Genomic DNA, 288358 nt, shown 5'->3' with positions numbered 1-288358 from the left:
AAGTAAGGTCAGCTCTGTTTGCTCCAGAACCAGAGACCTAGATCCCACTCTGAGAACATGGGCTTTTGTCTTCAAGACGACCACTGAGCCAAGGAGGTGTTGGGATAACACACAACTTTTTTACCATCTCGAAGTTGCCTTTTTCTTGACTTAATGTTTATTTCGCTGCTCTAAACTTTTGACTGTTTTCTAGAGTTCTGACAAACTTGGTTCTGACAATTTCTGCTTGTTTTTTAATGTTTCAATGGAGGGGTAAGAGCTTCGAACTGCCCATTTTGCAGTTTTGTTGACATCATCCCTGTTTGTAACCAGCATTAATTTCAGCTTTGTTTATAATACGATATGAGGAGCCCTATTTTTATGAGAAGAAATTATCACATTAAATATATTGGGAGAAATAATGTGATGTCTTAAGTCTTCTCAGTTCTCTTGCTTTAATGCTTTGTTGCTTCATTTTTGTTTTTAGCCTTTTGCTGAATGAGCTTAGGCTGTCATTTCTTGTCTTTCTTTCCTTAACTTTAAAAACTATGCATTCTTTTTTTAATATTACCATTTATTACTTTTGAATTTTCAAAAATATTCCTTTATTTATTTTTCCCTGCTTGTGAAGGTACAAATGGATTGATATCTTTTAGATTTACCAAATATAAGACAAGTATATTTTTACTGTTTCTATAAAACCTGGTTTTTGTTAGTATAACATGAAGTACAAAACCCAGGTCAATGTTATTCAGTTATTATTTTAAAGTATGTAGACATTATTTTTCAGTTGTTTTTTTACAGTTACATTAATATGTGTAACCACAGAGTTCTCATCGTGGCTCAGCGGTAAAAAAACCTGATTAGGATTCATGAAGACACAAGTTCAATCCCTGGACTCGCTTAGTGTGTTAAGGATCCAGCACTGCTGCAAGCTGTGATGTAGGTTGCAGATGTGGCTCAGATCTGGGTTGCTGCGGCTGTGGTGTAGGCCAGCAGCTGCAGTTCCAATTCAACCCCTCATCTGGGAACTTCCATATGCTGTGGGTGTGGCCCTAAAAAGATAAAAAAAAAAAAAAAAAGTAACCGTATTTATAGCTATTTAGAGTTGACTCTGGACAACAAAGTTCCTAATTGTCACCACTGGTCTTTATAGGATCTTAGTCATTTTGTGCTGCTATAGCAGAATAGCATTAAGTGTGGCTTAAAGCAGACATTTCCCAATTCTGAAGGCTGGAAGCCTGAGATCAGGGTGCTCACATGGCCAGAGTCTTGACGAGAGCCATCTTCCTGGCTCACAGACAGCTGTCTCCTTGCTGTATCCATACCCAAAAGAGGGCTCTGATCTCTTCATTCCAAAATAATGGCCTGGATACCATCAAGGGGGCTCCACCAGCACCAGCTCATCCAGACCCAATAACCTCCCAATGGCCTCTCACCTCCAAATTCTATCACATTGGATATTAAAGCAATCTATGGATTTGGAAGGGACACAAACCTTCCGTCCAGAGCTTATACCATAACATTTCCATTTTGCAAGTTTTATTTTGATACAGCTTTCAGTTGGCTGAATTATGACTGTAAGTAATTTTGTTTTAATACATGCGGGTAAATATCATACCTTCTTACTGCAGTTTTTAACTTCTCTTCTTTCCATATGTAAATATTAATTGAGCTGACTACAAAATTTGTGGATAACAACGTTGCTCCTGCAGAATTATGGAGGTATTAAAGAATCCATTATTTTCTAGAAGTTAGTCATCTGGCCAGAATTATTTCTATTTCTTTCTTGTAGCCTATTTTTTTCTCTCTGAATAATTTTATAATTTTTCTTACAATATTAATTGACAATTTTAGCTGAATAATATGTAGTCGTAGGTTGTTTTTTCATTAATAGTTCTTGGACCAAAAAACATTTTGACCTAAAGACCCCTTTTTTATCTTAATGTCTGGGAGGTCTTTTTCAATTATGCACAATTATAGCTTCCATCCCCATGGTTCTGAATTCTTTCTCAGGAATAACTAATTTTTTGAAAGACAATTTTTAGAGGAGTTTTAAGTTCACAGAAAAATGGAGAGGAAGGTACAGAAATGTCCTGTATTTTCTGCCCCCACACATGCATGGCTTTCCCCATTATTAACCTCTACCATCAAAATGATATATTTCTTCCAACTGATGAACCTTCATTAACACATCATAATCACCCAGAGTACATAGCTTGGCTTAGGGTTTACTCTTGGTGTTGTACATTCTATGGTATTAGACACACATATAATGATACTTCAATCATTCTATTGTCATGTAGAGTATTTTCACCATCCTAAAAGTCCACTGGGCTCTGCCTATTTATCCATGCCCCCAACCACAATGCCTGAAATCACTGATAATTTACTGTCTCCATAATATTGCCCTTTCCAAAATGTCATGAGCTGGAATCATATAGCGTGTAGCCTTTTCAGATTGGTTTCTTTCACCTACTAATATCCATTTAAGTTTTCTCTATGCCTTTTCATAGCTTGATAGCTCCTTTCTTTTTCGTGCTTAATAATATTCTATTGTCTGGATGTATCAGAGTATATTTATCCATTCACCTATTGAAAAAATATCTTGGTTGCTTCCAAGATTTGGTAGTTATGAACAAGTTGCCATAAACATCCATAGGCAGGGTTTTCTTGACATAATTGTCAACTCCTTCAGTAAAGATCAAGAGTACAATTCCTGGGTCATATGGTAAGAGTACAACCAGGAAACCACCAGACTCTCCCAAAGTGGCTGTACCATTTTGTGAGTTTTGTTTTGTTTTGGAGGTTTTAAAATTTTTTAAAAAAATCTTTTCTTTTTAGGCTGCCCCACACATATGGAGTTCCTGGCCCAGGGGTCACTGTGGTTGCAACCTACACTGGATTCTTAACCTACTGTGCCAGCCAGGGATTGAACCTGTGTCCCAATGCTCCAGAGATACCGCCAATCCCATTGAGCCACAACAGGAACTCCAGTTACACCATTTTGGATTCTCATTAGCAATAAATGAGCTTCTATCACGCCACATCTTCATCACAATTTGCAGTTCTTTGTGTTCTGGATTTTGGCTATTCTAAAAGCTGTGTTGTATAATCTCCTTATTGCTTTAATTTGTATTTCTCTTAGGGCATATGATGTGGGGGCATCTTTTCACATGTTTATTTTCTATCTAAATACCTTCTTTGGTTAGATGTCTGTTAAGGTCTTTGGTCTTTATCTTAGTTGTCTCTTTTCTTGTTGTTGAGTTTTAAGATTTCTCTGTATATTTTGGATAATGGTCCTTTATCAGATATTTCTTTTGTAAATGTTTTCTCCCAGTCTGAGACTTCTCATTCTCTCGGCATTGTCTTTCACAAAACAGAAGTTTTTAGTTTTAATGGAGTGCAGCTTATTAATTCTTTCTTTCATGGATCATTCCTTTGGTATTGTATCTAAAAAGTTATCATAAGGGGAGTTCCCATAGCAGAAAGGAACTGACTAGTATCCATGAGGATGCAGGTTCCATCCCTGGCCTTGCTCGGTGGGCTAAGGATCCAGCTTTGCTATGAGCTGTGGTATACGTCACAGAGGTGGCTCGGGTCCCGAGTTGCTGTGGCTGTGGCATAGGCCGGCAGCTACAGCTCTGATTCGACCCCTAGCCTGGGAACTTCCCAATGCCACAGGTGCAGACTTAAAAAGCCAAAAAAAAAATTAAAAATAAAATAAAAAGTCATCACAATACCAAAGGTTAGCTAAGTTTTCACCTACGTCATTATCTAGGAGTTTTATAGTTTTTGTTTTAGATTTATAATCCATTTCAAGATAATTTTTGTGAAGAGTGTAAGGACTGTGTCTAGATTCATGATTTTTGCATGTGGCTAATTGTTCAACCACTCATTGAAAGACTATCTTTATTCCATTGAATTTCCTTTGCTCCTTTGTTAAAGGTCAGTTGTCTATATTTATGTGGGTCTATTGATGGACTCTCTATTCTAAGATATAATTTGTAAGTTGGATTTCTTTTCTGTGCCTTTCATGACTTAGTTTCCTTTTTTCCTCTGTCCTCTGGAAAATTTTCTTAATTTTTCCTCCATATTTCAATTTAATATTGGTACCATTTTTTTCCTTCTCTATGAGTCCTGATGCAAATTTAGATTCTGTCATTATATTTTTTGCAGTCCTTGTGTATTGCACTCCCTCCACTCTGTTTTAATTTTGAGTAGATTATGAATCTCTTCATGCTCTGCTTCATTTTAGTCTTACTCTGAGTAATGGGTCTTTGCTGTTTGCCTTCCCAGTTTTCCTTTCCACAGTTCCAAGCCAAGGCTCCTGGTTTACCTTGAAGATGCACTCTGGTCTTTGGGACCTGCCAGGTCTCAGAGAAAAGCAGGAGTCTGGCACTGAAGTGAAATCTTCTTCAGCCCCAGCAAATCATTTCTGGAGCAGCACATGACCTGACCAGCCAAAGATGCTGCAAGAACGTGTGCTGGGTGAGAGGAGCCGCTCTGTTTCCATGGATACAGAACCTGAACGGTGTGACCAGAACTCTTGTAGTCATCCTTCCACCCCAAAGAAAAAGATTTTCGGAGGATAGAACCCTCACGGAAAAGACAATGGTTCTTCTCTTAAAGATATGGGCCAGGAGAAATCCTTCTGTGCGAACACTATTTAGGCCCTTCTAGGCAGCAACACCTAAAGCTAGTGTACTCCTGGACATTTTGCAGAACTTTCTTTTTACAAAAATCAATCTGTGCTGGGCTTTCTGTCTATTGCAACAGAATCACAATTAATACAACCCATCCTCTTATTGATTTTTGAATCTGTTTCACAGAAGCCTTACTTTTTCTTTTATCCTATTAATGGATATTTATTTAGTTGATAGTCTTACGGTTTCCACAATAAGGCATTTTAGGAATGTTGCCATTTCACTAAGCCTTTAGGATAATGTTTTCTGTTCTAAGGGGCCAGAAAAGGTGAAGGATTTTTTTTCTTTCATTCTTGAGACATTTGGTTAATCTGGGGACTTCCCTTGATTCCACTGCAGAGGTTCATTAGTATAATTTTCAACTGAATTCCTAGGGTCCAGTGGCATCCCTCCAGTGCTTCTCTGGAAAAGGACCTCCACTCTTTCCATTTGCTCTACCCAGTGTTAGAGGGATGGCCACTTTCTGGCTGGAACTTGTATTAACCTCTGTGTCCTCTGGTTAGAATAGTGTCAATGTAGAGAGAGTCCACACAACCCCAGACCCAATACATCAGTGAGAACTGGCAGGACGATGGGAGAGGCAGATGCCCTGTCATTTAGCTGTTGTACCACAAAGTACCAAGCACATGTGATGATTTCAAGGTTTTTTATTTTGAGTATGACTGATGTTATTACATATCCCACATCCCAAGCTCCAGAGCCTCTTATCTTGAAAGTTTTAAAAAGATTTTTGAGCCAAAGGGATGTCAGAAGTCTTCAAAACCTAATAGCAGGTTTAAAACCATCGGCAGGTCCTGCAGTATCCACAGATATGCTTTAACATTATGAGGCATAGTAATAAATGAAACTATTTCCTGAAAAGCCCTAAATCATCTAAGATTATACTAAAAAGTGAAGCTATGTGAATACTTAGGGTAAATGCTCAATGGCCCCCAGAGAGCTGAAGGTCTCTGGAAACAAATGGTCCTATAGCCTCATATTTCTGCCTGGCATTTTATTACACTTAGAAAGTCCAACTGCTCCTGCCTTACCTTTTGGCATCTAAAACTAAAGGCTCGTTTTATGGATGGTGCTCAAGTTTTAATGGTGATTATGAGTCACGAAAAGCATTCATGTTTAAAATTTAGAAGTTATGCCAGGATCAACATTAAGGTTTTCTATTAGCACAATTGAGGTAGATTTCATGTTCATAACTTAATTGAAACTCATTGGTCTAATTTCCTTTCCTATAAAGCCATGGGAATCTGACGCTGTCTGACATAATAAACAACCCTACATCACAGTGCCTTTCTGTTCAGTAACTCCTGTGCTATTTGGGTGTTTACTGAGGTTGCATAAAGCTTTTCTGCCCTGGGACTGCTTTTCTTCTATTCTGTGAAGTTTGCCTCTGGGAGTCTCCAGCTAGCCCCCTGGGGAGGGGTAAAGACGTGCAAGTGCTTCTCTTAGGGTCGTTATCAAAGAGGCTATGTTGCACGGATGGTGATGTGTGTATCCTGACAGGAGAATGTGAGGAAAATTTAAATCAATCTGAAATTTAGATGGCGTTAGAGCAAAACAAAGAGGGGCCGAAGCACGCCATCTCTAGGACCAAAGTGTCCATTTCAGACTTCCCCCAACCCCACGCTCCTCTGCGGGACCTTCTCACGTGCCAAGCCAGTCCCTGAAGGAGCTTTCTTATATGTGTGTTCAGATAAGCGAGTATTGATATGCAAGAGGCACTAAAGCACAGCCGTGGTTCTTCTTGACTGACTTATTCCACTGCACTGATAACTAGAAATCTAACATGAGGGTGAAATCACATCACACAACGCAGTTAGGAAAATTTCTGACCAAAAGGCAGAAGCGAACATATCTGCTTTCCAAAGGCTGATGATGAGCATTGAAGGCTGATGACTAATTGTAATCCTGTGATAGAAAGGCAATCAAAGGTTTGCATAGAAAAGTGATAGTCTTTTCCTTATTTGTAATAGGAAAAAAAAACCTAAAACCCAAAGGACTAATAATTAGGAATTGACTAAATAGATTGAGGTTGGGTCTCCAAATGATGGTAGCTAATATATCTACACTAAAAGCACATTGTCAGTGAATATTTAATGTCAAGGGAAATACCGAGCCATGTTCAAAGCCCCAAAACAGCGAATATAATATGACCTTGATTTTGCAAAGATTTATAAAGTATACATTCTTATTTACATACCCATAAAGGCAACTAGAAGAGATAATATATATATGCCCACTATATCTCAATATAACATATACACATATAACATATATCAAAATGCAGATGTTAATTTATGCACTTGGAAGAGAGCCTGACATGTAGGAGGCATTCAAGGAACATACGTTGAGTGAAATGAGTGGATTTGATCAATGACATAAGTGGAAGACAATGCTGTGCTCTGGGCACATATGGGGCGAGGCGCTCTAGGGCAGAGCTAGGAGAGGGGGCCCTATCTGGAAGCTGTCCCACTGAGCTGAGTCAGCATCTTCTAGTGTATTTGTCTATCTGCTCCCTTACCCTGTGAGACTCTTGAGGATGAAGAGCTTGTCTAATTAATCTCTTTAACCCCAGCATCTAGCCTGGTGTTTATTACTTAAATGAGAGTCTAATGAATATTGGTTACTCAGATAGCCTGTTTCTAGCTGGATATAAACTCAAAAAAATAAGCTATTTAATCTATTTTATGAAATCAATAATTTGCTTCATCATTTTTTCCTTATCTCATTGAAATACTTTATAAGTAGAAGGTTTCTTCCCACTGAGGGTTTAGAACAGAAAAAATATCCATGTAGACTGCATTATGTTTCAATATAAGAATACAGGGAGTTCCCATTGCGGTGCAGAGGAGAGGAATCCAACTAGTATCCACGAGGTTTTGGGTTCCATCCCTGGCCTTGCTCAGTGGGTTAAGGATCTGGCGTTGCTGCGAGCTGTGGTGTAGGTTGCAGATGTGGCTCAAAGCTGGCATTGCTATGGCTGTGGCATAGGCCAGTGGCTACAGCCCCTATTCAACCCCTAGCCTGGGAATCTCCATATGCCATGGTTGCAGACCTAAAAAGCAAAAAAAAAAAAAAAAAAAAAATACAAGCCAAAAAATTTGAGGGGTTTCTAGAAAACTTTGATTTATACTGCCTCCTTCTCATCACTTCCTTTTCTATATTTGGCCCTTTCTTGTGCCAAGATGAAATTACTGTTTCGAGAGACTATAGTGGGCCCAAACCTTGGCCTGGTATCCAGGCAACAATGATGAAGCGCAATCAGATGTCTGTCCCCATTAGGAAGCTGATGGTCCTCTAATTATACCCTTGTACAGATGTTGGCGAGCTATCAATAAAAGAGTGATTAGGAATAGTGACAGCAGTTAATACATGCTGGTATTAGCAAGTTCAAACCTGGCCACTCCAAATGCGTTCTTCCAAAGTCAAATGTAAGTCAAGTTAATTGGACCATTTTCTATCACAGCCAAATATGCCTGGATATGACTGGTTCTTGATAGTGATCCATATAATTTTTATCCCCAGTCTCTATCACTTTTATTTTATTTGTTTATGCTTATCCAACAATCTGATCTTTATTTTTTATTTTTTTAATTACACAATGAATTTGATTACATTTATAGTTTTACTCTAATCATTTTTAGTGCCCTTCCTATTTTATGTCTGTCTCACTCCCTAGAGGAAAGCAGAAAATTATTCCAGATGGCCTTAAATAAATAGCTCTTCATATTGTTATTTATCTTCTTGTGAATCTTAATGAATAATTGTAGTGATCACCATGCTATTGTGGAAAAGAGCAATTTTGTATTTATCCATCTTATATGCCTGATTGTAAAGAATCACCAGCAAGGTTGGAATTAAAAAAAAAAGTGTGTTTTCAATATCATAAAAGGTATATCGTTTACATTTGATTAAATTGGAATGAAGACTTTTATGTTTATGGAGATTTAAACTTCTAAATTCATGTAATATTACAAGACCTTATTTATACACTGTTTGTATGACTACAATAAAATCAGGGCATGGAAATAACTGAACTGCAACCCTACCTCAAATTTAGAAAAAAACTTTATAGTTTCTTATTCGTGAGATTCTTCACTGTTTCCTATGCATGATATCAGATACAGTAAATATATCAAACATGCAAACACTTAAACAGAGAATCATATGAATATGAACACATAATTGGAGACCTCACTCCACAGCTAACTTTTTGGGCAGCACCCACCGTGTCCCGGGAGCTGTTCCAGGCACAGAGATGCAGCCGAAACAAAATGGACCAGGTCCAAGTTCTCAGGAAGTTTGATTCTAGTGACTAAAATGCTGTTTTATAAAGACTACGCATTCTCAACAATTTCTTTTTTTAAATGCTGCCATGTTATTAACTCTATTAGCAAGGCAAATTCAACCGGAAAGCCTTGCTTTGGAAAACAGAGTATTTCGAGGGAACTTTCTCCTCTGCCTTTAAGATCACATTCCTGATGGTGAATGTGGGGACAGAAAGGCTCTTGACTAGAGGATGCTTCCTGGACCTTTGCTATGAGACGAAGGGGAGACATGGGCCAGCACAGAGTTGAGGAAGGGGTTTTTCACGGTGTGAGAAAGCTATAACATTGAGACCATGAAAGAAGAGCCAGGAGGTGCTGTAAGTAAGAAAGGGGTAAGAATGCTCAGGGTGGAAGGGGTGGGATTGGAACACCAGAGAGAGACACTGTCCTTGAGGACAGACGAGAGAGGTGGCCAGAGGGCTGCAGACCCAGGGAAGTCCAAGCACGGGCATCAGAAAGGGAGAGCACCTCCCATCCACCTCCCCATTCTCTGGACCACGCCTGGTCTTTCAAAGGACACCCAGCTCCCGCAGAAGCACCGTGCAACAAGCCATGAGCCACCCAATTCGGAGAAGAAACCAGCTTCCCTTTTATGTTTATTCCCCACTTTGCCTGTGTCATACAAACCTACTTTATTAAACAGGATCAAAAACGTGATTTCTCTTTAAGCTCAAAACCTGAAAGTTAGAACAGATGAGAATAATTGAAATCGATAGTGTCTTGCTTTAGCAAGCAGGGGTATTATTAGCTGCCTTGCTGGTGACAGTTTTTATTTATGTATTTGCTTTACGTATTTACTCTGTTGGGGCAATAATTAGTTGAATCTTTTTAAAGTTTTTTTTTTTTTTTCCAAAGGAAGTAGATTAGCATCCATGCCACTGTAATAAAAGCTATTTTATTTAACAGGCATTTACAAACATTTAGATAGACAAATTTGGCTTTCTGTAGGTCTACTCAAAATTGGCAGCTAGCATATCCTGAAAGTGCATTTTATAAATCTGAAATATAAGAGTCTTATGGATGTATTTTGAAGGAAGGGTTCTAAAGTTACTGAACTTATTTGTTAAATGTTCAGACGAATCTCATGTTCTCCTGTTAGAGGGTCTAGACTAGACTTTGGTAGGTAAGTCAATCACCAGAATGACAACTGGACCTTCCAAAACTCTTCTTGAAAACAAATCGTATTTGCTCTAACTGCAGGCCCCCCAGCTACCCCTACCCTGCTGAGGGCTGGACAAACCAGCTGGACAAGGCCCAAGACCACCCTTAAACATTCAGGGCCAAAAGTAGCTCTTCTTTCCTTATGACTAGTAGCCAAACAGTTCACTTGCTATGATCAGTCATGTTGTATAGAAGTTTCTCACCGTAATCATTAGAAGACTTAATTGTGAGATGATTAAAATTCAGAATCCACTCAAAGATTCAGATATCACATTATGATTAGAATTTTCCAGGTTCTTGTCCTAGATTTAAACCAAGTCATGGAAAAACAAAATATTTATTGGATATAAGCTGCTTCTCCAGAATTTCCTTTATTATGGTTCAATATTGGGTTTTCTTCCTAATCAAAGAGTAGGTACCAACGTCCAACCAAATGTTTCTGTTTTTTTCCTGGTAAAATTGGTTTAAAGATCCTTTAAAACAGACTTGATCAAAATTTTAAAAATTCTTTGTTTCTGAAACTAATCAGCAAATATGCATGTATGCTTCTTAAAGTCAAAAATAAAAAGCATTTACCTAATGCATTTGGTGGGTTTTGGGTTTTGTTTGTTTTGCCTCATTTGCCTGAAGTCGTAGAACTTATTTTAGAGTTCAAGTATAAACCTGTGCTTTATTGTGTAAATCTTTTAGAAAGTTGTCTTTCAAATCTCAGAATACTTCAACTTAAATATCTTTCTGCTTTTGAAATAAAAAAAGTATGTGAACAGCCCCCTCAGGCAAAGGTGAGATTTTTGTCCCATTATTTGATAGGGCCAGTGTGTAACCCTTTCATCCACGGCGACGACAAGCACTCCTGCTCACAGCGGCACAGCCTCTGCACCCATTCTAGAACTTCTCTCCTCAACCCCAGAGGCCAGTCCATGAAATACTTTAGGCCTGGGCATGAAATAGTGTCCAAACCTCGCCTGTCTCTCAAAACACAGGAAAGACACCAGAAATAGATGAAACGAAGGACCCCTCTGATGGTTTTGCTTCCGAGGTTAGTAAGACCCTGGGTTGCTAAGCTCTGGATGGCTTGGTATGTCTGCGCTCCAGAGCCTATATATTTGACTGTAAAAGAAGCATTTCAAGTTCACATAAATCTGTCAACTTTTTCAGCCACCGCTCCGGTTCACACTTAAGTGTAAGGCCCTGTTGAGGTCACAGCAGCAGTGATGACCAAAGTAGGCAAATAAAAGACAGGGGTACACAAAGGAGCTCAAACACCTGGCTCTGTTCTGATTTGTTCTCACTTCTGTATCTCTACCTGCATCTCCCACGTGATGCTGTGGTCGGGTGAGCAGGACCAGGCTCAAGGCCATTTGTAGGGCTGCTGCAGGGAACAGGTAAACAGAAGAGAAAGCTGGTTTGGAGCTGGAATGGGGAGGTGGTTGGCTTTTCTGCTGCTCAGAGGGCTTCTTGCCTGAAGCCGATTTTCTCAGTTCTCTGGGTGATCCCACCCCTCAGGGGAGGCGTCGGTTCATTGTCAGCAGAGTGAAACAATAATCCTTGTCCCTTCAGATTTGAGACTGCTACTTTCTAGCCCCTTCTATCTCTCTATATAAATAAACCAAGCCTAGTGAGTCATAGGGGAGCCTTTGTTAAACAAGGCAGAACTTAATCTCCTGAGAGCTTCCGGGTAACCTGATTCCATCCTGGTGGTGAAGTAAAGGCACCCCAACCTGGGTAGTGGTGCAAAGCACAGAAAGATTAGGGGAGCTGCTGGGGACCCATGTTCCAGTGCTTTCTTCACACACAAGTATTTCCTATTTCTTAGTGAAATAGATATGAATATTGTCATATTTAAAAATCACAGAGTTCCAAGTGTTGGTTTCTTGCTAACCTTCTTCGTTGAAGAAGTACAATAACAAAGTAAGGATTTTCTATCCAAGTTCCAAAAAAGTGATGATACTAAGAAAAATAAATTTGATGCAATCTGGCTACTTTTATTTTTTATTTATTTACTATTTATTTTCTGTTTAGGGTCACCCTTGCAGCATATGGAAGTGCTCAAGCCAAGAGTCAAATTGGAGCTGCAGCTGCCACCCCACCCCGCAGCTACAGCAACCCTAGCATCTCCACAGCAACGCCACTGTGGCACCTCCAGATCCTCAACTCTCTGAGCAAGGCCAGGGATCCAACCTGCATCCTCATAGACACTCTATCAGGTTCTTGACCCACTGAACCACTACAGGAACTCCCATCTGACTACTTTTAAATACGCAATGAGGAAAAGAAGTAAATAAACAAACCCCGAATGACACGTTTCCTGTGGATCTTCTTCTCTGGATTCAGATAACTAGCCTTAGCTTGACTGAGGAATGAGAGCCTATTTTCCATTAAATTGAGTAGACAGGAGGTGCTTCTGGCCTTGGTCTTTGGGTATCTGATGTCAAAACAGAGATGTAGAGGTGGACAAATTGGGTGCGTGTGCATATGTCTGCCAAATGTGTGTGTGTGTGTGTGTGTGTGTGTGTGTGTGTGTGTGTGTAAAATGTTGGTCTAGCAGATGCCACCGCTGCTCTCTGTGATGGGATCTATCAGCAAAGGAGGGACATGCTGAAAAGCAACAGACGAGAAAGGAAAAGCAATAGGAGAAGTAACTCTGGATACAAGATTTCACTGCATAGAGAAATGCATGCCTCCTCAAAGGACGCTCCCGGGTACGCCTCTGTTAAGGACTGGCTGGTGTCCTGTGTGGAAACCCTAGCCCTCAGGGCTTTATGACTGTGTTTGGAGAGGGAACCTTTAAGGAGATAATTAAGATAAGACACGATCACTAGCGTGAGCCCTAATCCCATCTGACTGTGTTCTTGTGAGAAGAGATTAAGGTACAGTCATGCACAGAGGGGAGACCACGTGAGGACACCAAGAAGGTGGCCATCTAATGGCCAAGGCAGCGGGCACAGGAGAAACCAACCCTGCCCGCACCCACATCTCAGAACTTCAGGAGGTCTTCAGCAAGTCCAGGCTGCGGCCCTTGTTGAAGCAGCCTCAGCAAACTCCCTGAGGGATGGACTTCCTCCCAGAAGACAGTGGCTTCTTCCCCTGAGCACCGTCAAGGCCCTTCCGGTCTTAATCTCCAGGCACAGCCTGGGTGGGAGGCAGGGCAAGGAGCAGGTGAAGATGTCTGTTCTCTCTGCATCTTCAGAACCCATAGTAATTCTGGATTTGTAGAGACTAGGTTTTTGTGAGAGAAATGTCTTCTCTTCATGAGGCTTTTCTAAAATATTCCATTCTCACGAGTTGGTCGCCCTCCTCTCCACTGTTCCCAGTGTTAATGGGAGAGACATGGAGACGCAGCCTCCCAAGAAGCAAGCAGGTGTTCCAGCTGTGCAAGGTGAGTGCTTGCTTCCATGTAGCACACGAGGCAACACAGGTCGTTTCTGTTTGAGTAACACAAAAGGGCCCTCTTGAAAGAATTATGACGCTTTTACTAATAGAAGCAAGTCAAATGAAAATAAAAGCTTTTTGCCCTCCTAACGTTTGTTCTTCTATGGGATTTCATTACAGTACTTCGTTTTTCTGTCTTGGGGATGATGTGAGCTACACACATAGTGAACTAGGTAAACAACAACATCCCTAATAGCAAAATATGTCTACCTAAATTCTGAGACTAGATTTTTTGAGAGATTTGATGGCATTACTGAAGACATTATGTGCATGGCAAATGAAAATCCAATAATCAACGAGACCAATGAAGAATGTAAGTTTTCCTTTTGTTCCTAATGGTGAACAATGGCCAAAGCTCAGATTCCAACATCCATCCTTGCCAATAAATTTCTGGGAAGGCAATATTGATTGGCCAACTCAACTGATACTCAAGAGGCCCACAGGCATAGTTCAGTAGTAAGACTGTCTAAGGGATAGGCATGCAGGGTCCCCCAGTTTCGTGAGACTTACAGTGGGCTGGTGGGGGCAGGGCAGTTTGTGGAGCCACTATGATTGAACAGCAGAGTTTAAGGGAAGTTTCCTCCTTTATCTCTAGTTTCACGGCAAAAGCCCAACCTATATTCATTCGCGGCTATACTTCCTTGTGGTCATGTCCTTAGGGGAGGAAAAATATCTTGATCCTCTAAGTATTCTGGGCTCTCCATCTAGGGTCCTGGAAACTAGACTATCAAAAGGCAGAGCTGGAGTTCCCGTTGTGGCTCAGTGGGTTAAGAACTCAACATAGTGTCCACAAGGATGTGGGTTCCATCCCTGACCTCACATAGTCAGTTAAGGAACAGGCGTTGCTGCAAGCTGTGGCATAGGTCACAGAAACAGCTCAGATCTGGCATTGCTGTGGCTGTGGTAGGGGCCGACAGCTGCAGCTCCAATTACACCCCTAACCTGGGAACTTCCATATGCCATGGGTGTGGCTGTAAAAAGAAAGAAAGGGGAGGGGGGGAAAGGCAAACTAACAAGAGAACAGAGAGAAGTTTGTTTCCATCATGCATATACACATGGCGCATTCAGCCCTGAGTAACTGAAAGGGTGATTAGAACTCGGGCTTACGTAGCACATCAACAAACGACTCCATTTTCAGAGCAGTGACAAGACCAAAAAAAAGGGGGGGGAGATTTTGGGCTTCTAGGGGTGGCAAATAGTGGGTAGGCAAATATGGGGAAATTCATGGTACATGAGGGCTGGTTGAAGCAAAAATTGTTATGTAAATTCCTCTGATGACATCTCTGAGCTGATAAGAGTCTAGAATTTTCTCAGAAGATCAATTTCTGCTCTTCACGGTAGAGAGAGAAAAGGGGACACTTGCAAATTTATGTCCTACTTTTTAGGCCTATGGGGGGGGGACAGAGAATTTCTTGTATCTGCTTCTTCTCAATTGCTTTCAGCTCAAAATAGTCCTTACGTCAAAGTGGCATGTGTTTGGGGAGGCGTATTCTGCCTCAAAGATTAAAAAATTAAAAAATTGTCAAGTGTAACTACAGTAATCAGTAAGGGATAAACATAAAGACGTAAAGTATGACCTCAAATAGATTCTAAATAAACAATGAGAGCAGAGCGATTATGAGGAAAGAAAACTTGAGTTAATTCAATGTTGCCACCCTATATGAACACTTGTAGTTTTTATTTATTTCTAAAATTTAAACCCATGAAAAGCACAACACTTTTACTTGATAAATGCAAACTTTAGTTTAATATCTTTAAATTGGAGATTTTTTCATCATTAAAGAATGAGACTAGAAAATAAAGGGCAGTCTTTTTGATGGCCACCCAGTTGGATGTTTTGTAGACATCCAGTTATTATATTTTTATTTTACTTGGTATTATTACATTTTACTTGGTATTACTGTTTTTATGGTATGATTAGGAAATTCAATCAAAGAAAATGCTTATGGTGACATTTCTCTTTCTGGCCACGATTATTATTTGTGTTTTTTCAATATCATTACTGAAAATAGTTTTCATGTAGAGAAGTGTTAAAAGTGGTCCCCACACTAGGTGTGCCAGTACCTGCCACATCCATCACCTTGTCCTTTACTGCATCAGGGTGGCCGTGGGTGATTGTGGTGTGGCTTGTGCAAAGCTGTCCTTGTCACAGAAAAAAAAAAGCTTTCCTTATGTCCCACTAAATATTTTGGCATGACCAAAACCATTATTTTAGCAGAACAATGTTTTAAATTTGTTTAAATATAGCAAAAGGATGAGGCAGAAGAAAGAGGATCAGGAAGCAGCTGGACCATGAATGTTGCCTGTGCCCCAAAGGCTTTCCTAAAGGGCTCATGTCGAATTTCCTTCTCAAAGGAGAATTTTTCTGGTGAACCATGCATGAAGCTGCCTGAAGCGTGTTCAATTCTGGGCTACTTAGTCTGGAGAGATCAGCAGAAGCTGGCATGGACAGTACCTCTCCGGGCATCCAGATAGGATGAGGGCGATGCCAGGACAGCCACCCAACTGTCTGGGAAACCGCAGGCATCAGGCCAGAACCCTCTGGTGGAGGCCATGTGGCCGTGGTTAAATGCTGAGACCAGGCTGCCAGAGTCAACTTTCCTCATCCTTTCAGTTGGCTTTGGGGAGTGAAAAATCAGTGTTTCCAAGTCCAGAGCTGCCATCGGCCCCTGTCCAACCTTTCTGTTCCACAGAAGCCCTTACTGCCAACGGTCTCAATCTCCCTTCTCTTTCAAAATAAAATGTGCTTTAGGCATTTGACACCTCTCAGAACTCCTCTAAGGTGGGGTAAATGGAAATCCATGCCTTATCTAGGAAAAGACTGGAAGCTTTCTGATATAGAAGACTCTCCAGAACCCCATCCACTTCTTAATTTTATACTGAAGTATAACAAACACCCAAAAAGTGTGCAAATTCCAAACTTAGAGCCTGATGAATTTTCAAAACGTAAACCCACTCTGGAACCCACACCAGCTCAAGAAAGAAAATATTTCTAGCATCCTAGGAGACCCGAGTCCCCTTCTAGTCACTACCCCCCAGCAAGGATAACCACTATCCTCACTGCCACCATCAGAGACAAATATTGCCTGCAATGAAAAACGTATGGTAGTTTGTTGTGTATGCACCAATGCAGCTGGTTCTTGAAGCCTCGCACTGTGCATATGAAGATCGTTTTATTGTATGCATCCATTTATTCTCCTTCCTCAACTCCACTGCAAGAATATAGCACAAGTAATTTATCTGGCTACTATTATGGGCATTTGGGATGTTTCAGTCTGGGGTTATTGCAGATGCTCCTAGGAGTGAAACTGCTAGGTCATAGGATGTGGTATATTCATCTTTTATAAATACTGCCAAACAGTTTTCCAAAGTAGTTGTGTCAATACACACCCATAAGTTTTGTAGTCATGTGGTTGGTGCCAAGTGACACAGAATGACAGTTTGCATCTCCCTGATGACTAAGATCTTTTGCCAATTTTTCTATTGGGTTCTCTGCCTTTTTCTTATCTGTTTTTATAGTGAAAAACCAAGGACATGAGTGGATTCCTTGGTCAGATAGACGCATTGCAAATATCTTTTCACATTTCAGGGCTTGTCTTTGTCCACTCTTGGTTACATGTTTTAATAAACTGAAGTTCTTAATGTCAATGTAAACCAATTTAGTTGTTTTTCTTTATAGTTAGACTTTTCTGTGTCCTGTGTATTAAGTCGTTGCCTTCTCTAAGAATTCAACCTCCAAAACTGGTCACTTTAGCCCAGTATCTCATCTGAAAGCTGTTCCCCCTGTGGTAATCCCATTGAATTTAATTTATCCTCTCCCCTAACAATATATATATAATGTGTGTGTGTGTGTGAATAGATAGATAGATAGATATCACATACACACACACACACACACACACACACACACACATATATAAACATCATGAACAGTGGTATTCATTTCCATGAGTTTGACTAGTCTGCTTTGTGCCAGCAATACTGAAAATTCTCTCTTGAGCCTCTTACACATATGATTTCTCACACTGGTTGTCTTATCACCACTAGACAAAGAGACCTCCTGGACCACTGGTCTAGTGCAGGTGCCTGTTGCTGCTTTTTTCTAGGAAAGAAGCAATCATCCCCACACAGACAGAAACGACCAGCAGGAAAGTCCTTAATCTGCTTTTGTCAAATGTTCTTCTCCAGTGATGAGTTCTGAGGTTTTTATACGCAATCTCCTTTACTAGAAGTCAATTTTAGTTGCATTCATGGCACAGGGAAGAGGGCATGGGATTTGGAGTCAGAAAAATTTCTGCTAAGCTGCAATTCCATCACTTCCTTTTTATTGGTCTTGGGGAACCAAGACCAGTACTTGAACTTTCTGGACCTACTTAAACTTACTTAAACTTTCTAAAACTGAAATTCAGTTTCCATCCTTTTAAAATGATTATTGTAATGATTTGCAATCAATACATAATTATTATTTCACAGAATCTCCAGGAGACTTACATGAGATGATGTGTCTAAAAATACCAGCATTCTTTAAAACATACATACACAATAAAACTGTCCATTTAATAACTGCAATAATTAGCAATTTTATTTCTTTTTTTTTTGTCTTTTTGCTATTTCTTGGGCCGCTTCAGTGGCATATGGAGGTTCCCAGGCTAGGGGTCCAATCGGAGCTGTAGCCACTGGCCTATGCCAGAGCCACAACAAAGCGGGATCTGAGCCGCGTCTGCAACCTACACCACAGCTCACGGCAATGCCAGATCATTAACCCACTGAGCAAGGGCAGGGACCGAACCCACAACCTCATGGTTCCTAGTCGGATTTGTTAACCACTGCGCCACGACGGGAACTCCATAATTAGCAATTTTAAACACATACCTGAAGTAGATAGATAACAGCAACTAACATTTCTTGAACTAACAAAACATTTTACGTGTCTTAATCTACTTAATGCCCTCAACAACCCATAAGGTAGGATCTGTTAAGGAACTCATTTCCAGGAGTTCCCTTCATGGCTCAGGGGTAACAAATCCGACTAGGATGCGGGTTCAATCCCTGGCCTTGCTCAGTGGGTTAAAGGATCCAGTGTTTCTGTGAGCTGTGGTGTAGGTCGCAGATGCAGCTAGATCCAGCATTGCTGGGGCTGTGGCGTAGGTTGGCAGCTATAGCTCCAATTGGACCCCTAGCCTGGGAACTTCCATACGCTGCACCTGTGGCCGAAAGAAAGAAAGAAAGAAAGGAGGGAGGGAGGGAAGGAAGAAAGAAAGAAAGAAAGAAAGAAAGAAAGAAAGAAAGAAAGAAAGAAAGAAAGAAAGAAAGAAAGAAAGAAAGAAAGAAACTCATTTCCAGATGAGGCAACAAAGCTACAGAAAGATTCAGCATCTTGAGAAATCACACAGCTAGAGAGGGCAACGGAAGCAGATGGCTGCAGAGGGTACATACTAAGGATTATGTGGTGCCCATGGCCTTGGGCTTGACTCATAGAGGAGCCTCCCAACCCTACCATTAACACTTAGAAGGGATGCTGGACCCCTTGAGTGGGGGATGGGGTGCTGCTAACCACCCCCAGGGGCATGTTTCAGAAGAAAAAGGGGAATCAACATAGGCTGAATGTTTACATGAAGGTGCTGTTCAGTTCATTACAATCACATGATCTGTAAAAACAGATTTTGGGGGGGAGGGGGGGTGGGCATAAATACCTGTGGCATTGAAAAGTTCCTGGACCAGGGATAGAACCTGAGCCACCGCAATGACAATGCTGGATACGTAACCCACTGAGCCACACGGCAACTCCAAAACAAATATTGTTATCCCCATTCTACAGAAAAGAAAAAAAGACTTACAGAGATTAAATAATTTGGTCAGATTCACAGACTTAGGGGGTAGCATCAAAATTCAAACTCATATAAGCCGCCCTTTCCCTAAACAACACTTCTCAGGACATTGAAGACCTCTCAGCAAGATTACTAGCTTAATCTCACTAGATTAAGAGAAACTGACAAGATGCTACTACCACTGCCATCAAATATCATGCAACATTGTAGTTCTTAATATATCTCTAATGATTAGAGCTTTTTCTTAAATAGTGAGTTGAAAATGGTTGTAAAAGGCCAGAAAATGCATGGGATCATCTTCTTAAAACAATAAAAAAGGAGTTCCCGTCGTGGCGCAGTGGTTAACAAATCCGACTAGGAACCATGAGGTTGTGGGTTCGGTCCCTGCCCCTGCTCAGTGGGTTAACGATCCGGCGTTGCCGTGAGCTGTGGTGTAGGTTGCAGACGCGGCTCGGATCCCGCGTTGCTGTGGCTCTGGCGTAGCCCAGTGGCTGCAGCTCCAATTCGACCCCTAGCCTGGGAATCTCCATATGCCGAGGGAGCGGCCCAAAGAAATAGCAAAAAGATGAAAAAAAAAACAATAAAAATTATTAAATTGTGAGAGGAACATAACTATACTTTCTATACTGTGAATGACCATATTCGGTCATGATTTCAATGAAACCAACAGTTGCATCTGACTGTTCAACCCATTTCTGTCTGGGCTGCCTTCAAGCAATCCTAAATTAGATACAAGACCGGTTAACATTCCTGATGAACAGTCCCTCTGTAATAGCGACCATCTGAACAGATATTTAATAATATGATAAAATTCTGGAAACTTAACCAATGTGTCAACAAATGCATTAAAAATACATTGAAGGGAAGTCACTAAACTATAAACATTTTCTCCAAGATTATAAAAACCTACCAGGAAAATCAGCAACAATGCCAAAGAACTGCACTTTAATTTTATAGAATAAAGAATGAGGAAAAAAAATCATTTTCTAGATCTGTGCACATCCACACGTATGAGAAATCAGAAAAGTACATCTAAAAAAAGCCAAAAATATGTTTGTCTACAGATGAATCTGGTGTTTTTGCCCCTTTAGCAGGGACAGAATACTTACACATGAAGTCTTTTACGATTTATATTAATTTAATATATTCAGGAAGCAGAACTATATAATGTTAAGCTAGCAGTCATTTTATAAACTAGTGAAATAAAACATATTATTAATCAACAATAAAAGATTGTTACTGTAGTATGTAATGAGCCCGATCATGCCACCTGGAGGTTAAAAGTCAAGTTAAAGTTAAACTCAGCCAGTTTACAGGGTTCTAATAGAAGTTATATCTCCACTCCAAGGGGATGGCAAAAGAAAAATCTGCACTTCGTTATCTAGATATTATATTCTTTCTTCTTACAGGAAAAGGAAGGAAAGGGTTGTGGGAAGATGACTAGCCCTGAAATACACAGATTTGGAACAAAGTGAACGAGTGGCTAGGCTTCACCCCGATCAGCCTTTGGTAGGTGTTTGTTCCATCTGGGGATCCAGACAGGTGAGCCTCGAGTCTGATTTTTGTGGCCATTCTCTGCTCTGCAGCCACCATCAGACCTGGAGCTTCCTCATCTTTAGTTCAGGGACATCACAGGAGGAGCCTGCAACATGTAGGTTCCAGGGCTTTCTTGCCCCTGTCTCGGGGCTGTCACGTTGCAGCCCTGTGATTGATCATCTATGCTGCAGGCTGCAGAGGAGAGCTGATGCAGGCCTTCTGGCTCAGGGGTCAGCCGCTAATACTCAGCTACTTTTTAAACAACAAGGAAACAGTGGCTGAAACTCAAATAGCTACTTTTTAAACAAGGCAACGGGTAAATGAAACTTCATTCTAGACCTTACTTCTCTTTGGATGCCATCTGCAGTCAGACTGACAAAAGAAAGATTTAGATTGAGTAAGAGAACTTCTTTTTCTGGAAGCCTTTGGAGGTGGGGAAAGAGCATTTCTGAAAGAAAGGTTCAAAGACTCAAATATAACCCAGTAACCTCCACAGAAACACAAGCTGAGGGGGAGAGAGGCAAACACTGGATGAGGGAAGCATCTTGCTGGGATGAATTTGGGGAAAGGTTGGACATTTAGACAATGGTTTTAGTCTTCTAGACTAGGTGCTGGGAAAATAAAAAGTAAGTAAATAAAAAGTAAGTAAATATGTGCCTCTATGGTTAAAAGATTGGTCCATTTTCCCTTTATTGATTTTTCAAAGTCAGACCATTTCCCCTTAATGGATTTTGGCCTTTTCTGCTGATGTAGTCATGTTTATTGGACCCTTTTAAAATTTTCCGACACTCTATATTTCATAACTGTGACTCACTTATTTTGTAACAGAAAGTCTGTACCTCTTAAGGTATTTCTTTTATCATCTGAAAAAAAAAGAAATTAAAATTAAAAAATAAAGATATTTCCTACAATTGAATTGAAAAGAGCTGCTACAGCACACATGGAATAAGACAGTTTCTCATCACCTTTTCCCCAATTGTCCCTTGGTTTATGTTTCAATTTCAGTCACATCAGCTGACAAGCTGCAATCTCTCGGCTGGGGTGTATGCAAGTTTGAAGATCTCCATTAGTAGAAAGAAAACTATTGTAAGGATATTATGGTCCACAAGGGCAAAGTTAGGCAGGGAGCTAATATCGTGAAGTCATTTGGGGAGGAAAACGGCAGATCCATTTGGAAAAATTCTGTCATTTCTGGAAGCAAAACTATTTTAAGTCATACTTCCTGAACAAGAAAATGAACAGCTCTTAAGGAGTTATGTGATAGCTCGACACATAACTTGTGCAATAATTGATGAGGCTTCTGCTGTAGATGTTTACTGTAAAATTTTCGACTGCTCCACGTAAGTTAAGGAAGTAACAGTTTGTGTAAAAGACAGGCACAGCCTCCTCACCATCCATTTTTCCAGGAGTGCCTCCGAATGCCCGCGGTGGTGAGGGAATATGCCAGCCATTCATCCGTGCCCAGGAAGAGAAGACACATCAATCTGCCTGAATGTTTCATTTCCATACTCGGAAAATGCGGTGCAATGCTACCACCACATTGAGTGACCCAAGCAAAGCATGAAAGGAAATCTGCCATCCTCTTAAAAACCATTAAGCACTGGAGAATGAAGCTGGGTGTGTGTTTCTCATACACTTCCAGGTTCTCAAGACAAGTCAGAGTTGGTCCATGGGTGCCCTCCAGGTTACAAGCATGACCTTCTGCAGAATTATTTCAGAAAATGCTCTTAAGTAGTTTCCTCTATTTTTTTTTTTTTTTGGAAAGATCATCACAGTGTGAAAATATCCTGAGCATGTTATTCTCTAGCACAGGAAATATTTTTGTCTTAAAGACAGGAGGGTAGTAATCTAAGGATGAAAACAGGCTTGATTTGGCTGAATTTTTTTTTTTTCAAAAGAGTCTTTGTGCTGTTTAGAGCAGACAGACCTACCAGCTCTGTGCTCCATTATCCACAATAACAAGACCCCATGTCTACCCTCTCCCATCTGAAATAGTCACCACTTATTTCTTGGGGCCCAGACAGTTTTCTGCCAGGGCCATAAACCAACCAGACAGGGTTTTCTTCTCTACTGTCCTCTTCCTTCTAACGCCACTCACATTTTGGAAAAACTTTGTCACCATTGCCTAATGAAATAATGAAAATACCACCATCCAACCCAAAAAGGCATCTCTGAATATCCCTAAAACCTTCAGCCCTCAACATGCCAAAGGCACAGAACATATGGTAAAATGAGGGGAAGTTCTCTTTTCCATCCAAAGTGTGTCCTTTTGAGTCTCACAAAGTTATCAGCCGGACAGTTCTATGGACTCTTGGGCTTTGCATCTTACCCCAGTAAAATACCATGTTTTTCAAGAACATGAGTTTCAAAGATCCATACTCCTGGTATCACAAACAAAGCCTGCAGAATTCTAAGACGCATTGCCATAGTATCCCTTCCATGTTCCACCACTAAACCTACCCCAACCCCATCAATTACACAAGTTGCCCCGTGGTTCTCTGTAGATTCCAGTAGCTGCTGGGTTGAGGGAGGAGGAGGGATGCAGAGGAGAAGGGTGAAGACGTCTCTCTGGGTAGCATCTTGGTCTCAGCTCAGCCAGGCTCAAAGCTTAAGATTCAGGGCTATTGGTTTTTACCTGCACTTGAAGATGAAAGATTCCATTGTCAGCAGCATTTATCACACCTGGCACTTGGCTCCAGCTGGAATAATATATCTCAGAGTTCAGAACTGGTGACAGGAAGTTGGGAAATGTTGATTCTGCCCCTTTCTCACCTGGTGTCTGTGGCACACAGGAGGGAAAGCACTTTGTCTTGTGGGGACCTCCATCCTCACAGCCTGACAACGGTCTGATTAATACTTTTAGCTCAAATTCCTTTAGGCTCCTTGCATCCTTATCCACAGAGTGGAAACGATGGCACCTCTCTTATCCGCCAAGCGGGCTGTAAAATTAAAGACAAATTATATGTGAACATTTCCACCAACTGTCTCCCTTCTTAGGAGTCAAAACACAGTCCAGTGAAGGCTGATGGGTCCAGGATGGGGCAGCTGGACCGCCTCACCCAGGAAAAGAACCAGCGCCCAGCTTTCTGCACCCCTCCTTGAAAGAACTCAGCTGTCTGCTCCACAATCACAATACGTGAGCACTGTCTCCTTAAAATAATCTGCTTTTGTCCAAGCACGAGCATTCGAGAAGAATTTTTAATGCGTCTATTACTCTCTTCATCCCAAGCACTTTCTACTGTCTTTCACTAGAAAATGGCTTGTGCCTCGGTAACCAAACCAGTCGCAGACAACCACAAGGCCAGGGGCCCTCTGCTCACGTGGGTTCTCAAACAACGACATAGAGCAGAGTCCCTGACCCTCATTGGACACGCAGCAAGAGCAAGGGGCCACTCTCTATTGTGTTCAGCCCCGGGGGGTTCAGGGCTAGTCTGTGGTCTCAGCATAACCTCGGCTACCTGACAGATGCAGGCTCATGACAAAAACCCACTCTGGGTGGGATTTGAAAACAGTTTTTTAACTATTTCCTGAGTTAAGAACGTGCCGTGAAACAGTGACTGAAGAAAAATTTATGCGCTCTGGAGGGCAGGACCCCATACTCCAGCCTCAGCTGGACCTCTCACAGCTCTGTGGCCTTGACATCTCATTACAGGGCAAAGGCTTCACTCTCTCTTTTTTTTTTTTTTTTTTTTAAATAAATGAGGAGAGAGGATTAGCTTGGCTTTAACAGTTTTCAGGTCTAGCATCCTATAGATGAACTTTTGGGTTTTCTCTAGAAACCTGCCCACTATGGCAATATGCTTGCTTTAAAAAGTGAAAAAACAGGAGTTCCCGTCATGACTCAGTGGTTAACGAATCCAATTAGGAACGATGAGGTCGCGGGTTCCATCCCTGGCCTCTCTCAGTGGGTTAAGGATCCAGCATTGGCGTGAGCTGTGGTGTAGGTCGCAGACACGGCTCAGATCTGGCGTTGCTGTGGCTGTGGTGTAGGCTGGCGGCTACAGCTCTTATTAAACCCCTGGCCTGAGAACCTCTGCATGCCTCAGTTGCAGCCCTAGAAAAGGAAAAAAAAAAAAAAAAAAAAAGGCAAAAAAGTGAAAAAACAAAAACAAAAGCAAAAACCAAACAACTGACTGATAATTGTTCGGAATACAACATATTTAACAGCAGAGGATTACATTAAAGTCAAAATCTCAAGTACTGTCCCAGTTACTTAGAAATCCTTTTTTTGTTTGTTTGTTTTGTGTTTTATGGCCACACCCACAGCATATGGAACTTTCTGGGCCAGACATTGAATCCAAGCCTCAGCTGGAACCTATGCCACAGCTCTGGTAACACAGGACACTTTAACCCTCTGCACCAGGCTGGGGATTGAACCTGAGCCTCCATAATGATCTGGCTGTTGCAGTCAGATTCTTAACAGCAGAAACTCCCTAAATCCTTTATTTTTATGGAAGCAGTTCTACCTTATGAAACAAGTTTTGTTTGTGTCTACATTTGCAAATGTGTGTGTGTTTTAACCACACAATGAACAGTCCTACAATTTATGCAACTTGAGCACACAGAAAGTTTAACGCAACAGAATCTAAAATTAAGTTCATTATCAGCGAGAGTCAACTAACAAAGTGATGATGATCACATTCAGATAATAAAGGAGAAAATGCTCCAAAAAGAAGCATCCATGAAAAATAATGAAACTACACGATTATCAAAGCAAGTGGAACCCAGCATGTTGGGGAATTTCCCACATGATAGGGAAGCAACGCTTTTAATCCATAAGGTCCAGTTCTGGCTTTTCATCCTCATGACATGGAGCTTTCAGAAAAATTGGATTACCGCAAGAGATCGAGCACAAACATTTCTGGAAAGGATGTGGGAAAGCCAAGGCTCTTTATTTTAACATGCATTAAATTTTCATCTCTGGTTTGGAGTTGAACTTCTGGCTCTTACTCAGGTTTTCCCTTTAACATTTGCCTTGGCTGCGGCGCTAAGCTTCAACTGCGTCAATTAACATCTCATGCTCTGCCCCATCCATTTCCTGCTTGTCGACTAACATGTTACTTGAATCATTTTCAAATTCTCTCTTCTGAACAGACCTGTACTTATCCTATGATTGGGCCTTGACATAATCAACTCATGTTTGTCATTTATTCTCCCTGCTTAGACTTGCGTTTGGGAAAATGAATACCTTTTTACTTTTAAATAGTGGATTAAAAAATACAAATGTGTGCAGGTTGAATTATCGTCTAATATATACATTTATTTTTTGCATTTTGGCACTACTTTGTATTTTATAAAAAATATGTAAAACAAGGAACATAAATATACATGGACCCATTTTGAAAATCGTTTCTGAGTTCTCCCTTTGGCCTTTCATGGCCTTGTACTTGGCCAGCCCAAAGCATCCCTTTGTGTAGAAGACTGAGGTTTATCACAGAAGTTACAGAGAAAGACCGAGGCAGCATTTAGCATCTGACATTCACAAGACTTTACAACAGGACCGGTGACTTGCAGGCGGGCATTGCGGGAAGAAAAAGGCTTTCCAATCCCTTTTTCTCCTCCTGTCCTATCTATCACAAAGCTGGGACACACATGCTGTGTGTCCTCCTGTAGTTCAGAGTTTTCCCTTCTGTCCAAGTGGGAGAGGCCACTCACTTGATACGCTGCAGTAAACCAAGACGATAGATGAGGAGAAAGGAAAGAAAGGTCTGCTCCTTTCAGGTCTGCAGAGAAGGTGAGAAGAAGCGCAAAGAAAGGCAGACCTGAGCCAGCAGGACGTACCTGCCTGACATCCCTCCAGGCCCAGAGAGAGGGTGAGGTGAGAGTCCAGGAATGAGACACCAGCCATGGCTGAATCCTCTGGCTTCCATTCTCCTTGGCGCGTCTGGGAGGATCCCTTCCTGACAGCCGCTGTCTACAGTCCTTATGGAGCCCATCCAGCAGGAGCAGGACCTGAGGTCTTACTCTTCCAAACTGTCTTTGGTCTCATCAAAGGATAGACAGAAAACTGTGCCCCCTGAGGGTCTGCCTGGGGAGCTTGCCAGAGGGGGTTGCCAGTATAGGACAATGTCCCATGGCGAGAACTGCAAGAATTCAGTTAAAGATGCCTGACATGTGGCCAACTGAGAGTCCCAACAAGGCTAGAGAGGAATCTGTGGGCCAAGAGAGCAGAGCCCGGGAAAGCTGAAGGCGGCTGGGAAATGACGTATTCCCCAGCCACAGTCAGCAGGGACCCAGCACCCAGATTCACACCAAGAAGCCAGAGGGCCCTGGGCCTGAGTGTTCCCAGTGTCTCCTCTGTGCCTTATGGTCAATCAAGCCTTAAATGCCATCTTGAAAAGAAGAAGCAGGATGAACAACTAGAAAATCAAAGACATGGCACATTGATAGAGGGGACTGTTCAAATTAGCATCTCATTGTTCATCCTTATGGACCAAAACATTAATTATGTGTTCCCATTGACAACTGCTAGAAATTCATAAAGGAAACAAGATCTTTTTAAACAAAATAAAGGACATTTTCTTTACAAATCTAAGCTGTCATATGAGTTAAAATTTTCAATGTACTACACAAATTAAAAAAGTGAATCTAAATTAGATTTGAAAGAAAATAATGCTTATTTGCTTATTGATTCTCAAAAGGTTCCATCTTTGGTCCATGGCAAGCTTTTCAAGTTGGGTCCTGAATCTTTTTTTCTTTTCTTTCTTTTTATGGCCACGGCCGTGGGATATGGAGTGGAATCCTGGGCTGGGAGTAGAATCATAGTCGTAGCTACAGCCTATGCCACAGCCATGGCAGCATCAGATCTGGGCTGCATCTGTAACCAGCTTTTGGCAATGCCAGATCTGAGGCTAGGGACTGAACCCACATTCTCACAGAGAGGATGATGGGTCCTTAACCCACTGGGGTTCTGAATCTTTGTGCTCTGACCCTAGTAATCTTGGATGCCTTCCTTGGTTTGGGTATAACATGTTCAAGGGTTATTGTTCATTTTCTGCTCCAGACCTGGGCCCTGCCATTCTCTAAGAAGCCTTAGTTTCTTTAGCATCAATCTGAATCTTAGAGCTCTCCCTGCAGCAGAGTTGGTCAATTTTTTCTTTTTTTTTTTTGAATAAAAAAAAAAGCTGGAAAATATATATTTTAAGATAGAATACATCATAAATTTTAAATTCAAAATTAGCTCTACAAGATTTTTACATAATCTCATTCATCTCACATCTCACTCTGAAAATCCCGGTTCTTAATGTCAAAAAGCAAATTAGCTCATTTGCTCCACCACACATTCAACATAAAGAGTCTCAAAATAACAAATCAACACTGATCACCAAAACTCCAAGGTTTAGGGAGAGAGTAATTTTTACCATCGTTGGCCTTTTTCTCTATTTTTAGAAGTTTTTGTATATTAGGAATATTTGTATTTTTTAATATTTTTCCAAGTGCATTATTTTTAACTTGTGCTTTATCGGTTTTTTTTTTCTTGACAAGGGGGCAGTTGCCACATAATAGTATTATTTAACATAACGAAATTCACTAATCTTTTTCTTTATTGCTTCTGAATTTTGAGTCACACTTGAAGTTTTCCTTACTACCAAATTATAGAGAGAGTCACCTGTATTTTTGCCTATTACTTGCTTGATGTCATACTTTGTATGTAAATCTCTGATATAGTTGCAATTTTCCGAAGTTCAATGTGAGGAATAGTTCTTTTTTACAGTAGGGTTTTTCAGTAATCCCAGAACTACTTATTAAAAGTCCATCTATTACCCGGGTATTTGAGATGCTGCCTTTGTTGTATTGCTAAATGTCATTATGCACTTGAATTTGTTATTAGATTTTCCATTTTGTTCCATTGCTCAAAACCAAACTTTCATTACAGAGGCACCATTTTATCTTTTAAAATTGAGTAGGGAACAGCCCAGATCATTGTTCTTCTTTTTCTTTGGGGTTTTCCAGCCATTCTTGTTTATTTCCTTATAAATAAAGCCCCTCCCCCAAAAAAATCTGACGGCATTTTTATACAAAGTATATTAAATACATAAATCATTTTTATGAAGAGCTGACATCTTCTTGGTGTTGACCCTTCTTATTCATAAACATGGTATGCCCTGCCATTTATTCACTTCAAATTGTGTCTTGCAGGGTGTTACACAGTTTTCCTCATAGACGATTTGGAAATTACTTGTTAACTTACTATTATTTATTAAGTTAATGCTTTTTTCTGTTTTATTATCATAAACACAGTCTTCTTTTCCATTACATTTTCTAACTGGTTTGAATTTGGGTATATGAAGATAAGAAGGTTTCAGCAACCTGCTACATTACAAATTTTTTTACAAAATTATTTTATTAATAAAGTAACTTTCCTTTTCCTCTTTGAGGTTGCTAAATATATAATCATATCATCTGCATGTACAGACAGTTTTACTTTTTCTTTCCAATCCTTATACCTCTAATTGCTCTATTTTTATCTAATTGCACTGAGTAATTCTTCTAACACTGTCTTGAGTATAAGAAGACTTTTTTTCCCTGAATTTAACAAGAAAGCCTCAAGTGTTTCTCCACTAACTAAGATGAAGCCTTATGGAGATCACAAACACACTTACACACACGCACAAGCGTGCACACACACACATACACACAGCAGGGATATTATAAATTTCAAAGATGTGTTTATTGATTCCTACTTCATTTTCTCTTTTCACATGAATGGTTGTTGAATTTTGTCAAATGTGTTTTCTGTGTCTGCAGAAACAAACATATTATTTTCCTCCCCAACTCTATGAATATGATGGATTATACAAATGGATTGCCTAGTATTGATCTATCCTTGTGATAAAACATATTTGGTCATAGTTTCTTCATTTTAATGTACTATTAGATTGTCTTTTCTGATAATTTATTTAATATTTTTTTCAACAATACTGATAGGTGACATTGGTCTGTCATTTCCTTTTTTGTTTCAATCTTCATCAAGTATAGTAAGCAATGTTATACACACTGTGTAGAAGGAACTTAGAAACACCCCATTTTGTATATACTCCGGTTTGAGCAGGCTTGAGATTATTGTATCCTTAACAATTGGGTACGTAATAACCTGTGAAGCCATATGGACCACTTTGGTTGGGGGAACTCTAATTTCTTTGTTATACTGTAATTAGTTTGTTTAGACGCTCTGTCTCTACTGAAGTTAATTTTGTCAAGTTGTGTTTTTCTTTAAAAATAATTATCCATCTCATTTATTCATCGTGTAATTATTTCATTCACCTTGAGATTCATTTCAGACTATTGAGTTCTGCGAACATGACCTCATTGCAAAGCACTTGAGTGCTGAGGCTTGCTCTCTCGCTATAGTTGATGTTTTGTGACCACCAAGTAAAGAAGGCTGAGCTAGCCTGCTGGGGATGAAAAACCACATGGAAAGATCCAGGATGCCACAGCCAGCAGCCTGCCAGCAGTCAGACATGTGTGAGGCCATCTTAGACCGTCCAGACTCCAGCTGATCAAAGAGCTCCAAAAAATGTAACCAAGGTGGCCTACACCAGAAAACTGTCCAGTCAAACCACAAAGCCGGTGGCGGGGTGGGGGAGGGGGGGTGTCAGGGGGTGATTATTTTCAGCTGCTAATTCAGAGGATGTTTGCTCTGCAGCATGACCTTATTGATACAGAAATCAACATCAAATAGAATCACAAAATTCTAGGCAGGGGGCTATTTAAATAGAGAGTCATCGAAGAAGAGAAGATGTTTAAGCCGAGATCTAAAAGCTGAAAAGAGCCAAGGCTTTGAATGAAGTGAAGGTGGGGTTGGAGATGAGGATGGAGAGGACAGAGAATAACAGAAGCTGAGGGTAGAGCCCGGAGACTGTGCAGAAAGGAGTGGGAACCAGTTAACACTATGCAAAAAAGCAGGTTGTTTTTGCAAAAAGTCAGGAGGTAACTAGAAAAAATCCTCCAATTTTTATTAAAACATTTATGACTTTTTAAGTTTGGTTGCTCCCTCCCGCCCCCCCAAAAGAAACTGCACAGATTATACACATGTGTGCCAAAGTAGGTCCTCAGATCCCCAGTTGTGATCTGTAAAAGATTCAGCTGAGTGGGAAAGGAGCAAAGTCTGACAAGTGAGGTTTCAGTCAGGAAAAATTCCTGCTGCTTCAGGACACAGAGAGCCAAGGTTCAGGGCTTAAAAGAAAGTTGATAGATAGGCAGGAACCCACATTCTTACAACGAAAGTCATTATCAGCCAGGGATTGGGGGTCATTAGAAGTTAAAGGCAGACCTTTAATATAGAAACTTAGAAAAAAAATTAGAATGTCTTTGATTTCAAGAATCTCTTTTTTTCTCCATCCACTTTCTCCAGCTTTTTTTAAGCAAGTTTTTCCTCTCTGGCTCCTACCTAAATCCTTCCAGTTCCCCTGTCAACTAAGTTTATTGTATTCTTTCCCGGTTCCAAGATTTATTGCTTCAAGATTCTTCCAATAAACTATTTTCTCAACCTCAGAAGTACATCTCATGGCACATAAGCACATAAAAAGATGTTCAGCATCATTAGGATTCAGGGAAATGCAAATGAAAACCACAATGAGATATTACTACATACTCATCGGTATGGCGGAAATAAGGAATCGTGACAACATCAAATGTTGGCAAAGAGGCAGAAAAACTGAAGGACTCCCATGTTTTTTGGTAAGAATGCAAAATGGTACAACTACTCTGGGAAACAATGTGACAGTTTCTTATAAAACTAAACACGTAACAGTTCTGTGACCTACTAATTTCACTTGTGGGCACTTAGCCCAGAGAAAGGAAAACTTATATTCATGCAAAAATTTGTACGCAAATGTTCACAGCCACTTTATTTGCCATAGTCCAAAGCTGGAAACCACTCAGATGTCCTTCATAAGGTGAAGAGTTAAACTATGGCACAAAATATGGGTAGGAACAAACTACTGACTTTGTGAACTTGTCCTTCTTAAGATCTTTAAGCCATCTAGATTTCTCCCTTGTAAACAGGATAATAGACACATTAAGCACTATTTGTCCTCGTGAGTTAGTGTTCCCATTGCCACCTACTGAAAAATCCACCTCTCCCTCGATGTTTGAGGCACCATCTTTATCACATATCAAATTCCCATAGACACATTTCTAAGTTTGGTCTTGTTCTATTGGTCTACCTGCATGTTCTCGTACCTGCCCTTTAGGTTTTATATTATATCATGATAGTTGATCTTGGGAGTTTCACCTCCTTGCTCTCCTTTTTCAGAGCTCTCTTAGCCATTTATGCATATTTAATACCTTGTATGCATTTTAGAATGTCTGCTAAGTTCTATGACAAATCCTGCCAGAAGTCATACTGAAATTGTGTTGAATTCATTTATTAACTTTGTGAAAACTTATACAAATTCTGTTGTGTTGCTCCACACATAACAAAGCATACATTTTAATTTAACCAAATTTTGCATCTTTAACAATATTTTAAAATTTCCCTGTAGGAAATTCCCTTCGTGGCTCAGCGTGGCTAGATCCCGCATTGCTGTGGCCACAGTGTAGGCTTCTGGCTGTAGCTCGGAGTCAACCCTTAGCCTGGGAACTTCCATATGCCCCTGGTGTAGCCATTAAAAAATATTTTTTTAAAAAAAGCAGCAAATATTGCATTTTGTCGGATATTTCTTCTCCACTATTTGAAATAATCATATGCTGGACTTCCCGTCATGGCACAGTGGTGAACAAATCTGACTAGGAACCATGAGGTTGCAGGTTCGATCCCTGGCCTTGCTCAGTGGGTTAAGGATCCCACATTGCTGTGGCTATGGTATAGACCAGAGGCTACAGCTCCAATTGGACCCCTAGCCTGGGAACCTCCATGGGAGCAGCCCTAGAAAAGGCAAAAAGACAAATAAATAAATAAATAAATAAATAAATAAATAAATAAATAAATAAAATAATCATACACTGAGTTTTTTAAGTCTATTAATGTTGAGACTATACCGGTAATATTTCTGCTCTTGAATCCTCAAACCATTTGGTTACCTACTATTTCACTTATAAGAATGGAAGCCTCCTGCTGTCTCTGAGGACTTGAGTTGTACCTAAGCCTCTACGCTCCGTGGATGAGGAGCCCGGGACAGCCCAGCGGCCCTTGCCCATTAGCCTCTACAGCCAAATCCAGCCTGGTACAGGCTTCTCCAGGATGCTTAGCCTTCCTGTTCCCCATCCCTAGCCCCACCCAAGAACCTCATTCTACCCAGAAATGAGCTTCCTTTCTGGATGAACCTTACTTTGGGCCACTAGCACAAACTTCCTAATGTTTATATGCATTCAATCCTTGTAAATTGTCATGGCTGAACTGGGTTCCCCCAAAACTCCTGTGTTGATGTCCTAACCCCCACTATGTCCGAATACAGCAATATTTGAAAATAGGGTCTTTAAAGAGGCAATTAAGTTAAAGTGGGGTCATGAAGGTGGGCCCTAATTTACTGTGACAGGGCCCTCATGGGAGAGGAGACTAGGGCAGACGCACAGAGGGAAGGCATGTGAGGGTGTCTTGAGAGGGAGCTCTCCTGTAAGCCAAGGAGTGAGCCCTCCCGGGAAGAAACCAACCCTGCTGACACCTTGACCTCAGACATGTAGCCTCCAGAGCCATGAGGAAACAAACTCTCACACCTGCTTTAAGCCACCTGGTCAGGGGTTTTTTGTTACCTTAGCCTAGCAAACTAACGAGAAGGGCGTGATAGGAGAATACACGGGGGCTAAGACTGGGGTGAACCTGGGGGTGGGCAGACCTCCCCCAGAGCAATCTGTGCACTCATTTTCCTTTAGCCACACATGTCCATGAAAAGCCTTTCTTGGGGAAAAGCCAATCGACATAAATATGATTTCCTGTTAGTAAATGACCACTATCGTATTTCAGTTGGGGAACTCATGCAAAAGAAATAGTAGCAGCCATCAGAAATAATAATGGTTTGAAATATTCATAATTATAGAAACTGGTTAGTGGGCATGGACTATTGAGTCAAACACTGCACTACAAGGTGATTCTCTTTAGCCCCACTTACCAGATGGAAGTTGGACGTTGACAGAGCAAGTAACAGATCCAAGGAACAGGGCAAACAGCAAGCGCAGGTTTTAACTGAAGGCTTGACTCCAAACCACCTCTTCCCATTTCAGCATATATCTTTTTAAAACTATTCTATCTCTAGTCACTTTTTATCAGGGAGAATAAATGCAAGTACGATTTCATGTAGCACCACTGATAACGTTGTAAATGATTTTGAAGCTTGCCCGGAGAAGAAAGTAAACCTATAATCAGCACAAGATAAATCATCTTTATCTTTCACAGAAATAACTATAATCAAAGCTGTTCTCATGTCTCATTTCTGCTGATCTCCTTTTTAGTGGCTTGAATTTCAAACCTGGGCTCCGGCACAAAGAGGAGGCAAAATGGAATGTGAATACATATCTGCAGTTGCAAGAGGAATTCTCATTTGTCTAATAGTAACAATTGTCTACTCCAAAAGTAGAATCTACGTGTTTTACTCGTATCAAAAGGTATATGGAAAAAAGAGTTTCAATGCAAACATTTTAAAATGTTTTGTTCTCTAAATGGATGGAAGCATTTGAAATCGCTGTAGAACTTAATATAAGAAATGTAATAAACACATTCAGGTTAAAAAAATTAAGGCATAGTTTAAATAAATTATTCATATTAGCATATTTGGGAGAGATGATGGATTTTTTCCCCTGAATTATTTCTGTATTCTGTATTTAAGAGGCTTTATTCGATTTAAGAGGATAATAGGAACCATCTTACACTAATTTCATCAAGCAGTATCTTGCTTCACCTTTAATATTTTATCCAAATTCACCTAATGTAAAAGAGCTGCGTCTCACTTTGCTGTCACTGGGACTGTGGACTAAAATCCTTATGAAAATACCTACCTATTAACTATGTGCCATATAAGTAAAGCATTTAGCTCTAGGGAAAGTAATATAAAGGCCACCAAAATTTTATGAATGTGCTTCAGGTGGAATTAAACCTTTGGGAGAACCGTGTTGAATCTTTTAACTACGTCAATAAAGATTTTATCTTCAAGCAAGGATGTGTGTGTATTTTACAGATGAGGTCTCGTCTGAAGAGTATATCTTATCTCCCTCTCCCAACCCCACTCCTCCAAGATCACTATTGCCTGAGATTTTAATGCTATATTACTGTGTTGTTTGTGTGCCAGATACATGTTATGACTTCAGAATCTGAAATCAAGAGGCAATTAAGTCATAGCACTTTTTAAGAAACTATACAGAGATTTAAAGTTGAGCAATCCAGAGTTCCCGCCGTGGTACAGCAGAAATGAATCCAACTAGTATCTATGAGGATACCAGTTCGATCCCTGCTATTATCTAATTTCTGTCATCATAGATGACAGTTTTGCTGAATCTTAAAATTCACATAAATGAAATCAGACAGTAAGTACCTTTTCTGTGCCTGGTTTCTTTCACTTAACATTGTCTATGAGGTTAATCCATGTTATGTCTATAGTTGTAGTCTATTTGGCTTCATTGTTGCATAGCATTCTATTTTTAAAATATACCATGATTTGGAGTTCATGTTGTGGCCCAACAGAAACAAATCCAACTAGGAACCATGAGGTCTCGGGTTCCATCCCTGGAATCACTCAGTGGGTTAAGGATCCGGCATTGCCTTGAGCTGTGGTGTAGGTCACAGGTGCAGCTTGGATCTGGCATTGCTGTGGCTGTGGTGCAGGCCAGCAGATGTAGCTCTGATTCGACCCCTTGCTGCAGGTGCAGCCCTAAAAATCAAAATCAATAAATAAAAATTAAATAAATAAATAAATAAATAAAAATAAAAATATACCATGTTTTTGTTTATCCATTCTACTTTTGATGATCATTTGGGTCATTTCCACATTGCATCTGTTACAGATTCTGCTGGATAAGTATTCTTTTGCATGCCCTTTAGTGGACAAATACATTCCTTTCTACTTGATATTTAACTAAGATTAGAATTGCCAGGGCATGGGATAGGTTTATTTAGCTTTGGTGTATTGTGAGAGTTTTTCAAAAGAGCTGTCTCAATTTACACTCCCACCACCAGTGAAATGAAATTTCACTTGTTACATGTCCTGGTTAACACTTGGTATTGTCTTTGTGTGTGTGTGTGTGTGTGTGTGTGTGTGTGTGTGTGTGTGTGTGTATCTTTTGTCTTTTCAGGGCCACACCCATGGCATATGGAGGTTCCCAGGCTAGGAGTCTAATAGGAGCTACAGCTGCTGACCTACAACCACAGCCACAGCAATGCAGAATCCAAGCCGTGTCTGTGACCTACACCACAGCTCATGGCAACGCTGGATCCTTAAACCACTGAGCAAGGCCAGGGATCAAACCTGCAATCTCATGGTTCCTAGTCGGATTGTTTCTGCTGCACCACAATGGGAATTCCAGGATTGTCCATTTTTAAGACTTTAATCCTTCTGGTGAGTATGTTTTTAATTTTCACTTCCCTGATTATAATTGACATTGAGTACCTTTTCATACTTGTAGGGCACATATGATATCCGCTTTTGTTCATTTACCCATTCTTTCATTGTAATGCTTTCTTTATGTTAATTTATCAGCATTCTCTACATATTTGGAATATGAGATACATGTATTGCAAACATCTTCAAGCCTTTAACTTGCCTTTCACTCTCTTCCTATAGCGTCTTTTGTAAATATGTTTTTCATTTTAATAAATCCAATTTTTCAAGTTTTCAGAGTCTATGTTTTATAAACGATATGATTGGACAGATTTTAAAAATTGGGTAGGTTTGGGAGAAATGAAGGGTATACCTTTTGCCTTCTAGATGAGGCATCCAAAATAAAAAATCCACACTTAGTTTAACAAAGGAAGAAATTATGATTTTTAAGGGAAAGATGGTTAATTCTTTTTCAATTCAAACATAGAAGCCCAAGGAAAGATGAAGTGAATACAGAGAAAATCCCACATACAGCTGAGAAAACCTAGGTACAGATGTGGTTTTAGTTCATGGCTGGTAGCTTAGCAGGATTGAAACTTAGGAAAACAAGGACTGTTTAAGTCTTTTTTACCTATTTACGTGAAGATTTTTTTTTAAGTGTTTAAGAAGAGCAAAATAGCAAAAAAGACATTGTTTAGCAGGAAAAATATGTTTTGCGAGTAAAGTGGAAATTTAAAGGGAGAAGTAATGAGAAAGCATTTCAGAGAAATGCATATTAAAACTGTGTTTACACCTAAGTTGATATAACAGAAGAGCAAGCCAGAAACAATCCCATGCATATGTGTTTAATAAATTTATGATGAAAAGAACCAAGAATACATAAAGAAAAGGACGTCTCTTCAATAAATGGTTCCAGCAAAATTAGACAGCTACATGCAAAAGAATCAAATTTGACCACTATCTTACACCACATACAAAAATCAACTGAGGAGTTTCCACTGTGGCACGGTGGGTTAAGAACCCAACTGCGGCAGCTTGGTTTGCTGCAGAAGTTAAGGTTTGATCCCCTGCACAGTGCAGTGGTTTAAAGGATCCAGCCTGGGAACCTCCATATGCCATGAGTACAACCATTAAAAAAAAAAAAAAAAGATTTGATTTAGATAAAATTCAGAACCAATGTGGCCAAATAAATAATCAAGGATACGTAACTATATATTAAAGGATAAAGGAAAACAAGGGAAAGGATAACACACACTATGGTATTTTTCAGATTTTTTTAATAATGTTTTCAAATTAGTTCTTACATATCTTTTGTTAGGTTTGTTCCTATGTACCTTTTTATGGTGGGGGTGAGGGCAGGAGGGAGATTCTCTTATAAACTGTACCTTTTTATATTGTGTTTTTTGGGGAGTTCTCATCGTGGTTCAGCAGAAATGAATCTGACTAGCATCCATGAGGATGCAGGTTCGATCCCTGGTCTTGCTTAGTGGGTTAAGGATCCGGCGTTGCTGTGATCTGTGGTGTAGGTCACAAACGTGGCTCGGATCTGGCATTGCTATGGCTCTGGCATAGGACAGTGGCTATAACTACAATTCGACCCCTAGCCTGGGAGATTTCATATGCCGGGTGTGACCCTAAAAAGACACACACAAAAAAAATGGTGTTTATTGCTGGCTTGCTAAAATGCATCTGACTTTTGTGTATTGTTTTTCCATCTAAGGACATTTCTGAACTTTCTTACACTACTAATTTGTCTGTAGATTGAGTTTTTTAATGAAGATAATTATGTCATTTGCAAACTGGTGATTTTTTTCTTTTCCTTTTGATCTTTTCTTATTACAGTGAATACAGGTTTCAGAGCAGTATTTCATAAATGTAGAGATAGTGCTGTCCCTGGCTTGCTATTGATTTTGAAATCACATTCCTGAGTACGATGTGAGTGCAGGTTTCTGTAGACATTCTTCACCAGGTTTTAAAACTGCTCTTCTTCACCTAATTTGCAAAAAAGTTGGTAAAGCGAGTGACAGCTGAATGTGATCACTGCCTTTTCCTAACCTGCTGAATGATCATATAATTTTTCTCCTTAATCACTTAATACAGTAAGTTACATTTATAAATTAGATTTTTAAATAATCTCTATAGCATCCACAATTATATCCCACTATCATTCCAAATAATGTTGTTTTATATATGAGAGATATAAAGAGAGCTATGTAGATATGTGTCTAGCCCTCTATGCATTTCCCTATATAAAGCACAGCTAAAGTCAATCTCTAAGATAAAAATTGGAGGGATTTGGCTTTATAGATTCATCTCATGTCCTTCACAAAGATACAGAATCTAAGATTTTATAAAGTCGTCATCAACCTCATCATCTCCAAAACCATTGCCATGGCTCAAACAGTAGTAGCTCAATTTGGAAAAATGTGCCAACCACATGACTAGGCCCCTCCTTCCCTTATAAGCCAGGTTTTTCCAGAACAACATTAAATACCCCTCACGGTTTAGAGTTAACATTTTGTATTAGGTGTTTTGAAAAGTCAGGAAAAAGCCATTTGTCGTGTTTTTCTCTTGATTTCGCAGCCTAGATCATGGCAGTGAGATTCGCACGTCCCCGTCGGCGGGCGGACCACCCACTCATCCCAGGTCAGCAGGTGTCTCAGTTCTTTCCCGGGTGCAGCACAAGGAAGAACGACTTGTGTACCTTCACCTGAATTTGTACTACGAGGTCATTAGAAACCGAGAAAAGAAGAGAAGGAGTCGAGGCACACACTGTCGTGAGAGAAAACTCGGTTCCAAAGCAATGGAAGGATTTGCCCAGACACAGCGGGAGAGGATAGGCGCGGTTTCAGAGTTTGAGTCAGAGCTCGGATTCCCAGTCCAGAACTCTGTCAAGCCTAGGCCAGGACGGAGAATTTAGCTTTGCTTTCCTGGGAAGGCTAAGATAGACTGCTCGGTGCAGTGAAACCTCCATTCCTCCAGAAGGTCAGATGTCACCCATGATCACCCATTCAGTTGAAATCCGAATGGAGCATATTGAAAGGGACCATTACTTACCCTGCTTTGCCCGAGCAAATTGTCACCAGTCATGGCTTGACTAAAAGGCTTTTATTAAAGCATAAATTAAAAGTGGACAGTTGGCATTGAAGTTTCCCTGAGAGGTTTCAAGACCTTAATCTTTAGAAAACCTTGGACTTCCCTTGGAGCAAAGCAATAGGTTACTAGGCTCTAGAGAGAATAAATAAAATGGTCTGATGTTCATTTTTCTTTCTCGGTAAAATATTGATGGAGCACCACTGTTAAAATCTATTTGGCAAACTGCATAGTGTGCTCTCAATCATAACCCTTTATGTTTCCCGACACAAAGTATATCATCTTTCAAAATGTTCCAAAATAAGAGATGTGGAAAAAAATTAAAGTCTAGTTTATATGTTTTGTACTAAAACCATCAGTATTTGAAGAAATGTATGTATGTTACAAAATCTAGCAAAAGTCAATGAGCTTTCTGAGTATATTTACATACGTAAGGAATATATATTTTTCTTTCCACTTAATTTCAAAAAGATCCTAAATGTCAACAGTTTTACCAACTATTATTAAGTATTTTAAATATTTTATTTCAAGCACTTGTAACCATGAACTTTGCCAGTTTAAACCCCAAACTGATAGTAGAATAACTCAAATCTAACATGCATTTATTTACCAAACATATAAAAGATATTCTTTTGGGATTGTGGCAGACAAAATGTTTTTATATACAGGGACAGCATTTTTCACAGCAGTAGGATAAAAATATTTTGAGAAAACATTTTGTCGTTTCTTATGTGCACAATGATCTCCTTAGAGTTAACCTTTAGTTTAAAAGTTCATGTTTCTTACAGAAACACAGAAAAGGCAGCCAGACAGAGCTTTCAGTAGGTAATTAAGGGGTCTGTTCTCTTTCAATTTCTTGTACTTTATCAATGACACTAAAACAAAGCACATGAAAACAGTTAGGAAGAATAATATTAACCTAAGTTTAATAATGCTTTGGAATTACTTTTGCAAGCCTTAATTAGATTTTTATTTATTTATTCATTTATTTTGTCTTTTTAGCACCCACGGCATATGGAGATTCCCAGGCTAGGGGTCCAGTCGGCCTATACCACAGCCACAGCAACTCCAGATTGGAGCTGCATCTGCACCATAGCTCACAGCAATGCTGGATCCTTAACCCACTGATTGAGGACAGGGATCGAACCTGCCTCCTTATGGATACTAGTCAGATTTGTTTCCGCTGAGCTACGGTGGGAACTCCTAGATTCATTTTTAAAATAAAAATTTTATTTTAGATAGATTTAGATATACAGAAACATTACCAAGATGTTACAGAGTCTTCATACACACCCAGTTTCCATTCTTATTAACACTTTATGTTAATATTAACATACAATTTTTGCAATTAATAAACCAATATTGATAAAATTCACTTTTTTTTTCAGATTTCCTTAGTTTTTGCCTAATGTTCTTCTTCTAGTCAAGTGTTCCATTCTGAGCACCACATTACATATAGTGGTCCTGCCTCTTGGCCGTGACAATTCCTCAAACTTTTCTTATTTTTGATGACCTTGCCAGTTTTGAGATGTACAGGCCAGGTATTGTGCAGCATCTCCTGGATTCAAATTTGTCTGATATTTTTCTCAGGATTAGACTGGGGTCACACATTTTAGGGAGGAAGACCCCAGAGGGGAAGTTCCATTTCTCTCTCATCCTATCAAGGGTACCCCCATCAGCATGACTTACCGCATGTTGAACGTGAGCACTTGATTGACACAGTGTTTGCCAGCTTTATCACTGTCAAGTTACTCTAATTTTTCCCTTTCCCACTCTTAGGAAGAAGCCAGTCTGCGCAGCCCACATTTCAGGACTAGGAAACTAGGGAGTTAATGCTCCATCTCCTTGAAGGCAAAGCATCTACATAAATTATTTTGAATTCTCCTGCACAGGATATTTATTGCTTCTCCCCCATCCATTTATGTATTATGCTTGTATTTATATCAATGTGGACTCATGGATACTTATTTTTTATTTAGGATTATAATCCAATAGTCTTTTATTTATTTTGTTGTTCAAATTGTTCCAGCTTTAGTCAATCAAAGTTCTTTCAGTTGGCTCATGTTCCTCTGATCTAACCCTAACATTATGTGTTTATGGGATGTGTGCTTTTGTTTTATTTTGTAACCCCATCTTACTTTCTCAAGGATCATCTTATTTATTTCCTGCCTCAGTCCTCTAATCAGCTAATTCTCCATAGAGCCCTAATTTCTTTTATTAGAGAATGGTATTAGAAACTCAGACCTGGGCACTGTTGCTACTAGGGTATCAATTTTTTTAGGTCATCTCAGCTAACAGAGGAAGGAAATATATCAATATGTACACTACATATATATTACAATAATCTGTGTATATACATAAGAATATACTGTGTATCCATAAGTATTTCCAATACATAACAATCTATTTCTAAATGAAGCTCAACATGAGTTCCTGCTGATGTCTTCACCTTTTCCTCTTTTTACCATGGATCATTCTACCCTCCCCGTCTTACATACAAGAGCCTCCCACTCCAACAATGGGAGAAGCAGCCATCCTTCAGTTTTCCGAAGGGCTCCATCCCAGTACACAGGTGCAGCAGTGCCAGAACTGGTCACCACTACCCCATGAGGATCACCTTTATCTGCTAGAGTCTAGGACTAATCTAGTTTCTTTTGCCTGAGCCTCCCAGACTCCACTCATTTCTGAAGCCACTTAGATCAGCACAGGCTTCCCCTCCACCCCCACTTGCCTTTATTTTGAAAGAGCAGGGAAGCAGAAAAGAATTAGCTGGTAAACTTTGACACTTTGTGGTGTTTCCACTTACAAATGGGGACATGGAAGCAGGGATGAAGAGCTCACCATGCAGACCACAGTTCTAATACTTTCTGCTTAAAAAGAGGGGGGGACTTCCCTGGTGGCTCAGCAGGTGAGGGATCTGGCATTGTCACTGTTGTGGTGGGGGTTCCATCCCTGACCCAGGAACTTCCACAAACTGTGGCACAGCCAAAAAGAAAAAAGCCTTTAGACTAGAATTAGACAGGCTTTGGAAGGAGATATTTTTTTACAAAGAGAAATATATAACACAACAGTTCAGGATATTGATTTTATTTAAGCTTAACTACCCAGCTGTGACTTGTGTCAACAAGCCAGCTATGTAAACAAAAGCAGAGCATAGAAAAAGAGATAAGAAAGGATCCTTATAATGAAAGAATCCTTCAAGACTCCTTCGGACTCTCCAGGATAGAAAGCGCAACTGTGCAATTTATCTTTACATTCAATACGGTCTCATATATAAATATATTCTTTTTCACAAGCTCTTGGTTACTAGTAATAGGATGGTGAAACACTAGCTTAAAACCTCTTTAAGAGGAGTTCCATTGTGGCTCAGTGGTTAACGAATCCGACTAGGAACCATGAGGTTGCAGGTTCGATCCCTCGCCTTGCTCAGTGGGTTAAGGATCTGGCGTTGCCGTGAGCTGTGGTGTAGGTTGCAGATGCAGCTCAGACCACGCGTTGCTGTGGCTCTGGTGTAGGCCAACGGCTACAGCTCCGATTCGACCCCTAGCCTGGGAACCTCCATATGCTGTGGGAGCGGCCCAAGAAATGGCAAAAAGACAAAAAAAAAAAAAAAACCTCTTTAAGGTATCAATCTTTAAGGAAATATTTTCTTTGAGGGTTCAACTCTCAAACTAACCTAAGTGTTTGAGCACAGTATTGATTGCAAATGAAAGTTCTTATTACCTAAAAATAAAGACAGATAATCATGGGCTAATTCTTAACATCTCTTTAATTACTGGGCACCTGCCTTCATCTCTGCAGCATGTATTTCAGTTCTTTCTTCAAATTAATTTTCCCTTCTTGTTAGTTGTATGACATCTAATGACCTGACAGCCTATTTTTGAACAAAGATGAATAAATTAGTCACTTATGTAGCTGAATACATTCATGATTATGAAGAAAAGACTATTAAATATATTAATTTGTATAATGTATATATTATCCTAGCTCAAGGTAGAATACTAACCAATAACCACAAAAAAAGTTTAATTTCTAAAAGAGATCAGGGTTCACTTGTGATACAGTGGTTTAAGAATCTGGCATTATCACTGCAGTGGCTCATGTTGCTCTTGTGGTGCAAGTTCAATCCCTGGCCTGGGAACTTCCACATGCTATGGGTGCAGCCAAATAAATAAATAAATAATACTTTTTAAAAAATAAAAGAGGTCATGATTTCCTCACATTATGTGATCAAGGCAAATCTTTGTAACCATCTCTGAATATCACATTTGGAACTGCAGAGAGAAATTAAAGGTATTTCTTTATTTGGAACTAAGTTTGGGGATGTTGGAATTGACTCTGAAAAAAACTCTCTCGTTTTCAAATTTTATCTATTTTCCTTTTTATGTACAGAAGGGGCAAAGAAAATTAACCACTTTTCTACATTTAACATCAAACAATTGGTTGAGCTTTTTCACTGAATTGGTCTATTCCTTTGCTGAAATAGCAAAGGCTGTCTTTGTTACACAGTGGTATCATTGCTGCTTGAAACATGATAAATTTCATCTTGTCTCCAATTGCGTAATCAGACAGTCAGCCTGTAAATATGTCTCAGAGGCTAAACTCTAGCTGATAGTCAGTTGCTACTTAGATTTCTGGGTTGAAAAGTATTCTGAAAACACAAGTGTGACCAGAGAAGGGTGTTGTGAGTGACCAGCAAAACCACTCCCCAGCGAGGGAATAAGTGGCAAAAAGACTCTGTATTTACTTTGTCTAGACCATAATACTGGCCATGGTGGAATTAACCCCCTTTAATAAGCATATATGACTTCTTCATTTTACACAAAATTGATTCCAGCTTTGTGCTCTGTCCATATAAATTTGGCCCACTCCTGAGAACCAAAGACTATGAAATATATTACACACAAACTATAATTTTTTCTAAGTGATTCTTCCTAAAATCCACTTTACTAGATTACAAACTCCATGAGGGTGGAAATAAAGTCCTGTTCATTTCTTAACGTCCTGCAATACCATAGCTCAGAATTTATAGTGATGACTCCTGCATGAACCTGGCCTCCCTCTCCACTTATCAGGAGGACCAAGGTCCTAATCATGACTTCCCGTCCATAAGTAGTCTGTCTCCCAACCCCTTCTCTGACCTTCTCCCACCTCCTTCCACCTCACATCAATCCAACCATTCCCATCTCAGGGTAGAGCTCCTTAGAGGTTAAACCAATCTCACCCAAGAGTCTGAACTTGCTCATTCTTGTGAGGGCCACCCTGTCCCAGGGCTCACATTCTCACTCACTATGTTTAGGTCTTCTCTGAGGTCATCTGCTCAAACAGTGACCCATCCCCCCTCCATCCCCTTTATTTTCCCCAGTATCATCACTGCCTCATATCACATATTTATGTTCATTGTATCTTTCCACCACTGCAAGGTAAACTCTACAGGGTAAGTAATGTATCATTTTTGTTCACTGCTGGAGTCCACTACCTAGAACCCTGGGTGGCATGGGAGATGCTTAATACATGGATTAATTGATGAATAAAACACTATTAGAGAGAGCTTCTCCTAGAGCCCAACCCCAAGTCACAACCTATGCCTAGACCCCAGATGCCTTGATGCTGGGAAAAGACATAAGCCCCACCAGAGAAGCCTGGGTTGAGTGGTTTCCATTCCAACTTCTTTTGCATTGAAACCCTCCTTTCACACCTACACACAGAATATAGAATTCTAAACAGGTTAAAAAGAAGTCCCACGGGCCCAGTCAAGGGCAGAGCAGCCGGCAACGTTCCTCTTCCTCCTCAAAGTGACCATGAAGACATTTCTCCAAGACCTTGGTACTCTCAGCTGTTCCCTGCTGAGTTTGCACCTCATCTTCTGCACACAACCGGCCGCTCACAGAAGCAATCCAGGCAGTTTACACTCTCTTATTCCTAAGCTTCAAATCACAGAGCAGCTGACCTGAAACATATTGTTAGACTTTACTGGGAAATTGCAGACAACACTTTACTGCATCAAGCTTCTGGGGACAGAATGTGAACTATCACCCTTTTCTCCAGCGAGCATGCTAGAGTACGCGTGCCTCTTAAAGGAAAGTATTTTCACTAAGAATTATACATTTCTAAATTTATTTGCACTCTAGACAGGAATTCTTTCTATTTAATAATAAAATCTTAGGGTGCAGCTGATACAGTGCACCTAGAGCAGCAATATTTCAGTTATTTTTACTTCATTTTTATTGAAGTATAGTTGATTTACAAAGTTGTGTTAGTTGCTGCTCTACAGCAAAACGATCCTGTTATACACATATATACAGAGTCCTTTTTTATCTATTCTTTTCCATTATGGTTGATCATAGGAAGTTGAATGTAGTTCTCTGATATACAGCAGGACTTTGTTGTTAGTCCCCTTTATGTATAATAGCTTTCATCTGCTAATTTTTAAATATTTATGAAATATGAAAATATGATCATACGATTTGCTGCTGCTTCTGTCAAAAATAAACCACCTCCATCTTCTGAATTACTTCATCCAGGGAGTCTGCAAGTCAGAATGTTTGAATTGAGAGCTCAAGAAAACCACTGTGACAATAGCTGTCCAGTCTAACTGTACTAAAAGAATGGTGGTTTCAGAAGTTAAAACCTGTGTAAATGAGATTTTAAAACTCGAGTGTGGGGGATGGAAGGAAGGAAGTCCACGCTGGGGAGAAGTAGCATCTTTCCCGACCTTATGATTGTGTTGCTTGATGTCATTTCATACGCCAGCCATCCAGGACTTCGAGGTGATTTTAAGATAACACTTCATCTTCATCTCTCATGTTCAGATGGAAATAATGAAGGGAGAGAACTTTAGTGCTTGGTCCACGGATCTCCATCTTCCCAGAGTTCTTGGTGATTTTACCAACTCTCATCACCCACTCATGATGAAGAGTTTTAGTCATCTGGCTTACAAGCTCGGCCCTTTACTAACACAGGAAGTGGCTTTAAATTCTTCCACATAGACAATCACCTAATAATAAGGGAGCTATTGAGGAGTTCCCGTTGTGGCTCAGCAGAAACTATCCTGACATCTATGAGGATGCGGGTTCCATCCCTGGCCCCACTTAGTGGGTTAAGGATCCAGCATTGCCATGAGCTGTGGTGTAGGTCAAAGTCAAGTCTCGGATCTGGCGTTGCTGTGGTTGTGGTGTAGACCAGCAGCTGCAGCTCCAATTCAAGCCCTACCCTGGGAACTTCTATATGCCATGGGTACAGCTCTAAAAAAAAAATAATAATAGTACTAATAAGGGAACTATTGAAAACCTACTCTAGGCCAGCTCCTCAGATTCTGTCATCTTCACTATACTCCTTGGCTGTGTGGCGTTTCCCTCTAGAGATTCGCTGTGCCTGTGACTTTGCCAGCTGAGGGGAGCTGGCATGTTCTACCAATGCATTAGGACTCTCTCCCGTGTAAGATTTGAGAACAGTTATATAGTTAACAGACTAATGTGTTAAGGCAGTAATTTGGATCTGGAATCTATTTCCCCATGGAAATTGTGCCACAAATGGTATGGAGGTTTTCAGGCAAGACCACAAAGACTGTCTCATTCATAATGTACCGAGATTAAAGCACAGATTAAGCACAATTTCATCACACGGAAGCCCATTTTCAACTTTGTATCTATAGAAAAAGTCACCCTGAAGCCCAAAGGGGACTCTCAAAAATATACTGAGGAGCAGGAACGCCATGTGAGATGCAGGGCACATATTTCAAGCAAAAGTAAAAATCTACTTTCTTTACCACTTCATAAAGAGAGGCAGCCACGTCAATCAGACTCCAAAGCCAAATGGTTTAGTTGGGAAACCAATGGTGGCAGAGAGTCACCTGCCAGACTTTTGTGTTTGAGGGTCTTTGTAGGTCATGTGATTGTGTATTACAGACAAGTTGAGACCTGCTGTTAGTGAGGCAAGCCCTGCAGGTGGTTGTCAGGGCCAAGACAGTGGGTTATGAGGGGCCCTGAGGAAGCCAGCTTCCCAAAAGTACTGTGGCATCAAGCTTGCTGCCGTCTCTGGCATAACCCTCCCACCTTACAGTCAGGCGGAGTTGGCAACCTACACATCAGCAGGTATGCACTGGCAGTTTCCACATTGGAAATAAAATATTTTTCTGCCCTCTTCTCTCTTAAAACACCAGAAAACAATAGGAGGAAGAGAAACAAAACAAATAAAATCACTATTGATGAAATAATAAATCAATGTAGAAACCTCTCTTAGGCTCGAGGGTACCCTATGGCACAGCAAGGGAGACAGGGCTGGTGGGGGAAGCCCACCTCCCACCTCTGCACCCATGCTAGGGACAGCCATCCGCCACCACACTTAGCCCCACAGGCAGAAGGGAATGCTGAAGCCCCTTGCACCTAAGATTCTACGTCCTGCTGGGCTTCACCAACGGCCAGGAAGTTTTCCCACTGGCTAGTCTAGGAAAAATGCACCTCTTCAGAAATAATTGCAAAATAGCAGGTTGGCCTCAGACTTTTCCATAGCAGCTAGAAGTCCTGGAGGACAGCGGCACAACGCTTGACCAGGGAGAGAAGGTGGGACCCAGAAAATGCAGATTTAGTCAAAGAAAGCATCAATGCTACACTGAAAGAATTCTACAAAATAATTGATCATTGTTCTTCAACAGTGTCAAGATTATGAGAAACTGTCACAGATAGGAGATTATGGAGAAACAAGAGTAAAAGCAATGTGAGATCCTGGATAGGATCATTTATTTTTTAAAGTATAGTTGCTATACAAAAGTTATAAGTTACAGGTGTACGATACAGTGGTTCACAATTTTTAAAGGTTATACTCTACAGTTATTGTAGAGTGGTAGCTATATTCCCTGTGTTGCACAATATATCCTTGTAGTTTATTTATTTTATATATAATAGTTTGTACCTCTTAAACTCCTCCCTGTCTTGCCCCCCCCACCACCCCTCTTCCCACTGGTAACCACTAGATTGTTCTCTATATCTGTGAGTCTGCTTCTTTTTTGTTATATTCACTAGTTTGTTGTGGGGTTTTTTTGGATAGGATCTCGGAATAGATTTTTTTAAAGGATATTAGTTTAAAAATTGATGAAATTAGGAGTTCCTGTTGTGGCTCAGTGGAAACAAATATGACTAGCATCCACAAGGATGCAGGTTCGATCCCTGATCTCGCTCAGTGGGTTAAGTATTCGGCATCGCAGTGAGCTGTGGTGTAGGTCGCAGACACCACTCAGATCTGGCACTACTGGTGTAGGCCAGCGGCTACAGTTCTGATTCGACCCCTAGCCTTGGAACCTCCATATGCTGAGGGGGCGGCCCTAAAAGCCAAAAAAAAAAGATGAAATTAAGATAAGATCTATGGTTAATAGTGTTGTACCAAAGCTAATTCTTTGGTTTAGGTAATTTTGCTATGTAAAATATTTATGTAATATGTTTATATTAGAGAAATCTAATGTTACTTTTATAACTTTTCTGTAAAGCTAAAATGAGTTCAAAATTAAGGGTTTAAAAAGCAAAGCAGCAAATAATTATATTTAAACATGCAAGAACATAAAGGATACAATTCTCATGAGTGCTTCTTGAACAAATGTTAGAAGATGAATTTGAACCAATGAGTAGAAGAGGAGAAACCAGGACAAAAGGACAGCGGGCACCTGAGCACCCGACCCCAGAAACACAGGGGGGACTGAACTAGCCTCTGGCCAGAAAGCAACGTCAAAATATTTTTTAACATTATACACTTTGATAATGTATAAAAAGGAATATAACTATCAAAACGTGAGAGTGTGGACAGAAAGGAAAAGCCGTGGAAACACAATGGTATTTGCATGTATTAAAGTGGGGTTTCAAAGATATTTAAAACTGGAGTTCCCATCATGGTGCAGCAGAAAAAAAATCCGACTAGGAACCATGAGGTTGCGGGTTTGATCCCTGGTCTCATCTAGTGAGTTAAGGATCTGGTGTTGCCGTGAGCTGTGGTATAGATCGCAGATGAGTCTTGGATCGGACGTGGCTGTGGCTGTGGTGTAGGCCAGCAGCTGTAGCTCTGATTGGACTCCTAGCCTGGGAAACTCCATATGCCATGGGTGCAGTGCTAAAAAGCAAAAAAAAAAAAAAAAAGGTATTTAAAATTGATATATCAGTTAGTAGAAGTACTTTAGAAACATGAAAGTGGACAGTTGAAAAACTAATGATAATGAAATAACCAAAACTTGGGGGTGTCGAAGAGATAAAATGGTAAAAAATGAAAATACACTAACATTGTCATTGTTTACAGTGAGCAAGAAACTTATTCTGTTCAATAAACAGAGACTCAATTATGTTAAAAATGACATTTATGATGGAACCAGTAAAATATTTGAAATCCGAGTTCTAAATTATCATGAGCACCACCATTAAAATAAGGGGAACTTTAAAAAAAAAAGACAGAAGAATCACCGTTTAATAAGGCAATCATATTGATTGCAGAATTGTTTTATAATAGCAAAAGGCTGGAAACAATCTAAATGTCTATCAGTGGGGGCTGGTCAAATCAATTCTGATAATTAAGAATACAATTTAGTTATTAAAAAGGATAAGGCAGCAGCTCTATATGTTGACATGGAATATCTCCAAGATGTATTAAGAAAAAAGCAAGTTCATTGAAGCTTGTGTATGAGAGAGAAAGAGCGAGAGAGAAAAGGAAGGATGGAGGAAGGAAGGAAGAAGGAGAGGAAAGAAAGGAAGGAAGGAAGATACTCCCTGCATGTGTGTGTGCATATGTGTTTGTGTGCTTGCATCTTGGAAGGATTCACAAGAAACTAAAGACAATGGTTTTCTTCTAGGGGAAAGGACTGAATTATAGGACCTGGATGGAAGGGGGACTTTTACTTCACTCTAGATCATCTTTTGAGCCTTATAAAATTTTGCATTTTGTAAATCTGTGACCTGATAAACACAATAGACAGCTTGGTAAATGAAAAATTTTAAAAAGCTAGTACCAGAAATAATGTTTGGAATAAAGCACAAGGAAATTCAGATTCCTGGTCTTTCAATATTACCTACAAACTTGCCAGCAGTGGAGGCTTCCAAGTATGGCTGGCAAACTCTGGCTCCTGGAGAGATCCATCATTGACTGGGCTGGGGGTTGGGGAGGTGAATTAAGAGATTTTGCTCACATTCCACCTCCTGTGGAGCAGCTAGGATTATTTCAGCAAACAGAAGGGTGCCCTGGTTTTAAAAATCTTTCCTGGGGCTGATATTTCATGACCAAGAATAGGCGTACAGAGTTATAAGCAATCAAAGATGCCATTCAGGGTTCTGAAACTGACCACACTAATGGCCTGAACCTAGCCAGAACTCAGACAGGGACTTGAACCCATGTGCCGGGCCTCGAACCCGGCCAAAACCCAGATTGGGACTCAAACCCAAGGTTTTAAATTAGAATGACTCACCCTGTGTCTGGACTCACTGAGGTTCAGGTTCTTCATGCCTCTGAGCAGAAGGAATTCAGTGAGAGACAAAGTGATAGGCAAGAAATAGATTTATTAAGATAGGACACTTTTGAGAGATGCAAGCGGGCACACACGGTAGCTCTGCCCCAAGGATCCAGTGGGCCACAGTTTTATCAGCCAAGGCGAGCAGGGGTTGAAAAAGCCCGCCTCTTCCTTTCTGGGAGTAGTAGCTCCTCCTTAGTATCTGGTACGGTGTGTATTCAAATCCCCAGAAGGTTAGTCCTCAAACTCTTGCCCTTGGTCTGAATCTGAATGCAGGCTTCATCCCATCCTCCACCCAATGACCTGAGGCAATTCTCAAGGCTCCACTAATGAATTAAACCTGCCTTGTTCTGACGGCTTTTTTGAGCAATTCATTTACTTACAGAGATCTCCCAGTGTCCCCTAAGTTTCCCTCTTCAAATATGGTCCCTTAGTAGGACTTCTACAACTACCTGTGTCTACTCCATCCCTATCAGTTCTGGCTTAGGAAAGAATGTTGAGCACGGCTCCATTCCCAAAATAAGGAGCAGAGAGTGGTGGTTTTCTTGGTGGCATTGAGGAGGGATGGGAGTGGGAGAGGGGTGGTCATTTGTCTCTGCAGTGGGTTAGCTGGAAGGCTCTGTGCGGTAGGTCAGGTCTACCCCTAGCACACAGGCATCCAAATTTAGATGCTCCTTGATCAGCAGATTTTGAGACACTTCTGCATGTTTTGAAATGCAGACCAAAACATTTGCACCTCTCAGATTGGCAAAAAAAAAAAAAAAGAGAAATGTTTGATAATGAAGCACTTGATGTAGTGAAGATGTGGGAAGATGAACAGCTTTCTGCACTCTTAGTAGGACTGGAAATTGGCAATGTCTACTGAAGTTACAAGTGGCCATACTTCTGGAGCAGGCAATTCCATAGCTAGGAATTTAGGCTAAAGACATATTCAGAAAAGTTTTCCAAAGTGCATTAAGAGACATTCTCTGCATCGTGTATTTTCTTGTTCAGCAATTATTTGCTGGACATCTACAATGTTCAGGGTATCTATTGTCCAAATATAATTTTCAAAATGAAAAGTATGAGTCCCAAGCAAATATAGAATGAACATGTCACCAGTTTTATTCAACATTAATTATTGAAGCGAGCAGTAATGTTATAAATGTGCTTCAAAGGAAATTTCAAGGAAAGGGGATTTATATGGTCCTTAAAAAGATAATTCAGAGCGAGATTTTTAGGGTAAATGCAAACTGTTCAAATCCTACAGAGGAATAAACTGGAACCATTGAAATCATCTTTCCAGAGTTCCCGTCATGGCTCAGCGGAAATGAACCTGACTAGTATCCATGAGGATGCAGGTTCGATCACCAGACTCGCTCAGTGGGTTAAGGATCCGGCATTGCCATGAATTGTGCTGTAAGTCACAGTCGTGGCTCAGATCTGGTGTTGCTGTGGCTGTGGCATATGCCGGCTCCGATTAGACCCCTATTCTGGGAACGTCTATATGCCACAGGTGTGGCCCATAAAAAAGAAATCATCTTTCCTTTTTTTTTTGCTATTTTAGTGCCACACCCACAGCACATGGAGGTTCCCAGTCTAGGGGTTGAATCAGATCTGTAGCTGCCAGCCTACGCCACAGCCCCAGCAATGCCAGATCTGCACTGCATCTGCAACCTACATCACAGTTCAAGGCAACGCCAGATCCTTAACCCATTGAGCAAGACCAGGGATCAAACCAGCATCCTCATGGATACTAATCAGGTTCATTAACTGCTGAGTCACGAAGGGAATTCCAGAAATCATCTTTTCTGTTGAACAGAAATTATTTGCCTCTTGACTGGATACAAATCAGTAAATTAACGTGTGCTTTTATAGACTCCAAGTCCTTAATTAGTAGTAAATAGCAGTCAGACAATGACATATCCTTCTAGGAAATTAAGTAATTTCTGCGTGAGCTTGTCAAATGATGTCCCAGGATGATATTGGAAGGATATGCCAGGGTCTTTTGCACTTATGTCCATATTCAGATCATTTTCCTTAGCATGACCTTAGGCTTGAGGTATGACAATGATCAAGCATACCAAGTTGCTTGCCTTCCTGGAGCTGACAATGGAGCCCCCCCCCCCCATTGTGGGGGATGGCTATTTAAGATATGGTATGCACATTCAATTGGATGTGGTCAGTTCTAAGTAGCCTCTTTTTTAGAGGCTAAAGCGTCTGTAGAGACTAAAATTGATCTGTAACTATTGATAGCCAGGGACCAAAGAACAAAGAATTTTTTTTCCCATAAAATGGAAGACTTTGTGTATCTGGCTGGAAACAGCAATCAGAATCTACAGGCATCATGCCTTCACTTCATCTCAGGGAAAAAGGCAACAATCCCATATGAGTGCTTCAGGAAAGCTGGACCAGTGGTTTGGGTGAAATGGAGTCTGTCTAGGTGGGAACAGAAATTGAAGGGGCACAATGAAAACATTTGGAAGGGAAGGGAGAGAGGGGCTACCCAGGGTTTGAAGTTGATGGGAGTGATCAAGAACAATGGCACGTGATGAGATGACCTGAGCCCACATCTCTAAAGAATTAATCAACTTCAACATGCACATGGTCAACAACTGTCCTTACAACACGACAAAGCTGGACCAACTAAAAATCAATGACTTTTCCCTAGATACTCATGTTGCAACAGAAGAAAGGGTGGGGGAAAAAATGTAATTGTAATGTATACACGTAAGGATAACCTGACCCCCTTGCTGTACAGTGGGAAAAATAAAAAAAAAAAAAACATTAAAAAAATAAATAAATAAAAATAAATAAATAAATAAAAATCAATGACTTTTCTTAGACTTGTTGGAGAACTAAAGTCATTAGACCATCTGTTACCTTGGAATCCCAGGGGTCAGGTGCATTTAGACAGATACAGAAATCAACATCTCCTTACCCAGAGCAAAAGCCACTAGATCCATGAACTGATGGGAATAGCTGGATAGTGTTGACCAGTTGCTCAGTCTGAGCATGGACTGTCAAGAGAGTGAGAAGTGCCTCAAGGCAGTGGTTTTAGGAAGACTTCCTCATGCTCGTGGGTTTTTCCTCTTCAGAAGCCCCACCAAGTTCTCACAGTGAGAATAAAAATATATATATATATATATATATATATATATATCCCCTTCTCTCTGGATTGACACTGAGTTTCTAAAAACAGGCACAATTCCTTTTAATTTATTCTAGGTTTAGTGAAAGAGTGACTGATAAAGTGAACGATACCTTAAGTGACCATGCCTTTTCTTTAAGCCCACGAGGCCCAGACTAGGGCTTAAATTCTCAGTTCAGTGCTTCAGGTCACCCTACTTGTGTGACATCTCTGCCTTGGAGTGAGAACAAGTTATTTTATTATTTATCAATCCTTCTACAAATGCTATGCCACCTCATTTTATTGATTTTACTGTTGTTTCTTTCATCTCTATTTTATGCATTTCCTTTATGATCTTCATTATTTTCTTCCTTCTACTGACTTTAGGTTGTGGGGTTTTTTCCTAATTATTTTAGGTGGTAAGCTAGGATGTTTTATTTTACCTGCAGCATACAGAAATTCCCAGGCTAGGGGTCAAATGGGAGCTTCCTCTGCGACCTATGCCACAGTTTGCAGCAATGCCAGATCTTTGACACACTGAGCTAGGCCAGGGATCGAACCTGCATCCTCAGGGACACTATGTGGGTTTCTTAACCTGCTAAGCCACAATGTGAACTCCTTTCTAGTTTTTTAACAAATTCCTGTATCACTATGAACTTTCCTCTAAGAACTGCATTTACTACATCCCATAGCTTTTGTATGATTGTGTTTTCATTGTCATCCGTCTCAAGGTATTTTTTCAATTTCCTCTTTGACTTCAATTGACTCACTGGTTTTTTAGTAGCTTGTTATTTAATCTATGATTGATTTCTAGTTTCATGCCATTGTGGTCAGAAAAGATGCTCGACTATGTCATTTTTAACAATAGGACTATGGGGTAAGAATTTCTAGTTTAGAAAGGGTAGACTCCAGCCATGGTGTGATTTCAGGCGAAGTCCCAGCCTCAGCCTGATTCAGCAGGAAACTCCACAAGGAAGCAGACGTTGGGACTCCTCTCTCACCCACATCCCCCACCCTTTGTCTCCATCATTGGTCAGTGGCAGTGAGCTGCCCCTGGGCAATGGGAGGATGGGAATGTAGATTCCCAGGTACTGTGGGCTCCCTGACGTGGAACAAATTGGGTCCAGTAGCCCAACTTTAGTTCTACAGAGAGAGCCTAAGATGCCAACCATTAGAAACAAAAGCACATAGAAGCTAGGGGGGGTGGGCGCAAGATATGGTCAAAGAGACTCCAAGGGATTGGGGTGTAACATCGAAAGTATCTGCTACAAACAGACTAAACAATTTTCCCAGGCAAATTTGAAATTAAATGCAGGTCTTCAAATTTAGAATATCATTGCATTGAGTCTTCCATTGTCTAAAAACCACACTTTTTCAGAACACTCCTGATATTGCTATTATGGCTTATACCGAAGACCTAATTGCTACTCATTCTGTGCAGACTCTATTACAAAGATACTGAAGTCACCTAATAAATCCCTGAAGATAAAATAACATGCCCTGCCAACCTGACTGCTAAAAAAATAAGTAACGTATTTTGTCGGGTCACTGGTGCGACTATGACTTCCCTCAGCAACACATGGGTTAGGACAGAAGCAGAAGGGACCATGATTGCTAAAAGAATAACTTGAATAGAATATCCAAAGTAAGAGGAATTCACAGGAAATGAACTTTCATTAGCTCAGATGCCTCCATATGGAACTACTTGTTGGGTCAAGAGCTTTCCAGAAAACCATATGAAACCCTGGGAAATGTCTGTTTTGGATACAGGAACTCTCCAGGGATTTTTATGGATTCAGATCTTTGTTATGGAAAAGGGAACTTTGAGTTTAGCCTGGGAAGTTTTGCTTTCTGGGAGGCAAGCCAAACTCCGAAGCTGACGTGATTTGCAATAACCCAGTTAATCAACCATAAAAATCAAGGCTTTATCATTTTTTAGAGATAATCACACAGAGTAATTTTGAATAGCAAGACTTGCTGTGAGAAAACCATGTGCTCTGGCTAGTGTATATGTTTGTTTAAAGACAACTTAATGTAAAAATCTCAGCCAACAGCTTGCCTTGCACATAAATATCCAATAGACTGATGTTTTCAGATATCATTTGCCCATATTTTTAAAAGATAAACTAACTTCAGAGGACATTTATGACTTAAACTTGGCTTTAGTAATTACAGGATTCTTTTTTAAAATAAAAGAAACTGACTTCTTCTGACAAAAGTTAGAAATTCATGCATCACCTATGTGTAGTACGGAGCTGAATTTCTATGTAAATCAACAGCATTTGGAAATTAGAACACAGGCAGGCTCATTTTTAGCAGCATGATTGACCTGAGAAGGTTATTTCTCTTCAATAATCAGAATTTTACCTGCTTCCTTTTTCCTTTCAATACAGATTACTTGGGAGTCTAAGGTGAAATTTTCTAGAGGGTCTAACAAAGCAGTTTTTAGAGTCTGGAAGGAGAAGAGGCTGAAATTGAAGAGAGGAGCAAATCAGAAAGGTCAATCCCAAGAGATATAATGAAGAAGAAGAGTGAGATTTTTATCCTCCAGTCCAGGCCCCTCCATTGCTTTAAATCGGCTCAGGATCCCACAGCTAAATCTCAGCCAGATATGCCCAGCAGAATAACCCACAGAGCTTAAAAAAAAGTTAAGACGAGTTCCCAAAACTTCAGGTTCCCAAAGTGTGTCCTCAGGACCCCTGGAGACCCCTGAGATGTAATCAGAGGGCTACCCGGTCAAAACCACATTCCTAATAATACCACAAGCTATTGGCCTTTTCCCTCCTGTTTTCCCTTAAGCGTGCAGTGGAATTTTCCAGAGGGTACATAATGTGTGATATTGTAACTGACTGAATGCTTGTTAAAAATAGCTCAAATAACAATTAAACAGACAGAAAACATATAATTTCCCAACACCTGTTAAGAAAAATCTCAACCCAAAAGAAGGCAAATACAGGGGATTGATGGTGGGGGGGAATAGCAGAGAAGAAAAGAAACAAAAAAATATGGAATAATAGGAATAAATGTAAATGTATGAGAAATCATAATTCACAAAAGCAAATGGATTAAACTATTGAGTTAAAGTATTAAATTAATCTAGAAAGTATCTTTTAAATAACCGCATGTTGTTTAGAAGTAAGACTAAAACAGAGTGGGCAGGCGTTCCCACTGTGATGCAATGGGATCAGCGGCATCTCGGAAGTGCTGAGATGCAAGTTCGATCCCCAGCCTGGCATAATGCGTTAAGGATCCAACATTGCTGCAGCTATGGCTGAGATCACAGCTGCGACTTGGAGCTGATCCCTGGCCTGGGAACTCCATATGCCAAGGAGTAGCCAAAAAACAAACAAAACAAAGTTGGCAAACTATAGCCTACAGACCATGCCCCACCCCCTTATTTAAATACGGCCTTAGGCTAAGAATGGTTTTTACATTTTTAAAATGACAGAGGAAAAAGGAAGAATATGTGACAGAGACAACACGTGGCTAAAATATTTAGTATATGGCTCTTTACAGGAAAAGTTTTCCCACCCCTGCTTTAAGATATAAAATCATGAGACCCAGAGTGGAGACAGGGTTAGTTGGAACAGGTGGGCCTGGCTTTCCCCACTATTGAGATATTAGCTGCATATGTGCACACCTTGGAACAATCATTAGCCTCCCTTGCAGGTAGGTTTGGCCAAGAGATGGTGAACTGCAGTGTCTTATGCAGCTCTGAGGTCAGGTCTTTACAAAGAATACATCTGCCTCCCACTCTACTTTCCCGCCTTTGGGGTGAAGTGAGCCATCTTTCACTACATGGACATGGTTATCATGGGAGACTAGCAAAGCAATGAGCTAGGAATTGCATCTCCAGATGATTTATGAAAGCAGGGATTCCATAATCGCTATACTGCCCACCTGCAGCTCATTACAGACTAGGAAAAAATAGACATCTTTTGATTTAAGCTATTGTTAGGCAGAGATCTTTGTTACTGTAACTTAGCCTGTATCCCAACAAATATATCAAGCAAATGCCAAGGTACAAGAAAGCCATGTACCTATTATAAGATCAGACAAAATAGACTTTAGAGCAAAAAGTATCAAAAGGGCCATAGGGAAAAAAAAGGCTCATTTTACAGGAAGATATAATAATTCTAAACCTGTATAGACTTCAATTCTGCACTGTGCATCTCCACAGAAGTACAAGAAATGAACAGCTCTATCCTTCTAGTGGAGTATTTAACACCTCTATCTCAGTAATCTATAGATAAAGCAGAGAATAAAAGATTTAGAAAGAAAAGTTTGCTCTTTCTAGTGCGTATAGAGAGTATCACATCCAATAGCTAACTAACTTACATTCTTTTCAGGCGCAAATAAAATGGTTTTGAAAACTGACTACATTCTAAGTCATTAAGCTTAAAATTTTAACCACTTTCAAAGAATGGTACAATACAGAATGTATTCTACCACTACAATGTAAATAAGCTAGAGGTTGATAACAAAATAAGGCAAGGGGAAACATATACTTCAAATTTTAGAAAATTCCAAACAACACAGAGATCAAAGAAGAAAGAAAAATGCAGATTGTAAAGTATGTATAAATGACTAGTAACTAAAATATGATGCCACAAAATGTGTGAAAAGGAGGAAAAGCGTTGCTTAGTGACAAAGGCATAGCCACGTGAAAAGATAAGTTTCACTGAAAGGTAAAAATCATGGCTTTTCATACGGATATAAAACTGAACACAGGTTAAAGAGTTTATTTTAGTCATTGGTCAATAGGTAATGACAGATGTTATAAGTGTTCAAAAACGAATCCAAGGAATAGATATATTTATTGATCAGGAATATTGAAAAGATTGAACATACAGAAGTAACGTTGGTTTTTCCACCAGAAGGAGGGAAGTCAGCCGAACTTCTGCCAGGCAAGATGGGATCTGCGTGTCTATTGACAAGACTTACTTGTGTTCCTATCAGTTACTTGCTTGTTATGAAATAGCTCAAAGACAATGACAGCTATGGAATCAGATAAATCAGAAAAGTGTGTCACAAGTAGGCAATACATCGTCTTCCAGGAAAGCATGCATTTTTTTCCTTATAGTCACCCTCCTTATAATCACAAAATACTATCACAGAAGAATGATTCGTTTTCACAAAGTAAAGCTGGTGTCACTACCATTGGTTTGATTATTTAGAGAGGCACAAACCATCTTTGAATTTATTTTGTTACAATGACTTAAAGCATGTAATTTATAAAATATGGGAGAGAAAAAAATTAGCAAAATAAACCCCCAAACTAAAAGGAGCAATGCATAGAGATAAGTGCAAAACGTCAAGAACTGAAAAGCAAAGGCTTCCTGCATCTGCCCCAGGATGCAGAGAGCTGCAGAGTCTGATTCCCACCCTTACAACAAAATCAGCCAAGGTCACTTCAAACACATGACTGTTTTTGAACCCACTGGAGAACTGCTGTTGCAGGGCAACGACTGGTGCAAAATCTAGGGCGAGACGACAGATGCTGGGAGAGGAGATGGGAACACTCAGCTGGATGTGGCAGGTGTAACATACACAAGGGAAGAGTCAGCCTAGACCAGCAGAAAAATTGGTGAAAGCCAAGCGTGGACTAGCCAGGGAGTGTGAGACCCCTGGGGGCTACAGAAAATGAGTTTGCACCCCCTTGCAGGCTAATTCTCGACACACCCCATTGGCTGCTCAGAGAAAAGATCAGAAAAAAGCCCTAAGAAGCGTCCTCGGCAGAGCAGAAGCCCCAGAGAGGATAGATGTACTGCTGCCTCCAGGGCACCTTTGGAAATCCAAGAAGCTGGGAAAAGGAACAGAGAGAAACCTGATGCCCCGAGAAGGGCTGGATCACCCTGAGCTCACAACAATGCAGCAGAGGGGGAGAGAGGTCCACACTCAAGACCCAGCTAAACAATGCATGCCTAAATCCAAGGATTCTTCAAAACAACAGTGACCGACACCCCCAGCTCAACAAGCTTGAAATAGAAAGTAACAGCAGAACACTGATGGGAAGGAACGGGAGGGGGAAAAGAGCCTCTAAGCCATCTTCCTTGAGGCATAGTGCAAAGGGAAGACCTGAAACTCAGAATTCAGCAGACAGGTCCCCGCCCTAACAAAACATGTATCTTAGCGCATTGGTGTACTGTGTTATACTGGTAGTTATCATAGAAAAACAAAACTCAAACCCAGGAGATCTCATACCAGGTCATGAAACAAATCTTGACGAATTTCAAAAAACAGAAATCACACAAAATATATTCTCAAGTTTGAATGGAATTAAACTGAAAATCAGTAAACAAGATATATGGCAAATCTCAAAGCGGTTGGATGTTAAAAACTGATTTCTAAATAGTCCATCATGGAGTTCCTGTCATGGTGCAGTGGTTAACAAGTCAGACTAGGAACGATGAGGTTGCGGGTTCGAGCCCTGGCCTCACTCAGCGGGTTAAGAATCAGGCGTTGCCGTGAGCTGTGGTGTAGGTCGCAGACGCAGCTCAGATCTGGTGTTGCTGTGGCTCTGGCATAGGCCGGCGGCTACATCTCTGATTAGACCCTTAGCCAGGGAACCTCCATGTGCCATGGGTGCAGCCCTAGAAAAGACAAAAAATAAATAAAATATAATAAATAAATAAATAGTCCATCGGTCCCAAAGGAAGTTTTAGGAAAGTTAAGACATACTTTGAACTGAATTCAGGTGAAGATAAAACATGTCAAAATTGTGGCTCGCCAATAAAGCAGTGCTCAGAAATGTAGAGCATTCAAATGCTTATATTAGGAAAAAAATCACCTCAGTCATCTAAGCTTTTACCTTAAATTAGAAGAGCAAACTAAACCCAAAGCAAGTAGAAGAAAGGAATTAAAGACAAGTATACAAGCTGATGAAATTAAAACCAAAAACCAGCAGAGAAAATCTATGAAACCAAAGTTAAACTTTGGAAACATCAAGAAAATTGATAAATCTCTAGCCATGTTGGCCAAGAAAAAAGAAAGGTAGGTGATATAAATAACCAATAAAATGAAACGTGGATATCAGTACAAACCCGAGATATTAAAAGAAGAATATGAGACTATTACAAAACTCCATGAACTTAAGTTTGACATCTTAGATGAAAAAGATCAATCATTGAGAAACACAAATTACCAGAAGAAATAGATAACTCCAATAGCCCTATAGCTATTAAAGTAATTAAATTCCTGCTTTAAGAACTTCCAATAAGAGGAGATCCTGCTATGGTGCAATGGGTCAACAATCCAACAGCAGCAGCCCAGGTCACTGCAGAGGCATGGGTTTGACCCCCAATGTAGTCAGTATGTCTGGTATTGCTGTAACTGCAGCCTAGAGTGTGACCATTTAAAAAAAAGAAAAGACAAAAATAAATAAATAAAAAAAGAAAAGAAGGGAGTTCCCATTGTGGCTCAGTGGTTAGCAAAACCCGACTAGTATCCATGAGGACGCAGTTCGATCCCTGGCCTTGCTCAGTGGGTTAAGGATGCGGCATTGTCGTGAGCTGTGGTGTAGGTCACCAGACATGGCTCGGATCCCACATTGCTGTGGCTGTGGTGTAGGCCAGCAGCTATAGATCTGATTTGACCCCTAGCCTGGGAACCTCCATATGCTGCAGATTCATCCCTGAAAAGACAAGAGATTTAAAAAAAAAGAAGAAGGAAGGAAAGAAAGAAAGAAAGAAAGAAAGAAAGAAAGAAAGAAAGAAAGAAAGAAAGAAAGAAAGAAAGAAAGAAAGAAAGAAAGAAAGAAAGAAAGAAAAGGTAAGAAACTTCCAAGAAGGAAGCTGCAGTCCCAGATGGTTTCATTGTTGAATTCTATCAAACATTGAAAGAGGGAAAAAAATACCACCTGTACAACCTCAATGAGACAAATGAACTAGAATATACAACACATTTGGGGAACAAAAGGGAAATAGGATGAACGACTCCCACTGTATGTATTCAAGATACAATCATCAAGATGGTGCAGTCATGATGACACAATAGACATGGATATCAATGAAATGGAATAAGAGCCTGAAAAAAACCCTCACGAATACAGTCAAGCCCTACGAGGTCATGTGAGAAGAAAAGATCAAGACCTTCGGGCAACCCAAAAGGGTTTGACAAATCTCCGATTCCCAAAGTTTGGCCCAGAGGTCCCTGGCATCATCCTGTTTTGGTACAAGGCAGTTGCATGAAATCAGAAAGGAAAAAAATATGTTTAAACTGTAATCAGACTTTGCTGAAGCATGGATTCGGGATCCTGGGATGAAGTGGATCTAATCCGGTCCAGACACTCTACAGCAGGTTTACCCCCTTTTACGGTGAGAATGTTTTCATTAGCAAGTCTAGGTACCTTGCTCATGGGCGCACAGCTACTAAGGCAAACACAAGGTTGAAACCAGATTTTTCAAACCCTCAAGTCCAAGATAATTTTACTGGAACCAGATAACAGCTAATACAACACCTCATTTTACAGTTTACCCTCAGGTGGATAAAACGATTTTTGTTTTGCTAACTCCAAAGCTGGCCTCACGCACTTTATTTCTCCATGATGAGCTAGCTTTTGCCCTTTAAAACTAAAGAGTGAGCCCTGCCCTCCCATAAAAAGTTTTCCTCACAAAAGTTTTCATAAAGCTTATCTTAATGGGCTCATCCTAAGGGTAGAAGATCGAGGCTTTACTTATTTCTATGACGCCAGCCCTGCTCATTGCAATTATGCTAGGCAGCAATTCTTTCATTTCAAAGTGGCCAGGTACCTTGAATTCATTTGGCATCGCGAGGCATTCTTGTCGGAGCCTCGATGCTGAATTATGTCCTCAAAGGGTTTTTTTTCCTAAATAATATTGAGTTGGATTTAATCTGAGAACCTCTCCAGCCGGCTTAGTTCCTTAGAGCAAGCGTTGAACTGGCTTTCTCTTCTGACTCCCTCTGTACTTTTCAGCTGAGAATAGCCCATCTAATCAGTTCTACATCACTCCTGGATTTGAATAAAACCTTCAAAGCCTGTGTGACTTAGCATAGATATAATTACCTCAAATGCGGGTGAGAGAAGCCAGAGTAGAAAGATCTGCCAGCACTAAAGGAACAGCCAGGCGTGCTTTGCGGTTAATTGCAAATGAAGTCTGTCTGACAAGAAGGAAAACCCTTCCTGATATACTTATTTCCCCTTTAGGATCTTATCACAAAATTCCCAACATCTCTTTAGAGTGACCACGGATGAATATCGCCATTGTCTTGAAACATAGTATTTGAAAATTGGTGTCTGGAGGTAATACTCCATTGTAAATTTTTGTTTGGGTGTTTACTCATCAGCCCAAACTCATCGCATTCTAAACTAAATTTACCAGCTCCCTTCCTCTCCTTTCACCTCAAGCCATTTCTCTTTTTGGCTGACCTCGCCCTGGCAATGCCTCGCTCTTCCCTTTTTGAACTTGGAATCATCTCGAATTTTACATATTCTTTCAGAGGATGCTGAATACTGAGGGACCCTGCTTTGACCTTCCATAAACCTGAGTTCACATCCGTGTCTACCTCTCTTTGGTTATGTGCTACTGACCAAGTTATTTAACCACTTACTGATCTGTAACACCCGGAGCATAAAAGCTGGCCCTGCAGCGTTATCGAGAGGATTAAATAAGAGAAAGGACACAGAACCTCAAGCACAGGGTCGGATGCACATTAGGAGGCCAAAGTGCTTAGGTTCTTATTGATAAAAATAGACACGAGGAGCTCTTGAAAACGTTGCCTGTTTTCATACTCAAGCCGTGGAGTTAGTTGAGCCAATTGGAAAGTGCACCTGTTAAGTTGCCACTCAACAGAGGAACCTATCAGAGAAAGGACTCAGTGGAAACTCTCAATAACAGGAAAACCACTATTGATGGTCAACCAGGCTGAGAGGAGAAATGACAACATCACCCAGAGCTGAGTACTCAAAAGTCAGGTGTGTGGTGGCAACTGGCCAGTTGTGAGGGGCTGGGTAGGTGGTGAAGGCTCTCAGGGGAAGGCAGTGTCCACTCTCACAGTGTTTTTAACTTCACATTTCACTATTCATGGTTAACAGTATTCATCATTCATATTCATAAACACCCATAAAGGAGTGCACCTATCTGTTTAATAAGGACTCTAATCAGTATTCTACAAAAAAGAAAAAATACCACTCCAACTCGGCAAAGTGTAAACTTCATGTTGTGAACATTCATGGAGTTAAAATGCCTACAGTTCTCCAGAACTTACTTTGAATCGGGATCACTATCTCCATTTTTTTTGGCAGACACTTATGTAAAGAATATTTCTTTTACATAACACCTCCCACATAGCAGGTGCTAATAAGTAGTAATTATTATGGTTATTTAATTCCCTACAACCATTCTCCTGCCAAGTCCTGGATATTCTTCATCCAAAAAGTCTCCCTCCCCTCAATTCTACCCACCACCACCTTAACCCAGCCTGGCATCATCTTAGAGCCAAATAATTTGGGTATGTTCCTACTGACTTCAGCCTCCTTGACCTTTCTGCTAATTTACTCTATGGCTGAGACAAACTTCCTAAAATACCACCTTATAAGAGCCTTCAGTGGCCTCCCACTTTCTTAAGCTACCTAAATCTAAACCCACGGATGTGTCTGATGCTTAAGTCCACCCTCCATAATCTGCCCTTCTTATCCAGCCATTCTTAATTCCTGCAGTTTGCTGATTAAAATTATCTGTTCCCAGAAAGCCAAGCTCTTCACAGGTTTACAAACTCTATGGGGAATTTGAGAGAAGGAAGGAGGTGGAGCTTTCATTGTAGGTAGATGGGGTTTTTCTCTCCATCTATCCCATTCTCACCAAAGAACCATGCTAACTGCCTCCTCTTCCAAATATTTTTTTCCAAACCCCTCACATCCACTTTAATTTCTCCCCAACCAAACCTCACAGCTCTTCAATATTGTGTCACCCAATTCAAAACTATGCATAAATAATAAACTAATGATGTGTTGTCTCACAAAGTTCTTTAACTTCTTGTTAAGCATCCTTTCCTTTCCAATAGATAATTTCCACAAGGGTCAAAAGTATGCCTTGTTCAGCTCCTGCATTTTAAAGTGGTGGGCATGTAACATAATAAGGTATTAAGTTGTGTCCCGTTATCACTATTAGACAAAGTATGAGGCACTTTAGCTGAATTCTTTTTTTTTTTTTTTGGTCTTTTTGCCATTTCTTGGGCCGCTCCCACGGCATATGGAGGTTCCCAGGCTAGGGGTCGAATCGGAGCTGTGGCCACTGGCCTGAGCCACAGAGCCACAGCAATGCAGGATCTGAGCCACATCTGTGACCTACACCACAGCTCACGGCAACGCTGGATCCCTAACCCACTGAGCAAGGCCAGGGATCGAACCCGCAACCTCATGGTTCCTAGTCGGATTCGTTAACCACTGCACCACGACGCGAACTCCTTTAGCTGAATTCTTTAATTCAACAGCAATCCTACCTGACAGATATTTACTATTCCTCATTATAAGTATTCTGAGATTTGAAAACAGTCATTTACCCAAGGTCAAAGAATTAGCACATAGCAAAACCATGAGTAAATTCTAAGGATATCTGATCCCTGAGGTTGACTGTAACAGATATTCAACACAAAGTTGGTTGCCGATAGGCCTTTTATGCCCACTTGCTCTAATACAGCTTCAGTGCCCTTCCCATCAGTGACCAGGGCAGGGAGTCTCAATCTCAAATCTCAATACATGCTTGTTGGTTGATTGTCTATAGGCAAATGTCATGTAATAAGCCTGGTAAGTTTTGAGTACATCTGTGATTAATACAGCACAGGACTACATTTTTCAAGACCACTGAGAATTTTCTCAGCTTTGTTTCAAAAACTTAAGAGTTCTAAGTTTTCGAAGTTGGGGAAATACACCCAGCCTACCCAAATGAGGACCAGTGGAGGCGATTGTTCAGAAAGGGAGGCTGCCATCATCACCTGCCTTTGGCAGAAGGGCAGGAGGGTGGTGGAAAACTTGATGGTGGGAAGAGGAAAGGCTTCTGGAATGTCTGATTGGAAGACACTTTCTGGGGGAGCTGGAGCCCAGCTAACCAGATAGGACATTTTACATGATTGGTTTGCAGGCCGTACGTAACTTTCTGTTGCTGGCGGCCACTGCCCATATCAGCCAAATTCTGCCAAGGTTGTGGGTCAGAGTTCCACTGTCCTACAATGTCTGGCCATTGTCCATTGGTACATTGACTCTCATACTTAACCCTAAGCCACGTTTTATCCTAATTTACATGCTGCAGGTATTTGGAATGTTGCTTCTATTTTTTATTGTAGAAATCCAACTTGATCTATTCCCAAAGACTTAAACTTATTGGGTTAATAAATTGCTTTCTTAGGAAATGCAACTTTCTGTAGAGGCTCCTTGTTTCTAAAAACATAAAATAAGCTTTCCCCCAAAAAAGTGTGAAGAAGCAATTAAATCAAAAGATGACTGCAAATGTCACTTTTCCTAAATAAAACACTCAGTGAAATTCTAGTGCTAATAAAGAATGTAATTTCGGAGTTCCCATTGTGGCTCAGCAGAAACAAATCCGACTAGTATCCCTAAGGATGCAGGTTCGATCCCTGGCCTCAATCAGTGGGTTAAGTATCCAGCGTTGCTGTGAGCTGTGCTGTAGGTCGCAGACGTGGCTCAGATCTGGTGTTGCTGTGACTGTGGTGAAGGCAGACAGCTATAGCTCTGATTTGACCTCTAGCCTAGGAACCTCCACATGCCAAGGGTGTGGCCCTAAAAAAAAAGGATGTAATTTCAGCAACCATAGATTAGAAAAATGGACTTGGCCTGTTTTCAATCCAGGCTGCCTCTACCCTCTGCCATAACAATGCTCAGTACTATCTTAAATCTCTGAAGGTTTTGACATCTGTAAAGGTGTGGATTTTTTCCCCACTTTTACAAGGCCCTGTCCAGCTTGTTTCAAACAATACCTAAGATAGAAAAGGCAAAAACCCTACAAGAAAACACATGTGTTGGGGCAGCAAATGTTTGGGAAATCTGTGGACCTTGCTCACAATTTTTCTATTAGCGTGAAACTGTTCTTAAAAAAATTAAGTCTAAAAATTAAAAAATCTATTATGTTTAATATTTTTCCCTGATAGCAACCCTATAACTAGCTCATTTGAATTTTTGCCAACTAGTTGGGTCAAATCCAGTGATTTAAGGACTTTATTCTCTGAAACTCTTAACTTTTTTGATGCTCACTTGTTCCGAATCTCCAAGCCAATTTCTCCTCCTGACTGCACATTAAAGGCACTATGATTCTCTTTATGCTGTATACACTGAACTGGAAATTATAATAGGTTTTATTCAACTAAAACCCATTTAATCCTGGGTCCAAGAGAATACAATATGTCATTATTTAGAATAGTGGCACTGTTACCTGAAAATAAGGAAAAGTCAGCCGATGCTCATCAAAAAAATATAAACAATTTTCTCCGGAAAGTGGTAAAATAAAAATATTTTTTTAAGAATCAGGATTCTTGGAGTTCCCTAGGGTTAAGAACTCCACTAGTATTCATGAGGACACGGTTCAATCCCTGGCTTCGCTCGGTGGGTTAAGAATCTGGCACTGTCACAAGCTGTGGTGTAGGTAGCAGATGTGGCTTGGGTCTGGTGTTGCTGTGGTTGTGGTGTAGGCTGGTGGCTGCAGCTCTGATTCAACCCCTAGCCTGGGAACCTCCATATGCCTCCAATGCTGCCTCAAAAAAAAAAAAAAAAAAAAAGGATTCTTACAAATAAGACTTAATTAGCACACAATGCTCTGTGCTACTGAGTAAACCAAAGGAAATGGACACTGACCTAGTTTCAAGAAGTTCTGATCTAGTCAAGTCCTAAGTAAATACATCAAAACCACAAGCCCAGAGAAGAGTGAAAAAAGGAAAATGCAAAGTATTGGAATGGGATCAAGTGCCTGTGGCCTGGGCTGGGGAACCTCATGAGTCCGGCTTCCTGGAGAAGGCCAGTCTTTAGCCAACTCTTGAATCTGCAGAAACATTTATGATAATAATATATATGGGAGGGGATTTAAAATATATTCTATACCTCCTGGTGGGCACAGTAACTCATTTGACCACTTCTACTTAACTTGACTTCAACTTTCAAGCAGTACTTCCTGCACGATCAAACTATAAGCTTATTTCAGCCCCTAAATGGGGTATTCAAAGGGGAAATAGTTCAGAATTCAGCACTGAATCAGCCCAGCTGCCAGTTGGAATACTATGCCTTAGGAAATAATTTGGCATATTCTGAAAGTGCCTGCAAAACGATCTTTCCTTCTTTCTTCTGCTGCCATGAAAATGAAAATAAGAAGTTCCCCTATGCATAGTATTAGAAAGGCAAGAGTAAACTAAGCAACATGACGACACACACGCTCAATACACATCTAAATGCTTGCAGCAGTATTTGCATTTCAGCCCAGTTGAGTGGGGAAGGTATATGGTTCAGCTATAATCTGAAATTCCATCTGGTACTTCTAGTTATAACTATCAACTCAGTTATATGCACTGAAGGGGAGACAAAAAAAAGCTTTGTTTCTGGCCCCCAGGCCACTCTTTCTAGGAAAGGAAAAAACACTTTCTCACTCCAATCCCATTGCAACCATCTCTTTAGGCGCCCACTAGACTGTGAACCACCCCAGGGCAGGGCTGGATTCCCCACCTGGAGAAAACGGAGCTGCTCTCTCACGAGACGGGATTCCAGCTCTGCCATTTTGCCCACCTGTGTCACTTCCTTTCCTTGGCAAAGTCAAACCCTTAACATCACCTCTGGAACCAAGAAACCAGCCCTAACTCTCTCCCCTCGGGTGTGATTGTGTTGTTACTGACACGGTGCACCTTATGATCTTCAAATTTCACGGCGTCTGACATGTCCAATTGGCCAGCATTTGGGGACTAAATGCCCTTGACAGCTGCATTTGAGCTGGGTTTTGATGGTGAACTAGACCAGAATGAGCCTGCCTCTGGGGTAGGACGCGGGGTCCCATCTGTTTAAGGCCGATGTTGAACAACTGATTATGAATGACCAGACTCAAGTCATGCCCTGAGAACAAGACTGTTTGGGACAGCAAATACCACTTTTTAAAAAAATATTAGAGATAATATTGAATAATATTGATAATATTGAATGCCTGGTCTTGTACTTAGGGGTCAGCTGACATCTTTCCAATTAAAGTGCTTCATTCTTGGTTGCATTAGTAGCAAGGGGGAACAAAGGGGGATGTTTTAGAGGGAAGAACAAATCATCAGGGTAAAGATATTTTAAGTATAAACAACGATTTCAGGGGCAAGAGTAAATACTTAATCTCTTTAACTTCCATATCAAAATACTGATAATCATGAAATATAAAGCATGGAGAAAAAAGAGGTTTGGAAGGAAGGAAATAGCTTTTGTACTTTTTCAGGTTTACTGGACAGTTTTTTTCTTCCCAACACTATAGCCATCTTATTAAAAGTATAGAATGAAAACCCATGTTATTGACATGCTCTTTATGTCCACCACAACCCAAATTTAGAGGAAAAGATTAATAAAAACTAATTATGACAGAAATAGAATGAGAATTAGAAATCCAGTTTCTTTCAGTGGTAAGTTACATTTTTATCAGCCTCAGAAACTAAAAGGGAAAAATCCAAAATCAACCAAACCAGTAATTGATGGAAATGTCTTTTAAAGATACAGCAATGAATTTAACTTTTTGCACACGATAGTGCTATTTTTTTCCCCAATGCTTTCAAATTCTGTGGCTTTCTACCCAGCCCCATACCGTCAGTCTACTTGGGCATGTTTTAATGAAGGGAAACACTACTCCTTGAACTGCATTATAGGATTTTCTAACCCAGGGCCTGAGTGTGTGCTTAGTGTCTTGCTGTTAACATTTGATTTAGAAACTACTTCGATGCTTTGAATTAGGATCATCAATAACATAATTTGATGCCATTGGTTCCCCTTGTTAATAAAATGTGATTCTTTTTTTGCGTTTTTTGGGTTTTTTTTTTTTTTTGGATTCTCTTAGCATTACAAAGAAACAAGGGCATTCAAATATCTCCAACCCAAGTTGAAGCTTGGGGACATTCATGTTCTAATATATATTCCTAGTACATATTGTGTCTAAAATATTAAATCCACTAGCCTCATAAATTTCACCATTGTAATTTCATTTATGCTTATCATTAATCATATGAATACTGAGGATTAAGGAATTGAACTTTGAGACAAACTGTGTCAACAGACTCTTGGCTAAAACCAGTTAAATATGATTTTAGGTTTCTGAAGAGGCCATGGATTAGGAAAAATAAATTAGTCATGAAGACGTCTAAGATGTTGTGGATGAGGGAAGATGCTCCAACCAAAAACACTCTGATAACTCACAGGCATAGAAAACAAACTTATGGTTACCAGAGGGGAAGGGGGGGGATAAAAGAGGAGTTTGGGATTAGCAGATATACGCTACTGAATATAAAATACATAAACAACAAAGACCTACTGGATAGCACAGGGAACTATATTCAATTCCTTATAAAAACCTATAACAGAAAAGAATCTGAAAAAGTATATATATATACTTATATATATATATATAACTGAATCACTTTGCTGTACACCTGAAACTAACACAACATTGTAATTCGACCATGCCTCAAAAAAGAAAAAGAAAAAACCTCTGATAAATTAGCATTTAAATAATTAAATAATTGTAATGAATAATATATAATATAATTAATAACGATTAAACAATGAGACAGACAGTGACACAGCATGGAGGAGAACAGGAGGATTAGAGCAGTGACCTGCCCCCTCAGAAAGCCATCACCCTGAGCAGGAAGAAGTGGGACAGCAAATAACACATTTAGGGCATCCATGACCCCATCCCCACACAGCGTCTATTGTACGGAAGACACACAGCAAACACTTCTGTTTGCTTCTTAAAATATAAGCCATGTTAAAACTTTACTCAGAATCGAGTTAATTCAGTAATGCAAAACGTAAATTTGACTGTGGAAACAGGTGCAGGCAATCCCCTAGACTAATAAAATTAGTCAGCTGTAAAAACTACTAAAAGTGTTAAATGATCTCTTAAAGGCCTAATAGTATCGTGGTAGAATAATACTGCCGTACGAAGTCCGAGGACTGGTGCCCTGATGGAGGTGACTGAGAAAGCGCGCTTTGTTGTTCGTGGCTTGCTCAGTCCACTGAGAGCAGAATGTGCAGGCTCCCTGCCAGGTTTCAGGAAGCCGGGAGGTCTGTATGTTATGCTAACTGACGGTTCTGCTCAGCCAAGCCTTCCATTTCTTTGAGAATCCCGCGACTGTCTAGCTCCATGTCACTTCCTCCAGGAAAATGCCCCTGAATTTTCCCTCCTCTGAAAGTTCGCTGTTTTCTCTTTCCTCAACCTTGGGACACACGTCCCAGCAGGCTTGTGCAAGCGGAGCAAAGACTGACTCTTCGTATGTGAAAGCCTAAAGCTTTCAGAAATGAACAAGGACAGAAGCTAACTCATAGCAGCACCTGGCATGTGCCAGGCAGTGTTCTAGGCACCCGGTGTTAACTCGCGTTTTTCTCATAACTCATCCCACAGGAGGGGTACTTTGATTCCCTCTCTTTCAAATAAGGGAACCGAAGCACAGAATTGATAGGTGGGTGGCCTCAGATCACGGAGCGGTCTCCTACCAAACGACCTCATCTCTGTCACAAGCTAGACAGTCACATTCCATGAACACACCGAGGGTTTATATTTGACCGATACCCAAAATCAGCCTTGGAGAGTTTCCTAAAGTCACCACACCCTTAACGATTTGTGTGTGTGTGTGTGTGTGTAGAATGCTAAACCTATGTAGCCTCATAAAATGCAAATTTATTTTGAGTGTTAAGACTTAGTACCACACCAGAGTTCCAGCTGCAGCTCAGTGGTAAAGAACCTGACTAGTATCCCATGAGGATTCAGGTTCCATCCCTGGCCTCACTCAGCAGGTTAAGGGTCTGGAGTTGCCATGAGCTGTGGTGTAGGTCGCAGATGCGCCTGGGATCCTGTGTTGCTGTGGCTATGGCTGTGGTGTAGGCCGGCAGCTGTAGCTCTGATTTGACCCCTAACCTGGGAAATTCCATTAGCGGTGGGTGTGACCCTAAAAAAACCAAAAGAAAAAAAAAAGAATACCATGCTAATTCCCTCCTGGCAGTCTACCCAGAAGCTGGTGGGACAGAAGCTGGTGCAGCCTGCCTTTCTCCCAGCAACGCAGAGCTGGGACTAATGCAGAGCACTGGTTTACTCCAATCCTGAGAGAAAGTTGCCACTCCAGCAGCTATGGATATGTGCTCTCAGAAAAAAGTAACTTTCTTAGTTCCTTTCTTTTACCTTGTTTTTTGTTTTTTTCCTTTTCATATATTGGTTCTTATTTACTTGGTAGCAAAATAATTCTATTCTTGGCATTTCGTATTCGTTTTCCATTGCTGTCCAAATAAACCACCCCAAACGAACACAAATATACTGTCTCGCAGTTTGCAGATCGGAAGTCCCCGTGGGCTCAGCTGGCTTCTCACTCCAGGTTTCACAAAGCAGACATCGAGGTGTCAGAGGGCTGTTAATTTTTGGAGGCTCAAGAAGGAAATCTGCTCCCAGGCTTATTCAGGTATTGGGCTGAAGGTAGTTCCTTGCAGCTATAGCACAGAGGTCCATGGGCTTCTAGAAGCCTCCACAGGCCTTAGCTCACAGCCCCTGGCTGTGTCTGAAAGCCAGCAAGGCGTCTCCCTCCCACTTGGATTCTCTCTGACCCTCCACCCATGCCCCGTCTCTCTGACCCTCTGCCTCCCCTCTTGCCATTCAAGGCCTCATGGGATTACACAGGACCCACACCACTAATCCTAGATTATCTCCCTATTTTAAGGCTAGCTGATTAGTAACCTTAACTCCATCTGAAAAGCGCCTTCACAGAAGTATCTAAATTAGCATCTGATTGAACAACTAGAGGACAGGAATCCTGGAGGCATCTCTAGAATTCTGCCAACCACACCTTGTCAACCCTCCAAGGGAAGAAAGGAAATGTTGGCTTGACCGGAAGTTAAGAATGCTCCTGTGTGTCCCTGGTTTCACTCCACATTCTGTATTTTCCAACTTAATAGTGATGGTACCTATTAAAAATAAACACATTGGAACAAGAAATTTAGGTAGTTATAATTATAAAAAGACGCTCAGAATTTCCTGGCAGTTCCACAGGTTAAGGATCCAGCATTGTCAGTGCTGTGGCTCTGGTTACTGCTATGGCATGGGTTTGATCCCTGGCCCAGGAACTTTTTTTCTGCCATGGGTGTGGCCAAAAATAACAGTAATATAATAATCATAAAATGCTTTTACCAGTGAGTTATTGCTTTATATAATATCCCTTTATGATATGTAAATATACTGATTGAATTGAATGATATAAAATATATGAGTATATATTTTAATACTATCAATAAAACTATCTATAAAATAATTTCAGGAGTTCCTGTTGTGGCTCAGTGGGTTAAGAACCTAAAATAGTGTCCTTGAGTATGCAGGCTTCGATCCCTGGCCTCACTTGGTGGGTTAAGGATTCAGTGTTGCTGTGGCTGTGACCTACTTCGGCCTGCATCTGAAGCTCCAATTCATCTTCTACCCGGCCTGGGAATTTCCATGTGCTGCAGGTGCAGCCATAAAAAGAAAAAATAATAATAATAATTTCAAGGAATTCTCTGGTGGTGCAGCGGGTTAAGGCTCCAGTGTTGTTATAGCTGTGGCTCAGGCTGCAGCTCTGGTGAAGCTTCAAGCCCTGGCCCAGCGAACTTCGTCGGCATGCCACCGGTGTAGCCCCACCCCCCCAAAAAAATTCAACATCATGATTAACTTTTGCTTCAGATTTTGCATGCAGCCTAATGACAAGGGAAGTGAAGCAGTGGCAGGCCCCAAGGTGTTCAGAGTGACCCTAGGCAAAAATAAAAAATGAAAAGAAAAAAGAAAAAATGTTGATGGTACCTAGCTAGCCTCTCTGTGTTGAAAGGCATTGTAGGCCTAGAGCATTCGAGAAAGAAGTGTCAATCTTTCTCCAGATCTCCCGCATTGCACCACTGCGTCAGACTCACAGTGCTCACATTTCCTCTCCTCTGACACTTCCTCTGCCACCACCAGAGGCCACTTCCTCTGGGTCTGTCAACAGTGGAAATTGAAAACAGCTGTTCTCCAATCCTTTGGATAATAGGTTCTCTGTGTACATCGGGTTATCAGGTCTTCAAGGTCACCTCCAATACCTGAGGAGGCCATGGAGGAGAAGAGTTTTGAAGCTGAAAGCGGCCTTAGTAATCGTCTCATCCATTTCCTCCCAAGGCAGGAGTCCCATCTGTAACCTCCGTCTCCAGCCCTGCTTTGGCCTCTGCACAGACACTTCCAGAACAGGCAGCCCAGGATCCCTCACGCAGCACAATCCTCTTGAGAGTACTTGAATTGTTAGAAACATCATTCTTATATTTAATGGAATCCGACTGTTGTTTCTACAGGAACTTATACTGTTATCTACAATTAGAGAGAATGCATACCTGCATTTTCTTTTATATAGTGATTGACCTATTTGAAGCAAGCTCTTCTGTCCCTTTAAATGGTGTAGTCTAAACTACTTTCATACAGTGAATACATTCATTGTATTATCTATTCCATTCCTTTCTGAAGGCTCTTCACTTTGAGATTGCCCCTCTTTTAAACAATGGTTCAAACATGAAGTGACTGACACTTACACATAGAATACTTGTATATTCTATATAAAATAAGGCTGGAACTTACAAATAAAATACTCAGTATGATAAGCAAGGCTCAAAAGAGGATAATGTATTTCCATTCTTCTAAATTCAAAGTCTATGTTGTTTAGGGTTGCATATATAGATAATATAAAAAGCCAGTTAATGATGCTTATGAAAGTCACAACAGATCTTATTTCTTGAGAAAGGATAGAGATGTGAATAGGGAAGGCTGGGTTTGCAGGGATGTTTCTGAGTATCAGCAATGTTCTATTTCTTGACTCTAGGGGTGATTTCATAATGTTCACCTTACAGTTTCATTAAGTATACATACATGTTGTATCCACTTTTCTGAAGGTGTATTTCACATTTGTGCCCAGTTGCTCACATTTTCCCCTACAAATATGGGTGCATACTTTTTAAACAGTTCACTTTCTAGAAAATTGTCCCAAGCAAGTAATTAAGAATATATACAAAATTTAGCTCAATGTATGGTTAATCAAAAGATTCTAATAAGCTAAAAAAAATAATAAGCCAAGAGTAAATTAAACACCCATAGTTAGTTATTTATGACATACGTATTTATTGATAGAAAAATATTCCTTTTTTTGCCAAATACAAAAGATTAAGATGAAAATCTGTATGATTACCTGTGGGAAAAATCTGAAAAGGATTTCAATGAAATACTAAAATGATTTCTCAGAAGCTTAATATGCTTTACTTTCATTTTCTTCGTCTTTGTCATCCCTGCTTTTAGATTATTCTATAATGATATATGCATAAATACAAGTATAGTAGGCCTCGTGGGCATAGCTCTCTGTCTTGTGGAGCCTGGCTGCTTACATCCTACATGGAAACTATTCTTCAGCGCCATCAGTTTTGCACAGATTTTGTAGAAGTTACTATAACACCCTGGGAAAAAAGAAATGGGAATAGTCAAGTGAAAGGCAAGGTCAGCTGAATTCAACCCACATCTTTTTTAATTTGGTTTTTAAAAACAGAAGTTAATCAATAACAGAATGAGTCAAGTCGTCTTGTCAAAGCCTCTTTAGAAAAAAAGCAGGTACCAGGCTCCTCCTCTTCTCTCTTTCCCACCTTCCGGATGTGACAATTTCAACTCTCTTTGCTGATTCTTGTAGCACATGCCCCCCTATTCTGAACAAGAGGTGGATATGACTTGTCTTGGTCCCGTAGCTTTAAGCTTTAAGCTACGAGTTACCTAATGGACTTCCCACTAAAGAAGGTGAAGTTCGTCTCTTTGGCTGCGCACATTCTTGTCCTCCCAGCCTCTCAAGACCACAATTTTGGTTATAAACATTTAGTGTTTACATCCTCAAGACAGGAATGCAAAACAGCTGAGTCATGCAGTATTTATCATGTTACCCCAAATTTTTCTGTTGACCTCGGAGTTAATTGTTGTTTGTACTTGTTTATTTGCTTAGTTTTCAATGTCCTTATCTTTCCCAGTTGTCTAAATCTCTTCTCAATTCATTGAATACATTCTCTGTCCATCAGGTTCACAATTTTTTTTTTTAAAGAAATCTTTCCCAGAGCTCCTATCTCCCCTCAGGACCAGCTGCTCACTCAGACCTCCTGCATCAGGCCTGGTGTTCCTTTCACTTGTCTCTGGTTGTAGATCCGTGCCCTGGATCCCATGAAGTCCTCCTTGAAACGTTTCCTCCCATATTTTGGTGGAATCCATTCCTCTGTAGCTTCCTAAACAGGGCTGCATGGAAAGTCATTTCTTCTGAGATTTCAGACGTCTAAAAAAAAAGTCATTATTCTACTTTTTCACTTAATTAATGGTTTTTGTGAGTATAGAATTCTAAGCTGGAATCATTTTCCCTCAGAATTTGGAAAGCATTGCTCTGCTGTCTTCTAGTTTCCAGTGTTGCAATTAATAAGCCTGATACGAGTTAGAGTCTTGAATTTCCACAGGTAGTCTTGAATCCTTCAGCTGGAGCAGTCTTGAAATCCTTCTTTAATAATTTCTTAGAGTTCCCTGATGGCCTACTGGTTAAGGATCCAGTGTTGTCACTGCTGTGGCTTAGGTCACTGGTGTGGCAGGGGCTACTGCTCTGGAGTAGGTTCAATTCCTGGCCCAGGAACTTTTGTATACCTTGAATGTGGCCAAAACAAAATTATAAATAATTTCTTTACCTTCATTTCCAAATTTCTTTCTTTCTGAAACCTTATTCGGATGTTGAAACTTCTGGAAAAGTCTTCTAATTTTCTTATCTTCTCTCTCCATTTTTGTCCTCTGCTCTTGTTTTCTGAGCGCTTTGTTCAATTTCATCTCCCAATCATTCTGTTGAGGTTTCCATTGCTAGTCTGAATTTCCAAGAAAGCTGACTTTGATCTGTGAGTTTCTGGTCCCTATTCTTATCTCATCAATGAAATAGTTTCCCTTATCTCTCTGATAGTAGTTTCATTTTTATTTTATTTTATTTTACTTTATTTTATTTATTTTTTTATTTTTATTTTTTGCTTTTTAGGGCCACACCTCTGCATATGGAGGTTCCCAGGCTAGGGGTCCAATCAGAGCTACAGCTGCCAGCCTATACCACAGCCACAGCAACATAGGCTCTGAGCCTCATGTGTGACCTACACCACAGCTCACGGCAACACTGGATCCTTAACCCACTGAGTGAGGCCAGGGATTGAACCCACAACCTCATGGGTCCTAGTTGGATTCATTTCCATTGCACCACTATGGGAACCCCCATTTTTATTTTTTTTAAGCTATCTTCCAAATTGCTTTCCCAAATTGCTTTTCTTTTCCCCTCTTGTTTTGAGCTCTTAGTTTCCGTGATTCTTGGCTGGGCACCAAAAAGCTGATGGGAAACTCTACAAAAAGAATAGGGCTTGTCAATGACAGGTGTCATTGTCAAGCCACCTGGCTGAGCCCATTCATTGAGGAACCTCCTGTGGTCCTTTGGATTGACAGAGAAGAATTTTCCAATCTCTGCTTGGAGTGAGGGAGTCAGCATCCCAGGTCCAGCTGGGGGAAGAAGATTAGAGGTGATGGAAAGGGAGTCTCCGTGGTCAGTATGCTCACACAGTCACATAATCCCCCGTTTCCAACTGAGAACACGGCTCTCAACTCCACCAGGCATCCTCCAGTTCAGAGACTCACTGGTTAACCCACCCAGAGATGAACAACCAGTCTTCCCCCGCAACAGGAAGGGGATCTGAGAACTACTATTTCCTTAAAAATGTTTTTATGAAGTCTTTGAGATTCTAGCTCCCCCTTCGGCCATCTTCCAGGGTACATGGTACTTCCCCCCAAAGCCCCAGATTTGGGCATCTTGTCCAGCATAAATCAGCTGCTTCTCAGCTTTCCCACAGCCAACTGAGGCTCAACATTCTTAAGTCTGCTACATCAGTAACCATTTGTTCTGCTTTCTAGTTTTCCAGTTTTCTTCTTCTCTCCCACTTTCTTTGTCATATCAGTATGTATACTGATTATATACATATATAAATACATTTTTATATATGCAACTGTATATATGCAAACATTTATATCTAAATACATATGCAAATGTATATATACAGTTGTATATATAAAATATATTTATATATAGGTAATCTAATTTATTAGGGATTTGGCAAGGTGCACAGATAAACATGAATATCTAATTTGCCATCTTAATCGGAAACTCCTCACGTGCTTTGTCATATGAATTCTCTCATGACAAGTGTTTCCATATTTTTTATGTTCCGATCCATTCCTTGAGGAAAAAAAAAAAAGTGGTCATGGATACTTTTAAATTTCAGTCTTGTGTTTTTTTCCCATGGTTCATCCTTTTAAGGTAATTTGGAAACTCAATCACGCGGTAGGAATGATAATCATAATGAAGAGAGCCACTATTTTATGTGTATCTGGCACTAAAACCAGGTCAAAGGAACAGGTACCCCTCACGGCTCTGTGTTATCTGCATGTCTGATAGCCAAGTTCTTTGTCTTCATTTAATCCTTGGGTTGGGAAACTACGGTCAATGGTCCAAACCTGGCCGGCTGCCTGTTTTTCTAAGTAGATTTATGGGAGTTCATTTGTCTGCATATTGGCTTCAGCTACTTTTGCACTGTGATGCCAGAGGTGAGTAGTTACAACAGAGGTCATATGCTCTGTCAAGCCTAAAATACTTACTCTTTGGCCCTTTACAGATAAAGTTTGCCACCCCTCTCACTTTAAGTTATTGATAAAACACATTTAATGTGACAAGACTAGAACTAACCTCATTAGTGATGAATCAACCTCCCTGTCAGCTGACATTAACTCATTAACCAGGACATTTAGACAATCAGCAATAGATCTCTTTAACTGCTAGTGTTGTTGTTTTTGTTGGCCACACCCACGGCATGTGGAAGTTTCCTGACCCGGGACTGAACTTGAGCCACAACAGAGACCCCAGCTGATGGAGTGACAACGCTGGACCCTTAACCCACTGAGCCACAAGGGAAATCCTAATTGCATGGTTTTTGGACTATGCATATCAAGTATATGGGTGAATACTTATAAAAATTAATGCTGACTTTAAACCGAATATATAGTCTTGTAAGATAAAAATCCCCTATCACCTTGATATTTAAGCAGTGATAATATTCAAACACACAAAAAATACTGTAGAAAGATATTCAGGTACAGGATTCTGTAATCCTATGCATGAGATTCTAAGGAACACAGAATTCTAAGAGATTCTCAGAACTCACAAAATACAGAATATTAGACCCTCAGAAGGAAAAGGATTAACACTACAAGTTTATAAAATATTGCTTACTAGTTTTCCCTCTTGGAGATTAACAATATATTAGCACATGAAAGATTGTGCAAATTTCTGCAATAGAAAAATCCAAATGCCTTTGCCTATGTAAACAGTACCCATCGGAAATTAGCGCTTCAATTCTGAGGCTCTGATTCCATCTTATCGGCATAGATATCACTGGAAACACTGTCAAAGACTTTGCTGTCACCATGGATACTAACCAATATGATTAACAATATTTTTTATGGTTTTCAGAAACTCTAACTTTGCGGTTCTCTGGATATTCTAGCGGAGTTTTTCATGGATGCTTGTCTAAAAGAAGCTGATGCTGAGTTCCCTTGCAGCACAGTGGGTTAAGGACCTGGTATCACAGCTGCAGTTTAGGTTCAATTCCTGGCCTGGGAACTTCCACATGCCTGAGTGTGGCCAAAATAAGCAGCTGAAGGTGACGGTTAACCAAGACAGAGGCAGGCAGTGTTTGTCATTCACTGCTTCCCTCTCCCTTATTCTGAGACAGTGGAAAGGAATGCAGGGAACATAAAGGCAATGACTCTTTAGCTGTAAGGCTGCTGGGAACCACTGGAACACTCGGTATGCAGCAACCAATGAGGACAGTCCTTCAGCAGGTTTAGGGTAGAGCTTGAGCATCTGACCTTGGACCACACGGACCACTGCTTCTGTGCTCCACTGAGTACGCCTCGGTCAAGGCCCATTGATGGATAATGGATCTGTCGTTGCTCTTTCCCGTAAAATCCTCTCTACCATGCAAGCATTGTGATCACCCCTTTTCCTACCTGTCAGAAGTGATTGTAGTCATTGATAAAATAGTTTACTTGCACCCTATCTTAGGCCTCAGCTTATATATGTAACAAAAAGATATTTTAAACCTAATGCTTCTGCTCATTACACACGAGGTACATGCTCAGTAAGAGCCATCCTTACGAGTTATTTCTTTCACACAAAGCATAAAATGGAAAGGGCCACAGGGAATCAGGATTTTCTCCACTTACATGAACTTATAATGATTTACTTCCTGATGATGTCATCTCTCATTCAAGAAGCAAGCCATACTGTCATTCTCATTTTGCAGATAAGTAAACCAAAGTTTAAAATGATCAAATAACTTGCCAAAGTTCTCAGAACAGAGACAGGATTCAAACTTAGATCTTCTATCTACCCATTCCATGTGCTTTCTAACAAAGCAAGTGCCTGTCCAAATACTTTTTTTCATTCTCCAATTCTATCAGTCTAGTAGTTCAGTTTAAAAAAGAAAAGCAGGAGTTTCCATCGTGGCTCAGTAGTTAACGAAACCAAATAGTATCCATGAGGACATCAGTCCCATTCCTGGCCTCATTCAGTGGGTTAAGAATCCGGCATTGCCATGAGCTATGGTGTAGGTCAAAGACATGGCTAGGATCCCATGTTGCTGTGGCTGTAATGTAGGCCAGCAGCTACAGCTCTGATTAGACCCCTAGCCTGGGAACCTCCATATGCCACAAGTGTGGTCCTAAAAAGACAAAAAAAAAGAAAGTTACCATACAGCTGTAATAATCAAAACAGTGTGGTATTAGCATAAAGATAGACATAGATGAATGGGAAAAAAATAGAAAACAAAAGTGGATCTACACTTCCATGGGCAGTAGATTTTCAGCATATACCAGTATAATTCAACGGGAAGGGGAGTTCCTGACATGGCACAGCGGAAATGAACCTGACTAGGAACCATGAGGTTGTGGGTTCGATCCCTGGCCTCGCTCAGTGGGTTGAGGATCTGGCATTGCCATGAGCTGTGGTGTAGGTCTCAGACATGACTCGGATCTGGTGTTGCTGTGGCTATGGTGTAGGCCAGCAGCTATAGTTCTGATTAGACCCCTAGCCTGGGAACCTCCATATGCCTCAGGTGTTGCCCTAAAAGGACAAAAAGACCAAAAAAAAAAAAAATCCAATGGGGAAAGGATAGTATTTTCAGTAAATAATGGATATTATTATTCAGTAAATAAGATGAAATAATTGTACATCCATATGAAAAAATAAAAGTAGAATAGAAATGAAGCTTGACCCTTTCCTCACACCAAATTTAAATATTAATTTGAAATGAAGAGTAGACTGAAACTTAGAGAAAAACTAATAGAAAGACATTATGTATTCACAAAGTTGGGGTAAGAAAAGATTCCTAGACAGAACACAAACAGTTAAGTTACAAAATAAAGAGTTGAGGAGTTCCCGTCGTGGCGCAGTGGTTCACGAATCCGACTAGGAACCATGAGGTTGTGGTTCCGTCCCTGCCCTTGCTCAGTGGGTTAACGATCCGGCGTTGCCGTGAGCTGTGGTGTAGGTTGCAGACGCGGCTCGGATCCCGCGTTGCTGTGGCTCTGGCGTAGGCCGGTGGCTACAGCTCCGATTGGACCCCTAGCCTGGGAACCTCCATATGCCGAGGGAGCGGCCCAAGAAATAGCAAAAAGACCAAAAAAAAAAAAAAAGAGTTGATAAATCAAACTTTATCAAAATAAAAACCATCTGATTTGTGAAAGATATCATTAAGAAAATGAAAAGAAGGCCATAGACTAGAAAAACATAGTCATAATACATAAATCTCACCAAAAATCTGTACTCAGAATATACAAGGAAATCATGATTCAATAATAATTAAAAAACACAATAAATAATGAGCAAAGATTCGAATAGTTCCATCTATATGTGTGTGTGTGTGCTAATGAAAAAAATACTTAGAATCATTAGTCCTCAGAATAATCCAACTTAAAGCCATAAAGATATACCACTACACACACTAAAATGGCTAAAATTATAAAGATTGACAAAGATTTGGGGTCATTAGTACTTTTTAACATTTCTGTTGGGACTACAAAATGGAACAAACACTTTGGAAAACAGTTTAGCAGTCCCTTATAAAGCTTCTCATATACTCACCATGACTCAGCAGTTCAAATCCTAGATACCCACTCAAAGAAATGAAAATGTATGTTCTCACAAAGATTTTTACTTGAAGTTTCAGCAGCTTATTCATAATAGCCAAAATTGTTCAATAAGGAGTTCCCATCATGGCACAGTAGAAACGAATCCATCTAGGAACCATGAGGTTGCTGGTTCAATCCCTGGCCCTGCTCAGTGAGTTAAGGATCCAGTGTTGCTGTGAGCTGTGGTGTGGGTAGCAGATGAGGCTCAGATCCTGTGTTGCTATGGCTGTGCGTAGGCTGCAGCTGTAGCTCCCATTGGACCTTTAGCCTTAGAACCTCCATATGCCTCAGCTGTGGCCCTATAAAGCAAAAAAAAAAAAAAACACTCTATAATAGCCAAATAGGTAAACAAATTATGGTGTATTTATGTAACAGAATATGCTACTTGGCAATGAATACAAAAAGCAAGGGATACATATGCCACAACATAGATAGGGCTAAAATAACTATGCTGAGGAGTTCCCTGTTGGCAAGCTGATTAAGGATCTGGCATTGTCACTGCTGTGGCTCAGGTCTCAGCTGTGGCACAAGTTCGATCCCTACCCCTGGAACTTCTACATGCTGCAGGCAGAGCCAAAAAAATAATAAAATAAAATAAAATAATTATGTTGAACAAGAGTAATCAGACACAAAGGATGCATGCTGTGTAATCTCATTTTATGAAATTCTAGAAAAGGCTCAGTGCATTCTTAAGGTTTGCAGTACCAGTGGGGCAAGATGGAACTTTTGGGAGTGACAGCAATGTCCCTAAATCTAATAATGGTGGAAATTATATGGTTGAATATACTTGTCATATCTGCACACTTAAAATGGGTGTATTTTATTGTTTGTCTCAGTAAAGTTGATTTCCTCTTTTTTAATAAATTTTACTGGAGTATAGGTGACTTACAAAAAGTTGATTTTTTTGTTGTTGTTGTTATTGTTTTTTGGCTTTTTAAAGCCATACCCACAGCATATGGAGGTTTCCGGCTAGAGATCAAATTGGAGCTGTCCCTGCCAGCCTGCGCCACAGCCACAGCAATGCGGGATCCGAGCTGCATCTGCAACCTACACCACAGCTCACGGCAACACCGGACCCTTAACCCATTGAGAAAGGCCAGAGATTGAATTTGCATCCTCATGGATGCTAATCAGATTTGTTTCCACTGAGCCACAACAGGAACTCCAAAAAGTTCATTTCTTAAAAGTATATTAAAGGAGTTCCTCCTGTGTCACAACAGGATTGGTGGCATCTTGGGAGCACTGGGACTTAGGTTCGATTCCCTAAGGTAGGTTAGGTAGGTTAAGGATCCAGCATTGCCACAGGTGTGGCTTAGGTCGCAACTACGGCTTAAACCTGATCTCTGGCCCAGGAATTCCATACACGGCAGGGCACCCAAAAAAGCAAAAAGCAAAAACAAAAAAAATCAAGTGCATATACAGAAATAGAAAGAAATCCAAAATACATATATATCTATATGATGGAATTACGGGTGATTTTTACTCCCTTTTTTTTACTCCCTTTATTTTTCTCTTCTGTGCAATCCAGTATTTTTATTATTATATATAATGGTTAGTGATTAAAAAAAGATTAAAATAATAATATCTCTTCTGAATTCCTGCCATAGCTCAGTGGGTTAAAGGATCTGGCGTTGCCACAGCTGCAGCGTAGGTCACAACTGCATCTTGGATTCAGTCCCTGGTCTGGGAACTTCCATATGCTGTGGGTGCAGACATTTACAAAATAATAATATATATTCATTAAAAAAGAACAAAGCTATGTGTGTACTTTTCTCACCCCCGAGAGCAATTTTTTTTTTTTATCTTTCCCTGAGAGCAAAGACAGTCTTATTCATCTCTGAATCCCCTTAATCGGGACTGTGAAACTCTAGTCCAGGTGCCTGAGCCCAGCACCCCGCCCCCTCTGGTGAGCCGAATTGAAATGGAAGCTTCACTTTGGTTGTCACCCATACCTACTGCCTGGCTTGCTGCCTCTTGAGAATCATTTCGAAGTTTCTCCCTCAATGTTCATTTTCTTCCCTATTGTCTTCCACCCAGTTTTATAGCTCTGTAGGTTGTAGGGAAAAAAAAAAAAAAAACAGAGATGGGCAGGAATTCAAGTAGTTAAAAAAAAAAAAGAGAGATTTTACTCAAGAACTATTGCACTGAGGGAGAAGAAATCTCAGTATAGAACCAGAAACAACCTCAAATACACGGAAAGTGGACCTGCAGAGCCAAGAAGTAGGGTGAGAACCGCAGCATGAAACACGGAGAGTGTGGGGATTCTGGCTAAGCTGACAGGACAGTATTCTCAAAGAAGGCAGCCCAGGGGGGTGGCCTGTCACCTGGGGGGCGGCGGAGGATGAGGAATTTGATCAGATACCAAGGGTGGGGGATTCTCACTGACCTGACAGAGCAGGATTCCTCCCAGGACAGCCTAAGGGAAGGCGGCTCAGAGGAGCCTGACTCAGGTGTGGCCTTCTGCCGTGTCGCTTCTCTTCGCATGCCAATTTCAGGTCTCCTCGCTCTGTCCCAGGCTCTCCTATCCCCTGAGACCCAGGCAGGTAACCACACGCCCTCCTCCCCCGGAGCTACGGGTTGCCATGACAACCTCCTCCCAGAGCGGGCTGCTGCTCCTCCTGGACCCTGGGCTGGAGGCGGCTGCTGGCGGGAGGTCTCCCCACCCTCACAAGGTCCTGGAAGAACCTCGGCGGCGGGACCTCCCTGTGCAGGTGTTCTGCCACCCCCCCCTCCCCGGCCCCCATCCCTTCCCTGCTTGAACTCTCTCTTTTTTTTCTCCTTGACTAGCTTCCGCCATTGCTGTGGGTTCAGGAGACATTCCTTCCCCTGTCTAGAAAGTTCGATGATACTGGCTCCTCCTGACTCCCATTCCTCAGGCAGGCAGAGTAGCCTGCCTGCGTATCTCAGCCTTCATGTGTGCCTCCTCCAAGAGAGATAAAGCTAGTATCTAGTCCATCCTGTACCGTGAGCACAGAAGGCTCCCCTGGGCTGGTGACAGGCCTGATAAATGGAATCAGGGACAAAGGGTGGATTCCCAGACAGAGGAAATAACCTTCTAACACACCAGGAAGGCAGCCAGACGTGAGGTGGCAAGCTGGCAAAGGTTTCCCTGTCCCTGTGTCTTACCCTCTCACTTCACGTCGTCGCTTCCTCTAGTGCTGGTTTGCTTTTTTAATTGCAGTCTTTTATCCACCATAGCAACGAATCATCTCAAAGAATTGCTGAAAAGGTTCCTCTTTCTGAGAAAGCAGTCAGGAGACTCCCACCTCTGCTCAGCGGTGCTTCTGCTGCTCCCGGGAAGGAGCTGGGACACCACACGGGGGACAAAGTCCTGGCGGCCCTGAGCCACTGGTACAAACAGGAGTGAGAGCTGTGATGAGCTCTGGGCTGGAGAGACTCTTGTCCAGGTACCTGAGAAGTGACCCAGATGTGCTTAACAGGAGGGAGAAGTTACACTGATTCTGTGTCTCCTCCGATATGATGCTCTACCTTCTTGACTCATGGCTTTTGTAGAAGGAGGACATCTCTGCAGGATCATCTCTGTAGGATGCATATAGTTGCACATAGGTCGGTTGCTAACTAATTTTCAATTGATTTAGTTCTTATAGAAAAGGCTCAGGAGCTCCCGTCGTAGCTCAGTAGTTAACCAACCTGACTGGTATCCATGAGGACTCAGGTTCGATCCCTGGCCTTGCTCAGTGGGTTAAGGAACAGACATTGTCGTGAGCTGTAATGTAAGTTGCAGACGTGGCTCGGATCCCACATTGTTGTGGCTGTGGTGTAGGCCGGCAACTCTGATTCGACCCCTAGCCTGGCTACTTCCATATGCCTCTGGTGTGGCCCTAAAAAGACAAAAGAAAGAGAGAAAGAGAGAGAAAGTAAGAAAGAGAGCGGGAGGGAGGAAGGAAGGAAGAAGGGAAGAGAGAAAGAAAAGCCTCGGACTGATTTTATTCTAATGGGGAAATCTGTGATGTTTGACATGCTGCAGACCTAGCAAGGTCACTGTCATAGTTAACATTTGATAAGAGCATCTGTGAGTGATGATGTCATCTCCCCCTCCTGCACGGGGCAGCCTTCGAGTTGCGAGTTGCATTCAGGGCTGAACGAGGGTTAACAGGAGAGAGATGCAGCACAGCCCAAAGGCTTGAAAACCACAAGCCTCTGTATTTCCTATTTCTCTTAAAGAGGAGGTACTTAACATGCCCTGCCTATTATCAGTATAACAAGCAAGAGTGGGAACATTTCATTAAACAGTCGCTAACTACAACTCTTTGAGACTTGAAGGGAGTTTTTCCCTTTCAGCTCAGTTCTCTTTTGTCTGCATAAGAGGCACACACACGGGCAGGCGGGCACTGTCTTTAAGTGTGATCATTGAGATTATCCCTGTAAATTCTTAATTAAGTGTAAGTTGGAAGGCTCTATTCATTCATTTGAAAACTGCCGTTTTGCCTGCTACCAATGGCTTTAGTAATAAAATTACAGAATCATAAATTAAAAAGAAAAAATTTTAGATTGAATGCATTTTTGCTGATCAAAAAGTTGCCTTAGTATTTCCACAAAGCAGGCTCACAGTAAGGTTAATTCTCAAGACAGATTAGAATGTCGTTACATGAAAGTAAAATCAAAATCAAAATATATGCATTATTTACTAACTTTTCTACTTTGGTGTGAACCTATTTATTTGGGGGGAGTGTGGATAAAATACAGTAAGCTCTTCAGGACTCTTCCCTGAGAAATAAAAATAAGACTGTGCTTCTGAAATACTATCATTCATGTCTTTCTGAAAATGCTGAGGAATATTTGAATTTGTTCATTAAACTAATGAGACAAATAGGCTTGATACGTTGACAACTTAAATGCGTAATTTTCATTTTCATCAAATTTACGTCTTCATCCTGAGTGTATAATAAGCAGCTATTCTGGGCTTGATTGGCGCTTGTTGTTGGGAAGGAAAGGTAAGAACTGGCTAGAGAGAGAGCCTTAGGATTGTGGTGACAATTTGTCTCAGGGCCTAGCTTTTAGAGACATCCAGGGGCCCTGCTCACTGAGAATTTCTTGGCTCGGCTTTCGTACCAGTCAGCCCAGTTGGGCACTTGAACCAGTAGGAGCCCGGCTGAATCCGGGTGGTACTGAATTTCCCCTAGAACCCTCAGTGCTGGTGGAGTAGACACATAGGGTGCTCAGGCTGAGCAGGGTCCACCCCGAGTGCCTGTTACTTCTAGTGGGTCAGAAGGGCCTGCTCTTTTGTTCACGCATGCAATTTTCAGCACAGGGGAGAAGGCGAACCATTGTTTACCCAGGTTCACCAAATTTTTCTCTTGGGACATATGAAAAATTCTCAGGCTGGCCTTTTCCTGGGCTCCTTTCTCCAAATGTCTTCTCAAAGCTTGGGCTGTAAAAGAGGAAACTCAGTTATGGGAGGGAGCTGAAATCTGCCCCCTCTCTCTCTCCCAACTTTCTAAGATTTCCGACTTTCCACCGAGATAGAAGAATGAACGGAAAAACTCTTACTGTCACGCTTTGCCCTTCTTTGTATATAATCCAGACTCACGAATGGAAGAGAGTTGTTTGTGGAAACTTAAAAACAGAGGAAAATAAACTAAAAACCCACTTTCTTAGATCTCCCATTGATGAATCCCAGACCTTTGCAACTCTCTTTACTCTTTTTAAAAGTACTTAATTCTGGGGGGATAAATCATTAAAGAAAGGTTTTATCCCACTTGAATTTAAGATAAAGGCTGGAGGAGAAGGAATAAGGTACATAAATGTGAAAGGTTTTTTGTTGCTTCCCCCCCTTGTACCTGAGGCATATGGAAGTCGAATCAGAGCTGCAGCTGCCAGCCACAGCCACAGCCACAGCCACAGCATCGGAGCTGGTCTGAGAACTTCATCACAGCCCACGGCAACGCCGGACCATTAAACCACTGAGCAAGGCCAGAGACCGAACCTGCATCCTCTTGGATACTAGTCTGGTTCTTAACCCACTGAGCCACACCAGGAACTCCCTATAAATGTGAAAGTGGATTCAAATTATTCTCCAGATTCTCTGATTCTCTCCCTTTCATTTCCTTACTTGAAGTGAAATCTTTATTAGTCAAATCTTAGTTTCTAAGGGGCATGTGCTGTAACAGCCATTCATGGTTTTCTTCTCCATGAATTTCTCTTTCTCTGTTTTTTCCTTCTTTTTGTCCTTTGGGTCCCCCTCTGACCAACTCCACTCTCCCTAGTCTAAATTACTTAGTTCATAAATTAATTGGTTATTATAATTCTCCCTCCGTGTCTAAGGGTCCCTTTCTTATAAGGACCCTAAAGGAGCTCCTGCGCCTCCTCTAGACTCGCCCAGGAGAGAAAGACAATGGGTTCCTTAGCCTCCCTCTCTCATCTACCCCGTGAGCAAGGAGGTCATGGCTCCCATGCACGCTCCAGAAAACAAGGTTGCTTTTAAGCTAATTTTCTTTCTTTCTTTCTTTCTTTCTTTTTTTTTTTTTGGTCTTTTTAGGGCCTCATCTTCTGCATACGGAAGTTCCGAGGCTAGGGGTCTAATCCGAGCTGTTGCGGCCAGCCTGCACCACAGTCACAGCAACGCGGGATCTGAGCTGCGTCTGCAACCTACACCACAGTTCACAGCAATGCCAGATCCTTAGCCCACTGAGCGAGGCCAGGGATGGAACCCACAACCTCATGGTTCCTAGTCAGATTCGTTTCTGCTGTGCCACGACGGGAACGCCATAGCTAATTTTTTTAATCTTCAAAATCGTCTTTTAATTGGAACTGAGTACAACACACATAGAGGCATACACACTCAGAGACACACACACTGTTAAGTATAAGGAACTTTCAGTGAAAAAGGCGGAAGAGACAAACTCAGTCTTATCACCAAATAGAACTGGCAGCTCCTCGGGAAATGTATTGGTCATAGAATCATCCCCTCCACAGTGCTCACACACACATACACACACACACACATACACACACACTCACACATGCTCACACATTCACACACACTCACTCACAGCTTTGGCCCCGTCCCTACCCCCTCTTAACTCAGAATTTAGGATGTGGAAAGTTCTGAGGGACTATCGTCTGTACTGCATCCTCAGGAATGTGTCTAGTAATACCTTCCTCACCCCAAGGAAGCAAGTCAGGAACAGTTGAACTTGGAAATTTTTCAAATCAGAACTCTCTTACTCTTAGCAAAAGTCTCCCAAATTGCACTGAATCAAATTCATGAATTTTCACTTATAGAAGTGACAAACTCCTTTGTCTCAAATCTTGCTATTTTCAAAAATCATTTGGATTTCTTAATTAGATAGAATAGGTAATAAATTAATCTGCTTGCTTACAAAGTTCATGTCACTTTGTTTAATTATGCTGTCATTTCCATTCACTAGAAATATCAGTTGAATATACATTCCTCTTCTGTTTTCATTTCAATCATTTAGTAGAAAAGAAAAACAAATCGAGAGGTCTTGAGTTACACTCAAATAACAGAAGAAAATATTTTCGAGAGATTGCTTAGGAGAAATGTTGATGTACTAGTTCTTAGCTAAGAAGAATCCCCTTATGAAAATATTTTTTGTGGTCTATGAAACCTCATTAAATTTAGGAGAACACTCTTGGGTAAAATGCCAGTATCAGATGGCAATGCCTAATTTCATTTCTATGATTATGATTGTGCTGACTTTCAAATCAATATTTCTACATAAAGAAGAAAGAAGTTGCCCTGAGTAATACTACATTCTCAGAACTTAACCTTGATTTTCATATCGAATGTCATTAACAAATCTACCTAAAGTAGGTAACGACAAAGTTAGTCACAGGACCTCCTCTTACAAGCCAAACATGTCATGGTAAGGTTAAAGTTTTCAATTCCTCTCCAGAGCCTTTTCACAAATCCAGAATTTGATGAGTTTAAAGATGATGGACTCTTTTTAAAGGATGCCAACAATATAGCCTGATTAATATCTACCAAAATATATTTTTCAATCTGAAAGGTCATTTACATAGTCCAGTGAAAATTTGGAATTCAAATAGAAAGATATGTCCTAAATCCAATTTTATTCAAGGATAATTATTATCATACTCTGCAGATGTCAGCTTGAACTTACAAATCTTTCCCAGGAAACTTTGTGTAGCTCAGTGCAATTGTGGAGCTTCTGTGATTCCCTAATCCACAGCTATAATCCAGCTTGGGAAAGGTCGTCACAAATTTCTCCATTTCAGAACTGCTCTAGGAAACGAGGAAATGATGAATGACCTCCAAGCTGGCTGACTGATCTCCACTAGGGGCCTTACCATGTTCAGAACTGAACACAGGGTGTAGAGTGTGCAAAATAGCTTATTCTAACTCCACCACCTCACAGGTCCAGTAATGTTAGGTTCGATTAAAGACCAGCAGTAGATAGAAGCATCAACTGTTACTGTCTCCTCTCATTGACAACCTGAAAAACAAAGAGTAACTTGTTTTTGTGGATCATTATTGTGTGTTGTCCATTCTTTGACAGTGATTCCTTAATATCCTGATTCCTTAATATTCTGATAAAGTTACGCACTTCACAGCAAGATAGTGTAAGCACATGCATATCTATATACACGTGCAAAAATGTCTCCGGGTAAAGAGTTCGAAGAGAAGCACATTAAGAAACCTTGTTCTGTTCTGTTCAGTCACATCAGTAGCAAGGACATGTATTGAAAAGCCTAATTCGTTAAAGTTAAAGACCTTGAGAACTTTGTGTTTAAAAGCATATCAGAGGCTACAAAAAACAAAATAAATCAGCCGTGTGCTGGAACAGATCAGAATGGTGAGCGTGGTGACACAGCCTCACTTCAGTCTGGAAACAATAGATTTCTTTTCCTTCTCTGACCATTCCCATCATTAACCTTCTCACTGCTATTAGAACTAGTTGAAACTGGAAGTTCCCTTTGTGGCTCAGCGGTTAAGGAGCCCGACTGGTATCCATGAGGATGCAGGTTTGATTCCGGGTCAAAAAAAAAAAAAGAACTCGTTAAAACCTCGTCCATTCACCCAACATGATATATGTAATATCTCTTCCTATGCTGGTGACTGTGTTTCCCAGTACAGGTCTTTCTTTCCAGTAGGTGTAATAAATTCAGTTTTCTCTTAATAATGAAAAAAGGGAGGGAGGTCCCTGGTGGCCTAGTAGTTAAAGGACCCAGCATTGTCACTGTATGATTTAGGTCACTGCTGTGGTACAGGTTTGACCCTGCTTGCCCTGGGCACAGCCAAAACAATAATAATAATAGCAATAATAATAATAAAGGGATCTAGCACAGATCCATCAAATACCAAAAGGACAATAAGAGAATAACATGGATGACTCTGTACCTATTAAATTCAAAATTGGGAGTTCCCGTCGCGGAGCAGTGGAAACGAATCCGACTAGGAACCATGAGGTTGCAGGTTCAATCCCTGGCCTCGCTCAGTGGGTTAAGGATCTGGCCTTGCCATGACCTGTGGTGTAGGTCCCATACAAGGCTTGGATCTGGCATTGCTGTGGCTGTGGCGTAGGCTGGCAGCAACAGCTCCAATTAGACCCCTAGCCTTGGAACTTCCATATACCATGGATGCAACCCTAAAAAGACAAAAGACAAAAAAAAATTAAAATTGGATAGAATAAATACATTGTGGAAGATCACTAAAAAAATTAGCTAAAGGAAAAATTCACAACCTAAACAGTCCTGTAATATTTAAGGAAATTGAATCAGTATTTAACAATCTTTCCACCAAAAAAAATCAAAATTGATTGTTTTGTGAACTGTTTCATTTTCATACAAAATCATCTAAACAAGAAAAATAGCACTCTGAAGTTCATTTTATAGACTAAAATGACTTTGATTCTAAAATAATATAAGAAGAGAAAATAAAAATTAAATTATAAGCCAATTTACTCACATACATAGACACAGAAATATCTGTTGGCCAAACGAATCCAAACAACATGCATGGGAGTCCCAACATGAATGGGAGTTCTCAAAGTGCTCTATTTCAGGAGCTGAATGTTGGTTTAATATTAGAAAATCTATTCAAATATTTCAGTATATTAGATTAAGAGAGTAAAAAGAGATATTTTCAGTAGATTTAGAAAATTTTTTTACAAAACTCAAAACCTAAGATAAAAATTTTAACTCTTAACTTAGAAAAAGAATAGAATATGTATGAACAATTTACCGCAAATATGATATGTAACAAGGAAATACTAGCAGTCAGGAGCAAGACCGTCATTTCCAATAAACATCATTCTGGAGTGCTGGAAATCAGGTCTGCAAATGTTGTGCACGGGGCTTCCCAATGTCCCTGCTCCAGGAGGCATATGCCAGCCAACAATTGTCACCTCACGCAGAGTTGGTGCCACACAACCTGTCTTCTGCAGGAGATGTCCTTGATTCCACAGCCTCCCAGAGAGACACTTGAGTTCATAAGCATGTAATGATGAGCATTGTTCCTCAATGAGCTCTGTGTATTTAAGCTGAACCGAGTCCTTACAGAGTGAAGGACACCTAAGACACATCATGAGTGTCTTTGGTGGCAGCCGTGAGGGAGGTAGGAGCTGGTAAAATCCCCACCATCATCAAATGTCCAGGTGGCCCCACTGAGGAGATTCTTTATTTGCTGTGCTTGTCTGAGGACCTCCGCAGCCACTCCCCATCACTCAAACTTCTCCTCTCTGATTTCTGCAGAAAGGCAATCCCCAGGCTCTGTAACAAAAGACCACAGATTTGGATGGATTAAAACAACAAAAACTGATTCCCTCATAGTTCTGGGGTCCAGAGGGCTGAAATCTGAGTCACTGGGCCAAGATCAAGATGTCAACAGGGCCTCGCTCCCCTCAGAGGCTGGAACAAGAATTCCTCCCACCTCTTCCTGCTCTGGTGGCTGCCTACTTTCCCCCGCTAGTGCTGGATCACTCCAACCTCTGCCTCCATTTCAGGGTGCCTCCTCCTCTTCTGGGGGTGTCACCTCCTTCTGCCTCTCCTTGGAAGACACTTCGGACTTAGGGCTCACCTGGACAATTTAGGATAATCTTCCCATGTCAAGAGCTTAATCATACCTGCAAAGACCTTTGTCCTTATTGTGAGATTTCAAGGCCTTTTCAAGGAGATTGAACTCAAAGCCTCTGGCCAAGACAAGAATTACCAGACCCTCAGCATCACCCCACCCATCTGATTGTAATGCCCCCTCCCCCACCTTGAGCAACCTGGTCTACTCCTTTCTACCCTCTACTAGGAAAAGTCTGTGGCCCGCTCCTCACCCCACCCCTGTAGGGACCTTACATGCCCCCAAGCAACCAGCAAGTATATTGTAAGGCTCCTCTTTCCCCAACCAAATCAGCAGATCAGCAGGTGTATTATAAGACCGCTCCTCTCCCTGCGCTATAAAAACAGACAGGACCACATGCTCATAGGCAGCGCTCCCTGATTATCAGGAAGTCATCCTGCTGCATTTGAAGGGTCTCATCTCAACAAACTCTTCTTCCTTTTCACCCCACTATGAATCTGGAAAATTCTTTTTCTGACCCGTGCATGTGGACCATAACACATGAGGTAATATTTATAGCTTCCAGGGATGAGGATCAGATATCTTTAGATGGCCATTACTTACCCGCCTACACACAATGACCCAGCATCATGAAGAGCAGTTGGAGGCTCTGACCAGCAGCCTGGCCAGGGCCCCCTGGGCTTTACCTAGAACAGCTACCGTGACACAGGCAGCAATATTAGCTTCTGCATTTTTAGGCCAAGAAATGATCATGCCCGTGACTACCATCATAGGAATATGTAGCCACAGACTTGCAATTGCTGCTGGCATATATAAAAGATACTGATTTTATTTAGCAGAACATCAGCATGTTCAAAATTAAGAGACCCTTGCCCACTGACTGGCCCAGAATTTGACATATAATAGGAATCCCCTGGGTAGGTGTTCAGCTGAGCCAAGGGATACTGAAAAGGCACTTGTCAAAGGAGACTGGCATTGGAGAAAAATGTCCCTAGTTTACTTTATTATGGTAAAAACTGTAGAAAATGTACCAGAACAGGCACGTTTCAACAAGGCTTTTTTGGTTGCAAAGGACAGAGCTGGTCAAGAAAAGAGGGTGGGGGAGTTCCCATCGTGGCGCAGTGGTTAACGAATCCGACTAGGAACCATGAGGTTGCGGGTTCGGTCCCTGCCCTCGCTCAATGGGTTAACGATCCGGCGTTGCCATGAGCTGTGGTGTAGGTTGCAGACGCGGCTCGGATCCCGAGTTGCTGTGGCTCTGGCTTAGGCTGGTGGCTACAGCTCCGATTGGACCCCTAGCCTGGGAACCTCCATATGCCACGGAAGCGGCCCAAGAAATAGCAAAAAGACAAAAAAAAAAGAAAAGGAAAGAGGGTGGGGGAGTGGTTTTGTAAGAATGTGCAGTTTACCCCAGTTGGTCCCAAAGCAATTCCTCTTTGTCTCTTTCTCAGACCCCCACGTGTTTGTCTCCTTTCCTTTATGCTGGTGGAGAGGTTATTTCCATTCACTCAGCATCACACATGAGCTGTGAACGGAGAATGGCGGGACATAACGAGTAAGAGAGAACAGCCCCTGGTCTCTCCAGGAACGTCCCCAGGAATTGCAAGAGACGTGAAAAAAATTATTGCCCCGCACATCCGTGAGGAAAAAGAAGTTTGCGCGTGGGCCATGGTAGCTTGAGGGATCTGGAAACAGAGTCTTGGGATTCAGGAAACGTTTCACCAAGCTGATGTTTGGTATGTGAAGGATATGGAAGAATTCCCCAGGCAGGGGAGAGAGAGAAGAGAGGAGAGGGGGTGACCCTGGCAGAAAGATAAGTATGTACAAAAATGCCCTCGTGCATAAGTACACTGAAGCCCAGGTGTTCAGAAGCGTGGTAGAATTTTTAGGATACATGACAGGAGAACGGGCAGGAAATGGGACAAGAAGTGTGGATTGAAGCCACATGGTGAAGGTCCTGGCTAATCAGCAAGAGGCTGGACTGACCGACCTGACAGTCACTGGGAGACACAGAGAGAGGTGATCAGATTTGGGCCTTGGAGAGGCCAGGCCAAGAGTCAATGAAAATGGGGGCAGGTACAGGACATGAGTCAAGGAAAACGGGGGAGGGTCCAGGACATGAGTCAATGAAAATGGGGGAGGGTCCTCTGGCGGGAAACCTTCCAGGGCACCTTCACATCCATACCCACGAAAACTCGGTGGGGGGGGAGTTGGTGGCTAAAATGAGTCTGGGAAGTGGGACTCAGGCGGAGAGTTGAGAAATGCTTCAGAGGCAGAATCAACTGGCAAGAGGAGAGATGTGCCATCTGTTTAACCTGGGTTTACTAGCTGGATTGCACTGTGTGGACGGTGCTGGTAACTGAGCCCCTCGCAGGAGAAAGAACAGAGTTGGAACAACTTTGGAGAATGTAGGTCAAAGAAAGGGGCTGAGTGGGGTTGGTGGGGGTGAAAAGTAAAAATGAGGAACTTGGATAGGATGGGGTTGCCTTTAAAATCAGGCAACCCTGCGACTACACAAAAGACCATTCATTCAATGATACAGGTTAAATGGTGAACTGAATGGTGTGTGAATTACATCTCAATAAAGCTGTTGGAACAAAAAAACACCTTCAGGCCTGGGAGGCAGAATCCACACAAAGGAGAGCAAAGGTAACAGCATTTCTAGGAGTAGGAGGCAAAGATCCTCCTGATGTTTCCTTACTTTTCTTGTTTTGTTATTCCTCCTATTCCCTATTTTATTTCCAATCTCGAGTTGCCTATTTTTTAATTTCCACCAGATTGAGTCCAAAACTCATTTTTAATGGACCTCAAATTCTGATGACTCTGAGTCAGTAATAAATCCACGTACTCACATGTCTCAAAGAGGAAACTTGTGACTGAGAGAAATGGTAATTTGTACCTGATTGAGCATAGGCGGAATGTCACAGAATGCAGTGCGCTATAATCAAGGGACAAGTTTCATTCCTCAATTTCTGTAAATGATTTTGAACAACAATATCAGGGAATCTCAAGAACAAAGCTTTTACTCTGATAGAGCAAACCGAAGAGAAATACTAAAATATTTTGTTGATAAATAATGATCTATGTTGGGTAAATAATCCTGTTTTTACAGCAGTAATAAAGTATCAGTTCACTTACTGATACATGTCAGACTAAGGCACGATTTCAAAATCATAAAATATATTTGTACATGTTAGAAGGTGATGGGAGAAAATGTTTGCAAATGGAATACCTGCTAAGGGGTTAACATACAAACTATATGAGGAATTCATACAACTCAACAGCAAACAAAACCAAATAATCTGATTTAAAAATGGACACAAAGGACCTGAGTAGACATTTTTCCAAAGAAGGCAGACAGATGGCCAACAGGTACATGAAAAGATGCTCTACATCACCAATCATCAGGGAAATGCAAATCAAAACCACAGTGAGATCACCTCACACTTGCTAAGACAGCTTTATTTTTTTAAATACAACCTGTAAGAGGACTTGGAGAAAAGGGAAAGTTTGTGCTATGTTGGTAGGAATGTAAATAGCAGCTGCCTTGGAAAATAGCATGGAGGTATCTCAACAAATTAAAAATAAAACTAACTTAGAATCCATTAAAATTTTTTTTTTATTTTATTTATTTATTGGCCGTGCTCCCAGCATATGGAAATTCCCAGACCAGGGATCGAACCCGCACCACAGCAGTGACAACATCGGATCCTTACCCACTGCCCCACCAGGGGACTTCCCAGGGGGGGGAAAAAAAAATTTAATACATTTTAAAAAGTAAAAGAGAAGGAGCCAATTCTGTTAAGATCAGGTCAGAGCATCATCATCTCGCCTCTGCAGGAAGCCCTACCAGCCTTCCCAGCTCATCCAGAATAAAAGCCCAGGGCCTGCACCTGGGCTGCCCTGCCCTTACCTTCCTGCCCCAATGTCCAGTCCTCTGCCCCACGTCATATGCTTCTGTGACTCTGCTCTCCGTGGGCCTTGAAGTCAGTACTCATGCCATTCAGCGGAGACTCTGGCTGTGCCCTCCATCCAGGAAGCTCTGGGGCTGGACCTCCCATGGGCCTCTCCCTTCAAGTCTTGGTGGCATCCCCTGGACCTCCCTGTCCTCCTCTGCTCTCCCCACCGCACCTATGCCCTCAGGTGTGCCCATTACTGTTTATTAGCTTCCCCACACTTGACCAATGGCCCCACCGAGGCAGAGATGTTTGTTTCCTTCACTTGTGTGTCATCTGTACCAGAAAAACAACTGACACATAATAAGTTATCTGCACATAACTTTGAAAGAAGGAAAGAATCTATCCCTTTAAGTTTGGTTGATACATATTTATCAGTAAGTAAGTATTATAGAAATCAATACATTCTGGAGAACTAAAAATGATTTTTCTCATTAACATATGTTAAGAGGTGTAAGGTATTTCTAATCAGGATTTCACCTCTTTGAAGTGGTGAGAATCCCTTATGAATCTTAAGTACTTAAAATCATATGCACCCTATAAAGGAACTAAGTCTATACAAACATATGTTTATGCAGCCAATGATTCATTGCTATTAACAACTGCATATGTATCCAGTATCTTAAACAGAAGGGAATGCTGAAATGCCATGTATATTTCTATGGAAAAAATTTTTTTAATTAAAAATAATCTTAGTGAAGTTTCTTGAAGTCTTTTGCCTGTGTATATACGCCTTTGTTAAATATATTCTTACTTTTGTTTCCCCACGAGTTGTACTTTTTGTATTGTTCCATTGGTAACTCCGAGTGCAGAAAATATGTATCCTTTATCTGGATCACTTTCACAAGTTTTACCAAATAAAGTAAAGCCAGCCCATAATATAGGTTGTTGAATGTCTGAAAGCACATAAAGACAAGACCATGGAAGCACCTTATGGGGACACTACTGGCGGGGTCCCCAGACACTAAGAGTTTGATTTGCTCATGGTTATTTTGCCCTGAACTAACTCTTCACAGAGCTCTGCTCAGATTAAAGAAATAATTCAATAAGTAATTGAAAATCTTTGGCATTTATACTGTTTGAAAAAATAAATCTCTGGAGACATGGCAGAAAACACACACACACATTTTAATGAGATCTAGTTCAGAGTCGAAAGAACATCTGGTTCATTTGGGGACATATATCATAATTTTAAGAACGTGGAGTGGCCAAAGCCCAAGGGAATAAAATGCAGTGGAAAGTAGATTAAGCATTATTGGCAATGCATTTTATTGCAAAACGGGAAAGATTTATGACTGAGTCATGAAGATTAGCAGTTCAGTTTTCTCACTTTCTTTAACAAATAAATCATATTAATAAGAGCTTTATAAAACATCAGCATGGTACAGTATAATTTTTAAGTTGCATAATAAATAGTGACTAGAAACATTACTGAACCAATTAAAATTTATATTCAGAATTCCCTAGTAAATGTACCTGTTATTATTTTAGAGGTCTGTGAAGGTTTCCATCTTGCTGACCTGAATTTAATGACTGCTTAATGTGTTTTATGCACATATGTTCAAAATTTTAAGAAGTTCTACATCGATTATTTATCAATATGTCATATTCTCCAAGTCTAGTAGAAAGGCGTGTGGAAACAAAGAGACCAAACAAAGACTAAACGTTTGCTATGAATTCTTCCACATCCTGGACTCAACAGAGTGTAAATATTGTTCGTTTAGAAATCCACTCCTCAAAGAAAATCCCTCTGAGCATAAATAAAAGAGATTCATAATGTTATAAAGACAAAGCCAGCCAGCCAGCAGCAGGGCAATTAACTAACTGTCCATTAGGAAAAGAAGATTCTCTGACAGCATAGAATGGAAGAAATATTTCAGGACTGATCACAATTAGTCTGACTTCAAAATCCATGATAGCACTTTTTCCTTTATGAGTTTTAAGACTGTGGGTGGAATTCTAGCCCGATTCTCTAACCCTGGGGTTAGTGTGGTGTCAGCAAGCTTTTCACAGCCCATTCTCACAGCCACTCTGCTCAGCTGAGCTCTGCAAACACCATCATAGGCTCCTTTGCCTGTAAATAAGTCCATTTGCCCCACATAGGGTGGCATATAAGAGAAGTACTTACAGAAATACGGTGCAAAACACAAGCAAAGCCACTCCAACCATTTAAAATTCAGATAAGAACATTGTCTTACCATAAAGGTCAAATTATGAAGCAATTTCTAAAAACTTGTGTATATTTAGCCTCCAAATATAAATACCCCAGGAGCAAGTGACCCCTGCCACGACTTTCCTCTCAACCTCTCAGCCTCTGTCCGACCATAACTGGCCTCCTTGGTCAGCTCTTTGGTGGGAGCTCACTAATTAGAAAGGAGCATCTGAGAAGCAAAAGTGGGGAACACTCTGGGTCCAGTTTGGGGATGGTTTCCATCGACATCCTGTTGCCCAAATGTGTGCATCCACTTCCAGAATCTCCTCAAGCAGTAATGCTCTGCACTCTGCTCTCCAAAGCAGGGTCAGCTTCATAGAGTTAGCAGACTGACCATATACTGTCCCTGGCTAGATACTGGGCTGGCTTTTTCTCCAGAAACATCTCTCCTTTATCCCCTGAGGACATCTGACTTTTTACAATCAAAGACGACTCCGCTCGGTTTCCATAACAGAGAAACTCCACTGGAAGATGCACGTTTCCAGACTATTAAGTAGGATGGACGCAGGGAATAACTCCTATGTTCAAAGACCAAGTTGCCAGGCTTCCCCCTAAAAAAGGATGGGTCAGTTTTCCCCAAATTTCCATGAATTTTCCAAGACAATATTAAAAAAAAAAAATCTGAAAGCTTCTACTATCTGCATCTTAAACTAAGAATGCCAGAAAATGATGCGCCAAGACTTTAGAACAAACTTTTACTCACCCCTCTTAAGGCTCAGCTGAGGAAAAGAATTATGGCGCATCACACACTCAAACCAGCACAGGTTGGTTGCAAGAAGGAATTAGGAAAACATGTTGATTTCTGCTGCCTCATTCATCTTAAACTTCCAGCCCTCCCACCCGCCAGGCACTGAAACTGCATGTACAGAACAAAGAGTGCATCTGAGAAGGCAGAGAAACTTTAAGGAAAAAAGAAAACACACAGGCAAGAGAAGAGAGAAATGTTCTCAAAGAAATGTACGCTAAGGGATCTTGACTTTTGTTTACCTAAACTGGAACAAAAAGCATTCCTTTCTAAACAATGAGAAGGCAGCAGACATAAAAGAATCATACAAATTTCATCCCTTGGTCAAAAAAAAAAAAAAAGGTACTAAATAAACATTGTATCAATCAAGACTCTTTCTGCTGGCAAAGACAGGAACCTAAATCATCATGAGCCAAAGAGGGAAGGTTATTGGCTCAGACATCTATGCTGCAGCGGGAAGCTCAAAGATGAAGTTCTCTCACCATATCTACGTCTCTCTTTCCTGCCTGCCTTCCTTCCTCCTCCCCTCCTTCCTTTCCTCCTCATTCCTCCCTCTCTTTCTGTCCCCTCTCTTCATTCCCTTCTGCATCTCAGCTCTATTCCAAGTGCAGACAGACAGCTCCACATAGGAACACAGGCTTCAGGCAGCCCAAGGGCTCTAACAGCAGAAAGAAAAGGTGTCTTCCCAGTCAGCTCCATTTTAATCTCAGAGGACACTGAGAGGCTTGCTTGGGTTCCACACTCATCTCTGTGACTGGCCAGAGGACCATGACCCGCATGGCCTGGATCACATGTCCCTGTCACCATGCGGGACTAGGGGGAACGGAGGAACCTGAAGGAAAGGGAAATTCTTTCGAAGAAAGAGTGGTAAAATAACATGAGTTTACTGCAAACACCTGCCAAGCATCTGAACGTTTGCTAGGTCAATGCTAATCTCATCAGGCTTAGATTTTTTTTTTTTTTCACAACTTTATCGTAGTATCATTGAAGCACATTAAACTTTACATGTTAAAAAGTGCAATTCACTCAATTGTGACATGTATACAACCTCAAAATCATCACCATAGTCAAGAGAATGAGCATGTCTATCACCCATAGAAGCTTCCTCGTGCTTCTTTGTAATGTATCCTTTTCTCCTCTCTACCCCTCACCTAGGCAACCACAGACCTGCTTGCTGTTACTATAGATGAGTTGGCATGTTCTAGAATCAGGCATAATTCAGCATCATACAGTAAAGGGTCTCTCTTGACCTGACTTCTTTGGTTGGATTTATTCCTATGTATCTGTCTCAGCTACGGTTCAGCCAGAGAAGCAGAGCCATTAAATGCACATAAGTGTCTGTAACAGGAATGGGCTCTGATGCGGCTGTGGGCATCTCCAAGGCCGTTGTCTCTGTGTTTAATGCTGAAACCTGAAGGCGCCAAGTAGGCCCTCCCGAGTTGAAAGTAGATCTAAAAGGAGGAACAGCAACAAGAAGCTGGAACCCATGAGGACAGCCTGGAACGTGGGAGTGTGATCCACAAATTGTAGAACGTGTGCTCGGAACCCACAAGACTATCCCGGGCGCCTGCTGGTTCTCACTGCCTTCCTGTCGGTGAATCGCATGTGCTGCAGAAGTGACGCCCTCAGGCACGGAGATAAAGAGCCACCTTGCTCAGCAGTAGAAACTGAAGGAGGAGTCAAGGGACAGTGGAGAAGTTACAGACCCCCGGGGCTGAGCCTGCAGGTGAACAGCCTCGTAAGTGAGCCTCAGAAGGCGTCAGGCCCAGACGGTATCGGGTACCTTCCCAAGCAGGTACCAAACGGCTGCTTCTTTGTGTCTTCATTCCAAATCTTTTTTTTTTTTTTTTTTTTCATCTTTTTAGGGCTGCACACACAGCATAGGGAAAGTCCCAGGCTAGGGGTTGAATCAGAGATGCAGCTGCCAGCCTTCACCACAGCCACAGAAACTAGGGATCTGAGCCACATCTGTGACCTACACCACAGTTCACGGCAACACCAGATCCTTAACCCACGGAGCAAGGCCAGGGATCGAGCTCGCATCCTCATGGATACTAGTCAGGCTCGTTACCGCTCAGCCATGACAGGAAGTCTTACATTCCAAATCTTGGGATGAAAACATCTGTTGTGGCTCACCTGGACTAGAAATAGTCAGGGGAGGGAATTCCAAGAAACAATTCACCCTGGATGGGTTGACACATTATGAGACCACACCAGTCCCCAGCTTGTCAACTTGTCACTCATACACAGGTCTTTAAGCCAGGCTTAATTTCCAATTAGAAATGTTAGCAAAGTCACATTTCTATCAAACATGAGGCATACAACAAAAACAGCATAACCATTTGCCTCAAAATGCATACAAAAACCTTGCTTTTTATTGACGTTTATTGTTTTTCCAGATGATTTACACTCTTCATTTATAATCTTGTAACTTAAATATCTTTTTTCTTTTTAGGGCCATACCTATGGCATATGGCTTCCGCTCCCAGGCTAGGGGTCGAATCAGAGCTGTATCTGCTATCTACACCACAGCTCAAGGCAACACCAGATCCTTAACCCACTGAGCAAGGCCAGGGATCGAACCTGCATCCTCATGGATACTAGTCAGGTTCTTAACCTGCTGAACCACAATGGGAACTTCGTAAATTAAATTCTTAAATACTGAGCTATAAATGAATACTATCAACATATCTTGTGTTAGGAGATTGGAAAAGGAGAAGAAAAAAATATTAACACAAACATTTGTATCAACGTGAGGAAGAAAGCTCAGCTATTAAAAGACTCAGTTCTCTAAATGGTACATGGTCGTAACTGGTAATTATGACCAAATTATTCTACATTCATTCAAAATTCCCTTTCCTTCAGGACGTGCCTCACCGATGGTGGCTGGGCTCTGCTGGGTGAGCTGAACCTTCGTTCCTGAATGACCAAGTTTGCAGTTCTGCCTGACTTGGGTTTTTGGAGTTTCCATTGACTTTTACCCTCAGGACAGAAATGTACTAAGAAGTGCCCAGAGGCATCGTCTGCATTCCAGGCATACTGTTCCTTTTACCCCCAGGGGGAGGAGCAACCCCATTGTTCCTTTTTGTCCTGGTCCTGATCAGTCACCCCAGCAGAAATGTAACTGCCCCCGTTGCCTGTTGGTTCACTGTCTAGAGCATCCTAAAGTGGCCAGGTGACAGTTTCAACTTTCAGTTGAGTAGGGTGACTGCTGCTTCCCCTGATGGAAGCATTCCTCCCTTAGGAATTGAGATCTCCAGATAAAAACAGGGTCGAAATTTGAAGACACAGGAAGCATGTATTTTTCTCATGGATCACCAAGAGTCAGACGTTTCCAATCCCTGATTCCTGGAGGCTCAAATCCTGGGTATGGGATAAACAGTTGATTAGGTGTTTATGCTGCATGTTAAAGGAAATTTCCCCATATCTCCAAAGTGCTGCTACATAACAGGTGCTATAAACGAGTCTTAGAAAGGCCCGTTTACCCGTTGCTTCAGGTGGTGGAGAAGTTGGTAAAACAAGTGAATTCCATGAGCCTGGGCCAGAGGTGGACTGCATTTGCCAGGAAGTGGATTTCTTCTGAGAAGCAATGATGTATGAAATGCCATGATGATGGAAAAGGCATTCTGTCAGTCACCATGGATGGTGGTTTTGACAGAAGCATTGCAGGTAAGGAAGGCAAACCCACATCCAGAGTAATTACCTAGTAAAGTGAGTACAAAGCAGTGTCGCTTCCATGATGGCAGTAGTCCAGGTAACCAACTCACCACCAAGTAGGTGACTGTTCTGGAGACTGTGTCACAGCTGGTACTCAGAGTTAGTCTCTGCTGCAGGTTGACTCTCACAGTGGCTGTAGTCACACCAGGCTTAGTGAGTTGAGGTCCACTTGCTGAGCCCAGGCATAACTTCTGCCCCTGCCCCCACAGTCATTTTGTTCATGGGCCCACTGGGTGATGACAGGAGGAGCCGGGCAGTGACTCGGACCGGCATCTGCAGACTGGTATCGTCTCCACTTGATTATTAAACTCCTCCTCTGCCGGGCTCACCCTTTCGGAAGCATTCACCAGGAACACAAATCGACTCACATTTTTGCCAGTTCTCAGGCTGACCCACCCCCTCTTCCCCTGACGGCCGGCGTGGGCACGATCCTGAGAGCGAGAACCTCCTTCTGTCTCGTGTGCCAGGCACCACACTTGTCCCACTCTCATTCCGACCCAAGCTCCTATCTCTAAATCCAAGTTACTGAAAGACCAAGCAAATTCTCTTTTAGAACTTCTCGCTTCTGATATTTTTAGAAATTGAGGGAAAAGGGAAGGATGCCAGAAGACTAAAGAGGAATGACTATTGACTGGTCCTGCCCAGTAGTTCCAGAAGATACTGGCTCATGTGTCTCTTTACAAAAACCTCTGTAGCATGCCAGGCTGGGCAGACTGGACTTTAGGCTGAACACAATAGGGAGTCACTGAGGAGCTTTAAGCTTATTGAAAAAGACTGATGTTGTTGGAGGCAGTGTATTGGCAGGAGTCTCTGTGTTTGCAGTGTGGACCACGGAACAAAGGGGAAGGGATTGGAAACTTGAAGGACACCTGTTTTTCCTGAATAAGCCTAAAAGAAGTGGTGGTCCTTATATCTCAATAAAAGTTATATGAAAGAAGTAGTAGTCAATTCTCACACTAGCCTAGACCAGGGGTAGGCGGAGAGGCACCGTGGAGTAGGAGAGACAGAGAAGCTGTAAAGATGAGATCCTACTTACAGAGTCTTCGAAAACTATGTAGATAAGAGACGAAAAAAGGGGGGAAGGCAAATTCTAGGTAAAAAGTGAGCTGATGGTCTAGTTTATGAATTATCAGAATATGTACAGAGTTGTTAACGTGGCCCAGTTGATAACCTCAGGGAAACTCAGCCTCTAGAAAGATGCGATTTTCTTGTTTTTTTTTTTAATCAATTCCTGGGATTTTCTAGTGCATGCAATGGCACTCCCATATCTCTCTGAGCACTAACTATTCTTTTTCCTGTTGTAGTCCTCAGGCAATGAATTCATTTAACCTCTTTCAGGTCCAGGTTCCTCTTCTGTGCAGCATTTGGAAAATTGTTTAGAGCACTGGGTAAGATGCAACCCCATGCCCTGATGTATTAATGGGTCACACATGGTAGTTATTATTATCGTACTTATTAATAATAGCAACTTGAAGAAATGTATAGCTATGTAAATATCTGAATCCCTTCCTGAAACTGATAATTAACGGATGTTATCCTGAAATAGGATTTTGAATTGATTCTCTCTTTGGGTTAATCTTGATTTGGTCTTATTCAAAATGTTAACCATAGCGTCAGTGAAAATTTGTTTTAAAGTTTATTAAATTTACAAGTGACATCAAATTAGGAGAAAAAAATAGGTTTGATAACAAGTTAGAAATCAAAAAGGAAGCAAAAATGGTGGCATAATAAGACCATTAGACACAATTAGCAGAGGGTTTTCCCCCCTTTTTTTATTTTTTTTGTCTTTTGTCTTTTCTGGGGCCGCACCCGAGGCACATGGAGGTTCCCAGCCTAGGGGTTGAATCGGAGTCATAGCTGCCGGCCTACACCACAGCCACAGCAACGAGAGATCCAAGCCTCATCTGTGACCTACACCACAGCTCACGGCAACGCCAGATCCGTAACCCACTGAGTGAAGCTAGGGATCAAACCTGCAACCTCATGGTTACTGGTAGGATTCGTTAACCACTGAGCCACCACGGGAACTCCGTTTTTGTTTTTCTTTTAAGAATAAATCTACATCAACTTTCTTTTTGTCTTCAAACATGCAAACATGCTGAGTTAATTCTTGCATTATGGCCTTGGCACTAGTTTTTTCCTTGTCAGAAATGTTTCATTCACATAGCAAGCTCCACGGTGTCTTCCGGATCTGAGCTCACAGATCATCTATTTGGAGTGCTTCCGAGGCCATCCCGAGTTAGACAGCACCATCCTCTTCCTAGGGGCCAGCTGTCATTCTGTATCATTGCCTTCCCTGCACGGATCCAGGCTAAACGGTTTTTCATTTCATGAAGCTCAGTTGGCAGGCAGCAGGTGCTTCCTCTAGCCTCATGCTTATTTCTCTGACAAGATCCTTCTTGGAGGCATTCACAGACCCAAGGGCAACACGTTTTGGGCCCTTCACTTCTAGGCTCTCCCCAGACTCAGAGTGAGCTCTGCTGGCCCCATGTCAACTTCCTTCCATCTTCTCTTCAGGGAGTTGCAGCCTCCAAGCTAGAAAAAAAAATGCTGGTGGAGGCTGTGGTCTGCTCCCCAAATGGGGCCAACTCCTGCTTTCTGTCTTGGCTGGCAGGCAGCGAGGGAGGAATTGCTAGATTCCAACCTTTACTCTGGCTAGTAGCTCTGCTCTGTTTTAGCTGACCACATAGCTTTGGGCGAGCAATTATCTGATTTTTGCAGTAGGTTGACTGACATTTTGATCTTTTCATTCTTTTTTTTTAATTTATTAATTTTTTTAGCTGAGCCTGAGGCATGTAGAAGTTTCCAGGCCAGGGATCGAACCCATGCCACAGTAGCAACCCTGAGCCACGGCAGTGACAACACCAGGTCGTTGAACCCTCTGAGCCACCAGGGAACTCCAGATCACCATTTTTCACTAGGAAAATGATTTGCAAATAGTGAAGTTTTTGCATCTCTCTGTGATAAAACTCTCTCTCCCTCTATTCTTTTCCTGTTTACTAGATTAAAATCCTTGCTGACCCCAAAATGGAATCCACAATATTTCTGTAATACTTTGGCCTGTACTCAATAGTATCAGGCAACTGGGAGAGTTTTAATTCACCCAGTAGACATATAGCATTAGAGAATCATATGTCCCTCAGCTTTTAATAGGTTGTCTTAATTACCCTGAACTAATTGTTTTCTAACTTTGTCTCCTAGGGATACAAGACTCAAATAAATTTTGAAGTATTTTGCTTCTTAAATCTACAAAGTACTTCCTGATCACAAAATTGAATATTTTCCATTTCTAATTGATGTCACTTTTTCATACTTAGTCCTTTATAGAAATATAGAATTATCAATCTGCTCTCCACACCACTACTCAAACTTTCATAAATTTTAAGGATTGTCTTTCTCCTCAGTCTCCACATGACCCATTTCAAATTCCCTTAAAAATTATCTTGCTCTCTTTAAGATGTGGTGATAAAACCTATAGACAAAACAGAAGATGAAGGAAAGGTTATTTCTCAGACTTTGAAATTAACATTCTTTCCAAATATATCCTCCTGGAATCATATTGACTTTTGTAAAGTCGAGTTGATTTACAATGTTGTCATCATTTCTGCCGTACAACAAAGTGATTCAGTTATACATGTACACACATTCATTCATTTTCAGATTCTTTTCTCATAGAGATTATCACAGAACATTGGGTAGAGTTCCCTGTGCTAGACAGCAAGTCTCTGTTGGCCAGTCATTCCATATTCCACAATGTAAATATAACAATCCCAAACCGCAGTCCATTCCTCCCAAGCTACCTGTCCCCTTTGGTAACCATAGGTTTGTTTTCAAAGTCCGTGCGTCTGTCTCTGTTCTGCAGATAAATGTATTTGTATCATTTTTTTTAATTCCACATTTAAGTGGATAAAGATGATGTGATATATATATATATATATATATATATATATATAAAATGGAATACTACTCAGCCATAAAAAATGAAACAATGCCATTTGTAGCAACGTGGGTGGATTAGAGATTATCATACTAGTGAGGTAAAACAGAAAGTGAAAGACAAACATCATATGATATCACTTATATGTGCAATCATTTCAACTTATGATTGGCTGAATGAGGTTAGTGAAGGTGGTTTCCAGAGGCAGGCCTGTGGCTGGAGCTTTAAGCAGAATCTGTGTGACCATCTGCCCATGATGAACTTCAACATGAGGTTGAACTAGACATCCCCTGAGATCTAAGGCTAGGATTATTTGAATCCTGGGACTTTTCCTATTACAACTTCTTTCACCTGCTATATAGCATATTTTCTATTGTCCATATTTATCCCTAAGGGTTATCATTTTTTAAAAAATTCTTTGTCACCCCATCTCTAATAAACAATCAATCTTCAAGTCTGGTTGGCTCTATTTCAAAACTACAACTCCAGGGAGTTCCCATTGTGGCTCAGTGGGTTAAGAACCTGACTAGTATCCATGAAGATGCGGGTTCAATCCCTGGCGTCACACAATGGGTTAAGGATCCAGCATTGCCATGAGCTGTGGTGTAGATCACAGATGCGGCGTGGATCCTGCATTGCTGTTGCTGTGGTGTAAGTCAGCAGCTAAAGGTAATCCCTAGCCTGGGAACTTCCATGTGCCGCAGGTGCAGCCCTAAAAAGCAGAATAAATAAATAAATAAACGAATCACTAAAAATAAAACTTACAGCTCCAGTTTATGACATCTCTGGTTTCAGGATTGCCACTGTGGTGCAAGCTGCCTCCATCTGCTTTCCTAGACCCCTGAAAAACTCCCAAACTGGTCTCTCCGCTTCTGTTCTTAACACCATCCACCCCCCTTCTTCCCACCCAGCGATCTGTGACCCCTCAGCCAGATTAGTCTGGTAGGAACACAGGCAAGTTATACAACTTCCAGACTTTCTCACTGCCTGCATAACAAAATGTAAACCCCTTCCCATGACCTTGCCTCTTCTCCAGCCTCACCTCCAACCCTTCCATGCTCATTAAAAACCTGGCTATACCTGGCTTTCTCTTCCTGCAACACCCTTGCTCATCCCTGCCTCCGGGTATTTGCAGTAGCTAGTTCCACCTGGAATGTACTTTCTGCTTATCCTTGCAGGGCTGGTTCGTTCTGCTTGCCTGGGTCTCAGCCCAGATCCCATCACCCCGGTGGCCCCCCTTCCTGATCACCTGATCCAACAACTCCACACATCCATGGCCACTGGCTTTTTGTACCATCATTCTATTTAAAACAAACACACTCATCATCACCTGAAATTATCTCATACATGTATTATTATTTGATGATTTTTACTCTCTCACATGAAAATACGGTACAAGAACCTTGTCTGTTTGCTTCCTGCTGTATCACTATAGACAGAAACTTTGCAATATGTGTTGACTGAACAGCCAAGTGAATTAATGAATAAATGAAGGAGTGAGTGAACTCTTTATGGAGAATCCATTTTTCCTGCAGGTTCCTTTACAATCTTCCTCCTAATTCTGACTTGCTATTATAAAACCATTACGTGTAATTTCTGCTTATAGTTTGCTGAGTATGTAACTGCTGCTTATATACACCCAGACAACCATTACCTTCAGCACATAGATGTTTCAGATGCTCTCCTCTTGGACTAGTCACATTGTTGTACATGATCCAAAGGCCTTGCCTGTCATTTGGTGAAACACCAAAGATATTTTGTACTATTGCTGCCATTCAAGTAACCTTCTAAATACCTGGGATTTCTCTAATAGAAAATGCTCTACTTAGATTCTCTTTTAAGAGTTTTGAAGCATTTCTTATCACTGCAGAGAAAGAAATCCAAGTAAATTAAAAGGAAGGGAAGCTAGAAATATGCAAGCATGTTCGTGGCAAGAGTTATTCCCCTCCTTGTACATTATGTGGTTCGCCTCAATGTGTGGAAAAATACAGTTAAGAGCGCCATTGTATGGGGTGGTAGTTACAGTATCGTGTAACTGAGATGGTTTATTCTTTCTTGGGAGTATTTTATGATAAACACTCAATATGCCGACATCTCTTCTGAATAATGAAAGCCTATTTGCTTAAAGAAACATAATTTTTATTTAAAACAGCTCTTTTTAAAAAGTATGCTTCTGTCTGCTCTATCTTTGCCTTTAGTACAAACTTTTACTGAAAATATTCCAATCCCACAATTGTGGGGAAAAAAAATGCCTTTAGGTTTACTGAAATCATTTATGCCTGGGAATATATGAAATAAGTAAGCCCTGCCCACTAACAAAGACAAAAAGGAAAAATTCTGAGTTACTACTGTGCCAGATATGCTTACAACAGAAAGTTTACATTTCTATTCCAGATAACATAATTTTTCTGCTATTATTTGGAGGTTTTTTTTTTTTTTTGGCTTTTGTCTTTTTTGTTGTTGTTGTTGTTGTTGCTATTTCTTGGGCCGCTCCCGCGGCATATGGAGGTTCCCAGGCTAGGGGTCAAATCAGAGCTGTAGCCACTGGCCTTACGCCAGAGCCACAGCAACGCGGGATCCGAGCCGCGTCTGCAATCTACACCACAGCTCATGGCAACACTGGATCCTCAACCCACTGAGCAAGGCCAGGGACCAAACCCGCAACCTCATGGTTCCTAGTCGGATTCGCCAACCACTGCGCCACGATGGGAACTCCCTGGAGGGTGTTTTAATTAATGTGTACAGTGTGTACAGAGTTTATATTCCATTCTTCAATAGAATCTAAAAATAAACTTATTGGAGTTCCCATCTTGGCGCAGTGGTTAACAAATCTGACTAGGAACCATGAGGTTGCGGGTTCGGTCCCTGCCCTTGCTCAGTGGGTTAAGGCTCCGGCGTTGCCGTGAGCTGTGGTGTAGGTTGCAGACGCGGCTCAGATCCCGCGTTGCTGTGGCTCTGGCTCTGGCGTAGGCCGGTGGCTACAGCTCCGATTCAACCCCTAGCCTGGGAACCTCCATATGCTGCAGGAGCGGCCCAAGAAATAGCAACAACAACAACAACAACAACAAAAAGACAAAAGACAAAAAAAAAATTAAAAAAAAATAAACTTATTAAAATCATCAAAACATTTGGTTTCGTTTCTGACACTTCCAATAGTGTCATCAACTTCAGTAACAACAAAAAAAAATACTTCTTAATCTTGAGAATTAAGACGGTCTTAAAGATCTCTTGCTTTATTTTTCTTCACAAGCTTGAGAATTCATGGAGACTTAATGTTATTTTGCTATATCCCTAATATTCTGATTTTGACATTCTAATCTGAATACAAAATGAAGATGATTTTAAAAGCACAAACTACAACTTTTTCATTTTTTTAGGGCCACACCCATGGCACATGGAGGTTTGCAGGCTAGGGACTGAATTGGAGCTGTAGCCTTTATCCTACACCACAGCCACAGCAACACTAGATCCTTAACCCACTGAGCGAGGCCAGGGATTGAACCTGCGTCCTCAAGGAAGCTAGTCAGATTCTTTTCTGCTGAGCATGATGGGAACTCCTAAAATTTTTTCTTATTCCAAATACTCTCAGTTGTTTTTAATGTACAATTTCAAAACATCTGTTTTATATAAAATTTGTTGAATACTAAATCATATAATTATGATTCATATTACTGTATATTTCAACTTATCCTGTCTTTATTTGTACATTAAAAAGTCTTATTTTACCATTTAGTCACAGCCATCAGTGGATGTCAAAAATACTCAACAATAATAGTCTATATTATTAAAGTCAGGCATAAAGGACTAGTGAATCTCTCATGAGTCTCTCGAATCTTTGAAACATTGTTTAGAAGCAATAAGTGGCTGGCGTACTATTGACTGTTCACTGGGGCTTCTTACTCTCTCCACTTCCAAACTTATCTCTCTTTAATAAATCTTTGTCTACCAAAATCTCTTCAGAGTAGTTATCAATTTTTTTCTAATTTATGCTTTGGTTAATTTAGAGTTGTAATTTCTCTATTAGAAAAACCCTACGCTTCTCTTATTTATTTATTTTTGCTTTTAAGGGTCGCACCTGCAGTATATGGAAGTTCCCAGGCTAGGGGTCAAATCAGAGCTACAGCTGCTGATCTACACTGCAGCTCATGGCAACGCCAGATCCTTAACCTATTGAGTGAGGCCAGGGATGGAACCCGCATCTTCATGGATCCTAGTCGAGTTCGTTAACCACTGAGCCACAAAGGGAACTCCCCCCATGCTCCGCTTTCATTATATAGTGTCCTATTAAAACTTCACTTCATTAGAAAAATTTTATAGTCTTCCTCCCTCTGACTCTACAGAGCATCTGTATGAACTTATTTGAAATTTATCTTGCATTATATTTATTTGACCTTGTTCATCTGCTCAGGTTTTTTTTAATGGATGTATTATGTTACTTAAAGAAATTGAAAATTACTCATGGATAGAAATTACATCCTGTAATTTGCTATGACTTCTCCCAGCCCTTCTGCTTCAAATGCGCAATGGACGATCTACAATGTAGTGAGTGGATTGTTGAAAAACCTCTTGTTACAACAGAGTACAATAACTGGTGGGGTGCATCTCCATAATTATGCAATCTCCACAATTACTCTGGTGGGACAGGGCAGAAGATTGTGACCTCTATATACTAATCTATTCATCATGCAATGGTTTATTAAAATGCCCTTTAAAATATAACAAGCTTCTGCATTTAAATGGATGTGTCCTTGTTTAGAAGATTCTCTCATTAGGAACAGCAAAGGCTTTCTTAGTGAAATTACAAATACATGTACATATATAGAAATAGAGAGATAGATGCTAGTGTACACACAGAAGCTTATGAATAACACAGAGAGGAAATCAGTCTGTGGGAGGAAAAGATAGAAAAATTCACAAAGTAGCATTTTCTTGCAACAGGGTTAGTGTGTGCACCCCTGGGGCCTGGGGGGAGGGGGTGTGCCATCTCTAGCATGGTCTGCGGAGTTAGGCAGTGGAGGCTATGTGGTTTTGTGGGGCAGCCTTGAAGAAACCAGAGGGTATAGAGAAGGATGCTGTAGAAATTGAAACTTCCATGCCTGTCTTCAGTTAAGTGGTCTTAAAACTGTTATGGCGGTCCCGTCAATCTGCTATGACCCACGTTGCGAAAATGTGTGATGTACTTAATTTATTTAGAGAAGAAAAATAATATCTAACAATAAAAAGTAAGTGATCTGTTTAAGATGCATGTGAACAAAATAGAATTAAGGGATGAAGACCTGATGTGATATGACTAGCACCTAAAATTAAGTACTTTTCATGGTCTATACACATGCTGTTAAGTATTACAAATGTGTATTGCTTATACAAGTCTTACGTCTTGTATAGGAAAAGATTTTATCGTGACATTTCTATCTCAAAAAAAGTATCATTTAAGAACATTAACATTAATTATTTATGCTAAAGTAATAGCAGCTTATGAGCTTTCATATTAATTATACATTCTGCCATTATTTCTCAGTTGTATAACAATGTCTTTTAGACGTGAAACACTGAAAGTAGAAATGTGTTATCTGACATATCAAAAAAAAAATCATTTTTTTAAGTTGAGGCACTGGAAAACAAACATCATATCTATTTCATCAACATTTTACCCAGTTAAATGTCAGTTAAGGAGTACATTGTATGTGTCAATATAAGATAACTTTCTGTATTTATAAACTTACATGGAAAATGCAACATGGGGTTCCTCTTGTGGCTCAGCAGAAACGAATCTGACTAGCATCCACGTGGGCACAGGTTTGATCCCTGGCCTCTCTCAGTGAGTTAAGGATCCAACATTGTGTGAGCTATGGTGCAGGTTGCAGACACAGCTTGGATCTGGCATTGGTGAAGCTGTGGTGTAGGCCAGCGGCTACAGCTCTGATTGACCCCTTGCCTCAGAACCTCCATTTGCCACAGGGACAGCTCCAAAAAGACAAACAAAAAAAAAAGAAGAAGAAGAGAAAGAAAATGCAACATGTCACGTGGGCTATAGACTGGTGGGAAAAGAGTGTGCATGTGGGTACACACTCATGTTAATTAGCACAATTTAATTCACTGAGGATATGAAATATGTGCTGTGTATATAATCATCTAGATGAAGCTACAGATCACCTAGATCATATAGGAAAGCATCTCTCAGGATTTTACAAGCTCAATAGTGCTTCGCCTAATCCCTGTTACACATGCGGCTCACATCTCCATTCTGAAAGAACTAAAATTATGATTTGAGAAAATATTATTGGAGTTCCCATTGTGGCGCAGGGAAAACAAATCTGACTAGGAACCATGAGCTTTCGTGTTCAATCCCTGGCCTCATTCGATCCCTGGGTTAAGGATCCCACATTGCTGGGGCTGTGGCATGGGCCGGCAGCTGTAGCTCCAATTAGACCCCTAGACTGGGAACCTCCATATGCTTCGAGTATGGCCCCGGAAAGCAAACAAATAAAAATAAAAAATAAATAAATAGATAAAAAATGAGAAAGGGGAAAATTAAAAAAAAGAAAAGAAAATATTATTGAAAATACTATTGTCTTTTCTCCAGTGAGGATTATTGGCTCTATTGCTAAATATTAGTTTACCATATATACTTGAGATTATTTTGAGATGCTCTATTCTGTTCTGCTGATCTTTGTGTCTGTTTTTATCCTGGTACCATACTGTTTTGATTACCTTAGCATTGTCATAGAGTTTGAAATCAGGAAGTGTGATTCTCAGAATTGCTTTGGATATTTGGAGTCTTTTGTGTTTCCAAATAAATTTTAGGGTACTCACTGGAGAAAAGATAGTCTGTTCAGTAAACAGCCCTGGGAAAATTAGATATTCACATGCAAAAAAGGAAAGAAAGAAAGAAAAAGAAAGAAAGAAAGAAAGAAAGAAAGAAAGAAAGAAAGAAAGAAAGAAAGAAAGAAAGAAAGGAAGGAAGGAAGGAAGGAAGGAAGAAAGAAACGAACAAACAAACAAACTAGACCTTATCTTAAACCACTCAGAAAAAGTTACTTAGTTGTAGAACCTGAAGCCATTAATCTCCTAGAAGAAAACACAGAGGAGAGATCCTTGACATTGGACTTGGTAATATTTGGGGGGATATGACACCTAACGCACAGGCAACAAGATAAAAAATAAACAAGTGGGACTACATGGAACTAAAAAATTTCCGCACAGCAGGAAGAGTAACCCATACAATGAAAAGTCAACCAATGGGATGAGAGAATGTATTTGCAAACCACACATCAGATAAGAGCTTAATATCCAAAATATATAAGAAATTCATAAGCTCAATAAAACTACAGAAAATAATGTAGTTAAAAAATAAATGAAGGATTTGAGTAGACATTTTTCCAAAGAGAATATTCAAATAGCCAACAGGTGCATAAAACGATGCTCAACATCACTATTCATCAGGAAAATGCAAATCAAAACCAAAATTTAAAAAAAAAATGAGATATCATCTTATACCTCTTAGAAGAGCTATTATCAAAAAGACAAGAAAAAAGTGTTGACAAGACAACGGAGAAAAGAGAACCCTTGTGCATTGCTGGTGGGAATGTAAATTGGTGCAGCCGCTATGGAAAAAAGTATGGAGTTTCTTCAAAAAATTAAAATTGCAACTACCACATGATCCAACAATTCCACTTCTGGGTGTATATTGGAAGGAAATGAAAACACTAATTCAAAAAGATATCTGCACTCTTATGTTCATTTCAGCATTACTTACAAAAGCCAAGACTTGGAAACAACCTAAGTGTCCATCCATGGATTAATGGACAATGAAAATGTAGACATTAGCCACAATGGAATATCTTCAGCCATAAAAAGGAGGAAATCCTGTCATTTATGACAACACAGATGAATCCTGAGAGCATTACACTAAGTGCAAAAAGTCAGACAGAGAAAGATGAATTTCTGTGTGATTTCACTTATATGTGAAAAACAAAACAACAACAACAAAAAAAAAACCAAAAAACCTCATAGCAGCAGAGAACAGATCGGTGGTTGTCCTGTGGCAGGGGTGTTGAGGGGAAAGTGAGGGTTGTCAAAGATGCAAACTACAGACTTCCAGTTACAAGGTAAATTCTCAGATGTAATATACAGCAAGGCACTCAGTGAGCAACAAGTATTATATATTTGAGAGTTGCGAAGAGGTGACCTTAAAAGTTCTCCTTGCAAAAAAAAAAAAATTATAACTATATGAGGTGATGGATGTTAGGTCAACCTGAAGTGGTGATGACTGCACAGTGTATTCTTGTATCATATCATTATGTTGCACATCTCAAATGCATATATACACTATTACCTGTCAGCTGTATCTCAATAAAATTGGGGGAAGGGAAAAAATAGTGGCCACATGTTCTTGGAGGGAGAAGGCAGAGTCAGTTGGCAGGCAGGTGTGCCTGAAGCAAGCACATCTCTGCCTCTACGTTGCCAGTATTCTAAAACATTAATTCTCCTGCAGCCCCACTGCCACTCCCAGAGCCCTGACCAGGGGATTCACATCTTACTTGGTACAAGAACTGTCATCGGAAGTCTATTTTCTCAAATATAACATACGCATTTAGAGAAAAATAACACATTATTCAATGAAGGTTAACAAGAATATTTTGTGATTCATACTCTTCGATGTGTGGCTCTATGGAGTTTTTTGAATCCAAGGAAGAGTTAGTTGGTCCTTTCTCAGACTCTCCTGGATTCTGATAGGTATGACAAGGTCCAGGAGATGCCCCACTGGCTCTCGGGTAGCTGAGCTCAGAGCTGGCACTGCTCCAGGATGACAGCACTTCCCGTGCTCAGGACTGTGCAGGAAATGCTGCAGTGTCCAGACTCTGGACCAGGTCCACGGCATTCGAAGCCGATGAATGTAAAAGTACATCATGATTCAGCTGCTCTCTGAGCATGTGTTTACCTCAGTGAGGAGCTGATGATGTTTTGCCGGCTGCTCTGATTTTGCTAAGTCATGCAAGAAATTTCATCAGAAGAGTTTGCTCCATCAGAGGTACTCACCTCCAGCTTACAGCCTAGGGAGGCCAGTGGGACCCACTGGAATGCCATTCACAGAGCAGGGCAGCACATTGGTGCCTAGTGAGGTCTGAGTTCTGAGAGTGGCAATCTACTCCACTGTAACTGAGGCCAACCTTCTAAGAACAGCAGGATTAAGATGTTTACAAAGAGTTTGGGAACCCAGCCAACCCCAAATCCATAAGGAATTACTATGCTTTATGATTAGGAAAAAATTTTGTGTATTTACATTTTTTCCTTATTCCTTTGCATAAGACTCTCCACTCACAACTAAATAGGAGGTAGGGACTGCCAGGGGTGGACAAGTGCAGGCTGATAAAACAGCCTAACTGCACGGCAGGACTTCTGTCGCCCAGGCTGACTGGGTCTGTGTGTCTGTCCCAACTTCTCTTTTCTCAGAAACACAAAACGGCAACCTAGGCTGATTTGTTTTCCTAAGAGATTTCAACAGTGATTTGGTGTTCTTGTACATTCTCCAGTCGTTTGGATGGGGTGGAACGGAGAGCTGGGAAGGAAAAGCGCTCCCTCCCCCACTCCCTTTATCTTTACCTAAGCTGCCTACTTCCACACCCACCTCAGCCCACTCCTGGGGCCACTGGCTGGCCACTTGCAAACGCTGATATTCCAAAAGGACACCTGCTTAGAAGTCTTGGCTGCTGGTGGTCAAACCAGCAGGAAATTAAGGCTATGCATACTTTGTGAGTAAATAAACCATGTTGGAATCGTTGAACTATTACTGAAAAAGATTGACTTTTACCAATTTGAGGAAAGGAAGAAGACCCATAAAGAGGTAACAAGGAAGACATCTGACAGGTTGTGGGATTTCACAAGGAACAGGGGAAGCCCTTGTCCTAAGGGCAGGTAAGAAGTGAAAGATTTGATGCAGGAGTGAAAACACTGACAACGGCAGAGCTCTGGTGACAGGTGAGGGAGGGAGGGGCGAGTGGGCGGATGAGCTAAAATTCACTGCCGTCCCCAAGGCGTTCTGACATTTTGTTAAAAATTTCCCAATAATTTGCGGGTGATTTCTGCAAATGTCAGAAGTGGCATTGCTCATCCTTTAGATTCGTATGCGGTGCCTGAAAAATAGAATGTCTACACATGAATTTCTGAATATATCTTTGCCCAACATTGAGAAACCACAATTCCCACTTTAGAAAGAGTTCGGGGAAAAAAATGCACATTGAACCCTGAGACTCAAAGTCTGCATACCTACTTACACGTGTTTTATTATTATTTTTTTTTTTTTTGTCTTTTTGGCTATTTCTTTGGGCCGCTCCCACGGCTTATGGAGGTTCCTAGGCTAGGGGTCGAATCGGAGCTGTAGCCGCCGGCCTACGCCAGAGACACAGCAACGCAGGATCCGAGCCGCGTCTGCAATCTACACCACAGCTCACGGCAACGCCGGATCGTTAACCCACTGAGCAAGGGCAGGGACCGAACCCACAACCTCATGGTTCCTAGTCGGATTCGTTAACCACTGCGCCACGACGGGAACTCCCCCTACTTACACGTGTTTTAAAGATAGGAAACTGGTGATTATACATCAGTGCCATCTGTGGCTCTGAGACCTCATATTCCCTTATTTGTCCTTTTCTCCTTGTCTTCTCATGCTTATTATCTGCTTTGCTTGTTAGTGGCTCTACTGCACAATGGCAGAGAGGAGGAGAAAAGTCCAAATTAGTTCATTTCTCTGGCTACTAATGAATTGGTTTAATATTTGGTCAGGAAGAGGTTTGAATGAAATTAGAGGTTCCAGTTATTCATGTCACCTCTGATTTTTGATTCTGGGGAAAATAAGAATTTGAACGCACTGCACAAAATACATGGATTGTATAAGTGGCTTAATGCTCTAAGTTCACCTTGCCACAAATAGTTTAAGAACACTCCACATCCTCAGCGCAGTATTTCACCCTGTCTGTGAGAATACAGCAGCTATATATATTAACCCAATATTCCACATACTATACGAGCCAATTCTGACAAGTTAAGCCTTTTGACATAGTTGAAAATCTGGACGTAAGTGAACGTTTTGAGTCAAATCAAAATAAGAAAGAGTTCATGGATGTCCTTTACAGAAGCGGGCCCAGCATCTCAGTTCTGAAGCCTAGATCAGCTAATGGTTGCAACCTCTCTGCATCATTAACTTGTTATATGCAATATTTGGCAGAGTTCCCCAGGAAATTTTTAGATGTGTGTGGTGTCAATAACAGAATAGAAAAATATGTTCAGTTCAGTTCAGTTCAACAGACAGCGTCTGTAGGCCCTGCGGGTCTCAGCTCCTGGGAACACACCTCGTTATTCCTCGTAACTTAGCATCGATGCCCTCCACCAGCCCCCCATCCTGGGGGCCAATGACACCACCTTCTCCTTTGTCTGTCTCTCCTTTGTCTCCTGCTCCTGCTAAAATCTAGGTTGACTCATCTTTCCTTGTCTTCCCTTCAGCTTCTGCAGCATTTTTGCAAGTAGTTTCCTGTATTCACTTCCCTGGTTCCGGCCTGGATCCTGACTGTGCTGGGGGGAGGGGGAAGGGGGAAGGGGATAATGACAACTTCAGTGCTGACAAGCTCAGGTCACAAGCACTAGGGGTCCAAGAGACAGTGTGTGGAATCTGGTACAGTGTTTGTTTCGAATTTCTAATCCAAGGCAGTCTATTATGTACATACCAATGACAGACTGTAACATCATGTCCCAACAATGTCGCATTGCTAGAAAAGTGTCTCCCCTCAGGCTTCCACTGTCTAAACTCACCTGTCCTTGAGCAGTAGCAACAATTCTCGGACCACGGCAGCACTAGCCCAGTGGAGGGCTAGAAAAAGAAACTGCACTGAAGATCAGAAAATGAGGTGGGAGTTAGAGATCAAAATTCTGTTGTCACTGACACATCAGTGGTAGCTGGAGACACGGAATTGGGGAAAAAAACTATAGGAAGAGCGGCTGGACAGAGGTAGCACCGGCTGGGGCCACAGGCACCAGAATGTGGCCAAAAGCAAGCACACGATCTGAGAAAACAAAAGTGAGAAGGTGGAAAACAGAGGGGCCAGTGGAGAGAGACGCACGGGCTTGGGGCAGGCTGTGGGTCCACTGAAGTGGGTGCCTCACCCTGAATGCCTCCAAGAGGCATTTAGTTCAGTGTCCTCTGCTAATTAAGGCAGGCTGCAGTGGGGAGTTCCTGCTGTGGCTCAGCAGGTTAAGGACATGCCTAGAATCCATGAGGATGTAAGTTCCATCCCTGGCCTCACTCAGTGGGTTAAGGATCTGGTGTTGCCGCAAAGTTGCAGATGTGGCTCGGATCCAGATCTGGCGTTGCTGTGGCTGTGGTGTAGGCTGAAAGAAAAGATAGGCTGCAATGGACTGAATATTTGTGTAATCCAAAATTCACACATTGAGTATAACTGAACCACTTTACTGTATACTTGAAACTAACCAACACTGTACATTAACTGTGTTTCACTAACAATTTTAAAAATAATTCGTACATTGGAGTTCCCGTTGTGGCACAGTGGAAACGAATCCGAGTAGGAACCATGAGGTTGTGGGTTTGATCCCTGGCCTCGCTCAGTGGGTTAAGGATCTGGTGTTGCCGTTGCCGTGAGCTGTGGTGAAGGTCACAGACGTGGCTCGGATCTGGCGTTGCTGTGGCTCTGACGTAGGCTGGTGGCAACAGCTCTGATTAGACTGCTAGCCTGGGAACTTCCATATGCTGTGGGTGCAGCCTTAAAAAGACAAAAGACAAATTAATAAATAAAATAATTCATATATTGAAATCCTGACCCCCCAAAGTGATGATCCCAGTAGGTGAGGCCTCTGGAGGTTGTTAGGTCATGAGGGTGGGGCTCTCACGAATGGGATTAGGGCCCTTGAGAAAGAAACCCCAGAGAGCTTCCTGAGCCCTTCCCCTTCTGCCATCTGGGGACACAGGAGAAGCTGTGCTGTCACCAGACACCAGATCTGCTGGTGCCCTCATTTTGGACTTCCTGGTCTCAAGAACGGTGAGAAGATAATGTCTGTTGTTTATAAGCAGCCTGGCCTATGGTATTTGTGTTATAACAGTCCAAATAGACTAAGACACAGGTACATAAATATATTACATGTTTTAGAAAAAATTCCATCCACATAGTTAACACAAAGCTGGAGTAATTTACTTGAAAAATCCAATCACCGAGAACACTGCCTTCATTGATGCAACAAACATGGGAGGCGTCAGTGCTGTCTAACAGGACTATTTCCAGGCGATGATGAAAACGTTTATTTGTCTCTCCAATGTGTGGCCATTGGCACTTGAAAAGTGGCTAGTGTGATCAAGACACTGAAGTCTTCATCCACTCAAATTTTAAGTTATTTAAATGTAAAGAGCTCACATGTTAGGGGCTGTCTTATTGGATGGATGATTCATACAACTCATAGGTAAGTTTGTGTTTGCTTTAGGGGAAAAGATACACCAGCTTTGGCGTCAGGTGGACTAACTTTTAAATCCCCTAATTACTACCTCCATGACCTTGGATGTGTCATTCACCTTCCTGGGCCTGAGCTTCCTCTTTATGAAATGGAGCTCATGATATTTATGCTTAGGGCCATCTTCATGACTGAAAAGGAGGCATGTACCCTGCCTAGCACAGACCAAGTCCTCCATAAATGACAGCTGTAACCATGTTAAATGGCACGACTCAGTATTCATGAATGTAACTCAATTGTTTTGACTCCTCCGATCATTAGCAGGAACAAGTAATAAGCTGTGAACTATTCAATAAGAGATAACCCCGGGCTGCTGGCTCTGGTGGAGCCACCTCTCTCTGTAGCAATTGGCGCTTCTGCTTAAAGTTAAAGATTCTCTTATCTCTGCTTTGCTGGGAGCTGGCCTTTTCCATGGTGATTGCTTCAAGCAAATCCTCCTCCTCCTAAGGAGCATTCCTTGCTGCTTTTTCTATAACCTCAGAAGAGCCAAAAGCTGTGCAAGGAAAAGACAAATTGAGCAAGTCTGATCAGAGGGCTTCTCAAGTCTTTTCCTGTGGAATTAAGAGCACTTATTCATGGATCTCATTCACCTTCACCCTGGCTGAGCATCACAGCCTCTCAGGGAAATTTTTTAAGTAGACGTGCCTATTCCTCCTCCCCACAACCTGGAGACCTGGCATCCTTAGGGGTATTCAGGCAATTCTGTTTCTGGGTTTGAAGACCAGTGTCTTATGCCATGTTTCGGGTGGGTTTGGGACAGATGGGGTTGTTGGAGTCCAGGTCAACTGAGAGATGCTGTACCTCTCTAAGAGCACTTGGGTAGGGAAATGGCACAGGCACCACATGGATCTGGCATGTGGATGCGGGAAAGCTCCAGGTATTTGATTGACATTTTCACTGGGGAATCACAGCCAGTCACTTGAACAAGTGTCAGTCAGCATGGGTCTCAGGTTCCAGAACTAATTTTTTTTTTTTTTTTTGCTTTTCCTTCTAAGCTACCCTGTCATGTTTCTAGAGTTGGGTCGCCTCCTTATATTGTTCTTTGCTGGGGCTCAGATCCCTTGATGCTATGTTATTATTCAGCTCATGAGCTTTTATACATGAAATTTCACTAGCTGTCCACGCAACATGGTATATACCTTTGTGAAGGAAGACTGGAGAAATCTCCAAACTGGGATCAAAGTTCCCACAAGACACCTAAGGCTCAAAGCAAGGTCCATCCAGCCCGCCCTCCGGCCAGCAGCACTTCTACTGCTCACAGTGACCTGTGAGTCATGGTTAAGCAACACAGTGATTAGTGTAAGGATGCTTGTTTAGGGTACTAGTCAAATACTGTTACATACTTCTAGAGACAAAAATCTCTGTGAGACAGAAGAATTCCAAGCATTGGCCAATGGCCCACTTCTCCTGAACAATAAAATTCCAGCACGACAGACCAATTTCAGCAGTTCCTGAAAGTCTGTAGCGGACCCTCCAACTGTCAGTCCAGAAAAAAAGGAAAGGTCCTATTCAGCAAATATCAAGACTGATGAAGGTAACTTTTATTGGAATAAATGATAACACAAAAACATCCATGGGGATAGTCCAGTTTAGACATGTTACTATCTTCTCTCTGATTTTCTAACCACATCTTTTATTAATTTTTGGTTTGCGGAAGGACAATGTGAAAATATAGATTCTACCCTGGGCAACAGTAATACCCTAAATGATAGCCTTAGTCCTATCACAAGGTAGGGCTTCCTGCTAAGTGACCTTCTCGGCATATAGTCTATTACGAAGAAGCAATTTATGTGACAGAAGCTACAACTCATTGGGTACCTTCCTAATATTCAGAGCCTGGATCATTTGGGAATCTTTCACGGCTTCACCAGTGAGTATTTTGGAAAGCAACCTAGCTCGAAATAGAATAAGCTAAAAAGATACTTTACCAGTGCCTTTCCTCCAAAGTCCAGAAATTTTGAAGGGTTTTCAGAGAGCAGCTGCCTGGAGGGGCTTGTTCCTGTCATCAGGATGCTACCTGTTTCTGTTGCTCTGTTGGTTTTCTTCTCTAACAGGCTGCCTCCAGCTGCTGCAGGCTTACATGGTCTGGCCTTGAAAGAAAGCTGCCACACCAGTTCAGAAAAAGGACCCTCCCTCCACTAGGACCTGTGCCAGCCCCCTTCCCCTTAGTGCCAGGGAATGAGAGGCACTCTGATTGGCAGGCCTGGGTCACATGCCCCTGTGATGGCAGAGACGGCGTGTATCACACAACAGCAGGGAGCAATCCCCAAAAAGGAAGACACTGGGGCAAAGAAGTTAATTTTTTTTTTAAATAGACTTCTTTGAAGTGAGAGAAGCTGGTTCCATTTGCTATGGGAATGATGAAAAGGAACTTCATTTTGTAACATGATTTTGGGAGTTCATGGAGACCACAACAGAATCTGTGATCACATGGAATGCATTAGTATGCCAAAGGAAAGTTCCATTGAAAACCCAGGATCATGTCACTTTCTTAAAATGGTTCTCCTGTAAATAGCCAAAAATCCATTATGGGGAGCCTGAGTTTTATTTATGTGATAATTTCTGAACTAGAATGGAACAGAGTCACATAGTTCAAATACAGATGCTCTTTCTCAGAAAATGGGATGAGGGCAACTGTATTCCAAAGGTACTAAAGATATAAAATAAAGTTTTGCTACATATTTTACAGAAATACTTATGTTTGCATCTCATTCAAATTCAACCATTTTGATAAATATAGATTTTATCTTTTCGAATTCTTAGTTGCAAAAATTAAACTAGAATGGGTTTAATCTTCCTATAACAATAAAACCCTCAAAACCCCAACCAAGTTACTAAGCAAATCTAAACAAAAAGCAATACCAAACCATGCTTTATGAGATGAATAAAGATGCATCCTCAAGAGTTTACTTAATTTTGAAACATCAGTTGGCCCATACTCTAGGGACTGTATATTGTGTTAGACATTTTTTTTCTATGTTTTTCATCGTCTTCTTCAAACCTTTTTTAGACTCATAAATGTCTGCAGAAATTTAGTCTACAAATACCAAGACTGTCCATCTGAGTATATGAGTTAGTCAACAGAGAATGTCTTCAGGCACCAGGACCTTCTGAAGGGTTGGCTGATGGGTTATCACTTTCACAAACAGGCTCCAGGTCTGGGGTTTCTCGGCAGTTAGGATCCAGCGATTCTCGCCTGGGGAGAGAGTGGGGGTGAGTTGGAGGTGGGGAGGGGGTTGGAGTGGGAGTGAGGGGCGGGGACGGGGTGGGGGAGGGGACTAGAAGTGGGGGTGCGGGAGGGGGTGGAGACAGGGGCGGGGCGCCCCGGGGGGCGTGCACACTCCTGGGGACACGCGCTCTGGGCACCGGCACCGCGCTCCGAGTTCCCTCCCTCGCTCTCTGGCGAAGGCAGCCCGAGCCCTCCCACTCTGTGCAGCCCGAGCTGCCGCGGCCGCCGCCAGTCCGGCCCTCGGCCGCCCGCGTCCCGCGCCCCCTCAGCCGTCCCCGTCCTCGCTCCGCCCTCCAGCAGCCCCGGCGGCCCGGCCCTCGTCCCTCGCCGGCCCGGACTCTCCTTCCACGCCGTTCGCCGGAGCTCGGCGCCCTGCTCGGGCCGCACCGCTCGCGGCCCGGAGCGCGGCCGAGGTAAGACTGGGCCGGGGGCCGGGGAGGGGTGGCCGGGGCCGGTCGGGGACCTGGTCGGGGGGGCCGCACCGCGCCGCGCCCCGATCGCGGACAATGCAGACGCCGCGCGCGGCCGCAGAGTTGTCGGGTCCGCCCCTGCCGCCTCCCGGCGGCCTGGGTGTCGGTTCATCTGGGCCCGGGGGCCGCATGGCCCGGACCGACCCGGGCCGGTGTTTCGGGCCGCGAGCCGGAGCGCGGGACCACTGCCCTGCCCGCGCCCCCCGGGCCCTGGATGGGGGCCCCGGAGCGGCGGGGAGGCCGGGCAGGGGATGGGCGTGCGTGGCGAGTTTGGGGGGTTCCCACGGAAGAGGCGGGGGTCGGCGAGGGCTGGGCACCCACCGGGCCGGGGCTCCTCGAGCGGCCTCTCAGCTCGGGTGCCGAGTCTTAGGTAGCCCGTAATCGCTGGCGGAGAATTCTTGCAAGAAATGCAGATTCAGAGGCTCCGAAAGTTTGTTTTTGGTTCCTCCCTCCAGCTCCATCCATGGTCTCAGTTGTCTGGACTTTCTTTGAAAGCGGAGGGAATTGAAACAGAATTAAATTGTCCTCAGCTCACTCGTGTCCCCATCACCCCCACGGAACTCGGAACTTGGCCGCAGGGCGCTTGCGGGTTGCGGGAAGGCGAGGAGCCCGCTGCTCAGCCGGGAGCTGCAATGTCCCTGGCAGTGACAGCTCTCCCTCCATGCAGGCTGGTGGGGAAGCGGCAGGAACTTTGCTGCACGCTTAAATCACTCGGCAAAGTGGAAAGCCAGCACCTGGTGCCCGGCTTTTTTTTAACCCTTTCAAGTTGGTGTTTAGATTTATTGAGCCATAAAAATAAGCAGGCTTTCCCGCTCGAGATACAAGCTAACTTCGCATTTTTTACTGTGCGAAATCTGGCACACATCTGTGACAACATTGCGTGGCTGGCGTCGTAAGGACTACACACGGGTCTGATTTTGAGGATTTTGAGAAGGGGAACAGGATAGTAAAATAAGCATATTTGCGGTATAAATGGTATGACTTCCGTTTTCTCTGTTTCCCTTGTTGGCTGTAAAGCTATTTATTTAGCCTTCCCCCCCCCCCAATTTACACTTAGAGTCATTCCATGGGAAATACTTGTACGTATGTATTTTGTGACATCGCCACCTCTGGTCATTCAGATGAGCTATTAATTAAGGTTATTTTGACAAAGGGGTGAGTTAATGGTAAGCCAGAGTTCTTCCTGGGGTGACATTCCAGTTGCTTTACCCTCTAGTATTTAATCTGTGGTGTTACCGTGGATGGTATTTTGTCAACACGGTAATCTGCAGAGTTTAGAATAGTACCTGCAACACCCCCCCAGGTAAGTGGCCGCTGGTTTTCTTTTTAATTTTTATTATCAGTCCATGTGTTTTTTTTTTTTTTTCTGTTTGGAAAATGGTTGTTTGGGTTTGTTTTTTTTTTTCATCCCAGGTCTTTCCAATCATGGTCGGTTTTAAGTCTGTGGTTTACTCTTAGAGCATTGAGGTTGGGTCGTTTTACTTATGAGTGAGGAGCTGTTCTGTGTATTCTTATGTACTGTGTCTAGCGGATCTGTGAGGACAGGGACACAGTCCTGCACCTGGTTGCAACCAGGTGCATTTCCTGAGGCTTCAGTATCCTTAAGGGCCTGATTCTCAAGGAGAAGCCTAGACTAGACATGAGGAGAAACCTGGGTTCTGAACCCCATCCTGAACCCCTTTGTTCTATAGGTTTAGAATAATACTTTCAATTCCTGTTGCTGCTAGGGCAGCAGTTAGTAACTCCCACGGCATCAAAATAAATAATAAAAGATAAATATAGGAACTGTGTTTACATACATCAATCAGAACACATAATTCTAACCAGTTCTTTAGCATCTTTAGAGTGAAGTTTATAGTGTAACTAGCTAAGAAAAATGAAAACTACTTGATTGCCATGTGTTGTTAACCAAAAGATTATGTTTATGTTTTCTACCTAGGGATTTTAAAAGAGTGTCAGGAGTTTACTTTCTGAGGTCCCCGCCCCCCCACTTTTAACATTTTCTTTCCTAAACAGTTTACTTACCTAAGAAAAGGCAGTGATTTAACTCTTGGGGCCCTGCAGAACCAAGGCTGCTGTGGCCCAAGTGTGGCAGTAGATGGCGCTGTGGATAACGCTGGTGGATGGGATGCTATTAGCAATTTCCTAGCCTGCCCTCTCCCCCAAAATACACCCTCTCTGCACTGATAGCCCCCCCAACAATCTTCTTAGGAAAAAACTTTTTAAAAAGTTTGTCCTTTGTATTTTCAACTTTTTAAGATTATCTACTTTCTCTGAAAACCAGGGCGTTCCAGGTGTTAAGACAAACACTGTCAATATATTATTTAGTTGGCTGTACCTTTGTCCCTTATTTTCCCATAATAGAGTAAGAGTGATTGTTCCAGGCCTAGGGGATCTCCAGCTACCCTGAGCTTTTTTTTTTTTTTTTTTTTTTTTCCCTCCATACTTCTAGGAGAGAGAAACAAATGATAAGAAATCTATTTGCTTCTTGACTTTAAGAGAACAACTTCCTAGGGCGAATTCTCTTTTGTTCTGGTTTTTAACATTGTTCTGCCTCCAGGATGAGGCAGTAAGAATTGAGAATCAGGCTGAAGGCTTAGGAGCTCTCTACAGCCATGACTCATCCACGAAAAATATATTCATTCTACTTAGTCCAGCACCAGAACTCCTGAAATAAGAGTTTTCTGGACTGTGATGGGCATTATCTCCACAGGCCAGCTCTGGACCTGGCCCAGTCCCAGGCAGATGATGGTGCATTTTCTACACTCTTCCAGTGAAGGGCACTTGCTGTTATCTCCTTGCTGCAGGTGAGCCGAAGTGACTTGGCTGAGTCACAGGGCTCTTGAGCAGCAAAGCTGCGGTGTACATGTGCCCAGGAGCCCCCAGATCCTGCCACCACACCTTGCGCCATGACAACCCCTGTTTGGCGCATGCATGAAGCATTCACCACATCCCTTTGGGGCTAAATCCCAACGCACCTCTTCTTCATAACTCAGTGACATGCTTTGAATTTCTTGGGTAGCATTTGGTCAGAAAAGCATCCTAAACAGGAGAAATTAATGTAATTTTCAGAGGAGAACCTCCTAAGATTTCTTGACCCCTTGTTAAAGATGCTTATTTTCAGAGGGCTGAGGAGAAGGCTGGCAGGTTTAACTTCTTTGAACTACGTCTTACAAAGTAGCCATGTCTGGTCTGTTTTTTGGCTTTGCTGATCAGGTGACCTGGTGAAAGTCCTAGTCCCCTGTCCCCAGTGACTTTCTGACTTTCTTTCCTTTGAGTCGAAGGAGGTTCATCATTTTGATCAATTAGATACAGCAGAGGGGATTATCCTGGTTAATGAAGCATGGGATCCCATATCCTTTCTGTGTCTTCATTGTTTTTTTTTAATTTTTTTCTTTAGTTTTGCACTATAGCCAGAGCCTGATGTAAATTTTTCATGGTGTTCTTTTTTTGGTATGGAAAGCGTTATAGAAACACACAAAAGTCATGCTTGAGAATTGCTCAGAAGAGAACACCAATTATGCCTGAAGTGGTTGCCAAAGAAATTGAACATAGTGTTGGTTCTGAACTTTGTCGGGATTAGTTATGGGATGTTCCCATAGAAGGTTTTGGAGAATAGTTATAAGAAATTTAGTTTTTCATTGTTCGTGGATGCCATGGCCCAAACAACTAATTGTAGGTAATTAGATACCAGCAAAGGCAGTGTATTGCAAAATACTTTTTTGGTTGTTGTTGGAAATCTTAGTTCCCAGACTAAGGATTGAACCCTGGCTGCATCGGTGAAAGTGCTGAGTCCTAACCACCAGGCCCACCAGGGCACTCCCTGTATTGCAGAGTACATTTTCATCCTGTTTTTAAACCTCGGTTTGTTTCTGGATGACCCTTTGTGATACAGAATTAATGAACTCAAATCATACATATTCCTTCCTATTCTGGCATGTTTGGTTCCCTCCTCCTTGTGAGAAGGACTTGCCCATGATTTTTTTTACATTTTTTACCTTCTATCAGTTTGAGTCTCATAAGGAGAATCACGTAAGAACAGAGCATTTAAAAACAACGAGTCTTGGTTTTTTTTAAATTTTTTTATTGTTTAAGGAAACGTTAGTAGATGAAGCAAATTACTTCTTTTTTCCAGTATGATTAAACAATTCTAAATTGGTACCAGCTCTAAAGATGGGATTTTAAAATTTACATGCTTTAGAGAGAAGTTCAAAGGTGAACACTCAGCCAAAGGAAACAATATGTCATTTGGCAGACAGGTTTCTAGAAGAATTATAAGAATTCTGTGCTGTGTTTTAGACTTCAGAGCAAGATCAATGGGTTTTGAAATTGTCCAGTTCCAGATAAAGCTTTTAAAAACACAGTTCAGGAGCATTTGGGAAATTTTGGAGTAGTTATGCTGCAATGCAAAGCATTTTTTTTTCCTCAGAGCCCCGTTAGAAGTTTGTTTCATCTTTTTGTCTTTTTCAGGAAGAATCACTGATATCCTTCAAAATGGTCATTCTTGGAGTTCCCGTTGTGGCTTAGCGGTTTATGAACCCAGGTTGTACCCATGAAGACATGGGTTTGATCCCTGGCCTCGCTCAGTGGGTTAAGGATCCAGCGTTGCCATGAGCTGTGGTGTAGGTTGCAGATGAGGCTTGGATCCCATGTTGCTGTGTCTGTGGTGTAGGCAGGCAACTGCAGCTCCAATTGGACCCCTAGCCTGGGAACTTCTATATGCTGTGGGTGTGGCCGAAAAAAGCAAAAAAAAAAAAAAATTGCATCATAACCTTGTACCCCCATCAGACCCTCAGAAAGAAAGCAAACTGCCTATTTAGTGGTGACACACCACCTGTTGTGACATGGACCCTGATTTCAGGGATTAACATGGGACAATAGAGGTGTCTTAGAAACGGTGAAATACGGTATTTTCTGGAGCTCAAGCTGAGAGGGCCTGCAGATTTGTACTTCATTTTTATCTGTGTCTGAATGAGGCAAGTCGAGTTCTATTATTTGGAAGGACCTAGGGGTCCTGGGTAAGTGGCATCACCTGCCTCTGGCTTGGAAGCTGGTGTGGAAAAGAGTATTCCGTGTAAGGGGTCTTTCTGGTACTAAGAAGGCATTTACAGGCCGCTGGCATCAGAGGTCAAGGAAGCCACAGACACTGCGCACATTTAGAACAGGTGCCAGATTTCTGGGGGGTTCCAGGCTTTGTTTTTCTCTGTTACCACCCTGCCGAGGCCGCCCTGTCCCCAGCCTCTCTCTGTCCCAAGGTCCCAGGTCATTTTATCACAGCCCTCATTCCTGAGGGACATTGTGTCCTGTTTCCACATTGTTAAAGTTTCTCCACGTTGAGAGGGTCACTGTCATGGGGCTGTCTCTGTGGTGCCTGGAACGGAACCAGGCCACACCTCAAGGCTTAGTCAGTGACCGACCATGCAGGTGACACTGCTGACTGCAGGGGTCCTTCCCAGGGGACCGAAAGGCACAGCAGAAAGACCTGTTCTCAGACAGGCTCTTCTCTGACTCCTTTTTTTTTTTTTTTTTTTTAATTCTACAGCCACACCTGCTGTGTATGGAAGTTCCTGGGCCAGAGATTAAATCCAAGCTGCAGCTGCAACCTACACCATCGCTGGAGCAATGCTGGATCCTTTAACCCACTGCACTGGGCTGGGGATCAAACCCCCACCTCCACAGACACCCGAGCTGCTGCAGTCAGATTCTTAACCTACTGCACCACAGCAGAAACTCTTCTGACTCTTTTTTTGTGCTTAGATGATGGGCCTCCCAGTTGAGGAATATAAACAGTGGGCAGGCTCCTAACCGGCCTTGAGACAGTGTTTGGGGGATGGGGTCAGAAGAGACAGGAAGCTTCTATCTGGGAACGTGGCTTTGGCTTTCTCGGGGCGGTGGGACATGCTCATGGTTTTGCCCTGCTGTCTCAGAGGGTGTCACCTGCCTGTCTTCCAGCACATGTCGCCAGAAGCTCATTTAACACCTGAGATGCCAGCCTCTAGGCACCCGCCTCCTGCTAAAAAGCACAAGAGAACGTGGCAGGAAATGTACCTGCTGTTAAGGGACCAGGGCTTGTCACACTGCTTCGGCCCCCAGGAAGGCAGCACTGAAACTGGGCCTGAGCTGGCCGCCTGGTGGACCTGCCCAGTCAGCACCGGGACTGTGGATTATTCCCCCGGTTTCTAAGTTATGTGACTTAGAATACGGTTTCCCCTTCCAGTGACTTTGGTTGGTGCACTGATTTCGATGCTCTTTGTATTTTTCAAAAGGAAATCCTACCCATCTTAGAAATAAGAATGTGTGTATCTTCTTCCCCTGCCTGTCGTCTGTCCCAGTCTTGTGTGTGGGTAACAATCATTGGGTGAAGTTAGTGAAGAAAATGTAAAGAGGTATTTTCACATCCTTGTGCAGACACTCCACAATCCCAGGTGTGTGTGTGTGTGTCTACTTATTCACACTCGTGCAAGCTATTCTCTTCCTGTCCCTGGCTTCCCGGAGCCACCATTTCCGCTGATGGTCAGAAAGGGACAGCTGGAAAGTGGGAAGTCAGTGGTGTCAGGAAATAGTGAATCCTGATCGCACTTCCATGTTTTGACATCATTGTTAGCACGAGGTGACTTTGGAGGTGCCTTGTACACTTGACTGTGAGTTGGAGGGTTTTTTTGTTTTTTTGTTTTTTTTTTTTGAGTTGGGGATTTTTAAAATCCTTTTCATCAGTCCTGGGCCTGGTGCTCATTCAAATGATCACTGATTGGAATGTTGTGATTTTTAAGAATCAGATGTTTTTCTTCCCAGTAAATTTTGTTCTTGTTCAGTGACCATGAAGGAAGAAGAGAAATCGCTGTGTTGACTTGAAATTTGACTCGCCGGTGCTCTTCACAGCTTCTATGGGCCTGTTTTAACCAGCAAAGGTCTAGGGGCTGAACATAAACCTTCTTACAGTGTTTTGGCCAAAGTGGCCACCATTTTGCGTTGGAAATACTTCAAGATCTTTCTTTTATTTATTTTTGTCTTTTTAGGGCTGTACCTGCTGCACATGGAGGTTCCCAGGCTAGGTGTCAAGTCGGAGCCACAGCTGCCGGCCTACACCACAGCCACAGCAGCACAGATTCTCAGCCACATCTGCATCCTACATCACAGCAGCGCCAGATCCCTAACCCACTGAGCGAGGCCAGGGATCAAACCCACGTCCTCCTGGTTTCTAGTCGGATTTGTTTCCACTGTGCCACAAGGGGAACTCCCTTTTCTTGCTTTTTTTTCTTTCTTTCTTGCTTTGCTCTTGTTTGTATCATGAGTTGGTTTGAGACTAGAAACAACCAGGCAGCAGTTTGGTACAAGATCTGGGGACCATGACTGTAGTGGGTGGCCTTGGCAGATTCCAATAGGCTTCCCCCTGGTCTTTATTAAACTCCAGGGGAGAGTTCCCTCTAGAATCCTGATCTCCTTAGATGAAACCGAGTGAGGCCAAAGGCACGTAGAGGCAATTAGGCAAAGGCAATTAGGTTTCACCATTAGGCCATGGATGCCATGTTCTCCAAAGCCAGTGCCGAGATTTTGGTCGGCTGATGAAGTGACTAGTGGTGTCCCTAGTTGCTGGCACCACTTCTGTTTCCTAGGCAGTACAGACATGCTGGGTGCCAGGTGCATGCTGCTGCCTGGCTGGATGGAGGTGGAGTCTTCACTTGTCCTGAAGCTCTGGGCGGCTCCAAGCAGGTGGCCGCCTCCTGAGCCCTTCATCTCCTTTCTTTATTATGGGAGGAAAATAAAGCTTTGTCTTTTGTCTTCGGCCAAGCCCACAGCATGCAGAAGTTCTCGGGCCAGGGATTGAGCCTGTGCCACAGCAGCAACCCAAGCCACAGCAGTGACAATGCCAGATCCTTCACCTGCTAGGCCACCAGGAAACTCTTTTTTTTTTTTCCATTTGCTTTTTACTGTTGCTTTTTGGCCCCTCCATCCCCTCCCTCTTTGAACAAAAAGTAGTACAGAGCAAACACTGTATCAGCAGGCATTCTCTGTCTTGCATTTTGATATGTAAAGTAGCAAAAGCTCCTCAAACCTAAAACCGAAAATAGCAAGAAGCCTAGGAGCAAGCAAGACAGCTTTTGTTTGTGCTCGTAGGTTTTAATGCTTTGTGGTCTGGTGAAATGACAATGTAGGAACATGGAAAGTGTGCCTCTGGGCAGGGGTGACTTGTCCACCTGCCTCTGGGCGAGGCCTCTGGATTGATGCGGGAGGCAGCCCCCATCCCCCAGGCTGTGCTGCTGCCCCGGATGCTGCCTGGCCCACCGTCACCTCAACGCTGTGCCCTGTGACATCCTTTCTGGGTTTCCCCTCCACCCGATTCTGAAATGTGTCCCCGCTCCACCTCCTGGAGCGCCTTCCCCTTAGTCAGCAGCAGTCCTCTCCTCCTTTCTGGCTGAGACCCTGTCTCAGTCCTTCTTCCCCTCCTGCCTCTACTGCGCTGGCTCCAGAAGGAGCTGTGTTCCCCACCTGCCACGCGCTCAGCCGCTCCAGGCCTTGCCCAGGGCCCAGGACCAAGTCCTGTGAACCCCACCCTGCTCAGGGCTTCCCTGACCTGCCCTGGGGCATCTCCCTACCACTGAACCCGCTGCTTCCTCTGCCGGAAGTACCTGTCCCTCTCTGCGTCCTGCTCATCCTGAAAGGCTCCGTCATGCCTCCTCTCTAATTATTTCCCTTGACCTCTTGTGGTCTGAATAAAAAGAACAGAAGAACCAATCATGGCTCTTGTGATATTCAGGGAACTCAATGCAAAGGCACAAAAGCATATCTCTGCTTTTTCTCTCCTCTGAGATTTGCCAGAGGGACTGAGTCTTCTGCTACTTGGGGAGAGGTTCACATCTCAGGATTGAAGCGGAGGGCCTCTCAGGGGCTGAAGGGGTCCCAGGCAGGATCAGGGTATCACTGTTCATCATGTCCTGAGAGGCCCTGGAGAAGACCAGAGGTTCCAGAATTAAGATAAATGCCCTGGATTTTCAGCAAATACCAACAGATCCGAGACCTGCACTGCTTGGTATGCTGGCCACCAGCCACATGTGGCTGCTGGGCACTTGCTCTCTGGCCGGCCTGAATTCAGATCCTCTAAGTGTATAGTACCAGATTTTGAAAAAAGAATGCAAAATAGCTCATTAATAATTTTTTATATTCCCTGTTGACAGGATACTAATTTGGGACTGATTGGGTAAAATAGATTATCAAAGTAACTTCACCTGTTTCTTTTTAACGTGCACTATAGCTACAGGAAAATTTAAATCCTCCCCATGGTTCAGCTTTGTGGCTTGCATTATACTTCCCAGGGAGGATGTTGTTTTAGACTCCACAGTTCATTGCTTCATATCCTTGGCAGCATTCTAAAATATAGTGTTAAGCAGATGGCTGTGCACTTGTAGAAAAGGAAGTAGTCATCAAGATAGTTTCACCAAGAACAAATCATGCCAAGCTAACCTCATTTTTTTTCATAAGGTTACTAGGCTAGAAGAGCAGAGCAGTCCTGTAATTCACATTTGAGACAGTTCCTCTGTGAAGCTCAAGGACCCTTTAGGGAACCTAAGTTGTAGTTGATGGCATGACTGTGTCTGTGGCGTGGCTGAGGCTCTGGTATGGCTGTGGCTGTGGCTGTGGCTGTGGCGTGGCTGTACCCGGTTGAACGCAGTTCCCAGAATATCTTATATTGATCGTTGTGTCAGGAACAGGCTGGAGGATGTGCTCAGGCTTCTCATAGAGCTTATTTCATTGTAATGACGTGAGGGGACATCAGCAAGGTCATTTGTGATGAGGCCAAGTGTAATCGGGTTTTGGCGGTCTGAAGAAGGTAACTCACACAGCCAGCGTCTGGAGCTCATTCATTGAGCACATGTATGAGGGTGTGTGTGCTCTGGTACCAGGCTGGAGGCTGGCAGAGTAAGGACTAACGAATGATATATGGTCCCTGACCCCTCGGGTGGCCCTCAAACTCTTCTTTCTCAAGGAACATTCTGGCTTGGCCCACCCGGTCCCTACTTGGCTGCATCCCTGCAGAAGTGCATCCTGTCAGGGCTTTTGGACCTCAGTTGGAAGTTGTGGACCTTCTGACCTCTTAACAATCTAAGAGGCTTATGGACAATTCCTTCTGGACTTTGTATTGTCCACCTTCTTCACTGGTTCCCTCAACTTTGATCTTTCTCGTGTGTAATAAGTGGCTGTATACAACATTTAGGTGGTGAGGAGTTATCTTAGACCCTCCTAGAATGGCCTCCCTGAATGAGTAGCCCTTGTCCGTCCTGCTGTCCACTGTGGTTGATGGCCACATGCTATCTCTTCCTGTATTTTTTATTTTATTTTATTTTTTTAGTCTTCTTAGGGCCGCACCTGTGGCATATGGAAGTTTGCAGGCTAGGGGTCCAGTTGGAGCCACGTCTGCAACCTACACCACAGTCACAGCAACACCGGATCCTTAACCCACTGAGCGAGGCCAGGGAGCAAACCTGCATCCTCATGGATACTAGTTGGGTCCATTATGGGAACTCCTCTTCCTGTATTTTGGTGGAGACATCACTGCATCCTGCATCATTATCACCCAGTGTGCTCTACAGTTCAGGCACCTCAAAATTTGCCATAAGTGTGCCAGGCAAATAATTTGATTATAAACAATAAACTTTAGGCAAAATTGAAGCTCAGCTATAGTAACTGAGAAGGAGATCATGGCTATTTTCTTCTCTTTCTTGACCTGTTCTTATGCTTTAATTTTCTCTCAGTCTTGAAATTTTAATCTTCTGTTTGTCTCTGATTTTATTTTATTTTTTTCTTGGAGGTATCTCACATGGTGGTTTTTTTTTGGGGTGGGGGAGAAGGCAAGGTTTAAAATAAAACTAAAGGCTTTCTTAATATAATGTTTGGTTTAGGAGTTGGTTGGTTGTTTAAACTCTTTACATTGGGAAGGTAGGAGTTTTATATTTGACCTTATATTATATTAAATATTTTGATCGGCGGTGGGCAGCTTTCCAATTTTTTATTTATGTACTTTTTGTAGATGAGGAAAAACCTTTCAAGGTTACTTTTTTGTCCTTTCAGGGTTACAAACCTTATTGAATGTTCCGCTGGGGGCGGGGGGTGGGGGAGGGAAGTCTCACAACTTCATCATTATATCTTGAGCAGAAAGTCTCAAGCAGGGCTTGGTTATGTTTCTGGGCCCTGAACAGGATGCTTTCTGGGCACCTTAGGCTGGTCACAGTACCTGGCACGCAGACTATGGGCTCCTGTGCTTGTGTGGGGCTGCTGGGGGTCCCTTGGGATCACCCCATTCCTTCTCAGAACAGCCTGCGGGTTTGGTGCTACTAAGGTCCCGCTGAACATGGTGCCAGGAGCTGAGATGGGATCTTTTTTTTTTTTTAATAGTTGATGTGCAGTGTTCTGTCAATTTCTGCTGTACAGCAAAGTGACCCAGTTATACATACATAGACATTCTTTTTCTCATATTATCTTTCATCACGTTCCATCATAAGCAATTGGATATAGTTCTCTGTGCTATACAGCAGGATCTCATTGCTTCTCCACTCCAAATGCTGCAGTTTGAATCTACTAACCCAAACTCCCCATCCATCCCACTCCCTCGCCTTTGGCAACCACAGGTCTGTTCTCTATGTCCCTGAGTTTGTTCTCCTTCTGTAGATAGGTTCATTGGTGCCGTATATTAGATTCTACATATAAGTGATGTCATGTGGTATTTGTCTTTCTCTTTCTGACTTACTGTCACTCTCTAGTTGCATCCATGTTGGTGCACATGGCAGGATTTTGTTCTTTGGCTGAGTAGTATTCGGGACATGGAATCTTTGAGGTGCTGGTCAGTGAGCCACCCCTGGGCCTGGGCTGTGGGCACCACCCTCCAGCCTGGCCTTCCCTTTCCTGGCTCCTGCATCTCACCACCCTCACCCGGGCTAGCGGGGTGGGGTGAGCAGCCCCACCTTTATCTCCCCTGCCTGGACCCTGTGGTCCTCTCTACCCTGGATGTCCCTTCTGCCTCTGCCACCTGCCAGGCCTCGGGGATGGGCAGCAGGGGTCCAGAAGGGGCTGCACAGGCCCGCTGTCCCCCACCCCGAGGCCGAGATTATTTCCATCTCCATGCACATCAGCTTCATCCATAACCTACCACTGCTGTGGCCGTTTCCAGCACCATCTTTTTTTTTACTTCTCATTTTGGGTTTATTCCACCATGCTTAGAAGCTGAGTCGGCTCCACGGTAGATTTAACAGAGTCTATTCAGGGCACTGTCCCAGGAGCACATTGCTGGAAAACAAGGTCACGTCTCTCTTTGACACCGAAATAAACTGATAAATGCTTGTAACCAGAGCAGGAAGGGAGTGAAGTAGCCGGCCTTGGGTTCCACAGCGCTTGCTACCACGCTGGGGCGGTGGGGAGGCTGGGACCTGGGTCCCTGGGGACAGGATGGGGTTTTCTTAAGATTCTGGCCTCTGTGTGTGCAGGGTCAGGCCTTTGCCTTCCTCGCTCTCTGGCTTGGCCAAGGGCCAAGCAGAGTGGGAACTCTCAGAGCGAACTTGGCATCACTCGTTATCATTCTTCCTTGAGAGGCCTCTCAAGATTACCTGCTGCCGTGGTCCTTCCTTTTGACCCCAGAAGAACACCAGGGATTCTGCAGCATCCCAGTGTGAATGGGAGGAACGCTGGGGACACTGAGGGCACCTCTGGGGTGACAGTGACGCACAGGTGGCTTGAGGAGCCCTTGATCTGGCTCAGTGATTTGCAGACTGTAGCACGCAAGAGTCACCCAGAGGGTGAAACACGAATTGCCGATCTGTTCTCTGAGTTTCTGGTTCACTCGGTCCTGGAGGGCCTGAGAATTTGCATTTTTAACTCATTCCTTGGTGATGTGGAACCGCTGATCTGGGAAAGTTCTCGTTTTTGTCTTTGTTTTTTAACTTTTTTTTTTTTTTTTAGGGCCACACCCACGGCATATGGAAGTTCCCAGGCTAGGGATCCAGGTGGAGCTATAGCTGCCAGTCTACACCACAGCTCACGGCAATGCCAGATCCCTAACCCACTGAGCGAGGCAGGGATCAACCCTCGTCCTCATGGATTCTAGTTGGGTTCGTTAACCACTGAGCATGACAGGCTCTCCAAAGTCCTCGTTTTTAAAGCTGCCTGATGCTTGATTTGACAGCTCCTTGGCACCAGAAAACTTTATAGTATTGTGGGTGGTTGGGAGGAAAGGGTGGTTGAGGGTGGATGTCTTGTTGGGGAAATGCTGGGAAGACGGAAAGGGACATAAAAGCTGTTCCTAAGGAGGGTACCTCTGTGTCACACAGGCTTTAACTTTCTCACCAAGAATCTGAAACAAAGTGGGTAATTTTTTTTTTCAGGGCCACACCCACTGCCTATGGATGTTCCCAGGCTAGGGGTCAAATCAGAGCTACAGCTGCCGGCTTACACCACAGCCACAGCAACGCCAGATCCTTAATCCACTGAGTGAGGCCAGGGGTTGAACACACATCATCATGGATCTTAGGTTTGTTACTGCTGAGCCGTGACGGGAACTCTGATAATTTTTAATATAACACCTGTGCTTAATAAGCCACGGATGTGTTTATTTTTCTCTAAGCATTTTTATATTTAAAGTATCAGTTCAGTTGTGATCTGCTTTTTAGGGTACCAATTAGTAACCATTTTAAGACATTTAAAAGCAAAACTATGATCTTCGTATTTTATTTTAAAATAAAAAAATGTAATAGACATCTGTTCTTGCAGCATATTCAGCTTTTATAAAATATTTTAAAATGTAGCAAGTAGCAGATATCTTTGTTCATTAACATCAAGACTTTGAGCCATAGAAATGTACTCATTTCCTTAGATTTAAAAAATGTTCTTCTTGGAGTTTCCTTGTGGCACACCCAGTTAAAGATCCAGCATTGTCTGTGTAGCAGCTTGGAGCGCTGCTGTGGCTCAGGTTCTACCACTGGCTCAGGAACTTCCACATGCCTTGGGGGCAGCCAACAAAAATGTTCTTATGAAATAATATCCTTTTCTTGGGAATTTTAAAATTTTTAGCTGAGTTATTGCTCTTCCTTATTTTCAGGCAGCTCTTTTTTTTATTGTTTTAGAGAACATAAAATTTACCTTCTGGGACACTTTTTATTTCAACAAAAATTAATGTAGATACTTATTAAATTGATTAAATTTAAATAAATATAGTGAAGATAATTTCTAAATTGAGTCCTAAGTCCTGAAGTAAAATTGCCCTCAGGGAGCTAAAACCTTCTTTTTTTTTTTTTTTTTTTTAAAGTTACAGGGATTTGAAGTGACATCCAGTGAAACGTGTATTCTATAATTAAAGTCAGTCCTATTTGGAAACATATTTGACTCATAGAATTCTGAACTATTTCTTAATATATCATTCAACTCCTTCTATTTTTATGGTTTAATTATATAGTTGACCCATTTAATCTGAATGCCTCACAAAACAGAATCCAGGGTATCTTTAAACAATTTTAGAATCTGAGCAGTCTGATGTTTCTTTGGGGCCAGAGGGAATGAGAACATGTATTCTCTGTGTCCCTTTGATGGTCTTTTGATCTATGAAATAGATACTTTTAGATAAATGATTTATACGGGGCCAAAAGAACGCTGGGCATTGAAATAAAATCTGTATTATCTACTGTTGCATAATGAGTGACCCCAAAACGTATTGGCCCCAAATGATCAAAGTTCCCACCTTCCCGTTTCTGTGGGGATTCTGGTGTCTGGGCTGCAGTCACTTGGAGGAGCTGATTCCCAGGTGGTCCCGCTGGATGGCAGCTGTGTTGATGCCGCTGTCGTGGGAGGGGCTCCGATCATCCTCACTGGGGCCTTTCCTGGTGCTTTTTGAACTCTTTTGATTAGAGGTCAACTTCTTGGCCAGGGGAACACCAGATGGTGATCCTCTGTAGTGTCCTGGACTGGCTCTCTACCCAACTCCAGGTATGCAGCAGGTGTGTCCTGAGATGCTAACTTGTGCCAGGAGATGCCATGTGCCCCAGGAGAAGGTGATGTCATGGCAGAAGATGCAGGTGTGGGAGGGGACACGCCCAGAGAGGCTTTCCTGGAGAAATTCCCATCCGAGCCCAGTTGGGTCTACCTGCCTCTTAAGGCAAGGGGATGTTAGGTAGGAAAGAGAAGGGCTGGTGGAGGGCAGTTGGTCGGGGGAGAAATTCAGAGGAAAATTCTAGCCAGAACTGTAGGACCAAGTCAAGGACTAAGCCCTGAAATGTCAGGGCAAACTGGGCCTTTTGGGCAGTTTAGGTTTGCTGTGTACGTGAAACACTTGAACTGGGGAAGGAGTCTCAGAATGGAGAAAGCTAGCATGGCAGGTGCAGAGCTTGGACTGCATCCTGCAAGTCTGCGCTGTGGCATCGCTCGGTGTGTCCACGTGGTCACATCGTTCTCCAGGCTCACTTCTCATCCTTCAGCTGAGGGCTGAGTACCTACTAGGTTTAAGGCTTTCCACTGCTTCCCTTACCCCTGCAACGCCTAGGTGAGGGAGTGAATTGACTGGCACCAGGCCATGTGGCTGGTGAGAGCTGGGCAGAGTGTTTATCTGTATCCTTGTGAAAATGGAAAGGCAGAGTTAAATGCAAATTGATTTTTTCCAGCAGTCACCTGAGAGACACATATTTAAATAAAGACTTCAGGGAGTTCCCGCTGTGGTGCAGCAGAAACAAACCCGACTAGTATCCATGAGGACGCAGGTTCTATCACTGGCTTTGCTCAGTGGGTTGGAGATCCAGCATTGCCTTGAGCTGTGGTGTAGGTCACAGCCGTGGCTCAGATCCTGCATTGCTGTGGCTGTGGTGTAGGCCAGCAGCTGTAGCTCCAATTCAACCCCTAGACTGGGAACCTCCATATGCCACAGATGCGGCCCTGAACAAAACAAATAAATAAATAAATAAAATACAGACTTCAGAGTTCTGCCCTAGGCTTATGTTGGTGGAGTAGAGGACCCAGCTTTGCTTTTAGGCTGGGACCTTGTCTCAGTGTGGATGGGAGAACTGGGGGAGAGGGGATATGGCCTCTTTTTTTGTACAGGTTAAGGGGCATGTAGACCAAAGGATGATTTATTGGGAAAATTCTAAGGAGCATTACAGCAGTATTGTCTTCTAAAGTATCTCCAGAGTTTCTTTAAAAAACTCTAGATTGTGAAAGAAAATATCTGTAAGCTTCCGTATCTTGGAAAACAATACACCATTGGATATTTGATATTTGATTCGCTTTGATAATTGGCATTTGATTTGGTATTTCATTTGAGGGAGTAGCTGAAAGGTGCTGATAAGGTATTTGATACTTGTACCTGAACCAAAAGCTGAGAACTGCCTGAGCACAAGAGCCCAGACCAGTATTAACGTTCTGGGATTACACAGGACTGGAGAAAACCACAAAGAGTAAATTCTTGAGAATTATTTTAAAAAGGTACTTTGGTTTTCAGGATGGCTCTGCATTTCAAGTTTATTTAGAAAAGAGCACTAGTTAATTATTATGTTTTTAAAGGCTCAAATGGATATATTCAAATTTTCTCCACCCTTAATTTTTTTCTACTTGTCTTAATTACTGCGTGCAGTGCTAAAAATATCCAACTATGTGGATTTGTCTGTTTCTCTCCTTGATTCTATAAATTTTTGCTTTATTTAGTTTAAGGTTCTCTAGTTAGGTGCATATACATTTAGAACTCCTAATGTCTTGGCATTGAATTGACTCATCATTATGTAATGTGCCCTCTATCTATAGGGAGACCTCTTGTCTTGAAGTCTACTTTATCTGATGTTAATGTAGCCACACCAGTTTTTATGATTAGCATGTGCATTATGTCTAACTAGCCATTTAGATATCTATAAATGGATACAGATATGTATGGATATACACACAATCATGGTGTATGTATATATTACTGTATTTTATGAATATATATATTCTCTTACTTTTAGCTTACCCGGTTTTTACACTTAAGTTATGTTTATAAATTGCACATAGTTAGGTGTTGCTTTTTTATGCAAGCTTGAAAAGCCCCCCCTTTTAATTGAGGGTTTTGTCCATTTACATTTAATGTAATTATTGATGTAGTTGATTTTAAATCTACTGTCTTATTATTTGTATTCCATTTGTCCAATGTGTTTGTTCCTGCCTGCCTGCCTCATTTTGGATTAATCAAATACTTTTTAGTATTTTATTTCACCACCCTGACTTTTTAGCCAAGATTTGGTTTGATTTTTTAGGGTTGCTCAGGGGATGTGTGTGTGTGTGTGTGTGTTTGTGTGTAGTCATCATCTCCATTGAATTAATATTATTACATCACATTTAATCTAAGAATCTTCTCAGCGAATATCACAGTGAAGTGAGAAGTGAACATTCAGATCCCTTAGAATTGAGCCAAAGTCTGAGTTACACTTTTAACTATCTTGAGTGCACATAATCTGCCTTTTTCATTTTTGTCAGAATTTTAACTTGGATAAAGTTGGATTACAGTTTTCACTCTTAATGATTTGCCTTGGAATTCACAGAAGGAAGCTTCATGCAACTGAATGAGCTGTGCTATGTCTCTCTGTTTTCTAAACTTTCTGCTATTACTTTCTTAGAAATTTGGGATAATCGGAAGACTTATTACTAGGAAAGATCATTTGCTTCGCATTTGTTGTTCTTCCAGATTCTAGTCTGTTCTATCACGTCACACTGCTGTGTCGGGCTTGTCTGTCTGTCCTGTACCTGTGGCCTCCTCATCCCCGTGTCCAGGCTAGCAGGGCACAGCCCTCAGATATGGAACCTCCACGGGGTGTGAGCTTGCCTGTGAAGGGCTTTGTTCTGGTTGCAATTAAGGTCCTCAAGGCTCCTTTGCATTTATGACTCTTCCCTAGACTCGTAGGGAAGTATGCTTTTATTTTTTCCAGGTAAAATTTCTTATTACCATGAGATCAAAGGTCTTTTGTGTGCTCTGTATCCTAACTGGACATGGAAGTCACATATGCATTTTTAAAGTTATAACTGGAAAAGATGAAGTCCATCCATGAGCTCCCTTGCCCTCTGGCCTTGGGTTGACCAATGGAGAGCACTGGCAGACGATCAGTGCCCAATTGAGTGTACTAAGTGGCATTCTTCTAAGTTTTCCTTTTCCCAAGACTAAAAGCTGTGATATCTGTGCTGTTCTAATGAGCCACTGCTGGTTACTGATACCTGCCAACAAAACAGGATATCTGAAAGGAACTGAAAAATAAAATCAAGCATTGTTCTCCAGGACCTGCCTTGAGATAAACTCCTTTTCATCTCTGAAATTGCCTAATCAAATGTAGGTCAGAGAACAGGAAGAGTTCAAGATACAGCATGAAGGGCTTTCGTAGCTGACATAGTCTGTGTGGGGCGCTCCCAGACTGGGTGGCTTAAACAGAAGACGTTTATTTCTTACGGTTCTGGAGAGCGTGAAGTCCAGGATCAAGGTGCAGGCAGATTTGGTATATCATGAACTGGCTTCCTGCTTTATAAACAGCAGTCTTGTCTCTGTGTCCTCGCTTGGCAGAGGGGTGAGGAAGCCCTCTGTGGTCTTTTTTATAAGGTCACTAATCCTGTTCCTGAGGGCTCCATCCTCATGAACTAATCACCTCCCAGTACCTGCACATTGGAGCTTAGGATTTCGATGTATTTATTTGGGGGAAACACAGACATTCAGTCCATTGCAATAATGTTCCTACTACTACTGTTCGAGAGGTAGTTGATTATTTACTGTTTCAAGTTCCAAGCCAGGGGTTTTAAACGTGTGATCATTTAATTTATAACAGCTTTGAGCAGACCCGAGATACAAATCTGGGATTGTTTGACTATAAAATACCTTTATACCATAGACCTTTTACCACTAAGCTGTAAATACTTCCTTGTTTAACCTTCCTTGTTTAACCACTTTTTGGGGGATGATTAATCAGTTTAATTTAATGTGTTAGCCTGTCCTGTCAATCACTTTTGGACTGACCTGCTGTATTTTCTCTAACACCTACTTTATTGTGACATTGACATGAGGGTAGATCACGATGGAGATAAAAGAATTCAAAGACTATGTTTGTGAAACATACAGTTTAGATGGAAAAGTAAAGTTCACATAAAATAGCCAAACAGCCAAAAAATGCTACAAAAGATCATATAATAAACACTCTCTTTAATGGAACAGGCCACATTTCTTGCCATGCAATTTAGTATTACCATTGAGAGAGCAGAGCTGCCTTCAGTGTAATGGGGCCATTAATTTGTTGTTTCCTCTTCGTGTCCATCTTCCCCTGCCCGTCCTTTATGTTGGCATTAATTTCCCTGAAGTGCTCACGACAGCATATGGCACTTATTGAGTATGAAAAGTTCACTCCTGGGTGAAACCTTACCACGTGTTTTACAGACGTGCCAGGAGGCAGTCTCACACCTCCACTTGCTCAGGCGCGCTCGGGGGGACGGGGCGGGGAGGGGGGGGAGCGGGCAGTGCTGAGGGTTTCAGCAGGTGGGGCAGGGAGAAGGGGGTCTGAGCAGCCCTCGTAGCAGGGGTGCTGCTGATGCTGGTCTTTCTGGAGGCGGCTGGTGCAGGACAGCTACAGTATCCTCCCACTTACAGGAAGGACTTAGGTTCATAAAGACACAAAGTAAAGTGGTGGTTGGTTGCTAGGGGTTAGGGGAGTGGGGAACAGGAAGTTAGTATTTAATGGGTACAGAATTTCTGGAGTTGGATGGAGGTGATGGTTGCACCGCAGTGTGAATGGACTTAAGGCTCCTGAACTGTATACTTAAAAATGGTTCCGATGGTACATTTAATGTTATATATATTTTACCACCATTGAAAAAGTATAATCATATAAAACATGATGCCTCAATAAAGCCTGTGTTTTAAGTGTTAACAAAAAGTGCCCAGTAGATTGTAGTACACTTTATTAACATTATGCTAGGAGTTCCCATCATGGCACAGTGGTTAACGACTAGGAACCATGAGGTTGCGGGTTTGATCCCTGGCCTTGCTCAGTGGGTTGAGGATCTGGCGTTGCCGTGAGCTGTGGTGTAGCTCACAGATGTGGCTCGGATCCAGCGTTGCTGTGGCTGTGGTGTAGGCTGGTGTCTACAGCTCCGATTAGACCCCTAGCCTGGGAAGCGGCCCTAGAAAAGGCAAAAAAAAAATATGCTGAATTTTTGTAGGAGAGCAGAAAATACTAGTGTTGATGCTGGCACTGGTCTCCACTTGCTTGTTAATGAGGTGAGTAGCTTTTTTTTTTTTTTAAGAGAAAACCAAAAGTGGAGATTCTTTGGCCTGAACTCATTGCCACCTGCCCTGGAAAGCACTTCAAGGGGACTCCAATTTTACTTCTTACCTGGGCGGGAGAGCTCCAGACCTCAGGACTGGAAGCAGAGGTTCCTCTCTTGAGGACCAAAAAAGGAATGTGGGAAGGCCTTGCTCATGTGCTCCATGAGCATAAGGAGTTTGTCTTTCAGACAGCTGCAGGGATACCTAGAGGCCCTGTTGTCCAACACAGATTTTGTCATGGAGACCACTTTGTTAAGAAATGAAAAGAAGAGACTTGAATCTCATCAGCACGCTCTTATTTGGTATTTAGAGATGCCTAGGAATGTGGAGAATTGCCAGTTTATAATCACAGCAGAAAACAGAGATTTGTTGACATAATTTCTTGGCATGCTATTCTAGGGTTATTTAAATAGCATTATGCAATTTCGATTTCTGTTTTTCAAGGGACATGGTGACTTGTTGAATAGAGAGCCATTTAAAAATTATGGTTTATGAAAGTAGAATTATCATAGGATCCAGCAATCCTATTTCTGGGTATCTACCCAAAAGGACTGCAAGACCTTGAAGAGATGGTTGTACAGCCATGAGCACCGCACTGTTATTCATGGTAGTTAAGATGTGTAGGCGGCTCAAGTGTCCCTCAGAGGATGAATGCCACCCAAAAGGTAGTCAGTACACACGGCAATGTCAAGCCATGCAAAGGAAAGAAGTTCTGACACAGGCTCCACCAGGGATGAAACTTGAGGCCACTGCTCAGTGGAGCAGGCCAATCCCAAGAAGACATATGAGGAACTTAGGTTCTTAGAGACGGCGAATAGAATGGTGGTTGCCAGGGGCTGGGGGAGGGGAGTGGGCAGTTTAATGCACCTAGAATGTCAGTGCTACAAGATGAAAAGTGTTCCTGAGATGGGTGGTGGTGACAGTTGTCCAGCATTTGAATATATTTAGTACCACTGAACTGTCCCCTTAAAAATGGTGAAGATGGGAAATTTTATGTGTATTTGACCACTTGGAAAAATTAAAAAAAAATTAAAGATCAGCCTCCAGATAAGAGAAATGCTTTCCTCATCTGTATTTATTCTTGAAGGAACTATCTTTCATAACATAGGTTAATAAGGGATTTTGCAAATAAAAACTTGAGTAACACAAAATATGTGTCTTCTGTGATAGTTTATGCTGCATAAAGAAGTGCAGTGACTTTTGCTTTTTTGAGTTTTTTGAAGAACCTGCATACCCTTCTCCACAGTGGCTTCGCCAGTTTGCATTCCCACCAGCAGTGCATGAGGCTTCCCTTTTCTCCACACCTTCTCCAGCATTCGTGAGCTGTGGTCTGTTTGATGAAAACCTCTCTGACAAGTATGAGGTGACACCTTACTGTGGGTTTGATTTGCTTTTCCCTCATAATAAGTGATGTTGAGCACCTTTTCATGTACCTGTTGGCCACCTGTATGTCTTTCTTAGAAAAATGTCTATTCAGATCCTCTGTCAGTTTTTTTAAATCGGTTTGTTATTTTGATGCCGAATTGTATGAGCTGCTTGTGTGGTTTGGATATTAACCCCTTCTCAGACATATCATTTGCAAATATTATCTCCCATTCAGTCAGTTGTCTGTTCTGTCGATGGTTTCCTTTGCCGTGCAGAAGCTCTTAAATTTAATTAGATCCCATTTGTTTATTTTTGTTTTTGTTTCCCTTGCCTGAGGAGACAGATTCAAAAAATATTGCTACAGCTTATGTCAGAGAGCGTTCTGCCTGTGTTTTCTTTGGGGAGTTTATGGTTTCCGGTCTTGCGTGTGGATCTTAAATCCAATTTAAGTATATTTTTGTAAATGGTGTGAGAAGTACAGTACTTTGGAAGGACTGTGCTGACAAAAAAAAAAAAAAAAAAGAAAAAGAAAATATCCCTTAATATAGTTTGGATTTAGGAAATCTCTGCTGTTGTACAAGTTTGAACATTTTTAAGAGAGGCTCCTCTGTACTTTGTTCCCAGAGTAGCGTATTCGTCCCACAGAATATGTCAAGATCACGCTCGCTGATATTCGCATTCTTGCGTCTGAATAACAGCCCCACCCACCTGTGGCTGGTATAGAGTCTGGGAACTACCAAAGACTCTGCTCTGTTATTTTATTAATCGTTGCTGAATGAGGTAGCATTTCCAGTTACTGACTCACAACCATTAAAACCCTGGAAAATGACCACATTCATAATTGGATCATAACCAGTTGATAATATGCTAGGGTTTAAAAGCATGCATTTGTATAATAAGCCATGTGCCAGGGTCATTCTAAAGGGTATTAAAAACGAATATTCGAGATGGGCAACACTCTTGTTAAAAAAATGTATTATTTGGAACCAGGTGCATTTATCCTTGAAAACAAAACTGTGACAGCGATGTTGTCCTAAGCATTTTATTGGTTTCTCTGTGATGATATTTTCCAGAAATTTCTCTCCTGGAGACACGTGTCTGCCACGTGCTGTTGTGCCTAGAGTATCAGTGAACAAGGCGCTGGGCTGCATCTGAGGGAGTGTAATGCAGCTTGTCTGGATGCTGCTGCTTTTCTCTAAAACCTAAGGGACTAGAAGGCTCAGTTTCAGAGCAGTCCAAATAAATTAATTGTTGGAATACATAAAAAGCCTATTTTTAGGGTGAATTCACAGCATGTGAGGAGCAGGGCAGGGAGGCGGTTGGGGCCTTTTGCTTTGAACCCCAGGAAGATGTCGTTAGTTGTATAATCTGGCCTTTTGGGAAATAAAAGGTGATTTTCTAGAATGTTTAGAAATCTGTGATTCTTTTTTTTTTTTTGTCTTTTTGCCATTTCTTGGGCCACTCCTGCGGCATATGGAGGTTCCCAGGCTAGGGGTCCAATCGGAGCTATAGCCACCGGCCTACGCCAGAGCCACAACAATGCAGGATCTGAGACGCGTCTGCCACCTACACCACAGCTCACGGCAATGACGGATCCTTAACCCACTGAGCAAGGCCATGGATCGAACCCTCAACCTCATGGTTCTTAGTCGGATTCGCTAACCACTGAGCCACAACAGGAACTCCAAAATCTGTGATTTTTAATCAGGCGACCCCACTGCACCGGCGTTTTTACCATTTTTGCTGAAACGCCTGCTCCGAAGCAGGTGTCACTTCCGTTTGCTGATGGAAGGCGGGCAGGAGGGTGTGAGCCATCCGCCTCGTATTGAGAGAGGCCATGGTGCCAATTCCTTTGTGGCTCCTGGTGATATGCTGGCATTTAATCTTCACAGTGAGCCTTGGAGGCCAGGGCTCTAGTTATCTCCATTTTCAGGCCAGGAAATCCTGGCTTTGCGAGGTTTACTTCCTCAAGGTCCCGTGATGAGTGAAGGCGTGAAAGCAGGGGTGAGCCCAGCTGATGGTGAAATTCCAGGATGTCCAGTAGGTACTTGTGGTTTCGGGGCTGTATCCCTAGTCAGGCTGCCTGGAGTCCTTAGGGAGATCCCACCACCACTTCCATAGCCTCAGGGCACCAGCGTTTGCACTGACTGGCTCTGTACCTCCTGCACAGCGCACACTGACACCCTGACGATGGATGTGGGAGCAGACAGGACCTACAGAATGGGGGTCTCTTGGAATCCCCGCCCTGTTCAGAAATATCTAGGAAGTGTCACATCCTGGGGCCCTAGGGTTTAAATCCTAGGGATTAAGATAACCAGGCAGGGTTTGTGGTTTATCAGGGAGATGCTGCTGTAATTCATCTTTCTAAAGGAAGTGAGTGTTTAGATGCACACGGGTGAGGCGCCGTGGACAGGAAGAGGGGGGACGTGGTCAGAGGGAGGCCAAGGGAACACTTCTCAAAGGAGGGATTGTCTGTGTATCTGGAGAAGTGGGGGTAGCTCAGAGAGTGTCACAGGCCGTGTTGGGCAAGAGGGAGCTGGGCCCTGAGACCAGCCCGGGAGGGAGAGGGGCAGGAGAGGTAGAGTTTGGCTTCGATCCAGTAGGTGATGGAAGGCCAGCATGGGGTTGGGGGTACAGGTCATGGTCATACTGGGATGTAAGAAGATCCATCTTGCTACCCTATGGATGGCCGACACTCGGGGCGTTGGGGGCGGGAGGTTGTGCAGTGATGGAAGTGGTCCAGGTGACGCATGATGACGAAACATGAGGAAGAGAGTGTGGCTACGTTTTCACTTCCTCAAACTTGCTGCTGCCAGGTCTCCCCGCTTTACGAGGCAGTCCACTCCAGTTGGAGGTTGTGCAGCCCTGGGATGCTTTTACCATGAGCCAGATTTGCCTCTGTAATTTCCACCACTCGGGTGATGTCTCTTGCCCCATAGGGTGGTTCTGCCTTCCACCCCCAGCCCCAGGCACTTCCTCAGTCCCCTTCCTAGCTGTCCCTGTCCTGGTTTGTCCAGATCTGAGAGTCCTCAGCCCTTTGCAGGTACAGGGTAACTCCAGACTCATGCATCGTCTTAGAGGTGCTGGGCTTGTAAGGAGTCCATCCAGAGCATAATAGAACCTTACACACACCCCCACGCCAGTTGCCCAGGTTAGAGCACAGCCGTACTTGTGTATGTTTGTACTGAATTCTCTGCTTGTGTTAGTTCAGCCTGTGTTTTCACCAGTAGTTATGCCGTAGCTGAGTTGAATGCTAAACTGGTAGATCTCTTTCAGATTGATTAGTTTATACCTTTGACCGTGGAGCACATTACTTACATTTTTTGGAGGATGAACTTTGTAAGGTCAAAGGCTCTTTCTTACCTAATCCTGGTGTCTTTTTCCATCTTGTGTCATGACTAACACATGGCATAGCCCTCCAGGAAATAGTTGTTGACTGACTGAATGCAATATGGGGATTTTTTTTTTTTTTTGACCTGTATTTGACATTAGCACTAGGAAATCGTTTCGCCTTCACACATTTGAAATCATGTTCTCCCACACAACATTTTAGCCGTTTTTAACCTCGAATTGGCTGTAACTTTGATAAGCCTGTCTTATCTCTTGATTTAGGTCATAGATAAGCATGTCCAGTGGGCTAGGAGAAAGCCTCGTGGATGTTTAAGAAATATTTCCAAATTAAGGCATCAGTAGGTTTTAAGGAATAGTTTGGAGTTGATTTATAATCTGGCCACATGTCTTTAAGTTTCCACGCTTGGTTTTTTCCTGCACATCTCCTGGTAATTCTTCTTTCTCTTGTGTTACCCTCTGAAGATGATCCATCATTCTAGGAAGAGTATCCTTTTACTTTGAGCAGGTTTATCTTAGACACATCATTATTAGGCTGTTCTCTGGGAAGCTATTAAAAAGCCACAACCAATAGGTCGTTGGCAGTCAAAGAAGAATGGAATAACTTAGTTATCCTGTAAGCGGTGTTATTGGCTATTGGTTTTCCTTTCTTGATGGTGTCCAGGGACTTAGCCATCCTTGACTGCTATAATCCTGGTTAAGTATTTGAAGTTGTGGAGGACCATCCATTGAGGGACTTTCAGAGCGTGTTGTTAAGGTTAATGACTTTCAGGTTAAATGATGGTGACACTAAATTGTGTTTTGTTTGTTTTTAATCAGTTATGTTGAAGTCATGTATGTCAATTAAATACACTGATTTTAGTGTATAATTCAGTGAATTTTCACAGAGAGGCACAATCATGTACCCATTGTTACAGTCGTGATATAAAATGTTTCTGTCCTCCCCACATGGTCGGTTATGCCCCTGCAGTTCATCTGTCCCCACGCCCAGGCCCGTGGCAACTGTTGATCTGCTTTCTCTTGCTAGAGTTTGCTTTCTCTAAAATTTCCTATCGGTGGGTTTATGGAGATAGTCGTTTGTGTTTGGCTTCTTTCCCAGAGTATGTTTTTGAAATTTGCTTATGTTTTGTAGCATCAGTAGTTCAGGAATGTTTATATTGCGAAGTCCAGGCTCTGATGAGACACACCCCAGTGTGTTATCCATTCACCAGTTGACAGACTTTTGCTTTCTTTCAAGTTGGGGGCCATTATAAACAAGACTACCCTGAACATTCTTGTACACGTCTTTCTGTGGAATTCGTGTCTTTCCCTTTCTCTCGGGTGAGTACCTAGGCGTGGAATCCCTGGGTCGTTAGCTGAGTGTATATTTAACTTTATAAGAAATTGCCAAATTCTTGTGCAATGTGCCGGCAACGTTTTGAACTTCCCTCCAGCATTGTATGGGAATCCCAGTTGCTCCCTATCCTTGGAAACACTTGATGTTTTTGCCCTTTTAAATTTGGCCGTTCTAGGGAGTCTCCAGTGGTGTCACATTAAGGTTTCATTTTGACTAATCATGTTGAGGATCCCTTCTTGTGCTTGCTTGGCATTGGTTTGTTTTCTTTGTTGAGAGTGTGTTCAAACGTTGTCCTTTTTTTTCTCATGATTTTGTCTAGCACCATTTATGAGTTAATGTGAAGAATTTTAAGGATGGTACTTTGTTGCTGACATATTTTCAGTAAGGGAATGTTTTTAATGGATATTTGATTTCCTGCACCACTGGGGGGGTGGGCATATGTAGTGGGCATCCTTTGCCACCTGTTGGCCTATTTCAATTTCTCTTGCCCTGCTTCCCCACATATACTCTTTACTGAATCTATCAGTTTCTCTGGGGAAACCACATGTGAATGTATAACTACCCCTCTACACACACTCACATGTAAACATCCGTCATGTGCAAACCTTGACTCACATGCCAACCGCGCAGGCCCCCTAAATGATCCCATTCTGCAGTCGGCAAGGACACCCTCTCATGCTTTTTGGTTCCTTAGCAACTACCACCGTGCAGGGTCAATTACTGGGGAGTCAGCAGATGACCGTCAATGGGGGAAAGCTGCTGATCCGTGTCAATGAAGTGCTCTTAAGTAATTCTGGGGTTTTAGAGAAAGAGTTCTGTCTGAACTGACGGATCTCATAGTAAATTATCTTGAAATCCTTACTTTAAAAACTGCTTATGTTGGCTGCAAAATACGCCTGCATTTTGCTCGATTGCTATCAATAATATCTGTTGGAATAGATATTGTAGCAAAGCTATGATTATGATTTGACTATGCGTGAGACACGGAAATTCTATTTTTAGACTAGATGTTTCTAGGTTAGACACCCCAAGAGCATCCCCAGTTTCATTTCGGATTTCTCATGGGCCCTAATGGTTTAATCCAGCTGTATCTGTTGAGCCAAGGCAGAGTATGTTCTTGATCATACTGAGCAGTGTTTTGTATTAAAGTTGAGTTGACTCGTCAAGTAGTATTCGTGCTATGTAGAATATTAAATGTGTAGAAAGATGCAGTTATGAGCTCTAAAGAGGTTGTTTATGGAAATGATGATCTCATAGAGCGCTGAATTGGCATCTGGAAAATCTGAGGCCTGGGACCAACTGTGTGACTTTGGAAAGGTCACTTGACCAGTCTGAGCTTTCATGTCCTCAGCTTTGACATGGGTCAGTTGAAAGAATATGTGCTTTGACTTATTTTTATCAGGATGGTTTTGAGGTCCCTTGACAACTTTGAAAATAAACCCAGTCCTGAAGTTCTTCGTATATGGTATTATTCCTCATCCCAGTCATAGTTGTGTGACTTTTCTGTCTCTGAATCATTTGAAGAAGGGTCCAGCTCTTTGTTGCTCTCTCTCGTCCAGTGTATGATAAGGACAAGGCAACAATGATGGTGAAGATGAAAAGGAATTTTCGATACAATTTTAGGACAAAGCGAAAAAATAACTATTTCCAGAATAGCAAAATACCAAACTTTTTACTTTGTTATCATGAGTTGCTGTCCATTCAAATTAGGTCCAAAGGTATTTTGGATTAAAATTTTCTCTAATGTCCTATTAAATGTCTATGATTTTATGCATTTAAATTCCTGGCATCCCGTACATTTCAGCAGGCAAATAAAGTAAAATCTTAAATTGCAGGCAGTAAGCAATCACAAAGCACCACAGAGTTGATAGTTCTGTTTAATTTAGTTCCAATTTGGACTTGATGTTCTTGTTGAACCTTTTTAGGTAATGATAGAAGGGAAAGTAGATTATTTTGAAAGTTTTAAATGTGAGAGTGGGCATGATCGTCTTAGTTATTATTGAAATAGACATTTTCAGGATTTATTTTGTTATTGTATTTTTAATTTTTTTTTGAAGCTCTTCAAAATCCAAGTCAAGATTTGCAGCCTCACTCATACACTTCTGGTGTATTGTTCATGACACATCACTCCAGAAAGGAGATAATGATGGTTGTTGTGAAGCTGGCATCAGCCTTAATGAAGTGATTCTCAGGCATCATCTGTTGACTTCCCAAGTGCCTCCTTATGAATTTTACAATTGATGACTCCTACAACCAGGCAAAACATAGAGTAAATCTCAATTCAAAAAAGACAGCGGTTATAGTCAGAGCCTCTTCCTTCCCTGTGTGCTCGCTCCTGCTTTCAAGTAAACAGAGATGCCGTTAGCTGGACCGATGGCACGGGCTGAAAGCAGAAGCTAGAGAGAGGATGGTTCGGTTTTCCACTATGGTGTTTTCTCACGAGTTGCCCGATGTCCAGATAACAGTTACTTTCAGGGTTCAGCCAAGTCTCTCTAAAGAGGATAAAAACATTTATGTGTCACACAGACCTGGGGATAGAACATTCCTCAAAATCCTCAGTTTCTTTCCCCTTTCGTCAAATGGGGGGAAAAAAAAAACCTTGTTTCTGGGCTGACCATGTGCCCAGACACTTCATTACATCCTTGCTAAGAATGAGATACGGAATAGTCAAAAGTGGGGGAGTGTCGCCACCCTGACTCCAGGAGAGAGGAGACGGGGACAGCGAGGCACGTGGCTGTGAGCTCCGTGGCCCTGTCCCTGGAGGACAAAACCAAAGAAGAAGCTGACCTGGAGCACCTGGTTCCCCACGAACATGAACAAAGTTTCTGCAAGAGCAACGCTATGGCAGTCAGCCTCCCCAGATGAGCAGTCGTTAGTGAGGTGACATCACTTCCAGCCGGGTTTCGTGAATGAGAAGGATGCCTGGGACGCTCCGGGGAGGTCGAGCTTAGAGTGGGGCAGAGCCACGGTGTCTCCAGGTTGATGGCAGCCTGCAGGCTCAGGCTCGCTTGCTTGTTTTCCATTTGATACAGAGTCTAGTGGTTGATTTTTGTCTTCTGATCAATTTGAAGTTGACTAGAGCAGCTGTATTAGAAAGAGGCTTTGGACCCAATTTTTTCCCAGGTATATTAGGAAATACGCTGTCTCTGTTGCTCGTTGAAATCGGTTTCTTTTTAATGAGACTTTAAAAATGAATCACTTCTTTCTCCCGAATAGTTTTTAATCTGGGCCCTTTTATTTTTTGCAGTCTCCAGCTGGACCTCCAGGGCACCTAGCCTGTTCCTTCTGAGTCCCAAATTGGAAGTTAACAGGACTCTCTACAGCCTGAGAGGGAAATAAAAGGTAATTACATGTTAACAAGTATATTGTTAAATTCCTGTATACATGTGTCATAAAGTCAAGACAACCCTTTTCTTGTTGGGTAGAATTTGGTTCCCCCTCCCCCATTTCCCCACTGTTCCCCCCCACCCCACCTCCTGAAGTCATTCTCTTCCCTCCTTTATTGGTCTCCTCCTCCGCTTCTTCTTCCTCTCCCCTTTTTTCCTTGTATTCACTCAGAAAACCTTTGTAGAGTCTGTCCTGTGGGGTCACTGGCAGGAATTGAAGGGATGGGTGGAAGCTGCCCCTGAGAAGAGCACCCCCCCCTACTCCATGTCTGCAGGTGTGGCCAAGAGGCTGGCCCTGCTCTCCCCTCCTCCTGTTCTGTCCCCAGAGCGCCCCGCTTTGGCCTTGAAATGCATGCCCTTCCCCTGGCTCTCTTGAAGTAGCCTGGTGTTTGCATGCAGTGGCTTTTTCTGCAAATTCTGTGGCTATTGAACTTCCTTGGTTGGAAGGGCCGTCACTCATGGAGATGGGTAAGGTGGCTGCAATGGGCTGTCCCTTGACCATGAATTTGTAGATTCTCTCACTTAGCATGAGGCCTGATTTACTTTTTCTAACTGATATAATCCATATCTTGTAAAAAAAAAAAAAGCACACACAACTAAATGATCCTGACCGATAACAGACTGTGGCTGTCTCCGTCAAAGCTGCTCTCCAGAAATGATACTGGTTAGAGTTGGGTACACAGAGTTTCAGCATGTCCGTCTCTGTGCATCTGCTCATGTTAATAAGGGCATTCCACCTGTAATAAGTGCCTCACCTGGGGGGGGGGGGGAGAAATGTCTGGACTAAAGGGGGTTTCATCATTCCTGCTGAACCTAGCACCTTATTTCTTTCTTGTGTTTGGCCCTAGCTAATTGAAATAGCAATTTCTGGAGTTCCTGTTGTGGCTCGGTGGGTTAAGAACCCGACTGGTAACCATGAAGATGTGGGTTCGATCCCTGGCCTTGCTCAGTGGGTTAAGGATCTGGCGTTGCTGTGAGCTGTGGTGCAGGCCAGCAGCTGTAGCTCCGATTCGATCCCTAGCCTGAAATGGCTGTTTTTGTGGGTAGGGGACCTCTGGTGCTCCCCCCACCTTTTCCACCGGCTCCGTCCAGCCCTCGCACACCCTGAGATGTCGCTGCCCCCCACTCGATGCCACCCAGCTGGAAAACAAGTGGTCACAGCTCCACAGTGCTCAGTCCACCATTCTCCTGGGGCGACCTGTCTGTCTGTCTGTCTCCAGTCTTGTTAGCAGCTGAGGGGCCCCCCCGGCCTGTTCTGCTAAGTAACCAGGAGCCAGGGGATGAGGGGGTGCATAGAAACGAAGCCATTGATGGGCAGTGAGTGGACACAGGGTGTCATCCGGGGCGGGGCTGTTCTCCTGGGGAGCCTGTGTGCTGGTCACTTGGAGGCTCCGGGGACAGTTGAGCTGGGCCGGTGATGGGGCAGTACTGATTTCCTTACTGTGAGTTTCTCCAGGGAAATGGGGGGACGGCCCCAGACTGATAAGACGGCTTGTGGATGCGGGGGTCAAGCTCTGGCCCACCCAGCCCCAGCCCGCTCCTGCCTCCTGTGTAGAACATCTGCCCGTTCAGCGTGTCAACCCGACAGTGTGTGTGTGTGTGTTGACAAGTTCTGTTATTTACAATCTCATCATTGGATTATTAGGTCCCTGTCTACACTTTGGCCACAAAAGTTTGAATTAACTAAAAGTTTAAATTAAAAGGTTTTGGTCAGAATTGGCTATTGGAGTTGAATAATTCTTTTATTCTTATCAATGTCAAATTTTGAAATAGAAAGGGCAATATTTCTCAGGCTTTTATGAAATTTCTTTTGTTTGTTTTTTGGAGGCTTTTGGCCGAGCTCGTGGTCCGTGGAAATTCCTGGGCCAGGGATTGAACCCATGCCACAGCTGCAACCCGAACCACAGCAGTGACAACGCCAGGTCCTTCATTGCTAGGCCACCAGGGAACTCCCCATCATTCTTAAATGAGAAGTATATTAAAGTATTATCACCCCTATGCTGTGTGGTTGTTCCAGTACTATAAAAAGGGAAGCAAATGGAAATCTAATAATATTTGATTCTACCGCCGCTGAATGAAATGAGGCTTCTAACAAGGAAACACTGTGACTTTCTTTTCCCTCTACTTTGAACCCCAAATGCATTTGAGCCGTGGCTATATTAGAGGATTTCTTACCATTCGTTTTACATATTTGCTCTCTGTACACTTGAAACAAATGGCATTACTCGGCTTAAGAATGTCTTTTGAAGGAAAAGAGTCACCCCAGAAAGTGAATGTTTTTGAGCCCTTCTGGCGGCAGAGGCCGGCATTCTCCTTGTGCTGGCCTGGGGTTGGGCTGCCCAGGGGCACGGAGAGCTGCACTGACATTGCAGCAAGGGAGCTGGAGTGCTGAGCTGCCTTTGTGAGAATGCTGAGCTTGTGGTGCCTTTTCCAATCTGCCTTTAGTGTTACTGTAACACAGTTTCAATATTTTGCATGTTTCTGAATGCAGGGAAACCAGTCCTTGTTCTGTCCTGCGTTGAGGATGCTGGTAGGCTGGAGTCTGCCTCTCCTTTCCTTCTGCTCCCCTCCCCGCTTCCCTCCTTCTCTGTCTGCCCTCTCCTCCAACCCCGCTCCCCACCTGCTGCCTCCATAGGAGGTAGGCCTTGAATGAGGCCTCTGTGCAGTGGCCTGGACCTCTTCCCAGGTCCTGATGAGAATTCCAGCTAACGGCAGTAAGGAAGCTGGAGAAGCCGTGCCTTCTGCCCTTTCTGCAGCTGCCTTGTATTCTTGTACTCTGATCAACCTCCCTTCCCCACGTTACACACACACACACACACGTGTACACATGTGTGCGCATGCTAGGTACCCTAGGGAGGGAGCAGTCAGCCTCTGTTGGAATCCATGGCAATGCATTTCTGATACTGACTCAGATCCACCTCGTAGGTGGTTGTGTCTATGTTCTTTGCTCTTTCTTTTCTCAGATAATTTGGGCAGAAAACTCCTATTCTCTTAGCATCACTGTTTTGTGGATGAGAACAGAATAATGGTCACCTTTAGCAGGAGAGACCTGGGCTCAGGTAGAAGTTTTATGTTCTCTTTGAAATCAAGACTACACTTTTATCTGCAGTGCTGGTTCATATGCTGGAAATCTTGCAGGGTGACTCCTGAGCTCACTTAGTGTTCTTCCCAACAAGACACATTAGCCTCTTTTACTAGGGTTTTTTTGCTTGTTTGTTTTAAATTGGCACAACTTTAAAAATTTGACTTTGTCACATGGTTGCATGTAGGTTATGATTTGTTCTGAGATTAAATAAGTAAAAATAATACAGCTGCTTCTCAACATTTGTAGCGGTGCCAAGTGAAAGTTTCTGCAAAACCACAGAGTCGTTGAGTTGCTCCAGACGGGACAAATGAGTGGGTCCCTCTCCTGCAGACACACCCCCACCCTCACCCCACCCCGGAGGTGACCTTTGGTTTAAAATGTCCTGGAGTTTGGCTCCTTATTTGCTTTTGCCATTAACCTGATATGAGTACCATTGAAGAGCAAAGCAGGAGGATTTTTCTGATATGTAATGAGATATGCTTCTTCAAACCCTTTAATACCTAAGAATTTGAATTTTTCTTTTCCAAGTACTGTGTGTCCTGTCTTTTTGAATTTCTGTAATTAGATTTTCCTGGATTGGGTTTCCCTGATTAATACTCAACCATACTTTTATTTATCTATTTTTACCTTGTTTTATTGCTTAAAGGAGAAAAACATCTGATGGTTGGTTTGGGGTTTTGAGGGGTTTTTGAGACCATGAAGTTAATTGGTAGATCTCTTGTGTAATCACTGCATTAAGGAACAAGTATGTTAAAAAAAATTTCCCCGATTCACCTGTATTCCTAGGCTCAGAGTTATCTTCCACGAAGCCTGTTTTCTATAGTAAATGATTCTATACGTTACATGTGATTCTTTAAAAAAAAAAAAAAAGAAAGAAAGAAAACACAGTACTTAACACTTTTTTGGGTTTTTGTACACAAATGTGTAATTTGGCTTTCCTTCTCTCAAGGGAACTTGGTCTATTATATTGATTGAAAATGTTTCCCATTTAAGGTATACACTTTAGTCATTCAGACGAAATTTCATTTTAAGCTGTATAAAGTCTTTTAAATTCTTTTAGTAGCATCTCTTTCCTTTTTTTTTTTGACTGTGCCCACAGCGTGTGGAAATTTCCAGGCTAGGGATTGAACCTGAGCCACAGCGGCAGGGACACTGGATCCTTAACCCGCTGCGCCACACAGGAACTTCCAGCATCTCTTTTCAGTGAGTATGGTTCTTGGCTGCATTTTCTGACTTGCTTCCTAAATAAATTAGAATTGGAAAGGAGCTGTTTCTCTTCTCTCATTCTCACTGCCACCAGGGCCACCAAGACTCTTTGTCTTGCTGTCCCACCCCTGTGTCCACCTGCAGTTTGCATTTCATCTCAGAGGATGCTCTTCTTTCTTTGGTCTCTGTTATCACCTGAGCAGACAGGCATTGCCAAAACGTGACACAGGCAGGCCCTGTCTGGGTTTGAGGTGCAGGGCGTATGGGTCCCAGTGAATTCTAGATTGTTCCGCCTTGGTAACTCACCCAGTTTTTGTTTTTAAATCTTCAAAAGGTACTTCTAAGAGGTTGATTCTACCTCTTGCAAAAACATGTCATTCTTCTCTGTGTGCACGATTGCTGGTGATATAAATGGGTTGTAGCCCCTTTCCAGTGAAATTTTAAATCTCAGGTGTTGCTCGCTCTGGACCAGGTGGCAAAGCTGCCCTTATGCCTATCATCAACCCCAGGTCCTTCCTGATGGCTGTTGTGTTTACTCAGAACTGTGTTGTATTTTCCAGATGAAATCCTGGAGTGTTTAAGAGGGAGATGTTGCAGGTTTAACTTTAACTCTTTGTTTTACAGAGGAGAACATTGAGACCATTTTACAGTACCTTCATTTCATATCTTTATAAGGATGCAGTAAAGATGTCTTTTTCTATTATTAATATAGGTATTCTTCATGTAATTAAAATATTTACAGAAAGTGACTAGTCTGTTAAATCGTATTAAAAGTATCAGCTTTCAGTATGAACACCAGCAAGGGATGGCTTTGCTTTCCCTTGGCATTCTGGGGGCAGAGCTGTTAACCAGGAGTTTCCTAAGTGGCCATGTGGTTACATCTGCTCCCTTTTTTTTTGGCCGTGCTCATGGTATGTGGGAGTTCCCAGGCCAGGGATCGAACCCTCACCAAAGCAGCAACAATGCCATCTCCTTAACCATTAGGCCACCAGGGAACTCCTCACATCTGTTCCTTTAATAGTTCACTTGACAGACGTGTCCTGAGCATCCATGGTGCCACATGAGAAGGCAGGGCTTCTGCCCTCAAGAAGTACAGTTAATCTGCCAGAGTTGTTACCTGATCCTTTGTGTCTATACATTTTTACGTCTGATAGGACCACCAAGCTTTTTGATTCACATTCCACGAGGCAGCTGAGGAAAGCCCATCAACCCTGCATTAGTTTGTGAACCGGTGTTTCCCCTTGTCCTTTTGAGGGCTCCTGCAGGGTATTGCCTGCCATGCCTGGGATTAGTTTCCTGTTGAAACTGAGCAGGACCTAAGGGGTCTGCCCCCATGACAGAAACCTCCATACACCCCTCCCCCCCCATGGTTCATACAAAAGCTTTTGCCTCCTGGGATTTCCCTGTGTTCCAAAGAACAGATTTAATCAGAGAAGGTCAAAAAAATGCAGAAACAAGGGAAAGCAGACAAGCAAAACAAAGTAAGAATAGTTTAGGCATAAAACAAAGTCAAGGACCTTTAGTTCCTCCTCAAGGGCTACAGATAATATCCTGAGCCACATCCTTGAGCTGTTTTGCAGATCCTAAGGCCCCTACCAGGTAGAAGTTAACCACATGCTGAGCTCCAACAGGCAGGCCCCAGACTGGTTGAAGCCAGAAAGTTGATGACTGAGATTCCTAAAACATCACCCTGTCACCTCACCACCAACCCATTAGAGAATTGCTCGGGAGCTGATCCCACACCCTGTGAGCCTCTTCCTCATCCTGCCTTTAAAAACCCTTTCCTGAAAGCCATGCAGAGGTTCAAGTCTTTTAAGCCCAAGCTGCCTGTTCTCCTGATGTGGCTTTGGAATAAACGCTGTGCTTTCCTTCACCACAGCCTAGTGTTGGTAGATTGGCTTTGCTGTTCCTTGGGCAAGTGGACTCACATTTTGTTCTCATGTTCTGTTCAGCAACACAGTTAACCCGGCTGTGTTAACAATTCAAGGACCCCTCCTCGCTGGCCCTGCTTTGGGGAGGAAAGAAAAGCCCTGGGAACCTTGCGAGATAACTCCTTGTGCGAGCCGCCTCACCTCCATGTGTTAAAAAGGCAGAGGCTTGGGTCATTCTGAATTCGAGAGAAAATGATGTATTCAGGAGTTCCTGTTGTGGCTCAGCAGTAACAAAAATGACTAGGATCCATGAGATGCAGGTTCGATCCCTGGCCCCGCTCAGTGGGTTAAGGATCCAGTGTTGCCATGGGGTAGGATGAAGACATGGCTCATTATCTGGTGTTGATGTGGCTGTGGTGCAGGCCAGCACCTGTAGCTCCGATTCAACCCCTAGTCTGGGAACCTCCATATGCCTCGGGTGTCGCCCTAAAAAAGCACCCCCCCAAAAAAGTGATATGTTCAACACCTGCCTGAGCCTTTGCTGGTTGCAGGGAGCCGAGGGTCCCCATGAGCACAAAAACCTATGTCACCAGCTTCTTGCTGTCTTTGCACCTCACCATCCCTGGAAAAAGTCACATCAATGTGGGGTTGCATTGAGTTTTCTTTCTTCTTGGGGAGGCCACACCCAAGGCATGTGGAAGTTCTCAGGCCAGGGATCGGGGATTAAACCTGCGCCATGGCAGTGACCCAAGCTGCTGCAGTGACAATGCCCGATCCTTAACCTGTTGTACCACAAGGGAACTCCACATTGAATTTTCATGGTCTTGCATTTTTCTCCTTGGAACTCTTTTGCACCGGTTGGAAATAGTAATTATGTTATCTCTGTGTGGTGGACTGTGAGGAGCCAGGCCTGTCCACCAGGCAGTGGGGAGCACATCAGGAATTTCAGAGCTGGGCCCTGTTTTGCCTTCTAGGGTGGCCTGAGTGGCCCGGAGAGAAGCTGGTCTTCTTCACCAAAGGTTGCCTTTTATGTGACCTGTCTCAGTTCCCCCTTGGGTTGTCTCCCTACATTTTCTTTTCCTGCAAAACATTCATTTTTTTTTTGTCTTGATTTGGGCATACATGATTGTCCCCAAAGCGAATTTGTCTGTGTTCTGTGACAATTTAATTGACTGTCTAGCAAGAAAAAGCAGTTTGCTTTCTTGGAACATTTTACTTTATCAGTATTTGAAGGAATGCTTGCAGAGAGAAGCTCATGTGCACACACCTAGAGGAGCAGGACCTGGTGGTCTCTGCCCAGATCAGGACAGCATTCTGTAAACTTAGTTTCAATGAGGCTTTAAATGCCCACTTACGCTTTTTCCTTTCTCGACCATCTTTATTTCAGCAACATCATTGGCATATGGTTTATTGGGAAAGTAAACTTTAGTGACAAATGTGCACATTTTTGGTCTTTCTTTTTTAAAGAGGGATTTAGAAATAAAATCTTAACTGCTGGGGCATGGCACGGTGACTTAACCACACGGATAAAGTGGAAATGTTCATTTTAGCAAGAAATAGGACCACCCTTTAATCTAAAACATGGTGCTATTTCCCACTCTTCTCCTAGTCTGCCCTTTTATCAAAACTTAGAAGGTCCTCTCATGATCAGGTATGCAGTGGTCCCCATCACTTAAGTGGTGGTAATATTTCCACCACCACATGTGTAAGTGTCCTTTTGTGACTGTCTCCCCTTCCCACATGGTGACTTGTCATTGGTCTGTAGCTTCTGCCTATTTGAGGGGAGCTGCCATCAAAGGAAGTCACAGCAAATGTGCTGTAACTGGGGAGGCCTGCTGCTGGCAGCAAAGGTGAGGGCATTACCTGGTAGTGAATTTGCTTCTCAGCTGTCACAAACATGTGGCCTTGAGATTTTGTGCTGCACTGATTGGCGGAATTTAGGTCAACAACACTTCTTGGTGTGAACCTCCTGGTGAGTGAGGACATTTCCTAAACTAGTGCATGGACTGCCACTCTCAGTTGCAGCAGTAGGACTCAGCGACCCTGTAGTGACCTGACCTCCATGTGCTTGATGGACAGCTGACCTCTGCTGAAGGTCAGGAGGCAGCACTAAAAATGGAACTGATTTCCTGGTACCTGGGTCCTATATGGAATAAGCAGGGGTCTAGCTTCAGCCCTTGGTAGGAATTGGCCTCATATAAACTGTATAAACTCTCCAAGCCTTCGTTTCCTCATGTTTATCATGAAGAGAGATTGATTCTGATTTCTCTGCTTCCACAAGACACCTTTTTTGATTTGACTGTTATAATCAGGCAGTAAGAACAAGTAATGCTTTAGACTGAAAATAATGTTATTCCTTCTTTCTAGACACCATACTGGGTGTTTGATCCAGGATATTACGCTAATTACATTTATGATGATGATATTTGAAAATCACAGATGTTCATTGATTTAAAAATAGAACATATGCATTTTTATTAAGCTGTTGAGAAACAGGGTTTGGGTGCTTTTTCCTGATTTTCTAGCTTAGGGCAACAGGGATGAGAATAGTGGGTGAAATGTTAATGTCACTTGGCGATGATACTGGGTGACCCATTGCTTTGTGTCTGCCTTGAATGTAGACAGTTTTACAAGGCATACCTGGTCTGAGCTTATTCGGACTTCTTTACTTGGATTTTTTTGCTGTGCAGATTTAAATTTTGTCTGGTGGAATCTCCCTATCTCATTTCTTCATCTGGGGGAGCTAGTTAGGTCAAGTTAACACTGCCCCCGGAGGTCAGTCTCAGAGCTGGGTGCTCTGGAAGGTTCTGGTGAAGTTGGGTAGTGTGAGCACTGTCTGTGCAGGTCTGCGGGTGGACTGTCCTCTCCTAGTGCAGGTGGAGGTGCACTAGGAAGACAGAGCCTGATGGAGGTGCCAGGGAAACCTGCTTCCTGTGCATGCTGCTCTCCACCGCCTAAGAGCTATAATCTGCATCACAGTCACTTACTAGCTCTCCCCAGGTCCTTGTTTCCAATTTGAAGTAGATCAAAAGCATCAACTTGTTCACCTGCCAGGACCTCTTGTGATTTCTGGCTGTCCCTCTTCATGCTGTGGAAAGAAGCCTGGTGCCCTCAGAGCACCAGGCAGCTGCTGAAATGATTGAGCTGGTTTTCCAAGGTGTGAGAGGAACGCGCTGGAATCAGCCAATATTTAAAGAGCATGAATGAAAGCAGCAGGTACCTCACAGGGGCAAGACGTGAGGGATTGTTGATATCCCTCTCTCTGTCTTCTAGAATGTAAAGTCTCATTGACAGTGACTATGTATACCGGGGCCCTCCCCCGAGGAGAGGCCGCCAGTAATGCCAGTAAATGTCAGCCCAGGTGGCCCTTCAGGGAGGACCCGTGTCATCATCGGAGCCCTGAATTACATAGGCATTTGCTTGTCAGACCTAAGTATTACTTCAAATCATGGGATTTTACCTTTTCAGAAAGTTGGACTGTAAAACGTGTGGTTGCAGGAAAATTCTTTCTTGTAAATCAAGGGCTTTCATTTTCATTCTGGAATAAATCACCGACTAATTCTTAAACCCACAACAAGTTATTTAATCTCTTTCTGCTTTGATTTTCTCACCCAGCAATACTAACACCACATCGAACCCTTCAGTAATGGTTCCTGTTGCCAGGCCCTGTTCTAGCTCTTTACATGGATCGTTTCATTTAATCCTCATCACGGCTCTGGCGTAGAGTCTACTGTTATCCCCATTTTATAGGTTAGGCAGCTAAGACGCAGGGAGGTGAGCTGGCTTGTCCAGGTTACAGAGCTAATAAGAAGTGACATAGGATTTGAACCCAGTCAGACTGGCTCTAGTATTCCATTCTCTGAAATGCTACTGTGCTGTTTCTCTAGAAAATTAATATACTGCTCCCTGATTCCCTTTTTTGTTTGATTGTGTGGATGTGCATGTGCCCTTTCATGGGAGGTGTCTGAGCAGATGGATACTCTTCGTCTGTCCTGACATATGTTGGGGACTTGCATGAAGACCTTGTTTGGGAACTGCCTTCTGCAGCAGCCGTGGGGTGCACCTGGAGACACGTGGGCTGGCAGAGTACCACGTGCACTTACTGGAGTGAATAGTGTGCAGTAAGGACGGTGGACCACCATGGTCCAGACATCTCCCAGGTTGAGCAGTGTGCAGCCTGGGCCACTGTACATCCGCACAGCCTTTCCTAAACTGCTAGCCTTGTTTAGAAATCTTCTGTGAACATAGAGAAAAATGAATATATACCTGTGTTGAGTTCATGCTTTATAAGCTCACCTTAGTGCATCAGAACTCCCTTTGAAAATGTATAAGAGAAAAAAATATTTTATGCATCCAGCTTCTTGTTTTCATGGCCCCACCCATGACATATGAAAATTCTAGGGCCAGGGATTGAATCTGAGCTGCAGCTGCAACCGACACCATAGGCGTGGCAATGCTGGATCCTTTAACAACCTGCACCAGGCTGAGGGTCGAACTCACACCTCTGTGTAACTCGAGACACTGTAGTCAGATTCTTAACCCTCTTTGCCATTGTGGGAACTCCACATACAGCAAACTTCTGTATGCTGAACCTCCTATACGAAAACAGTAGCTACCAGGAAAGGAAAATTGCTGGAACTGCAACAGGAGAATTGAAATAAGTCCCTGTGCTGATTTCTAATGCAGATGGGGTCGGCCAGGCTGAGGGTATTACGCTTACAAAATAATCAACTCAATAATTTTGCAAATTATAGACCTCACGCAATAGACTCACAAAATAAAAGCCAGTTGGAAATGTTTTGGCCGTCATTTCACTTCAGGCCAACAGAACTCACTCACACATTGGAATGTAGGGATTCATGGATACTCTTTTGTTAAATGCCAGTTGCAGTTAAAATCTGGAAGCGTTTGGAAATTCTCATAAAACAAGAATAAAAGACTGTGCATTTGAATTGAAACAAAGCCCACAAACTGCTTTATTAATTGAATATGTTCAGTATTAAATAGGTCATATAGCATTTATACTATTTCATTTTAGGAGATAATGAATTAACTGGCTGAAATAAGAAGCCCTAAAAAATTCCTAAGACATTTTATTAGGAGTTCCCGTTGTGGCTCATCAGGTTACAAACCCAACTAGTATCCATGAGAAAGGTTTGATCCTTGGCCCCACTCAGTGGGTTAAGGATCTGGTGTTGCTGTGGCTGTGGTGTAGGCCAGCAGCTGCATCTCCGATTCTACCCCTCGCCTGGGAACTTCCATAGGCCACGGGTGTGGCCCTAAAAAAAAAAAAAGAAAAAAACTAAAAAAAGAAAAAAAAAATGATCAAAGCAAGGAGTTCCCTGGTGGCCTAGTAGGTTAAGGATCCAGTATTGTTGCTGCTGTGGTGGAAGCTCAATCCCTGGCCCAGGAAGTTCCACATGCCATGGGCACAGCCAAAATAAATAAATAAAAATAAAAGTTAGTGAAATGAACTTAATCCTCCTCTGATGGTGAGTTGTGCGTGTAGCTCTGTGCAGACACACTTCTCGAAGGAGGAGGCCTGGTACTGGGGGTACCGCGTTTGTGGTTCAGGGCACACTGGGATGTGTTCTCGATGGTTCAGAGCAGCACTGGGTGTGTCACTGTCATCACGGCTACCATGTGTCCCTGTGACAGCATGCTCACACTGTCCATCTTCAGTTATAAAGTTGACAGGCAGAGCTGGGAGGAAGGAATTTCATTGAGGGCAGGGAGTCCTGTGTGTTCATTGAATGCTCTGTCTGCAGGGTGTGGAGCGGTGTCTGACCCCCAGTGGGTGCTTGGCAAGCAGTCACTTAGAGAATGACCTGACCTGCCTGGGCGCTCTCTGTGCCCAGGAGGCCTGGGACTTGCCTGTTCCATGAACAGCTTCACTCCTCTCAGTGAAATTCAGCTTTCATCGCTTAACCGCAGTTTATTAGCCCCCTGTGCAAAGCATGAGGTTGCAGGTTCGATCCCTGGCCTTGCTCAGTGGATTAAGGATTCGGTGTTACTGTGAGCTATGGCGTAGGTCACAGATGCAGCTCTGATCTGGCCTTGCTGTGGCCCTGGTGTAGGCCAGTGTCTGCAGCTCCGATTAGACCCCTAGCCTGGGAACCTCCATATGCCGAGGGAGCAGCCCAAGAAATGGCAAAAAAGACCAAAAAAAAAAAAAAGATAGTAATTCAGGCTTCTAGATTCTCAGAGGTCATTTGTGGCTTGGTGGCGGTTCTGGAGTGCCCATTTCATGATGAGGATGCTCAGGTGCAGAGAGGTTGTTGGAGCCCAGGGATCAACTGTCAGATACAACCCCCGTCCTTCCGTTACTGAGTTCTTCCTGTTATACTGTGTACCAAGAATTCTCACTCAGTGTGTAGTTATCCACGAACAGACCTGAGGTAACCAGAGCACCTTCATGCCACTTCTACATATATACCTGCTTCCTTTCTGGTTCATCTTGGGAACCTCTTCAGTGAGCATTCAAAGGAAACCTTCTTGCGCACCATTTCTTAGTTTTCGGATTGCATCATTTTTACAAAAGGGTCATTGATGCCAAGTTCGGCAAGCACTTGTGAGCTTTAAACCCTCCATCTCTGAGCTTATGCCAAACTGTGCCTTTCTGCCAGAAGATGGCTCTGGGTTCACCATTTACTGGGCTGATTGTGGTCCAGTGGAAGATACAACCCCAGGCAGGCGGCTTTACAGATGCCCAAGAAGATGTGCTTTAGAATACATAGGGTCTTAGATCTTATGGCTCAAACCAAGGAGGCTGTTGTGTAATATATGTAATAGATTCCTAGAGCTGATGTTGGACAGCCATCGTGTTAACTCACTTTCAAAGCAAAAGAAAGTTGGATGGTAGAGTCATGAAGAGAAAATACGGGCAAAGGCAGAGAGCGTTTTCAGACAATACAGAAATAGCATTGCCTGTGTGAACCTAAATAATTAGGTGGGAGATGGGAACGCAGTAGATTTCCCTCCAGTGAAGACAGTGAAAACTCCACAAGAAGAGTGAGCTGCTTTACCTTTGGGTGGGGACACAGTTCTTTTGCCTTAGTCCAGGAGTCCCCGCCAATCGTAGGAAGAGGTCAGTATTGATTAGCTGAGTGTTGGCATCATGGTCTGTGTATGTGCAGGATGCCTGTAGTGAGGTTTGAGGACGAGGGACTGTATTCATGGGCTGTGATATATCTAGGTGGACCTGGAAGCTACTGTGTTTCCTTCTCCCATCACCTAGCATTGTGCTGGGATGTGGTTCTAGGCACTGAAGTCCTTTGGTTGACCAGAAGTCCCTGAGACCTCAGGGGATTGTAAGTGTCCTCTTGTTCTCTCTCTCTCTCTTTCTCTCTTTCTTTCTCTCTCATGGGATTGTAAGTGTCCTCTTCTTTCTTTCTTTCTCTCTCTCTCTCTCTCTTTTTTTTTTTTTTGCCATGGGTGTGGTATATGGATGTTCCCAGGCTAAGGTTCAAATCGAATCTATAGCTGCCGGCTTATACCACAGCCAACAGCAATGCGGGATCCAAGCTGCATCTGCGACCTATACCACAGGTCACAGCAATGTCAGATTCTTAACCCACTGAGTGAGGCCAGGGATTGAACCTGCGTCCTCATGGATACTAGTCAGATTTGTTCCACTGAGCCATGATGGGAACTTCCCTTTTTCTCTTCCCTTGCAACTGACATTAATCAAACAGAATACTTAGTAAGTATTTGAAGAGGTAATTTCCTATCAAACAATAATAGAGGAATTCTGGCTCTTATACAGTTGGTACTTGTTTTGGTAACTGACTGCTCTCTTGTAAAACTGGAGAGGCTGTTTAATGTGCAGAATGAATTTTGAGATTTTTGTGTCTTAAAAAATAGACTCTTCTTGTAAGAGATTAGTGTGCTTGGCGACCAATTTGAGAATTTTGAAAAGAAATGCTTTTAATGTCAAAGTAGGACTGCATTCAAACTTTAGCTTTCTTTTACCTCTCTTTCAGCTTCTCCGGTACATTTATTAGCATAAAAGCTTAATGGATTCACATTTGCTGGGTTACATATGTGCTGTTGAAATTCAGTGTTGATTCTAAATCTTTGCCTAATAATCCTTCAACTCAGCCTGAAACTGTAGCTTAAGCATAGTTCATGATCCCCATCGGTCAGCAGTGAATCCCCGTCGGTCAGCAGTGAATTGTTTAGAAAACAGTATTTTGCAGTGTTTTTTTTTTTTTTTTTCTTCTCTTAGTCCCTTTCAGAAGCACCTGCAAGTTCTTTTCAGGAAAATTATCTGCTCATAATTTGAGGCTAAAAATAGAAGCTTTGGCGGTTTCTTTAGGGCAGGTTTGGTGGGGAGTATTTTAGAAGTACTGAATATTTTTTTATCTTAAAGGGGGTATTGACATTGACTGACAGAGATTCAGTGATTATCTAGCTCTTCTCAGCCTCAGAGCCTGACACCTGCACCCTCCCAGCCTGTCTGAGTGCCATCCTGTCTCATCCTGCACCTTGCTTGCTCTCTGTCCTCCCTGGGCTCTGCCTCGCTTTGTACTCTCTCCAGGCTCTGGATCCTGATTTATAAAGCGGGAGCACATTCGGGTCCTTCCTTTTCCCCTAGACCTCAGGGCCTTATGACTTGCTGCTGCCCCGGGGCTCAGGCTCCACCATCGGGCCCACCCACACCCAGGAGCCTCACACCCCTGCCTGGTTCCACTCCCTTCCCGCTCAGTTGTCTCAACCTTTATGCCACTTGCTGGATGCACATCATCAGTCCTCCACTCCAGACCCGTTTGCCACGTCGCAGATGGCTCCCTACACCCTCCTGTGAAGCCAGCGTCCCTCCTAGCTGTTCCAGGTCCCACTGAGCTTCCATCACCAAGGAACCATCTCTGGAAAACCGTGGAGAATCACCCGACCTCTCTGGGCCTCCGCTCATTAGATACTTGAGTTCTTTGGCTCTTCCCTGTTCACCTTTTTCCTTCTTTCCTGTTCCAAGGTGACCTCATCTTCTCTTACCACGTAGCATTACTGAAGCCGCCTCCGATCAGTCCCTCTGTCCCTTGGGGTCCCTTTTTTTGTCTCCTCTTCGTGTTGCCTCCAAGTAAATCTTTTTTAAAAGAAGTTTCATTAGAGTGTGGTTGGTTTGCAATGTTGTGCTAATTTCTGCTATATGGCAAGGTGACCCAGTCATGTGTCTATAGTCTCATGTTCTCTTCCATCATGATCTATCCCAGTAGACTGGATACAGTTCCCTGTGCTGTACAGTAGGACTGACTGTAGGTGAATCTTGATGAAATAGTGTCTCCAAGTCACCTGCATTCCTACAAACCTTGCACCAGCTCCCCTGGACCGGGGGCTAAAAGACTTGGGAGGTCGCAGTCTAGTTCGGGTTTTCCTCCCCAGCCATTCCTGCTCTGCTCCTGGGAACCCTTCTCAGCTGTACTAATCAACTCGAGATCTTGAAGGAGGCTTTTTGCAAACCCTGTTCTTAATTGCTTGAAATCCCCACCCTTTTTCATCCCTCAGCCACGTGAGGGTGGTGACATTTGCCCTTTATGAAGCTCCGTATGCTCAGCACAACATTAGTGATCACAGTGCATTGCTGTCCCTGGATCCTCACCATGATCCTCTCGTGCTGGCACCGTTCTGTTATTGCTTCTAGATTGTTCTCCAGGCACCCACTTTGAAAGCTTCTGGTGAGACTTATGTGAGACGCTCCTCACAAGCGCTAGCACAGTGCTGGGCCCCTGGTGCCCTTCGTACAGACTGTCACGCCCCTTTCATCAGCCCCCTTGGGCAGACCAGACACCGAGATGCGATGCACCACCCCCCGCTGAGGCCACCGGCGTCTGTGATGGGCTCCAGGCTCCTCCGTGCTGTGCTGGGGCCTCCCCAAGCCTGGCTCTGAGCACCTCCTTTCGAGTTTCATCAGCATAGGCTGCTCGTCTTTAGACTCTGGTGTTTCCTTAGGAGTAAATGATGACACGTTAGTAACTGAGTTAAAGTAGCTAAAACTTGGTCTTCACCAACTCAGAAGCCCTGTCCCACCCCTTGTGTGACATTAAGCAGCGGAGCGGCTAGGGGACCTCGCTGCCGGGCGGGATGCCTGCCTTTTGGGACAAAACCTGTCCTCCAGGATCACCTGTTCCAGGTATTTCGCTCCCACCCCGCTTTGGTACTTCATGCGTTATTGCAGTTTAATGTCTTGCATGTTTATTAGCCAAAGCTTTACAGCTAATGTATAACCTCCTTAACGGCCAGGGTCACGTCTTGTCCGTTTCACTGCATTCTGTGGGCGCCTTCATTCCACGCGTATTATTTCTAAGCGCTGTGTTTTGCATCCCTGACTTTGTCTAGCGCACAGCAGATGTTAAACATCTGACGACTGAGTTTAAGAAAGTTCTTTTAGGAATAATGTTAAGTGGTGGAATTCAAAAACAGCTTGTGTGAAAAGTCACAGCTCATCTTTTTAAAAATAAATGCCAAATAAGACGAGCATTATCACAGGGAAATTTCTCACTTACGAGAAACCCTGGTAGAGTGATGAGGATCAAGACTTTCATTTCCTTCCAGCAAGACTGGCTTAATACATACTGTGTGTGTGTGTGTGTGTGTGTGTGTGTGTGTGTGTTTAAACTATAACAGTCTCTATTTTCTGCTTTAATCACTCTCTTCCCCCAAGAATACAATTATTGTCTTTTTACATTGCTGGGTCAGGAATGAAATGTTTGGTTTGATTTAGGTCCCAATCTCTTATATACTCTGCTTCTGGGAAGTCAATGTGGTTTTAATATAACTTCCTATTTGGGAAATTTTAGAGGTTAGTGAACAAAATGGTGTTCCCTGTTTATGGATGGCCTAAGTTTTATTGTACTCAGACCATTGTATTAGAGATGTGTAAACTTAATTGTGGCAGATTAAGAACTGCCAGCTGCCTTTCATATTTAAACAGACTACACTGGATAGATGTATTTTCATGAACAGCTAGTTTTCTTTCATTAAAAAAAATGTAGTTGCTCACAGTCATTAGACACCCAGCCAGTGTTAGAAGGGCTCTTCATTAGGTCACATGTTTCTGTTTACCGGTAATAGTCTCGGATGGATGGAGGGAGGGAGGGAGGGATGGGAGGATGGATGGACAGACAGACAGACACACTTGGTTAATTGTTTGCTCACCACCATTGCACCAAACATTGTGTAATTCCTGGGCCACATTGCATCTTATACAATCCCTGCACCGCTAATACTGGGCTGATTGAAATTGCTTGTTTCAATTTTTAGTAGACTGGTTTCTCGCTCTTAAAAGACTTTGAGGAACTAGAAATCAGGGACTGACTTACCATCTATGTTTTTTAGTGCCTCACGGAGAGCCCACCTTGGAGTAGAAATGAAACAAATGTCTATATATTAAAATATTTAGAATTAGGATTGCTTATAAAAGCAAAATGAAACACAGAACGTTTACATTGTAGTGACTCATGGTTACTCCTGAGAAAAGCAGTGGGCAAACATCCTCTAATATTTACTTTTTCTTGTAATCATATGTAAATGGCATGTTTTTCTTAGCCTTCCCTGGAATTAGTAAGTCACCATACTGCATATGGGTGATAATGAATTACTCCTGATGCATAAAAGATGAACACTTTTCCTACTGTGTGTCACATAAAACTGAATAAATTATAATGTTTATGATGCTGTTATCGATGGTAACATTAGTAAAATTTTGTGGAAGGGCGGATTCCTATTTTACCATTGCTGAGAAGTATTGCTCATACATGACCATCTTTAGAATAAGCACTGTCCTTACAGATTTGTATGTTCTGCTTGTTCCCAGAGTCCCAGGCTTTGCAGGCAGGATCACGATTTCCTAGGAGGTCTCTTGGGCTTTTCTTTCTCTTTTGCCTGTTGGCCATACATGCATGCCTGTGAGGGCCATTGATGTTGGTTGGTGGTGCTGGGAGGATGTTCTCATGTGAACAGACAGAGGCTGGGCTTCGAGGAGAGCATATTGGTTTTCTTTGGCTGTGAGATGTTTCCACAAATGGCAGCTGTTTCTCAACTCAGAGTCCTGTGGCCACAGGTGCTTCATAGCGCTTGTGGGCTGGATCTGCCCTGGGACTTTCTCACGCTCTAGGTGTTGGTCAGGCCATGTTCTGGATTGAGGCTCCAGGGAGGAATCAGTTTCTAAGCTCATTCAGGTTGCAGGGAGGACTGAGGCCAAAGGGCACCCTCAGTTCTAGAAGTTTCTAGAAACCGTTACAGTTCTTTGCCCCGAATCCTCTCATAGCATTGCAGCAACTTATAGTCTATAAGTCTTCTTCTGTGACCAGCTACAGAAAATGCTCTGCTTTTAAAGGATCCATGAGATTGAGCCAGCTAGATGGTCCTCCTAGCTAAGGTAATGTGCTGGAGAATATTCCTCATCACAGCAGTTTCATCTACTGCATTTACTGTCTGGGGGCTGGGAACACCCAGGGGCCGAGTTGAAATTCTGCCTCCACGAAGAGCTCAGTGAAGATGCTCAGGAAATGCTAGATTTGCCTCTGTGATACTTTTTAATTTTTTTTATTTTTATGGCCACAGTCTTGGCATATGGAAGTTCCTGGGCCAGGGATCGAATCCAAGCCATAACTTCAACCTACGCCACAGCCATGGCAGTGCTGGATCCATTACCCCACTGTGCAGGGCTGGGGAACATACTGAGCTGCTGCAGTGGGATTCTTAGCCACTGTGCCACAGCAGGAACTCCAGCTTCTCTAATCCTTTTGGTTTACCTTTATGATGCCTTCACTTTGAGATGCTGAAGACTGTCTTACGGAGCTTCTTAATTAACCTTACTGTGTTTCTAAGGGAAAGAGAAGCAGTCTGCCCCCTTGTAAATCAGGAGGGCTTAGGCTTGGTGTCAGAGATTCTCATTCATTGATCTGTATTCTTTTAACTCGTCACCTCGAGGCCGGTAGTGGCCAGATGAGAATGGAGTTAAGTGGTCAGAGTCTTGCGGTTAACGGAGAAACCAGCCTGACCCAGGCTAACCCAGGTTAGGAAACTGACAAGCCAGGCCAGGGCTATGAACTTGATGAGCGAAGCCATAAGGAGCCACCCTGAATTGATGACCAGAGGAGGGACTTGCCAGAAACACTGTTTTTGGCAGATTAACCTGGAAACTATATAAATGGTTAGAGAGGAGAAGCCAGAAGCAGGAACCAGCCAGGAATACAGAAACGAATGCTCATTTATCATTAACAAGGGAGATTTAGAATTTATTGTGTTCCTTGAAATGCATTAATAGCAGTGGTGCTAGTAAAATAAACAAGAGTGAGGAAAGTTAAACAAGATGAAAGGGACAATCTGCCTGCCTTTTAGGACGTGTGATCCTTGAGTAGCATTCAGTTACTTTCAGTGGAGGTCGCTTGGGAGTGGTTTTTAGGCTGAACATCAGGTAAGTCATCAGTTTGCTATAGAACTTGCAATTGCATTGGGGTTTATGAGTATTGTTTTAAATGCATATACCTTTTTTTTTCTATCCCCTACAAAAGCATTGCTAATCAGAGACAAATGGGGTGAAACAGATATTCAGCGTGCACTTCACATAGAGTTATATTTCACAGTTATGTTCAGGGCTCCTCAACATGACTTCTCTCTTGTTTCAGTCATTGACTTAGTCACATACTCGTGGTTTTCTTGGAGTCAGTGTTCAAAGGGAGCTTGGCTTTTACTTCCTAGTTTCTCCACTGTTGGACTGAAGATTCTTTTTAAGATCGAAAAACAAACAAACAGAAGTCATCTCTGAGCCTGGGAACCGGACATTAAACATATCTGTTTTCACATAAGCTAAAAAGTGGTGGTTTTGCAAACATTCAGTGTGGAGTTCTCACTGCATAGCTGGCTGATAAAACTGTAAATACACTAAAACTGTATAGCCTTGCTGCCATGGGAAGAATAACGTTTAGCTTGATCTTTTGTGACTCAACAAAGTTCTGATGTAAGGCAACTAACTACAGTGGAAAGAAGTAAGTCACAGAAATCTGTGCTTAGCAGTGGAATCGGAGATGTTGAGAGGCTGGTGTTCTTCAGACAAACCTATGTAGTAAATCATTGACTCATTCACTAAAAATTTGTGGATAAGCTGCTCTAAACTGGGCAGTATTCTTCTGCAGGCCTTGGATATAGTAGCAGACAAAAGGTTCTGCCCTGTTGAGGCTTATATTTCAATGAGATGAGGCAGAAATGCAGAAGATAAATACATAAAATATCTGTTATTTCAAATGGCAAAAAGTATGATAGAGGCAGAGTTCCCATTGTGGCTCAGCAGGTTACAAACCCAACTAGGATCCATGAGGACTTGGGTTCGATCCCTGGCCTCGCTTAGTGGGTTAAGGATCCAGCATTGCAGTGAGCTGTGGTGGAGGTCACAGATGCAGCTTGGATCCAGCATTGCTGTGACTGTGGTGCAGGCTGGCAGCTGAAGCTCTGATTCGGCCCCTAGCCTGGGAACTTCATATGCCGTGGGCATGGCCCTTAAAGAAAGAAAGAAAGAAGTATGATAGCAGAAAATAAAGCAGGGAGGGGGTGGATGTGTGTGTTGTGGGGTGGGGTAGGTAGCATTTTGGAGAGTGTGGTTGGCAGAGTTCTAAGGTGACCCCTGTGTGGGTGGGTGGGACTAATAGTGTATGATGAGGATAATGGATAGCAGTGCTGTGATTACTAAGTTATCTTGTAGAAGACTCCATCTTGGCAGAATGGAGGAGATTCTCCTGCTGGACATGGAGCAGGGAGCTGTGAGCTGCCTTTAGGAGAGGGAAGTGGCCCCCACTCTCAGCCAGCAGGAGAACTGGGACCTTGGTGCTCCAGCCTTAAGGACAGAATTCCACCAAGAACCATGGGAACTCAAAGGAGGCCCTGAGCTTCTTAGAAGAAGGCTGCCCAGACCACACCATAATCACAGCCCTGTGAGACTTGATTCTGGGCTGGGCCCTACTGAGCCACATCTGAGCCTTATAGAACCTGTGAGATAGTAAGTGGGTGGGATATTTGTTACATGGCTACAGGGACCTATTCAGACAGAGGCCATGAAGGGCCGCAGAGAAGAGGAGAAACAGATGGAGACCTTGAGGTGCCTTTGGACATAGCAGCCTGGAGACGAGGGGAGAGGAGGGACTGGAGATGGACACATGGAGGCTGTGAGCACACATATGGGACCTAGAGCCACTTGGTCCCTGGGACAGGGACTGTGCAAAGGTGAGAAAAGGGGTTCAGACCCGGGCTTCAGTGCTCCAGAAAAATATTTTCGGTTATTTTATCTCAGTGACTTTTATGTTTTCTTATATGCTTTTGTTCAACATTTAGCCTGACAGAACATTTTTTTTCTCCTTCTCTGGAACTTCAGCTCACCTTTTAATTTGCTCTGTTTGGTTTCAGTGTACAGTATGAGATATGGGTTCCTGGTGGGTGGGGAGTGGAGCTGCCTGTGAAAGTCCTCTTGCCACCTCCTGCTGGGAAGGTGCTCGACCAGCCGGAGCGGTCTGCACCCAGGGGGGCTGGATCCCTTCTTCCTGAGGGCAGACAGAGATATCTTCTCAGGTCTCGGGAGCAAGCAGAGCATCTCTGTAACTCACCCTCATCCCCAGCTGCACAACTGGACAGTCAGTAGCAATCGCTGAGGTTTTCTAGGTGGGATTTGCAGACAGCTGTTGCTAGTTAGGTATAGGTGCTGTATTTGTTACACACAAAAGACCAAACAGACACACAGGAAGGGAAGGTACACCCTGGGAATTCGGTAGACAGGAAAAGATGGAGACTGCAAAGATTAGAGCAGCTGACCGGAGTTTCTGGACCATTTTGTAACCTGCGTTTACTGAGATATTTGTAGCTGGAGGCTTGTCAGAGTTGACAGCAGGAGAGGAGTTGTCCTTGGAAAGCAAGAGCCCCCTTACTTGTGGGTTGTCTGTCTGTATCCAAATAATAGCTTTAGTTTGCAAATTTCTATTTCAGACTATTTATTTTTTTATTTTTATTTATTTTTTAATTTTTCTGCAGTCCCACCTAGGACATATGGAAATTTCCAGGCTAGGGGTGGAATCAGAGCTGCAGCTGAGGCCTACACCACATCCACAGAAACGCCAGATCTGAGCTGCCTCTACGACCTGCTCCACATCTTGCAGCAATACCAGATCCTTAACCCACTGAGCGAGACCAAGGAGGGAACCCAAATCCTCACAGATACTAGTCAGGTTCATAACCTGCTGAGCCACAATGGGAACTCCTACTTATTCACATTTCTTAAAAATTAATGCTTGTTTCTTAGCACTTTCTCAGTCCCTCTTTTTTTTCTACACCGTGTTATCAGATGGGCTGTTAATCTAGGATCGAATGGCTGCATTCTCAAAGTAGTACTTCCTAAAAAAAGACTCCCACGGATGGTGGTATAAAATCTCTGGGACCTGAGGTCATTATTCAAACCCTCTCTTGTTCTAGGAAGGACTCAGGCAGCAAAGTCAGAGAGTTTGAGTTTTGAGTGCTTTGCCTTCGGGCACGAGGGCGCCAGCCTGGGGCAGCCCTGCCGGCCCTGTCGCTCGGGACAGCGAGCATATTGGCGTGTGCCCCACACCTTCCAGGGCTGGGAGTCCAGCTGGGCTGCACACCTACCTGCTGGTCCTCTGCCCAGACCTGCTGGATGGCAGGTGTGCGCTGCTGGCTTCGTTTGAATAGTTCATTCTTCTCCCAGTTCTCTCCGCATCTCTTTACTCTCTTCCCCCCCACTGGAGGTTATGCTCTTTTTTGGCATTTAAGTAGTCCCCATGCCTGATCTAAAGATCAAGTTGGAGTTAATGTTCCTCAGCCCCATGGGCACAGATTCTTCTGTATCATCTGAGCCCACGTCATGTTCTTGTCTCTTCCCTGTTCTGTGTCTAGAGCAGCATTTCTCCATCCTTTTGGAGTGGAGGGATCCCACTGGGCTCCCAGTGACAGAAGTGATGTTTTATTTTTCAGGTGCCTTGGGCCTCTGAGATCCAGCCCGGTTCAGGTGACGCCTTCCCTGGTGAGTAGAACACTTTCTTTGGCCATCTTGAGTCACACCCAGGATGTGCTCTGCTTCCAGCCATGATCAGTTTGAACACTCGCTCATGCGCCGTATGCACCTTCAAGTCTTATGTTTCATGATCAAAGTTAACGCTGTCCCAAATCAGGAGAAACGTTTGCCACATCTAACATTACACCCCTGGCTACAAGAGGTTGCTTTTTTAGTTCTTTTTTCACTCCGAAGTATGTTGCCACTGCTCATTAGAGACCAAACTCCACACTGTTTCAGTCTGGCCTCGGTCAGAGGTTGGCCCATGCTGGATGATGTTTATTTGCAAACATCCAGCCTATTGTCTGTGTTTGTAAATAAAGTTTTATTGGGATGCAGCCATGTTCACACATGGATGTGTTAACTGTGGCTACTTTCAAGCTACATCAACTGAGATGAGAGCTTTGGGGTCTGCAGAGACTAAGATACTCTCTGGCCCTTTACCAAAAAAAAAAAAAAAAATCTGTCAGGCTGTGGTCCAAAATATATAACTTTTAAACGTTTTCTTTTTAAATTTTTTTCTTTTCTTTTCTTTTTTTTAGGGGCACACCTGCAGAATATGGAAGTTCCCAGGCTAGGGTCAAATGAGAGCTGCAATTGCTGGCCTGCTCCACAGCCACACAGTTACACCAGATCTGAGCTGCGTCTCTGACCAAGGCCACAGCTGGCGGCAACACTGGATCCTTAACCCACTGAGTGAGGCCAGAGATTGAACCTGCATCCTCATGGATGCTAGTTGGGTTTTTAACCTGCTGAGCCACAACGGGAACTCCCAAAATATATAGCTTTTTTTAAACTGAAAATTTTCAATCATGAAGTAATTTTGGAGTAATGGATCTCTCTAGCTTTCTAAAGTTCACAGGGCAAGGCCATCTACAAAATAGCCAGTGGTTTAAAATAAATGTAATTTTACGTGTTGTTACACTTTCCAGTACCATTTCATTTTCTACAGGTTATCAAAACTTATTTAACTTAAGAAGCATAATGTGTGGAAATGTAAAATAAAAACATCAGATCACACTAAAAGAGAACACTGACATTTCTGTATGATCCTAACTATCAGATTGCATTTTCATAGGGCTTGATAATGTTTAAAACTAAAATTTTCGTGAAGGCATAATTCACATGTCTCCTTGAGGGCTCCCTTATAAATCGCCCAGGATGACATGTTTATAGCTGACATTGAAGGTTGCGTTTGCTTTGACTGAAATCAAATGAGAGGCTCTTTTGCATAGATTCTTATGTGTGGGCATGTCTGCAAAGGTTTCAATACTTTTCTGCTAGTTTAATTACATTTTCTTCCTAATGCATAGTTTATTCAAACAAAAGCTGCGTTTTCCAGCTTTCGGTTGCTAATGTGGGTTCCAACGTGATAAAGATGGCCCCCCATCCCCAGGGAATTGTCAGGGAAGCCGGACCCTGGGAGAATGCCCTTCCAGCACTGTCTGGTGCTTGGGGTCGCGCAGAACGCAGGCTCAGTGGAGCAGTCACTACATTTTCGATGGGAACGTTCAGCCTTTCTTTCCCATCCAGAGCTGCTAAATGAGGGTAGCAGAGGAGTTGTGTTAAATGCTGCAGAGTCTAATTACTGCTTGATTTATAGCCATGTACACATCATGGCCGAGGCCCAAGTTCACCGCCTTGAAAACACACTTGCTGGTCACGGGCTGCCCAGGGGGGTTTGCCCCCTTCTGCTGCCCCTCATCAGCTCAGCTCTCCATAGTGAGAGCACCAGGCCAGACTACGTGTCCCCTGCCCCCCGGGGAGGCCAGTGAGGGCAAGGAAAGGCTGGGCCTGCTGATAGAGTGCCTGGGGGGGGGGGGCTGGGAGTGTGTATGCGCGCACACACATGCACACATGCATGCACACACCCATATATCCATGCACAAATATGCATGTGTGTACATACATGCACACGCCCGTACACACACACGTGTGTGAACATACACACATGCACCTTACATACACACACACATGCACACACACACCCCTACATCCATACACAAATACGCACATGTGTACATACATGTACACACCAACACATCTGCACACACGTGCATACACATACACACATGCACCTTACATAGATACATACACAATGCACACACACACTCTTACATCAGTGCATGAATATACACAAATATGCACGTGCATACACACACATGTACACATACGCATATACACAGTACGTATACACATGTGTGCACACACAGTGCATATATATGTACATATGCATACATATACACATAGGCCTACACATATGTACACACATGCACACATATACATCATACACACCTATATACACATATGTATACAGATACACAGAGACATTCACACACACACACACACGAGGCACATTTGGAGAGCTGAAGGCACTGTTTGGGGCAAGGCTGCTCTCCTCTGTTTCCTGGACTTTGGGGGGGTTAGACTGTAGTTCATTTTCCCAAGGATAGACCTGGAGGCTCTGCCCTTTTAATTTTTTTCATTTCTTCTACTACTATTGCAAATCAAACCTGAGGACCAACGTTTCATAACTTTTTCCGGTGGCCGGGAAGGTCAGTGCCTGGAAGCTCAGAAACGGGGAGGGAGGGGGCTTCACGGTTCAGAGGCAGGTGCTCTGTCTCTGGCCTCCCCCCGCCCCTCTCCTGAGAAGCCTCCAGAAGGTTCCTGACCTCCCAGTCAGTTTCCACCCCTGTAAAGTGGTGACAGTGGTGTCTGCTTCACAGGTTAAATAATTAATGTGCATTAGTTCGGGCTCAGGCACCTGGAAAGGGTCAAGGTCAGGGCCAGGCACCTGGAAAAGGTTCAAGGTTGGGGCTGGGCACCTGGAGAGGGTCAAGGAAGGCCATCTGTCTTGGGCCATCTTGGGGGCGCCAGGCCATGGGGACAGTTTGCCCCCTGGGGACAGTGTTTTATCACTGATATGTCCTAGGATTGTCTGCGTGTGGCTTTAGGGTTGTTTTCTACACTCTCTGCACACAGTGCACCTCCTTTCTAGCTATAGGGGCCCGGCTCCCACCCCCCTTTTCTGAAGCTACAAAATGGCTAACAATACAGCTATTTTTACTTAAGAAGAAACCAAGTCTTAAGGAAATTAAATAATTTAGCCTAAATTCCTGTAACTCGTAAAACACTGAATAGATATTCAAACCTAAGACTGTCATTAAAGCCTCTTTTAACCTGAAGATGCTTAGTTGTGTATTTCTTTTATGGCTGATAAATAGGTCAGTCTGGAAAAAAAGACAATCGTGTAATTCTGTTCATATAAAATATGTACTAATATCTTCTGGAAAACCGCTTTATGACAAACATGAGACAAATAAAGGAAAAAATAGGTCAAAGCTGACTCCCTTACCAAAAATTGATCAAAACTGAAGAAGTAAAAGTAACTTAAATGGATGTTTTAAATGGATGTTAATAGTGGTTCACTGTTTATGGTGAGCTGAGAAAAAAAAAATATTCTCAGGTTCTGATAAGTTAACCTTGACAACATGACATTCAAATGAGTAAACTATAACTGTTGTTGAAATTCACATGGAATTGTATCATTTTTCTCTGTGTACACATGGCATGCCACATGTAAATAAGAGATTGAAAAGATTGGAAGAAATTGAAATTAAAATAATTTCGTGAGGATGTAACATCAGTAATAAAACCTTTTTCAAAACTTTGTAGCAAGACTATACTGGTTTACTGTTTTTTATACAGTATGGGGATTTTCTTTGAGGTAAAAACTTTACAGAGCTTAGGTGTACAGTTTGGTAAGTTCTAACAAATATACGCGCTGTGTATGGACCGTTTCTGTCCTCCCAGCAAATTCTCCCCTGCCACCTTCTAGTCACATCCTGCTTTTCCACCCCTGGGAAAAATCATTGGTCTGCTTTCTCTCACCTTATGTGTTTTTAAATTTATATAGATGGAATCACACAGTGAATGCCTTTTGTGTGGGTTTCTTTCATCCTATATCCTGTCTTTGAGATGCATTTTCTTGTTGTGTCACTAGCTGAGGATTATTTATTCCATGGCATGCTTATACTGCAGTTTGTTTATCTGCTCTATTAAGAGGCACATTGGATTGTCTCCATTTGGGCATTTTGAATAAAGTTGCTATGATCCTTGCTGAATAAGTCATTTTATGAAGATCCCTCTTCCTTCAGCATGGATAATGCCCCTGAGTGGAATTGCTGGATAACAGGATCCATGTTAGATTAATTCAGACTTTCCTGTTAGTGGTGTGTGAGTTCCATTCCTTCCATCATCTTGCTAACATTTGCTATTGTCTTTTGACTTTTAGAAATTTAAATGACTCTGGATTAGTGTCTTACCGTGGGTTTAATTTGTATTTCCCTCGTGAGTAGGGACGTGGCCCATCTCCATATGCCTTCAGAGGTCTTTTATGTATCTTTGTTTTCAAAGTGTCTGTTCAAATTTTTGCCCTTTTTTAAAGCTGGATTATTGTCCTTTTGTTAGTCATTAGCAGTTCTTTATTTTTTCTGTCTAAAAGTTCTTTTTCATGTAGGATAGATTTTCTCCCATTTAGTGGTTTGCCTTTTCATTTTCTTTGCTTTCTTGATGAGCAGAAGTTACAAGCTGTCTTAGAGACCATTTTGTCAGTTTTTTGTTTTACAGTTAGTATTTTTTGTGATTCTAGGCAATTTTTACATACCCCAGAGTTGCAAAAATTTTCTCCCCTGTTTTTGTCTAGAAGCATCATAGTTTTAGTTTTTAACTCTTAGGTCTCTGATCTGTCTCAGGTTGTTATGTTTGGTGTGAGGTAGGAGTCAGAGTTTATTCTTTCTTTTTTCAAATGGGTATCCAGTGGTTCCATCATCATTTGTTGAAAGGGCTTTTTCATTCTTCATTGAATGTTGGGTTCCTGTGTCAAAGATTGGTTGCATGTCTATGGATCCCTTTCTAATCTCTGCTTCATTAATCTAACTTGTTTCTTCTTCTTCTTTTCTTTTTTTTTTTTTTTTTTGTCTTTTTAGGCCTGCACCTGAGGCATATGGAAGTTCCAACAGTGCTTTAGGACTGCTTTCTCTTGGTGGCCAGCAGATGTTGTTTTCATCCTCCCAGAAAACACACAGCCTCAGCCTTTCTAGGGAGGACAGAAATTCAGTTATTTTTCGAGCGGGAAAAAATAATAGAAAAAATTCTGTGTAGATGCTATGGCTGAAAATGAGGACATTTTAAGAAAAGTTGTAGTTAAAAATCAAAAGACTTTTCTTCTCTCTCCTCCTCCCCTGGCCCGACCCAGGCTAGGTTTTGGAGCAGGAAGTCCTTGCTTCTCTATGGGGGACCCTGGCTTTCACAGGAGCCTCTCAAGGGGGTGGAGTATTAATTCCCCTCACATGGACCACCTATTGCCACTGATGGAGGACCAAGGCCTGTAAGATTTCCTGTTTGTTTCCCCCAGAGAAGCCAGGAGCCCTGCTCTCATATGTGGGTGAGCTGGGCCCATTGTAGACAAAATGCAATTAACCCTGAACCACCCACTTCTCCCCCACCCCCCATTTGAGGATAATGGAACACCAGGTACTATCTTTTTAAAGCCTGGTACTGACATACATCACATATTCAAATTATTTTTGATCTTAAGCAATACTAAAAACGGATGTGAAGATTATGCTTGCTTTTGGGAGGAAGGTGATTACAATTTCAAAAGCTTTAGTCTATAAAAGGTACAAAGACCATCATGAAACCAGGTGGGTGCCTCCCTCCACTGCCGTCGACTCCTGCAGTGCCTTTGCACTCACCTGTCAGGTGCTTCATGCTATTTTCTTCCCATGGCAGAATATGTCTGCGATATTAATGTAAAAGCCTCCTGTATAATTTAGTACCAAAAACCACTTGTGTAGGCTAGACTTAGACTTTGTAATAAAAAACATTCACCCTGCGCTCTTCCACATAAGAGGAATTTCAACTCTCCTCTTCATTAGGAGACCTGCCTGTGATGGAATTAAAATAGCTCTGCCCTGAATGGGAGCACTGACTTGGCAAAGATCTGGAGCAGTCATTCAGGAGGAGTGTAATCGAATACTTGAAATTTAAATGAGCTTGTAATCTGACTTGGAAAATAAAGTAAAAGAGAAGCCCAAGAAAGTTTCCTTTAAGGTGAATTCATGTCCTTCAAATCCCTTCCAGTATCAAAGCTAATAACACACACATGAGGAAAGTAATATTCAGTGAGGCTTATCGTTTCCGTGTGCTTGTTCCCCCTGATACACTGATATGGGCCTCAGAAAGGTGCCCTGCGTGGAGCGAACCCATATCTGCAGAAATGACTTTCAAATAGCACCAGCGATTTACAAACTGTCTCAGTGCCCTTTGGAGGAACGACTTTTTTCTTTCTTGCGTCTGTATAGTATACATGGTTAACCCAAGAAGGAACCTCGAATAAGTGACACAGATTTTTGTCTTTATTTAGAAGCTGTTCAGATGTTCATATTGGATTCTTTCTCCTCCAGTAACTTCTTCCTCATTCTTGAAGGACACAGTGTGTTTTCTGCCCAAATCGCTGAGTGGTAAACTTTCCAGGAGAATTACCCTTGTTCAGTGAAAAGGCTTCTCTAATTATCGGCCCTGCCTTGAATGGGATTACATGATGAAAAATGGTTTTCTTGGCTGTAAAAGAAAATATAGAAAAAGATCTCTACATGTGAAAATAGAGGCGGGAGAAATGCTGGAAATCGAGATCAGAAAACTAGTCACCATTGATGAAAATTTGACATTCAGAAAAGAAACTGGGGAGGGGGTGATTCTTTTCGCTAAGGAAAAAAAATCTTGGCTTTACACGTAAGTACGCACTTAACAGTACAGACGGAATAGAGCTCAGTTTGCTACAAGGCAAATTTCTGTTAAACAGATCCCATTTGCCCATTAATTTCTATTGTATAGCTTTAAAAATTGCTCCCTAGACATAATAAAATTACCTTTAAAATATACACATATAAATGGAGAAATATCTTTCTAACAAAACCTGGGAACCATTATCTGTTAATGATACTGAGCAGTGACTTGCGAGACTTTTTAAACCGAGAGTAAAAATAGAGGCGGTAGAAGCAGATACCCTGGAAGGTGATTGCTTCGCTTTACCTGATTTTAAGCCTGCTTCCCACTAGAATGCTAACAACCCAAAGGCTTCTGAAACTTGCCAAGTTCCCACTCAGTCTTTAATCATGCTAATGTTTCTAACTTTATATTCAAAGAATATTTTCCTCTGTTTCCATCACTTAAACTTATTGGCTTCTTTCCAAGCATTTGAGCCTGGACGTATCTTTGAAGGGTGTAGGAGCACCATTAGATAAAAGGAGTGAATTATCCAGATAACCAAGGAAATGAATATCTCAGTCGTACTTAGCAGCCAGAACTTGCCTCAGTGCCAACAGAGGCTCTGATGCCTCAAAATCATCAGCAGATTGACTGACAATCCAGGCTGAACTTTCAGTTCCCACCCTGATGGTTTGACTTACCGCCAGAATGATTAGCACATCAGAATCACGTTTGCTGAGGCTGCAACTTACTCGCTGGTTAGTTAGTGGAGCTGCAGCATGTCAGGTGCCTAGAGGCCAGAGCCGATGGCCAGGAACCTACACGCCTGAAACTTTAGAATGGTCACTTGTTCAAAACTTGCTACCCATAGTTTTTTTCTTTTCCTTGGATGGGAGTGGGGAAAATGCCAAGCTTTAATTTAAACTTTATGGTCAACAGTAGTCATAGCATTGTAGAAAAACACATTTCAGACAAATTAACCAGGCGGAGATAAAATTCACCTAGAGATATTTGTGTTTAGACTTTTTCTCCATAAATAGTTATATAGATACATGCATATTTACACAGAGATGATTTTAACAAAAACAGAATCATAACATACATCGATTTGTGACTCTCACTCAATATTCAGGTGCATTTCCATTTAATAAATACTCCTCTGTAATATCATTTGAATAGCTGCCTACTGTTCCATTAATTTTATTTTTACTTCATCATTTGTGTAATGGCTGTTGTTGAATAAGATTTTCTTTTTCTTTTCTTTTTGCTCTCTAGAGGATACTATGATAAATTCCTTACTTTTTTTTCTTTTGCGCATACCCTTAATCACTTCTAATTTAGCACATGATCCCAGCTGTTTCCTTAGAATGCTTTCCCAAAGTGAGTGGTCCGAGTAAAAGTATACACACTTGTAAAATTTTCAGGAAGTTTTTGCCACATTGCCCCAGAAAAAAGTTTCAAAATTTTTAGATGTTATTAACAGACTCTTAACATTTCCCGTCTGGGTTGCACTCAGGGCATGATGGTTATTTATTTTTATTATCTAGTTCTTTTTCTAGAGAGGGTTAGTTTTTCTAATTACATTAATATTCTTTGGCCAGGATGTTTTCATTTTGCCAAGTGGGGAGAACTTCGATGATATTTACAAAGGCTGGGCACTCCCTAAAACTTTCTGTCTGTGTTAACTCATTTCATTACATGCCGTCATCATGGTGGAGATGAGAAAATTCAAGCATGAGGAAGTTAAGTAATTTACCCAAGGTTACCAGCTAGAAGATGGCTAGATTGGGATAAAAAATAACGGAGTAGAAGGTGAAAAGTACATGAAAATATTGTTCCAGCAAGATAACCTCTCCCAGGGAGTGTCCTTCAGGATATAACCTCCCAAGTTCTGATAGGACCCTTTTCAAAACAGCTATCCTTTGGCTTCTACTGACTTTACGAGTTCCAGAAAGATCTTAGACGAATATCATACCAAATTGTGTTCCGTGGTTACATAGTTGCTTGCATGAAAGCCTAATCTTTCCAAGTTAATGCTGTCAAACTTAATTAGGAACATTCATGCCGTGCATACTTGAAGTTCTTCCATGGAGCGTTTGTCTAAAATAGCAGCGTGGCTTACCCGTGCAAGATTATCCGCCTCAGTTTTGCACGGTACGTGTAGCATTCCATTCCAGAACTGGTGCTGATCCTTTACAGAACCTCTGAGAACTCTAGGAAACTTCATGTAACCGACCCGTGTAGACACTCCACTTTAGGAGACAGAGCTGAAATTTAGGACATCAATCTACTTACTGTAATTTGAGGTTTTTAAGAATTATTCCCACAGTCAATAGAGAGAGTCTAGTCCTGGGTCCTTTTGGTGATACAGAGATTATTGATGACATAAACATGTTTATGCCAGCATTTAGAAAACACAGTGGAATTGGGGAACAGAGGGAGCTGATAAGCTCAGCACAACTTCTGCCACCGAATTCATGGCTCTTATTAGATAATAATGTCTAAGTATTATTATCATATCTGATTATTAGATTGTAGTACTTATTATATATCAGATTATTTGATAATTTTTGACCATGTCTAGTTTTATACCCATAGGTTATAGTAATTCATCTTTTATGTGTAGGAACAAACAGTAGTGAGAAGAGGTGCAAAGTAGGAATGAACTGCCTCTGGCGTCTTGAGCAGATCGGTAACAGCCCTGGGCCAGTTTCCTCATCTCTGAAATGAGAGGAACAGTGAGCTCCTGTCCCTGACAGCATTTGAGGGCATCTCAACGCAGAAGGTGTATGCGAAGTTTCTCGTCAGTGTGAGAATTCAGTCCAGGTGTGATTGGCACTGTTCCCTCATCCCCTTCCCTGCTCTGGGAGGACCGTATCCCTATCCGAGCACAGCGTTCAGCGAATGATCGGAGCATAAATAAGTGCCAGTTAAACGTCATTAAGAGACAACTATCTTAATGAAGATTTTTTTCATCTGATTGTTTATAAGGCATGTAAGTGTGCTTTTTGCATCAAGATTTCAGTTTTTTTAAACAAATTAATTAATTTTGGGGGAGTTCCTGTCGTGGCTCAGTGGAAACGAATCCGACTAGGAACCATGAGGTTGCAGGTTCGATCCTTGGCCTCGCTCAGTGGGTTAAGGATCTGGCATTGCCGTGAGCTGTGGTGTAGGTCACAGACGCGGATCTGATCTGGCATTGCTGTGGCTGTGGTGTAGGCTAGTGGCTATAGCTCTGATTAGACCCCTAGCCTGGGAACTTCCATATGCCATGGGTGCAGCCCTCAGAACATGGAAAAAAAAAAAATTAGCCACATCCATGGCACGCAGAAGGTCCCGGGTCAGGGACCAAACCTGTGCGACAGCATTGACGCTGGATCCTTAACCCACTGTACCACTAGGAAACTTCAAGATTTATGGAGTAAATCTTATGTTACCGTAATCTTTCAGCCTTAGCAGCTTTTCAGGGGACAGTCCTTTTCACCCTGCCACAGGCCTCTTTCCTTCATCCTGTCAGCCTGCACAGAGGCCCCTCTGTGGGATCTTCTTCATTTGGGTCATGTTATGCTTGAACTTGGCAGGTTCAAGAGCTCGCCTCCAGGACAGGAATCTTTGTGTTTCTTACAAAAAGTTATCTCTGCATAAGAAGGGGGCCTGGTTTTGTGTAGGGCAGGGGCTGGCTGGGTCCGTTTAGCAGTGAGGAGGTTTGGGGGCTAGCAGACCTCCATGGCCTGCTAAGGCTGTAGGCACTTGGAATTTCCTGGGTGCTAGAGCCTAGGGGAAGGGTCAGAGGCACGGCAAAAGGACATTTTGGCTGTGTGACTCTTGAGCTCATCTCAGACATAAGAAATTCTTCTCTTCTTCCACCCTGTGACTTCTTGCTTCGAGGCCTGAGAAGGCAGTCACATCCTCAGTTAAACAGGCCCGCTGGGCTAGTCCTGGTGCAGTACTGACCCTGATAAAGTCATTTCAAAGTCCAAAGTACCGCCCTCATTGAGACTGACAAAGGGCCCCGGAGGCTGTGACCACCTGGGGCCCCGTGTGTCTGTAACAGAGAGATGTGGCAGGAGAGTGGCCCAGGGAAATGGGGGCGGGGCCCTGGGAGACCCTCAGGCCAGGCATTGCATCCCGAGCCACTGACTTGTGCTGGCCACTGTGCCAGGGCTGTAGTCCTGGGAAGTCCCTCCCTGATGGGGTATGAGCTGCCGGCTCATCAGCTTGGAGATAGAAGGGTGTGTTTCAGGCGATCGGACAGGTCCCCAGAGCTTCTGCACCTTACCCGGAAGCAGCTGCCAGCTAGCCTCGTGACCTAGTGTCGCCTGAGCTGGAGCTGGCCTGCCACCAGATACCTAAGTCTTTAGGTCTCATTGCCTCCTGCCCTTCGCTCTCACTTCTCCAGGTCTAGGAAATGTGAATCATTAGAAGAAAGGGCGAAGGTGTGGGCCTTTCTGAGAAGATGCTCCACGATGCACCCTGGATGATATGCCGAGCCCCACAGAGAGGCTCACGCAGCCCCGCAGCCAGGCTAGATGATGGTCCACACGGCTGCCCGGAAGTCCCAGAATGATGCACAGACTCACATCACTGTGCCCACCTCCCCCACCCCCGCCACTAGTTCAGGCTGTGGGGACAAGTCCTGATAAATGGGTTGGGATGAGCAGCTCAGTATCTGAAGGGGGAGGGGGCCGAGGACTACACCTGCCCACAGAGGAGCCGGACTCAGCCTCTCCCAGCCCAGCCATGGCCCAGCAGCCTCAAGCACCCATATGCCACATCCTTTTTAAAAAGAGAAAGGGAGTTCCCATTTGTGGCGCAGTGGTTGATGAGTCCGACTGGGAACGGTAGGGTTGCGGGTTCAGTCCCTGGCCTTGCTCAGTGGGTTGGGGATCCGGCGTTGCCGTGAGCTGTGGTATAGGTTGCAGACATGGCTCGGATCCCGCGTTGCTGTGGCTCTGGCGTAGGCCGGTGGCTACAGCTCTTATTAGACCCCTAGCCTGGGAACCTCCATATGCCGCAGGAGCGGCCCAAGAAATAGCAAAAAGACTAATAAATAAATAAATAAATAAATAAATAAATAGAGAAAGGAGTTGCCATTGTGGCTCAGAAGGTTAAGAACCTGACTGGTATCCATGAGGACATGGCTTCAAGCCTGGCCTTGCTCAGCGGGTTAAGGATCTGGCATTGGCATGAGGTGTGGTGTAGGTCACAGATGCAGCTCCATCTGTGTTGCTGTGGCTGTGGTGTAGACCGGCAGCTACAGTTCTGATTCAACCCCTAGCTTCCATGTGCTGTGGGTGAGGCCCTAAAATAAAATAAATAAATAAATAAATAAATAAATAAATAAATAAATAAATAAAAGAGAGAGAGAGAAAGAGCGAGAGAGAAAGAAAGCAAGAGAAAGAAAAAAGCAAAGAGAAGCGGATGGAATGTGTGGGTGTTATGGACAGAGAAGGATGGACTCCAGACACCCAGGTGCTTTCTCACCAATTGTCCTGTACCGGTGGCCAAAAGGCACAGTCACAGCCTCATCCTTGGAAGGGGAGCCCCTCGAGTGAGCTGGGGAGCTGAGTGTTGGCATCTCTGCCCAGTTCCACATGCAGCGACTTCCCGAAGGTGGCCTGAAATGTCATGGTGAAAATGCCACGAGCTGTCTGTTTCAACACTCGCCAGCACCCCCCTCTTTACATGGGCTGGGGTCTGTGGCTTGTCCTGGACCACCCTAGACTGCTGCTCCCTCCCTCCTGCCTCAGCCGAGCTGGGGGAGGAGAGCAGGCTGGAGTTCCCCTCGACCCCGCAGGAGGAACCTCAGCCCTGGTGACCTCGGAGCGGACACAGCCCCCCTGAGTCCCCTGCAGCAGGTGGAGTTTGTGAACAACTGAAACAGAGCCAGTTCTGGTTGGAATGTTCTGACCAGTCTGAAGTTATGTTGGAGCCCTGAGCTTAGACAGAACCATTTTTAGGACATGAACCTCGATTTCTCCTCCGAGAGAAGAAAGCTGTAACATTCCTGATACACAGGCTCTCCTCTCTGGTCCTCTGAGGATGGAGAATCAACACGGAACTCGAGGAAACCCGTCCAGTGAGGTAGACATTTCTGGGTGACCGTCAGCTCCTCCTCATCCCGTGCAGCCAAAAGAAGGGGAGCTGGAAGGAATGGATTGGCCGACAGGTCTCCAGAGACTAAGACCACACTCCTCCCAAGTGTGCTGTTTGCAGCTGGTCCCCAGCCCCTCCTCTCCGGACCTCACAGCCCTTGCTGTGGACCTTGTGGGTCCCCCACCCAGCCTCCAGCCCAAAGCATCCTCCAGCTGCAGACCGGACACCCCACCCCAACTCAAGTGCTTTCATAGCAGTTGGCCATCATCACGATGCATCACTCACTGTACCCCCTCTTTAGAATAGAAACACCACAGAGAAGAAGGGACTCTGTCTCCTCCCAGCAGTGGCCTCAGTGTCCAGCATGGTCCTTACACAGAGTAGGTGCCGCAAACTCTTCATTGAGTGAATGCATGATTTTTCAGAATCAGGGCTGTGATGACTGAAGTTCAAAGACAAAAGTTCTTATGCCTAAGATTACAAAAATACTGAGGCTCGGAGTTCCCATCATGGCTCAGTGGCTTAAGAATCCAACTAGTATCCATGAGGATGCAGGTTTGATCCCTGCCCTTGCTCAGGAGGTTAAGGATCTGGCATTGCCGTGAGCTGTGGCGTAGGTTGCAGGTGTGGCTCAGATCCTGCATTTGCTGTGGCTGTGGCATAAACTGGCAGCTGCAGCTCCAGTTTGACCCATAGGAACTTCCATATGCTGCAGGTGCAGCCCTAAAAAAAAAAAATTGAGGCTCACATTGAAGCATCCTAAATGTCCACTGACAGAGGAACAGATAAAGAAGATGTATGTGTATGCAATGGAATACTACTCAGCCATAAACAAGAATTAAATGATGCCATTTGCAGCAGCGTGAATGGACCTAGAGATTATCATACTGAGTGAAGTAAGTCAGGCAGCGAAAGACAAACATCATATGATAACTCTTAGATGTGAGATCTAATAAAAAATGATTCAGAAGAACATCCATAGAACAGAAATAAACACACAGATTTCAAAACCAATCTTATGGTTACCGTAGGGGAAATCGTTGGTGGAGTTGGGGGGAGAGAGGAATTAGGAGGATGGGAAAAACATGCAGACATGACTGTATAAAACAGATGATAACAAGAACCTACTGTATAGCACAGGGAAATCTACTCAATAGTTTGTAATAACCTATATGGGGAAAAAGAATGGATACATATAACTGATTCACTTTGCTGTACACCTGGAACTAATACATCACTCTAAGCCAACTATACTCCAGTAAATTTTTGTTTCAAAAAAATCGAGGCTTCACCAGCAGAGTAGCAATAAGATGGGCAATTAACTGTTACTCCTTTTCCCACTAATCTGTGAGCTCCTGACATGTTGAAAGATAAGACCCAAGAAAGGATCCTTGCTTCTTTTCTCTTACAAAGTGTCTGTTTAACATCTTACACAAAACAGGCATGAGACAAATTAATCAAACAGCTTTTTAAAAGTGCCCCCTTTTGGATCTAGCAGCCATGAAGAAGACAGAGCTGCTGGCGTTTCTTAGATGAGAGCCAGCACGTGTTACCAGGCAGTATCCTGGCAGCCTCCAGGGAGCTGTGCCCTAGGCCAAATCACTGAAGCCCATTCCTCGTGGAGTTTTCACTCCTGTAGTGGTGGTTGTGCTTTGGTGGTCCGTGTGGACGCTGCCTCAAGGTAGCACAGGTGACAGTCATTTTAGGAAATTTGTCTCCATTGTATTTTCTCACAGTTGGTGTCTGTGTCTACATTTTTACCCAGTTTTTCACTCTTGGGTATTTAGACCATGAGTGTCTCACTTGCCCCTGGTGTTTATGGGCCGCGTCAGTCTCTTCCTGAGTTGATTTCCCGTACAGTCTGGCACACAGGGATGGAGGGACGAAGACTGCCCCTTAGTCAGCATTCTTTTCCATAGTTACGAGTTAATCCCTGGGAATAGGGTTCTTCAGAGCGAATCATGATGCCTCTTGAGCATGTCAGCTTTCTGTCAAGGTGTTCAAAGAAAAGTCAGAGCACAGCGAAACTCCAGAAAGGAGAAGTTTGCATGCTACCCTTGGATTGGAACTTGACTGGTAGAACATGCCAGTTTGGGAGAATTACAGAAAACAAGTGTAACAAATTCACAGATTCGATTAATATCATTGAAAGACGGTTAATCTTGTAAAACACAAATGACTTCAGGGGAAAACAAATAGATACACAGGCTGCAGGGACAAAAGTTGCATTTGACTAGCTGACCTTTCTCCCCTTTTCACATAAATGTGTCATTTTAAATCTAATCAAGCTCCACATTACCGACTCTCCCCAGTTTATGTTGCACAGAAAACACTTTTTCAAATGTTCCATAGCGTGTATTCTATATTGCATATCATTAATGAAATGCAATTATAAACCCCGATTTCCTAAAAATTCCTTTTGGGACCAGTTTATATGATATCAGCTGAAATTAGTGACTAATACAGATCCAAAGAGAAGGAGAAATACTCTTTGTCACTACGTGAGTACCTGCAATGGTTCTGTTGATTAGTCAAGCCTGCTAGTGGCCTGTCACCATCAGTTACTTCTAGATGGTGTTTCTGACAAAGTAGTAGAAACTGGAGAAGTTCAGGTAGGTTTTTTGGTTTTGTTTTGTTTTGTTTTGAGAAATCTGCTGCCAGAAAAGACGGGAGACACTGCGGTGTTGAGAAAAGACTGCTGCTATGAATAATAGCTTAATTGAGAACTCACTCCATGCCAGGCCCCTGCTCACTAGCCGTGATGCTGCAGGGTGGTCCCCACTATGGCCTCGGAGACTCAGAGAAGTCTAGTCACTGGCCCCAGGTCACACAGGAGGGAGCAGCTAATCCTGGCACCTGGCTGTGGGAATGTGCCTCTCACTGGATTTGGCTTCAAGAACTCAATTTACCATTAATTTGAGCCATAGGCAGATTTCCTTCACTTCTCCTTTTCAGGGACTTCTGATATTCCTTTTCCACCTCCTGTACTTCTGAGTTATCGTTCACCCCTGTAGTCGAGATGATGATTTTTAACACCTTGATTAGTACATTTCCACGATGGATGGAAATTTACATGGTATTTCAAACTATATCGAGAGACTCATTAGCACTTTAGGACACATCAGTGGCAAATTGCTAACAGGGTAAATAAAGTGAGATTTTACAGTACTGCCACTGATATCGTCCTGCTATTGACGACGTGTTCCTCAGTGCTAGAGTCGCTTAAGTTATTTTAAATTTATTTTATTGAAGTCTGGTTGATTTACAACCCTATATCAATTCCTACTGTATAGCAGAGTGATTCAGTTACACGTTATGTGTACATTCTTTTTCGTATTCCTTGGAATCTGTTAAGTTGGAGGAAGCTGATCCTACCAGACATTGATTTGACCACGCTTTGTTTCTCTAGATGGGAGGAAAAACAAGAATGCACTTTAAAAATCACTTCTGGTTTATAAGAGGACACATTCATCCTTAAAATGAAAGGAAATCAAGATGACTTAGTCTGCGGGGCTTCATTTATTAAAATTTCATTTGCCCCTGTGCCTGGCTTCCACCGCTCTGTGCTAGCAAACTAGCTATAATTAGATTAGCAGCCTGCTAAACGCTGGTGCCTGCCTGCGTCTCAGAGAGCATGTGCCGGATCCTGCCCAAGCCGCTCCTCATTGGCTGCCGGCCCTGCTGCTCGCCAGTTTGATAGGTTTCCACAGGACTCTTTATGCTGCATCGGAGACACAGATACAGAGATTCTCCGCTGTGTTCTGGACACGGTGGAGGTGCTGAGCCGCTGGTAACGTTCCAGGAGGAATCAGGCACCAAGGAGAAGGCGATCGGCTTTGTGGCGAGAGCTGGGCGTTCACTGCCTGCCGGCTGCCAGAGGCCATCAGGGCAGAAGTTTCAGTTCATGGTAATTACTTTGAGTCTTTATCTCGCAGGAAAAACACGGCCGTGCATGAAATGAAGCGTGTTCATCATGTCATCTGTTTCATTTGATCTTGCTTTTGTTACTGTCCCGTGTACCCCAGCGTTCCATCTGAAAAATGCGTGCTCCTGGAGAAGGCTGGGCTGGTAAGCAGCCTCCCTCTGCATGCAGGAATATTGTTTGTACCTGGGTTCCAGAGTGCATGTGCCAGGGAGTGACTCTTATTGGTTCTCTGCTGTTTGCAAAGCCCGGTGTTGCATCCGTGGAGGTGTCTTTGGAGATGCGTTTCAGTGCCTGGTTGACTTTGTTTGCGTGGGGTCCGGACTCCCCGGGATAATTATCCATGGAGGAGAGCTGCAAGAAGCACACTTTAATTAGGACAGAGCGGTGGCCCTCCTGGTGTCAATGCAGGGTCTCGGCAGAAGTAATGCCTATTGTTTCCTCAAAGATATGTGCAGCCTTCATTTTGGAGGCTCTCTTTGTTTCCCCTTCTGTAGTTTTCACGAAGCCCTTCTCACGTACAGAATGTTAGAGCCTCTCCTGTTCTGCCAGAAGCACTCCAAGGTGTATGTTTGGCCTGTGCCAAAGAGAATTTCTGACACAGGCTTTGTTTAACAGGGACGTTGTTTTGGGGGAGTTGAAATCAGGAAGGTGGGGTTCTTAGCACTTGGACTAATGTTTGGCAACACTGTACAGTTTCTGCTAATGGTCGCCTGGGTTGTTTTCCAAATCAGACAGCAAATCATCTTAAATCCTGTGATGAAGATGCTGCATTCTGAAGGGAAAATATTTAAATGGCCCAGGCTGAGCCTTAAGAAACACAGACAAATGCAGCGCGAGCTTTTGCTTTGCAGGGTACCTGCCCCCTGGAGTTCCATTTAATTCGGGGAGAGCTCCTGGCCACCTTTTAGCCCTCAGACCTGAAAACGGGTATCTTTCCCGTATCAGACGGTGGAGACCACGGAAACTTATGTATTGAGTCACCAGTCACACGGCTGGCTGGCTGCCACCATGCGTCTGCGATCCGTGGCGAGCCCTGCTGATATCTGAGAGCCGTCAGGAATCATGTCCCCGCTCCTGAAAAGCCAGACGTTGCCATTGAAGAATGCGGTTAACATAACTGCTTTGACTTGAAACTATAATCTGGCTAAGGGGGTTCTGTGTCTTCTCCAGTAAAGGAAAACTTCAGAGTGCAAACTGCGTCCTCCTCATCCCCCACCCCCCACCCCCTGCAAGTTCCCTCCCTGGGGTGTCCTGTTTCTCCCAGATGTAGTTTGGAGACAAAGACAAGGAATCTTGTGAAAGTTTGTCATTTATTGTGGTCGGGCATCATTGGTCATAAGAAAGTTGAACTGTGGTTCATTGTAACCTGGGGGCTTGGTTTAGAGATGCCTTGGCTGGGGAAAAGGGCACTAGAGGGTGGCTCTGGGCGGGGGACAACGACGTACTTCCTCCTGCCCCCGGCCCATGTGAGCAGACTACCACGCCCAGGTCTCATTTCACCTGGTAGCATCATAGCGGTGGCGAATTCCTCACCTGCCCAGACCCCTGTGGCCTCTGCATTCTCTTCCTGACGTGCCCCGGGCTCCGTGCTCCCGTGGGGATGTGGAAAATACCCACTGTGGCCACTTTTCTTTGGACCCTGACTTGGGGAAGGATGAATGGATGAAATCACGTAGTTGCCGCTCCCTCTTCCTTTCTTCATCTCGTGCAATACTTCCTAAATTATCTGCCGGCTGCCTTAAAAGTGAATTATTGTCAAACTCAAACAGTCTGGGAAGATATTAGACCTCTCCTAAATTAAGAAGCCGGCTGCCTTAAAAGTGAATTATTGTCAAACTCAAACAGTGTGACCCTCCCTCCCGAAGGGTCCCCGTTAGACTCCACGTGATGGGAGCCACAGGAAGTAGTTCTGCTCAGGTTGATTGTCGAGGTTGCATCTTGAGACTCTGTGTCTGGAAGGAACTTCTTAAAAATGTAAATGTAAACATAACCGTGTGTGATGATTGTGTAGTAATTTACTGTGATGTCCCGAAGGGCCTTTTAACTTATACCAAGGCAAGATTTTTCTGATAGCTCTCAATAAAATGTTAATATTTTTGCAAAGTAACAAAATCTGCAGTTTCATCTTCAGATGATTCACATCTTCACTTTCCTTTTAACCGCATGAAGGGGAGTCTATTTCTGAGATGAGAAAGTAAAAATAAATTTCTTGCATACTTTAATCTCTTGTTCTCTCCTATCCTTTAATTGCATAATTATTGATGAATGACATTTCTGACCAATCAAAAATAGGTCTATTAGCATGAACTAGAGTATGAAAACATTATCTGGGAGTTCTCTTACAGCACAGCGGGTTAAGGGTCTGGCGTTGTCCCTGCAGTGGCTTGGGTCGCTGCCATGGCGCAGGTTCGATCCCTGGCTGAGGAACTTCCACATGCCACAGGCATGGCCAAGATGAAAAACAAAACATTATCTGCCATAAGTGATACTTTTTAGCGTTTTCTTCTAGGGGCTTTCACAGCAGGAAAAGTGATAATCTGTTGAAAAATGAAAAGTCATTCCATGAGGACTGTGGCAGGCCCTAAAGCACCTGGGCTGAGCAGGGCCTGAGAGTCAGACCAGGGAGGAGGAGCAGCGGGCAGTCCAGGTCGTAGGGTGAAGAGTTGCAGGGTGGCACCTGCAGGTGGCTTTCTGGCTGGCCACCTGGGTGTCTATGATGTCAAAGGCACTGAGGGAGGCCTGTCGTGGGCAATCAATAAGTATTTCAGGGTTGACCCTCCCAAACCTGCCTGGGCTGGAAAAATGTCTGGGAAGATATTAGACCTCCTCCAAATGTGTTTGGTTTTTCTCTCATGATTTTATTCTAGAATGCCGGGCACCTTTCACATGCTGGCGTCTGTGCTGAGAAGACGGCATTGCCCTCCCTGCAGGAAACAGTAGATTGCGGGAGAGGGACAGTGGTGTCAGTGGTGACAGGGTGCAGGGAGCAGAAAGGAGGCACCGGGCTTGGGGATACTGAAGAGGGTGACCAGCATAGAAGGGGGCCGAGGTGGGAAGGCAGTGGCGTCTGATCCAGAACTTTCTTGCGACACATGCATGGCTCTTAATGTCCAGGAAGTCACTCTGAGCCACAGGCCTGGGTCGTATCTTATGCTGACTGTCTCCTTTGTCATCTTATTTGTGATCTGTAGTAAATGTCACAAAGGGAAACTGCCGTGTCCTTTCCTCCTCCTAACCCTTCTCAGAACACACTCAGTTGTCGCATGGAACTGTTTTTATTTCAATAGATTTACCTCACGTGGGATGGGAAAACATTTTTAAAGTCTTTCCAGTGATTTAAAAATGCATCTTGAAGGAATCACAGCATACCTTCATTATGGTGGTACTTTTAAGGAATTTAGGGATTGCTCTTGGAACTGCTTGCATTGCCAGAAATTATCCTTGCTCTTAGATAGATGCCTGTCGACTCTTTTATTTATGCAGCTGACTCTTTTATTTATTTAAGTCAGGGAGTTCCCGTTGTGGCTCAGCAGGTCAAGAACCCAACTAGTATCCATGAGGATGCCAGTTCGATCCCTGGCTCCGCTCAGTGGGTTAAGGATCCCACATTGCCGGGAGCTGTGGTGTAGATCACAGAGGCAGCTTGGATCCCACGTGGCTGTGGCTGTGGCGTAGGCCAGCGGTGGCAGCTCCAGTTCGGCCCCTAGCCTGGGAACTTCCATATGCCACAGGTGCGGCCCTAAAAAGAAAAAAGCAAAAAAGAGGATGTTCTCAGTCCGTACTTGTGAATGAGCGGAGGCAGGAAGGACTGCTCCCGGCGCGGCAGGTTGCAGTGCAGGTGAAGGCTTCCCCTGGTGGCCACTCTGTGCCCAGCCCTTCTCCTGAGTGGGCTTCTGTGCCCTCGTCTTAAGTGGGGGCTGTTCCAGACAAACCCCAAGGCCCTCTGGGACCCTCACCTGTCACACCCTCCGTAGCCCCCAACTCCGTCCTGCAGAGTGGCAGTGCTGCAGAGGAGGTGATGTCCTGTCCAGCTCGGTTTGTGTGACTGCTCCCAACGTGGTGTTGACATTCTTCTGTCTTTATCGTCACTGTCTGTGGTTAAGTGTCTCCTTCAAAAACAGTCAAAACATTTAGCCCCTTAACGAAATATGTGTGTAAAAACGAATAGCTGTTGGTTTACTTCTGTGTATTATGTTTTTTTTTTTAATTTATTGACCAGTTTTTAAAAAGAATGATCATTGTCTGTGGTATATGTTTAATAGCCTGACTACTTTTATCAAATAAAAAAGCAATAGCAATCCTTTTCTCCCTCTACCTTTAGAGATTTCCTACAGCAGAGAGTACTTTAAAAGAGGAAGAGTTCCCTGTAACTTGGGCCTGCCGTGTGTACAGCATTCGTTCCTCTCTCAAGTAAGTGGGTTTGGATTGCTTTGCGTTGATCCGTTCTGAGCAGAAGGTATCGATTCTCTCTGAAAACCTGTGTCATTATGACACCAAGACAAGGAGGCTGAGGTTTCAGATATTTTGCTGTCTGGCAAATAAATAAATAAATAAAATCCCACCCTTAAGGTCCTGTAGGACCAAAATAATAGTACCGATGACTTACTCCCCCAAAGCTTTCCTTGATGTGTTCTCTATGTCTCTCCTAGGAGTTGTTGTTTTTGGGGGTTTTGGGGTGGTTTTTTTTTTTTGTCTTTTTAGGGCCACACCCAAAGCATATGAGGTTCCCAGGCTAGGGTTCAAATCAGAGCTCTACTCGCTGGCCTACACCACAGCCTCAGCCACAGCCACACCAGATCCAAGCCGAGTCTGCGACCTACACCACAACTCACAGCAATGCCGGATCCTTAAGCCACTGAGCAAGGCGAGGGATCGAACCTGCATCCTCAAGGATGCTAGTCAGATTCATTTCCACTGAGCCACGACGGGAACTCTGATTTGTTGTTTTTTACGGGCGGTGTAGTATTCACTAGTAATCCCCCTGTGTAGTATTTAGAAATGCATAGACTTGAAGACAGTGTAAGAAAATGAACATTTGTACGTTCCAGCTGGAAGCGCTCTGTCAGTGCCTGGGGCATGAGCTGGTGTTTCCTGGGAGGCCTGCTGGGGGGAGCGGTGGCCAGCAGCTAGCACCCGAGGAGTTTTGGACACAGAGATCTATGCAGGATGGCCTCCCAAGAGAGGTCATGTTGAGAGGGCAGGACTTAAATGCCAGCCAAGGGGCAGACTGAGAGGGTGGGGAAGGTGTTGGAGGACAGCCAGGGGACATAGGCAGGAGTGTGTCCCTCAAGGGCATTGCTGGGTGCTCTGTCCCTCATCCATGCCTCTCCCAGATTCCTTCTTGATGGTGAGCCCGGAAACATCCCATAGTGGGACCCATCTTCGCACGAAGAAGCTGAGGAAGTGGATGGATGGATGGTGGTCAAGGTCCAGATGGCCCCTCCTCTCTGACAGGGTGCTGAGAGCTCCGTGTCGCTGAGGGAGGAGGTTGGGAATGTTCAGGAAATTGAATTAACTCATGCCTGCAGGGACCTGGAGAGTGGTCACAACAGCCTTTGGGAGGTCACCAAGTCCTAGCCTTGGTGCCCCCTCCACGTGCTGTGACCACACGCTGCAACTTGATTGTGTCTTCCTCCGGCCTCTTTTCTCACATCGCTGTGTAACGGCCCAGCCCTGGATGGCATGCTGGGCATGTTATGTTGGCTTGTTATTGCATCAGGCAGGACTGTGCTAGGGGGGTGATATTGCTCCAGGAGCTTTAGCATCCACCTTAGGCTGACAAGGAAGACTCGGCCTGTGCCTGGTGGAATTGTGCAAAGAGAGAGATTAAAGAAAAAGCCAGCCGCACGTGTCAGTGATGCACCCTGCAGTTCATCAGGCTTGTCACTGGGTTACCTTACCACATGGGAGAAGCTCTAAGATGAAAGCCTTGGGTTCCTGTTGGCCGGGGGAACTCAGATCTCCCACCCCTGGTCCCCAGGTGGTGGAATTGCACCTGCGCACAGGTGGATTGAATGCGTCTTGTTTCCCATGGGGCCTCTCTTTCCTGCTCTGCTCCTTCTAGGAGCCTACCCATCCGGGTTCGCCCACAAGTGAGGGCTTTTCTGGAACATGGGACTTTGAAGTACTAAAAAAGGCCCTAGAAATCGGGGGCCTCTTGATTCTTGTCATGAGTCCCGGGACCCCTCCCTGCCCCTCCCTCCCCTCCCCAGCTGTGGGACGGCTGTGCCCACCCAGCTGGCTCCTGACAGCAGGGGAATTGGCGGTGCTGGTGGCTGGGAAAAACTGGGGTGGGGGGTTGAGTAGACACGGTGCAACTTCAGGTCCACTGCTTGCTAACCTGCCACTGGCCCTGACCTCTCTGAGCCTCAGTCTCCCATATGCAAATAAGAATACAAACACGCCACCACGGAATTGGGCAAGGTCCCATGACACAGCCGCAGAAAGGGTCTGGGACAGCGTTGACGTGGAGAAGTGGAGGACCCCCGGACCAGGCCCTCCCCCCCTCCGCCGCCCCCGCTCCGCTGCCCTGGAGGAACCACCTGAGAAGATGGTGAGTTACCTTCACAGGCATCATCTCGAGCTTTGTCAGTACTATTATGTAGCCAGGTCCTGCTCCAGGAAGATTAGAAAGGATTCAGGCATGTCACTCATTAACACAATGTCCCCTGGGTTATAGCTCGAAATCTGGGCCCCCAGATCTAATTCTTAAATACTGCCAGGTCATTGTGGGCAAGGTACTTTAAATTGTTTTCCTATCAGTTTTCCATAAATAGGACAGAAACCAAAAAAAAAAAAAAGTGCTCTGAGGATTGTTGTGAATAGCACGGTTTTGTCTTATGATCCAGATGTTTTCAGTTGTTTTAGGCTATTTTCACATTTAAAGTTCCTTCACACATTGTTCTTTTCTGAGTTTATAAATGATAGATGTCGCTTTATGAAGAATATGTATCATTATTATTGCCATTAACATTTTTCACAGCTCCTCAGTATGTGCATTTAAGAGTATTATGTTTTCAGGGTGCAAGATGGGTCTCTTTTTTTTTTTAAAGCGCTCTCTTCTTTAAGGAAACTCAAAAAGAAAATGAAGGCATAAAATGACCACGCAGTGTTCTTCTGGTCAACCCTTTGAGTTTTTGTGGCTTCGAACCTGAACCCTCCTGTGTAATGTATATATAAGTCACCTTTCGAAGAACCAGAGTCACCCGTCTCTCTGTGTTATTCGTATGATCGAAATTTCAGGAAGTAAGTTACAATGTCCCCCTTGTTTTTAGTTGTTTGTTATCTTAATCAAACTTAAGTCATTGATAAAGTCAGTTTCTCCTGGAAAGTTGCCTTTCTCAAAAGCTCTCTGGGGATGGAGGTTTGTTCCTTTACTGTGACTGCTGAGGGCTTGAAATTACTGGGAGCAAAAGCTCCTTTGCTCATTTGCATGTGTGTTGAACGGTCCTGACCCCATGTCCCTGCCAGTGCTCCCCAGCGCCTTTCCTCCCATCTCATGTCTTCTCTTTACTGAAGCTGGTCCCTCGTAGCGAGTGATCTGTTCCTTGCCCATGACCCATCTGCCGTTCACGCCAGCCTCTCTGACTTCTGCCTTTTCCCACATCAGCTCTTTGCCAAGTGAATGACTCAGAGCTCGGGTTGCTCCAGGTCCGTCAGGGGTGGCTCCTCGGAGCCGGCTTGGCTGACCTTGAGCAGGTCTCCCGGGACTGGGGAGAGCCAGCCACCAAGGAGACCCGCCGCTCAGTGTGACAGAGCCAAGGCCCCCGAGCTTACTCGCTGCCTTTTTAAAAAAGCAGTGGAGGGCGGAGTGGGGGGACAACTGAGATGTCAGTCGCTTTAGCCTCCTTGTTCACAAAAGTTGAATAGGCTTCTAGAAGAATAGACACAGGGATAGTCCCCTCTCTAAATACCCTGATACACAGATTCAGTCTGTGAGCATTTAACACACATGTATTATGAAGAGAGTCTCTATGTGAGAGAGGACACCACTGATTATAATTTAAACTATCAAATTGCCAATTATGTTGTTTGGCATATTTAAAATGCTATCTTTTTTTTTAATGCTGTCTTTTAAAATCAAATGAAAGAACAAATTCTGTAGGTTACTATGTGTGCATGCAGTCTGTTGCTGCTCATTGCTATTGACTATTGCACTATAAGTCAGTTCATTGACAATGTAGGCATTGCTTTTCTACAAAGTCCAGCAGAAAAGTGAAGGCCATTGTCTGTGGACACCTTGCCCCGGGAGCCCAGGGCTGCAGGTGTCCTGTGCCTGCAGAGAGGGTGTAGAGTCTTTGCAGTTTAGACGAGGGTCCAAGCATCAGTGAAGGCTGCAAAGGGCAGCCATGTGATAGATGCTTGCCAGGTGCCAAACCCAGATCCACCCCAGCTCTCCTGTCAGACCCCAGACTTTCTTTACCACAGTGGGGTCATAAATGGAGCAATGGGAAGAGGGGGGACAGGAATGTTGCAGGGAACACAGGCATCAGGTGGAATATTAGAATGATTCTCTAGAAACCAGGGAAAGTCTTCCTTTAATAGCAGAAAAGAAGAGACAAAAAGTCAAAGAGTGAAGTAGAGACTGTAAGAGCACGGGCACTAGGGACAAGGAGGACACCTACATTGATTAGACCTTCAGGCTCATGCTCCAACCTGTTAAGTGTCGCTCCATCCCTGTGCAGATTGAGAAAGCCTAGTGAATTCTGAATACTCTGCAAAGTTCGGACACACACCTGGCTGCTCAGGACCACACACCTCCTGAGCACAGGAGTGTCCTCTCTGCAATGGTCTCTCTTCCAGAGCCCCATGCTGTGGTCTCTCACTGTGTGTGCCGCCCCCCACACATTCGCACGTTGAACTCCTGGTGCCCAGTGTGATGATATCAGGAGGTAGGGCCTTTGGGATGGGCTGAAGTCCTGAGGGTGAGGCCCTCCCCAATGGGTTAGTGCCCTTACGAAAGTGGATCCAGGGAGACCCCTTGCCTCCTGCACTGTGTGGGGACACGGTGGGAGTGTGAAACCCGGAAGGGAGCCCTCACCAGAACACAGCAAGCTGGCACCGTGTTCTCTGGGACGTGCAGCCTCCAGAACTGTGGGGAATAGATGCCTGTTGTTCATAAGCTGCCCGGCCTGCGGTGTTTTGTTACAGCAGCCCGAACATAACAAAGACGCCTAGGGTGAAAGTATGTTAAGTATTCAATTCTGGTATTTTGTTACTTACCTGTGTTCAGAGATGTAACAGAAAACCTGACGATCCTCCTGATCGGCTTTTCTTCTTGGGGAAATTCCTCCTGTTCAGCAAAGGGGGAGAAGCCGCTTTCCCCACACTTGGTCTTCGGGTGCTGTTTGGACAAACTGGCTCTCATGGGGGCACATAGCCGTGGCCGGTCATGTCCTGAAATGTTGATCTTTTGCCTTTATTAGACTGTCTGTAGGAGCCACTGAGCACTGAGCTCAGCAGCGTCCTCGGTCAGAGGGCGCAGCATTGGGCATGACCATCCGTAGAAGGACCTTCCTCTGCCCTGGGAGGATTCCCTGTGGTGGGGCTCCTGGTTCTCTACCCCGCAAGCCGGCTCAGGTGTCGAGCCTTGCACACCTGCCTTGTGTTCCATGCATGGCATTGCCATTTCTTTGTCACCAAACAGCTCCACTCCTGACTCCACCATCTGCTAGTCAGCCTCCCTTCGACTTTGCTCTCAGAGCAGTTCCCTCAGTAAGCAGAAATTTCTTTTACAAGCATTATGTTCAGTGTGTTTCCCCCGCTCTCAAGCCCGCTCTTCTCCGTTACCTATAGAACAAACGTAACTTACAAACGTAACTTCAGAGCTTGGCAGTTAAAGCCGCCCCTCGGCGGGGCTGCCGCCGCCCCCATCCAAAGCCAGTCTCCCCTTCTCTCCTGCTATTCTTCTCACACCTGCCTCGTCAGCATACGAGCTCTTCCTTGCCTGGAAATCCTTCTCAATTCCTGTCTCCCAAAGTTTGGGGCCCATTGCAAAAGTTACCTTTTGCTTTAAAAAAAAAAAAAAAAAAAGGCTTTTCAAGTAAAATCCAAGAATTTTCACCATTCATTCATTCAACACATTCACACATTTCTTCCCAATTCTGTATTTATAAGTAATCTTGAAAGTATTGTATTCTTTGCTTTGAGCATTTCTGTAATTCTCCCATCACCTGTTAAGTTGATTTAACATGTTTCCCTTCATGCCAAGAATCCTCAGGCTGTCAATTGTTTGCGAGGACGAATAAACAAGGGGGACCACGTGGAGCCACCTGGACACCCCATGGTGCACTGGGAGCACGCAGGCTGGCCCAGTCCTGGAGGAGATGGCAGGTCATTTGGGGCATCAGCAGAGTTCCGTGCACTGATGAACTTCTGGGAGAGGGAGGAAGCTGTTTACCAACCCAGGAGGCCCTCCATGAAAATAACAATTTTATGTGAGAACACAGAATGGAAGTCTACTGTCAGTGTTTTTTTTGTTTTGTTTTGTTTTGTTTTGTTTTTGCTTTTTAGGGCCGCACCTGCCCAGCATATGGAAGTTCCCAGGCTAGGGGTTGAATCGGAGCTACGGCTGCCGGCCTACACCAAAGCCACAACAACGCCAGATCCGAGCCACCTACACCCCAGTTTATGGCAACGCTGGATCCTTAACCCACTGAGCAAGGCCGGGGATCGAACCTGCATCCTCACGGATACTGGTAGGGTTTGTTATCCCTGCACTGCCACGAGAACTCTCTGTTGTCAGTGCTTAAGTATCCATAGTAGAGTGGCATTGAAATAGACATGTGGAGACACAGTCAGAAGGAAAATAGCAGCACCTCCTCTGGAGGGTGAAACAGACCCACTGACGGCAAGAAGCCCAAGCAGAACCTGGATCCACATCCCACTTGCTCATGAGGCCCAGTTCAGACTCCCTCTCCTGTTGGAGACTTTTCTTATCCCCAAACCTGCATTTGTTCGGAATTTACATTCTGTGCAATCATAGTCCCCTTTGGCTCTGAGGCTCTCAGGTACTTTTTTTCATTCTCTCAGGACCTAAAGTCACTTATCACACTGTGGCTTGTGTCACAAGAAGTTGCTTCTGCCCGTTTCTAGTAGACTGTCAGCAATGTGAGGGTGGGAATTATGTCTTGCGTCTGTGTCTTTTGAATCCAGCACAGAATCTCACAAACGGTAGACGCCTAAGGACAGTTTGAGGCTTTAATGGGACTGAAGGATGCCCTGTGCCTGGAAAGGACAGTCATTGGCTTCTCCTCTGCTGTTTTACAAGTGTGGCAGCAGCATCCGTGGCAACAGGACATGGCAGCGTGGGGGTTAACAAGGCCAGCAGCTGGGCACCTGTCCCTGTTATGTAATGTGCTGCAATCTGCTTTTGTGGAGCTCTTTATCCCTTGCTGCATTCCTTGAGCACCACCAGTTTGCACACACGGGTGTTGGTGTCCATCAGCTGTGTACGGGGCTCACTTTGCAGCTGAAACTTCAGCCCGTCCAAGGGGGCCTCCACAAGTGTGAGGCCTCTCGGAGTCAGCTGCCTCATTTGGAGCCTCAGAGAGAGCACCCCTCTCTGACTCTTAGCATCCTTTGGTCACTAAGCATTCCGATAACAGGTGCTCAGTACGATGAAGGAAAACCTCATAAACCCGTGACTTGAAATCTCCCATTAAGAGACAGGAAATTAAGAAGACATTTTATGCCAAATCTGCAGCATTTTAGGGTTTCTCATTGTTCCTTAGTAATGATACTTGACAAAAGGCCTGTCTTGCAGTGTATCTTATTCATCTCAAATACAACTGTGTTTCCAAGCACTTTTTGATAATTAGACATTTGCATCCGATCGATCTCTTACTCTTAAGACTATTGAAGCCTGGTTCTGAAGTGCCATGTAAAGTGTTCTTAAATTTTAAACTGGTAAGTAGCCACTTTATTGGCACTTGGCTCGTTTGTAAGTAGGATGGTCACGTGCTTCTGAGGGTACCTCGTCGAGAGCGCTTCTCCTGGTTCTCAGCTCGTGCGCTGTTGCTGTGATGTATAAAGCACTCCGGCTTTAGTGTCCCATCTCCTTCCTGGTCAGTAAGGGCAGGTGAAGCCCTAAGAGTGCGTTTCAGGGCCAGTGGGCTCCCCAGGGTGTGATTCGAGCCTGCCTCTGTCTGTCCGGCTGGGTGCAGATCTGCCCAAGTGACCATCTGGTGTGCTGGTATTTCTCCGACTTCGGAAGTAATTTTTTTTTCTCCCCTACTTAGATACCCTATTCTTTGGGTGAATTGGATTTACTGAAAGTTTCTCTGAACCACAGGATCCCCTTCAGGCAGGTTTATCAGAAGGTGGCCCTGAGGAGGCCAGGGCTGTCTGTCACCCCATCCTCAGCTGGGGCCCTGACGGGTCCCCTTCCCGCCCACAATTCAGGTCACGGACTTGGTTCCCAGCCCTCGGATTTCAGGCTGCTGATCAGCAGCAGCAATTTGCCTTTTGGGTACAGACACACAGTTTACATAGGGCCTTCACTTCACCAGCCTTGAGGGTGGGGAACTCTTATCTTAGCTTTGCAGACAAGGCAGCAGATGCCTGGGAGACAGGACTTTGCAAAGTTGCAAGGCTCACACCCGAAAGCCCGGACACAGCCCTTCTAACTCTTGCCACATCCCGGTTCCACATCGAGACCTCTGCCGGGACCAGCACCTCCTGGGCCCAATAGTAGAATGAATGACCTCGTCTTCGTCGGTGACTTTTAGGCTCTTTCTCTGCAAGTACTGGGGGTGTCCTTGTTGGGGGGCATCGAGGTTTGAGGCTCTGCTCCAGCCCTGACCCTCTGGATCTGCCGTTTTACACATCGATGTTCCCATGACCTTTATGTGAGGGCAAGTTTCTGCAGCTAAAACGTGCTTCAAAGACGAACGAAACTCCAAGGTTCTCATCCAGCCTAAACCCTGGTGGCCTCCAGGAGCCAATGCCAGTTTTTAAAAAAACAGTGAAATTAATATAAACCAGAGTCAGCTGTCAATGGAAAAATGATTTGGCTTACGCAAATACTCTGCAGCTGCCCAAAGATGTACCCGTGAGATGAAGCCAGGAGACTTTCCTCAAAGGGAGAGTCCATCCCCGCATCTCAGGACCGGACACCCCGTCCCAAGCTGGTCCCTCCCTCCTGGGGCTCTGCCGCCCTCCTCTCCTACTGGGGTCTGCTCTGCACATGCCAGACAGCGCCGGCCGGACTTGAAGCATCAGGTCACTCCCTGCTCACCAGCATTCACTGGCCGCCATCACTTTCCAGATCAGGTTCAGGCTCCGTCACTTGGATTAAAGATTCCCTGCAGGGAGTTCCCGTCGTGGCGCAGTGGTTAACGAATCCGACTAGGAACCATGAGGTTGCGGGTTCGGTCCCTGCCCTTGCTCAGTGGGTTAAGGATCTGGCGTTGCCGTGAGCTATGGTGTAGGTTGCAGACACGACTCAGATCCCGCATTGCTGTGGCTCTGGCCTAGGCTGGAGGCTACAGCTCCGATTCAACCCCTAGCCTGGGAACCTCCACATGCCGCGGGAGCGGCCCAAGAAATAGCAAAAAGACAAAAAAAAAAAGATTCCCTGCAGCGGTCTGTCTGCCTCTCCTGCTCTCTTCCTCCCTCACAAGGTTTCCCTGTAGGGTCATGAAAGGGCCCACAAACCCTTGTGAATGACAGGTGCTCTCTGCCCTTGGCCTTGGGCGTGTACTGCTCCTGCACCTGGCACTCAGCTGCAGGGGTCCACTCAGACGTCCATCCTTTCTTCGGGATGGCTTCCTTTCTTCCTTGGGTCTGAGAGTTAGTCCCGCCCACGCCTCCCCCATGGCTCCTGTGCCTTCATCTCTGCCTGAAGCAGACCCTTTCCCTTCAGATGGTGTCACTTCGCTCTCATCTGTCATCTCATCTGCAGCACAGATTTCTGTATCCCTCCTGGTCAGAACAGCACCTGGCTTCTAGGAGCAGCCCTATCACTGTTTGCTAATTAAATGCAAAAGTAAATCATATTAGGGCATCCATTTTAAGAAATGCACAGAGCATAAGAGTTCTCATTGTGGCTCAGCGGGTTAAGAATCCAACTAGTATCCATGAGGAGGCAGGTTTGATCCCTGGTCTCACTCAGTGGGTTAAGGATTCAGCATTGCTACAAATTCCGTCGTAAGTCACAGATGCAACTCAGATCCAGCGTAGCTGTGGCTGTGGTGTAGGCTGGCAGCTGCAGTTCCAATTCGACCCCTGGCCTGGGAACTTCCATATGCCATAGATACAGCCATAAAAAATAAAAAAAGAAATAAAAGACATGCACAGCATATAAAATAGGTCTTTGCTTTACACCTGTTATGGTATGCTAGGCTTACAAATAACTTCATAATTATTTTTAAAGGATAATTGAAACTTTCAGTTTTCCCTTTAAAACTCATTTTACCACATGTATGCATATATTCAGTGAATCTGGCCAAAACCCTAAATTCCCTCACCTTCCCAGTCACTTCGAGGCTGTCTTCGTTATTTTCCTGTCTTGCTGTGTTCCTAGTGCCATCTGGGCACAGATGATATTTTCAAGTGATATATCTAGTTTAAAGCTTCTAGAATAAAATGACATTTCCAGACAGAATTCTCCAACCTTCACAGTCAAATTCTGAATTCAAGGAAATACTCCTCTTTCTTCCCATAATGTGCTGTGTTCTCTTTATCCTTGGAAGAAATTTGAGTACTTCTACTCAAGGATTGTCACATATGCTTCTTTTCATGGAATACTGTGAATATGAACACTTGGTTTTATAAACCAAGGTGTATTTCTCCCTTTTCCCAAACTTTGGAAGGGTTTATGAGTCTCAGGGGATTGCATGCCCCAGAATTTATGTGGAAGTTCTGGGAACTGTGGACGCCAGTCCAGAGTTATGCCCTCATCCTTGCTGGAGCCCCATCTGTGGCGTGAAAGGAGGGCGTTCAGGAATTGTGATTGCATGCCAAGGGGAAGTGATATTTTGTCTTCAAACCATCAAGGACAGTTTTCAGCCTTCCCCCAGGTTTTTGATCAGAGGCTCCCAAGGTGAACCTGCGCACCTACCTCTGCTTGTAAATATGATCCCTTGTAAATCTGAGACGTTCCCCTCGGTACAGCAGTTTTATCTTCTCATGGAAGTAAATACTGCCTTTGACAGGAGCAGAGCTTAGTGCCATGAATATTCCTTCAGCGGTGCTGAAAACTCCGCAGTAAAGCTTCGAAGTTTTAGGATGACCATCAAATGGTCGAACAATGGGCAGAGACGAGCTGAAATAAAACCTTCACAGACAAGTGCTTTTATTTCCCATCAACACTGTGGTCTTAATACTGCCCATCATCTATTGCCTCTTTCTTGCATCACCCCCTGAAGCTGTGGACGTCAGTGGACAGGGATCATAAAGCGTTCCCTCACGTGAAGGCCATTGGGGCTACGCTGCAGTTTCCACGGTTCTGAGAAAATTAGCCATCTCTCTCAGCCTCACCTTTCACACTGGGGATCTGACTAGCTGTTTAATGCTTATATTTGACCAGTGCCTCCTTCTGCTGTAGCGCTTAAAACACCTCAGACTCACAGTAATTGAGTTTTATGATTCGATTTGCTTTTGTGCTTTCCACGAAAAGCATAATAGAATCTGAACTCAAAGCCATTACCTTCTACCACTCAAAGTATGTAGCTTTCGGAGTTCCCCTTGTGGCTCAGCAGTAATGAACCTGACTAGTATCCATCCCTGGCTTCGATCAGCGGGTTAAGTAAGAATCAGGTGTTGCTGTGAGCTGTGGTGTAGGTCACAGATGCGGCTCGGATCTGGCATTGCTGTGGCTGTGGTATATGCTGGCAGCTGAAGCTCCGATCTGACCCCTAACCTGGGAACTTCCACATGTCACAGGTGCGGCCCTAAAAGACCAGGAAAAAGAAGTACATAGCTTTCTCTGGTCTTTTTTTTTTTTTTTTAATCAGTAGGCATGATTTTACTTTGTTAAGTATTCTATTTGGTCTGATAAATGGATTATGACCAAAATAAGGACCAAAATAATTATGACAATTTGCAAAGACACTCAGTGGGGGCAACACCATGACCATCCTAACATCACAGTGAAGTGACAGAGAATTTTAGAAATAGGTGTAAATATGGACGCCAATAAATTTTACTTCTCGGTTAAAGTTACTCATTTTAGAAGCTCACATGGCCCTTACTTATTTTTAGCTCAGAATATCATCTTTCGAAAGAAAGCGTTTCATGGAAGTAAAATACCATTGAAATTAATTTCTACTTCAAAAACGTATTTTGGAGTTCCCATCGTGGCCCGGTGGTTAACGCATCTGACTAGGAACCATGAGGTTGAGGGTTTGATCCCTGGCCTCGCTCAGTGGATTAAAGATCCGGTGTTGCCGTGATCCGTGGTGTAGGTCGCAGACAGGGCTCAGATCCATGTTGCTGTGGCTGTGGTGTAGGCCGGCGGCTGCAGCTCCGATTGGACCCCAGCCCTAGAAAAGGGAAAGAAAACAAACAAACAAACAAAAAACGTATTTTTGTCTGTGATGGCATCTTTTAGAAGATTTTGTTCTTTGTTACATCTGAAGTATGATTCCGTCCTTCTCAAATGTTTCACCCATTAGCAAGATTGCACAACAGACCACCAATTAGCTAGCTTCATTCAAAATAAAGGCTAAAGTATGTGTATGCCCTTAAAGAATATTGGTGTTTTCTTTTCATCCTTTAAAAAGATTAACTTGAGTTTTTCTGCACAAGGCCTAGCAGAAAACACTACCTGATGTTTAATATTAACTATACTAATAATATTAATAGTATAGTTTTAGCAATGGCATTTATTAGACACTTGCTAACTGGCATTTATTAGACACTGTGTCCCATTTGAAGCATTCACCTGGATTTTCTCTCTCGGTCCTCACAACGTGGTCCAGATTCTTGTACCATGAAGAAACTGAGGCACCAAGTGCCATCCCCATGGGACTGCTTTCCACTTGGGTCCTTGACTACAGGTGCGGTCCTCACAGTAACTGCTGCCCTTTGGTGACCGCACGGTGTCCACCCCAGAAGTGACCTCTGTAAGACAAAGAGTGGGGCATTTTCACCCTCACCTCTCCAGCCAGAATCACCTGTGAAGCAAACCGGCATGGGAGCGTTTCCTCCAGCAGCATCCCTAGGGATCTGTGACGGTCAAGGTCAGGTCACCGAGCATCGCTGCACCTGTTTCCAGTCGGGGAGGAAGCCGCCCTCATCTACACGTTCTGCCAGCTCCCTCTTGTGACCACCTGGTCATTCGTCACGATTCAGTTACTGAGCTGGTGGCCGTGCTGTCCAGCTTCTGGACAGTGGCCACCCTGGGGCTTGGTCTACTCGAGGCTGTTGCAAAGGTCCAGCATTCCCGCTTCCTCCATCCTGTCCCTCGGGACTCGGGGTGGGGACTCAATCAGCAGGGGACCCAGAGGGACATCTGCAGGTGACTTTGTCACCCCCCCCAGCCCCCCTCACAGCACACACCCCATGTCCACCACACACTGGAGAAGAAAAGTGGAAGCTTAGGCAACTTCTGAGCATTAATGCCAATCTCCTAAAAATAAAAACTCTACCAAAAATCACCCGTCGATGGTGACCCTGAAAACCCAAAATGCAGCTTGCTCTTCTCTCCTAGTGTTCCCTGGGTCTTAGGAATGTGTGAATTGATCCCTCCCTGGAGAAGCTGTCTGTTACCATGGAAATGCACTGCCTAGTTCCTGAGCCCTTCAGGCTAGTTCCAGGAACATTAACTCTCTACTAGTCTTTTTAAAAACATATTTAAGATTAATATCTGGCTTTTGAATGGTTATAACTCTTGAAAGAAAAGCATGCATTTCCCATTACAAATAGACTCCACTCCTCTGAGTTGGATCATGTGTGATATTGTTGAGAATCACACTTCACATAAGCAGAGTAACCCCTGCTTGGACACGCAGGGTCTCTGGCTGCCACCTGAGTCTTCCTCTTCCATGTCATCACTTTGGGCTTGGCTTTAGATTCATCTCGGAGACCATAATTTTATTTAACAATACTTTGCTGTTTATGGACTGTTTATGTCTTTTAAATCTCAGTGTCCTTATGGAGACACACCCACTGTCCCCACCCAGACAGGAGCTCACTCCTCCCTGTGGATTCTCGATTTGTGCTCAGTGTCTATATTCCTGCTAGTTTCTTAGTTTAAACTGGGATTAACATCTAAAATAAAGACAAAAATGTTCAAGGTTATATAGTAGTTAATTGTGATAATACTTAAATATTTAAATAGAGGGCTTTTTTGAAGCATAGTTGATTCACAGTGTTGTGTTAATTTCAACTGTGCAGCAAAGTAATTCAGTTTATATATATTCGTTTATATGTATTTATATATATTCAGTTTATATATATTCGTCTTCGGATTCCTTTCCCATTATAGATTATTACAAGATATTGAATATAGTTCCCTGCGCTATACAGTTTTTTAAATGTACACTTAATAAGTTTAAAAATTTAAACATGAGTAATATTTGGTATTTAAATATATTTTTGAAACTCTGAGGAAAGTATGTATTCTATAACATTTCTTAATACGTGTTTTTTTCCTATAACGTAGCATATGGTGTTACATGTGGGAGGGCTGATGAAGGCTGTGTGTTTCACATGCTTATTTTCATTTAAAAAATGTTTGTGGATTTCTCTCATCCCCTTTGTGCTCTCTCCTGCTACCTGATTACTCAGTGCTCCAAAGCCAGGCCCTTTTGGCTGGAGTCCTTGCCCTGCTTTGCGGCTCTGTCCCTCCCTCCTCTGCCTCCTCTGCCTCCGCAGAGTGCTCTAGCAGTGCTGTCTGGCTCAGCTTCTCCCGGTCCCCTCTCTGTCCCTTGTCCCTTTCCTTTCTCTTGTAATTTGGATTCTAGGGAAACCTTTTGGAACTCCAGGAGTTTGGACTCTTCTGCTGGTTCTGTGTAATCTCAGCACACTCGCGGGCTGCAAGTACTGAAACAGCACCTCTTAGACTTAAGCTGGAGCGTCCGCTGTTACTTTGAAAAGGACCGTCATTGGTCCCCTTCAGGGGCCTTGGGGCTTATTCCCAGGAGATTCTGGTTCCCTTGGAGGGTGGGGCGTCCCCTTCGGGTGGTTGTTACGTTGTGACTTTGTTCTCAATGGAGCACATTTCATGGATGGAACTGGTTTCCTAGGGCTGCTTAACATAGTTCCTCAAGCCGAGAGGCTTAAACAACGGAAACTTACTGCTCGCAGTTCTGGAGGCTGGAAGTCAGGGCAAGGCGTCAGGGCTCATCCCTTATTCTGTCCCTCTCTCCCAGCTGCCAGTGGTCTGGTGGCCGTTCGGGGAGTTCCTTGATCTCTGCCTTCACCTTCACGGGCTGTTTTCCCCATGCGTGCGTTTATGTCCAAATCTCCCCTGTTATGAGGGCACCAGTCATATTGGGTTAGGACCCCCCTGCCACCTCTCTATCAGCTCATCTTAACCTGTTACATCTGCAATAACCCTCTTTCCAAATCAGATCCCTTTCTGAGGTCCTCAGGGGAGGACTTCCATGTAGGAATTTTGGAAAGATGTGATTCAACCCATAACACCTGTCCTTACAATAAAACTTGTTTTATATCCTAGGTCTGTTCAGCCATTTTACCACAAGCAGATCCCGTGTTCTGATCCCTGGACAAATCAAACCCACATGCTGTTGATGCCATCAGTCAGCAGAGTCCTGGCCATTCACGCCTGGCCAGCTCCACTGAGCACTCTGCTTGTTCATGACCTTGGGGGGTCCATTTATCCCTAATCACACCAGCTTAACCTCGTTTAAAGGGTAAATTAATTGCGTATAAACCTGTGCCAGCAATTGTTACTCCCCGACTGGCAGGGAAATCTCTAACCATCTTTCTCACCTTTTCATCAAATGATCATTTCATTTTAAGCCCCAAATAGTCATGACTAGAATGAGTATTTAGTCCGAGTAAACCACGGTATAGTATCAATTAGAGCCGTATTGATTTCCAATCTAGAGAAACTGACTTCCTCCAAAATCTAATATTTTCCGTGTTTCGAGAATTAGTTTCTCGATGGTACTCCACCACAGTATAATTTAATCATGGTGGCTTTCAGTCACCAGCCAGCAAGACACCCAGGTTTGACACGGCCCGTGGCATCTGGGGGCTCACCACGGTGTGTCCTCCTAGTACCCGCTTCCTTGATGCTGCAGATCTGTGCCACCAGCCAGGAGGCAGTGGTGCGTATCAGTGCTGGAGTCCCAGGCCACATGTTTGGATTATTCCCAGGAGAGAGGCTGAAGCAGAAAGCTGGAACATTTGCCAGATGTATTGTTCTATTTAAATGGTGCTCAGGCCCTGTATCGAACACTTGAGAGGAAAGGAATTCTTCTGTGTTCCTACTGCTTTTAGTTATTTTCTAGCTCATCACATCTTACTTTTCTTTTCATTCAACAACACTAACGTATTCACCAACACTTTTCAAGAACATGTTTGCATGAAAGTCCAGCAGGGATGTTAACGAAGACAGATTGTGGAGGACTTTGCCACTGCTTCAGTGGCATTCAGAGTGAGTCACCCTGCCTCAGTGACAGGAGGAGGATCTCTGATAGAACTTGGGAAAGAGGACACAGAACAGCAGGACTATTCCCACGAATCCATTTACTTCTCTTTGGGAGCAGAAGAATTAGGCAATTTTCTCCCTAGAGCATACCAAGTTCTTTCTGCAGCAGCAGCACACTCTGCATGTGGAAGTTCCTGGGCCAGGGATCGAACTCTTGCCACAGCAGCAACCCGAGCCGCTGCAGTGACAACACTGGATCCTTAACATGCTGCACCACGAGAGAATTCCCACTATCCCAGTTTCTGATTGTGCAATTCGATGGTAACGCCTGAAGTTTAACATTGTTTACATAATTTGATCCTCAACAAAAGTATATATTGCTCCAGTCTCACCAGAAAGATCACAGGATGCCTGAATTCAGGCTTGGTCCCAGGACAGAGTAGAAAATCTACAGTTGAAACTACAAATAGGCGTTCTCGTTGTGGCTCCGTGGGTTAAAAACCCGACTAATATCCATGAGGATATGGGTTTGATCCCGGGTCTCGTTCAGTGGGTTAAGGATCCAGCGTTGCCAAAAGCTTCGATGTAGGTTGCAGATGTGGCTCAGATCCTGAAGTTGCTGTGGCTGTGGTGCAGGCCGGCAGCTACTGCTCCGATTCGACCCCCTAGCCTGGGAACCTCCATATGCCAAGAGAAAGAAGGAGAGGGAGGGAGGGGAAAGGAGGAAAGAAATAAACTAAAAATCAGCCTGCAATAACTTGCTTGCAGCCTTCAGTGTTGTAAGATGATATCTAGATGCTTTTGAGATACTTACTCCTGGCAATTTTCTACTAATAGTCTTTCTTTTTATATTATAGTCATATATTTACAAAAATTCATCCCATTTGATTGCCTTTCACTAGTTGTTAAGTACTTGAAATTGTGTTTTAAAAGCAAATGCAACCCCTCAAAATAAAATTACATTGTATGAAATAGTATTTCCAGATGTTCTCAGGTGGCATGGATCAGTGGTGTATTAAAGGACAAGAAAACACTTTTTGAATGGAGAAAACCAGAGTCCCTCTTCTCCTGGGAATACCAGTTGAATTTGGACTAAGTTGCATCAGCCATGTCATACTGTTGACACATCTCAGGCAGTGGATTTCTATACTAACCGTTCTGTATAGAAAACGAAGTCTTTCTTTCCCTGCCTTTGCTCGGAGATGAGAGCTTCCTCAGATGGGTAACCACCCAGTGTGCGGCTGGCTGAGAGCGGAGAAGGAGGTCCCTGGCCGGGCGCCGTCTTCTGGAAGGGGAAGGGGATGGTTTCAGAGACCTTGGCCATTTTTACAGAATTGCCTCGGGCTGCACGTTACCTAAGGTGGGAGGACAAGTTCTGGAGCTGGACACACCTGGGTTTCATCATAGCTTTACTACCCAGTGGGTGGTTAATCTTTGGAATGCTTCGGTTTCCCCATATTCAGGTGTCTTTTGCAACTCTACATGGTGATGCAACCCTTGGGAATTTGATTGTTGCCCCAGCTTAAACAAAAAGGAAGGACTCTGTTGTAGCCCATGGAGTTGGAAGAAAGCCATCCAGTGCGTTTGAATCTTGCCCCGTCAGCCCTCTCTGCTTTACGCAGCTCCAGTCCGCATGAATTTCGTTACACGTTGTAGCTAAATGAAACCAGTCCAGTAGGGCCACTGGCCAGATTTCAGTTCCTGCAGCATGTTGGCTGCAGTTGCATGAAGCACAAACTTCATAGCTATCTCTTCAGCCCACCAATCACTGCATAAACAGCAAGGACTCATCTTGATCAGTGACCAGTCACGTCGTTTTCATTCAGAGTTTGCCGGTGAGGGGTCACTGCACGTGGTGTATTAGTCAGTTCACCCCGGGATAGAAGAGCATGGCGTTGTGTTTCCTCCTTGTCTAGAGGTGATAGCTTGTGATATTTGATAAATATGGATACTTCAAAAGGGAACTGGTCCACCAAGAGGGAAGTGCAGCAGAGCCATGGAAAGTGATGGCGCTGGAAGCAAGATTCCTACCAAACATCGGTAGAAGACCTGCTGTCATGCCAGACACCCCAGAGCTGCAGACAGAAGCTGAGGGAAGAGAAATGGACATCAAAAGGAGGAAAGCGACTGTGACAGAAGAAGGAAGATGTCCTGGAGGACATGACGCTATCAAAAACTGCACTTTAAAAAGAATCCTCAGAGCTGTTCCCATCTCAAATGCACAGAGGACTGCCTGTTGGAAGCTGATCCAACCTTGGCCGTGCAGCATTTCACCAAAGCACAGTGAAGCTCCTCAACGTGCTCCAGGCTGTACAGGATGATGAAGACAAACGTGGCGCATTTGTACTACTCTTGATAAGCTTCCCCAAAGAAAGGAAGAATTTTCAGAATTCCCTGGTAGCCCAGCGGGTGGGGCAGCCGACCTTGTCACTGCAGCGGTCTGGGCAGCTGCTGTGGCACGGGTTTGATCCCTGGCCTGGGAACTTCCACAGACTGCTAGTGCAGCCAGAAATAAATAATAAGTAATCAATGTGTGCCAATTAAAATGTTTTAAATTACAGTGTTCCTTTCCCTATACTGACTGATGATAAGACAGTTTTAAAGTTTTGACAAAAACTTTAAAGGGCACAGAACCATAATTTTTGCTATTGATGATTAAGTACAGATGCCCAGTTTCAGCATATTTGGCTCTTTCTTGCAGTTCTAACCTTGTGTACCGAGGGGCCATCTGTGGTGAAAAATAGTCAAACACATCTTGTTGCCATTTGGATTGTCTGTCACTGAAAAATTTGTTCACACATCCATTTTAATATTGTCTGTATGTGCGAGTATTTTCCTAGCCTTTTAAAGGCAATTCATAGAGCCGTCAATGCTGCGTTGATTATACAGCTTCTCTGGCTTTGTTACTTTAAATTTTCAGAGTCCAGAAACAAATATTCAGCGACTTGTCTTCTTGCAGTGCTGTTGGCGAAATATGTTCATGAAGGTTTTTGTTTGTTTGTCTTGTTGTACAAGAAGGGCCCCAGTGGTGTGTGCCATGGGCCAACGCCACAGGATTACACATGGCAAGTTGTCCTGATAGTTCCAGAGTGGTCCCAGACTTACTCTTCGTATCTGCAGTCTCTTGGGGGTGAGAGACGCAGTCCTGTTTGCTTGTTAAGTCAACAAGCTGTGGGGCTTCGTTGTGTATTTTGTAGTAGGCATGCAGAATGTTTTGACTTTAAAACATCTGAAATAATTAAAACTGTCTTGCATCATAACCTTGCAAAAATACCTATAATTTAAAGTCTCCAAATGGTTTGGCTTTGAAAGGTGTTAGTATAATGAGTCATAATAAGAGCCTCTGGGTTGTTGACACATGTCAGATCCTGTGCTGTGGTCTGTGGAAGAGAAAGGGACCTTGATGACAGTTTTGGAGATGGTCCCCAGGGCCACTCGCCTGCCCACGTGGTTGTGCTCTGCCCTGCGGGGCCTCAGGCCGAGAACATGCTGAGTCACATACAGGAATGGGAAGCCTTGCCTGGGAAGGTTGGTGCTTTGAAAGATTGGTTTAATCACGTTCAGAGAAGGAAGCTGATTTAAACCCAGCTCAGGTCCGTCTGAGAGGGCTTTCCGGGCTGGGCTGCCTTTTCCAACGTTTTACTCAAGTAACCTCCTTACTGGCCATGTAGCAAGAGTCCCAGTTGATTTTGTTGTTTTACGCATCTGCCTTTTTTATATATATGAATTTTCATAGCATCTTTCATGTGGTTTATTTTATCATATTCGTCAGTTTATATAGGAAAAAGTAAATATTTTTACTCCAAAGCATTTTTGCCTGAACTAGCAGCGAAAATTCCCACGAGGAGCCGCAAGATGATGCCTGGAACAGTAAAGAAAGGGGACCGAAAGAAATGTGGTTTTGAAGATCTTCCGCTATGTCTCAGATTGTGGGCATTTATTGATTTCTTTACTTTGACTGACCTCCACACACAGGGACAGTTTCAGGAAGGGGAAAATGGGGGCTCTCGGAACCGGAGCCAGGGCTGGTACAGGGAGACCTTCAGAATCAGTGCAGGGCCTTGGGAGGCTGGCCTTAACTCCAGACTGGATCCAAAAAATCACAGGAAGCCTCTTCTCTGCCTTGAAGTCTATGTGAGGCTTTCTGGCACATTCAGGAAAATGGGTGACTTGGAATTGGTTGCTGTTCCCCATTGACCTCCTGGCCTGTAGTGTCCCCTGCTTGGGGACACTGGCTGCCACCGGAAGCCCCACCGATCCCAAGAGCCCAGCTGCCCGGGATGCCACTGGCTCTGGCCCCAGCCGCACCTCACCTGCCCTCATCAGCAGCGAATTAGCCCCTCCCTGGTTTGGCTTTCGGTGGTTCCTGACATGACTTGTATTTTTGCTTCCGCCGGGCACCTGGCCCTTCTCCCACTTTGACATCTGGAATCACAGGGTAAACGCCGAGGGATTCTTCCCCACCCTTCCCAGGAACTTCATGACTTCTCCACCTGGGTCTAGAGGCAAAGTATGCTTCCCACCCCAATACCTCTTGTTAATCGCATGCCTGTCGTGCCCCGAGGCACTTGACGTACAGGATCTAAGTCACCCAGCAACTCCATCTAACCCTGTTCCAGACGCTACTAGAGGTGGAAGCACCTGCCTTGCTCAGGACATGGCCAGAAAAGGGTGGAATTTGGATTTCATCATTGTCCTCTTGTTCAGGACAGCGCACATCTATCGTGATTGTTGTCTGCCTGCTTCCTTTTTATCTCCCCCATCAGACTATCAAGTCATCTGTCTTATCTGTTTACCATCACTTCCGCCTCCTCCCTAAACATCCAGCCCCCGATTGGCCCACAGCCCTCGTTCGACACTTACAGTTTATCCAAGGACCAGATGAGGGAGTGAATGCAAGTTTGAATCCGTTCCCAAGGAGCTACACAATAAGAGGAGAAGCAGCAAGACTAAAATCCAGTTTTCCCAAAATTAACATAATATGTGCAGGAATAATTTTCTGCTCCTCAAGTTTGGCCATGGTGAGAGTCTTTGTAAATAGAACTCTTAAAAACCCCAGGGCTAAATGTACTCACCGCTCTCAAAGGAGACATGAGCTGTTTCTATTACCAGCACGAGGAGATGATGCTTTCATTTCCTGCCATCCGCAGCCTACATGGGCATGTCTTCCGGTTACTATCAGGCGGTTCGTGAGGGCAGCTTGGGAAGGAGGGCTTGTTGGTTGCACAGTGGCTTCTACTGCTCCCCAACTGCAGACTCCATTGCCACAGCTGAAGGACAGGCGGGGAACCGAGGTCAGCGTCCTGGACAGTGGCAAGGTGCCCAGACACTGATGGGGAAGCCAGAGGACCAGCAGGCATGCCCACTGGCCTCAGAAAAGCAGGAGGTTGCAGAGTTGCCAGAGTGGCCATTGGAGCCTGTGCGGCCCAGCCTGTGGCTGTGATGGTTGAGCTGGAAACTGAATATAACGCCCTGCAGCCCTTCTGTGCAGCTTGTTTATTACGTGGGAGAGTCCAGCCTAGAGGAAACAGGCTACTGTAACTTAACCAGTTGACTGACTCAAAGGCTGCGGTCATGAGTGGCTCAGAGTCAGGGCCAAATCGAAAATTCAGAGCATCATGCCTCCCAGATTTATTCTGATGATTCTTCTCTCCATTACTAGAGACTAAACAGCACAAGGGACGGAATCCTCTGGGAAATTGAAATCCAAGAACCAGAAGGTGTGAAGCTTCCATCCAAGACATCGTCTGCGGTTGGGGGCTGGCAGCAGTTGAACTTGCTGTCTCTCTGGGAGTTCCCGTTGTGGCTCAGCAGATTACAAAGCTAACTGGTATCCATGAGGATGTGGGTTCGATCCCTGGCCTCACTCAGCAGGTTAAAGATCCAGTGTTGCTGTGAGCTGTAGTATAGGCTGGCAGCTGTAGCTCCAATTCAGCCCCTAGCCTGGGGACATACAGATGCCACAGGTGCAGCCCTAAATAGCAAAAACAAAACAAACCAACAGACAAAACCCTTGCTACCTTCTTAATAGCTGTTTTTTGTGTGTGTGTGTTTTTTTTTTTTTTTACATTTGGACTGCTTAGAATTATTTATTCAAGAAACTCTTAGATGCAGGCAATTATATTCTCCTACTTACCTGTTTGGAGGAGGAAATGGACGTATTAGTCTAATTTGCCCCAAACCAGGAAGTACTTCTAAATGCTATGATTAGAAAAAGGAAAAAGAAATTTATGTTTATTTCTTCTTTCTTTTTTTTTTTTTTTTGTCTTTTTAGGGCTGTACCTGAGGCATATGGAGGTTCCCAGGCTAGTGATTGAATAACAGCTGTAGCCACTAACCTACACCATAGCCACAGCAATTTGGCCTCTGAGCCTCATCTTCGACCTACACCACAGCTCACAGCAAAGCCAGACCCTTAACCCACTGAGTGAGGCCAGGGATCAAACCTGTGTCCTCATGGATCCTAGTCCGATTCATTCACTGCTGAGCCATAACGGGAACTCCTATGTTTCTTTCTTTATGAAATGTACTTATGAAATCAGTATGCGCTTTAATTTGTAGAGGACAAAAAGGAAAGGAGCTGGTTAAGACAATTTAAATTCCTTCATCGGAGAATCAGTGACTTAAAAATGATCGCTGTTGGAAATGTTACATGGATTTATGTATAATGAAAATTTAATCCAGTTTTACGTAATGGCAACAGTATTTCAAGTATACTTTACCTGGCAGCGCTGTTTTTCTTATCATTTCTCTCTTAAGCATAAATCAGAGCCTCTGACCAAGGATTCTTTTCATCTGGAAAAATCCTATCAGAACTTGATTTGGACTGTGTTACTGGCCAAGTAGTAAACTTCCCTTTTTAATTCAAATGCAGGCCAACAGAGGGTAAGAAAATCAGATTAGAACAACTGCAGTATTTTTTTGCCATTTTTGAGAAAATGCCCACAGAAAGTCAATTATGTGTTAAGCATTTGAATGTGTCACTTGAACAATACTGTAAAATGGTGCCAAATACTTTAGGGAATGAGACAGAAGAGGCAACACTGATGGTGATTGTTCCTCAAATAAAAGGTTACTCTTTAAGCAGCTCTAAAAGATGCTATAGGAAAACACACTCCAAATTATAACAGGCCAAACATCAAGTCTTCTTCTGAATGTTTATCCTGAAACTTCACTTTTCTGAAGATAGGTTTCTTTCTAAATTTATAATGTGGATTTGATTGGATGTTGTTACTTGATGATGGCCATTCATCGATGTTATGTGAGGATAAATATTGGACCTTTTGAATAATGTGAATTTATTAATCGTTATAAAAATGACTTTATGTGGAGTTCCCATGGTGGCGCAGTGGTTAACGAATCCGACTAGGAACCATGAGGTTGCAGGTTCGATCCCTGCGCTTGCTCAGTGGGTTGAGGATCCGGTGTTGCCGTGAGCTGTGGTGTAGGTTGCAGTCGTGGCTCGGATCCCGCGTTGCTGTGGCTCTGACGTGGGCTGGTGGCTACGGCTCCGATTAGACCCCTAGCCTGGGAACCTCCATATGCTGTGGGAGCAGCCCATGAAATGGCAAAAAGACAAAAAAAAAATAACTTTATGTTTTGTATTTATTTATAATTCTGTGTCTCTTTTTGCAAAAAGAAGGTAGCATTCTAAATACACATGTTCATTCTGTACCAGATCCAACCCTTATCTACCTGTAAATTTAAAAATAATTCTGTGCTTTCCAGAAGATGGCTCCGTCAATATAATGCCTTGAAAATATGTAGTGTATTCCTAGACTGTACCTCCAGTGCCTTAGGGGTTTATATTTAATGTGGATTTTAACACTTGAACTCTAGGAGATTAGGGGAGGGTGTTATGCAGGGGTTAGACTTCTGGACCCAGGAATAATGACAGTACAATTAATAACAAGCAGGTCCGATGCCGTGGGAGCAGCAGAAATCTGAAAAAGCAGATGTCTGCAGACATGTGTCTGTGCCCCTTAATCCTGTGATAGCCATGAATTATCGAGATACAGATATGGAAGCATATTAACTACTTTTAAAAGATCCCATCACAAATGCTTATTGAAACAAACTTTTTCTGTCTCATTTAAGAAACAAATTCCACCTGAGTATCAGGATAGTCATGGCCAGATTCGTTAAGCTTTAAGCAAAAGGTCATTGGTTAAAAAACATAACTCTGTTTTGTATTGCTTTTAGAAAGTTCAAAATTATAACAGTATTGGAGTCCCCATTGTGGCTCAGCGATAATGAACCGGACTAGAATCCATGAGGTTGTGGGTTCGATCCCTGGCCTTGCTCAGTGGGTTAAGTATCAGGCATTGCCATGAGCTGTGGTGTAGGTCACAGATGTGGCTCAGATCCTGCATTGCTGGGGCTGTGGTGTAGGCTGGCACCTGCAGCTCCGATTCCACTCCTGGCCTAGGACCTTCTGTATGCCGTGGATTCAGCCCTAGAAGACAAAAAAAAAAAATTATAACAGTATTAAAGTTTAAAATTAACATCTTCACGTCAGCAGCTTAATAAGTCATTTTCACAAGTAAGTTCTAACTCATTTTTGCTTGAATGACCATGACTATCGCTTTGTGGAAGCCAGACTTCCAGAGTCTGAGTGTCACAACCTGTCTCCCAGTGTTTGTTTGTGTCTCTAGTAAGGACCCCATACATCCTGCAGCCGGGCCCCACCTGCAGAGCCTTCGCTTCTGCTGGGATTCCAGCAGGGGGGCGCTGAGAGCCCCCTGGCCAGTCCCTGGGCTCCTGCTGCGTTTGCGGCCCTGCCTCGTGGTTACACAGCCCGCCCGACACGGCCCCTTTCCAGAGTTGTTCTGATTCCCCTTAAATCTGGAACCAATTTCCAGCAATGTGTTCCCAAGAACATTCCCACAGGAAATATCATCTGGCTTTATGGCTTGAAGGGATCTTCTAAAGTTTCCTGCAAAAGACGGGAACGAATCTCTGACCAAGGGCGACTGGTCAATATGGAAGGTTCTTGTGCGTCGGGTGCTGGATGGTGTTGGATGGTACTCCTAGGTCTGCGTCGATGCAGCCGCCTTGGACTCAGGTCTTGGCTGCAGCTCAGCAAGCGGAGCAAGGCGGTACCTGTCCAAAGAGTGGAAGCGGCTTCAGCACAGCCTCTTTGTCCTGGCGCTCTGTGGTTTCAGGTACCGTGTGGCCTGCCCTGCCTTTAATGTCATCTACAGACTTAATGTTTGCTCTCGCCAGCCCGCTGGGCCTTTAATGAGCAAGCCCGGTCCCTTAAGCAAGGAGGACTCTCACATACAACTAATATTTGTACAGGGAAACATCATTAGCCCAGATCACGGCTCAGAGGCAAGACAGATTCACAAGTCCGGGTAGATTCTATGACGGTCGCCTTTCTTGACAAAGAGAGTGTTAGTCTGAAAGGATTATCCCAGAAGCCGTGGTTGCTGTTCCAAATGTCAGATAGATGTATCCTTAATCGTTATTTATTCTGTTAATGAGACAAGAATAAATTACTACGTATTTCTAGGAAATCCCAGAACTTTCTTGGAAAGCTGTGATTGTGTAACACTCAGGGACGTCGGCGTGCTCTCCAGCTGTGTTCAGCCCGGCCCTGCGGCCACCACGATCACGTTGGCGTTGGCGGCCCCGCGTTGGCCTCCGTGGTTTGCGTTCTTGATGATGAGATTCCACATTCATCTCCCTTGAGCCCCAGGTATGGGACACCAGGCTTCTCTTCCCGGACTCACACACCATAGGGGATTTCTTTTCTTCATTACCTGGATGGGTTGGGGAGGCTTTAGATGCATTTGCTGGCCCTGGGCTGAGAGACAAACCCACAGGGGAAGCCACCAGTGTGGACTGAGGGTTGGTTATCAGCATGAGCCATGCACTGTTCTAAACGCATTGCATCCATTAGTTTATTTCATCCTGATGACATGTTCCTTTTCACAGATGAGGAGATTGAGGCCCAGGGAATTTAAGTATCTTGCTGAAGGACATTGAGCTGGTCAGGTCGGGGCCGTGTCTAAACCCAGCAGGCACCTCTGCAGGCTCCATGCTGCGCTGCCCTCGGAGTCGAGGCCGCAGGAGAGACAGTGCTTGTTGGCGTCAGTCCTCTGCAGTAGCTGAGGGCTCTGGGTCACCTGCATCTCTCTTGGAAAGTTTGTTGTTGCTGTTGTTTTAATTTGTAGTTGCATCACTGTAAACGCGGGGGACATTCACCTTCCTTGGAATCCATGACTCGCCTTCAACACTGTTATCTGCACTGTTCCATGGCTCGGAGGCTCACCCACTCGTGTCCACGCCCATGCTCCACCCCAGCCAGTTTCTTTTCTTTCTTTTTCCTTTTTGGTATCAACAGTGGGAGCCGGCCAGTTTCTTAAAGATGACTTCCCCAGCTCATTCTTCATTTTCCTTAGAACTGTGGAAAGGAATCCCCCGGCATGTCCTGGTAACTCTCTGCATGTGACGTTAGCAGAAGCAGAATAACAGTGATGATAAGCCAGAATTTGGACGTGAGACAGGCCTGGGCTGGAATCCTAGTTTGGCCGCTTGGCAGCACTTGGAACTGGGGCAGGTTCATTCACTCGTTCAGCGGGTGCCTGTAGGCTTCCGTGTGCCAGGTGCTGTTCTGGGCTCTGGAGACACAGAGAACAAACAGACCAGGGCTGCTCCAGTGGAACTGAATACCAGTGTGGGAGACAGACAGTCAATAAAGAAAGACGCAGTAACCTTGTCGGCTCCACCTTTAAAATATATCCAGAAATAGACCACTTCCCCCAACCCCACAATGGTCACCAAGCTCCAAACCCCTGGGATTGTTGAGATAGCCGGTTCACCGACCCCCTCTTCCATCCTGGCCTCTGCAGCCTTCTCTCTGCAGAGTGTCAGAGAGCCCCTTCCAGCTCCTGGGTCCCAGCCCTGACTCCAGCAGTGCCCGTTGGCCCCTTGTGTGTGGGGAGAGCCATGGTCCTACCACAGCCACAGTGCCCACCTCCTTCCGGCCACACCAGCCACATGGTGCCTTCACGCCTCTGCCCCGGTCTTTCCCAGCATCTCTGTGACCCCTGCCACCTCCTTCACAGCTTTGCTGAGATGTCCTATGTTTAGTGAGGCCCTGCCTGTCTGACACCTAGAACCCTGCCGGAATGTTGGAGGAGCTGACTCAGCCTTTGAATGTACAAGTATACCCACCTGGAAACTCAGACCACTTTCAGTAGTTCTGGGGCCCATCCGTAGAAGAAATCAGCCTATTTCAAAGGCCTTAGGAGTCCTCTTTGTAGACACCAAGGCCTGGATGCATCATGGCAGGTAACCCAGGACTATGAGTGAATGAACATTCCGCCTCTATAGGAAGAGAAAAGACAAATCAGTGACCATATTCCTGTCCAGAATGTACTCTGTTTCAGGCTTGTGATTCTGGATTCCAGAGGCTGGGGGATATAATGAACTGGAGAACATCTGGAAAGGTCTGTTAACCAAAACCATTTCCAGCTTTTCCTTAATGCACACGGCGTTTGGGGGCTGCCTCGGGGATTCTGAGCCTAGCAGCTCCCTCAAGACCTAAAGGAGATCAAGGGAAGCCAGAAAGCACACATCCCGGAACCCCACGGGATGGCCTAAAGCACAGACCCCTTTTGTGGCAGGTTTATTTTCCAGCATCTTTGCGCTACTCTGTCCAGAATCCCTTAAGCAGGAAAAATAAAATAAAATCAATAATAGGTAAGCCAGTTAGGGTTCCTAAGTGCAGTCATTTCTCTGAGTCTAATAAAGCAGGAAGCAAGCGGATTCCACAAGGAGAGCAGACGAGATTTTGTGTGGGGCCCTCCTGGTGGCAGCTGGACGCAGATTCAGGAACAAAGAGCAGTGTGTTCAAGTCCATTCCCAGTGGGACCACCCCTGACCCACCATTCAGAAAAAGAGCAGGGACACTTGCAGAAGAGAAGGTGCAGGGGCCCCAGCCTTGGGTAGAAGCACAGAGGGACAGAACTGTTGCCAGAGGCGGGGGTGGGGAGGGGCTGGCGTTTGGGGGCATCCTTAGTCTCTCAGCACCTGGCTTTCTTCCTCGGGCAGGTGTGACCGTGCTCCAGCTTGCCCCCCATTCACCTTCAGGCTCCACTTCTTTCTAGCGGAGGGGGAGCGAGCATTTCCTTGGGCAAATGAGTGAACCTCTGGACATCTTGGGGCCTTAGTTTCTTCATGTGTAAAATGAAATATCCTGACAGACCTGTCGTAGTTGACGCGTGAGTCTCTGTGAAGCCGCTGCAGCAGCTCTGATGCTCACAAGCATCCGTCGGAGGCTCGTGGTCTAACCATTGCTCTGCGGCGTGCGCACCTGATGAATATGGGTGTTAGGAACCCAGAATGTTTTTATAACCAGAAGGCCTTTTTGCAGTCTCTTTATTTCATCTGCATGAAATCTGAGAGAGACTCGGATTCCTTCTCCTGTTAGAAAACAAAAAAGAGATTAAGCACAGGACAGCCTTTGTAAACATTAAGTCAGCAAGTATCTGTCTTTATAAATTTGTGTGCAATATTGGGGAATCTCTTGCCTTCCAAAAAGTGCATAGCGGGAGAGGTCAGAATAAGATCCCAGATAGGAAGACGATAATATCCTGTGTGCACGGATGTCATTAAGTTTCAGGTTTCAAAACGTGTTCCCAGTTTATCTTTACTGATGATAATGCCGTTTCCAGAGGCGCCAGGTACTGAAGTGGACATATGCCTTTTTGCTTTCCTCTTCTCCACCCCAACCGCATTCTGTGACATCATTTCCACACCTTTGGGGAAGGATTTCATTCTGTCACACAAATGCCAGTCCCGCTGGTGGGGGCTGGGCAGGTTGATGAAACCCGCAAGCAAGCGTCGGAGACTCACTGGCCGCAGTGAGAAGAGACCCCAGCCTCCCATTCCAGGGCTTTCCGGTTTCCAGCGCTCTTCCCATCCCCAAACTGGCCATCTCCCTTTGCAGGACCAAACTGCATCCCGGGCTGCTGTTAGCAGAAGATTCGTGGTGGGGAGGTGAGGAGGTGGCTGGCACGCTTCCTCACAGACAATTACTTCTAAGCGGGGGGCTCCTTGTGGGGTGGGGGGCAGTGCTGGCCGTGATACAGGAGCCGAGAAGCTTCCAGAGGGTCAGCAGGAAGGAAGTTTTGACTCTTTTTTTTCTGTTGCAAGTCAGCAGGCTCTCTCGCAGCTCAGGCTATGAACACCTCTCAGGCCACTTAGGTTAAAAGCTCCAAAAAAAATCCCCTCTTGAACCTTAAAAGTGAGGTTTGCAAAATTACCTCTTTTTTACAGCTGTACATGCAGATGTTAGTGTGGTGCAACCTGGGGAAATCGTTTGGTTTCCCTTTGCTATTCTCAAACAATAGTAATGATCCTGAGAAATTTGAAAAAAAAGTCACTCAACCATATTTGTGCTTCTTGCCTGACAGTCTCAGCTTCCGAGTCTCATTTTAACTTTAGCTCCAGACGTGATTCTTTCAGAGTCAACGTTATTCATGATTTTTCTAAACAAGTGGGATCCTGGTGTCCGGAACCCCCAAATCTCTGAGCAGTGCCCATTCGCATGCTGCTGTCTCATGATGGCCATACTCAACCCAGGTTGGAGAACCAATGATCAAGAAAATTAACATGCAGCCTCTCTCCTTGTCTCTTAATGTTTCTTTCATCTGATGTGAATTACTCTTTGGGACAGACGATCTGACACGCCAAAGAACTTGCTTCTCATTGGCAAGGTTTTGGAAAATCAGTGGAAATCAATTCTTTGCGGGTCCTTATAGCTGTCCTGTGTCAGCTGTTCAAACCACCCCAAAGACCCTGGTACCTTCCGCCGACCCAGGGGCAGACACTGTGGGCTGTGTGGCTTCTCAGGCTGCTCTGAGGAGGTGGGCGATGCTGTGATCCACTCTCTGGGGATCCTGCTGAATAAGTGCTTTCCGCGTGCTACCTGGTTTTCAGCCTGCAGCCGTCCAGTTAGGTAGCTTCTGTGTGTGGTCCCTTCACTGCTGAGGGGCTCAGGTGTGGTAAGTAACCTGTTTCAGGGACACGCAGCCAGTGAGCGATGGAGCCCAGGGTGAAGCCAAGTTCATGATTATGTTCAGTCAACATTTGTACCATCACCAAGCAAGTGAAGACATCCTGCCTCCCAGACTTGTGACCTTGACCCTAAGGGCACCATCCACCAGGGCATGAGGCTTCTAATGGGATGAAGACTGAGGAAAGGCATGTGGCCTGAGGGAGTTTAAAGAAAATAGCCAAGGAGTTTCTTGGTGGCTCAGTGGGCTAAGGATCCAGTGTTGTCACTGCTGTGGCTAGGAATCTCTGCTGCCATGCAGGTTCAATCCCTAACCCAGGAACTCCTGCGTGCCATGGGTATGGCCAAAAAAAACCCAAAAAACAACAAAACAGTAGCAGCTAATTGCGTGTGCCTGTAACTATCTTATGATGATGCCAGGGCCCTGAACATCACACGCTGCCTTCCTCCTGCCATGGCCTCAGGCATCTTCATTATGCACCATCCTTCTGGGCACTTCCCTTTTAATCTTCCCGATCCAGTGTCTCTTGTCTGAATTATCTTGTCGCCTGTTTAGTCGTGATGAGTGATGAGGGAGGCAGGAATAAGAGAATAACCCACTGGTACTGATTCTCTACCGGGAGAAATTGCAGCCAGGGCACCGCAGGAAGGATGGCTGGTATTTCAACAGGTAACTTCTTCCTCTGTGATGTATTTTGAATCAAAAAACATGCTTTACAAACTGTTGTTTTGGTCCCAGAAGTAACTGCGCCTTTGCTGTAGCTCCAGCTGAGTGCCTGAGAGAGCAAAGGGAGGGAGTACCAGCCCCCGTGGTTGAAATTTTGATTCATCCACCCAAGAGCTTAGTAGCATAGGATCCAGCGTTTTAAGGACACGCCTCTGGATCCGTGAAATTCCCAATGTGAGGAAACAGGAATGGATGTGACTGGGGGTGTTATGTAAAACACTGGAGGGGGGCTAGATCCATCAGCTGAGATCCGAGTTGATCAGACACATGCCTCGCCTGTGCAGGCAACGACAGGGAAGTGGAGTCTGGAGGCTGGTACTCAGCGTCCCCCAGGAGAAGTACCAGGTTAGAGATGCTCAGGGGACGTTGGTTTGGAGGCTCCTGAGAAAAAATGTTTCTCCCCCACATCCTCCAGTTACCATTTGATCATTCAGTCATTTGAATATTAATGATGCTCCCTGGAGATAGGGAGGTGAATAACAGATGGTAATGTCCTCATAAAGAGGTAAGACTTGAGTCAGTGGGAAGTTTATGCAGAAAAATAAGCATTGTAATACGATGGGGAGAGATGGGAGTCCAGATGCCCTGTGGCTCTGGTCAGAGGAAGTGACATCTGAGCCAAGGAGGGAAGGAGGTAAGCCAGGGGGTCCTGGACCTCATTTGTCCTCGCGCACACGCGGTGGATGCAGCCTCAGTTGTCTCACTGCCGTAAACTTTTGGTTTATCCTAATAAGACTCTGAGAAACATGGTGAGTTCATCACACCAGAGAAAAGCTATTTGAATTTTATTCTGTGATAGGTTCCCAGATCGCAAACATCCATCCGAGAACGCTCCACACATAAAACTTTGAATCTAAAAAATGTCATCCGCGCTCTATGCAGGTGCAGTGTTTCAAGCTCGTTTTTTATTGTTTTATCACTGGAATTGCTCAGGGACCAGCCAGACAGCAGAAATAATGTAACTGTTGAGAGTCTTCATAATCACTCTTTGTTTTGTGTCCATTGTAACACACCCTCCTGCAGGGTTAGTGCACTGCCACCACATCCTTCTGTTAGAAAACCGACCTGTTTGGCAGAGTTATTGATGGCCTCTTTTTGTCTTTTATCTTACTTTCTAATCTACCTAGAGCCAGTTTTTATCCCAGTGTTCTGACATTTCTGCCGTTTGCCTCTGAGTAATATTTTGCAAATACCCGGTTCCCTCTGGCGCTGTCTTCCCTGAGGTCATTCTGGGAACAGTTGCTTTAAGCTGTTCCACAGCTGCTGGGGCTTCTCATCCATAGAACCCGGGACTTGCCCTTGGCTGCTTCTTGGGGCAGAGGGTCCCCTCTTTTCTTGGATCTCTGTGGCTTTTCTTTCCAGGTTTTATCCTCTGTCTGACAAGGCACATCCTCTGTAAGGCTCAGTGCCAGCCCGGGAGGTCTGTTTTTGAACCCCTGCCTGTCTGAAAAGTGTCTTTATTCTGTCCTTGGGCCTGAAGAAGAATTACCTGGGCATAACATTGTAGTGACATAGCATTTTCCCTCCGTTTGGAAGACTTGGCACCATTGTGTTTCAGAATCCAGTGCTGCCCTTGAGAAGGATGGTACATCTGGGTACCTGCAGGTGCCCTGCTTTTCTCCCAAAGCTTTGTGACATCTTTATCCTGATGATCTGAAACTACCTATGGATTTTGTTGGTTTGTTTCCTTATTCTTTTGACCGCTGTTTCTCCCTTGAGATGCCTATACCCTTCCATCCGACTGACTGACTTTAGTGATTTTTCTTAAATAATTTCTCCACATCCATATTCCTTGTTCCATATGCCTCGAATTTTTATTACTTAACTATTGGACCTTCTGGATGACCCTCTCATTTTTATCATCTTTTCTTTCCCATTTTCTAACTTTTGCTCTCTGCTCTACTTTCCGAGAGATTTCCTTGATTTTTCCCTCGCATCCTCCTTTGGAAGAAATCTTTATTTTGATTAAATATTTAATATCCACTTCTTATTTTCGCCTCTTTAGTTTTTTAAGAGCATCCGGTTTTTATTTTAGGGCGGCCTAGCCTCACTTATTCCTCTCGACGATTTCCTAGACCTTTTGAAGTTTTCTTCAAATGTCCTTTGAATGTCTCATATCCCTCCAAGTTTCTTTTTTTCCTGTTTGATTACTTGAGCCTCTGGCTTTCATGTTAGATGCTTGACTGTCCATTAGCACTTGAAAGGGAGGTATTGAGCATTCCTGAGCATGGGGCTGGGATCTCAGGGTACACACCAGCTGAGTAATACGCTGACCAGGCTGTCTCCAGATTGGACCCCTAACCTTCAGTAGATGGCCTGGTCCCCCCCACCCATCCGCCATTACAGCACGCGAACACACACGCAAGCCCCTACCCAGCTTCAGATCACTTTCTTCAGAGGGAAAAGTTCCTTCGTGGAAAGCTGGGAGTTTCACAGCTGGGTCTCTAAGCCCAACCCTGGGCCTGTCCTGGTCCAGGGTCCTGCTGCCTGGGGGGTGGTGCCAGGAAAATTCATTCATTTTTCCCTGGAATCTTCCACCAGGCACCTAGAGTATAACATCCCAGGTCCATTAGGTTAAGTTACTTCTCATCACTCTGCATGGTGTCTCTGTTGCTCTTTTTGCCTTTTTTATTTTATTCTCCTTTTAACAGGGTCTGGAATGAAAGGAGATCAAAGTCGTCATACTACTGCTTTGAACCAAAAGTAGCATTGGGGACTTTTTTCACCTTCTTTATATCTATTTCACATTATTCAAATTACAGCAGTCAGGAGTTCCTGATGTGGTGCGGTGGATTAAGAATCTGACTGCAGCATCTCGGGTCGCTTCCAAGGCACAGGTTCAATCCACCGCTGGTGCAGTGGGTTAAAGGACCCAGTGTTGCTGAAGCTGCAGCTCAGATTCAATCCCTGGCCCGTGAATTTCCATGCACCACAGGTGCAGCCATAAAAAAAAAATTATAGAAGTCAGTTTCATTAGCTAATAATATTCTCCATATGATGCTTCCATCTTTAGAAGCCATTGTGCAGAAAAGCTAAATTCTGTGAAACGTGGACATGATATGGTAAAGATTTTATATAGTTAGTAATTTTAAATTATTTGATTATTAACATGACTCTGCTTTAGAAAGATTAATTGAGAAAGCATTTGTCAGTTGTGCCAGACTTGTTTTTGTTGCTGTCCTGATTAGAGAGTCTCAGATGCGGTTTCCTCTATATAGCCTTCCTTTGGAAGACAGACTAAAAGCAGATTTCTAAGTTAATTAAGAGTGTTTGTGACAGGGATTCACTTTTGTCCTGTTTCTGTAGAAAATGTGTTATTTTAACTCTACAATGAGAAGGATGTGATATCCATATAGGAAAAGGATTTGTTGTTTTTTTAAATTTTTTATCCTCTTTTACATCTCTGCTAATCTGCTTTTCCTTCTCCCTCTTTTATCTGTTTCAGGGTTGTTTTTTTTATTTGGGGGGAGGAGCTGGTCCCTAGTTAATCAGTAAAAATGCCAACCTAGAGAAATTGGTCATGGAAGCATTCAGCCCTAAAAAATAAAAAGACCTAGTTCCCACGTAACATCCCCTTGGCCACTTTGGGCTTATTGTACAGATGAGAGACATCTGTACTGTCTGAATGTGCAGAAGTGGCTCACCTAGGATGGTCAGTCACCTGGCACTACAATGGACTGGACTAGACAAGTCTTCTGAGTGTCTTTCTGACCATAAACTCTGTGAAATCCACCACTTCCTCCACAGCAGATTGCAGTGGACCATTGCTCAGAGGGCTCATAACAGATCCACTCTTGGGTTCTGTCTACCAGAAAAACGCCACATCTTCAAGGCCAAACAGATCGAACAGGCTAGTTATAAATAGAGATCGGGATTCCACATTACGCTGACACGTCACCTTTGTCATTAGACCTTTAATTTTGCTTACAGACTTTAAATCCCGGAAAAGCTGTAAGAGCCTGTACCTTGTGTCAAGGAAGGCAAGAGACAAGAGGGACCTACCAGAGGTTGAGAAAACCACTTATTTATTTACTTAGCATCACCAATTTTAGGACAGGTTGTCACCTAGATTAAATAGAACTAAAATTTACATCGCAAAGGTTGTTTTTAAAACTTTGCCAATCACTCTACACCAGTCTCCGTTAGAATGGTCATTTAAAACATAGAATTAATGAAGAAGATTTAGGAAAGGACCCATGTGATACTTCTGAATCTTCTTCTTAGAGGATTATAGAAAAACCAGGGAACTTAAAAAGAAAAATGATTTATTCTATTTAAATTGAGTAGACCAAGAAGTCAGTTCTTCCCCAAATCCTTTTTTCTTTGACACTGACTTTTTTATTATTTACTTTATTTTGCTTTTTAGGGCCACACTTGCTACATATGGAAGTTCTGAGGCTAGGGGTGAAATCAGAGCTGTAGCTGCCAGCCTACACCACAGCCACAGCAACGCAGGATCCAAGCCACATCTGCAACATACACCACAGCTCACGGCAGTGCCGGATCCTTAACCCACTGAGCAAGGCGAGGGATCGAACCACATCCTCATGGATCCTAGTCAGATTTATTTCCGATGCACCACAATGGGAACTCCCTATTTTTTTTTTTATTATTTGTTTTATGGCCACGTGAACAGCAAATGGAAGTTCCTGGACCAGTGATGTAATCCAAGCCACTACATTACAGGAGGGTCCCAGTCTAAACCATCTGTCCCCATACAGAGTTACCACAGTATTATTGTCTATATTCCTGGATGTTACATCCCCCGTGACTTATTTTATAACTAGAAGCTTGTACCCCTTAATATCTTGTCAAACAAGTTCAAGGCGCTTCTGTTTGGAGTAAGAAACCATTGAAATCTGAAATCATTCTATTTGAATGATATGGAATCTTTATGCAGAAATACTTTTGAGAAACTACTTAAAAAGCACAATGAAGGTATTAAGTATCTTTGTTTTCTGGTCTCCCCTCCTCGTACCCTTTCTGCTCGTACCCCTGGGCCTGAGTAGGTTCCTGCAATGGTGCCTCACCGGCTTCAGCCCCGTGGAAGCAACCGTAGTCCAATCCATGCCAGAGTCAGAACCCTGATAAGGGAAAAACGGAATAAAGATGGTGTGGGAAAAAAGCTGTTTTTCAAAACAAAGTTTCCTGTTAGAGTTTTGGAGCAGTTGAGGACACTTAGCCGCTATCTTTTTGATTTCAAGGCCAAAGTTTGAGCCTTGAGTTGTTTTCTCAGTAGTAGAGATGAGACTGTTCAAGCTTATTTCTCCATATAAAGTGTCAAACTTGCCAAATGTGCTTACTTATTTCTATTGTTATTTAACTTCCTGGGGTTTTTTTGGTTTTTTTTTGTTGTTGTTGTTGTTGTTGTTTTGTTTGTTTGTTTGTTTGGTCTTTTTGCCATTTCTAGGCTGCTCTTGCAGCATATGGAGGTTCCCAGGCTGGGCGTCGAATCAGAGCTGTAGCCGCCGGCCTACGCCAGAGCCACAGCAACATGGGATCCAAGCCGCGTCTGCAACCTACCACAGCTCACGGCAACACCGGATCGTTAACCCACTGAGCAAGGGCAGGGACCGAACCCGCAACCTCATGGTTCCTAGTCGGCTTTGTTAACCACTGCACCACGACGGGAACTCCTGGTTATTTTTTTAAATCACGATCCTTTATTTTGATAGCAGATTCTGTGTTTCCCCCCCCCACCACCAGGCTTTTTTTTTTTTCCTTTTTTAAAAATTTTGATTAATAGGAAGTTAGAAAGAGAGCTGAGAGGCCTCATGGACCATCCCCCAGCATCCTCACCCCACCCCATTGTTGGGTCTTAGGTATGGGGCAGCATCAAAGCCAGGAAGTTGACACTGGTACAACCTGTGCATGATTGTGTCATTTTATTGCACATGTAGATACATGTAACCTCCATCACAGTCAAGACACTGACAAAGCTCCAAGATCGCCCTTTCCAAGCAGCTTTATACACAGACACACCCGCTCCCATCCCTAACGCCCGACAACCATGTATCTGTTCCCTGCTCTGTAATCTTGTAATTTGAGAATGTTCTATAACTGGAATCATAACTGTGACTTTTTGATCGTAGCTTTTTTCCACTCCTCATAAATGCCGTGGAGACACATCCATGCAGCTGTAGGTATTGTTCATTGCTTTTCGTTTCTGAGCAGCCCCCTGTGGTAGGATGGGCCCCAGTTATTTAACATACACCTGTTAAGGGACATGGTGGCTGTTAATGGTTTCTGCCTGTTACCCCTAAAGCTGCAGTGAACACGTGTGTGCAGGTTTCTGTGTGGGTATAGTTTTCATTTTCTCTGGAGCAGATGCCCAGGAGTGCAGTTGCTGAGCTGTGCCGTGTGCTCTTCTCGCTGTCCCTGTACACAGTGTGCCATGTCTCTGCTGTCTCCCGACGTCGAATGGGATGGTGTCAGTTTTTCATCCCTGTTCCTCCAACAAGTGTGTGATGGTAGCTCGTTGCCATCTCAGTGGCTGGTGGCTGGTGTCGGGGCGGGGGGCGGGGGTGGACGTCTTTTCACATATGAGTTTGCCCTTCGAACGCCTTCTTTGTTGAAATCCTTTGCTGAAGCCTTCGTCTCTTTCATCCATTTTCTAATTAGATTATTTGGTTCCGTAAAGGTGCATTTTCAGAGTTATTTCTGTATGTTAGGGTTAAGTTCTTGGTCAGATGTGTGAGTTTTGCAGATATTTGCTCCGAATCTATAGCCTGTCTTTTTGTCCCTGTAACACAGTCATTCAAAAAGGGAAGGTTTTTTTTTTAATTTTAATAAGTCCAATTTATCCATTCTCTTCTTTTATGGATCATGCTTTTAATATACCTGAGAACCCTTCACCAAGCCCCAGATCCCAAAGATTTCCCCATGTGTTATCTCCTAAAAAGTCTATAATCCTATGTTTTACAGGTGAATCTCTGAGCCTTTCTGAGTGAATTTTTGCATGAGGAATGAGGGTTAGGTCAGCGTGTATATATCTGTGTGTGTGGATTCCCTTTGCACCAGCACCATTTGTCGTAAGAACCCGTCTTCCTCCATTGACTTGCTCTTTCACCTTTGTCTAAATAAGCTGACTGTGCTTGCATGGATCTTTATTTGTGTTTTCTATTCTGTTCTGTTGATCTGTGTCTAGCCCACCGTCTTACCACACAGGCTTGATCCCTGTAGCTGTATAAGAAGTCCAGAAACTGAGTTGAGGGATTCCTCCCACTTTTTTTTCTTTTTCTAAATGGTCTTAGCTATTAGAGTTCCTTTGCCATGCATGTGAATTTTAGAATAACCGTGTGCGTGCTTGCATCCAGCTGTTGGGAGGTTTTAGTTGCTACTCCCTCTTCCTCCCCCTCTCTCTTATTCTCACTCAGCCCAACTTGCTTTCACCTGCTTCTTTGTTGTCAATATTGTCTGACTTGATCATCTATTCGAAAATATCAAGATATCTACAAAAAAAAAAAACCTTTAGAATTAAAAAAAAAGAAGAAAGTGATTCGGCAAGATGGCAGGATACAAAATCAACATGCCGAAGTCAGTTGTATTTCTATAGACTAGTGGTGAACACATGGAAGCTGAAATTAAAAATACAGAACTGCTTACAACACTCAAAGTGTAAATCTAACAAAATACATACAGAACTTGCATGTTGAAAGCTGTAGAAGTCTGATGAATGAAATCAGAGACGGTCTAAATAACAGAGAGACATACCATGTTAATGAACCAGGAGACTCAACCTAGTAAAGACATCAGTTCTCCCCCCGCATTGTTAGTCAGATTTAATGTCATGCTTCTCAGAATCCTAGGAAGATTTGTGTGGGGGTGGTTTGTGTTTTGATGCATTTATTTTTTACGAGAACATCTGGGATTTCTACATGACTTGGAAACAATAAATTGACTAGAGGAATGATTTTCCAGTCATACCAGTTACTTTGGTGCTTGCAATTAGAAGTATCACGTTAATTGTAAATATTTAGTGCCTGCCTTCTGTGCACCAAGCCCCAGGCTGAGTGGCCTGTCATCATCACAGCCACGCTGTGGGCAAGATGCTGTTATGATCCGTGCTTTGCAGAAAATGGGAAACACAGAGAAGGAATTTACTTGCCCGAGGCCACAGAGCTGGAAGATAGAGACGCAGGATTCAAACATAGACCTCCTTGAGTGCAGAGTCTGCTCTGCCCTTAGCGTTCCTGCCGCTCGGGGGACTCGGCGCCTTCCTCGGTCCCAGCGGGGAACTCGTCCTGCCGTCTGGGCATCACAGTAATCCCGCTATCACTTCATGCCTAGTTCCCTGCAAGGCTTCATTGTGAGCGTTCCCAGTCCACGGAACACTCCAGTTCCAGCGAGAGAGCTGAACCCGAGGACCGAGCTAAATTATCGCTCAGATAGAAGGGGACATTTGATGTTTTTCAGGATAACTTTTCTTGTTGAAATTTTTATTTAAAAGAGACTTTCCCATGGGTCAGAGAAGAAGGACCGTAGAAGTATTGTCATCTGCCTTGCAAGTGGGAGAAACAGACTTTGGATGGACACGTCACTTTTCCCGGGCATCAGGGGAAGTGGGTCACTTCATAGTGTCGATTGTAATCTTTGAAAAAAGCCAGTGTGGAGAAATGAAAAGTTGAATAGTGAGTAGTTCTTTGCACAAAGGCTGGAAATGGACTACGCAAATATTTTCTGAGGTCAACAATAGCTTTTTTTTATATGGTTTCTTTTTCTCCAGTGTCTCCAGAAGATACATTTCATTCTAATGGTCAATTGTAGCTTGATAAAAGGGACAGTGTGGTCTTTATCTTACATACATACACACACACATATATATATAGTCTTTATATATATATATATATATGTAGTCTTTATCTTATGTATATATCGGCTTCATTTGTTGAAATGTCTTCCTAGATAGACTTGTAAACACAGGAAGGCTCTTACCTCCTTGATTCTAGAAACAGCGATCAGCGTGATCTAGAGGAACTTAGTAAGTAAAATAGATGAATGTGAACACTTAAAAGCCTCCATCCTCCTTTAAGGCTATTAAACAAAAGAGAAAAGTCCAGCCCCCTCCCTGCAGAAATCAATAAAGTATAAAGAATGCCAAGAGGCGTTGACTTCCGCTAAGCTAATGGAGGAGGAATTGCCTGAATCCAAACGTTTGACTGACTGGAGACACAGACATTTGCATCCAAAGTGGTTTCTGGCAGCATCTCTCAGTTCAGAGTCTGAGGCTTCCTTGGGCAGACAAACCAGGTCCCAACTGCGGAAAATCATAACTTGGTTACTAAACCAGTTACCAGTGAAGTGTTTCCCAAAGAATTTGGGGAGACGTGATCACAAACAGAAGCTGACGCATCACATGTCAAGATAACTGCTGCTGGCGTGTTTCTCTGCAGTGGCCATCCAGCTCTTGGGCACTGTGGAGGCCGCCTCTGACCCCCAGCACCAGCCAGGCCTTCCTCACCCCCTGGACCTCATCCCTCAGCCCCGTCAGTGGCTCCTGCCCGGGATTCCTTGGTCAGCCAGTAAATTCAAGGGCAGGTCAGCCTGTGACCTCAGGGGCCCTGCTCAAAGAACTCTGCACAGTCTGTATCCGGAAACATGCAGCATAAGAAGTAGGGGAATTTTAGGGCTGTCAGGATGTAGGAGAGCAACCAAGCTGGGGATCCGGTGCAGCTGGTCCTGGCATCCCACCTCCACTCCCTTCCCCACCCCCCCACTCCCCTCCCCCCCCCCCCCCACTCCCCCCCACCCCCGCCACCCCTTCCTCTTCTTGCCCTCTGCTTCTTGGGAGACTTAATGCACTTACCCAAATATCCTTGCTGGCATTCCCATTGTGGTGCAACGCTTAAGAACCCAGCACTGTCTCTCTAAAATGTGGGTTCGATCCCTGGCCTCGCTCAGTGGGTTAAGGATCCAGCATTGTTGTGAGCTGTGGGGTAGGTCACAGATGTGACTTGGATCTGGTGCTGCTGTGGCTGTGGTGTAGACTGCAGCTGCAGCTCTGATTTGACCCCTGGTCCAGAAACTTCTATATGCCGCAGGTATGGCTGTAAAAAGAAAAAAAAAAAAAATCCTTGCCTTTCTTAATGTATTCTGTGTGTCCTTTCAGTAATTACCTTATGCCCAGTTTGTCTTCAGACTTTCTCTCCGTCTGCATGTTTTCTCTGTCCTCATGTTCCTGACTTCTTGCTTCGAACACAATAAATCAAATCTCAGCAGTGAGAACAGTTTCAGAGAATCCCCGACCTGCTTATCCATCTGCCACGCCCTCTTGTCCCCTGCAGAAGCCCCCCAGATTGTTTGGGCTGATGGTCAGCCTTGGTCTACACCAGCTTGTCCTAGGATAAAAAAGCTCACTCTTTACAAAAAAGTGAATTCCAGTTTGGGACTGTTTTCATGATTCAAAAATTCTTCTTTAAATCAGATTGCATGTTGCCTCTACAGTCTGTGGTGTTCATCCGAGAGCATTTTCTCCAGCTCATTAGAAACAACAGCGGCTAACGTGTTATCCACCTCCCCACCCCCACCCACCAGTAACATGGTCCTGGTGACATCACCTGTGCAAGTGGGGAGCCGGTTAGAGGGACCCAAGGTCACGCAGGTGTCAAGGGCAGATCTTGGGGTGGAAGGAGCTGTATTCTGACCCTAGGCCCTGGAGGATGCCCCCCACCAGCCCTTCTCCCTGAGGGCGTTGCCCTCCAGGTCACACCTGCTCTCTGGGCCCCTCTCTCCTCTTCTTACCCCACCAGGTCCCCTGTCTCACTTCTCAGATGCCTTTCCCCTGTCTCCTCGCCATCAGAATAGTCATGGGTACTCTCCTCTCCTGTTCCACGCGGCTGCTCCCCACAATCTCCCCACCTTGAGTCTGAATTGTGTGGCCTGCCACTGGCACGTTAGAAATGTGGTGGCAGCCACACGGCGTCTGTTTCAGTCACATCAGCATCCCCTGCACCTGGAACGTTCCTGGCCCATGGGAGGCCCTGATTGGTCTCTGCCAAAGGATTACCTTCCCTTCCTTGGCTGTTAGATCCTCCGGGAGTTCTTAGCTCTGTGCCCCCAGGGTCTCTGACTGCCCCCGATACACCTTAAACTCACAGAAGCAGTACGTTTCTCCTCTGTCTTCTAAGAGGTGAAATTATACTTCATCTGATGATTTGCTCTTGGCACGAGGAGCAGTGCATGGGAGTTGCTGCGTCCCTTCACTGTTCGGTGTTGCCTCTGTGGCCGTTCAGCATCTGGACCAGAAGGGACCCGGTGCCTCGCTGGGCCTGTGGTTCCACAGCAGCGTCACTGCCATTATCCGCCAGCATCGCTGGTGTTCGGTGCCCACACCCACCTGGGCTCCGAGGGGGTCCACACAGGTGCTCCCTTCACCCCTAGCAGCACTGTCCCCCTGCGAGTCCTTTCAAGCTGATGTCATCTCCAAAGGTCTCTGATGTCACAGGCCAGGGATGGAAAGTTCCACACAACCTCCTGGTGCCCATAAGCCAGGACTTAGACCCTGTATTCAGGTTTCTGCTTCTCACTTTTGCTCCCCTATGGTCATTGCCTCACTGTGAAATCCTTCTCCTGCATCCCAAGCATCAGTGTTCCCCTTTCTATTGCATCACAGTAGACATAGTTGTGCATGCATCTCTACCGTCTGAAAAGCACTCTCTCTGGATCCTGCTAACAACTCCATCTGCCTTCTGGTCTCAGAGCTCCCGGGACAAGCCAGCAACCCTTGTCCCCATTCTCTGCAGAATTCCCCCCCCCCACCCCCGCCCAGTCACTTCACCCAAACCCTTCTTCTTGGAATCAGTGGTAGTTCCCGCCTCTCTGAATCCTGCTTCTCCCCTTCTTTTTAGCACTTGGACTTACCATGCTGCACATTTTATTTATTTCATTTTTGCCATATCCATAAGCTCCATGCAGTGTTCATCTTGTTTGCTGCCTGGCATAAAGCAGATGCTCCGTAAACGTTGTTTTCGGGATGAGCATTACAGCTGCTTCCCGCAGTCCAGAGCTTCCACCTGTGTGGACGAGCCTTGTGGGGGGTCTGTTCCCCTGAGGGCCAGCGAGGGGGAGGTGGCACAGGAAATTGCCTTTATCAAGTTGGGAGGGAGGGGCTCCCATGGTCTGGAGGATTCAGACCCAGCCCTCCAGGCCCGCACAGAGCAGTCTGCTTTTTATCTAGTCTGGGATGACGCGTTTGTTGATTTCCTGTTATACCTGCTTTCTGTTATTCTGATTTCCTTAGCTATGAGAATAATTATCTTCTCCTGAGGCAGGTGCAGTGCACGTTTGAGAGCCCCTTGGAGAATCTCACCAAAGAGCTTCTGTTGGCAGTACTGCAGACTGGGCACCAAGTCTCAACAGACCAAGTGTGGCCTGTTCTTTTACGTTTGAGGAAGGCCTTCGCTGTTCATCGGCCGCCCAGCCAGCGCTGGGAGCCCCAGCTGCCCCCTGCAGCGGGCACGCAGATTCTGCCACCGCAGCAGGAAAGAGGCTTTGTTCTGGAAGCAGCCTGAGGCCTGACGTCCTGCGGGGTGGGGTGGGGTGGGGAGGAGGACTCGGGCCACTATTCTTTGCTCCCTTCCTCCCTTGCTCGAGTCCAGCCCCTCTTCGCACCTTGCAACCAGGGACTGATCAGAGTCCCTGATCAGAGCGGCACAAGGACACAGGTTTAGAAAACAGACAGACCTCAGGTTGCACTTTCAACTGACTGGCTTCCGGCAAGTCCCTGAAAGCCACTGAGCCTCAGTTTCCCCATCCGCTAAGTGGCACAGACGATCCCCAATGATTCTAGGGGTCCGTTTCCTCTCTCTGAGGGGTAGCAGGTGGCCCCCCATAAATGGCTTTGCTTGAGGCATGAAGTGATGGTACCCAGAGCCCAAGCGTCAGAGGCTGTGAGGCTCTTAAATATCAACAGCTATCCTTTGCCGCAAGCAAAATGATTCTCTTTCTTGTTAAAAAATAATAGAAAACTTCATTTCTCGATAAACAAATTTGAACCATGGTAGAGACTGAGGGAAAATTATTCCTAAAAGCCAACTCCCCTTTTCACTTTGAATGAATCATTTTTCTTTTGTAAACATGAATGAAAAAGTTACAGTTTATCAAGATACAGGCAGATAGTTTCATTTTAAAAGAAAAGCATGAAGGACAAGAGTGAAAAACCATACTGTGTTTGAATGAATATTGACGGCAGAGTTTTCAGATCTCATGAAAGATTTGTCCATCCAGCAATGTCTATAATTTTTAAAGTATTTATCAGATTACTTTCAGTATAGATTTTTTAAATTGTCGTCACCCTTAGAGAGCCTCTTAAGTGAGCTGGCTTTGTTTTTTTTTTTGTTTTCGTTTGTTTGTTTTTTTGTCTTTTTGCCATTTCTAGGGTTGCTCCCACGGCATATAGAGGTTCCCAGGCTAGGGGTCTAAATGGAGCTGTAGCCGCCAGCCTACGCCAGAGCCACAGCAATGCAGGATCCGAGCCATGTCCGTGACCTACACCACAGCTCATGGCAACGCCAGATCCTTAACCCACTGAGCAAGGCCAGGGATCAAACTCGCAACCTCATGGTTCCTGGTCGGATTCATTAAACACTGAGCCACGACGGGAACTCCAAGCTGGCTTTGTTTGTTGTTTGTTTTGGCCGCAGGATTAAGGGGGTAGGGAAGTAATAAGCAAAGCCTTTTTGGTAGTTTTAGCTTTTTATTCTTTGTGTTGGCGCAAAGACCTCCTGTGCTGGACACAGGTCAGACGAGGTTCCCTGCAAGAGAGTCTGCACTCTGCTGTCCATCTGCATCTGGTGCTGCGCTGGGCAGACAAGAGCTGAGCAGCCTGCCCACCAGTGTCCTCCGCTGAGGAGGGTACCAGTGCCATTCCATAATAAGGACTGGAAAGGAAATGCCAGGGAGGAGGAATGGCACAGAGCATGAGAGGTCAGAAAAGACTGCCCAGTGGGTCTGGGGACCCTTGGAAGGCTGTGGACAAGGCCAGTCAGAAGAGGGAGGCAAGCATCAGAGAGCGTGCCCAGGAGGAGGGGGCTTGGAGGCGGGTGAGGATGGACAGGCAGGAGGGGGCCTCTGGCTGTGGAGACCACTGTTTGGCCACCTGCCTGCTGCCTGAGTTCTGGCCAGCTCTGAGCAGAGCTGGAAGGAGCCTGGACAAAGAGGACTGGACTTTCCTGAGCTTGTCACTGGGACCCCAGAGGAACCTCTCAAGTGCAGACTGTGCTGAAGCCTTACCTTGAACCGTTCGAGGCTTGAAAATGGTTTATGTAAGGCGTGTTGCGTGCCAAAGGTGAAAGTCTGTGCTGCAGAGATAGGTGTCTGCAGACTTATGGCTCTTACTTCTGAAAGGATTATTTGTCCCAGAATTCAGCCTGAAACTTTAAAAGTGAAAAAATACCATTTGTCTTTTCTGAGCACACTTGAGGCAAGGAACTAGTTATTCTAACAGCTGCTGAACCACAAACGATTCCAGAGATGGGAAGTAATTCTCGGTGTTCCCTGGCAAATGAGATCAATAGTATTCGTTCTTTTTTTTTAAGTATTTTTTTAACCGGTTCTGCTTGAAAATCTACCTTGTATTCATTTCCCTGTGGACTGTATTTGTGTTCCAAGCACAGTTCAGGGCTAAGGAGTTGGTTAAGTTGTGAATAAACAGTTTCTGTGTGTTTGTGGGCTGTTGGTCTGAGCTATCCAATCAGAAGGAGGCACCGCGAGTGTTGTTTCAAATGTATAAACAGAGTTTCCCCAGTCGCGCTTCCCAGGTTTTCTATCCCAGGCCATCATGGAGCCTTTTTTTTTTAAATTATTTTCTTTTAATTATAGTTGATTGACAGTGTTCTGTCGATTTCTGCTCTACAGCAAGTGAGCCAGTCGTACATATATATACATATATACATTCCTTTTCTCACATTATCTGCCATCATGTTCCATCATAAGTGACTGGACAGAGTTCCCTGTGCTCTACAGCAGGACCTTGTTGCTTATCCATTGAGCCTGTACAGTATAAAATGATGTGCCAGGGGAGTCTACTGAGGGTTTCGTATTTTAGATTTTAGTTCAGATTTCAAATCCAATCTTACCATACGGTGGGGGAAACGGTGGGGGCGGGGGAGCCCTGCTCTTTAATTACTTGTCATCTATTTCCATCAAGCAAGCCCCTGTATTTCCAGGTGATTTGGGGCCCAATTTCTGTGATCCAGGACACATGTGGGGCTCCCCAACATCGACACAAGTCAGTGGTCCTGTTGTAGCAAAATGTTCTTTGCCTTCAGTCAAGGAAGGGTATTGAACCAGAAGTGTGGTTTTTTTGTTGTTGTTGTTCTCATTCTCTATTTCATTTTAATTGTCTTTTTTTGGGGGGGGGTCTTTTTTTAGGCCTGCACCTGCAGCATATGTAGGTTCCCAGGCTAGGGGTCCAATCAGAGCTATAGCTGCCGGCCTACACCACAGCCACAGCAACGCCAGATATGAGCCACGTCCGCGACCTACACCACAGCTCACGGCAACACCAGATCCTTAACCCACAGAGCAAGGCCAGGGATCAAACCTACGTCCTCGTGGATGCTAGTCGGGTTCGTTAACCACTGAGCCATGACAGGACTGCTTCGTTTAGTTGTCTTAAATAAGAGAAAGGCATTTTAAAAGAAACTTGTAACTTTTTTTTAAGAATGGACTGACTTACACATAAAAATGAAGCATGTGTGAAGGAGTTTTCTAAGCAACCTCGGAGAATGTCATCAAGGGCAGGCTCCATCCCAGCCTGAGACGTGCCCAGCTCTTTCTCATACCACCCTTAGGTTTGATTTCATTTTTTTTAATAATGGCTTTATTACTTACTCTAGGCTGTTTTGTTCACACAACCATTGGCTTTGACATTTGAAACCGCATATTTTCTTTGTAACTCCAATAAAAATGGGGTCGGTGTCATGTGAATGACCTTGGAGACAGAAGCAACCAAGTCAACCCACTTTGACAGGAAGAGGCCCCACGCTCTCACTTGAGGGCAGCGGAATCATTTGAAGACAAAAGATCATTCAGTTACAGTAAAGCTTGAAATGGAATGATGGGGTTGATCGGTGCCAAGCGTTGGCCCGAGGATGAAACGGAGTAACAGCTCTTGGTGACTGAGTGGGCGTGATGCCCAGCTCCATGCTCAGCCCTTCACTGCCTTCCCTCGCGAATCCTCACCTCAGGCCCAGGAAGTGTAGGAGCATCAGGGTCAGCGATATCAGGAGGAAGCAGGCATGCGGAGCTCCAGTGACTTGCTCTGGGCTGGTCACAGAGCTGTGAATTGCCAGACTCCGCAGAGCAAAAGCAGTTGACCTTGATCCCGGACCTGGCTCTAGACTGGGGGGCTCCGGGTCAGCAGGCAGACAACTTTTTTTTTTTTTTTTTTTTTAAATTTTGGGCCACATTTGCAGCATATGGAAGTTCCCAGGCTATGGGTCATATCTCAGCTGCAGCTGCCAGCCTACGTCACAGCCACAGCAATACCAGACCCGAACCATGTCTGTGAGCTATGCCACAACTTGTGGCAGTGCTGAATCCTTAACCTACTGAGCGAGGCCAAGGATCGAACCCACATTCTCATGGGTACTAGTCAGGTTCGTTACCTGAGCCACCACGGGAACTCCCAAACAGATCTTAAAGGACACTATAGGGACCCAGCCTGCTTTTTGGCCCAGATTCATTAGGGGAGAACAGGCGAGCGTCCTCTTTTTCTCAGGCCCTCAGAATTCACCCTGAATTCTCTCTTCCGTCTCTAGGAGGAAATCTCAGACAGGACCTGTAACCTCTTCAGTTTTAAATAATTCACAGTCCTCAGATCAGTTGCAGGCATGAAAGTCTGGAAACCTCCCACCTCCCATCTGGTACCTACTGGCCTCTTCCTCTCCCAGCCCAGGCCTGGCAGCCTCCCTGGAGGAGGGGACTTATCAAACCTCGTGGCCCTGGCTCCTTCCCTGCTCAGTGTCAGGTGTCACTTCTAACCTGGGGCAGGCCCCTGGGGGTGGAGGATATGCGGTGGAAGATGACGGGCCCTCTCCTTGGCTCTGACGCCTGTCATCTAGACTTGGGGAGCCCAGAGCTGCTTCTCTTGGGGAGCTTTTGGGTTCCCTGGGGGCAGCCGCAGGTCTTCCACCTCTGGGGGTGCTGACAGCCTTCCCCTCAGAGCAGGGTTCTTTGGGAGGAGTTTCTTTTAAGATATGCCCAGACCGCCTTTCCCCAAGGTCATAGGTGGGCCTGGAACCCCAAAGGCTTGTACTCGTGGACACGCAGCTTCTCCGGCCTGTGTCGTAGGGCAGGGTCCAGCATACTCAGTCCTGAGGCCTCTGAGACTGGAGCTCCAGGCCAGCCTCCATCAGCTCCAGGACACCTGGGAGCTCCCAGGGGGTGGGGAGGGGTCCTGAGCCCACTCAGCTGCTTTGAGATGTGGGTGGGCACACAGGCCACGGTTCAAACCTCAGCTAGGAGCCAAGAGCAGAAACGGCCCTGATCCATCCCCGTAGGCCTGGCTGTCTCCCACCTCCTTCCTTGCTCTCCTGAAGTCACAGGAAAGCTTGCAGGTAGCAATTTGTACCCCCATCCACCCTTCCCTCCAGGCTGACTCGGCTCACAGAGCCCCCTGGAGGCTGTTACTATAACACAGGCATGGTTGTCAATTATTTTCTCACCGTCAGCAAAACACGGCCCCTGTGCTGCCCACTGGGTACCTTGGTCATTCCCAGGAGAGCCGGGGAGGGGAGCAGGGGGGCTTTCCTCCTTGGTCCATTCTCATGAAGGCCACAGGAGTCAGAGTTGACCTCTCGGCCTCTCTTCACTATTCCAACCTACGTTTCTATCCTTTGTACAGAATGGATGTGTCCAAAAAAAACCAAACCAAAACAAAACAAAAAACAAGGCTTAAAAGGCCTGCTGGAAAAACGGAGAAATGGTTTACGGAAGAGGTGGACAATGAGAACAAAGTCATGCAAACGGAGGGCGAGGATTTTTTATATAGATTACATATGAAGACCTCCTCTAGCCCATGGAAAGAGTAAGCTGAAAAATGAGGATACTGGAATCAAAAGTTTAAATGATTGTTAGGACAAGCCTGTGGTTTCCAAGAATCTACAAAGTGATAGAATTGTTGGCAAGAAGATTCTTTCGCCCGCGTGGAGGTGACTGTTGACGGCAGCGCTGAGGTCAGAAAAGAGAAGACCCGGCCATCAGAATTACAGATGAGGGATTTCGCCAGGGGTTGGAAGGAGGCCCATCATCCGGAAACCAAAGAAGTACCAGTCCTGGACCAAGCCGGTGGTTTCGACTTCACGCTTCCAGATGTGCGGCCCTGGGATTTCTTCATGCCAGTTCTCTGTGGGCAAATGCCATCTCTGTTGGACACAAGCTGTTGCTATGCCTCCTTTACCTTTTTCACTTTTGCCATTCCCCCTCTTGCCTTCTTTCCAAGTTATTTTCACAACGTAAATGGAGTTAATAAAGTGGATCATGTTAGGAAGGGAAGGGAAAGGGGAAATGGTGAAAAACATGGCCTGTTCATTAAAATGGACAAGTTAACGACTTCCACATGCGATGCTGTGGCTTCCTTAACCCGCAAAACTGAGCAGTTAATTGAGGAACACATTTTGTTATTTTGTTTCTAAATATAGCTTTTGCGTTGACCGCGATGTGGTTAACTGTTTGTGACCATATGTATGAAGGAGATGACACATTCCAAGAGGCCCTCCTGGTGACCGTCTGTCATCCCAGGCAGAGGCGGGCAGATGCTGCGATGGGCACAGCTGGTTGGGAGGGGTCTGGCTCAAGCCTGGGCTGCAGAGGAGGGAGGGGAGAGGATTAGCCAAGAGTGCGTGGCGCTTCTCCCGAGAGAGTCAGCAGGAAGCCTGGACAGTCCCTCACAGCCCCCGAACCCTCCGCCAGTCCCGCTGGAGTTTCAGCCCAGGGCAGGCCTTAAACATCTTTTGAAATTGTCCACACTCCTCTCCATCCCCAGCATGAATGAGAAGTGCCCGTGTGCCCTTACTGAACGTCCCCCATTCCCTTGGATCGGTAGTACCATTATGCCCATTTTAGAGAAAGGAAACCAGAGGCGCAGAAGGAGTGGACCTCTTTCCAGGGCAGAGCCAGGATTTAGGCCAAGGGCAGTGCCCAGAGGACCATGGCTAGGAACCTGCTGCCTCCCAGCCCCTGGCCGGCTCTGGCTGCCTCCCTCAGCCATCCCTGCTCCCCCCTCATCCTGTCCCTGCCCTGCAGCCAGGGCGACACCTTCAAACTACAAATCTGACCCTGTTGCTAATGCTTCTTCACCAGTGGGGCTCCCCCAAAAGTCTGCGTAAAATCCAAGTCCATCTGCCCCTCCTCTGTCCCGGCAGGTCTCTCCCTGCTCGCCCCCACCTCGCACACTGGCCGTCAGGTGCATTTTAAGTTTCTGGAATGAACCATGAACTCAGTAGAGAGCTTCTCGGAGGGCGGATGCCCTGGGTCCCAGCCGTTACTCCAGTTCTTTCCTCTCTGCCCCTTCACCTGATTCCCAAGACGTGGTTGGTGGGCGAGTGCTTTTCGACACTCCGGCCACACCGTCAGTATTACTCAGTTAATATCCATCATGTATGTTGAATCTTTTTTCTAAATTGTCAGCAGCTTCTGTTTCTTTACATCCGATACATAATCGCTCGGTCATTAGGTACAAATGCATTGATTCCACACAGCCCACAGCTCGGGAGGAACTCAGATATTGAGCAGTGTTCTCTTACATTTGCAAGGAATTGGAATGTTAACCCTGTCGCCGAGGCTGCGTGCTTACTTCTGTAGCAAGATGTTCCTCAATGGGAAGAGCCTAGAGGACAGCGAGAGAGTGAGCCCCAGGCAAGGTGGACTCTGGGGCCTGAAGTCGGCGAGCACAGAGGCGGATCAGGAACCTGCAGAGGACAGGTTTACTCAGCCTGCGACTGCTGTGATCTGACCTGTTAGGAAACTGGAAGAATCAGTTCTTCGAGAGCTCTTACAAGCCGCAAAGGGAATTTGCTTCTCTTGCTATTTGCCTCCAAGAATGTTTTTGGGAAGGACGTCCTCGCGCTCGAGGGGTCCCGCGCGCTCACTTTCAGAGAGGAGCGCCGCACAGCGGCGAGAGGTCACGTGACTCAGAGCAGGCCTGCCTCCTCAGAGCAGAATTTCCACCTTTTTTTCTGCCGTAACTCACATGAGAAAGGAGCGGTTTTCACGTGTTTAAGACGCTCCTGTGGGTGAATCTGGGGTCGGGTTCAACCCCCAGGTCGTTGCTGTACCTCCGCTGCCTTCCTCGCAGCCGCACAGTAAAGATCAGTGAGCTGGTAACTGTTTCTCTTCCTTACCGGAAGCGCGTGGTGCACAGTGTTCTCTGCGATTGAAGTTTAAAATCAGGAGATCCTGTGGCGATCTGGGGTGGCTGCGTCCACAGGGAAGGCCGTTCCCCAGGGCAGCATGTAGCTGGAGGCCCCTGCACACAGGCCACAGCCACCAGGGTCTGCCTGGCCTCGGAGGCACCAAGGCACACATCGTCTGGGTTACAGGAATTGGGCTTTAAGCATTTTTCACATAAACTGTGAATCTCGCAGCTCAGTTTCTATCCCTCACTGCCCCTGGGCTTGTAAATGCTCTCAAAGCAGGGGGCTGGGGCTCCCCATGCCTCCAACATCAGCCCAGGTCCTGGTCTCTACCTAACTGCCGCCCCCGCCCCCAGCAGCTGGAGGATTTGAAGTTAGAAGGATCCAGGGTACTTTGGTTTGTAAAGTTTAGAATTCTCTGGAACTGCTATTTCCATGCCCTCAGAGCCCCAGACTTTTTACTCATTTAAGAGACAAGAAAGCTTGGCTCACTTCCTCGGTGCCAGCATCTAGGGTCTACTCTGATGCTCGCTGGTACAAGGATTGAGAGTCCTTGCACGTCTTCTTGTCCCTCCATCCCCGGACCAGCTTCCTGGGTATCACCTGGAGGTGAGAAATGCAGAGTCTGGGCCCACCCAGTCTGCTGGGTCAGACTCTGGATTCAGGCAGATCCACTGGAAACATGAGCACACGAAACTTGAACAGGCAGCAGTAGAGCCAGGGGAGTCACCACATCTTGGTCCTGTGTCCTCTGTCCCCATCTGACTCTGCCCCATCAGCCAACCCCACAAAGATGCCCTGAGCCTCCAGCCCGGTCCTCCAGTGGAAAGGACGGCCAGGCCAGACGGCTGTGGAGCTCACGTCTGCCCTGACTCAGAGGGCCGCTGTGTGCCTCCGTCCTGCCCAGCTCTTTTCTCCCATCCTGTTTAGGCTTTCATGAAATTTCCAAATGGAAACTAAAGGAGTGGAATGTAGGCACAAAGGTCAGTGTGTGGCAGTGACCCCCAGGTTTGCCTGCTCCCCTTAGCCCTCAGTCAGGGTCCAGCATGGCTGGAGAATTACTTTTATTGATGACACCCTATGTGGCTGAGATCAACTTTTCCTCCCCTGCACATGATGGAGAGGAAGAGAAGCCCCCGGGCCTGGTCTCCCTGCTTCCCGGGTGCACCTGCCAGGCTGGGGCGACGCTGCGGTCAGCCCTGTGCCAGAGGTTCCCTGACCACAGCCGTGGCTATCACATTTGTGACCTCCCGATGTATCTCCAGGTTTCCAGGTGTGTCATGGACTGGTCTTCTTGAATGTACCGGTGTGCATTCTACCAGTCTACACTCCAAAACTCTCTGCATGGGTCTCTATGGCTCTGCCCCAGCCAATACTATTTAAACACCAAAAAGTAAAAGAGCAGAACTTAAGGTTTATATCACAACTCAGAGAAGCAGCAGCCTGTGCCATCCTCCTTATTTTTGAAGGAGGTTCAGTTTATTGGCTAAAATGGGAAAAACATCAAGCGTGTTATTATCCTGTAGCACCCAACCAGTTCCTACAGCTTTCGAGTCTTCCAATAAGATGTTTTGTCCCCCGCCCCAAAGAGTTTAAATTAAAAAACTTTTCAGCTATGACCGTGGTCTTTTCTAAGCATCATCAGTGTGTTGAAAATTATTAGAGAAATTAGGAATAACAGAGGAAATATGGAGGGGTAGAAAAAAAAAGGAAAGGAAGCGTAAATGGGTTACAAAGAATTACTTTTGTTCTAACATAAACCTCTCATGCTGGTTGTGTCTAGTAACTGCTTCCTAAGGTGAAATGCGAACAGAATGGGGTGCCCGGGGAGCCAGGCTTGCGGTGTCTGCCTCTGATCACCCACTCTCAGGCCTTCTTTCTTTTCTTTTTTTTTCTTTTTTTTTTTGTCTTTTGCCTTTTCTAGGGCCCCACCCACAGCATATGGAGGTTCCCAGGGTAGAGGTCTAATCAGAACTGTAGCCACCGGCGTATACCACAGCTCACGGCACCGCCAGATCCTTAACTCACTGAGTGAGGCCAGGGATTGAACCCGCAACCTCACGGTTCCTAGTCGGATTCGTTAACCACTGAGCCACAACAGGAACTCCAGGCCTTCTTTCCCATGAAGAAAGAAAGCAGGAATTCCTGCTGTTGGCACTGTGGGTGAAGAATCAGACTGCAGCAGCTTGGGTTGCTGTGAAGGCATAGATTTGATCCCCAGCCAGGTGCAGTGACTTAAAGAATCTGGTGTTGCCACAGTTGTGGCTAGGTCATGGCTGTGGCTCAGCATCAGTCCCTGGCCCAGGAACTTACATACGCTGTCGATGCAGCCTTAAAAAAAAAAAGAATTTTAATGTGTGTGTAGATGTACGACTGGGTTACTTTGCTGTGTAGCGGAAATTAGCACAATATTAAATCAATTATACTCTAATAAAAAATTAAAAAGAAAAAATCATTAAAAAGAAAAAAAATCGTTAAAAAAAGAAAGCAAGCAGCGGAAAGGAAGAGCTTTCTGGGAAATGCTTCCTGGAAAGTGCTGGAGTCCTCAGCCCTGAGAGTGAAGAGGGATGACTTTGATTTACTTCTGAACCGGGTACCAAAGCCCGCCTGACAGACAGGTGGGCACACTGGAAGCACGGTCAGTAGCGGTGGCCTCTTGGGATGGAATTAGAAGAGAACTCGATCAAGCAGGCCAGCCTGGGCTCTCCTGCCAGTGGGCATGATGTGATAACCACGACTCATCACCCAAGAACATTCTCGTAGGAACAGTACATGCCGGAGGCAGAGAAAAGCTCAGTCACAGGCCAGTCTCCCCACTGACACTTTGAAATTGGAAAGAACTCAGTCATCCTTAGCACCTCTGAAGCCCAAGGTTTTAGAGAGAAAAGGACTAGCGGGGATCTGGCTCACGTGCCTCATGTCACAGTTGAGAGGACGAAGCCCCAGGAGAAGGTGCACGGGCCCTGCCTGCTGTCTCCACTGAGCCACCTTCCCGCTTGCTGGAGGTCTGCCGGGCTTCTTAGGCACAGAGCTGCCCTTCACTTTGCCATTGAACCTTCTGGCACTGTGCCCACTGTGGACGCATTTTAGAAGCTGCAGAGGTAATTAGTGAAGATGTTACACATGTTCCAGAAAAACAAGGCCTGTCCTGGGGACTCGCAGTTGCCCTGGGAGTGATCCAGCAGGGTTGCCTCAAGCCCGGCCCCATGGCCCATTCTGGCTCCCAGGCTGCTCCGTGGAGGATCCCACTTGTCTTTCCACCGGGTGCACCCAGGTTAGTGGCTGAGCAAAGCCAGAGACTCTGCAGAGGAATCCTCACTCATCCTCTGGCCTTTCATTCAAAATATGTTCAAAGCAACAATCTCATTTAATCTTCATGAGAAGAGATGGTTTTTTAAAAAACGACATTGAAGTATCATAATAGAACCTCGCAATTAAAGGATATCATTATGGAGGAATTGCCTTGGGGCTTCTTAAATCTTGCATAGGAAAATATTTTTATTAGAACAAATCCTTTTGCAGATTACCAAAATTGTCTCTAACAAAACAGGATGATGGGTGTACTTAGAGATTAAGAGTTGTAAAAGATGATAGGAAGAAATATCAGGCTCCTCCCCCAAGCTTGTTTTAATAGACACTTCATTTTCTTACCATGAGAGCAGATGATTTTATAGTAATACCACCATATTTATTTTGGAAATTAGCTATTTTGACATGTTAGTTGAATACATTATTCTCTTAATACTCCTAATTATAACCAAAGATGCTGAAGAGGTCTTTAGCCAGTGCTTTGGAATGCTGATGCGGTCATAAATGTTCTCTGTCAGCATTGACAAGCAGAACAGAATTGTTCAGAGGGCTGCAAAGATAAATGTTACTCTATATTATGTTCTAAATAGAAAGACTCCCTAAAGATTTGTATCGGGAGTATCCATAAGAGTTTCACTACAGTAGTTTTAGTTGGGAGGTGGGGAGGTCAAGTCGTTTAGAAAACCATAAATAAGCCCCCTGAATGCTTAACCATTATATAAGTTTTCCATACAGTTACATGTTTGGGTATGGTTGACATCTTACTGTTTTGTTCTTAGCTCTCTAGGAGATTTGGGGAAAATATATACCACAGAGAAACTTTTGGCTTCTACTCAGTGTGAAGAATTATGGAGCATTTATAATCAGATTATCTATTTATATGGTTAATCTAGACTATTTGGGGAGAGTTATTCTTTTGGGGGGATTAGTTTAAAAACAAGCTTGTGTTTAAAGGGATGGACATCATACACACTCTTGGTTTTCAGGAGAAAGTGTTGTCGAATAAGATAACACTTGCCAAAAGTAAGATGAACATGTTGACATTTTAAAAATCTCATCTGTACCGCCGTTTCTTGCCCGTCTTTTCAGTTTTTGAAGGGTTAGGTAGAAGTGACACGAGAGATTGATAGCAGGCAATCAGAAGTTTTGCTTCATTGCGAAAGAGGCGTAAAAGAATTCCCCAACGCTGCTGCCTGAAGCAGATTCGGGCTTCTTAGGAAGCCAGTGGCTTTTCAAGAACTGGGAACCGGGCTTTGCCAGACCCGCATTTCTACATTCATCTAGTATTTCCTGGGGTTTGATATGAGCAATGCCAACCGGGCGTGATCGGGAGGCGGGTCTCCCCGATGGGGAGGCAGCGGGAGGAGTCGGCGCGTGGCAACCTCGGATCGCGGGGCGCGGGCAGGCGCGGGCGCCGGGCCTCGTGCGGCCGCGGGGATCGCCTCCCTCCCCGGCAGGCGGGCGGCGGGGGCGGCGGGGGCGGCGGGGCGGGGGCGCTCGGCTCCGCTGTTGCTACAGCCGTGATGTCACTCGCCCATCCTAACCCGCGGTTGGTTGTTGTGTGTTTCAGCTCTGCCTGCAGTTGAACACAAAGACCTGGGGGAGACTCCCACATCCTTCGGGGAGGAGAAAGGAGGCGGCGGCAGAGCAGATTAAAGGAACTTGGGGCTTGTGGCCTTCCCGAGCCGGGCCGCCCGCGAGGGCCGAGGGAATTAAAGCCCCGGGCCGTGAGATGAGGCTCTGCTGCCGCCGCCGCCGCCGCTGCTGACACTCAGGTTCCGGACCGTCCGCTGCCCTTTGTGCCGCACGCACATGTGTCTGTTGGGCGCATCCGGAGGCGCGCAGACGAGCATCCACCACGGCCGCCGGGGAGAGAGCGCCCGCCATGCCCACGGAGAGCCTACAGACAGGTAGCATGGTGAAGCCGGTCAGCCCCGCCGGCACCTTCACGTCGGCCGTGCCGCTGCGCATCCTCAACAAGGGGCCCGACTACTTTCGCCGGCAGGCCGAGCCCAACCCCAAGAGACTCAGCGCCGTGGAGCGGCTGGAGGCCGACAAGGCCAAGTATGTCAAGAGCCAGGAGGTCATCAACGCCAAGCAGGAGCCTGTGAAGCCGGCCGTGCTGGCCAAGCCCCCAGTGTGCCCGGCCGCCAAGCGCGCGCTCGGCAGCCCCACGCTCAAGGTGCTGGGCGGCGGCGCCAAGCCCGAGGGCGGCGCGCCGCGCGAGACGCTGAAGCTCGAGATCCTCAAGAACATCCTCAACAGCTCCGAGGGCTCGAGCGCGGGCTCGGCGCACAAGCACGGCGCGCGGAACTGGCCGGCCGCCCGGGCCGACGCGGCCGAGCTGCACCGGCACTCCTTCGCCGAGTCGCTGCGGCTCTGCCCGACGCCCGGCCGCGGCAGCCCGCAGGAGGGCGGCTCGCACGTGGGCCGGCGCCTGCTCGAGCCGGCCGCCGACGCCGTGCTGCACGTGTCGCACAGCTCCTCGGACATCCGCAGGGTGGGCGGCAAGCCCCCGAGGGCCGTGGCCTGCAGCAGCTCGGCCCCGCCGCTGCCCCCCAAGCCCAAGGCCGCCGCCGCCGCCCCGGTGGCGCTCAAGTCGCCCGAGGCCGAGGCGGCAGAGCCGGCCTGCGGGGTCAGCCGAAGACCGTCGCTGCAGCGGTCCAAGTCGGACCTGAGCGATCGGTACTTCCGGGTGGACGCCGACGTGGAGCGCTTCTTCAACTACTGCGGACTGGACCCCGAGGAGCTGGAGAACCTGGGCATGGAGAACTTCGCCAGGGCCAACTCCGACATCATCTCCCTCAACTTCCGCAGCGCCAGCATGATCAGCTCGGACTGCGAACAGTCTCAGGACAGTAACAGTGACCTTAGAAACGATGACAGTGCCAACGACCGGGTGCCCTACGGCATCTCCGCGATCGAGCGGAATGCTCGGATCATCAAGTGGTTGTACAGCATCAAACAAGCTAGAGAGTCACAGAAGGTCTCCCACGTGTAAGAGCGCGCGCGCACGGGGGGAGGGGGGTCTCGGTCCGTGCGTCCGCAGTTGTGAAGGTTGTGAGGTCTCCTTGAAGTGCTGTGAGCTTCTCCACTCTCTTTGTGTTGCTTGCTGTGCAATGTCTTGCAAGTTGCATGCCTGCCAACATGGGGACCGACCTGGCGTCCACGGCAACCATCGCTGCAGAGCCTGGCTGAACGCGAGTCATCCACCCCGAGTTCCAGGCCAGATTCTAATTAGGGCTTCGATCTTCAGCAAAACTGTTTACACGAAAACGGTATACAACTTCTTCGATATTTATGTGGTTCTTGTGTTTTTATATCCCGCGCTATTGTGTCTTAATTAAAAGTTTTATCAACTGGCTTTTAAGTGGAGAGTAGTATCTTTTTGAAATAAAAAAAGCCAATTTGCCTACACGTGAGATGGAAGCAATGGGAAAATAAGTGGGATCCGCCACCGGTCGGATATAGTGACTGATCCCCAACCTGGCTGGGCCTGCTGAGATAGAAAGCAGGGTGCTGGATGTTAGGAATTAGCGTATTGAAGTCCTCTAGCCATTTACTTAAGTAAGGGTTGGGGCAACAGTGCCACGTTCGTTTTGTGTCGATTTGGTGTGTAAATTGTTGGTGGTTCTGTGTAATACTGACCCCAAGGAAAGACAATCAGATACAACGGAGGTGATTAAATCAGGAGGTTGGGTGTTTGGGGCGGAGATATTGATGTTGTTCTGATTTGGGTTGATTCAGAAATTTCTATTATTAATCTTTTGACAGGAATGGGCACCCTAGAGCTGATGCTGACTGTCCATTTTTTTTGGGGGGGGGTTTGGTCAAGAACCAAATCCACTGAGTTGTCTTCCCACCCCCCCCCACCCCCCACCCTTTGCTGTTGTTTTATCTGGGAGGGGAGTGGGGCTTGGGTGGTTTGGAACTTTCTCAAGACATGAATGCCAACGGAAATCCCAGCCATATCAGTAGAGAGCCTCCTGCTAAAAAGCCAATTACCTTTGGTAGCTGAACCATATCTGAGCAGCGTGACTGTCTCCTGCACGTGTGAGTCCATCAGGCTGTGGACCTTTGCTTACGGCTGTAGAAACACACCCTGTGTAGTTTTTCCACCCAGTGGTCCCTAATGCTACCTATCAGCTTCTTCCCTGTCCTCCAGGTGGTCTAGTTAGCCATACATCAGCTGACAGTCCACGGAGCGGGGAGGTCCACCTGCGTGCGGTGCTTGGCTTCCTTGCTCTTGCAGCCACACTCCGGAGCTCTCTGCAGCACTGCCTTAGACTCCATCAGCTACTAGGACACTTTTTATGGTGTAAATGCTGTAACACTTTGTACATACGTCCATTGTTCCGAAATCTTTAAAACAAAAAAAAGGAAAAGTTACTCTAATAAATAGCTCTGGTGCAGGCACTAATGATGGTGGTTTCTCTTTGTCCTTTCCTTTGCTCCCTCCACGGAAGCTGAACTTTGAACTGTGAGCCAGAAGCAGATTTTGGGTGGTCTGGAAGAAGCAGCATTTCTTTATTTGCGTCATATCACAATTCTTCTGAACAGCCGTGTCCCTCCTCATACCAGAGCCACGTGCCTTTTTCTAAAATAGGATCATCCAGGTTCCTAAAATAGGCTACTGCTTCTTTATTTAGTTCACACTCTGGGCATTTTTATCTTTTCTTAAACATCAGCATTTTTCACATCTTCCACCACACTCTTCAGTTGTAAATATTTGTGAGTTCTGACAGTGGAGACATACCTTTGAAACATACAGCCTTGTTCTTATCTGTCCAAGTCCAATGTCATTCACATCACATGTGTTCACACACTGGTCCACTCATTCATTCCTTCATTCCTCATGTGTTGAGTGATTTCCTTTTTCAGGCCTCCCCATAGACACAGGACTGCTGTGGTCAATGGCACCTGCCTCAAGGAACTTAGATTTTCACTTTTATTTTAATAGAAGTATCATTCCTCTTAGTGGATCTGACTTATTCTATTATTAGGGCATTGAGTATTCACCAGGTATTTATTGAATCAAGTTATTTGAAGAGTAACATTTCTTTAAAAAGATCCACATAACATGTAAAGGTAAAAGAAAAGAGGATTTTAAAAGCAAGTTTCAGAAATAGAAATGATATGATTCCCAACTATTACCGTTGACAAACATTTTCCTTTTGAAAATCAAATTTTGTTCCTTGACTTTCCACAGGTTTTGAATTTTTCTGGTTTTCTGCTTAATTTGTAGCTCAGCTAGCACTCTGCTTTCCAGAAGAAAGCGTTCAGAATACCACTGACTGGGGATGGTACAGGCATGCAAGATAATAGGGTAGAAGTTTTGTATTTTTATATACACACACATGATTTCTTCCCTCACCATTTGGATAGAAATGTGGCCATTTAAAATATTCATGGCTTAGCACTTATATATCCATCTCTTGCTGGGTTATTGAAATACTAAAAATAGATGTTATTTTCCTAAGGTAACCAGTTTGGGGCGGGGGGGAGATGAGCACTTAGCTAATTTAATATCACGCCTATTCAGTTTTAGTTATAGATTCTGTTTGAATCGTCCAACCCTTAAAAAACTCCTTTAATCTGTATTCCAACAGAGCTATAAATCACCCCTTTGTAGTTCGATCTAATCATCTGCGGCCTTGTTTAAACCACGGACAAATGTGAGGCTTTGGCTTCCTATGGAAGATGGGAGCTCATCATTTTCTTTTTGTTCTTGAAATGAGAGTTTTTATAAAGGACAACTTCAAGTGCTTAATATTAAATTCTAAGAGCAAGACAGTTCTCTAATTATGAAGTCCTGTTTGCAAAAGGCTCACTTTTTAGTTCATGGAAGGTGTGTGTGTGTGTGTGTGTGAGAGAGAGAGAGAGAGAGAGAGAGAAGTTGTTTTTATGAGATTGTTGTATAGTTCAGCACACTTATTTCCCCACTCAATGAAGAGTTAAGCAGGATTGCACTAGATTGCCCTAGAAACTCGTTTCTTTCTGCAAATCACCTTTTTTCTTTTCTTTCTTTTTTTTTTTTTTGGCTTTTTGCTTTTTTAGGGTCATACCCACCACGTATGGAGGCTCCCAGGCTAGAGGTCGAATCTGAACTATAGCTGCCAGCCTATACCACAGCCACAGCAACTTGGGATCCAAGCCACATCTGCGACTTCCACCACAGTTCATGGCAACGCCGGACCCCTGACCCACTGAGCAAGGCCAGGGATCTATCCACATCCTCATGGATACTAGTCAGATTGGTTTCCAGTGAGCCATGATGGGAACTCCCAAACCACCATATTTTAAAACAGTCCTATATCTGTCCCCTCTGCCATTGCCGTAGTTCCGGCTATCATCTTCTCTTAACAGTCCTAGAACTTTCTAACTGGAAGTCCTTCTCCCCCAACTAGCCTCTTCTTATCACTTTTCCTGCCAAAGATACCATAATCAGTTCTGATTATGTCACTCTTCTATGTGAAAACATCCTCCAGCTTGAATAAGTTAATAGAATAAATCCTAACTTCTTAACAGAGAAAGTCGGGAATTTTCCTTTCGAACCTGTCTATGTCCCCTTCAGCCCCCCAACCTAAGCCTCCAGGCTTCGACCCAAGAGAAATTTCCACTGGAGACCGTTTACCACTTTATCAATGATCTACTGTGATGTAATAAATTTCCCTACTACTCATCGACTTCAGACAATATTTATTGTCTCAGCTTCTGTGGATCAGAAATCCTGGAGTGCCTCGACCAGGTGGTTCTGGCTCGGGGTGTCTGGGTAATCTGCCGACAAGATGTCAGCCAGGGCTGCCTCATCCGAAGGCTTGACTGAGGCTGGAAGATCTGCTCCCAAGAGGGCTCTCATTTGGCAAGTGTCTTCACACTGCAGCATCTGGCGTACCCCAGAGGGGGCGACCCTCAAGAGAGCAGGAGAGGAGCCACAGTGCCTTGGGGGATCCAGCATCTAAGTCACACTTGTCCACCATGCTCAGCTCCTCGGGAGAGGGTCACTAACTGCAGCCCACATTCATGGAGGGGAGAGAGGCCCCACCTTTTAAATTAAGGAGTATCACAGAATCTGTGGGCTTATTTTACTATTAGCACTACTGATGACTTTCAGTAGCTGTTCATTCTGCAAGGAATGCTTTCTTCTTCCTTCCCGACCTCACAACTCAACTATTGGCCGATGAGATTTTTGGACTTTCAGTGTTGCTTTTTTCCCATTAGATAATCATGTTTGTCAGACCACCATGGGCCCAGCCTTTGCTACACTGTATGGGGGCCTTTGTGCGAATTTTCAGATGGTATGCTTTCCTCAAAACATTTTATTTTCCATTGAGATGGGTCGGGGGAAACTTCATAAATTCACAAATCTCTGATGATTAGGATGTGAACTGTGGCCCCCGGGTTGGGCAGCAGCAACACAGAAGCCCAGAGTATACAGTAGGTGTTTAATAAATGTTGACTTGATGTTCTTAACCTATCACATGTTAGTCCTGTACTAGCTACACTATAAATGCTATCACAATGAGCCCAAGGTAGTAATTACTGTCCCATTTTAGAGGTGAAGAACCTCAGTTCCATGGAGAGCAGGCCCCTTAACCAAGATCCCCAAGGAAGAAAGTGACACAATGGGACTTCAACTCAGTTCTGTGATTCCAGTTCTGTGCTCCCTACAGCCTAAATCAAGACGAGGACAGGCAGACCGTGTTAAACTTAAAAACCGAAGTGCCCTTAAATTCATCTTGATAATTGTATCTGCTGCCTGTGTGTACAAGCATGTCTCAAAACAGCCAGATTTTCAGCAATTTCACTCTTACCCAAATGGTAGCCAATAAAATGTTTAAAAAGACTTCAGAGGTTCCATCATGAGTAACACACAGCCCACTGAGTTCAAAGAGACAAGGCTGTTAAAACCAACCACAGTTTTTGAGTGTTGAGCATGCCATTTTGAAGCCTCGTGCTTTCCTTTTGGATCAAGGACATTTAGAAGGGCGGTGGAGGACAAGGACTGGCCATGAGTCAACCGTCAGAAAAATGCATTTTGATGATTTGGGGAGTCAGCATCTCTGCCCCCTCCCAGCCTTGGGGAGGTGCCTGGTGTGGTACCCAGAAGATGCGCTGTGGAAGGATAAACAGGTGAAGGGTGCGCCAGAAGGATGGCATAGATTCGTCACTCAGAAAAGGCAACTCACCTCATCGAGATTTTGAAATGTCGAACCTGCCTTGACCCTTAGCCCTGGAAGATGGCAGAAGGTTCTGCCAACTTCCACTATGCTGTCCAAGGGCTGCCTCTCGAGGGCCCAGAGGCTCAGCGGCCACGTGTCTAGACAAGTCAGCTGCATGGAGGATTTCTAGGGGTTCAGCTCATGCCCTGGCTTTAGGAGAAACCCAGCAGAAGGAAGGTCCAGAGGGAGAGGGGCCTCGGCAGCCTTTTGGAACTCCTCCTTCCAAGGGTTTCAAACCTCTCCATCTGCCCAAAGTTTGTCTCCACATTTCATCTGTACGATGGGAGGAAATCAGCAGATGTGTGTCCCCTCATCCTCGGGGCTTTGTGACAGCAGCATGAGGTGCGAGGGATGGAAATTCAGAGGGAGCAGAACAGCAGAGGCCAGATGAGGGCCACACAGTCACTGAAGGGCATGTTATGCACTAGCTGCTCGAGTTTTAACTGTGGGAAGCAATGAAGCCTACAAAAGGATTCTCTTCTGCATGGAAAGAATCTCCAAAAACCGCTGAGGTTGTCGGAAGTTGACAGAATGGAGTGTGGCCAGGTACACACCATGTACAAAGCTAGGATGAGAATGATAATAATGACACAGTCTTTCACTACTTGGGCATTTCATTTATTTTGCATTCATGAAACAGCTATCAGTATGTCTTAGACGCAGTGTTAAGCCCATTGTCACATTATCTCATATTATTCTCTCAAGAACATTAGAAATAAATTAGAATCCATTCTGCTGATGAGAGATCTAAGGATTAAACAACTTCTCAAAGGCACACATCCAATAAGTGGGAAAAGGGAAATGCAAACCCAATTAATAAAGTACATCCTAAGTTACAGTCCATGGTGAATTTTTAGCATCTGTTTAGTAGGAGACACTTTTGCTCCTTTGCAGTAAGTTGTATTGCAAAATGCTTCTCAGAAGCTTAAAACACAATTTTGTAACCTGGTTTGTGATTCCTCCATACAAGGAGTGACCTAAACTATTCACCATATTGCAACACATCAGGATGGAATCTTTTGGGTTCTTCTGAGAGAGACATTAGCGATCTATTGTCTTTCCCCAACTTATCGTGCAGAAGAGGAAACAGGTGCAGAGAAATGAGCATGTTGTAGAGCCATTAACTGACAAGTGGGGCTAGAAGAGAGGAGACTGATGCCCTCTCGCCCTCCCTAAGTACCAGGGTCAGGGAGCAGCACTTGGTACCACTAATTCCATCACACGACTTGACCAGCATAGACCCTGTTATTCCCATGCAGTGTTCCTTGTCGCAAATACAATCAGAAGTTTAAAGAAACTTCAATTAGGAGACTTTCTGTTAATATACATTAGCTATTTTTCAATTAACCCTCAGAGATATAAAATACTTCTAAAAGATTAAGAAATTTCTTCAGGGAGGTTATTGGCAACTCTGGAAATGATTACCACTCTTTCAGTTCTCGTAGTGCCTCCCCATCCATAGATGCCCGGTGTTCCTCAAGAGCTGAGCAACCATTTGCCCAGGCCTGATACCTCTGCCTCCCGGATCCCCTGGGACTGATGTTGCCACTGTCTCCGAGACTCATTTCCTTTTCCTTCTGGGCTCCCTAGCAGATTGCAAAGCGTTAAGTGTGGTCAATGAACCATGAGTGGAAGTGACCCTGGTTATCGCTGGAAGGAAGCACAAAGTCAGTCCCAGATCTGCCACTTCCTCTTCCCCAGCCGACAAAACTCCAGACAGCAGAGTTGCCATCAGCATCCTGGATGAGAACAATGCAGAACAGAGCCCTCTGCCCTCAACCCAAGGGATGAACTTTGACCTTGTGAACCTCTGCAAGTTTGAGGATTATGTTTCGTTCTTTTTTTCTGCAGCACAACCTAGCCCATCCGGACTATTGCCTCAGGGGAAAAGCAACCACTACAGACATAACAGTATATACATAAAAGACCACCAGCAGGAGGCAGAATCGAACTGCCAGGCTTAACACTCTACTTCTCAAAGTGTGCCTCAAACATATCTGAATTCCTTGAGGTTCTCAGTACAAGGCAAATTCCTGAGCTCCACGCCAAGGCCAAGAATGTGCTTTTTTAACAAGTGCCCTCCAAAAGATTCTTAGACAGGTTAAAAATTCCAGTCTCTACTTTCATAGATAATTAACCAACTCTCAGTGTTACTAATGAGAAAACTGGTGGAAATGGTACAGTGGCCAGATATTTGAAAATACTTTCGTTATATTTTAGAATCATAGTTACAAACCCTAGCTTTTTGGAGTCTAATTTTCAGAAACAAAAAAATACATTCAGGACTACGTACCAGCTCTGAAAAACGGACTCTGCCGATTAGAACCTTGTTACAACCTCTCTCCACGTCCCCTGCCTCAACCTGCCTGGCCTCCGTGGTCTTTCACCTGCACCACTGCCATAGGCTCTGCCACTCCCCCTCAGCATATCCCCGTAAAGAAACCCAAAGGAACCTTTGAAAAATGGATATATGAAGTGCCATTCTGCTGCTTAAACTTTCTGTGGTTTTCCGTTGAGGTTATGACAAAATTTAAAATGTGGGTCCTTCGGCCCTCGAGACCCTGGAGGGTGTTTCCTCCTGCAGGGAGGAGAACAAAAATACGAGACTGCAGACATGATTTTTATCTTGAGTCCCTTATTTGTCCAAAAGTCATACATGCCCCTCCCCCTTGGGGCTCCCCGTTTGTTTGCTCACCCTCACTCCGTGTTGGTCGAACATTCACGCTCTTTATACCCCACCCCCAGGTCCAGGACCATGCTGCTCTTCCTCAAAGGCCATTTCCCCCTGTTACTCCGTCTCCACGCTGCTGGCCGGTCATTTTAAATCTCACTGCACCTGCCGTGTCCCCGGACAGCTCTTGCCCCCGCACCTCATAAGGCAGATCGCTAATGTTCATCCGCGTCCTTACTGATCTCTTTCCTGGCACTTACCACAGTCAGAAAGTCTCTCATTCATTAAGATCTTGCCTATTGTGGGCGCTTTTTAATCCCCTGTTCCTGTCTGGGGGCCTGGCACAGGGCTGGTGAATAGCATGTGTCTTTGGAAGGAATGCATGAATCCCAGCCACACTCCTCAGCTAATGCCACCTCACCACCACAGAGTCCGTCCCCCTCCACCCCCAGTTTGTCCTTCTGCCCCTTCTGCTGCTGTCACTAACACCGTCATTCTACAAGTGGGAACTGTGGTTGGCAACTAAGAATATCTTTCCCTAGTTTTTGTTTTTGGAAAATGAAAGAACAGCACGTTTAAGGAAAGAGGGGTCCACAATATAGACCTCTCCGTATGAAGGGATTTTATGAGCAAAGGTATTAAAAGGAAGAGGTCTCCTCACCAATCACTGTAATTCAAGGGCAGTGAGAGAGAAGCTCTACTGGCTGTGGTGGGACAGGGAGGGGCAACAAAAATCTAAAGCTACAGACCTGATTTTGAACTTGACTCTCTCATTTGTCCCCAAAGTCAAGGAGCAGCACATGTGCCTTTTCTTTGCAGACATAGGAAAGTTTACCGTTTCCATGAAAATACCTACTCAAGGTGGTGCCACCAAGTATCAACCACCCAAGGCCTCCTGGCCGACTGTCTCCAAGGCACATCCGGCTCAGAAAACACCTGGCATCTTAGCCTTTCCACGTGTGCACACTGACCCCTCAACCATGGGCTCCTCATCCTGTTCTCTGAAAATCCTGCTCCCTTGGGAAGGGGCGGGAGTAAAAAGCAAGGCATGCATGACTGCAACGGCTCCCTCAACTGAATCCAACTGTGGTGGCTCATAATTGAGACCATGTGGAAGTTCAAGTGGGGGAAGGAAAATGGGAGAGAACCCTCGCTGCGCCACCTCGAAGAGGCTGTGGTTCTTAGGCTTTGCCTTCATGAGTGCAAGTAAGTTTGAAGCTTTTGAGGGTTTCAAGGCATCCTTAATCTTTTCCGGCTGTTTTTCTTTTCTTTTGTAATAGATGGAGAAGACCAGCTAGGTAAGTTATTTATGTGCATCACAAGCTCGGCTTCTGGCAGACAAACCTCCAAATATCTCAGTCACATCCCTTTCTTCTGTTCAGTTCTAGAGAATTTTAAGGACTTGCACTACTGAGCCTCTTATTTTGGTGGAATGTAGCGAAACATTAATTTAGTAGCTTCATGGGCATTGCAGTTATTTCTCCAAAGGCTTCCCTCTTTTCTCCCATTGAATCGACAGCTGCACAGGGTTTAGGAAGGTGGAGCTGCAGGAAATCACTCCACTGGGTCTGGACTAAGACTGGATGTGTTTTGTCCACATTTCCAATTTCCCAGAGCATCCCAGCACACACGCATCTGATCTAAAGCCAACCCCCTCCCCTAGAGACACCATGCTCTGAGTTTATGGATTTGCGTCCATCTGCTGAGAATTCTTTGGTTGACAAAAAAACAACAACAAAAAAAAAATCCGTGAATTGAGATTTGGAAAGCATTTCAGGTTCCCAAGATTTTGTGTTCAGCATCAAATTCACCACCTGATGCCTTTTAAATCCAGCTTAATAGCTGACATGGGTTTTTGTACTTTCTGCATTTAAATGATTATGCATTCGTGCGTGTGCACAAGCTGGATTTCTCAAAGAATTTATTCCCGACAAGTGTGCTGAGGGTCAAATTACACTACAGTTATTTTTTTAAATTAAAGTCCTAGGGATTTGGGGGGGAATCCGTTCAGAGGGATTTGAAATGCTCACTGCCCAGCAGATCATAAGGCTGATTTCCAGCTGAAAAGGAAATTTAAGGCATCGTCTCTTCTGTAGCACTGACTTGACTGCTCTTAACCCTCATTTCTGGGGGATGAATCATTTCTTCATTCAGCTTTAGGGGAAAAGAAAACCACGAAGAGCAAACACCTTGCCTGATGAGAGGACAGGCTACAGCTAACGCCGTAGATGTGGTTCTGCTGGATTTTCCTCTTTCAGTCCCTGAGCACATGCCAGCCAGAAGGTCACCTCCCTGAAGACGGGCACTCTTTCCCCGCCACTTTGTCACCGTGGCCTCATGAACTGTCTGGTGTGTTGGGCAAGGGGCTTAAAGCTCGTTGGATGGATGTGCAGTAGAGAGAAGCCAGGGCCACTTTAGGAGCCCAGTCTGAGAGGAGATACCAGAAGGGCTTAGCACCAGTTCCCAGCAGCTGTGTCCTGTCCCCTTACTGGGCTCCCCGCACACACGTGCTGTCTGTCCTTGCCTCCGCCTCCCCCCATTCCTTCCTTGAGTCTCTGTTCTGCACCAGGTACTGCTCTAGGCTCCAAACCTGGGGCCACAGCAGTGAGCCCACCAGACAGAAGGAATGCCCACCCGCAAGGAGCACTGGTGCCCTTGACCAAGAAGTTAAATGAGTCAGACACGTAGAATGTTAGACAATGACCCATGCTTAGGAAAAACTATAAGCAAAACAGGGCTGCATGATGGGAAGTGGCCTTACTCGGAGTGTCTTTGGAGCAAAGACTGAAGGAAGTGAGGGAGGAGCCTTGCAGAGATCATGGAAAACCTGGAAGGTGAGCCAAGCTCAGACATAGCAGATCCATCTGCAGACACGGGGCTGTTGACAGATGAAGGAAGATCAGGTAGGGCCCTTTGCTACCTAGTGCTAAGTGTCTACATAGAAAAATGTTCCAGAAATCAAATGCCACTTAGGGGGAAGCCGGGTTAAACAAACTTAAGCTGGTTTTCTGGGACCTTCATCGGAGCCTTAAATCTCCCAGAGGCGGTTTTAGTGCAAACTGTTTCCTAAGTGTATGTGAGTCCAGAACCACTTTTTGGGCAGCTCTGTTTTGTAGAGATCACAGAAGCAAGCTGAGGAGCAGGAGGGTGGGTGGCAGTGGTGGCTTCACCAGCTGTGTCCCCAGCACATCCTAACCAGTGCAAGACATTCGAACATCCAGAAAAGAGGAGGGTGAAAGGGAACTGCTGTGTCAGGCAACAGAAAGAACAGCATAAAAACAGTACATTTCCCTTAAAAACAGCAAAATAACTTAAGTCCTACTATTCATTACTACCAACTGGTAGTGTTAGCTAGTCCTGTTTTTATGTTGTTTATTAATAGCATTTGTGTAAGAGAAAAGTAAATAATGCAGAATAGTATAATTTCAAATAGACACCTGTTTTCATATCTTTATAATAAAGTAATAATGTATGTGTATAATTATATATACATATATAATGTACATTTACTTAAATATAAATCAGGGAGTTCCCGTCATGGCTCAGTGGTTAACGAACCCAACTAGTATCCAAGAAGACATGGGTTCGATCCCTGGCCTTGCTCAGTGAGTTAAGGATCTGGTGTTGCCGTGAGCTGTGGTGTAGGTCGCAGATGCAGTGTATCTGGTGTTGCTGTGGCTGTGGTGCAGGCCAGCAGTTACAGCTCCAATTTGACCCCTGGGAATCTCCATACGCCATGGGTGTGGCCCTAAAAAGACAAAAATGAATACACCAGTATATATATAAACATATATATGAGTACTTAGTATACATACATATGTGTGTAACACACATACACTATATTTACACATATACATCTATAACATATATACCTATGTTAGATGTACATAAGGTACATATGTATACTATAAATATATATAAATATATGTATATATAGTATCATAGACTATATATGTGTATGTATTTGTGTGTGTATGTGTAGGTACATGTATACATATATGCGTGTGTGTGTGTGTGTGTGTGTGTGTGTGTGTGTACGAGCTGGTCCCCCTCCTTGACTCTGAGCTCAGTGGCGAGATGGAGGAGGAGTTGGCCACTTGGAGCTACACTTGGAGAAGAAAGACAACAGAAACCATCAAAACCATGGAGACCAGCAAACACTGACAAGGTGGAGTCTCTTAGAGCCAAAAAATCAGTAACCTAGGCTGGAGCAACCGCAGGGCCTGGAGCACTCAGCCTCCTGCCTCCGGCCTGTGGCAACATCTCTCCCTCTCTGATGGCTCCTTGGGGGGCCCAGGCCCTCCTTCCCACCCCTCCACCTGGCAGAAGGGCGCAGAGGTGCCCACTCCCTATTTCTTCTCTTCCTGCCTTGAGCCCTCAGCCAACCGCTCACATTGCTGAGCCTCAGTCTCCTGGTCTGTGAAATGGACACACTGTTGCCTCCTCCTAAGTAGGGGCCAGGGTTAAATCTATACCCTCTTCCTCCCTGCTGTGCTCCCTCCTTTCACTGTCAGGACAGCAGGGGCCTGATCTTTAGGACTAGATTGGCCACAAGAAAATTCTTTCATTCATTTAAATAAGAATTGCTGCTGCAGGCCAGGTGTCTGGACCCGCGGCCAAGTCCGCAGGGGAAATGGAAAGAGCAGGCCTCCCTGTCTGGAGCTCCGCCCGCCTCTCTCCCGCTTTCAGCCCCAATCCTTGAAACCCAAATCAAAGCACCTCCTCTTTAGAGCTTCCTGTCCAGGTCCCGCCACGCAGGAGTCCTGCTCTTCCCTCTGCAGATGCGTCTGACAATTCTTCGCGGCAGAGGACATGGGCAGTAAGTCACGTCTGGCCTGTGGCACGTCTGCCATTGTTTTCAAATGGGTGTTAGAAATCATTTAAGTCTTACCTTAGTCTCTTTAGCTTTTCCCACTGAGAAGGCCGTGGGAAAACCCTCCCGTGGAAATGTTCACACTGTGGCTTCACCTGGGAAAACCCACTTTGCACACACACTGCCTGGACATTAGCTCTAACTCGAATCTACTTCCTAGGACTTTCTCGTTTGGGTTTACCTATAAAAAATAACCAGTTCAATGGCATTCCCATCGTGGCGCAGTGGTTAACGAATCCGACTAGGAACCATGAGGTTGCGGGTTTGATCCCTGGCCTTGCTCAGTGGGTTAACGATCCGGCGTTGCCGTGAGCTGTGGTGTAGGTCACAGATGAGGCTCGGATCTGGCGTTGCTGTGGCTGTGGCGTAGGCCAGCAGTTACAGCTCCGATTCGACCCCTAGCCTGAGAACCTCCATATGCTGCGGGAGCAGCTCAAGAAAAACTGCAAAAAGACAAAAAACAAACAAAACTGGTTGTAAAAATACCTTTGGTTCCAGTGGGGTGTAGAGATGTGCAGACATGTGTGGTTCATTAAAGACCTAGTTAGACCATCTGGGCTCTGAATTGAACGTGGCTATTCCTTTCATTGTGACGGCTTGCAGTCCAATACCACTTAATTGCTTTAAATTAGGTTTTCCAGGGTGCTGCCTTGTTGCAGTAACAGGAACTTCAGTGAGCCTGGCAGGGAGCCGGGGGCACCAAGGTGAGAGAGACGTTTCCCTGAGCACCGTGCACAGTTGTGACTGGACTTTTCAATAGGACTTATTACAATGCTGGAGACCTCTACCTTCCCCAGGAGACAGGTATTGACACCTGCTCACAGTGACTCAGGGCTGCTGGGCACTGAACTTGAAGTAGGAAGAGGTAGTGGGCTGGAAAACAGCCCAAGAGTGGCAACTGAGGGAAACCACCCCATTGACAGAGCTCGTCTGAGATCCTTGTTGTATACATTCCCCCGCTCCCCAAGTCTAGGAGGCCTGGCGGTGGGGGGGGCGCAGGACTACCAAACGGGATGAAATGATGTTCTAGATGCTGTTGGAATAAACACTGGAAGCCTTCGAGGTGTTACACCGGAAGGATTTCCTGTGCAAATGCTTTTCTAGATTTTGTGTGTGTGTGTGTTCATCCTTTTCTTAGAGAAGTTGTAATATGGGGGTTGGGAAGTGTGAAGAGAGGGGACAGGACACTGTATTGTGGGTTTTGTTGGTGCTTCTTACTCTATCTGAGCCAATATTTTAGGCAGGCTGATCTCATTTCCACCCTAAGACCTTGCGGAGAAGATGGATGTTCCAGCAGGTAAGACGCGAGGCTGCCCAGGCAGCGGCAGGCGCCTTGCCAAGGCCGTTCCCTACACACCGGCCAGTGGGATGCCAGCCAAACCATGGCCTTGTCTCACCAGAGAGCACCCGGTGTAAGCAGAGCCCGTTACTCCTCCGCCAACCCTGACCTCCGTGTCAGGCGGCCTCTCAAATCAAGACGGCTTGTGGAGTCAGTGGAGGAGGTTCATCCAAGGACTTGGCTGAGGACAGGTGGCGGGCACCTCGCAGGACAGAGGGGGCGTCTGCCCCAAGGGTCAGGTGGTAGAAGGAAGGTACAGAGGCTCCCCCACCAAGAAACTTGGGGGCAGAAGTGGGGGAGGGAGGCAAGTCAGGGCCGCTTCCAGGACGGCAGGTCCAGGCAGGTGAGAGATGGTCTGAGCTGGTGGCTGCTGTAGCTCCAGCCTGCGAGCGCTCAGAGTCAGCTGACCTCTAAGAGCTTGTCTTTCAGAGATGAACACGAAATAGTTCATCAAGTGGAGATGTCACGGGTTAGGTCACAGCACCCATCGAGTGCCATCTCCTCAGAGGGGACCCAGGCTGCCCAGCCATCCTCTCTCAGAAGAGGGGTGCCTATGACTCAGGCAGTTACAGGATCCCAACCCTGAGGCCACACACGGCCCAGTCCAAGGTCCCCCAGTGAGAAGTGGGAGAGAGGTCACTGGAAGCCAGTGGGGTTGGGGAGCTTGGGGCTGCTGGGGCTGCACCTATGACTATCCTGCCAGGCCCAGCAGACTTTCAGTCCTGTGTCAAAGTGCAGCCTCCCTGCCTTGCTGCTTTAGTTCCACAGGGGGTTTTGTGGCCTTCGAAAAAGAGTTCTGGCTACTGGCCTGCATGTGGTGTCTCTGAGAGTCTGTTAGTTTAAGGACAGCAGATTCTTACACTGCTACTTATACCCCTGCTGTCCCTGGAAACTCTGTCCAAACCGAGACTTCCTGGGGCATTAGAGCAGGACCAGGGAAAGGGCTCAGCGGGCTGGATAGACGGCCTGGGCCACGGAGCGCCACCCGTGTGCCGTCCCACCCCCAAGTCAAGGGCTCCCTCCGCCAGGTGATCTGCTCTCAAAATTAGGGGCCCTTTAAAACATAAACTTGTTTGTTCTTATCATGCAAGTGACACATGGTAGTGATAGAAAAACTGGAGAAAAAAAAGTGATAAGATAAAAAGAAACAAAGGAACATTTCTCCCTAATACTCACTCTACCTGCAGGTAAAGATGTTGCTAATTCTGATCTCTCCCTCCAACCACTTCACACACACAGATGGAGCTGTGTCTTGTTTGTTCACTGTGATAATTCCCATATCTAGTGCTGTGCCTGCCTAATAAGGAGAATCATCCATTCAAATAGTGAGTAAGGAATGGAATGGCATAGCACAGGCAGTGCCCAGGACCCTCCAAGCGCCCGGTGAGAAATCCTGTGTGCAAGGCACCCGGGCATAAATGAGGCTGCTTGCAGCTGGAGATGGAAAGCTAGACCTCCTTGGATGCCAGAGCCCTGCTTCACCATCTTATCTCAGCTGCATCTCACAACGCAGTTTGGGGAAGGCCGGGTGCAGCTCTTCACAGCACTTGGCTTTGGAGTCAGACCTTTGCCTTCAGTTTTGGCTCAGAGACTTACTAGGCGTTTGAGTTTCAATAAATGTCAGATGCAATTACCTCATCACCTGGGTTCCGTTCTCCCAAGATGGCGTCTTCTTTCCACCAGAGGATCCAGCTTGGCTGCTCAGTGACTTTCCTGAGCCCTGGTTCCGGGACAGTAAGTGTCCTCCTTGGTGTGTGAGCCTGAACCTGGGTCCACAAACCTGAAATGGGATGCGTTTCACTTTGGATGGATCACCCTCATAGTTATAAATTGGGTTCATCTGGGGAAACAGCAAAAGGAGAAGAATGAGAGTGGTTAAGCATTTTATGTTTTACAACAAGCTATCGTGATAGAGTAAATGATACATTGATCATTCTTATGTGGTTTTTCAAAGTGTATCTTAGAACCGTTCCAAAAACAGAGCTCCAGAGTATTTTAAGAAATGCCACCCCTGTGAGGATGCTGCATCTCCCACAGTATCTGATCTGCAGGGTAATCCTCATTTGGATGTGTCAGCTACGGCCAGTTTATCAAAAAGCATATGTCGTCATCGTAACAAGGTCCAGCTGCGACCCTTTCAGAAATACCCAGTCACCTTGCTTTGGGAACATAAAATAATGTTTGTCTGGGGTCGAGTCCCTCTTGCTGTCACACAGATTTACTGTCTAAGAGCATTGGGGGCCCATGCCCATTAAATATGGGGTTTGTCTTGCTCAGACCCAAACAGAGCCTAGGGTGACCCTGCTCTAGGGTGAAAGGGACAGAGGACAATTTTCAGGCTTCTATGAAAAGTCTAACTACAATCACCAGCAATGAGAGGCCAGGATAACTCTTCAAATCTTTTTTGTCTTTTTGTCTTTTATGTCATAGAGTTGGCAATCAATCATTTGTAGTACGATTTGGAAACTTGCTATGAATGTTGTAAGAGAAACAATTTCCTTCAGAGTCAGGTGTTTGGACAAAAGGACCACAATATCTTGGATTTGAGATGGGGAGAAAGGAGAAGAGACACCCCACTAGGCGAACTCTTCCAAGCATAATGAAGAATGAGGCAAAACTCCCAGTGTCCCCCAACAACAGGTCAAAATCCTTCATTCATTCATTCATTTCTTCACTGATCACTCCCTAGTTGAAATATACTTTCCAAAGCCACATCTCTTACCAAAAAAAAATCCTTATTATATAAAAATCTTCTAGAGCTTAGAGACCTAAGTCTTGATTGACTGAACTAACCAGCAAAATGACACGGCCCCCATCCTGAGAAGGAAAGAGTTTTTGCCTAAATGTCTTCATCACAGGCACTGAAAGAACCCCTCGCGTGTGCGGGCATTATTCTCTGGGATATCAAGGAAGTTTAAGAGGACGTGATGGGGATGGGGAGATTGTGCATATGTGGATTTGAAAGGTAAGAGCCTGATAAGCACATGCCAGGGGTGGGAAATACGGTGCTTGTACGAGGACCACCGTCCTTCAGTCCAGCTGCCTGCGGGTGTGAATATCAGCAGAGGGCAAAGATGTGGGGAGCAACATAAAACTTCAGGGTTTTGAACTCTGCTTTGTAGTCGTTTAGGATTCTTTAGGAAAGATAATTTTTTATGGCTATTCTTTTTCATAAACACAATTTTTTTATCAGAGTATACTTGATTTGGTGTTGTGTCGATTTATATGGCACAGCTATTTTTTTTTTTTTTTGACAGAAGGTCCATGCTTTAGGAGCTGTTGTATTTGTGTTTGTTTGTTTAAATGATGCTGGAATGTTTGGAATACCCCCTGTAGCTCCTGGCCACTGGGAGAGCATTGGAGCCCAGATGGTGGCGGCAGAAGTGGCAGCTCTAACTGGAACAGAGCTTGAAGCACAGTGCGTTGGAAGAGTCTCAGAGTATCTTTTCCCATTTAGATGTTTTATTCTCTTTATAAATACTCTACAGTGAAAACTAAACGTGGCTTTTCATTCGCCAGACAAGACTGTCCCTTTTAAGGGGAACTTGTCACCCGCCTTCATACATACCCCTGGTTCTACATCAAAACCCTCCCCACCCCACCCACCCACTTATATCCTACTTGCCCCCATCATCCTCAGTGATGAGGCCCCAGATTTGGGGCACAGAATGGGAGGATGGAGAGTGGAGGGGGGGCCTGAACTGGCGAATCTGGGTGGGTCAAGGAGCAACCCACACCCACGGGTGAAGAACTGGGGTGTTCAGAGTGAGATGGAGCCTCAGAGGATAAAGGCACATCCAGCTGATGGCAGAGGACAGAGGCTCCTCCCAGGGGGACCCCGTGATACCCCTCCACTGGCTTCTGGAGGCTGGGGGGACCCAGCTGCCTTGCCACCCTGTCCCTAGCAGATAAGCCAGTGGGAGGGGGCAGGGGGGACAGGGATGCATAGAATTGGGCAGCAAGTGAGATGGAGAGGAAGGGTGTGGGCTAGAAGTTTGATGAAATCCTCTGCAGGGCCCTAGACAGCGGCTTGGGGCCCCAGACACCTGGTTCCCCATCCCACCTGGTTGTTGGAAGGAGCTGAGGCTGACGTGGCAGCTGGGAAGATGCTCAGCTTGTGCAGGAGCTGCTGCAGGATCCAGAAGCAGACAGAAGGCGGACAGCCCGTGAGTAACTCATGCTCAGGCAAAGGCTCTCGTCCAGGTTATCAGCAAATTTTATCGACAGTCTGGGGACTCTGAGGACATACTCCCGTACTTCTAGCACAGGCCAGGCTCTTTTCCTGGCTATCACCATCCCTTGCTGGAAGGTGTCTGGGCCTGAAGCATTCTCAGAAGTCCCCCTACTGCCACCAGAGATGTCTGTGGAGTTGGTCCCACAGTGGACTCAGGAACCCACATCTGCAGCAGTTTCTGTTGTGTTTTCCTAGGAAAACCAGGCTGTGGAGAAAAGCAGGGACAAGTTATCTGAGAGAAGACCCTTGACAAGATAAACGCTGGCTTTGCGCATTGGCTTCTGAGCACCTGGAAGGCTCTTGGAAGAACAGGTCTGCTTCTCTGCGTACTTTATTTGCAAGGATGTCAGGAGGAAATGCACAAAATGCCCAGCAGCCCTACTGAAAGGGGAAAGCGGGAGCCGTCCGGGAACGGGTGCTGGTCTACAGAATGATTGTTGCTGCTGCACAAAGAGATACGTAGGGAAATACTGAGCCAGTGTTCAGAAACGTTCACGGGGACTTGATGCGGCTGCAGTGTTCAAGCAGCGGATCAGGAGATCTGTCTCCCTGGACAGATAAAACCGCGGTCTGCAACAAACTGGAAATGAAAGCAACAACAATGCACACAAACAGAATGCCAAAAGAGACCCTTCACGGCAGCCAGCTTTAACAGCGGGGCTGTGGAGAGCACAGTGGGCAGGAGACTGGACTTCAGCGCTTATCATCAACTGCACTGAGTGCCCGCTGTGGGGCAGCAGCCAAGGGAGGAGGATCCATATTGTCCTCGAGGGGTTCACGGTGTGGTTGGGAAAGTAGACGGGCCAGCGACACCTGTAACCCAAGTTACTTGCTTACTCTAGTTCGCAGCCCAGCACCTCCAAAGCAAGGATGCTCTTCTTGGCCCCGGGATGCCCGGGGGGTGATGATGGCAGTGTCCATTTATTGAGCACTTACATTCTGCCATACCCTAAATTTAAAACTTTACATGCGGGACTTATTTATCCCCACAAGGACCCTCTGGGATGGGTACCTTATTGTCAGTTTCAATTGACAGACGTGGACCTTGGGGCTCAGAGAGGATTAAAAGTGTTATTCAGGATCATAGATTTCATAAATAGAACAGCCAGAATTCACTGATTCCCTGGCTTCAGGGCTCAAATCCTTAACCCTACCTCCACTGCCTTTAATTGATCCATTGTCCCTACCTATTTACTGAGGGGAAAAGACTGGGAATTTCTGGAAGATGTTGCCTCTTTAGCAGATTACAAATGGTTGGCTCAGGAGTTCCCGCTGTGGCGCAACAGGATCAGCAGTGTCTTGGGAGCACTGGGACACAGGTTCAATTCCCTGCCTGGCGTAGAGTGTCAAGGATCCGGCGTTTGCCACAGCTATGGCTTAGGTCGCAACTGCAGCTCAGATCTGATCCCTGGTCTGAGAACTTCATGTGCTGCCAGGCGGCCAAAAAAGAAAAAAAAAAAAAAGTTGGGAAATATAGTAGGTTCTGTGATAGAGCAGATGATCATTCATTCCCTTGCCCCACACCCAGACTCAAAGGAAGGCGTGTACATCCCCAAGCCATTGATGGTGAGCATGGCTCTGACTTGTTTGGCCGATGGAATGTGCCAGCATGCCAGGTCTGACTGCAGGAGCATCACAGGTCTCCTCCTGCCACTGCCATCCTCAAATAGCCAAGGGTCTAAGGAAGATGGAAAGGGAGTGAATGGACCCAGACCCATTTCACACTCGAGCAGCAAGCTCAGCAAAGCCGGCCTCCATCAGCCAACACCCACATAACAGGAGATGAGTGAATAATAAATGAAAGCTTATAGTTGTCTGTCACTGAGGCTTTATAATTGTGGTTCTTCATTTTGTAGAAAAACCTGATGAATAAAATGTTCAAGAAATATTTGTTGAATAAGGAATCTGGTGCCACAGGGCATAGAAAAAGGTACTGACTTAGTGGAAGGCGAAAGAAAGGACCCCTCCCAGGGGAGCACCTCCCTGAGTTATTTATACAAGTTCATCCATGAATGGGTCCCCTGTGCTTCATCCAGCATCCGGCACCGAGTGGGGGATTAACATGAACTAGATGAACAAAATCCAAAAAGGTAGATTCATATAAAGTGATGTGTGTGAACTAGAAAAGACCCTTTCACCTAAAGGATAAAAGTTCTACCTACGAAACAGAAACACATTCACAGACAGAGAGCAGACTGGTGGTTGCCCAGGGGGAGGTGGGGGGAGAGGGATGGATTGGGCATTTGGGATTAGCAGATGCAAACTAGATCTGTAGAATGGATAACAAGGTTCTACTGTACAGCACAGGGAACTATATTCAATAGCCTGAGAAAAACCATAATGGAAAAGGATTATTTATTTATTTATTTGTTTATTTTAATTTTCCAGCCACAACCATGGTATATGGAAGTTCCCAGGCCAGGGAACAGAATCTGAGCCGTATCAGTGACCTGTGCCACAGCTGTGATAACGCTGGACCATTAACTCACTGTGCCACAGCAGGAACTCCCAGAAAAAAATATTTTATTTATTTATTTTATATTTATTTATTTATTTATTTATTTATTTATTTATTTATTTATTTTTAGGGTTTCAGGTGCAGCACATGGATGTTCCCAGGCTTGGGTCGAATTGGAGCTAGAGCTGCTGGCCTACACCACAGCCACAGCAACGTAGGATCCAAGCCATGTCTGAGACCTACACCACAGCTCATGGCAACACCAGATCCTTAACCTACTGAGCAAGGCCAGGGATTGAACCCGTATCCTCATGGACACATGTCAGGTTCATTTCCCCTGAGCCACCACAGTAACTCCCAGAAAAGAATATTTTTAAAAGAGTGAGAACGTATGTATAACTGAATCACTTTGCTCTATAGCAGAAATTAACACAACATTGTAAATCGACTGTACTCGAATAAAATAAAATTTTAAAGCAATGGATAGAAGTTATTAATACTAAAATTTATGACTTAAAAGCATAGAGTCCCTTAAACTTTACCACAGTTCCGTGGTAAAATCTGAGCTGGCCACAACTGGCCCTTGGTCTGGCCTTCCTTTCTCTCTCAAAGTGGGGCTGTTGTCTCAGTATCCACATCTCTACTTTGCTGCCAGGGCCCAAAGGAGAAGTGAGGAAATGCCACGAGGTAGACCATTTTCTGGGATGGCCAGGGTGCAAGGAGGCCAGCGGGCGAGCAAGCCTTCAAGAAAGACCGCTCTCAGAAGATCCTGGCTGGATTTCTGCAGATGCAAGAGATTTAAATAAATATCCCAACATTCACTGGCTTATCAAGACTGAACCTCTGAACCTGTCACACACACACACAAAGATCTAAAGCCAGAGCCTAAGACTCAGAGAGCTCATGAATAAAAATTACATTCAACTGAGAATGTCCCCTTGCTCCTGGTCAATTCCCACAGAAGGATGATATATATATATATTTTTTTTAACAGATCAGTCAAAACTATCAGCATATGTAGGTTATACCTAAAACAAAGTAAGTAGCACATCATGCCCTCTGAAAGACACAGACCTGATGACAAAATGCAGATTTGCCTGGTGTGGAACATCTAGAAGTACCCATGATTTTTTTTTTCCTAAAGAATGCATTTCTGTTTGATTTGCATGCATGTTTGATGTACCCCTCTTCCTAGGTTTTCATTTGTCTGTCTGCTGCATAAGCAGATGGCTAATAGTATAAAAACTTGGAACAATTAAAACATCTGAATACCAGGCCATTTGGCTTATTTTGAATACCCAATGGAGTATTTGGGTGTTTTAAAGAGCATAAATTCTCCCCACCTGAATGAGATGTTTCAATTCTGTACCTGACTGAATGAACCAAATCACCGTCATTGAAGAGTTAAGAAATAAGGCATAAAAAGATCTTAAAAAACTCGCTTGTCGCTCAGAATGGAGGATTAACGTATGTTAGCCAATCCCTTCCACCCTGATTATTTGCATAATATACGGTATAAAGAAATCTTATTTTCTTCCATGGCACTCAAAATACCTTATTTTTTCTGTATTAAAACTAGTTGGTCTACTGGTTCCCAGAATCACTGGACCTATCCAAGTATCACTGGCTTTAACCTCCATTTTTGGTGATATTCTGTTTCTCCTCTCTTCCACCTCTTAAGCAGTCCATTTCTTCCTAGGGGCTTCCCAAATTATTTGATAAAAATATTGGCAGTTAATTCAGGTTGTTACAGTCCAGTGACTTTGGAGGTAGGGCCAAAGGAACAAGCCCCGCCTTTCTGCAGATGTGGTAAAGCAAAGCCGGAAAGCCATGCTGCCCTCGGCTCCCTCCCGGCTCAGCCTGATGCTTCTCCCATTCCCCGGGGACCTGGTCCCCACAGGATGCCACGTCCCTGCAGCTACACACCCTCCCTTCTGTGCAGTCATGCCTCTCAGCACTTCACCCTGCTTTGCAATCCCTGAGGTTAAAAGCGAATGAGTGAGTGATGATCACTGTACAAGTACAAATGTAATAAAATTCATTGAGCAAGTGAGGTCCATTTCTGTTGTTGCGAATGGCAGATGATCCACTTTTTTCATGGCAAAATTTATATATATGTTGTTTCCATGTCTTGGCTACTGTGAATAATGCTGCAATAAACATGAAAATGAAGATATATGTATGGATGGATGTATATATAGTGTGTGTGTGTGTGTGTGTGTGTCTCATTTCCTTTGGGTATATACTCCAAAGTGGAATTGCTGGATTGTATGTTTGATCTATTTCTAATTTTTTGAGAAAACTTACATATTGTTTTCCATAGTGGTTGGACCAATTTACTTGCAATAACAGGAATGGAACTTGAGCATATTAAGCTAAATGAGGTAAGTGAGAAAGAGAAAGCCAAGTACCATATAACAGCACATATCTGAAAGCTACAAAATCAAACTTCTAAAAAAAGGAATGCTAGTTACCAGGGGATGGGAGAATGGGGTGGTAAGATTGATGTTGCTTAAGAGGACAAACTTGCAACTAGTGGTACAAAAACCAAAGAGATCTAATGTACAGTGTAATTAGTACAAGCGATAATATTGTACTATAACCATTAGATCTGCTAAATGACTAAAACTGATTATCCCAACCAATAAAAAAGGACTTCTTTTTAAGTGATAGAGGGGCAAAATATTACTATAATGAAAATCATATTACAATATATGTGTCAAATTTACACTTTGTATATCTTAAATTTATACAACGTTTTATGCCAAATGTATTCAATAAAAGATAAAGTGCTTCAAACAAACAAACAAACAAGGGAGTGAGCCTCCCCCGGAAGGATCTGGAGCCCTCCGGCTCCCCATCCTCTCTGTCAATCCAGAGCCAGACTTCCCAGATTTGCTCCCATTCTCTGCCTCTGCTCTCTCCTATCCCTTTGGCTCCTTAACCCACTGTAATCAGGCTCCAGGTCACAGAAACCACCCTGTCGGCATTGCCCTTGGCCCCCAATTAGTGGATGAAACAGGCATTTCTCAGCCCCTCTCTCCACTCTCTCAATCTGCAGTAGCAAAATGGAGCACTTGGAAGAATTATTCTGGAACAACAGGCATAAGCCAGGGTCATCCTAGGCAAAATGGGACATCCAGTCACCCTACCAATAACATGCTTCTGGGTCCTGGGGTCTGTAGCGAGACTGGTAGGTCACGTGCACATCAAGTCATCGTAGTGAAGTGTAGGATAAGTTCCTTGGTCAAAAATAAAGTCATCTTGGAGACCAAGAGAGAAAATAAAGTCTGCAGCAAATCAGTGCTAGTGGTATCGGCAGAAAGAGGGCATGAAGAGAAGTCCAAATCCACAATGCCTGTGTAAACTCCCCTGGGGATAAATCGCCACTCCTCCGTGGTAGGCACACTTCTCTGCTGCTAGGTGACTGGCTGGTCCACCCTGGATGTGTCTCTTCACTGGGATTCCCAGGGGTCACTGCTACTGCAGGGCAGCAGCCAGTTGACCCTGGTATGTGTCATATAAACGGTGGCTGGCCATTCCAAGTTCACGTTTCCGAATCTGATAGACAAGCCGCCATCTTACGCTTTTCTAAACCTTCTTCGCTTCTTGAGGATGTATTATTTAAGTTGAATTTCAGATTTCTCCTCCACGATCCAAAAATCTCCTAAAGGATTCTGATTAGAAGTCTATTACATTTATAGATTAATTAGGGATCCAACAAGGGTTAGAGAAAAAGCATGTGAATACAAGCACTTTAAAAAGGACTGTTTTCTAATGTTTCCTGGAAGAAAAAAAAAATCAAGTCTTCCCAAACGGCTGTTGAGATTTGTTCATAGGGACAATCCAAGAAGAGTGTGTGGTAAGAGCCCACAATTTCAGAGAAAGTCTAGGTTAGATATTTGGATGTGTCAGTTCCTTCCAAGTCCGGGAACTATAATGAGACATAAGGTCTTGGGAGCTTCATGTGACTTCTATAAGTAATTATTTTGAAATGGTTCCTTTAAAATCTTTCTGATATTTTAAATCAGTACCTTTCCTGGTGTGCCAGCTGTATCGATACAGGCTAGAATTCCATTTCTAAAAAAAAAAAAAAAAAAAAAAAAAGAGTTAATATGCAACATTTTCTTGCTTGGCAAAAGAAATAAGATGTAAACAAAATTTATTAACACTTATTTTTTTGAGAGTGGAAGACAACTACATATGCAGCAGATGAAAAACATTTAAAAAATACAGAGGTCTTAAAAAGCATAAAGTAGGTATTATAATTACAGATATGAAGCCTCTGCCCTGCTTTCTAATTCCCTGGTGGCAGCCTACTTCATAAATTATTGGATGAGGTTATAAGTTGTGTTAATTGCACCTAGCATAATTAATATTAAGGTGCATTTCTGTGGCATGTCTATATTGGGAATTCTTGGTGCTAAACTAATCTGGGAAAAATATGTATGAGATTTGCCATAAAATATTTGACTTCATTGGGTGAAAAAAATGTACAAGAATTTACTACATAGGGCTTTGGAAATGATTTTCTTTAACTTCAACTGGAAGGAGACAATAAACTTCAGAATGAAAGTCATGTGAAAGGGGTTTAATATTATTCAGTTACAAAGACATCCAAGTAGAAAAAGAAAAAAAACAACCATAAAATTCCTTAGAACTCACTTAACAGAAGACTCAGAGTATACTGTTTCCTTTTCTTTAAATGTTTGTTGAGGTCTATAATACTATACAATAAAGGGTATCATCCTTAATTGATGAATTTTAATATGTGCACATACTATGAATGACTCTCTTCCCCCGGATCAATGACAGGATGTCCCAGGTGTGTCTCTCACACACCTTCTAGCCAATATCCTCCCAGGCAAAGGAACCCACTATTTTAACTTCCATCCCTAGAGATTAATCTGCCGGTTCTTGAACTTCAGGTCAATGGGACGTCTTCCGAATGTATCACGCACATTTTTTTTTTTTGCCTTTTTGCTTTTTTGCCTTTTCTAGGGCCATACCTGCAGCATATGGAAGTTCCCAGGATAGGGGTCTAATCAGAGTTGTAGCCGCCGGCCTACACCAGAGCCACAGCAATGCCAGATCCGAGCTGCGTCTGCAACCTACACCACAGCTCACAGCACCACCAAATCCTTAACCCAATGAGCAAGGCCAGGGATAGAACCCACAACCTCATGGCTCCTAGTCGAATTCATTTCCACTGTGCCACGACGGGAACTCCAGATCACCGTTTCTAAGGAACAGATTGTAAGCATGAATCCAGGGCCTTAAACATCTTCATACTCTAATTCAGTAATTCATGTCTAGAAATTCCTCTTAAGAAAATAAGATGAAAATAGAGTCATGATGCAAAAAGTTGATCACAACATTATTTCTAGTAACAAACACTTTAAAATCTAAATGTCTGGTGTTCCCGTCGTGGCGCAGTGGTTAACAAATCCGACTAGGAACCATGAAGTTGAGGTTCGGTCCCTGCCCTTGCTCAGTGGGTTAACGATCCGGCGTTGCCGTGAGCTGTAGTGTAGGTTGCAGACGTGGCTGGATCCCGCGTTGCTGTGGCTCTGGCGTAGGCCGGAGACTACAGCTCCGATTGGACCCCTAGCCTGGGAACCTCCATATGCCACGGGAGCGGCCCAAGAAATAGCAAAAAAAATAAATAAATAAAATAAAAAAAATAAAATCTAAATGTCAGGTAATTATAGAATAGCTTAATGAATATGATATAGCACTATGATGGAATACTATAAAGCCATTTAAAAATTATTTTTTAAAAGGACTTCCTTTTGTGGCTCAGCAGATTAAGAGCCCAACATAGTGTCCATGGGGATGCGGGTATGAACCCTGGCCTTGCTCAGTGGGTTAAGGATCCAGCTTTGGCGAAAGCTGCCGCATAGGTTGCAGATATAGCTCGGATGCAGCGTTGCTGTGGTTGTGGTGTATGCCAGCAGCTGCAGCTTCAATTCGACCCCTAACCCAGCAACTTCCATATGCCACAGGTGCAGCCATGAGAAGAACAAAAATAGATAAAAAATAAAGATTATTCTTAAGAGAATGTTGAATGACATGAGGAAATGCTTATGAATAATGCCAAGAATGAAAAGCAGGATGTACCACCACATGCAGCAGAGAGCATAAGCCGTTCTCTGCTCGGCCTGCATACAGCTTTGACAGAGTTAAACTTCCAGGACTGCTCTGACTTTCTGCAGGATGTGTCAGGCCCCTACGCTGCTGGCGCTGTGCTGATGGAACGTGGTGAGCAGGAAAGGGGCAAGCATGCTGGGTGCCCTAGGGAGCAACAGGGTGCCAAAGAACAGGAGCTAAACCTCACAAGGGTTTTTTCCTTTATTTATTTATTTTTATTAAAGGATAGTTGACTTACAAGGTTGTGTCCGTCTCTGCTGTACAGCCAAGTGACCCCGTCATACATAGACACTTTTTTTCATATCATTCCCCATCATGTGTTAGCCCAAGAGGTGGGACACCGTTCCTGGGCTATGCAGCAGGACTTAAAGCATTGTAAGGCTTTTTTGTTGTGTTTTGTTTTGTTATTTCCCCAGTACAATTTTTTTTTTCTACTGTACAGCATGGTGACCCATCTAATATATGGCATTGTAAGGTTTTAATGGGTGTAATTGTCTGAGCAAACCAGATCATCCCCCTTATGACAAAGGACAAGATGTTGCATCTTGCATCCCTGTCACTTGGATCTATAGGCCACACACCCCTCCCTTGGAACAGCTGCTCCCACCCAACAGCAGGTGACTTGAAGGTTGCCTATTGTGAGTGGGTCCAAGGCCAGGAAACCTTTGCTGTAGGTTCAGGTTCTGACTCTCAGCCCGAATGGCCCAGCAGAGCCAGGAGTGCAGGAGGAGCCCTTGGGTGGGAGCCCCCAGTGAGAGCGCTGCAGCCCGGCCTTTAGGGTTCTGGAGTGAGGTCCCGCCTTCTGCAGCGAGAGCTGTTTGAATAGCAGGTCCCATGTGGGACTGGGCCCTAGCAGAGACTGAGTCCTTGACAATGGGATCTCAAGTGAAAGAGTAACCAGCCTGTCCATCCTGGGCTGGGATTTGTCACAAGGTAGGACAGGCTGGGTGTGCAAGTCACTTTGCTGGGGAAATGGTACAGTCGGAATCAGGCCAGAAAGGTAAGAAAGTGTGCCACCTCCCTTAGCTCACACCTGTGGCCTCAAGGGCTGTGGATCAGGGAGGAAAAAACCTGGGTTGGCTCAAAGTGGCTTCGTGTGAGTGGAAATTGACTCAAGCTGCCCTGAGGCCAGTTGTGACCATTGGCAGCATCCATGCAACCCTCACCCCTCTCAGGACAGGTCATCTACTCTCAAGGAGTGACCCTGAGCCCAAATATTCTCAAAGATAAGGGTGTACCCTAATCTCTCAAAAATCTCTGTTTCACAGGAAAATGACCTCATTCTGTTAACTATAGAACTACGCTGAAATGAACCATGCCTTTACTTGTTATAGACAAATTATTTAGCTAGAAATAGTTAATGTAACTCAAAATTTAGCTAATAAATAATTACAAGGTTTCTCAGGTCAATTTTAAATGAACTGTCAAAATAGTTTACATGCACATGTAGGTACATAAGAAAAAATATATATATATATTTATTCTTGGTAGTTTACTGTATTTCTCAGGATAGTATTTTCTATTCATAATATTATACAATAACCCATAATCTCTATCTATCTCTATCATCTTGTTTTCTGATATCCTTTAGCTGCTAAATAACATTTGCTATATTAGTTTTTGTCATAAATCAGAGATGTCCTGACTTCAGATATTCTGAAGTTTCACTGATGGTTTGTTTGCTTATATTCAGTAACAGAAGGAATAGAATAGATTTGCAAATGGATTCTTCGGTACCAGCGGCTGTTCTAAATGAATCTAATTTGAATTTTTCATTTACACAGCTGGTTTTATTTGCTCTGAGGTATTATTGCAAAAAAGATTGAAGTAGCACATATGTTACACTAAGCTCAAGCCTCATTTAAACATTTTATCTTCCAAATCCTGAACTACAATTGACCCTTTCGAAGTTCAAATTTATACTTACTCTTAAAATTATTAAAATTCCTTTTTTTTTTTTTTTGGTCTTTTTAGGGCCGCACCTACAGCATATGGAAGTTCCCAGTCTAGGGGTCAAATTGGAGCTATAGCTGCCAGCCTATGCCACAGCCATGGCAATGCCAGATCTGAGCCGTATCTGTGACCTACAGTGCAGCTCACCACAACATCATATCCTTAACCCACTGAGCGAGGCCAGGGATGGAAACTGTGTCCTCACAGATACTAGTCCAGTTAGTTACCACTGAGCCACGATGGGAACTCCTAAAATTTCTGTGGTTTTTTTTGTTTGTTTGTTTTTGTTTGTTTGTTTGTTTGTCTTTTTAGGGCTGCGTCTGCAGCATATGCAGCATATGGAGGTTACCAGGCTAGAGGCCGAATCGGAGCTGTAGCCACCAGCCTACACCACAGCCACAGCAACATGGGATCCAAGCTGGCTCTGGGACCTACACCACAGCTCATAGCAACATCAGATCCTTAACCCACTGAGGCCAGGGATGGAACCTGCATCCTCATGGTTACGAGTCAGATTTGTTTCCACTGAGCTACAAAGGTAATTCCTAAAATTCCTCTTTTTAGAAGAAAAAAAAATACAGAAAAAATATCGGGGGAAAAAATCTACCCCTCAAAGCCTACTAAATAATTATAAATGGAACTAAAATTATTAATATTTCTTAAATAACTCTAGCAGATAGGAGTTGAGTACACAGGTAATGCAATCCTATATTGCTAGTATTCCATTTGTTTATAATATTACTGATATTTGTTCTTCCTTCTTTAGTATTGAGGCTCCTCAGTGCAAAAATCAGGCACAAAAGGCCTCTTGAATTGGTCCCACCTTCTAAACTAGGACCCTTACCTACAAATCTTAACTTTATGTTTCGGTGACGACTTTCTTTATGGTATCTATTATAAAGCTACTAGAGAAAGAAATATAGTGATGGAACCATAAAAAAATACATAAAACACATCATGTGGAGTGTTCTACATTAATCTTAAGACTAAAACGTATGGCAAAGGGGGATTTTTCTGAGGTAATAAATCATCTTCTTTGAATGTCATCTTTTTTTAATCTAGATTCATTTCAGAAAGATGAAATGCAGTGTTTGTAAAAACACTGGGCTTCCATCTCCCTCCCCAAAGGCACAGTTGGCTCCGCATAGAAACAGAAAACAGGCCTTCAGTGAAACTTAGACGTAAACACTGTGATCTCATCAACATTAGGTGCTACCCTAATAATCACTCCCTTTATTTAGAGATTCACACCTTTGGAAGATGGGCTGGGGAAAGTCGAGGAGGAAGATGGTGGCATCAGGGTAACAGCAGGACCAAGAACCTGAAGACAGAAGAGACAAGAGACATTCAGGGAAGGGCATCACTTCTTTTATTTTTTTTTTCTTTTTAGGGCCACACCCACAGCATGTGGAAGTTCCCAGGCTAGGGGTCTAATTGGAGCTGCAGCTGAGGCCTATGCCACAGCCACAGCAGCGTGGGATCTGAGCCATATCTGCAACCTATGCTGCAGCTCACGGCAATGCCAGATCCTTAATCCACTGAGTGAGGACAGGGATCGAACTTGTATCCTCGTGTATATTACTGGGATTCTTAATTCCTTGAGTCACAAAAGGAACTCCCCCCCCTTTTTTTTTTCTTTTAGGACATCCCTTTTTTAAATGGTTTTTATATTTACGAAATTTTATTAAATCACAGAATACATTTCATTATAACTGCTTTTTCTTCTTCTTCTTCTTCTTTTTTTTTTTTTTTTGTTGTTGTTGCTTTTTAGGGCCGCACTCCTGGCATATGGAAGTTCCAAATCCACGGGTCCAATCAGAGCTATAGCTACCAGCCACAGCCACAACTCCAGATCCAAGGGCATCTGGAACCTACACCACAGCTCACAGCAATGCAGGATCCTTAACCCACTGAGTGAGGCCAGGGATCGAACCCACATCCTCATGGATGTTAGTCAGATTCATTCCTGCTGAGCCATGACAGGAACCTCCTATAATTGCTTTTTCTGTGATCTGACATACAAATAAAAAGTTCATGCTTTATGTTTGAAGAATTGGACTCATTTAACAGGACTGAAAAATTCTTGTTTCCTCTGAGATGTGTTCATGATGAAAGGTCATTCCTTGATCTCATTTTATATTTTTGTTTGCTATTGTCTTGTCCTGCATATGACTAGCTACATTAAGACCAACAAAGATGTCTTTTTGTAAATTATCACAATTTAACAATACCTCATGCATAAGCGTTTCAAGAGACTGAGTGGCAAATTGAATTTGGGGTTTTCAATTGTAATGTATTAATTAGTCAAAATATTCTAATATATGTCATCATATTGCTCCTTTCTCTGTGTAGCACA

The 288358-nt window shown here is 44.1% G+C and overlaps 1 protein-coding gene across 5 annotated transcripts; it reads left to right on the top strand.

Annotated features, from left to right (window-relative positions):
• Positions 1-125057: 125057 nt before the first annotated feature.
• On the top strand, positions 125058-258522 carry FAM110B (family with sequence similarity 110 member B). 5 transcript variants are annotated; one of them, XM_047783890.1, is made up of 6 exons: positions 125058-125343; positions 154984-155078; positions 178253-178301; positions 195134-195266; positions 199445-199533; positions 255673-258522. In XM_047783890.1, exon 6 carries the CDS (start codon positions 255988-255990, stop codon positions 257101-257103), a length of 1116 nt encoding a protein of 371 aa, XP_047639846.1. In that variant the 5' UTR covers positions 125058-125343; positions 154984-155078; positions 178253-178301; positions 195134-195266; positions 199445-199533; positions 255673-255987; the 3' UTR covers positions 257104-258522. The 5 variants fall into 5 exon arrangements, with proteins under 5 accessions (XP_047639846.1, XP_047639845.1, XP_047639844.1 ...); XM_047783889.1 differs by lacking the exon at positions 195134-195266 and adding an exon at positions 195001-195105; XM_047783888.1 differs by lacking the exon at positions 195134-195266.
• The last annotated feature ends 29836 nt before the right edge of the window (positions 258523-288358 follow it).

This window comes from Phacochoerus africanus, chromosome 6 (assembly GCF_016906955.1).
Source record: "Phacochoerus africanus isolate WHEZ1 chromosome 6, ROS_Pafr_v1, whole genome shotgun sequence".
Lineage (NCBI taxonomy): Eukaryota > Metazoa > Chordata > Mammalia > Artiodactyla > Suidae > Phacochoerus > Phacochoerus africanus.
The sequence above is the reverse complement of the archived record's forward strand: the minus strand, read 5'-3'. Positions and strand labels throughout refer to the sequence as shown.

What these genes read in the sequence shown, in the direction of transcription:
- FAM110B (XM_047783891.1), top strand. Translation starts at nt 255,988, where the DNA reads ATGCCCACGGAGAGCCTACAGACAGGTAGCATGGTGAAGCCGGTCAGC.